The sequence below is a fragment of the Chelonia mydas genome, chromosome 23 (assembly GCF_015237465.2).
Source record: "Chelonia mydas isolate rCheMyd1 chromosome 23, rCheMyd1.pri.v2, whole genome shotgun sequence".
NCBI lineage: Eukaryota > Metazoa > Chordata > Testudines > Cheloniidae > Chelonia > Chelonia mydas.
The window spans coordinates 11,030,670-11,319,027 of record NC_051263.2 but is presented as its reverse complement, the minus strand read 5'-3'; the positions used below and the strand labels follow the sequence as shown (position 1 = coordinate 11,319,027).

At 43.8% G+C, this 288,358-nt stretch overlaps 1 protein-coding gene and 2 long non-coding RNA genes across 13 annotated transcripts; 1 reads left to right on the top strand and 2 right to left on the bottom strand.

Annotated features, from left to right (window-relative positions):
• Positions 1–69,276: 69,276 nt before the first annotated feature.
• Positions 69,277–87,024, bottom strand: LOC122463660. Its single transcript, XR_006287236.1, has 3 exons — positions 87,014–87,024; positions 84,771–84,773; positions 69,277–69,407 (listed from the first exon to the last, which is right to left on the bottom strand). It is a non-coding gene; the product is annotated as an uncharacterized LOC122463660 (long non-coding RNA).
• On the top strand, positions 71,460–259,333 carry LOC114018365 (butyrophilin subfamily 1 member A1). 11 transcript variants are annotated; one of them, XM_043534746.1, is made up of 19 exons: positions 71,460–71,558; positions 71,785–71,906; positions 91,424–91,485; positions 94,330–94,350; positions 94,928–94,948; positions 96,738–96,758; positions 99,175–99,195; positions 100,312–100,332; positions 101,688–101,708; positions 104,281–104,301; positions 119,825–119,845; positions 132,268–132,288; positions 139,009–139,035; positions 139,939–139,965; positions 140,841–140,861; positions 142,988–143,008; positions 143,851–143,871; positions 145,518–145,544; positions 257,546–259,333. In XM_043534746.1, the coding sequence occupies exons 4-19, from the start codon at positions 94,341–94,343 to the stop codon at positions 258,073–258,075; spliced, it is 852 nt and encodes a 283-aa protein (XP_043390681.1). In that variant the 5' UTR covers positions 71,460–71,558; positions 71,785–71,906; positions 91,424–91,485; positions 94,330–94,340; the 3' UTR covers positions 258,076–259,333. The 11 variants fall into 11 exon arrangements, with proteins under 11 accessions (XP_043390681.1, XP_043390680.1, XP_037744602.1 ...); XM_043534745.1 differs by lacking the exon at positions 71,460–71,558 and having other exon boundaries at positions 71,732–71,906; XM_043534739.1 differs by lacking the exons at positions 71,460–71,558; positions 71,785–71,906; positions 91,424–91,485; ... (13 more) ...; positions 143,851–143,871; positions 145,518–145,544 and adding exons at positions 207,562–208,021; positions 214,777–214,886; positions 217,161–217,508; ... (7 more) ...; positions 254,619–254,639; positions 257,095–257,121.
• LOC122463659 lies at positions 97,567–113,541 on the bottom strand. Its single transcript, XR_006287235.1, has 3 exons — positions 113,527–113,541; positions 110,699–110,701; positions 97,567–97,743 (listed from the first exon to the last, which is right to left on the bottom strand). It is a non-coding gene; the product is annotated as an uncharacterized LOC122463659 (long non-coding RNA).
• Positions 259,334–288,358: the final 29,025 nt, after the last annotated feature.

Below are 288,358 nucleotides of genomic sequence, written 5' to 3'. Positions count from 1 at the left end.
TGGTCAAGTAAATTCCCTTTTTTCTGACCCCATCGAAAGCCATTCCTTTTTTCATCAGTCTGCCTCTGTTTTGGCCCGACAGTTTCACATTCCTGCTGATCATGCACATTCTATTGTTCGTTCCTGCCCCCACTGTGTCGCTGCTGCCCCTACCTTTTCTTATGCCATTAACCCCACAGGTACCGCAGCGAATCAGCTGTGGCAAATGGATGTCACTCACATGCCACAATTCCGCCCCTATTTGTTTTTACATGTCTCCATTGATACCTATTCGGGATTCCTCTGGGCGACCCCACAGCGTGGGGAAGCCACTCCCAAAGTTATTCACCATTTGCTAGCCTGTTTTGCTGTTATGGGTCGCCCGAGCCAGATAAAAACGGATAATGCCCCAGCCTATTGCTCCACAGCCCTCTCCACCTTTTGTGCCCAATGGGACGTCCGTCTCAAACACGGGATCCCTTATAATTCCACAGGCCAAGCTATTGTTGAACGTGCAAATCGCACGTTAAAAACCTTGCTTGACAAACAATTAAAACAAAGGGAGCTGCGTCTCCGAACCTCAGGAGACATTCAGCAACAATTGCATGTCCTTTTGTTTACTTTAAATAATTTAACACTGAATACAGATCAGCAGACCCCCGCGGATCGGCATTTTCATAAGTCCGAGGTACTGGAAAAACCGCGTGTCTATTACCGTCAGCTGCCCGATCCGCAATGGTTGGGCCCAGTACCTTTAATTACTTGGGGTCGGGGATATGCTGCTGTGTCTCTCCCTGCAGGACCGTTGTGGGTTCCGGCCCGGTGTGTGCGACCAGCACTGAAACAGCATGGCGTGGCACCAGGGCTGTCGAACCCCATACCGGAGTTTCAGCTGACCTTGGAGGAGAACGCGGTGCCTCCTGGGTCGACAATGGCGGGACGGAGACGGAGGGGACGTAGCGTCCCAAGCCAGCCCGTGACATGGGGAGCAGTGAAAGCATTGGTCACCGTGGCTCAACGAAGACTGGCAGCAAACCAACAGCCAGAGACTCCTGAGACTCTGTTTGTGGCCATTTTCGCCCAAATCACTGCTAATTCTGTATTGATTGTGTGCCTTATGTGCCTGCTATTTCCTGTAGGGGTTGACTCGGGAGCGCCCCCTCCGTTATGGGCCCGAATGACATATAACCTATGGGAAAGATTGGCTTCAATAGCAAATGTTACCCACTTTTGTTTATCTGATTTTGTAGCAGCTGAAGAATTGTTAGGTACGTGCCTTATTCCGGTATGTCATCACCCTGAGGAAATAGGGAATGAGACGATGCTCACTGCTTACGCGAACCTCTCTTCCCAGTACTCTAGCATGGCTAATTGGGGCCCGGCCAACTACATTTTACCTTCTTGGGCTTATTTTTTGCTGTTGCTGTGTGCAATGTATTTCCTCTTTGTTAAGGCTTTGTCGAGACCCGCCCTGGCAGGCTCCACGAGTTATGTCCTTGTCTGTCCGGGAGTTAATGGCTTGCAAAAGCAAATTGATGGCTACCATGAGATGGCCGAGCACTAACAAACAAAAAAAGGAGGGGATGAAGGGTCATGCTCTTGGCAACATTCAGGGCACACCCTGAGTGTTGTATAGGAGCAGTGCACACACGGCTCCTCCCAAGGGCATGAACCTTGGAAACTCGCCCAGAGGACATGAACTGTGGGAAGCCTCCCAGGACTGGGCTCAAGGCCCGAGAGCAAGGAATGCGGTAGATAGAAATTGGTAAATAAGAATAGTAAACAAAGCCAGTGTATTCCTTTTATCTGTTGGAGTATGTAATGCGCAGGAGGAGGGGAAATAAAAGAGAGTGTGGAAAGCTGACAGGCAGACCAGCCCCTTCGGCAGACCAGCCTGCTTGCTTGCTTAAAGCCTTGTCCTGTCTTGTATTTGGACCGCAACACTCTTCCAATATGGAGACCAGCTTGCACTTGGTACAGACAAAATCGCTTCTGTCCTGTGGAAGAAAGACAAACATGGCACATCCAGTGCATTTCACAACAGCTGACCACTCCCCATCCATATTACCTTTCTTCTACGAGCTTCCTCAGGAGTTGTAGTGACTACTCAGAGAAGCCAGAAAGATGTAAGCCTCAGTGTGCTCTCCCCAGGCAAACTCCCTCTGTTAGCCTCTCTGCTATTCGCTGCTCAGCTGGTTCGCAGCTGACTGGCTTTTTATAGTAGTCAGGCCCACTCAAGGCTCACCTGGAACAAAGCACTCCCAATTCACACTTTTCAAACAACCAGTCATGCACAGGGTCAAACTGTCAAACTGTCCCCACAACAGACACTCAGATACTCACCAACACAGCCTCCCTAATGCAGCCCTTAATGCAGTCCCCAGACTCCCTTTTGTATCACTGGCTTCCATTTTGAATAAGCAAGAGTCACTCCACCATTAGATAAAAGCTGGAGATCACATAGCACTATAAATAGAATTGGTGGGGAAAAGGTGGTAGACAACAATGATTGACAGTTAATGGTTGCAGCTTCAAAATAGAGCTGACAGTTAGCAAATGGAATGTATGGAATGTAGGCAGGTGTCCGAGAAAGATCTGACAGAAAGATACTAGTACAAGCAAGCAGAGCAAGTGTCAATCAAGCCTGTCAGCAGAGTATATATGAATGATGGTTTCTGTGGTGCAGTGGTGACAGACTCTAGGCAGAGAAAAAAAAATCATCTGACCGCAGCTGGTACGCCTTGCTGGACTACCCAGCAGGGGTTGAGATTTTACTTACTTGCTGTAATTGTATCCTAGGCTAATATATTTAGGTCCTACAGTAGTTTTAATAAATTGTTGAAACCACTGAGTCTCTTTAGAACTTGATTTATTTGCTCTGGGGGAACACAATGTTTGTAACACAATGCAATAGAATCTAACGAATATCCTATCTCTGAAAAGACCTTTGATAAATTTTGATTAGGATAGTTTTGCATCATCACTCCGTTTCAGTTTCAGTTTTTGTTCTTTTACTTCCATTTACCCTAATCAATAAATTTTCAAATTTTGGGGTCATTCAAAATAATTTAATACAACAAAAATGTCCCTCCTTTTGAGAGATTTCATTCCTTTTAATCCTAATGTTTCCCTTAGCCCTCACATATATAGTGTTTGTTTCTCACCCACACTTTTATTATTGCAAATTATTTATGTTAGGAATTCATGTAACTGAGACTATAGCATTATTTACAGTAAGGGAATGGATCCCACAGACATTTTCTTTTCCTACATGACTAATTGTTTTCTGTCTTTATTTTGGGTCTCTGTCACACATTGTCCCACATCCAGGCATTGACAGAGGGAGAGAATGTCCCTTTGGTACATATTTTCCTGGTGATTCGCTCAGACCTGTTGTGTTGTTTCTGTAACGTTGGCTGAGAGTTATAACTTGGTTTTATTTCAAGTTTCAGGTGGCTGCCTTTGTGCCTTACTGTTCCCTGAAGTGGTTGCTGGAAGAGACCCAACCAGATAGCTCTGGCCCATGGAATGGGGTGAATGCAAATTCCTTAGCATAATCTACCCACTTCTCTGAGAAACACTTCCATGTACTAAAGAGAGAGGGCTCTGTGGATTGAGATGGGGCAGGATGGTTTGGGATTAGGGAGCTTCCACACTCTGTGGAGATATATATATAATATCAGAAAATACCCTTACTGAAGGAGGGGAGGAAGTTCAGGTACAGGGTCAAGCAAAGATCCATACATGCATGGCTCTATGATATGGTTGCTATGGCTGCCGTGGAGGTGGGAGTCAAGAGCAGGAAGATATGTGGGTGTACTTGTTCTTCCATAATCAGTGAGTTAATTGGGTGCAACCTCCTGCCTGTTTTGATGAAAGTGAGGGGAGCAAAAAAATCACCAGAAATGTGTGGCTTTTCTTTTCCCCACATGTGAAAAACTCATGGTGCAATATATGACCCCTAGCTATTAGAGCTTTATTTTTCCCCCATAGCCCATCCCTCACAAATGCCCTTGATTTGTCTACATTATTCCTTACCAAATTAATTATTTTAGGAAACTATTTCAATCAGAGTTGGGCCCAGGGCTGCCATCCTCACTTAGACCAAACTCCAAGTGACTATGTGAATGATGGTTTCTGTGGTGCAGTGGTGACAGACTCTAGGCAGAGAAAAAAAAAATTCATCTGACCGCAGCTGGTACACCTTGCTGGACTACCCAGCAGGGGTTGAGATTTTACTTACTTGCTGTAATTGTATCCTAGGCTAATATATTTAGGTCCTACAGTAGTTTTAATAAATTGTTAAAACCACCGAGTCTCTTTAGAACTTGATTTATTTGCTCTGGGGGAATTTAGTGATAATTTTGTCAGTATCTCTCTTTATGGACTTCATCCAGCTCCCTCTGAGGTCAATGGCACTTTTACCACTAATACAAATGGGAATTGATTCAGGCACTATTTGAGCAAGGCCTGAAGGATCAGGACTTTCATATGAATTCTACTTGGGTGCCATCAAATACTTAATTCAAACAATTCCTTAGTGTTTCAGTTCCCTCACTGTCAGAAACATGAAGGATGAGGCTACGTATATCTAATATGGCAATGAAAATTCTTGAATCAGGTCTTTTAAACTTTGTTTAATCTATTCATAATTTCAGTGTATTTAAAGAGGATAGAAAACTTGCTATTCAATTCTGACTATCCTTATTTATGCTGTTGGGCCAATAGAGTTCAATGGGCACATTCTCAAAATAAAGTAAAATAAAATAAAATAAAATAGTGTCAAATTTGTTTGGCAAGACCTATATTCCATTAAATAATGTTGGTTGGCATTAATTATGCTACTCTGCTTTCATTCTTTTTTGACAGAATCCAGCATCCTGCCCTCTGGAACATCACAAGTATTCCAAGAGTTATTAAAAGTCATCATCAATGGTTTGAGAGCATCTTAGATAAATCTTTTAAGTTTCTGGGGTACTAGTTATCCAGGACCAGATTATTAAAAATATTTAAGTGCCTAAAAATGCAGATAGGCACCTGATGGGAATTTCAAAAACGCCAGGGTGCCTTATTTCCATTGTGGGATTTAGAAATCTAAGTGCTTTTGAAATTCCCTCTAGGCACCTCTTGGAATGTTTAGGCACCTAAATACATCTGAAAATCTGGCCTCTTGTCCTTCAGATTTAATATTAGCCTACTAATTTATCTGATGAATTTCACAATTTTTTCCTAATAAAATATTAAATCAATATTTGTTTTACACTGTTCATCCAATTTATGATTCTATCCAGCTGTGATTAAATGCCAATGAAAGTTGGAAACAGCCTAAAACTACTAAATTTTCCAAATAAAATATTTTGGAACAATTTTTTTAAATTATTCACTGAGCTCTAGTTATAAAGGTAGGAGTGAGCAAATGTATGTATTGTAATTTATTTTACTAATTAAAATAACATTACCTGTAAATTTTTTCAAGTCTGAATGGGACTTTAAAACATGCTTAAGTTAAAGTTAAGCATCTAGTTAAATGTCTTGTTGTATTAGGGGTTCATTCACTAACTGAGGAATTCAATTTTCTCAATATTTCAATATTTTATTGTAAGAATATGAAAGAAAATCTATGCACTTCCAAGTCACCTGAATGGACCTAACTATCAGGAGACTAACATCTTCCTGATTAGAAACCAAGAGTTAGATCCACAAAGTGACTTAGGTGTAGCAAGGTGCAGCATTGCAAGGCCTAACTTTAGGTGTTCTGCCACCAGTGAAATCCACAGCCCTGAGTTAGGCACCCAGGCTCCCTATAAAATGCATGGGGAGAGTTAAGGCTTGTCCTCACAAGGGGCTCAGTCCACAGTTTTTTTATGTGCATCATGCAATGTGCAATAGGCAAACCGCACTAAGAGTGTGCATACAGAATGACAGTGACCTCTTTCAACTCACATCATGGTGTACACATAGTGGTGGCTTGCTGAGTATTAAGCATGTGACATTCTTGGAAGGTATACCATGGTCCTTTGCTTTTCTGATGAGCAGTATGCACTCTGGGATTTTTCTTGCTGTGCATTGTAGGATGTTTAGTGGAAGCCAGGCGGGCTCAAATTTGAAAAAATCTCATGATTCCACTGTCTCCGTCCCAAGTTTCCTGTCTGGGTGGGCTAGCACAATTTTTGAATTGCTGTTGGCCAGCCTGGATCCAACAAAGCTCCATGGTGCAATGCTGGAAACTGCAAATATGCAGAGGCTGCTTGGGTTGTATTTCAGCACTTGAAGCTGAGTCACTTCAGGTTTGATTTCATCCATTTCACCACAGAGCCAATGATGTGGCAGCTGCAGAAGCACTTCCAGCAGGTGGAAGAGGAAGTGGGATGAGAATGAAGAAGAAGAGGACAATACCAAACAACTTTTACAATAAGAGCTGTTCTTGGAGCAGCTTCACACCATGAATCACCTTTTCTGGCTCAGGAAACCAGGGTCGATTGGTGGGAAAACATTGATCTGCAGATTTGGGATATCCAGCAGTGGCGAGGGAATTTCAGGTTTGTGAAGGCAACTTTTCTTTTAAATCAATGCTGAACTAGCCCTGGAGCTGCAGTAGCAGCGTACCAACACGTGTTGTCTCATGCCCATGGAGTTATAGGTCACTGCTATCTGGAAGCTGGCCACCCCGGAATGCTGATGGTCAGTAGCCAACAAATTTGGCTCAGGGAGATCGACTGTTGGGGCCATTGTCCTGCAGGTGTGTAATGCCATGTGTAAGGTAATGTTCCACAGTATTATACAGCTTGGTAATGCCCAGGAGATTATTGATGCCTTTGCACACATGAGATTTCCAAACTGTAATGAGGCAGAAGGTCGGACTAGATGATCATAATGGTCCCTTCTGACCTTAAGTATCTATCTATGAATCTATGTGACCCATGTGCCTATTATTTTCCCTCCTGTCTCCCTGTTTTTCTCTACAGTGTCTTTTGTCATGGCAATGCTGTCCCTGGCCACAGCTGCACTGTCTCTGGCTACTCCAACAATCTCTCTGGAGAGCTCCATTTCTTTTTCCCCGCCAACCTCTGATACAACCTCCACCTAGCCATTGTTTTCAGGGTGGTTTGTTTATTTGTTTGTTTTTGAGTCTGCAATAAGGTCTGAAAACATTTCATCCTTAGATTCCTCTTTGTGCCTGTAACAGTATCGGCACCCACCTCTCATTGGTGCCCCCTTTCTGGTCAGGTGTGAGCCTGCTTTTCTTTCAGTTCTTACAATGGGGTGGCACACACCCATGGTTTGTCAGTGGGCCTTCAGTGAGTAAGTCCTGCCGATTAGTCACACACACTGTCCCCCCTTCCAGGACATACATTCTGTAGTTCTTTCTCATGGCCCTGGTATGGGGCCATAGTACCAAGGCTTCCTTCCCAGAGACACTCCAACATGGGCCCATCATGGTATCCTCTGTCAGTGTGTTCTTTTTGGTAGCCCTCCCTGGGCTTAGTCTTTAACCACACCAGCAGGGCCCATCACAGTATCCTCACCTACTCTGGCTAGGTTCTGGGCTTAGTCTCCTGGGCTCAGCCTGCCCTCACTGACCTGTTCCTAGTCCTGCTGCTCTTCCATCCAGGCACCAGGTTCTCCCTCTTCAAGCTCCAGGCAGAAACTGACTGCTCTTCCTCTGATGCTCCCTTATATATCGCCCTTCTGGCCCCTGATTGGTTGCTCCAGAAACCCTTCTGACTGGCTGCTTCTATGCAGCCACTTTAGGCCACATGAAGTACTTCTCCTCTGCTCTGCATGAGAGATGGCTTTGGGGAGACTCGGGACTGGAGGGGCTGTTGGTGTCACCCTGCAGGGAGTAAGCAGGCTCGCTGAAACCAGAGTGAGGTTATTGTGCTGGGAGCAGACTGCTGGTGTCAGGGCTGTGACCCAAAGCTGCACATCACAGGGCACCCAGATTTGCAGGATGGGAGGTTACAGAACCCCTTACTGGTCTGGGTTGAATTCAAAGCATTTCACCATGGTATCATTTTTATACACATTTCTGACTTTCCCTTTCTGAGATTCCTCAGTCTAGGGGGGAACGTCAGAGATGTGCATGAAGAGGGCTGTACAGGAATTTTGGACTGTTCAGTATATGCTGTTTGGGTTTGCCATTCTGCCTTAGTAAACTGGGAACACAGTTTCCAAGCCCCTCTGCCTCCAGTTTCCTTTGTAGTTTTGCTGTGCCTTGGAGTTGCTTATATGGTGTCAGAGGCACTAATGGGAGGCATCTTGGGGCAAGCTGGATATGAATTCCCTCTATGTCTGCTTTAGGCTGGCCTGACTCTGGAAGATATTACACTGACACAGTGAAAAAAACCAGTACTTGTGGCACCTTAGAGACTAACAAATTTATTTGGGCATAAGCTTCTGTGGGCTAAAACCCACTTCATCAGATGCATGCAGTGGAAAAAAACAGTAGGAAGATATATATAAACAGAGAACATGAAAAAATGGGTGTTGCCATACCAAATGTAAAGAAACTAATCAATTAAGGTGGGCTATTATCAGCAGGAGAAAAAAAAAACTTCTGTAGTGATAATCATAGAATATCCGGGTTGGAAGGGACCTCAGGAGGTCATCTAGTCCAACCCCCTGCTCAAAGCAGGACCAATCCCCAAATTTTGCCCCTGATCCCTAAACGGCCCCCTCAAGGATTGAACTCACAACCCTGGGTTTAGCAGGCCAACACTCAAACCACTGAGCTATCCCTCCCCTCCAGAATAAGAATGGCCCATTTCAAACAGTTGACAAGAAGGTGTGAGTAACAGTAGGGGGAAAATTAGCATGGGGAAATAGCTTTTATTTTGTGTAATGACCCATCCACTCCCAGTCTTTATTCAAGCCTAATTTAATGGTGTTCAGTTTGCAAATTAATTCCAATTCTACAGTTTGTCATTGGAGTCTGTTTTTGAAGTTTTTTTGTTGGAGAATTGCAACTTTTAGGTCTGAAACTGAGTGACCAGGGAGGTTGAAGTGTTCTCCGACTGGTTTTTGAATGTTATCATTCTTGACGTCTGATTTGTGTCCATTTATTCTTTTGCATAGAGATTGTCCGGTTTGGCCAATGTACATGACAGAGGGGCATTGCTGGCACATGATGGCATATATCACATTGGTAGATGTGCAGGTGAACGAGCCTCTGATAGTGTGGCTGATGTGATTAGGCCCTGTGATGGTGTCCCTTGAATAGATATGTGGACAGAGTTGGCAACGGGTTTTGTTGCAAGGATAGGTTCCTGGGTTAATGATTTTATTGTGTGGTGTGTGGTTGCTGGTGAGTATTTACTTTAGGTTGGAGGGCTGTCTGTAAGCGAGGACTGGCCTGCCTCTCAAGATCTGTGAGAGTGAGGGATCATCCTTCAGGATAGGTTTGTAGATCCTTGATGATGCGCTGGAGAGGTTTTAGTTGGGGGCAGAAGGTGACAGCTAGTGGTGTTCTGTTATTTTCTTTGTTGGGCCTGTCCTGGAGTAGATGACTTCTGGGTATTCTTCTGGCTCTGTCAATCTGTTTCTTCACTTCAGCAGGTGGGTATTGTAGTTGTAAGAACGCTTGATAGAGATCTTGCAGGTGTTTGTCTCTGTCTGAGGGGTTGGAGCAAATGCGGTTGTATCGTAGAGCTTGGCTGTAGACAATGGATCGTGTGGTGTGGTCTGGGTGAAAGCTGGAGGCATGTAGGTAGAAATAGCGGTCAGTAGGTTTCCGGTATAGGGTGGTGTTTATGTGACCATCGCTTATTAGCACCATAGTGTCCAGGAAGTGGATCTCTTGTGTGGACTGGTCCAGGCTGAGGTTGATGGTGGGATGGAAATTGTTGAAATCATCGTGGAATTCCTCAAGGGATTCTTTTCCATGAGTCCAGATGATGAAGATGTCATCAATGTAGTGTAAGTAGAGTAGGGGCGTTAGGGGACGAGAGCTGAGGAAGTGTTGTTCTAAGTCAGCCATAAAAATGTTGGCATACTGTGGGGCCATGTGCGTACCCATAGCAGTGCCGCTGACTTTGAAGGTATACATTGTCCCCAAATGTGAAATAGTTGTGGGTGAGGACAAAGTCACAAAGTTCAGCCACCAGGTTTGCCGTAACTTTATCAGGGATACTGTTCCTGACGGCTTGTAGTCCATCTTTGTGTGGAATGTTGGTGTAGAGGGCTTCTACATCCATAGTGGCCAGGGTGGTGTTTTCTGGAAGATCACTGGAAGATCACTGGGGGAGGGATAGCTCAGTGGTTTGAGCATTGGCCTGCTAAACCCAGGGTTGTGAGTTCAATCCCTGAGGGGGCCATTTGGGGATCTAGGGCAAAAACTGGGGATTCGTCCTGCTTTGAGCAGGGGGTTGGATTAGATGCCCTCCTGAGGTCCCTTCCAACCCTGATATTCTATGATTCTAAGTCAGTGGTGTCTCAAATATAGCTAGGAGCGCTGATAGTGTAGGGCCTGAGGAGAGAGTCTACGTAGCCAGGCAATCCTGCTGTCAGGGTGCCAATGCCTGAGATGATAGGCATCCAGGATTTCCAGGTTTATGGATCTTGGCCCACCTTAATTGATTAGGCTCATTACCGTTGGTAAGGCAACACCCATTTTTTCATGTTCTCTGTGTATATATATCTTCCTACTGTATTTTCTACTTCATGCATCCGATGAACTGGGTTTTAACCCACGAAAGCTTACGCCCAAATAAATTTGTTAGTCTCTAAGGTGCCACAAGTACTCCTCCTTTTTTTTTTCTGATACAGGCTAACACGGCTACCACTCTGATACACTGACACAGGTGACTAGGAGGCAGAAAAAGGCCTTATTCAAAAAGGCAAAGGACAGACAAGTGAGAGGATCCCCCCAAAAGTGCTGCAGGAGTGGAAGGGAGTTTGAGCTATCCTGGGGGGAATGACCATGAGTAGGGCTACAATTTTGTCATGGAGGTCATGGAACTCATGGAATCCATGACTTCTACAGATCTCCTTGACTTGAGCCCCCGGTGCCTGGGAGATGCAGGGTCCCCTGCCACTCCTGATGGCTGGAAACTGTGGGGGGTCGAGCTCCCAGCCACAGAGGGCAGCAGGGGTGCCCCGCAGCTCCCTGAGGGAGCAGAGGGCAGGGGTGCTCCAGAACTCCCAGTTGGTGGGGAGACCGTGAGCTCCTGGCTGCCACGGGCGGCGGGGCCCCTGGGAGCTCCCAGCCACCACGGACAGCGGCGGTGCTCTGCAGCTTCTGGCCACTGCAGGCAGCGGGGCCCCCTTGAGCTCCCAGCCGTCCCTGCAGCTCCTGGTCCCTGCAGGCAGCCAGAGGTCCCCTGCAGCTCCTAGCTTCCGTGGGTGCCCCGGAGCATGGACCCGCCATGGGCGGCTGGGTGCCCCACAGTGCCAAGCCACCGCAGGCGGTGGGGGTGTTCTGGAGCTCTGAGCCACTGCAGGTGGCAGGTTAGCTCTGAGCTTGGAGCCACTGGTGGTGGGGGGACCCTGAAGTTCTGAGCCAGGCTCCCCTGGGTGGTGTGGGAAGCCTGCAGATCCCCATTTTGTCATGCATATTTTTAGTAAAAGTCACGGAGAGGTCACGGATTTCTGTGAATTTTTCTTTATTGCCCGTGACCTCTCCGTGATTTTTACTAAAAATATGCATCAAAAAATCTTAGCCTTCACCATGAGGCTATCGCTCATCATGTGTGGATCAAAACTGAGCAATTTCTCAGCCTTAGATTCTGCTTTATCTCCTCTGCAAACATGGTGAATGTGCAGAGAAAAATAGACTGGGTTCTGAACTGATTGAAGCCTTAACTGTCTTTCTCTATGTAAGCCTGTGAAAAGACACTAAAAGCTTTGTTATCCCTAAAGTAAAGCTCTTTTCCTGTAAGAATGTGAATTTCAGTGCATTAATACCTCAGCAGGGATTTGTAGACTTTATACCTCTACAGGCATGTAATGCCCATGTCTACCTCACAGAATCTAAGAATACTAACCCAACTTCTTTTCCTGTAGCCGCAGTCTCCGTAAACTGTTTAATTTTCCATAGCTGAATGTTTTCATTATTCTGCTCTGCCACGGGAGGGGAGGTGGGGTACAGATTGCGGCTTCACGATCCCACTGGCCACCATTTTGAGCTGGCAAATGGGGTTTAGTGGGGGAGCATTCACCAGGCAAACAGTTGCAGGGAGAGGAAAGGTAAATGGGTAGATGGGCATGTGCCCTCCGCGGCGTGGACTTCAATGTGGTCAGTAGTTGGGCCTTTAGCAAGCTGATTGCCTGGCTGAAGCAGCTGCCATTTTGAAAACCTGTACAAAGGGCCAAATGGACAGTGTTTGTCAAAAGAGGGAGGAAAGTGAGGGACGGAGACTCAGAAAGGCTCCTAGCTCACATCCGCTAAAAATGGCTACAGCCATGGAGCACCCAGTACAGAAGCTAGAATTACAGTGTAACAATAATAATAATAATAATAATAATAATAATAATAATAATAAATAATAAATGTTAAATACAATTACATGATAAGATTTCCTCAGTAGGATCTTCCTACTCAGTCCCGGCTTGTGTTTCTGGCTGGGAATTGGGCTCAGTTCCTACATCTCAGGAGTCAGGCTCACTTCCTACCTGGCCAGCATCAGGGTGCTGAGTCCCAAACAGATCCTGGCTTTATCAGGACAGCTGTTCACTGGCCTCCCTCATGTTCCTTCTCCAAAGACTCTTGTGGCTTGTCCTGGAGGGTGGGGAACAGCAGAGGGGGCAACAAGGTCCCCAATGTCCTTTAGTTCAGTAATAGTGTAACTGATCAAAATCCTGTCTGGCTCTTCAAAAAATGAGCAGGATACATTTCCACTGCTGGACCTTTTCCTGGTATCCTTGGTTTTAATGTGAGGCCTCCTGAGCTGTTTGCTGTTTACCCGGTGCTGGTAGGAATCCCACTTGTGACCCTTCATTGACAGCTGCTTAGCAATGTCCACAAAAAGATCTTTGTTCCAGTGGTTGGCCAAAAGAGCTAGCTGCGCCAGCTCTTCCCCCCAGATGGCAATGATATTGAGGGTCTCGGCATGGCTCCAAGCAGCTACTCTAGGTATATTGTAAGGCTTCTGGAGTAACATCATAACAATGCTGATATACTCAAATCCAGGAGCAAATGGGCGATTTTGGCCCAGTGACAGTTTTTAAATGGAGGAGGGGACATCCAGTCAACTTGACAGCACAGCAGCGGCGGGCAAGTAGGTAAACAGACAGTTTACTAATAGTTATCCGCAAAGCAGTGTCGGGTAGCAGCTGGAGGACTGCCAAAGCATTGTGCAGCAGCATTGGGTGCACATGAACAATAGACCAAACTAACTCAATTTGCATCAAAATTAGCTCACTTTGAAAGAGGACTCCAGAGTTCGCAATATATGTGGAATGAATCTACGGATTGTTTAGGATGCTTGTTCATTCAGCTGGTTCTCCTTTTCCCACCCTGGTCTCTCTCCCTTCTCAGCCAGTCCCTTTCATGCCTCTCACATACCCCGAATTTTGCAGGATTTCCCTTCATTTTGTAAGCTGTAGAGAGCATGGGAGTGTCAGACCACAGGCTGGGCTTACAAGCAAACAGGTGAAGAAGCAGCCCAGAGCAGTTTCACAAGCTGGTTACCCAGAAATCCAGATGGACAGTGTTGGATTGAGGTTCACTAACTCAGCAGACAGGTCTGACAAATATTTATTAAGTCAAAATGCTCATCAACTACTCACAAGTGGGAAGCTCATCAGGATGATCTCATCACAGTCGCCCCCAGCACCGGACAATACAGCTTCAGCTGCCCTTGGTTACAAAAAATTACGTGTAACGTTGTTATCTTTTCTTATACATGTGTACTAGTCTCTCATTTCCATGTTAACTCTCCTTCCCTGTCAGTATAGGTGTAGCATTCGTTCAAACCAGTCTTTTCTAGCTTTTTAGTTATTTTATCTTTTCCTCACATACATGATTGCTTTGCAATTTCTTACACATACACAGTTCTACTTATGCTTATACTGTTAATTATGAGAACAGACTCTTAAAATGCATAGCAGTCTTCTCTCAGGCCTAAATATGCCTTCACTCCCAAAGGACAGAAACTGCAGAGGGGAAGAATCTTTCTGCCAACATCTAATCGTGAACAGGGGAAAATACTGCTAGATAGTGGTTCATTTACAAAAGCTTCCTACTCAGATAACCTCTATCACTGGCCCTGCTGTCTAGTTTATTTTGGCAGACCCCCTGAAACCTGGACCTCTAGCTGAGTACCACTGCTGTAGAGAGCTGTGCAGGGTATGTACTCAGGTATACACCAGCACCCTTCAGGTGTGTCTTTACTCCACGTACCTAAGCCATGCTTCACTATCAATGTTATTATTTATAGCCATCCTAGGGGGACTACGTGATATGTGTACACTACATGCTGTGGAAATAAGGGTGCAGTGTAGATGCATCCATAAGTGGAACGTCATCTATATCAGAAGGGGAACAGGATGGCTACCCACCTTCTCTGAACTGCATTTACCTGTGAAGGGTGAAATTGCTTTTAAAGGCTCCTTGCTGGTGCTGATGGTAGCTGAGCTTCTGTGATCCCTGATGGCAGGGGGAGAGGCATATGCAGAGAGACTTATTCAGTTGAATATAGACCCAGATTATAATTATTAGTCAGACATGAATCTGGTCCATTTATTGTACAGAAATATGCTGACATTAAATCAGCAATAATATTGGTGTTATTTTGTTTCCAAGGCCGATGCCAAGCAATGATGTTATGAAACAGTGCTGCATCTTCCTCAGTAAAATTCTCACATTTCTGTGTCAGAAACTTCATGTTCTTAAAAGGCTATGCAGATATCAGTAATTGCTAAGAGGGTGAACACTTATTTTATGGAAATCATACAGATAAGATTTCATCACAAAGGTAAACAGCTCTTCTTCCTTTTTGTTCCACAAAGATGCATCAGTATAAACTGTTATGGGTTTGATATAAATTAATATTATGAGATATCAAATAAGTAGGCTCAATCAACTGTTATTAATAAAATTATCAATCAAAGATTAACACAACATAATACAGAAAGGAAAAGTTAATTTGTTACCAACCCATCGTGAAGACAGCTGTGCAGCTGGTCAAAATTTGATTGTGTGCATAACCCACCTGTATTTATACCTGACTCAAAGATTGGTTATACAATTTAGCACAGATACATTAGTATAATGTGGGATATTATTTGCTTAGTCTTAGCTGCTAATATACCTTATCCAGATAAGCTAGTAGTTAGCAATGAAAATAAATTACATTTCTAGTTAATTGTTCTGTTTGTGAGAGCTCAGTTTTATGAATTCCAGTACAGTTCCATTCTTTATATGGGAAGCAATCCCTTCAGCATTAGCAATGTATGTAACTATGATTTCATAGGCAATGATTTTTCAGATCACCTTTCTTCTGGCTGCAAAGCATTCTGTTACTTTGGTTCAGATTGATCAACAGTGCCATGACACATCAGGGGGCTTTGGCTTTGTTTGATCAACAAAACAGAGACTCAAGGCTATTTAAAATTTATTCCTCTTCTTTAATTGAAGAAATTCTCATTGTTGTTTCTTTGTGGGAATTTTTAAAGAATGGATAAACAGCACCTGAGAATGAACAATCGTTAAATCTGAACAACAGAGACATGTCAGTTACACTGAAAAAGGTCACCTGCCCCTCTTGGTAACTAAAGTAAACTCCAATTTTCTGGAGCTTTTTCTGTGCCACTACCCTTGTCCATGGATCTGTTTTTGCCCAATAATCTTTCCCACTCAAACTCAGAACCCAGAATCCCTCTTTAGGGGACAGGGAAAGTTTTCCTTTTCTCTCTGTTGATTTTCTGGCAACTCCCAGGCCCCAGTCACTGCTGCTCCCGACATCAACCTCCCAGTAGTGCTTTCCAGAGGAGAATCCTTCAGAGCCCAACACACAGACAGTCGAATCAAACCTCTCTGGGTTTGGTGAAACTTTCTGAGGTTGGGCTTCATGTTTCAAGCTCTTCTTATCCCCAGAAATGGAGAGGTTTGGGTGGGCTGTTTCTGCAGCAAGAGTGATATCATCTGCAAAGAGATATAGGGTTTTCAAAAGCATGGGTCTAATGTTTTTCTGAGTGGTGTTAAGAGAAGTTTACAGAGTAAACACCATCCTGCACTCCTTTCTCAGGTGGCAATTTTGCCTGATTGAAGCCTACTTGACAATGTTTTTTGTTGTATTGAAATATTTCAGATACATGACAGTTGTTTGAGGTTCACACGAAACTGGAAGTGATTTTGAATTATTTTGGTGGCATTCACAAGGGGGATATAGCCATCTACATCCAGCTTTTAGGTGATATTGGCATTCACAAAACCCTTGCCCAGCTGCTTCCTAACTCTGCAGGCACATCAATTCCTTAAGCATCTAGATTTCCACCACTAAAGTTTCCAGCGTCCCTACACTATGGCAACTGGGCATGCACTCAGTCACCTGAGTCCTGACATTGCCTACCAGCTTGGCATGTAACTCATGCCCAAGCCCTATCACGATTGACAAAGTAGGTGGTTGCCTGCCTTTGGGGCCTGATCTAATAGATGTGAGAGAGACAAGGTGTATAAGGCAATAATTTTTATTGGACCAAATTCTGTTGGTGAGAGAGACAAGCTTTCGAGCCACACAGAGCTCTTCTTATCACCAACAGAAGTTCATCCAATAAAAGATTTGTCTCCCTAATATCCTGGGACTGAGGAGGTGCCCCTCTTATATGTGCTTAAAATGTAGTCCTTGCTTGTTGTCCTGGTGAACTGGGGCCTCAGGGGAAAAAAAATAATCTCCAAACAGCCAATCAGATTGTAGAAAAAATATTGCACCTATTATATTGGATCACTGTACTTCTCTATTGTCTATTATTTTACCATCAAAGTTATAATGGACTATCTTAGTAATTAAAATAATGTTTTGTCTAGAACCTAGAGGTGGGGATTGAGCATCAACACTCCTGAGTTCTATTCCTCTCTTTGACACTGACTCATTGAGTGAGCTGGTTCAAATATCTTAAGTAGTCTCTATAGATTGTGTATAATACCAGCTTCACTGGGGGATAGATCCAGCTGGACTAATATTTGCAAAGAGCTTTAAGATGATCAGAAGAAAACTGCAATAAAATGCAAATTACTGTAACCACTGACATATCCTTATCTGGTATAAATCACCATGATTACAGTTGTCTTTCATGATCCCCTTAATGATCATCACTCAGTATCATATTCATTTTTCCACCACCACCATAATCAGCATGAATTTCAAATCAGCATGTCCAAGCCCCAGCAGGGTTCAGAAACTAGGTACTCTCCTGTCTAGCTGCCTTTGGGGTCTGATCCAGTAGATGTGAGAGAGACATCGTGGGTGAGGTAATATCTTTGATTGGACCAACTTCTCTTGTTGAGAGAGACAAGCTTTCGAGCTACACAGAGCAATTCTGCTCACTAACAGACGTTGGTCCAATCAAAGATATTACTTCGCCCACCTTCTCTCACTAATATCCTGGGAACACCACAGCTAGAACGCTACTAGATGTGCTCAGATGAGGAGGTGCCATCATTATATGTGCTTAAAGTTTATCCCTTGCTTAAGTACCCTGCTGAACTGGGGCCAAGGAAAAAATGTTTATATTCAAACAGCCAATCAGGTGGTAGAGAAGAAAATTATTGCACCTATTATGTTGGATCACTGTATTTCCATATTGTGTTCATTATTGCACTACAGATGTCATAATGGATTATCTTAGTAATAAAAATAATGTTTTGTCTAGAAGCACGCATTGAGAATCAGCACTCCTGAGTTCTGTTGACTTCTTGACAATGACTTATTGAGTGAGCTTATTCAAATATTTTAAGCAGTCTCTGTGAACTGTGTATAATGCCTACTTCCCTGAGGGACAGATCCAGATGGACTAATATTTGCAAAGAGCAATAAGAAAATTGCAATAAAATGTGAATTACTGTCACCACTGTCATATCCATATCAGCCATAAATCACCATGATTACAGCTGTCTTTCATCATCCCCTTAATGAATATCATTCAGTCTGAAATTCAGTTTTTTCCACCATCAATCTCAAATCAACACCACCACCACTGCCAGAGCTAACTTTTCACCACTATCTTCATCAGGACCAAATGACATCACGATCTCACACATTTTATTCTTGGCCTCAGCTGCAGAGCATCATAACCCCTGCCATTATTACTATGTACCCTTATTACTATGATCAAAGGAATCACCATTACTGCCACCTGTGCTTTTACCAGGCTTTTACCAGATTCTGATCTCACATCAGTGTAAATAAGGAGTGACTCCACATCAATCCATGAAATTACACTGGTGTGAAATTGGTATGAGGTCAGAATCAGGTCCTGATATAAATGTGACGCCCCTCCCCCCCCCCTCAAGTAAACACTGTGTGAAAACTGAGCATGACTCTCAGGATTTGTTCTCAGGATAACAGCATTTTATGGTATGTTTCTAGTTTGGTTGCTGTATTAACACAATGATTTCTTCAAACTGGAAGAAATGTGTTTTCTGTTACCTGTTTTATTGCGAGCCCTTCTCCATTCTGAAATCAGAATGAGAAATAAAAGACATTGAATTAAAAGAGTCCCATATTAAAGATTTTCCTGTCTCAGGCAGTAGGATGCTCCAGACTGAGGAAGCATTAAATGTCTATTTAATGTTCAGCAGAAAGAAGTGTAGATATTTATATGCACAAAAATGTTCCTAGAATGCACATACATGCAGACATAGAACACCATACCTAAATGTGGGCTTTTCTGAACTCCTCTGATTAGAACCTGAGCAGGGCCTTGGTCTGCCTAACAACTGCTCGGTCTGTCTTGCACCTCAAGCCAATGACTCATTTCATCATGTAACCTGTTCATTTTTGGGTGGTATGATTTCAGCTTTTTCTTTCATTGACCAAACTCCCTCACACTTGCCCTTCATCAGACTACCGCAGACTCTATGAACAACAAATCAGATCCCACTACTATTATTTACTTTGGTAGTATGGCAGTATACCCCAAATGATATAGGGACTAGGAATCAAAGCTACAAAGGGACTTGAGTGATGCAATACTCAGCATGTTCACATCTAACGTTTAGGCACATAGCCACCCACTGGGATTCATAAGGCCTGAGTTAGGCATCAAGGCTCCCTATTCACTGCATGGTTTAGCTTGTAATTAATAAATTGATCTATTAGAAGAGCTGTATATAAGAGACGAATATCTGGTAGGTTATGGGTAAAAAATAGCTTACGGTTTAAAACTGAAATGCAAGAAATGTGTAAAATACTGAGCTTAGCCAAATTAGGATTTAGGATAAGTTGCCCATATTATAAAGCTAATTTACCTGTGCTATCTTAATAATAAATCTGCTGAGCTTGTGTCTGTTTCTATGCTGATGTTTTGAAAACTAACTGCTGAATTTGAATAATAATGGCTCTAAGAGGTAGAAACTATAAGATGACCATTGATAGCCAGGGTGAAATGTTAGAGACTTCCTTAAGATAATTGCATGTTACTATGGCGATAAGGTGATGTAAATGTTAATAAGTTATAGAAGAACTATCCAAGTGGCCTATCAGATGAAGAATCCCCCGTTATTATTGGGGTGCTCCCAAAGATGGTTATGCATATTAATGAGCTTTGGTGAGTACATGCATAACTTATTATAAATGGACCTAACAGATGGCTGGAGGTCATCGCTTCCTGGAGGTCATCATTTCTTGATCCTCAACAAGAGGCCGACACCTCCACTCTCCTTCACAATTCCATGTGGGTATGTGAGTATGAAAGAATTGGAAATGCTGGTGCCAGACACTTTGTTTTTTCTACCCATTGACATTTATGCAACAAGTCATATTTGTTAGGGGGCTTATTCCTTCACCCACTTATCTTCTCAGATAGAAAATTGGAGTTTTCTATCTGAGAAGACTTTTAATAAAAGCACAGCTGATTAAATGTGATAATTGTTTCTTGCATGTGCCTCAAGTCTCCAGCAACGAAGCTAGCCCACATAGTGGAGAGATAGGTGCTTAACAATGAACTCCACAATGGTCAGCACACTAGTCAGGGGGACACCTAATTTAGCCAATGGGAGATGCTAAGCCCTGCCCCTTCAGGTTGTTCATCACCTCAGTCTGGGCTGGAGGTACGTGCCTATCTCCACTGGGGAGTCTCAGCCATGTCAGGTGCCTAAGCCATATCTTACAAGAAAAGCAGCAGTGTGCGCCTAACTCCACACAAAATGGCTGGGGAGGAGGACAACCTCTCTCTTAACCATTATCCCAGTAGTTATGGCACTCACCCAGGATGTGGAGATCCAGCTCTCACCCTCTGCCTGAGGTGGAACAAGGATTTGAACTTGGGTTTCACATCTCTCACCTGAGTGCCCTAGTCACTGGGCTGGAGGTTATAGGGGAAGTCCAGAGCTGTGGCTAATGAACACTCAAAGAAGCTTGGTGTGGGGGTAGGGAAGAGGAGCGATGAAAGGTTCTGTTTTTGCATCCTACCCGCCAATTCTGAGCTGGCTCTGCAGTGGGATGTCCACACTGTGCAGAGTACAGCAGTTTAAAGGATGCTCTGAACTGTTCTGGTAACCAACAGATCCCTGGCTATTGCAGGAGGCAGGTAGTGTGGGTGATGAGCCATGCCCCCTTTTTCTTGCCACACCATTTGCACTGGACAAGATGGAGGGTGAAATAGTAGCTGGACATGATACAAAGATTCCCCAGTGCAAGAGGAATCCCCTAGTGCTCTGATCCATTGTTTTTTTGGAGAAGTCTGTGTAGTCAAAGCAGCATGAAGATGCTGCAATGTGGCTGAGAATATGAAAGAAAATATATATTTTTTTAAATTCAAAGAGCTACTATTTCCACAGTGCTACACAACAGTTAAAATAAATAGAATTTTCATTGTCTCAAAATGATTTTCCCAATTACTAACACACAAAATATCATGAAAAAAATTACATGATGAAAAAACAAACACCATAGAAAACTTATGCTAGCCTCCTGCATAATCTCAAAGATAAATTTAAGAAAAGTGTAGTCAAGGTATTACTGAATGTCTATACTATCAGTGATACTTAAAATCAGTCTTCAATTTTAGATGAAAGAAAAGAAGTACAAATATTCTAGGGTAACCAACTTTCTTTCCGTGGGAGAAAGTCATTACAGTTCTCTTATGGGGTTAAAAAGAAATTGGCTGGCTAATGAACACTCCTTGAATTGCGGAAAGGCAATAAAATGAAGAAATATCTCTTTTCACTTAAAAACAATCTTCTGAAGGTTAGTAGCAGCTGATAAATCAAAAAGAACTTACCAAGTTCATTCCGGAGTTGGTCTGCAAAAGTGTGATTTTAATTAGAATTGCATGAACAGGTATTACCCTACCTCATTGAAGGAGCTGCCCCTGCACACCTCCCCAGTCATCAACTGCCAGTCTTCTCATTCATTGTCTTTCTTACACACCGCACTTAACACATCACCCAGATTCAGTCACAGTTCCTAATCTTGCACTCCACAACTAAATAAAATCAAGGCGCTGTGTTCTCAAAAAACTGAAGACCCAGCCCAGCCCACTGACTTCTGTTTACAGATGTCCTTCTCCCACCATAGATTACAACAGCTACCTTACTGACAATTGTTTGAAACCTCAGTCTGTTCAAGGACCTCTAGTCATACCAAGAAAATATGAATAAATTGTGTGTGATCTGATTAACAATAATCTCAAAAATCAAAGCAAACCTACCATTTTCTTTCTGAAGCTTTTCTGAAAAACATAAAATTAAAATTCATTTGAAAAAAATTACAATCCTTTAAATATTCAAGATGTATTGTAATATCCAAATGTAAAGTGATGTACAGCTTCCATGCACTGCTATACTTCCTTTGTGACACTCAGTGTATATCTACATAGACATATGTGCCAAGGGGATCGGTCACGATTGTACTTGGGTGGCTGGCCTGAGTCTATGCCTCTGCCACTGTGTCCACAATGCTATCTGTAGTGCACTAGCAGAAGTACGAAAAATAACTAGATACATGAATCCTCATCCTAGGTTGTGTGAGGTTTCTTCCACAAATTTAGAGAGAGAGAGAAAGGCATCCAAATCAAGGACGATTTTTTTTTTAAGGACAGTGAGATTAATACATCAATGATTCCTAGTTTCACCACAGAACCAGCTTGTCTGTGAGTGAAATTGTTCACAAACCAACATCAATTTACTCATTTTCTCCTGGAGATTACCTACGGGACAAGAACAAATATTAGAATCACAGCAGCTATGTTTCAAAATTCAGCTGAAAGTGACTAGCCCCACTTTTCTGTGGAGTGTGAATATAGTTACTGAGCAGTTAAAAATGAGATGCGAGAAGCTCAAAGTCAAAATTTAACTTGATGTAACTTGATCTGCAGCACAATGAAATCCAACACTAAGACAAGTGTTTGAGGCATAACACAGTAAAAAAAAAATACATCAATGATCTGACGTGGTGGGAGGGAGCTAAATAGTGAAATGATAGCCTTGAAAACAGAGTCTGTTTAGATTTTTATACTTCATTTATTGTTATATTATCTCTTACATTGAGAAGTGATAGGACTAAAACAGAGACAGGGATAAAGAGGACATGGCATATAGATAGAAAGATTACTGGGACATGATGAAGAAAACATCAGAATGTGAGAAAACAGTAAAAAGTGGTTTTCTGGAAAACAACAGAAATATTAAAACTAAGTAAAATAAAAAGTTATATTCAAAATCTAAGTTGAGCTCCCTTTTTGTCGCATGTCTAGGATTTATATTTTCAATAGCAGCCACTGATTTTCAGTGTGTAATTTGAGACCTCTTGTGTCAAGACAACTTTTATCATTTATTGATTTAATTTGGAGTTATGGGAGCTCAACCACACTGAAAATCAGGTGCAAGCTGTCTGAAGTGGGATATGCCAGACCAATGCCAAGTATAACAAAACAAACAAACAAACAAAATGTGATCCCTAGGCGGTAAGGCACATTTCTGAACTGAGAAAAGAGGGAGGGAGAAGACAATAAATATATTTTATTTTTTTCATTGTAGAGGTTTTCTCTTATTTTTTCCTTATATTTATTTATACTTTATTTTCTTGTATTGTTTTTTTTCCTTTGAAACTCCCAGACAATTTCTTACATACTTATAATTTTTTTCTTCAGAATTTTGGAAAAGAAAATCAACATTTAAGCATTCACAAAATTGGCTGAACTCTCCCCTGGATAAGCAAAAAAAGCTTAGCGGGTTAAAAAGGAAAGGGCAGGCTAATGAATGTCCTTGCATTGAGGGAAGGCAATGAAATGAAGAAATATCTGTTTTCAGTTAAAAACCATTCTTCTTAAGGACAGTAGCATCTGAGAAATCAAAGAGAAGTGTTGGAGAGATGACACAGGACAAAGTACTTCAAGGACCTGACCTGGGTTGGGAGGGAGCTAGATATAATGTCTTGTCTTGGAAACAGACATTACCTAGATTTTTGTACTGCATTCAGCATTATGTAATCTCATAGGATGAGAAATGAAAGGACTAAAACAGAGACCAGGAGAGAGAGAGAGAGAGAGAGAGAGAGAGAGAGAGAGAGAGAGAGAGAGAGCATGGCACATAGATAAAAAGATTGAAGAGGAATGATGAGGAAAAAAGTAAAATATGTTCTGTCAGGAAAAAAAACAGAATTATGACCACTAAGTAAAATGAGAAGGTCTACTGAGAGAGTCTAAGCTGAGCTCCCTTCTGCAACTGCACATCTTGGACTTAAACTTTCAATAGCAGGCACTGATTTTCAGGGTGTAATTAGAGACCTCTTGAGTCCAGGGAAACTGTACATTCTGTTGATTTAATTTGGAGCTGTATGTGCTCAGCAGCTTTGAAAATCACACCCAAATCCTGTGACATTGGAGATGCAAAATCAATGGCAAATATAGCAAAAAAAAATATGATCCCTGGGAAGTAAAAGACATTTCTGAGCTGAGGGAGGAGGGAGGCAGAAGACAAAATTCAAGAAATAAAATATATTTTTCCATTATACAGGTTTTTCTTTTTCCCCCCTTCTCTCTTTCTTTCTTTTGGGTATCGCAGAAAGCAGGTAGTAGGGTTGCCATGCCCCCTTTTTCCTGGCCACACCCCTTGCACTGGGCCAGAAGGAGGAGGATATAGGAGCATGTATAGTAGCTGTACACATACACAGATTCCCAATCCAAGGTGAATCCCGTATTGCTCAGATCCATTGTTTTATTATTTATTGTTATTATTATTTGGTTTTCGTTGTTTGTGAAGTTTGTGTGCTCAGAGCAGCATGAACAAGCTGCTGTGTGGTTGAGCATCTCAAACAAGCATTTTTTTAATTAAAAGAGTTACTAAAACGGTAGTGTGCAACATTTAAAACAGATATAATTATCTTCTCAAAATGATTTTCCCAATTAATAATACACACCATATCCTGAAAATAAATTACATCATGAAAAAATAAATACTATAGAAAACTTATGCTAGGCTCCTGCACACTCTCAAAGATAAAATGAACAGAAGAGGAAGCAAGGCATTACTGATGAAAGAAAAGAAGTACAAATAGTCTAGGGTAACCAACCAACTTTCTGAGGGAGAAAGTCATTACAGTTCTCTTATGGAGCTAAAAAGAAATCTGCAAGCTAATGAACTCTCCTTGGATTGAGGAAAGGCAATGAAATGAAGAAATATCTCCTTTCATATAAGAAAGTTCTTCTGAAGGACAATAGCTGTTGAGAAATCAAAGCGAACTTACCAAGTTCATTCTGGAGTTTGTCTGCAAAAGAGCAGTGTAATTTCAATTAGAAATTGGGTATACAGGTTTTACCTTACCTCACTGAAGGAACTGTCCCTGCAGACCTCACCAATCATCAGCTGCCAATCTTCTCATTTATCTTCTTTTTTACACACCATACCTGACACATCACCCAGATTCAGTCACAGCTCAGAATCTTGCATTCCATAACTAAATAAAATCAAGGCCCTATGTTCTCACAAAACTGGAGATCCAGCCCTCAACCCACTGACTCCTGTTTACAAATGTCCCTTTCACAGCCACCATTCACCACAGATATCTTATGGGCAATGACTTGAACCCTCAGTCTGTTGAACAACCTATAGTGACAGCCACAATCTACAAGTAATTTGTGCTCAATGTGAGTAAATATAAACTCCAAAATCAGTGTAAACCTACCATTTTCCTTCTCAAGCTTGTCTGAAAAACATAAAAGTAAAATTTACTTCAAAATAATACAAGTATTTCAATATGTACTGTAGTATCCCAATTTAAAGTAATGGATAGATTCCCTACTTGGTTTCACTTCCTTTTTGACATGCAGGGTATTTCTACACAACAGCTGTGAGGTGTGATTCCCAGATTGGGTTCATGTCCATGTATCAGCTTTATTTGAGCTAGTACCTAAAAACAGCAAGGTGGCCATAGCAGCCCAGGCAGTGGCTTGGACTATATGCCCAGGTAAGTTACCAGAGGGTCAGGTGGTATCGTACTTCAGTGGCTAGCCCAAACTGATGCCTTTGCCACTGTGTCCACCCTGCTATTTTTAGTTTCAGCACAAAGCCTGCTTCTGTGTGAGTGAAGATGTTCACAAACTTTTTTTTTTCCCTGAAGATCACCTATGGGCATGGTGTCTTTTAAGACAAAATAGGAATGCAAGGCCACTTTGCATTTAAACATCATAGTAAGTTATCACCCACGGTACAGAATACAGAGTTCAAAGGCAGAGATGTCACAGGCCTGTTTCTCCAGGTCAGTTTGGGTAGAGACATAAGAGGATGCTGACAATCCCCTTATTCCAAGGGGCACTACACTACCTCCATCTGGTGACATGCAAGCACAGCACATGTGCAAACAGTCACTAGCTGGCTGACCATACGCCTGTCTCAGCTTTTCTTTTCTCCTCTTGCCCCATGACCACAAGTTCAGCTCACTGTTGTCTGTATCTCACCAACTGGTCTTCTTCAGCCCCAGAGAAAGGTTGTTTAGTCCAGCCCCCAGTGCTGAGGCAGGACGAGGTAAACCTAGACCATTCCTGACGGGTGTCTGGACTAGATGATCTCTTGAGATGCCTTCCAGCTCTACATTTCTATGAGTCTATCCTGTGCATCAGCCTCTTCACATATTCTTTGCACACATACCCCAAAGCCTCCTAAATCAAGTGTGTGCCAATAATTCATTTCTTCCCTCCACTTCCACAAATGAATTTGTCAGCCTCTGAACAATTCACTAACCTGATCAGTTTCTCCTCAGGCCCCTGAGTAACTTAACTGCCTCTGCAAACCAGTTGTACAATTCCACAATCTACCTTCTGCCGTCATTCCCATTGCATCCTCAGCCCACCCCCTTCACTGACATCAATCCATCCTAACACATGAATCCCATCAATCCATTCTCTGTCTCTAATCAATTAACATTCCACATCTTCACAGTGTATACATTTTCACCATCACCACCACAAACCTCAATCCTGGCACCTGGCCTCTAAATTTATTTTCACCCTTCCTAACCTCCCTAATGCAGCCCCCCCTGCAATGCCCCTAGGAACCCACAGAAGCACTCCATCCATCCTCTTTCCCAAAGGCATCTGAAATTTGAACTGAAGGAACCATTTTCAATTCAGCTTGTTTCTGTCTGAAAATACCGTTATTCCAAAACTGAAATATTTCACAAATACATATTTTGTCAGAAAGTTTTGTGAGATCTAGAGTGAAATTTCTGGTAAAAACCAGAGTAGGCCCAAACTCAGAATATCTAACAGTGCAGGGGTGTATGGGGTGTGCTCCACTGTGGTGCGGAAAACCCACATTTAAGTCCCTGTTCTGCCGAAGGACTTGAATGTGGGTCACCCATTTACCAGGGAGATCTCCTCACCCCCAGGCTATGAAGTCTATCTCCTCTCTTAGAGCTGCTCCACTTTGTAAAAATAATTAAATATTTCTGTTTGGGGAGGGAGAAAGGTAATAGATTTTGCTTTTCTCCTCTTCCAGGCACAAGAGCGGGAATCCTTGTCACTTCAATTCACCCTTGCTGACTCCTTTTATACCTGCAACATCTCCATCTCCTCCCTGAAAGTAAAAGTTCCCACTCCTCACCAAAAGGATTTTGGGTTTGGATCATATTCTTGTACAGCTGCATGGGCCAACTCCCGAGAGCCAAAATATTTGCAATAATTCCTCTGTGTTCACTGATTTCTGCTTTGTCATTATATGAAAAAAGGATATTTTGAAATTAAATCAATAGACAGACATGTACAGCCTGGAAACTTTTTAGTCAGAAGGGGAATGTCAGGAGACTTTCCATCTAAACATCATTCTAATTTATGAGACACTGTACAATGGAGGAACTCAGAATTAGAAATATATCAAAAATGTTTCTAGATAAGCTTGCTTAGACAGAAACATACTAGTCTAAATTGCCATAGATCAAGATGTACTATCATTCAATAAGCAGGTCCAGCACACGTGCAAGTGGCCACTAGCTGGCTACCCATACACCTCGTTCATTTTTTCTTCTTTTATCTGCTCCTGTGGCCACCTCACTCAGCTCACCAGTTGGTCTCCTCCATCTGCCAGCCCATAGAGGAAGGAAAGAGATCTCCCTTCTCCAGAGAATCCTAGAAATTTGGTTTGACTCCAGAGAACTTTTAAGTGTGCGTGCATTGGGGGAATGAAAGCCTAGAATAGATGGGGATGTGATGAGTGGTTACAGAAATAGGGGTGAATAAGAGTAATGTGGAAGGGGGCATGATGTGGAATTACATGGGGAGGGGGAGAACTATCAGGACTGCATTAAGCGCTAGGCTGCTTTATGTGGTTGAGCTGAACAGCCTCTTGTAATTGGAAAAGCTGCAGGTCTGGTACATGAGCCTAAAGACAGATGAAAGCTAACCCTAACCCTGGTAGAACTGAGCACAGAAGGTCATGTCCCCTTTCACAAGGCTTTGTCCCCAAATTCAGCCAGAATTACTTAGCTAGCTCTGATAGATATAGCACCCGTTAGTGTATGGAGTAAGGCAGAAACACAAACACCTGGAATAATTTTACAGTGTTAGCATAACATGACCCTGACTTGGGTGGGACATGTAGACACAAACACCATAGGTGTATACACAAATAGACTTACATTTCAGACTTCAGGCGGGAGTTAAACAAAATTAATGCTAAATAGTGGACTATGTTTGGAGTGAGTGGAAGGATATGGTGCCAGTTTTCATAATGGGACTTTCACCATTTGGATATCATAGCAAACTTACCATTCTCCAGCTGGAACTCGTCTAGAAAAGAAAAAGAAATAAAATAATAATTATTATTATTTTAAAAGTATTTATTTTGTTCTAAATTGTTATGGATTTTAAATCAGAAATTTTAGAGGATAGTCACTAATTTTCTTCTTCAGCCTTTCACAAAGTCCATGACTAGAACATCTTGTGATCAGCCCCTGTAAAGCGACAATCTATCTAGAATGCTGGATATTGGGGTTTGCTAAATTGACAGCTGACAGTCAGCATTGTCAGTTATAGATTTATTGTGTCTGCTGGATTTTTCCAGAATTATTTGCTGAGTTGGGGAAAAAAAAACAATATTCATAAAAGATCATTTAATGGAACCTGATTGGATGAAAGGTGTAACAGTTCCAGGGGGAGTGCCTTATTCAGATTCATGGAAGTACTCCAAAGGTGGAGTTCAGGAGAAGCATGAAGCATGACATGATAACAGTTTTCAAGTATGTAAAAGGTTGTTACAAGGAGGAGGAAGAAAAATAGTTTTTCTTAATCTCTGAGGATAGGACAAGAAGCAATGGGCTTAAATTGCAGCAAGGGAAGTTTAGTTTAGACATTAGGAAAAACTTCCTAACTCTCAGGGTGGTGAAGCACTGGAATAAATTGCCTAGGGAGGTTTAGGAGTCTTCATCATTGGAGATTTTTAAGAGCAGGTTAGACAAACACCTGTCAGGAATGGTCTAGATAATACTTAGTCCTGCCTTGACTGCAGGGGACTGGACTAGGTGACCTCTCGAGGTCCCTTCCAGTTCTATGACCATACATCTTTAGAAGTAGAGGCAGAAGTTGACTTAGTGTCTCTGCCCCCACTGTTGCAGCTCTAAAAGCCATGTGACTTTAAGTAAAGCTAATGCTTCCTGCTCTAGAGACTGGCCATTAACTGGGTGATGGACCCCAACAATGAAGACTTCACATAGGCAAATCTGTTAGTATTCAAGGACCAGATCCACAAATGGAATTAGGTGCCTATGTCCCAGTTTTGGTGCTACTGAAAGCCACAAAACTCCAGCTTATCTGCGCCTAAACTCAGTGCCTACATTTTCAGGGTAAAAGACCCCTATGGGCCAATATATCTACCCCTGAGCATGCATACTGTTGCCTCTCTCTAAAAATCTGATTCTTTTCCCATGCAGCCACTTGGCAGTCTGTCTTCCCCAGCCAACAGATGCGCTGTATCCTTGCTTCTCTTACCATCTGGTTGTCTGCTGCACATGACCATGATTTCCTGGCTTCCTGACCCAGCTCAACCGCAAGTCTGCCACTCATCTCCTGACTGTGACTTGGTAACTGACCCGTGCACACAGGCAGCCCATGGACCAGCCATGACAACTGGCCAGATAACAATTCCTCAGTCCCCTTTCTGCCGTCATTCCTAATGCATTCCCCACCCACCATTCACTGACATCCTCACCACTCCAGCTGTGCTTTCTGTTCAGCCACAGCAAACTGATCCTCTCACCATCCCAGTCAGCTGCCTGCCTGCCTTCCCACACCCAACAGATCCTTTGTCTCCTTACTTCTACATGCTGCCTGTCTGCTCCCACTTCCCATGCTAACAGAGATGTTGTTGTTGGAGTTGAGAGTGTACTTTGCTTTTCTCCTTCTCTATGCAGATGGCCAGAAACACTCAACATTGCAGTTTACCCTAATTGACCTTTTCCACACCTGCCACCTCCTTGGTCCTCTCATAAAAACTCCTAACCCTCACCCTGGTTAACTGGGAATCGTATGAACTTCTTGAACAGTTGAAAAGGCTGGCTCCTGAGTTCAGAAATCTTTGCAATAATCCCTGTGGATAGATTGTCTTCTGCCTTCGCAGTACCTGAAAAAGGGATATATGCATAGATGTATATTTAGACATGTATAGCCTGTTGTGGTTTAAGGAACAAAAGGAAAGTAAAGTCATTTTACATGTGTCATAAAAATAAAGGGAAGGGTAAAACCCCTTTAAAATCCCTCCTGGCCAGAGGAAAAATCCTCTCACCTGTAAAGGGTTAAGAAGCTAAAGGTAACCTCGCTGGCACCTGACCAAAATGACCAATCAGGAGACAAGATACTTTCAAAAGCTGGGAGGAGGGGGAAAAAACAAAGGGTCTGTTTTTGTCTGTATGCTGCTTTTGCCGGGGATGGAACAGGAATGGAGTCTTAGAACTTTTAGTAAGTAATCTAGCTAGGTATGTGTTAGTTTATGATTTCTTTAAATGGCTGAGAAAAGAACTGTGCTGAAGAGAATGACTATTCCTGTCTGTGTGTCTTTTTTGTAACTTAAGGTTTTGCCTAGAGGGATTCTCTATGTTTTGAATCTAATTACCCTGTAAGGTATCTACTATCCTGATTTTACAGAGGTGATTCCTTTACTTCTATTAAAAGTCTTGTAAGAAAATTGAATGCTTTTTCATTGTTCTAAGATCCAAGGGATTGGGTCTGTGGTCACCTATGCAAATTGGTGAGGATTTTTACCAAACCTCCCCAGGAAGTGGGGTGCAAGGGTTGGGAGGATTTTGGGGGGAAAGACGTGTCCAAACTACGTTTCCCAGTAAACCCAGTTAAAGTTTGGTGGTGGCAGTGGAAATTCCAAGGGCAAAGGGTAAAATTAATTTTTACCTTGGGGAAGTTTTAACCTAAGCTGGTAAAAGTAAGCTTAGGAGGTTTTCATGCAGGTCCCCACATCTGTACCCTAGAGTTCAGAGTGGGGAAGGAACCTTGACAACATGTAAACCTCAATAATTTCTCAGATGCTGGGCAAGATTCACAAAGGTACTTAGGCACCTAAACCCTAGACTTAGGTGACTATTATTTATCCATAGTAGGACAGCTTCAGTAGGAGACATTGAGGGGTTCCCTACTTCAGAATATCCCGTAGCCCAGTGGTTACAGCGCTCACCTGAGAAGCAAGAGAGATCTTTTCAAATCCTTTCTCTCCATCAGGCAGAGGAGGAAAATGAATGTGGGTCTCCCACATACCAGGTAAGTACTCTAGCCACTGGGCTAAAACTTAGCAAGTGGGGAACACCAGCACCCCCTCTGGCTGTTTTGTGTGGTTAGATGCCTGCCTACATCTCTCTCAGAAGAAAAACATTAGGCACCTAAGATGTCTGACTCCCAGATATGGTTCCTAGCAGTGGATCACCAGCAGAGATAGATACCTCCCTGCAGCCTGGATTTAGGGGCCAAACTCCGTGATAGTGGCAGGGATCAGCACACAACCCCCTTGTCAGCATTTCCCATTGGGTAGCTTAGGCAGCTCCTCACCTCATGTGGTGTTGTTTTTTTGTGAACGACACTCTAAATTGATTACAACATTAGGAGCCTGAGAAACAGACAAGATTACTTGGAGTTGTCCCCCAGCTTTGAAAGTATCTTGTCTCCTCATTGGTCATTTTGGTCAGGTGCCAGCAAGGTTATCTTAGCTTCTTAACCCTTTACAGGTGAAGGGGTTTTGCCTCTAGCCAGGAGGGATTTTATAGTTCTGTATACAGAAAGGTGGTTACCCGTCCCTTTATATTTATGACAGGGGCTTTCAGGGATAGGAGCAGTATGCTACAAGGAATTGCCCAGATTAGTTGGAGAGGACTGAAATTCTGCCATAGCCCCTAATGTCCTCAAAATACCCTTGGCCATGCTCCAACAATACCTTAACACCAATGGGTCTGAAGAGGATGGAATAAAATCATTCTACCAAAGCTAGGCCTCTGACAAGTACCCCTATAGCTGGGTTATCACTGGGTGGCCCGTTCCTGACTGCTGGAGGACTCTAAAGAGACCAGCAGACACTCAAAATCAGACCCTTTTTCTTCACTCAGCCTCCTTTGTTTCCCTGTCTGTCTCTCTTTTCCCTTACCTTGTTTTCCCAACAGATAACTTTCTTTCAACCCATGCCCCCTTCAAATCTCTCCCTCCATGCTTGTCCATCATAGTTTTCTCTCTCCTACCTACCTTCGCATCATGTTCAACTCTGCCCCCAACTTCCCCATAAGTTCTCAGTCCTCTTCCTCACTCTTTGTTCCTTTCATGTTGTTAGTTATTTTTCCTTGTTCTCTTTCCTGCTTAGTCACCCTTCTTCTAGTCACCCCATAGGCCTCTTTTCTGTCCCACTTCTTCTGTGTCCCCACCCTCACCAACATCTTATGTGTAGTTCTCCATCCCAAAGCTTCCCTAAGATTTATCTTTCTTTGGCTATCCTTATCACTCCCTCAGATCTCCTGTCCTCTCCCTCTATTTCTTTTGCAATGTCCCTCAACTACTTAAATTTATCCTCTGTCTTCAACCACCCTTTAATAAAAGTTTAATTGTCACCAGATACTTAATATAATTAATATTAACAATTAGGGAGAAGGAACACGAGCCGGAATAGGGAGAGAACAGGTTAAAGAATATTTAGATCAGTTAGATGTATTCAAGTCAGTAGGGCCTGGTGAAATTCATCTTAGGGTACATAAGGAACTAACTGAAGTAATCTCAGAGTTCATAGTGATTATCTTACAGATCTCCTGGTAGACAGATGAGGAACTAGAGGACTGGAGAAGGGCAAACAGAGAAACTCTCCTTGAAAGGGGGAACAAAGAGAGCCCACAAATTATACACCAATCATCCTAACTTTGAAACTGGAACAAATGATTAAGCAATCAATTAGCTAACACCTAGAGGATTATAAGGAGGTAAGTAACAGCCAACCTGGATTTATTAAGAACACATCATGATAAACCAATCAATTTCCTTCTTTGACAGGGTTTCTGGCCTACTGGATGACAGAAAGCTGTAGATGTGATGTTAATTTTAGTAAGACTTTTCACAGAGTCCTACATAACATTCTCATACCCAAACTAGGAAAATTCTGTCCAGATGAAGTTGCTATAATGTGGGTGCAAAACTGGTTGAAAGACCATACTCAGAAAAGTAGGTATCAATGGTTCACTGTCAGACTAGGAGTTTATATCTAGTGGGGTCCTGCAGGGGTCAGTCCTGGGTCCAATAATATTCAAAAGTTTCATAAATGACTTGGATAATGGAGTGAAGTGTATGTGTATTAAATGTGCAGATGACAACCTGGGAGGGTTTGCAAGCACTTTGCAGGAGAGAGTTAGATTTCAAAATAACCTTGATAAATTAGACAATTGCTATGAAATCAACAAGATGAAATGTAATAAAGAAAAGGTGCAAAGCACTTCACTTAGGAAGGAAAAATCAAATGCATAACTATAAAATGGGGAATAACTGGTAGGTGGTGGTAATACAGAAATGGATGTGAGGGTTAGAGTGGAGGACAAATTGAATATGAGTCAACAAGACGATGCGGTTGAGAAAAAAGGCTACTATCATCCGGAGTGTATTAACAGGACTGTTGTATGTTAGATGTGGGATGCAATTGTCTCACTCTGCTTGGCACTGGTGGTGCCCCAGCTGAATACGGTGTCAAATTCTGGGCACCACAATCTAAGACAAATCTGGACAAACTGGACTGTATCCCATGGGGAGCAGGGCAACACAAATGCGGGGGGGGGGGGAACTGAGTCTGAGAAAAGACTGTAGAAACTGCTGGGCAGGTTTAGTCTGGAGAAAAGAAGACTGAAGTGGGACCTGACAACAGTCTTGAAATGTTTACAGGGCTGGTATAAAGAGGAGTGTGATGAAGTGTTCTCCATGTCCACTGAAAGTAGGACAAGAAGCAATGGGCTTAATCTGCAGGAAGGGAGATTTAGGATAGACATTAGGAAAATCTTTCTAACAGGAAGGGTTGTTAAGCTCCAAAATAACCTTCCAAGGGAAACTGTGGAATCACCATCACTGGAGGTTTTTAAGAACAGGTTGGACAAACACCTGTTAGGGATTGTCTACATTTACTTGGTCCTGCCCCAGTGCAGGGGGCTGTACTAGACCTCAAGGATCCTTCCAGCCATAAATTTCCATAAGTCGATCCTGTGCCTTTGCCCCATAGGGTATTCTCTGCACACATACCCCAAGCCTCCTCAGTCAGGTGTCTGCCAATAATTCATTATTCCCCCCCACTTCCCCAGATGAATTCCTTATCCCCTGGAGAATTCACTAATCTGATCAGTTTCCATTCAAGCCTCTAAGTACTTTTCTGCCTCTGCAAACCAGCCATACAATTCCACAGTCTACCTTCTGCTTTCACTCCTATTGCACCCTCAGCCCACCATCTCTCCTGACATCAGTCCAGCCTAACACACATCCCACATCCATTGTCTGTCTCTACACAATTAATATTCCACTAGTTCACAGTGTATACATTTTCACCATCACAAACCTCAGTCCTGGCACCTGGCCTCTGAACTCATTCTTATCCTCCCTAACACCACTAATGCAACCCCTCCTGCAATGTCCCTAGGTACCCACAGAAGGACACCATCCATCCTCTGTCCCCAAGGCATCTGAAATTTGCGCTGAAGGAAACATTTTTAAATGACTTCTTTCTAGTTGAAAATACTGTTTTGTCAAAACTGAAATATTTCATAGAAACTTATTTTATCAGGAAGATTTCTGTGGTCTAGGGTGAAATTTTTGGTTAAAACCAGAGTAGGCCCAAACCCAGAATATCTAACAGTGCAGTGGTTAGGGTACTCCACCATGGTGTGGAAAACCCAAATTTAAATCCCTCTTTTGCTTAATGCAGAGCAAGGACTTGAATGTGGGCCACTCCACATTCACCAGGGAGATCTCCTCACCCCCAGGCTATGGGGTCAATCTCCTCTTTTGGAGCTGTTCCACTTTGTCAAAATAATTAAATATTTCTGTTGGGGGGTGGGGGAGGTAACAGATTCTGCTTTTCTCCTCTTCCAGGCACAAGAGAGGGAATCCTTGACACTTCAATTCATCCTTGCTGACTCCTTTCACACAAGAAACATGTCTACTCCCTACCCCCAAGTAAAAGTTACCACTCCTCACCAAAAGGATTTAAGGTTTGGATCATCTTCTTGATGGGCCGAATCGTGAGAGCCAAAACATTTGCAACGATTCCTTTGCGTTCACTAACTTCTGCTTTCTCGTTATCTGAGAAAGGGATATGTTGAGGTTAGATAGACAGACACGTATAGCCTGGAAACTTTTTAGTCAGAAGAGGAATGTCAGGTGACTTTCCATCTAAACATCATTCTAAGTTATGAGACCCTGTATAGTGTATGAAAAAATAATTCTGTTCCCTTCTCATTAGCTGCCCTTCCACACCCTGGTTCCACTCATATCTTTTCTGCCCAATCCATCAGCCTCAACAATATATGGTTTGGCCACCATCCATCTTCTGCTTTTCCTTCATACCCCATACCTGAACTCAGCCTGTTTATTTATACTCATCCTCCTGCCCTCAGCCCATCCACTACTGCAACGCTCCAGGCACCCACATATTTCATCCTTTTCCCTCCCTGTCTTACCCAATAACTTACCTGATCCTCTGCAGCCCCAGGCCCCGGCAATCCCTGCTCTGCCCCCATACCCTCTCCTATTCAATTGATCTTTTGTACCTATCACCACACTAATTTACTGCTCCTTGCCATCACCACTCAATGTTGTCATCTCTTTTCCTATAACCTGGTTCTCTGGCTTTCTTCCTCTAGTTACAGGCCCGTCCACAGTCGACTGTATGATGGACTTTGCTGATTATCTCCCAGGTATAAGAAAAGAATCGCTTGAGATTCCAATTAACCCTACCTGGCAACATGCACATTTTTTGCAGCAGAAAGCTCAAGAGTGCAAAAATCCTGAAGGGTAGACTTTTTTCTGCATTAATGCTCTCTGAAAACAAAAATAAAAATTTACAGAAATAAAAATTATATATATTTCGATTGGCACAGCCTTGTTTTATTACAAGTTAAACAGAAGAATGGAAAATCACTTTGCATATAAATAGCTTGATAAATTATCAAAACTGTACATCATAAGAAATCAAAGTCAGAAAAATCACACTTTGTCATTACCATAATTACTGTACACCACAGACCAAGCGTCACAACCTTAGTTCTACCTCCTAGGAATGCCAGGTTTTCAGCCTTTACCCATACTTCCATATAAATCCCTTTCCCAAGCAATGCCCTCCCAAGAGAACAAACTACTCAAAGAGAGGTTTCAGAGTAACAGCCGTGTTAGTCTGTATTCGCAAAAAGAAAAGGAGTACTTGTGGCACCTTAGAGACTAACCAATTTATTTGAGCATAAGCTTTCGTGAGCTACAGCTCACTTCATCGGATGCATACTGTGGAAACTGCAGAAGACATTATATACACAGAGACCATGAAACAATACCTCCTCCCACCCCACTCTCCTGCTGGTAATAGCTTATCTAAAGTGATCACTCTCCTTACAATGTGTATGATAATCAAGGTGGGCCATTCCCAACACAAATCCAGGTTTTCTCACACCCCCCCCCCCCCACACACAAACGCACTCTCCTGCTGGTAATAGCTTATCCAAAGTGACCACTCTCCTTACATTGTATATGATAATCAAGGTGGGCCATTTCCAGCACAAATCCAGGGTTTAACAAGAACGTCTGAGGGGGACAGGGTAGGAAAAAACAAGGGGAAATAGGCTACCTTGCATAATGATTAAGCCACTCCCAGTCTCTATTCAAGCCTAAGTTAATTGTATCCAATTTGCAAATGAATTCCAATTCAGCAGTCTCTCGCTGGAGTCTGGATTTGAAGTTTTTCTGTTGTAAAATAGCGACTTTCATGTCTGTAATCGCGTGACCAGAGAGATTGAAGTGTTCTCCGACTGGTTTATGAATGTTATAATTCTTGACATCTGATTTGTGTCCATTTACTCTTTTACGTAGAGACTGTCCAGTTTGACCAATGTACATGGCAGAGGGGCATTGCTGGCACATGATGGCATATATCACATTGCTGGATGTGCAGGTGAACGAGCCTCTGATAGTGTGGCTGATGTTATTAGGCCCTGTGATGGTGTCCCCTGAATAGATATGTGGGCACAGTTGGCAACAGGCTTTGTTGCAAGGATAGGTTCCTGGGTTAGTGGTTCTGTTGTGTGGTATGTGGTTGCTGGTGAGCATTTGCTTCAGGTTGGGGGGCTGTCTGTAGGCAAGGACTGGCCTGTCTCCCAGGATTTGTGAGAGTGTTGGGTCATCCTTCAGGATAGGTTGTAGATCCTTAATAATGTGTTGGAGGGGTTTTAGTTGGGGGCTGAAGGTGACGGCTAGTGGCGTTCTGTTATTTTCTTTGTTGGGCCTGTCCTGTAGTAGGTGACTTCTGGGAACACTTCTGGCTCTATCGATCTGTTTCTTCACTTCCGCAGGTGGGTATTGTAGTTGTAAGAATGCTTGATAGAGATCTTGTAGGTGTCTGTCTCTGTCTGAGGGGTTGGAGCAAATGCGGTTGTATCGCAGAGCTTGGCTGTAGACGATGGATCGTGTGGTGTGGTCAGGGTGAAAGCTGGAGGCATGTAGGTAGGAATAGCGGTCAGTAGGTTTCCAGTATAGGGTGGTGTTTATGTGACCATCGCTTATTAGCACCATAGTGTCCAGAAAGTGGATCTCTTGTGTGGACTGGACCAGGCTGAGGTTGATGGTGGGATGGAAATTGTTGAAATCATGGTGGAATTCCTCAAGGGCTTCTTTTCCATGGCAGATGATGAAGATGTCATCAATATAGCGCAAGTAGAGTACGGGCATTAGGGGACGAGAGCTGAGGAAGTGTTGTTGTAAGTCAGCCGTAAAAATGTTGGCATACTGTGGGGCCATGAGGGTACCCATAGCAGTGCCGCTGATCTGAAGGTATACATTGTCCCCAAATGTAAAACAGTTATGGGTAAGGACAAAGTCACAAAGTTCAGCCACCAGGTTAGCCGTGACATTATCGGGGATAGTGTTCTTGACGGCTTGTAGTCCATCTTTGTGTGGAATGTTGGTATAGAGGGCTTCTACATCCATAGTGGCCAGGATGGTGTTATCAGGAAGATCAGCGATGGATTGTAGTTTCCTCAGGAAGTCAGTGGTGTCTCGAAGGTAGCTGGGAGTGCTGGTAGCGTAGGGCCTGAGGAGGGAGTCTACATAGCCAGACAATCCTGCTGTCAGGGTGCCAATGCCTGAGATGATGGGGCGCCCAGGATTTCCAGGTTTATGGATCTTGGGTAGTAGATAGAATATCCCAGGTCGGGGTTCCAGGGGTGTGTCTGTGCGGATTTGATCTTGTGCTTTTTCAGGGAGTTTCTTGAGCAAATGCTGTAGTTGCTTTTGGTAACTCTCAGTGGGATCAGAGGGTAATGGCTTGTAGAAAGTGGTGTTGGAGAGCTGCTGAGCAGCCTCTTGTTCATATTTCGACCTATTCATGATGACAACAGCACCTCCTTTGTCAGCCTTTTTGATTATGATGTCAGAGTTGTTTCTGAGAGCAACAAAAATCTAGAAATTCATTAATAGCAATTCTTGGAGCCCAACAATTGTTCTCCTATGCTGCTGCATAGCCAATAACAAGTATTTATGTGTGAAGGGAAGATACACTTATTTGAAGAAATATGTTGTTCACCTCTCCTTTTGTGAGAACCTTTGTGTTTCAGTTAAAGTGTTGAAAATCAGTTCAGACTTACCCAATTCTTTCCTGCATTCTGTTGTTCTGGCTTCTCCTATAAAATAAAAAAAAATCTTCAAATTTATCTATGCTAATTATTCAGTCCCATATTCTGTACATGGGCAAAACTTCTATTGCCAGAGCCTAGGTCCAAGGCCATTATTCAGCTATTTCATTCTTCAGAACAGAGTTCATATATTGTATACATTTATTCAACTAAAGATTATTAAATTAGAAGATAAATTAATAAAAAAAATAAATACAAGATTTTTTGTCAGACTATATCACTTTAATAAATTTGGGCTCTCCCTGTCCTTTTAAAAAGCTTTGTCCTCAAATGCATCCTGAATTATTAGGTGTCTCAGGTGAAACTAATACCAATTAGTGTTTGAACTAAGGCACTGACCGCAACATCTTCCAGGTCTTTACTACCTAGCACAAGGTGCACCTGATGTGTCTGGGACCAGTAGAAACAAACACTGAAAACACTATATAAAAATAGACTTCCACTGCAAAGTTTAGTTGGGAGTTACATGAAATATCTGCTAAATATTGTACTATATTTGGAAAGAGGGACTGTGACTTCCAAAGAGTACGGTGCCAGTTTCCAGCACTGAGTTTTCATCACTTTGATTAGATATCTCTGAGCTAGCTTCCACTTGGGATACCCCAATGTTTTATAGATAGTTAGATAAAAGCCTTTGATTATAGCACTCCTTTGTGTGAGGTCGCATTTCAGAAAGCAGTGTAAACTCACCATTTCCTTCCTGGATTTGATCTGGAAAAAAATGATGTTTTTAATATATTGAATTATCTAGGTCTACTTATGTTACTGTTCTTCCTAAATATGTTCCAGGTCTAATTCTTGAGGCCCCTCCCAGCTCCACATTTTTACAAGTGTATCCTGTGCCTTTGCCCCATAGGGTATTCTCTGCACACATACCCCAAGCCTCCTCAGTCAGGTGTCTGCCAATAATTCATTATTCCCCCCCACTTCCCCAGATGAATTCCTTATCCCCTGGAGAATTCACTAATCTGATCAGTTTCCATTCAAGCCTCTAAGTACTTTTCTGCCTCCGCAAACCAGCCATACAATTCCACAGTCTACCTTCTGCTTTCACTCCTATTGCACCCTCAGCCCACCATCTCTCCTGACATCAGTCCAGCCTAACACACATCCCAACAATCCATTCTCCATCTCTACTCAGTTAATATTCCACTGGTTCACAGTGTATACATGTTCACTCATTGGGAGAACCATCAGGACTGCATTAAGCACTAAGCTGCTCTGTGTGGTAGAGCTGAACAGCCTCTTGTAATTGGAAAAACTGCAGGTCTTGTACTTGTGTGAAGGGAAGATACACTCATTTGAAGAAATATGTTGTTCACCTCTCCTTTTGTGAGAACTTTTGTGTTTCAGTTAAAGTGTTGAAAATCAGTTCAGACTTACCCATTTCTTTCCTGCGTTCTGTTATGCTGGCTTCTCCTATAAAAGAAAAAAAAAATCTTCAAATTTATCTATGTTAATTATTCAGTCCCATATTCTGTACATGGGCAAAACTTCCATTGCCAGAGCCTAGGTCCAAGACCATTATTCAGCTATTTCATTCTTCAGAACAGAATTCATATATTGTATACATTTCATCAACTAAAAATTGTTAAATTAGAAGATAAATTAACAAAAAAAATAGAATACAAGATTTTTGTCAGACTATTTCACTTTAATAAATTTAGCAATAAAATTCAGATATGAATTTCATCCCATAGAGCTTTATTCCTTACAAAAGGATAAATAAATCTTATTAGTTATTCCTTTTTCTTGTAACTAATTTACTTGTCTAAAGTTCCACATGGAGTTCTTAAAAAAAAAAACCCTTGTTAACTATAACAGACAATCTATCAAGGGTATATTCGCACCACGTAATGTAAAGTACAATAAAATTCAGTGCAGTGAAGTTTTTGGAAATCAGTGCATAATTATCTATTGTTTTCTTTTTTGTTGTTGTTTTTTTTCTGAAAGAGAAGTTTTTTTCAAAGTATACATGTTTTTTTAAATTGTAACCAGGAGGCTTATTTAAGCAACAAAAATTCCAAGATATGGTAGGGAGAGCCATTAGTCATGTTGATGTTATGATTTACTGTTTTAAATTATTATTTTTTATTACAGAGATTACTAATATGTCATTAGAATCACCATACCAGTGACCTAAAAGGGAAGGTTGTCTAACACTTTCATAATAAATCCCTGTTTACACTACTGACACACACCTAATAAATAATGCACAGCACCTAGTACAATAGGGTCCTGTCCATGACTGGGGCACCTAGGTGCTACCATAATATGCCTGATAAATAACGTACAGTGCCTAGCACAAAGATATTCTTGTCCATGACTGGGGCTTCCAGGCACTACCATAAGACACCTAATAAATAATGTGCAATGCCTAGCACAATGGGATCTGTGACAGAGTGCAGGAGGTGAAGAGGCAAGCCTGCACTCTGAGCACTCAGATGTTAATTAGTTCCCATTGAGAAAGCTGATGGAGGTAATTAGACAATCAGGTTGGTCAGCTGGGTGGGATAAGGAGCCAACTGCCTCATCAGTCCAAAGCTGATAAAGAGGCAGGATTTTCCTCCACAGGGGAAGAGAGAGGGGACCAGGGCTAGTTGAGCCCAGTGACATGGAGGCCTCAAGGGAGGGAGACCTCTACTCCCCCCAGGGCTTGGGGAGAGGGCCAAAATGCACTGTCAGTGTTGTAAATAGCATGGGGATTGTTGTGGAAATGGGAGGAAACTTCAATAAAAGGGTACGGTGAAGGCAAAACCACTGGAGTCTGCTCAGTTTCTGCTCAGAGAAAGGTTGGAGAGAAGCCACACCCTGTAACAGGGTCCTGTTCAATGACTGGGACACTTAGGCACTACTATAATACTGTTAATAAATAATGTACAGCACCTAGCACAGTGGGGTCCTGGTTCAGGGATGGGGTTCCTAGGCACTACAGTGATACAAATAATAACAAGCCTCACCCATCAAAGGTAGACAGGCACCTATATCTGCTCAGGATTCACAGCCATCAACCCTCTCATGCAGTTAGTCACCTGAGCTCAGTCAGCCCTTTCTTACAGAAAAAGCAAGGTTGTGTAGCCCAGGTCATCTAAATGTCTGCTGGTTGGTGCACTCACTCTGGAAGTTGAAGAATGGCTGAGATTCACTGCTGACTGCAAAATTGGGGTGTATGGCACTTTGGGGGAGTGCAAGGCTTCCCCAGGCGTTCCATGCAGGTGGACTTGCTGCAGGGATCTCATGGGGTGAATGGGATGTTCTGAATGCTTTGAGATTCAATCCAGGAATGCCAAAGCTGAGGAGGCTTCTTGCCCTGGACATCGTGCCCTGAAGGGAGTCATGCTGCACCAGAGTCCTGGCTAAGCTTCTCCCAGAGCAGGTTCAGAGCACTCAGTCTGTGACACCCGTGAGGGTCCAGAGTGAGTGGACTCCCTGAGGGGGCCCACGGCAGAGACAGGCGTGCTGAAGGCTCAGAGAGGTGCAGTTCCAGGAGGCGGTGGAGCCCAGGGCTTAACCCCCAGAGACAGAGTGGAACCCTGAGAAGGGCTGTCACACTGAAGGAGGGTTCCTCCCAGTGACCGTTCGGAGCTGAGAGAGCACGGGGCCTATGAATCCATGACAGGGAATAATGGCTTGATCCTGGGTACCCACACCCTCATCTGTGAACGCTATCTCTGTGTCACACGCATCTGTAATAGCCATCTCCTGCTTGTCCAGGCTATGCTGTCTCCCTTGGGCCCCTCCTGGGAATGTCAGTGGTGTCTACAGTTTCCAGTGCCAAGGAGAATTTCTCTCTTGCTCCTAATCACTGTACACTGTGGTGTTGGGGCTGCCTGTCTCTAGGGAAATAGATAGGTCTGTGACCCTGTGGATCAGAGCAGTTAGGAAACCCCCAAGCCTCAGAGATGCAGCTGAGTGTCCACTCTCTGTAGAGTCCCGATGGTCCTTTCCAAGTTATGGCATGGATGCAGTGCAGACCCTGAGCAGCAGGGACAGGGCAAGGCTCCTCCAGCTCCGTCTATTAGCTCCCCCTTTCAGTGCTTCAGAGGGATAACATTAGGGTGAGCCTGAATCTCTGTATAGCCGGTGCACTAGGAATTAGGATTTGGGCTCCTTCATGCCTAAATCCCGTTTGAAAATGAGATTTAGGCTCCTAAATCAGTTAGACTTGCAACACTGAGCTGCACAACTCCTAGATACTTTTACAAATCTGGTCCTTAGAGCTTCTGATCCTCAGGCTCCTTTCATGAAAGGGGGGTAATAGCCTTCCCTGACTCACAGGGGTGTTGTGAGGTGCTCAGATACTGCAGTGATGAGGGTCACATAAATCCTGTAGATAGATGAGACTATGAATAAAGTCCTCTGAGGTGCTAGACCACATTGAGGGTTGAAGGGATTTCGGCCTCCCAGTCCCTGACACTTATGTTGCCTCATACTGTATAGACCCAGTCAGGTGACACCCTGCAACATCAACCTGCTGCCTCCCATGCTCCTAGGTGCTGGTCTATGTGCCTCTAGCCTTTCCTTTCCTTTTCCTGGCCTCTGAAAAAATCCTGGCTCTCCTCCTTCTATGTACTGATCTTATTAACCCTCACTAAATGCTGTCTGTCTCTGACGCTTGCACTATCCATTTTTCACTCAGGCAAATGTGTGTGTGGTGGGGTCATTACCCCAGTGCTGTCTGTTTTCAGGGTGCACAGTAGCCAATAAAAGGCATCTTACCCTGTGCCTCCAGCTTTAGAAGGCCCTCTCACCCAACTCACTCATGGGTACCTGGGGTCGTCCTTGAACCCCCAAAGGGTCCTTCTAAAACATCCTGTTTGGGCCCTCATGCCCCAGACGTCACTCCCCTGTCCTGCACCATTGGAGAGCTCTAGACAAATGATGCTCAGACAACTTGGGTGTGGCCAGATAGTAGTTGGAGCAATACTGTATTTACAACTTCATAAGAAAATTTAGTCTGAATCCAGACGAGGATGGGTCTCAAGGTAACTTTAAGAAAAGGAGTATTTGTGGCACCTTAGAGACTAACAAATTTATTTGAGCATAAGCTTTCGTGAGCTACAGCTCACTTCATCGGATGCATTCAGTGGAAAATACAGTGGGGAGATTTATATGCATAGAGAACATGAAACAATGGGTGTTACCATACACACTGTAACCAAAAAGAAAAGGAGTACTTGTGGCACCTTAGAGACTAACCAGAGTGATCACTTAAGGTGAGCTATTACCAGCAGGAGAGCGGGGGAGGGGGCGGAAACCTTTTGTAGTGATAATCAAGGTGGGCCATTTCCAGCAGTTGACAAGAAAGTCTGAGGAACAGTGGGGGGTGGGGAGAAATAAACATGGGGAAATAATTTTACTTTGTATAATGACCCATCCACTCCCAGTCTCTATTCAAGGTTAAGTTAATTGTATCCAGTTTGCAAATTAATTCCAATTCAGCAGTCTCTCATTGGAGTCTGTTTTTGAAGTTTTTTTTGTTGAAGAATTGCCACTTTTAGGTCTGTAATCAAGTGACCAAAGAGATTGAAGTGTTCTCCGACTGGTTTTTGAATGTTATAATTCTTGACGTCTGATTTGTGTCCATTTATTCTTTTACGTAGGGACTGTCCAGTTTGACCAATGTACATGGCAGAGGGGCATTGCTGGCACATGATGGCATATATCACATTGGTAGATGTGCAGGTGAACGAGCCTCTGATAGTGTGGCTGATGTGATTAGACCCTATGATGGTGTCACCTGAATAGATATGTGGGCACAGTTGGCAACGGGCTTTGTTGCAAGGATAGGTTCCTGGGTTAGTGGTTCTGTTGTGTGGTGTGTGGTTGCTGGTGAATATTTGCTTCAGGTTTGGGGGCTGTCTGTAAGCAAGGACTGGCCTGTCTCCCAAGATCTGTGAGAGTGATGGGTCATCCTTCAGGATAGGTTGTAGATCCTTGATGATGCGTTGGAGAGGTTTTAGTTCGGGGCTGAAGGTGATGGCTAGTGGCGTTCTGTTATTTTCTTTGTTGGGCCTGTCCTGTAGTAGGTGACTTCAGGGTACTCTTCTGGCCTGTCAGTCTGTTTCTTCACTTCCGCAGGTGGGTATTGTAGTTGTAAGAACGCTTGATAGAGATCTTGCAGGTGTTTGTCTCTGTCTGAGGGGTTGGAGCAAATGCGGTTGTTGTCATAAATATAAAGGGAAGGGTAAACCCCTTTAAAATCCCTCCTGGCCAGAGGAAAAATCCTCTCACCTGTAAAGGGTTAAGAAGCTAAAGGTAACCTCGCTGGCACCTGACCAAAATGACCAATCAGGAGACAAGATACTTTCAAAAGCTGGGAGGAGGGAGAAAAAGAAAGGGTCTGTGTCTGTCTGTATGCTGCTTTTGCCAGGGACAGAACAGGAATAGAGTCTTAGAACTTTTAGTAAGTAATCTAGCTAGGTATGTGTTAGATTATGATTTCTTTAAATGGCTGAGAAAAGAGCTGTGCTGAATAGAATGACTATCCCTGTCTGTGTGTCTTTTTTGTAACTTAAGGTTTTGCCTAGAGGGATTCTCTATGTTTTGAATCTAATTACCATGTAAGGTATCTACCATCCTGATTTTACAGAGGTGATTCTCTTTTTACTTCTATTAAAAGTCTTCTTGTAAGAAAACTGAATGCTTTTTCATTGTTCTAAGTTCCAAGGGTTTGGGTCTGTGGTCACATATGCAAATTTACCAAACCTTCCCCAGGAAGTGGGGTGCAAGGGTTGGGAGGATTTTTGGGGGAAAGACGTGTCCAAACTACGTTTCCCAGTAAACCCAGATAAAGTTTGGTGGTGGCAGTAGAAATCCAAGGGCAAAGGATAAAATTAATTTGTACCTTGGGGAATTTTTAACCTAAGCTGGTAAAAGTAAGCTTAGGAGGTTTTCATGCAGGTCCCCACATCTGTACCCTAGAGTTCAGAGTGGGGAAGGAACCTTGACATTTGTATCGTAGAGCTTGGCTGTAGACGATGGATCGTGTGGTGTGGTCAGGGTGAAAGCTGGAGGCATGTAGGTAGGAATAGCGGTCAGTAGGTTTCCAGTATAGGGTGGTGTTTATGTGACCATCGCTTATTAGCACCATAGTGTCCAGAAAGTGGATCTCTTGTGTGGACTGGACCAGGCTGAGGTTGATGGTGGGATGGAAATTGTTGAAATCATGGTGGAATTCCTCAAGGGCTTCTTTTCCATGGCAGATGATGAAGATGTCATCAATATAGCGCAAGTAGAGTACGGGCATTAGGGGACGAGAGCTGAGGAAGTGTTGTTGTAAGTCAGCCGTAAAAATGTTGGCATACTGTGGGGCCATGTGGGTACCCATGGCAGTGCCACTGATTTGAAGGTATACATTGTCCCCAAATGTGAAATAGTTATGGGTGAGGACAAAGTCACAAAGTTCAGCCACCAGGTTTGCCGTGACATTATCGGGGATACTGTTCCTGACGGCTTGTAGTCCATCTTTGTGTGGAATGTTGGTGTAGAGGGCTTCTACATCCATAGTGGCCAGGATGGTGTTTTCAGGAAGATCACCGATGGATTGTAGTTTCCTCAGAAAGTCAGTGGTGTCTCGAAGATAGCTGGGAGTGCTGGTAGCATAGAGCCTGAGGAGGGAGTCTACATAGCCAGACAATCCTGTTGTCAGGTTGCCAATGCCTGAGATGATGGGGCGCCCAGGATTTCCAGGTTTATGGATCTTGGGTAGCAGATAGAATACCCCAGGTCGGGGATCCAGGGCTGTGTCTATTGGATTTGTTCTTGTGCTTTTTCAGGGAGTTTCTTGAGCAAATGCTGTTGTTTCTTTTGGTAACCCTCAGTGGGATCAGAGGGTAGAGGCTTGTAGAAAGTGGTGTTGGAAAGCTGCCGAGCAGCCTCTTGTTCATATTCCGACCTATTCATGATGACGACCGCACCTCCTTTGTCAGCCTTTTTGATTATGATGTCAGAGTTGTTTCTGAGGCTGTGGATGGCATTGTGTTCTGCACGGCTGAGGTTATGGGGCAAGTGATGCTGCTTTTCCACAATTTCAGCCCCTGAATGTCGGCAGAAGCATTTTATGTAGAAGTCCAGTCTGTTGTTTCGACCTTCAGGAGGAGTCCACCCAAAATCCTTCTTTTTGTAGTCTTGGTAGGAAGGTCTCTGTGGGTTAGTATGTTGTTGAGAGGTGTGCTGGAAATATTCCTGAGTTGGAGACATCGAAAATAGGTTTCTAGGTCTTTAAGCCTCCTTTCACATCCTACTCCACTTTGGGGGTTAGTGGTGAGAGGGGGCAGTGTCAGGCCTCCAGTAAACTGCACTGGCTGTTAATGTCCCCACAGGACTGCTCCATCAACCCCTGATCTTGAACGTATGGTAGGGTTTCAGCCAGGCACCCTTCCCTGGCCACACTCCTGACATGCACTCTACACTAGAGATGGGGAGAAGGTGGCATAGGGTCATAGTTGGAGAATCCCCGTCTCATCAGTTAATCCAGCTTTCTCCATGCTTTGTGCTGGTGAAATACAGCAGTTCATGTAAAATAGCGGGGAAGGATCTGACTCTTGATTTAAACTTTCAGTCATATCATATACAAGGCAAGCAAAGGATGCAAAGTTGATCACATATCAAACTTTTGTTTACTTTATAAAAAACACAGACACTTACATTTAGATATTCAAAGACTCCAAAAATAATTATACAACACACATTGTTAAACTACATACAAACATATTGCATCTGTGCAATCATAAGAAGTTGTGTAATAAAGTAAAACGTACAGAGTACAGGCTTACAAACTATTTAATGGGACACTACACAATTCCTATACACAGGGTTAGAATTTTGGATTTTTGGTTCTTTAACGTGAAGTAATGTTGAAATGAAATGGAGTATGTTATGGAGGTTGTTGGTATGTTGGTGTGATGACTATATTGAGCTACTACTTGGCGATTGGTTCTGATGGACATGACCATAGCCTCAGTTTCTGATTTCTCCGTTTGCCATTGCTTGTCATGTTCATCAATACACTTAAGCAGACTTAAATAAGAATGTTACTAAATAGTATTGCTACAAATCCTTTCTAAAGAAATAATTAGATTAATTATTTTTCAACCAATTTTCACCAAAAGTCTCACCAGAAATCCTTACTTGTTCCTTTAACTGAGGAGGTTAAAATGGGCAAATAAAAGTCATCAGTTTTTGAGTTACCTTTTCTAAAGGAAAGAACTAAAGGAAGCGTACAGTATTCCTCCACCTTTGTACCAACATGACATTGTAATGGGCTACTTACTTTCTAGTCACTCTGGATGAACAAAGATTAGGTACTGGAGAATCAGTAACAGTTTAGTTTAAATTCTCTTTGTAGAGTTATAACTCGGTCCTCCTAAGAACAGTCTTTTGACTTCTCTTATTTCTGTAAAGTATCATGAAAACTTGTAGCACTGGTATCACTAAAAAAACCCAAAAAACAGATTTTCTTTTTTAATGAGTTTTTTTGCTCTAATATTGAGATGTTTTGGAATATTAGATGATGCCAGTCTAATGTGACCAACAAACCCTTATGTAGAGGAAAGTGAAATTAAGCAAAGAGATGAAGACAAATGATTGAAAAATCATAATTTGACTAGAGTTTCAAACCTTTGCATTCACAATAAGATCAAACAGAAGATGTTTTTATTACCAATAGTGCTCATGTTCAGACTTACGTTTGCTCTTTGAAGGGAATCCGGTCTCTGTGTCTGCCTTCTAACTTCCAGCTGGGAAAGGGACAGAGTTCAAACTCTTTTTCTTTTTATCTGTCCCTTTCAGACAGAAGACAGTTTTCCTGTTGGACAATGAAAGTACATGTTACAGCAACAATAAGTCAACATGACAAGGTTCAAAGATCATTAGTGACAAAAGCAAACTACAGCAGATAAAGGTGAACTTTGATCTCACTCTTTGAATCCCTGGGGTGTGATTCACCACTCCATTATAGAATTTTATGCTGATGTGACTACAATCATAGAATCATAGAATATTAGGGTTGGAAGAGACCTCAGGAGGTCATCTAGTCCAATCCCCCGCTCAAAGCAGGACCAACACCAACTAAATCATCCCAGCCAGGACTTTGTCAAGCCAGGCCTTAAAAACCTCTAATGATGGAGATTCCACCACCTCCCTAGGTAACCCATTCCATCGCTTCACCACCCTCCTAGTGAAATAGTGTTTCCTAATATCCAACCTAGACCTCCCCCACTGCAACTTGAGACCATTGCTTCTTGTTCTGTCGTCTGCCACCACTGAGAACAGCTGAGCTCCATCCTCTTTGGAACCCCGCTTCAGGTAGTTGAAGATTTCTATCAAATCCCCCCTCACTCTTCTCTTCTGCAGACTAAATAACCGCAGTTCCCTCAGCCTCTCCTCATAAGCCATGAGTCCCAGCCCCCTAATAATTTTCGTTGCCCTCTGCTGGACTATTTCCAATTTTTCCACATCCTTTTTGTAGTGTGGGGCCCAAAACTGGACCCAGTACTCCAGATGAGGCCTCACCAGTGCCGAATAGAGGGGAACAATCACGTCCCTCGATCTGCTGGCAATACTCATACTAATACAGCTCAATATGCCCTTGGCCTTCTTGGCCACAAGGGCACACTGCTGACTCATATCCAGCTTCTCATCCACTGTAATTCCCACCCCCGCTTCTCTGCTACCAGGTTGCTGGCCGGCTGCTGGACCCCCCACCCTTCGGTGCTGCTACTGCTCCAACTGCAGCCCCTTTGCGGGGGGCCTGCTAGCCCACTCTCAAGAGGCAGAGAGTGAGGGACCCCAGCCTCAGCCGTTGCTGCTGTGGACACCACCACCATCACCTGAGAGGGGTCCTTTCTGCCTCCCCGGACCACCACCTGGCGTTCCTGGAGCTTCTGCTGCGGAGCTTGCTGCCTGGAGCTGCTGAAGCCCCGAGGAGGAGAAGAAGAGGAACATCTCCTAGTGGGGGAGCACCTAGAGACTCTGCAGACCACCGTGGAGGGGGCCTTCAGACTGAGTAACTTTTAAACTGTGCTCTTGTGGTGAGGGTTTTGACTGTGTTTGTGGGGACACAGAGGGTGTGGCGTGGAGCTGCCCCCGATCCATGTGTGTCCCCCCCAACTCCCAACCCCCACCACTACCACCACCGCTGCCCCCTCCACCACCCCCACTGGCTGTCCTCAGCTCCTGTCTCTGGACTCAGCTGCTTTCTTGGCTTGCCACGCCCTATTTCCACCATTTGGGCCAGAAGCAGCAGCCAGCCCAAATTGACTTTGTGCAAGTGCACGTGGGCGCACGTGCCGCCCGCCCGGACTGCCCACCTCACAGCTTTGCCCCTTGCTACCTGCCCTATTTGCCCCTTGCAGCCTTTTGCCCCAGCCCCCCTTACTAGCTTCAGTTTGTTTGCCTGCCCCGCCCGTTTCCCTCTGCAGCCTTTATGTGTTTGCCCTGCCCCAGCTGCTGAAGCTAGCCCCTTGGTTTCAATGTCCTACCTCCAGCCCACTTAGCCCCTTGCTCCGTGCGCCCGTGCCCCCTCCCATGCGCTTGTGCCACTCCCCATTTTAGTTTAAACCCTCTTCACTGCACCCCCAATGCTGTTGTATCCCCCCTCCCCTAGTGCAGCTAGAGGAGCCGGAATTCCACCAAGTGTTGGTTATTGCCCCTCACCCCTGATTGCCCCCCTGTCCAGACCACCCCCTTTGGTGCCCCCCTCCCCTGCCTGCAGCCTAGCGGGGAGGAGTGGTTGACCTGCTTCTCCTTTTTCCCCTTCTCCTTCTGATGTCTCCCCTTCCCTCCCTGCTCATGATGGCGGGGGCCGAGACAGGTGGGGCTCCTCCAGAAAACCCCACTGCCCCTCCCCAGTGCCACGTGGCCGGGATTCGAGCCACCGGGTCACCCCTCTTTGGTGTGGAGCAATCAACCTCCTTCCCGAGCGGGGGCCCTACAGAAGACAGTCCACCTCCTGATGCCGTAGCTGCCAAATCCACCATAGATCCTGTGCCCGGCATCGCTGAGAGTCCCCTCCCCACCCCACCAACCCTTGAGCCTGACCGGAAGGTACCACCACCCAGTTGCTTGGCCTCTGATGCCCAGAATCTCGCCTCTGCCCCTGCTCCTGCACCTGTCCCTGATCCTGGCCCTGCCCTTGATGCTGACCCTGTCCCTAGCCCCTCCACCTCCCGCGATGTTATTGCCGCCCCTGGGCTGTCTCCTTCCCTTTTCCAACAAATGACCCCCAGGGAGCGGCCTTTGTGTTTCCCTGTCCCGACCCCTAGGGGCTGCTATCTTTGCTCCGCTACCCCCTATTGCCCCAGGATTCGAGGTGGGCCACGTGGCACCAGCCTGTCGGGGGTCTGCACCCTGCCTGCCCGTCTCGGTGGGCCACGGGGCTGTGTCAGGGGCCCTTCCAGAGGATGGTCAGGAGTCAGTAATCCCACCCCACCCCATGCATTGTGAGAGGAGCTGAGGGAGTTTTTAGAAGACGTCCGTGGCTCCCTCAACAAGGTACAGCTTGCTCTCCAGTGATGGGGGGACTTTCATCAGATCCTCCGGGCCACAAGGGCCCTTATGGGGGAGGGTAAAAGGACTGGGAAGCAGGCCGCCACGGCCTACCATCTGGTCTGCGGCTTCCATGACTCATTGCTCACCTGAAGGGTAGGTCATGGTTTACTGCATGGCCCAATCTGGGCCATGAGCGTCCCTGCCGGCGAGGATCCACCCCAACCCTCCTCATGGCACCGCTCATCTTCACAACATTGAACACCAGGGGCTGTAGAATGGGTCTCTGCAGGTCCCAGGTGCTCTCCTTCCTTCGGGAGGGGAGTACTCTGTGGTCTTCCTGCAGGAGACCCATACGGATCCAGCTGCCGAAGACAGCTGGTGGCTGGATTGGGGGGACAGGGTCTACTTTAGCCATCTCACAGTGCATATGGCTGGAATGGCAACCCTGTTCTCCCCCGACCTACGGCCCGAGGTGCTGGGGGTCGCCGAGGCTGTGCCGGGCTGCCTGCTGCACCTCCTGGTCCATATGGAGGGGCTCATGGTCAACCTCGTTAACGTCTATGCCCCGACATCGGGCCCGGAGCAGCTGCGATTCTATCAGCAGGCATTTGCCTTCCTCGGCACTTTGGATCCTCAAAAGTGCCTGGTCCTGGGTGGGGACTTCAACACCACCCTCAAGGAGCGGGACCGCTTGGGGACCGAGCAGTGCCCAACCGCCACGGACGTCCTCCGGGAGATAGTGGAACATCAGTCCCTGGTGGACTTCTGGCACGACCACCACCCGGATGACATTTCCACATTCACCTTTGTCCGGGTGGAGGCCCATTGGTGGTGCCCCTCCCGGTTGTTCCGCATTTATTTATCATGCTTCCACCTTTCAGGTCCTGTGAATCCCCCTCTTAGGCTGGGGGGGATCCTTTAGCAGTGGAAGCAGCCCGCCCACTTCCCGGATCCCAATAGGATCACTCTCCTGTAGCCATCTGGCACGACCCTGTCACACTACATTGGGAACAAGTATTTAATAATGGGCTCTTCAATCTAGCAGAGAAAGGTAGAACATGATTCAATGGCTGGCAGTTGAAGCTGGACAAATTCAGACTGGAAAGAAAGTGTACATTTTTAACAGTGCAATTAATTAAATATTGGACCAATTTATCATGGTTTATGGTGGATTCTCCATCACTGACAATTGTTAAATCAAGATTGGATGTTTTTTTTCTAATATCTGCTCTGTGAATTATTTAAGGGAAGTTCTCATGTCTGTACTGTACGGGAGGTCAGACTAGATTGTTGCAATGGTCCCTTTTTGGTCTTGGAATATATGAAATAACCTCAGCCATGCCAATTGTATTTAAACTTCAGGCCTGATCCTGATCCTACCTGATTAACTCTGCATTTATGCTGAAATAACTAGAGAAAAATCCAGCCTTAAATCAGGGCCTGTTTGATTTGACTAATTTTTCTTATTCATCCAAGAGTTAGCCCAGAAATTATGTAACTACACTGTTTACCATATGCACTACAATGTCTTGTTAGCTGTGTGTGACTGATACAGGATGAGGGGAAATAGGGTTTAGATGGGTTCACCCCCATCCCCGACATGCGTCCATTTTGCAGCATGAGGGGGACTCTGGTGCATGCCTACCTGGAATGCACCAGGTTGCAGCCCCTTTTCTGGCTCCTCCAGAACTTCCTGTACAGGTTCTTGCTGCACGTTTGCCCCACACCTTTTCATATATGCACACCCTGTCCTTGGCCCCAGAAAGTCTCGAGACCTCCTCATCAGCCTCCTCCTGGTGCTGGCCAAGGTGGCCATCTACAATAACAGGAGGAGGATGCTGGATGGGATGTTCTCTGTGACTGTGGGGGCCTATTTCCGTTCCTCCCTTGTTTCACACATCCGGGCAGAGTTCCTCTAGGTGGCATCACTGGCTTCCTAGACAGCTTTGAGGAGCAGTGGGTGCTGTCCAGGGTTCTCTGCTCGGTGCCCCCCTCTGGATCCCTAATTTTGAACCTATGACCCCCATCCTGACCCTGTTATTCTTTAGTTTTCTCCCATACTTTTTAGCTGAACCCAAGGTCCAGTAGCTCCTCCCGTTAAGTCGGGGGAATGGCCTCCCGGAATTCAATAAGGCCTCACTACACTATGCTATAGAGTACAGTGCTTAATGAAATCAATGTTTTTAAGGCAGCACTTGTGATTTTTTGTGGCCTAGGATTCAATGTAAGCCACTTGGGGCCAGATATTTAAAGGTATTTAGGTACCTAGTGGGATGTTCAAAGGGACCGGAGTGCCTAAAACCCATTGAAATCTAGCCTTTGGTCTAAGGCTGGGCTCAGTCACTATGGTCCAAATCCTGCCCTGCTGGGCTCCACTGCAGCAGCACAAAGCTCTTCTAAAGCCAGCAGACTGGTTACTAGAGGATTCCATCTCTCCAGGGGAACTTGCATGATACAGAGCCACCTTAGTATCTCCTGTGTCACCCCATTCCTAATAGTTGGTGAAAGGGCTGTGACTAGGGAAGGGGAGAGGCTGGAGCTGCCTTATGCCCTGCCAAGCCTCAATTATTGAAATGGCCCCTTTCTCAGGGTGTGTGGAAGATATTTTATTGAGACCTTTACATTGTTGAGCTGTGTTTGGGGTGTTTTAATAAGTTAGAGATTTCTTTGTACCCTGCTTGTGAAAAAAACCCAGCTTCTTTCATCTCTTACACATTAACCCATTAAACCCAATGGGATTGTACAAGAATCACTAAGGGCTGGTCTACACTGGGAACTTAGATTGTCATAGCTATGGGGCTAATTTTTCCACCAATTTAGCTACCACACCTCAGGGAGATGGAGAGAGAACCCCTCCCATCAGCACAGGTACCGTAACGTCTACACTGAATTGCTACAGAGGCGCTGCTGCAGCTGCACCACTTCAAACTGTAGACAACCCCTAAATATGTGAATTAAAAGAGCATTAAACCCGTGTGGACATTTTCATTAAGAATTAAAGTGGCCTGAATTCAATTTAACATAATTCACTTTGAGTGAATTCCCAGAAGAATTTTATCTTGGTAGGAAATGTCAAGAAGATTAGATAACTTTATTGGGGAGGGGGGTGTAAAAATTGGTTGTATAGTGGAAATCTGCCTTCAATCTGAATTTTGGTCCAGCCACTGCTACTCCATAATTCAACAGAATACAGTCCCCGAAAGTGCTTATTAGTGAGATATCCAAGTTATCTATCTTTTATTATCGAGGAAAATGATGAAATTAAGTAACCAATGAACTTCTTGTTATTGTGCCTTAAGATGAAGATGCCAATAAGGAAGATGTGAGATAAGGTTGTGTTTGTTTATTATTAACATCTGCAAACTGCAAGTCAGAAACACCAGGTTTTAAAGCACTCATATTGGACAAATATCATATTGGAGAAAAGTAACAAACAGAAATAAAATAGGAAATTAAAACATGTTTATTGCAAAACATGTAACAAAGAAAGCATGGCAATGTACAATTTAAAATAGTTTTTTTACATCAAAATGCATTCATGTAAACCTTGATTTCAGTGTCATTTTATATTTATTCCTTTTTAATTGAACAAATTCTCATTGTTGTTTCTTTGTGTGAATTTTTAAAGAACGAATAAACCTCTCCTGAGAATGAACAATTCTTAAATGTGAACAACACAGACATGTCAGTTACATTGAAAAAAGTCACTTGCCTGTCTTGGTAACTAAGGTAAACTCCAATTTTCTTGGGCTTTTTCTGCACCATGACCCGGGTCCATGGGTCTGCTTTTGCCCAATAATCTCTCCCACTCAGACCCAGAGCCCAGAATCCCTCTTTAGGGGACAGGGAAAGTTTTCCTTTTCTCTGTATGGATTTTCTGGCCACTCCCAGGTCCCAGTCAGTGCTGCTCACAACCTCCACCTCCCAGTAGTGCTTTCCAGAGGAGAATCCTTCAGAGCCCAACACACAGACAGTCGAATTGAACCTCTCTGGGTTTTTTGGAACTTTTTGAGGTTGGGCTTCATGTTTCAAACTCTTCTGATCCCCAGTAATGGAGAGGTTGGGGTGGGCTGTTCCTGCATCAAGAGAGATGTCAGCTACAGGAAGAGAGATTTGGTTTTGAGAATGCCAGTATAAACTGGAACAAGAGAGAAATATACACTATGAGTCTTCTCCTGCAGCCCCTCCTTATGCAAACCTCCCACTGATGGATATAAACTGTTCAGGAAGGACAGGCAGGGCAGAAAAGGTGGGGAAGTTGCACTGTATGTAAGGGAGCAGTATGACTGCTCAGAGCTCAAGTATGAAACTGCAGAAAAACCTGAGAGTCTCTGGATTAAGTTTAGAAGTATGAGCAACAAGGGTGATGTCGTGGTGGGAGTCTGCTATAGACCACCGGACCAGGGGGATGAGGTGGATGAGGCTTTTTCTGGCAACTCACGGAAGTTACTAGATTGCAGGCCCTGGTTCTCATGGGAGACTTCAATCACCCTGATATCTGCTGGGAGAGCAATACAGCGGTGCACAGACAATCCAGGAAGTTTTTGGAAAGTGTAGGGGACAATTTCCTGGTGCAAGTGCTGGAGGAACCAACTAGGGGCAGAGCTCTTCTTGACCTGCTGCTCACAAACCGGGAAGAATTAGTAGGGGAAGCAAAAGTGGATGGGAATCTGGGAGGCAGTGACCATGAGATGGTCGAGTTCAGGATCCTGACACAGGGAAGAAAGGAGAGCAGCAGAATACGGACCCTGGACTTCAGAAAAGCAGACTTTGACTCCCTCTCGGAACTGATGGGCAGGATCCCCTGGGAGAATAACATAAGGGGGAAAGGAGTCCAGGAGAGCTGGCTGTATTTTAAAGAATCCTTACTGAGGTTACAGGGACAAACCATCCCGATGTGTAGAAAGAATAGTAAATATGGCAGGCAACCAGCTTGGCTTAACAGTGAAATTGTTGCTGATCTTAAACACAAAAAAGAAGCTTACAAGAAGTGGAAGATTGGACAAATGACCAGGGATGAGTATAAAAATATTGCTTGGGCATGTAGGAGTGAAATCAGGAAGGCCAAATCACACCTGGAGTTGCAGCTAGCAAGGGATGTTAAGAGTAACAAAAAGGGTTTCTTCAGGTATGTTAGCAACAAGAAGAAAGTCAAGGAAAGTGTGGGCCCCTTACTGAATGAGGGAGGCAACCTAGTGACAGAGGATGTGGAAAAAGCTAAAGTACTCAGTGCTTTTTTTGCCTCTGTCTTCACGAACAAGGTCAGCTTCCAGACTACTGCACTGGGCAGCACAGCATGGAGAGGAGGTGACCAGCCCTCTGTGGAGAAAGAAGTGGTTCGGGACTATTTAGAAAAGCTGGAGGAGCACAAGTCCATGGGGCCGGATGCGTTGCATCCGAGAGTGCTAAAGGAGTTGGCGGATGTGATTGCAGAGCCATTGGCCATTATCTTTGAAAACTCATGGTGATCGGGGGAGGTCCCGGGCGACTGGAAAAAGGCTAATGTAGTGCCCATCTTTAAAAAAGGGAAGAAGGAGGATCCTGGGAACTACAGGCCAGTCAGCCTCACCTCAGTCCCTGGAAAAATCATGGAGCAGGTCCTCAAGGAATCAATTCTGAAGCACTTAGAGGAGAGGAAAATGATCAGGAACAGTCAGCATGGATTCACCAAGGGCAAGTCATGCCTGACTAATCTAATTGCCTTCTATGATGAGATAACTGGCTCTGTGGATGAGGGGAAAGCAGTGGATGTGTTGTTCCTTGACTTTAGCAAAGCTTTTGACACTGTCTCCCACAGTATTCTTGCCAGCAAGTTAAAGAAGTATGGGCTGGATGAATGGACTATAAGGTGGATAGAAAGTTGGCTAGATTGTTGGGCTCAATGGGTAGTGATCAATGGCTCCATGTCTAGTTGGCAGCCGGTATCAAGTGGAGTGCCCCAAGGGTCGGTCCTCGGGCTGGTTTTGTTCAATATCTTCATAAATGATCTGGAGGATGGTGTGGACTGCACCCTCAGCGAGTTTGCAGATGACACTAAACTGGGAGGAGAGGTAGATACGCTGGAGGGTAGGGATAGGATACAGAGGGCCCAAGACAAATCAGAGGATTGGGCCAAAAGAAATCTGATGAGGTTCAACAAGGACAAGTGCAGAGTCCTGCAATTAGGACGGAAGAATCCCATGCACCGCTACAGACTAGGGACCGAATGGCTCGGCAGCAGTCTGCAGAAAAGGACCTAGGGGTGACAGTGGACGAGAAGCTGGATATGAGTCAACAGTGTGCCCTTGTTGCCAAGAAGGCCAATGGAATTTTGGGATGTATAAGTAGGGGCATTGCCAGCAGATCAAGGGACGTGATTGTTCCCCTCTATTTGACACTGGTGAGGCCTCATCTGGAGTACTGTGTCCAGTTTTGGGCCCCACACTACAAGAAGGATGTGGAAAAATTGGAAAGAGTCCAGCGGAGGGTAACAAAAATGATTAAGGGACTGGAACACATGAATTTAGAGGAGAGGCTGAGGGAACTGGGGATGTTCAGTCTGCGGAAGAGAAGAATGAGGGGGGATTTGATAGCTGCTTTCAACTACCTGAAAGGGGGTTCCAAAGAGGATGGCTCTAGACTGTTCTCAGTGGTAGCAGATGACAGAACAAGGAGTAATGGTCTCAAGTTGCAGTGGGGGAGGTTTAGGTTGGATATTAGGAAAAACTTTTTCACTAGGAGGGTGGTGAAACACTGGAATGCGTTACCTAGGGAGGTGGTGGAATCTCCTGCCTTAGAAGTTTTTAAGGTCAGGCTTGACAAAGCCCTGGCTGGGATGATTTAATTGGGGATAGGTCCTGCTTTGAGCAGGGGGTTGGACTAGATGACTTCCTGAGGTCCCTTCCAACCCTGATATTCTATGATTCTATGAATATCGACACCTTCCACCTTGATTCCTGGCCCTATCAGGAAATGTGTTACCATATATCCTATGCTTTTCCAGGGATACCTGGGCAGGAGGATCCCAAAAGAAAAGAAAAAAAAGGGGTGGAGTAGTTAGGATATAGATATTCAGGCCTGTCTGTAAAGGCCTATACTCTAAGAATTTAGGTGTGTTCTTATCACTTAGCTAGGTCTAGAGGTATAAAAGAAAGAATAAAAATCACTGTCTGCCAATGTAAGGTCCTTCTCTTACTGTGACAGTCTGAGGCCCTGTTCTTAGGCTAAGGCCTTTGGCTAAGCAGCAGAGGCAGCCATAAGCTGGGAAGGGAACGGTCACATCCTCACATTCCAAACTAGTCACATTGAAAGAAGGTGCTATTGGGCTGTTAGGAATACAATCCTGTCCTGATAGTGCCTATCACCTCCAGAGAAAGGGAAGTGCCTAGAAGATGTAAAAGGAAACTTAGTTTGATAGCATCCTGTCTGGCAAGAACTCACTTATCAATAGCTGGGATGTGAAATCCCCACTTCTGTATTGTTTTGTCATTATAGTTCCCACTTTGCTATTGTTTATCTGAATAATCTCTGTCTGGTTCTGTGATTGTTCCTGTCTGCTGTATAATTAATTTTGCTGGGTGTAAACTAATTAAGGTGGTGGGATATAATTGGTTACATAATCATGTTACAATATGTTAGGATTGGTTAGTTAAATTTCAGTAAAATGATTGGTTAAGGTATAGCTAAGCAGAACTCAAGTTTTACTATATAGTCTGCAGTCAATCAGGAAGTGAGGGGGGTGTGGGGGTGTGGGCGGGGGGAAATGGGGACAGGGAATGGGGGTAAGGAAATTGGAATAATGTTTTGCTAAGGGCAGGAATGGGAACAGGGACACAGGTGTAAGGCTCTGTGGTGTCAGAGCTGGGAAGGGGGACACTAAGGAAGGAAACTGGAATCCTGCTTGCTGGAAGTTCACCCCAATAAACATCAAATTGTTTGCACCTTTGGACTTCGGGTATTGTTGCTCTCTGTTCATGCAAGAAGGATGGGGGAAGTAAGTGGGTGAAGGAATAAGCCCCCTAACACCTATCATAACATGTGGTGTACCTCATCCAGTGCACTAAATGCCCCAATAACAACTAGGTGGGTGAAACCAGACAAGCACTACAGTCTCAAATGAACTCACACAGGAAAATTATAAAAGACAAAAACACCCTATCACCTGTGGGTGAACACTTTTCACAAAGTGATGGCTCTACAGTTGACCTATCAGTCCTCATCCTCAAAGGAAACCTCTACAACACTTTCAAAAGATGAGCCTGAATTCATAACTCTGCAAGACACTAAAAATCGTGGACTGAAGAGAGATGCTATATATGTGGTTTATGTTAACAGTTAAGTCTAAAGCAGAGTGTGAAGAGTCACAGAAAGATCTCACAAAACTGGGTGACTGGGCAATAAAATGGCAGATGTAATTTGATGTTGATAAATGCAAAGTAATGCATATTGGAAAACATAATCTCAGCTGTACATACAAAATGATGGGGTCTAAATTGGATGTTACCACTCAAGAAAGATCTTGGAGTCGTTGTGGATAGTTCTCTGAAAACACCCACTCAATATCTAGTGGCAGTCAAAAAAAGCTAACAGAATGTTAGGAACCATAAGGAAAGAGATAAATGCTAAGACAGAAAATATCATAATGCCACTATATTAATCCATGGTACACCCACACCTTGAATACGGCATGCGGTTCTGGTTCCCCATCTCCAAAAAGATATATTAGAATTGGAAAAGGTACAGAGAAGGGCAATAAAAATTATTAGGGATATTGAACAGCTTCCGTATGAGGCGAGATTAAAAAGACTGGACTTTCCAGCTTGGAAAAGAGATGACTAAGGATGAATATGATAGAGGTCTATACAATTGATTGGTGTGGAGAAAATCAATAAGGACGTGTTATTTGCTCCTTCACATAACACAAGAACCAGGGGTCACCCCATGAAATTAATAGTCATCAGATTTAAAACAAACAGAAGGAAGTACTTCTTCATACAATGCACCGTCAACCTGTGGAACTAATTGTCAGGGGATGTTGTGAAGGCCAAAGCTATAATGTGGTTCAAAAAAGAACTAGACCAGTTCATGGAGTCCATCAATCGTATGTTGCTTACATTGGTAGATGTTAAAAGGTATCTGGCTACTTCCTAGGGGGTAACTGGACGCAGTCAGCGTGCCTGGGATTGGTGGGTGGTTTCTGGGGTTGGCATGCTGGGTGCTGTTGGGGTTGGGTGGGTGCTGGATGTCTGGGAGTGCTAAGATCGGTAAGTGAGTGTTATCTGGGAGAGGCACTGAGGTCTGTCTGAGGGCCAGCTGCAAAGGAGCTCATGGCTGGGTTTTTGCCAGAGGACAGGGGACTGGAGGTTTTCTGGCTAAGGTCTGTTTGTGGAGCAGATTGTTCATAGAGATGTGAGGGCAGAGCCTCTAGGATTTCTCTCTAGATCCAGAGTCTGTCTGGGAGGCATGGAGACTTGCTGAAGTCTGGCAGGGGCAGCCTGGAGATAGTATGGAGCTCCCTCACTGTTACATGACATTCTGGACACATAGGATATATCTACACTGCAATTAAAAATCCACGGCTGATGTGTGCCAGCTGACTTGGGCTAAGGGGCTGTTTAATTATGGTGTAAACATTCGGGCTCAGACTGGAGCCTGGGCTCTAGGATCCTGTGAGGTGGGAGGGTCTCAGAGCTTGAGCTGCAGCCTGAGCCCGAAAGTCAACACCACAATTAAATAGCCTCTTAGCCCAAGCCTGAGTCAGTGAGCACAGACAAGCCATGTGTGTCTAATTGCAGTGCAGACATACCCATTGGGTCCCATAAGTTAGGCGGCTAAATACCTTTGTGAATAACACGCTTGGAAGCTCTGTCTGAGTATAACAAAGATTCTGCCTCACTTACAGACTTGCAGAATCCAAAATGAACCATTTAATGCTGCAGCACATTCAGTAACGTTTCCTTTGTGCTTTTATTTACAGAATGGTTGAAGATCTATTTCCACAAAGATGAGAATAAAAAAGAAAAAAAAATATTGAAAATAAATATCTGGGAAAATTGTAATTCCCAAGCAAATGCTAATTAGAAAGCAGTAAAAGGGAGCTAACTTTTAGTCGTTGCTGTTTAGGACAGGGTTCACAGAGTTAATAGGCCACATTCAGCCCTTATATAAAATGGGGAAGCTAGCGGAGTTGACGTCTGAGCAATCGGCGGTCGATGGATTGCCGCAGCGTTGATCCCAGCTGTAGTGTAGACAAGCCCTATGACTACGACAGTTCCTTTGCTTTCACTCGGCACTGCTGCTAATCCCTGTTGTAGCCCTTCTCCTCCATCCCCTGTGCAATCTGCTTATGCTTGTTGACATGGCCCATAGTTGTGCTTATACAGCCTCTTCTTCCCACAGGCTCAGGAGATCCAATATCTATTCCATGGCAGAGCAGCTCTGGAGCTTGTAGCTGGCATGGGCAGTTGGGCAGTTGCACCCAACAATGGAGAGCTACTAGATGTGCTTACCGGGCTGGGCAATCAGGAAAAGACATTTCAAAAATTTGCAGGGTTTTAAAGGGGAGTGGGTCCTTCAGTCTGAGTGACCCCTGTGCAGTGGCGTTAACAATTGTGACCAGAGTGTATGGTGTTGGGCATAGTGGGACACCTGCTGGAGGACTGTTAGGGATGATATTTTGGGGAGGTTTAGGTTGGATATTAGGAAAAACTTTTTCACTAGGAGGGTGGTGAAACACTGGAATGCGTTACCTAGGGAGGTGGTAGAATCTCCTTCCTTGGAAGTTTTTAAGGTCAGGCTTGACAAAGCCCTGGCTGGGATGATTTGATTGGGGATTGGTCCTGCTTTGAGCAGGGGGTTGGACTAGATAACCTCCTGAGGTCCCTTCCAACCCTGATATTCTATGATTCTATGATTCTACGATACAGGTAATGTATTATCTTCACTCATGCTGCACCAACCTCAGTATATCTACCATGGCTCATCACTGCTTGGGGAGCTGGTGTTACTATGTTGGCATAACAGGGTACTTATATCAGTGGCAGACAAATTAAAATGTTTACACACACATGAGTAATCCTGATGCAGGGGAAGGACCTTGGGTAAGTGTGTAAGTTTATTTCCCATTACAGGGATGGCGCCCCAACTTAGCAGGACACAGCTATTGACATTTCATTAATGTACTGGTACTAGAAGAGGTCCTGGTACAACAAAAAACGTAGTGTTGTTATCAGCTTTTCATTCCCCTGTAGATTTAGGCCAGGGGCGGGGGCATGTGAGGCAGTTTGTTATGTACACAGGGATGTCCCTTGAAACCTCCTGAGAGATCAGAATGAAACGTTCATGGATGTTCCCTGCAATCCTTTCCCGAAAGTTTCTAGGGGTGACAGACTTTTGTCTTCTCCACAGTAGGACACATTGCCACACGACTCAGAGATCGCAGCAGCAGGCACCACAGCAGCACACATCACAGCAGCATACGGGCCCGGGGGCATTGGGATGCCAGCAGCAGCTGTGCTTTCTCTGCCTTTGTTACCCTCAGGAGTGAGAAACCAGCTAAAATCACCACTGCCTGTGGAAAATGGTGCCAGTATTCAGTGTCAGTGCCACATAGTTTCATGCAACCAAGCAATTCCCTCATTTCCTTCACCCCTAGCAGGTCGTACTCACTGTCACCTGAGCAGTGAGTGGTGCCATGCACAAGCACTCTGAAGCTGAACTGTCACTAAGCATGATTTGTGTAAAACTGAAAGGGAGCAAGGGAAGCAATTTCTAAATCTTAAGTTTTGCTTGCCATTGTGAGTATTCTGACAATGGTAGTTCTGTGTGATTTATCTGCAGTTGCTGCCATTGAGGCCTTGGGGGATTCCCCCTCCACAGCTGTGGAACACCTGAGCCAGATGAGGCAAAAGAAGAGGACTGAGGGGACATATTATTGCTCTCTATAAATACATCAGAGGGACAAACACCAAGGAGGCATTAGTTAAGCGCCAATGTGGACACAAGAACAAATGGATAGACACTGGCCGTCAACAAGTTTAGGTTTGAAATTGGGCAAAGATTTCTAACCATCAGAGGAGTGAATTTCTGGAGCAGCCTCCCAAGGAGTGAAGTTCTGGAGCAGCCTCCCAAGGGGAGAAGTGGGGGCAAAAAACCTAACTGGCTTCAAGACTGAACTTGATAATTTTACGGGGCGGGGGGGGGGGGATGGTACGATGAGACTGCCTACAATGGTATGTAGCCAATCTGAGAATATCTCCAATAGCTGGTGATAGGACACTAGATGGGGAGGGCTCTGAGTTACTACAGAGAATTCTTTCCCAGGTGTCTGGCTGGTGGGTCTTGCTCACATCTCAGGGTCTAACTGATCACCATATTTGGGACTGGGAAGGAATTTCCCCCTGGGTCAGATTGGCAGAGACCCTGGGTGTTTTTCACCTTCCTCTGCAGCATGGGGCACGGCTCACTTTCAGGTTTATGGTAGTGTAATTTGAGAATTTTCTGTAACTTGAAGTCCTTAAACCATGATTTGAGGACTTCAGTTATTCAGTCAGAAGTTAGGGCTCTATTACAGAAGTGGGCAGGTGAGGTTTTGTGGCCTACAGTGTGCAGGAGGTCAGACTAGGTGATCATGATCGCCACTTCTGGCCTTAAAGTCTATGAGTCTATGAGGAGGACATGTACTGTGACGGGTTGGATCACAGAAACCCCTTTGGGGTTGCCAACTCAAGTGCCAAGACTACTTCTGCCCCTGCTTTCCCTGTCAGCTTGGGACTCCAGCACCCTGTCTTGCTGAGCCAGACACGCCAGTCTGCTCCAATACAGACCCAGGGTCTGAACCACGTGCCCCAAAGCTGAAGACTTAACTGAAAGGAACTTAAGAAGTGTTCCTGTCTTTAACACTCAGATGCCCAACTCACAATGGGGTCCAAACCCCAAATAAACTCATAAATTGTTTGCCCTCTATAACACTGATAGAGAGATATGCACAGCTGTTTGCCCGCCCCCTCCCCTCGGTATTAATACATACTCTGAGTTAATTAATAAGTAAAAAATGATTTTATTAAATACAGAAAGTAGGATTTAAGTGGTTCCAGGTAGTACCAGACAGAACAAAGTGAATTACCAAGCAAAATAAAATAAAACACGCAAGTCTAAGTCTAGTACAGAAATAAAACTGAATACAGATAAAATCTCACCGTCAGAGATGTTCCAATAAGTTTCTTTCACAGACTGGATGCCTTCCTAGTCTGGGCACAATCCTTTCCCCGGTACAGCCCTTGTTCCAGCTCAGGTGGTAGCTAGGGGATTTCTCATGATGGCCGCCCCCTTTGTTCTGTTCCACCCATTTATATATCTTTTGCATAAGGCGGAAATCCTTTATCCATCTGGGGTCCCACCCTCCTTCTCAATGGAAAAACACCAGGTTAAAGATGGATTTCAGTTCAGGTGACGTGATCACATGTCACTGTCAGACTTCATTACCCACTTGCCAACACACACGTATACAGGAAGACTCCCAAGTAAAATAGAGCCATCTACAGTCAATTGTCCTAGTTAATGGGAGCCATTAAGATTCCAAACCACCATTAATGGCCCACACTTTGCATAACTACAATAGGACCTCAGAGTTATATTTCATATTTCTAGTTTCAGGTACAAGAATGATATATTCACACAAATATAATGACCACACTCAGTAGAGTATAAGCTTTGTAATGATACCTTACAAGAGACCTTTTGCATGAAGTATATTCCAGTTACATTATATTCACACTCATTAGCATATTTTTATAAAATCATATAGAGTGCAACGTCACAATGTTCAATGAAATTCTGCAAGCCAGTGCTGCATCAGACAATAAGCACATGGCCTGGAGGGTAAACACTGCTGACAGAAAGAGCAGAAAGGAGAAAGAACCAGGAGTCCCAGCGAAAAAGGGAGAGGAAGATGCACCAGGGCTTCTCCAGCAGTGAAACACAGAGGCTGCAGACTCTTGTGGACCTACAGATTCAATGATACTGGGCTCGCCTCCCTTTGCAGTCCATGGAGAACTCCACTGTAGCACCTCCCCATACCCCCTCAATGTTCCATGGGGTATCAGGAGCTGCAGAGCTACCCCTATCACTCCACCCCATGGGACATTAATAGGGTGACCATATATTCCGTTTTGGCTGGGACAGTCCCTTTTTAAGCCCTGTCCTGGCCATCCTGACTTTTGGGGGAAAGTGGGCATTAGTCCCATTTGCTCTTGCCAGTTTGATCAGTTAGCAAGAGAAAATGGGACAAATACCCAATTTTATCAAAAAAGTGGGATGCGGAGGAATGTGCAGGGGGTGAGTGGCAATGCCAGCCCCAGGGCAGGGCAGGGAGGGGGGCTCAGTTCAGCCCGCTGTGTGAGGGAGTGGGAGGGCTTGGGCTAGCCCCACACGGTGTCCCATTTTCCCTTTGGGAAATATGATCACCCTAGACATTAAGGACAAGCATAGCTTCACATACACTGACCTGTGAATGCCACAGTTTTAGTATGTGTAGGTAAAATGGACACGGATGTTCTTTGCCCTTGAAAAGTTCCATTCTATTATTTTATTAAGTTTTTAATGTATTTGCTTTCATATTGCAGATTTTTTTCTTTTCACTAATTTTGTTACTGAATAAATGCTGTTATTTGGAACATAATTCATCTTTATTGGTTCACAGTATAGGCTGCAACTTGCCTAGCAGTTCTGAAAGCACCCACTTGCTTAATGTACAGTGTGACACAATTCATAGGATCAGTGACACAGTGTAATAATCATAAAGGTACAGCAAGTGCCTCAAAAATAATAGGTACAGTGACAGTGTTCTATTTATACACCAAGCACTACACAATTCCTAACACATCCCAAAACAGCAGAGATAGGTACAGCACAGCACAGTACAATACCATGAATCACTGTGGCTCACTATCAAAGTGCTTCTTCAAAGTGTCTCTGAGCTGTATTGCTCCACCCTGAGCTTTTTTAATAGCCCTTGTGTCTGGCTGCTCAAACTCAGTAGACAGCCTCCACCCCCCTCCCTGATGGCAACTTGCCCCCTTTGCTTCACAGCTATTATGCAGGACACAGCAGGCAGCTATAACCATTGGGATATTTTTCTCACTGAGAGACAATCTTGTGAGTAAACCACGACAGCATCTCTTCAATCTATCAAAAACTCATTTGGCTGTCATTCTGCACCTGCTGAACTGGTAGCTGAATCTTTCTTTGGGGATGTCAAGGTAGCCAGAGTACAGGTTTATGACCCAGGGGAGCCAGGGGTAGGCTGGGTCCCCCAGGATCACCACTGGCATTTCAACATTGCCAGTGGTAATCCACAAGTTGGGAAAGATAGTCTCTGCTTGTAGCTTTCTGAAAATTCCTGGGTTTTCAAAGATGTGAGTATCAATTACAATTACAGACCGGTAAGTCTAACATCAGTACTGGGCAAATTAGTAGAAACAATAGTAAAGAATAAAATTGTCAGACACATAGAAGAACATAAATTGTTGGGAAAAAATCAACATGGTTTCTGTAAAGGGAAATCATGTCTTACTAATCTATTAGAGTTCTTTGAAGGGGTCAGCAAACATGTGGACAAGGGGGATCCAGTGGACATAGTATATTTAGATTTCCAGAAAGCCTTTGACAAGGTGCTTCACCAAAGGCTCTTATGTAAATTAAATTGTCATGGGATAAGAGGGAAGATCCTCTCATGGATTGAGAACTGGTTAAAAGACAGGGAATAAATGGTAAATTTTCAGTATGGAGAGGGGTAACTAGTGGTGTTCCCCAAGGGTCAGTCCTAGGACCAATCCTATTCAACTTATTCATAAATGATCTGGAGAAAGGGGTAAACAGTGAGGTGGCAAAGTTTGCAGACGATACTAAACTGATCAAGATAGTTAAGAAAGCAGACTGTGAAGAACTTCAAAAAGATCTCACAAAACTAAGTGATTGGGCAACAAAATGGCAAATGAAATTTAATGTGGATAAATGTAAAGTAATGCACATTGGAAAAAATAACCCCGACTATACATACAATATGATGGGGGCTAATTTAGCTACAACTAATCAGGAAAGAGATCTTGGAGTCATCGTGGATAGTTCTCTGAAGACGTCCACGTGGTGCACAACGGCAGTGAAAAAAGCGAACAGGATGTTAGGAATCATTAAAAAAGGGAGAGAGAGTAAGATGGAGAATATCTTATTCCCCTTATATAAATCCATGGTACTCCCACATCTTGAATACTGCGTACAGATGTGGTCTCCTCAAAAAAATATACTGGCATTAGAAAAGGTTCAGAGAAGGGCAACTGAAATGGTTAGGGGTTTGGAACAGGTCCCATATGAGGAGAGATTAAAGAGGCTAGGGCTTTTCAGCTTGGAAAAAAGGAGACTAAGGGGGGATATGATAGAGGTATATAAAATCATGAGTGGGGTGGAGAAAGTGAATAAGGAAAAGTTATTGACTTGTTCCCATAATATAAGAACTAGGGGCCACCAAATGAAATTAATGGGCAGCAGGTTTAAAACGAATAAAAGGAAGTTGTTCTTCACTCAGCGCACACTCAACCTGTGGAACTCCTTGCCTGAGGAGGTTGTGAAGGTTAGGACTATAACAGGGTTTAAAAGAGAACCAGATAAATTCATGGAGGTTAAGTCCATTAATGGCTATTAGCCAGGATGGGTAAGGAATGGTGTCCCTAGCCTCTATTTGTCAGAGGGTGGAGATGGATAGCAGGAGAGAGATCACTTGATCATTACCTGTTAGGTTCACTCCCTCCGGGGCACCTGGCATTGGCCACTGTCTGCAGACAGGATGCTGGGCTGGATGGACCTTTGGTCTGACCTGGTATGGCCATTCTTGTGTTCTTATGTTCTTATGTTCATGCACCTTTCCTAACCAGCCCACGTTGATATCAGTGAAGTGTCCCCAGTGATCCACCAATGTTTGCATATCCATGGAAAAGTAGCCCTTTCTCTTGGTGTACTCTGGGGCCAGGTGGATTTATGCCAAAATAGGGGTATGTGTGCCCTATATCACCTCACCACATTTCAGAAACCCTGTTGCTACAAATCCATCCGCGATTTCCTGCACATTGCCTAGAATCACAGTCCTCCATAACAGGAGATGATTAATGGCCCTTGAATTGTTTTTTGCTATGTTCTTCAGCAACTTGTCCATGAAGAACTTGTCCATGAAGAAATAATTGTTGCAGTACTTCCTGGAGGTCTGCAAATGCAGGATAATTGTGTGTCCTGTATTTGCAATGTTCATGGGAATGGTGCAGACTTCTGTAGGATCCATACGTCTGTCAGAGATGGCAGACACAGAAAAGCGCCACACAAGTTTGTGGGATTTTTTAAAACAACGTGTGAAAATTATGGGATGTGGATGGATTTAGGGGATGAAGAAGTTGCATGCTGGGAATTTGACCCCAAGCTCCCAGAGGTCCCTGCCTGACTCATTTCTACCCCCACAACACATATGAAAAGTTCCCAAAAGGCATTACGTCAGACAGCGTGACGTGTGGCACACTGGGGTACCTACGCATGGTGCGCTGCACTCTGCATTGACACAAGCCCTCCTGGTGAGTATAAGCCGTGCACAGAAGATACATTAACGGTGGTGGTTATGTGCTGACATAACTTTCATTAACCGAAGTTTGTAATGTAGACATGGATATAGGGCAACAGAAAGGGGCTGTTCAGAAGGGGAGATATAAACAAAGTGTTTCCTGCATCAGTTTCATTATATGATAACTATATGATCTGTAAATTGTAAATAATTTTCACACAGAGAGCTCTGGGACATTGGCATGAGAACATAAGAACAGCCATAAAGGGTCAGACCAATGGTCCATCTAGCCCAGTATCCTGTCTCCCAAAGATAACCAATGCCAGGTGCTTCAGAGGGAATCAATAGAACAGGATAATTATTGAGTGATTCCTCCCCTGTTGTCAGGTCCCAGCTTCTTGCAGTCAGAGTCTAGGGGTTGCATCCCTGATTGTACTGGCTAATAGCCATTGGTGGACCTATCCAGGAACTTATCTAATTCTTTTTTTTGATCCCTGTTATAGTTTTTGCCTTCACAACATCCCCTGGAAATAAGATCCACAGGTTGACTGTGTGTTGTGTGAAGAACTACTTTCTTATATTTGTTTTAAACCTTCTGCCTATTAATTTCTCTAAGTGGCCCCTGCTTCTTGTGAAGGGGTAAATTATCACTGCACCATTTCCAATTCTAATGTATCTGTTTTGAGATGAGGTGACCAGAACGGTATCCAACGTGTGGGTGTACCGTGGATTGATATTTCAGCATTATGATACTTCCTGTCCTGGTCCGGTCCCAAGATAGGGATATGTGTTCCATCTATCGTCCCACCCAGTTAGGGAATCCCATTGCAGCAAAGCCATCCACTATGACCCGCACATTTCCCAGAGTCACTACCCTTGATAGCAGCAGCTCAGTGATTGCGTTGGCTACTTGGATCACAGCAGCCCCCACAGTAGATTTGCCCACTCCAAATTGATTCCGGGCTGACCAGTAGCTGTCTGGCATTGCAAGCTTCCAGAGGGCTATTGCCACTTGCTTGTGAACTGTGAGGGCTGCTCTCATCTTGGTATTCTTGCGCTTCAGGGCAGGGGAAAACAAGTCACAAAGTTCCATGAAAGTGCCCTTACACATGCGAAAGTTTCGCAGCCACTGGGAATCATCCCAGACCTGCAACACTACGCAGTCCCACCAGGTGGCGCTTGTTTTCTGGGCCCAGAATCAGCTTTCCACAGCATGAGCCTGCCCCATTGCCACCAGGATGTCCAAATTGCCTAGGTCCATACTTTGAGAGAAGTCTGTGTCCAAGTCCTCATCACTCTCGTCACCATGCTGCTGAAGCCTCCTCGCCTGCTTTTGCAGGTTCTGGTTCTGCACATACTGCAGGATAATGTGCGAGGTGTTTACAATGCTCATAACTGCCGCAGTGATCTGAGCGGGCTCCATGCTTGCCGTGGTATGGTGTCTGCAGGAGAGCAGGAGAGCAGAGTTGCAGTGGAAGCGGTGGCTGACGAAGGATGCCACGAGAATAGATATTTATAGACAACAACGAGAGGACCTGCGAGGTGGATTCATGAGAGTAGGAGAGCAGAGTTGCAGCGGAAGTGGTGGAGGATGACTGTTAGCACCGCGCACATTTTCTGAGGAAGAATGCACGTACCCGGGAGCCCATGACAAACAACATGGAGAAATTCGCTATTGAGACAATAGCAGCAGAGCAGAGTTGCAGCGCAAGCGGTGAATGAGGACGGTTAGCAGTCCTACTGCACCGTCTGCTGAAAGCGGTATGGGGTCTGCATGGAAAAAGGGCGCGAAACGATTGTCTGCCGTTGCTTTCACAGAGGGAAGCGCGACTGACGACATGTACCCAAAACCACCCGCGACAATGTTTTTGCCCCATCAGGCATTGGGAGCTTAACCCAGAATTCCAATGCGTGGCGGAGACTGCAGGAACTGTGAGATAGCTACCCACAGTGCATCGCTCCGTAAGTCGATGCTAGCCAGGGTAGTGAGGATGCACTCTGCCAACTTAATGCGCTTAATGTGGACATACACAATGGACTAAAAATCAACTTCTATAATATCAAGCTAATTTCATAGTGTAGACATACCCTTACTATCTATCCCTTTCCTGAGGGTGCCTAACATTCTGTTAACATTTTTTGACTGCTGCTGCACACTGAGCAGATGTTTTAAGAGAACTCTTCATGAAGACTCTTTCAATGTAAGTACAAAAATTTCAGCAAACTGAAATTTCCTCATGGAAAATGTTGATTTTGAGGAAACCCCATTTTTTCTGAATTGTTACCATTTTATTTGGTTTAGATCAAATGTACCTTCACACTTAAAGAGCGAGGTCACATAACAACCACACTGTTTAGGTGGGATGGTATTAAAATTAAAAATTGTCACTTTAAATTCTACTGCGTTTCCTGGTCCTGCTTGCAAGAGTGGGCTCTGAGTGGAAGTGTGCAATATGGATCTTCGGCAATCAGTCTACTATCGGGACAGTCTGGATCAAGATGGGTTGAGTTGTGCCTCTCTGCCTTAGGTAGCAGTCTGCTGGATCTATTTCTGTGTTTTCTTGTTGAGTGTTAAGTGTCTGGATTCAAAGATATAGAGTGGTGTTAAGTTGCAACCATCTAGCAAGAGTAGGGTTTCTTTCTAACTCTGTGTATGTGTGTTGTGAGCATAACAGGGAGAGTCTTGCTCTTTGAACCTTTGCACTTTTTTGCATACCAGCTGCAGTGAGTGAAACTTGCACTTTGATTTTCCAGAGGGGAGACAGGTTTCTGTTTCAGAGAAAGAGAGAAGAGAGTGACTTCCGATCAATGCTCTTACTCAACGGGATATTCCAGAAGGCACTCACAGGGTCTGTGATTATCTTCAAAGTGAAAATGTGAGTCAATTTGCATACTTTTTTTCTAAATAAGGCTTTGTTCCATTGCTACAAATTGTAAGTTTTGTTGTTGAATTTCCTATCTTATAGCGTTATTCTATCAGCACATCGATCAGCAAAAGGATGGTATTTATGAAAAAATGAGTATGATCAAAGAGGCAATTAAGTCTAATAAAACTTTAATAATGAGTAACTTCAACAACCCTCAAACTGGCCAAATTTCAGATGTGACAAGCTTTAGAGTACAAAAGAGGAGAGACAATTCTCGTACTGCCCAGAGTAACACACACATGCAACAAAGGTAGCAGGTAGATAAAGGGTAAAATAGCATGTTGAAACAGCCAGGTTCACAATGATAATTGACCTGAACTGATTCCTTCAGAAAATAGAAATCAAGCTCAAGCAAAGACAATGTCGTAAAGGAACATAAAATATGTCAGATAAAATATCCTCTATGTGCAGATTATTCAGTAATGGCTATTACAGGGCTCTTGCACCTTGTCAGATCCAACATGGCAATTGCTATTTTCCTGTGTCTCCTTGACAGTGTTTAGCTTTTTTCCTTGTCCTGATAATAAATAACAACATCAACTATTTTTTCAGGAGTATCTCAAGTATTCTTGCCATCACACCCACTGAGGGCTAGACGTGGTTAAAACACATCCTCCATCTTAGGTCGCAAACGTCACTTTCTACCTTTTTCTCCATATCTGATTATAAATAGGTGGATTCTTAAGATGTACGTTCATTTCGGATTTTCTGTCAATTTGCTTAATTTACTTGTTTATTTTCTGTTTGTCCAATTAAAGGTCTGTTGGGAACATCAGCCTGTCAACAAGAACTAGGTGATTTTATTTTTTCAGGTCAACTGAAACAGTTGGCGCACTTAGGTTGAACTTGGTGAATAGCTTTTGCTGAAAAAAATGGTATAAAAATTACTGAAAAAGTTGAAAGGTTTTGTTTTGACTTTTTGTAAATGAAACATTTTAACCTTTCATTTCAAAATGCTCTTTCATGTAAATATTTGCTAATTTAATTAAACCAAAACACAAAAAGGTAAAACACTCAAAAAACAAAAAATATTCACCCAGTTCTGCTATTAATTGCAGATATTAAAAATCACAGAAATATCTGTACAGTGCCATCTCATTTAGAGAATGATTTAAATTAAAATAACAATTTTTTACGATAGCAGTGCTATAGGTGTGTTTGACATTGTATAGAAACCAAAGAAAAATAAGACCTCTGTCCTGATCAGGGCAAACAATCCACAGTTGTTTTGAAAACCTAAAATAAATGTTCTCTGTTAGTAAGTAGCCCATATAGAGAAGAAGCAGGACCGGAGTGATGCTGTACATTTCTCTTCACTCAAAAAAGGCTACATAAGGCTCATGATCACAACTTTTATTTGACCACTTGAAGAAAGAGTGAATGATTGTTATTGATATAAATAATATGAAACATGCAAACCACAGTATTTTCATCCTTCAGATTTCTCCTTCAAAAAAACTCAGGGGTGGTTCAGCATCCAGGGAGCCGAAATCACAATTATATAATTGTTTCCTAATGTTCCACATGCCCCCGCCCACACCCAAGTGTTTGTTTTGTTCTCTTGCTTCATACGTAGAGTATAGACCTGTTTGGTATTTTATTTTATTAAATACATGTGTACGCTGCCTAGCCCTTTCAGGCTGTTGCTCGGTTGCACACAGTACAAATAAATAATAATAATGAAAACACTGAAAATTTAAAATATGTAGCAGATAAAAAGTGGGGATTGTGGTATCCCTAATTTATTAAATAATAATAAAATTAATAAATTATTAAGACACGTTAGATTCATAGATTCCAAGCCTGGAAGAGACCGCTGTGTTAATCCAGTCTGAGCACCTGTGTAAACAGGCCAGAGAATTCCACCAGCTGATTCCAGCACTGACTCTAACATGGTTGAGCTGGAGCAGACCTTTTAGAAAGAGACATTCGGATTTGATTTAAAGAAACCAAGGGAGGGAATCCGAGTGATTGGGTCAACTCCCAATACCCCAGAAGGTATGGGCAGCTGTTCCAATGATTAATTACCCTCATTATTCAAAAGCTGTATCTTAGTTCCAGCTTGAATATTTCTGGCTTGAATTTCTAGCAGCTGGTTGCTTTTTATGCCTCTGACTGACAGATTCAAGAGCCACCCAGTGTTAGATATCTTGAGTCTCTCTGTCTCTCTAGGTATTTGTAGACCAGAAACAAGTTCTTTCTTTCTTTCTTTATTTGTTTCTTTATCTATTTGTGTGTGTATATTATGGTAGGGCCTAGGAGCCCTAGTCATGACCAAGTACCGCATTGTGCTAGGTGCCCTGTATTACTTATTAGATGTACCATGGCAGTGCTAGACGCCCCAGTCATGGATTATGACCCCATTGTGCCAGGCCATGTACAAAAAGATGGTCCCTGCCCTCAAGAGGTTACTTTCTAAATAGAGACGACAGACGAGGGGGGAGGGGTAAAGCACACAAGCAGAGGGGAACAAAGAGAGAGTAGCAAATGGTAGTTATTGCTACATTGTTTTTTTGGAGGGGGAGGAGGGTTAGTTAGGCAGAGGATCAGCTAAAGGGCAGAGGGAGGGGACATTGAAGGGAAGAGTGGTGAGGGGGACAGGGCAGGGGAGAAGAGGGCAAGAGGAGCAGTAGCAGATTACCACACAGGCCAACAGCGCCCATGCCCAGGGGCCCCAGTCAATTTGGGGGACCTCGCAGGCCAGCATTCTGTCCCCGCCCCCTGCTCCTCCTCTCCCCCTCTCCCCAGATATTGCCCTGCCACCTTGCTCCTCCTCTTCCCCCTGAGGCCTGTCCCCCTGGCCAGACTGGACACTGGAGTTGTGGTAGGGTGAACATATTCCCCCGCCCTGCACGGAGCTGCCCTCCTGCCGCTTTCTCCCCCCTCCATCTCCCACACGGAGCTGCCCCCCCCAAGCCACTCTCTCCTCTCCCCTCCATCTCCTGTGCGAAGCCGCCCCCCGCCCCCGAACTCCTCTCTCCTCTCCCCTCACTCCCGCATAGCTCTGCCCCCCCCGCCTCTCTCTACCCGCCTCCACCTGCCTTGTGGATCTGGCCCCCTTAGCCCTTCTCCCCCCTCCCCATTTTACACATGGGTGTAGTGAAACACACAGAGGTTAAGTGAATTCCTACAATCAAGCACAGAGTAAATATAGTATCACTTCTAATTAGAGAACTCAAGCGTCCTGACTCCCAGTCCCCAACACTTACAAACAGACAATACTGTTTTAATGAAAACCCTCATGTTTCAGCTATTACAATATTTGGCACTTAGGCAGAGTTCTCTGGCATAATGCTGTATTATTTCTACAGACAACTGCAGCTGTCCAAACTCACTCACCTGAAACTGCAAGCTCCAGTACCACTGTCACAAGTATCAGCAGGGTTATTAATTCAAAACCAAACAATTTATTGACAAGGTGACAAGTTTAAGATAGCCACAATTTTAGTGCATTGAACCATTTATTTCCATTCATATTTATTTTTATGCTGCCTTTTTAATTAGTGTTTTAGATTCTTGGACATGTAAAGAGACAAGGTTTCCATCCTGAGCAGCTTACAATCTAGTATTTTTCCAATAAATATATAGCTTATATTCAGTGTTTTTAAACTTCAATCTGCTTTATAAAAGCTAAATAATTAATCCTCATGCCTTGCTGGGAGATAAGTAAGTAAAAATCATTTTATAATGTGGTAACTCAGAGAATGCAAAGTTATGAAACAAGCAAAGATCCCCTAGCAAGGAGGAGAACTCATTTTTCTGGCTCCATGGCCTGTGCTCAGATGCTCTGACTACATAAGCTTCTCAAACAACTTAAAAAGGAAAAATTACATATCGTATCTAAGTTAAATAGGAATAATTGAAGTATTTTAAATCATAACATGTTTTTCTTTATCAAACCATTTACAATCAGATAGGCAGTTCTAAGTCATTTAAAACAATAAAGGCAGTAAAATAAAGTGCAGCAACTGTGTATGGTTCCTTTGTTGTCTTCACTAAATAGGTGGTTTTCCCCCATAGCTGTTTTTTTAAAAAAGACTTTTCCAGCCAGCCCAGTTGTCATAAATGTAAAGGGAAGGGTAACCACCTTTCTGTATACAGGCTATAAAATCCCTCCTGGCCAGAGGCAAAATCCATTCACCTGTAAAGGGTTAAGAAGCTCAGGTAGCCTCGCTGACACCTGACCAACATCACCAATGAGGGGGCAAGATTCTTTCAAATCTGGAGGTAGGGAAAGAGGCTTTTGTCTGTCTGTGTGTTGCTTTTGCAGGGAACAGATCAGGAATGCAAGCCTTACAACTCCTGTAAAGTTAGTAAGTAATCTAGCTAGAAAATGCGTTAGATTTTCTTTTGTTTAATGGCTTGTGTCATAAATATAAAGGGAAGGGTAAACACCTTTAAATCCCTCCTGGCAAGAGGAAAAACCCTTTCACCTGTAAAGGGTTAAGAAGATAGGATAACCTCGCTGGCACCTGACCAAAGTGACCAATGAGGAGACAAGATACTTTCAAAGCTGGAGGGTGGGGGAGAAACAAATGTTCTTTTGCTAGGAACAGAAAAGAATGGAGTCTTAGAACGTAGTAAGTAATCTAGCTAGATATGCATTAGATTCTGTTTTGTTTAAATGGCTGATAAAATAAGCTGTGCTGAATGGAATGTATATTCCTGTTTTTGTGTCTTTTTGTAACTTAAGGTTTTGCCTAGAGGGATGCTCTATGTTTTGAATCTGATTACCCTGTAAAGTATTTACCATCCTGATTTTACAGAGGTGATTCTTTTACCTTTTCTTTAAATAAAATTCTTCTTTTAAGAACCTGATTGATTTTTCATTGTTCTTAAGATCCAAGGGTTTGGGTCTGTGGTCACCTGTACCAATTGGTGAGGATATTATTATCAAGCCTTCCCCAGGAAAGGGGTTGTAGGGCTTGGGGGGATATTTTGCGGGAAGACATCTCCAAGTGGGCTTTTTCCCTGTTCTTTGTTTAAAACGCTTGGTGGTGGCAGCATACTGTTCAAGGACAAGGCAAAGTTTGTACCTTGGGGAAGTTTTTAACTTAAGCTGGTAAGAATAGGCTTAGAGGGTCTTTCATGCAGGTCCCCACATCTGTACCCTAGAGTTCAGTGTAGGGAAGGAACCGTGACACCAGTACATTATATATAAGCTATCTAGGCTTTTATCTGCTCCCCTCTCACCCTCACTCAGATTCATTCCTTCCCTATTTGAATGGGCCTTTTAGACAGCCAAAATTTCCCCTCTCTTTTATTTGTAAACAGACCTTCCCTTCTAGGGACCCCCAAGCCCCTCTTTCCCCCCTCCCCACGTGGAGCTGCCCCCCAAGCCCCTTTTTCACAAAACTGGGCATTTGTCCCATTTGCTCTTGCCAACTATGATGGACAAATTACCAGTTTTGAAAAAAAAAAGTCAGGACGTCTGGAGCAGGGCTTAAAAAGGGGACTGTCCTCACCAAAATGGGGTGTATGGTCACCCTAGACTGTACTAAGAGCTGCCCAGGGACCCTGGGCAGCGGTGGGGAGCCTGTCCTGGGTGAGGAACTGGGGTGCCAGAGAGCAGCCCTTGGCCCAAGTCCCTGCCCCCCAGGTCGTGCCATCTAGGACAGGTGGAGGGTCCAGGGCTCCCCACAGGAGCCCAGACTCTCTGGGCAGCTCTTACCATGGCCTGGCTTGAGGCCAGGCCAGGAGGCAGGGCCATGGGGGGAAGGCAAGGAGCAGTGGGAGGGGCCCCATGGCGGGAGTGTGGGGGGCCCAAATGTTCTTTGTGCCCAGGGATCCAATAAATCTTAATCAGCCTCTGAAGAGGAGTAATGCTGAGGGGAAGAAACTAGGACACTTTGATAACCTACATAGACAGCACTGCTTTATTCTCTCACTGTAAAGTAAGTTTTCCAGACCCTGAATCATTCTTGTCACTCTCCTCTTGAATCGCTACCAATTTTTCAACATCCTTTACAAAGTGTGGACACCAGAACTGTGTCTAGTAGTAGTCTTACCAGTGCCACATATGAAGGTTATGTTAGTGTTTATTTTTTATATATCGATACCTAGATCTTGATATAGGTAGGTAGATATATGTATAATGATTCCATGGGTACTTAGCAAAATTTACTGCATGAGCAATTCCTATTACAGGAAAACAGGTATGTGTAGATTTAGATTGACATTTATTGCAGATATGGTATATGGCTTCCATGTCCTATTTTCTGTAACTGCCCTTCTAAAGTTCACACAAACCTTTGAGGTATATAGGCAATAAAACAGGCTGTTCTTAAGGTTAAATAATAAACCATATCAGGCAAAATACTTGTAGCTGATAAGAACTGGCACAGTTATAAAGCCCAGGTCTGACCACACAAAACAGAGCATAGCCCTTTATGGGCAAAGTCTGCTGTCTGTTCTGCAGTAACTGAGGAAACTCTCTGCACTGGAACTAGGTGCAATCCCTTTGGGTCTAGGACCGGGTGTGGGGAGAAGGAAGAGCACAAGCAATCGATCTTCTTATTGCCCTGTGTAGCAGTGGGGCAAAATGTCCCTTTGCAAACAACTGTTTATAAATGAATTGACACTTACTGTCTTTCTCCTGGACCTCTCCTTCCTTATCTACCAAGTTACCTATATGGCTTCCACCATTGTAATACCTGATCATGTCCCAAATATTTAAAAATAGAAACAGCTATTCTCTTCCTTCTTTCCCAGCCTGTAGTATGACTCGATTTTAGGGATATTTATTTTTTCTGCATGTGTATGTGTGAGGGTTTGTTCTGTGTCTCAATGTGCATGAAGAATTTCTGGTGGAAAATCTATGGAAAAGAAAGGAGCTTTATATTTAGTGAGGTCTGTGCTCATTCTTGTCTTCTGTCAGTATGAGTTCTATACCCTAGGTCTGGCTCCCACGGAAATGCTCTCTGCTGAGCTCATGAGGCTTCCTCTGTCTGTTGATACTTTCACAGTTCCATTACAGCAGAGCAGTATTGGTTGGTCATTGTGATAGAGAGAGAGAGGAACTTTCTATTGTGTTCTACTCAGTTTTCGATACTAAACCCAACACCCAAGTATCTGTGAACGATGGGTACGATAGAGGGTTGCATGGAGGCCTTGCGTATCATAGAATCATCGAAAATCAGGTTTGGAAGAGACCTCAGGAGGCCGTCTAGACCAACCCCTGCTCAAAGTAGAACCAACACCAACTAATTCATCCCAGCTAGGATGTTGTCAAGCCGGCCTTAAAAACCTCTAAGGATGAAGATTCCACTACCTCCCTAGGTAACCCATTCCAGTGTAGAAAGAATAGTAAATATGGCAGGTGACCAGCTTGGCTTAACAGTGAAATCCTTGCTGATATTAAACAGAAAAAAGAAGCTTACAAGAAGTGGAAGCTTAGACAAATGACCAGGGAAGAGTATAAAAATATTGCTTAGGCATGCAGGAGTGATATCAGGAAGGCCAAATTACACTTGGATTTGCAGCTAGCAAGGGATGTTAAGAGTAACAAGAAGGGTTTCTGTAGGTATGTTAGCAACAAGGAGAAGTTCAAGGAAAGTGTGGGCCCCTTACTGAATGGGGGAGGCAACCTAGTGACAGAGGATGTGGGAAAAGCTAACTCAATGCTTTTTTTGCCTCTATCTTCACGAACAAGGTCAGCTCGCAGACTACGGCACTGGGCAGCACAGTATGGGGAGGAGTGACCAGCCCTCTGTGGAGAAAATAGTGGTTCAGGACTATTTAGAAAAGCTGGACGAGCACAAGTCCATGGGGCCAGGTGCACTGCATCTGAGGGTGCTAAAGGAGTTGGCAGATGTGATTGCAGAGCTATTGGCCATTATCTCTGAAAACTCATGGGGATTGGGCGAGATCTCGCATGACTGGAAAAAGGCTAATGTAGTGCCCATCTTTAAAAAAGGGAAGAAGGAGGATCCAGGAAACTACAGGCCAGTCAGCCTCACCTTAGTCCCTGGAAAAATAATGGAGCCGGTCCTCAAGGAATCATTTTTGAAGCACTTTGAGGAGAGGAAAGTGATCAGGAACAGTCAGCATGGATTCACCAAGGGCAAGTCATGCCTGATTAACCTAATTGCCTTCTCTGATGAGATAACTGTCTCCGTGGACGAGGGGAAAGCTGTGGATGTGTTATTCCTTGACTTTAGCAAAGCTTTTGATATGGTCTCCCACAATATTCTTATCAGCAAGTTAAAGAAGTATGGGCTGGATGAATGGACTATAAGGTGGATAGAAAGCTGGCTAGATTGATGGGCTCACCGAGTCGTGATCAATGGCTCCATGTCTAGTTGGCAGCTGGTATCAAGCAGAGTGCCCCAAGGGTCGGTCCTGGGGCCGGTTTCGTTTAACATCTTCATTAATGATCTGGAGAATAGTGTGGATTGCACTCTCAACAAGTTTGCAGATGACACTAAACTGGGAGGAGTGGTAGATACGCTGGAGGGTAGGGATAGGATACAGAGGGACCTAGACAAATTAGAGGATTGGGCGAAAAGAAATCTGATGAGGTTCAACAAGGACAAGTGCAGAGTCCTGCACTTAGGACGGAAGAATCCCATGCACCGCTACAGACTAGGGACCGAATGGCTAGGCAGCAGTTCTGCAGAAAAGGACCTAGGGGTTACAGTGGACGAGAAGCTGGATATGAGTCAACAGTGTTATTAGGTTTCCTCCCCCATTCAGTAAGGGTCCTACACTTTCCCTTACCATCTTTTTGTTGCTAACATACCTGTAGAAACACTTTCTGTTACCTTTCTTGTCTGTTGCTAGCTGCAATTCCAATAGCAGTTTGGCCTTCCTGATTGTGACAGGTTGAATCACAGAAACCCCCTGGGGAGCTGCCACCTGATGTACCAAGACTACTTCTTCCCCTGCTCTCTTTTCTTCCTTTTGTCAGGATCCTGAACTCAACCATCTCATGCGCACTGCTGCCCAGGTTGCCACCCACTTCTACCTCCCTTACCAATTCTTCCCTGTTTGTGAGCAGCAGGTCAAGAGGAGTATGGCCCTTGGTTGGTTCCTCCAGCACTTGTACCAGGAAGTTGTACTCAACAGTCTCCAAAAACTTCCTGGATTGTCTGTGCACTTCTGTATTGTTCTCCCAGCAGATGTCAGGGTGACTGAAGTCCCCCATGAGAATCAGGGCCTGTGATCTGGAAACTTCTGTTAGTTGTTCAAAGAAAGCCTTGTCTACCTCATCCTCCTGGTCTGGTGGTCTATAGCAGTTGCCCACCATGACATCACCCTTGTTGCTCTTGCCTCTAAACTTAACCTAAAGACTGTCAACAGCTTTTTTTCCAGTTTCATACCGGAGCTCTGAGCAGTCATACTGCTCTCTTACATACAGTGCAACTCCTCCACCTTTTCTCCCTCGCCTGTCTTTCTTTAACAGTTTATACCCATCCATGACAATGATCCAGTTATGTGAGTTACCCCACCAAGTCTCTGTTATTCCAATCACATCATAGTTCCTTGACTGTGCCAGGACTTCCAGTTCTTCCTGCTTGTCTCCCAGGCTCCTTGTGTTTGTGTACATGCACCTAAGATAACTGGTCAGACCTGCTGGAAAATCACAGTGAGGTGCAGAGGGACTGGAAGGCTGAAACCCTGGTTGGGAGGGAGAGAGATGCACGTCTCTGCCTAAGCAAGGTGATGGCTGGGAGCCTGAAACCTAAGGTTGGTGCCCTCAAGAAGGAGCAGAAGTGTGGGCATGGTCAAAGCTGCAGTTAACCCTGAAACTATGACAACTGGAAGTTCAGGAGTGTTTTAAGGTGTGTGGCTACATTCCTAGCTTTGATGATGTGCAGTAATCAAACCTTGAGGTTACTAATGTATGGATTACAGTGGCCAGGTCTGTGGCTGTAGGATGAGTGTGAAGGGGCAGTCTGTTCCTTAAAGACAGTAGTGCCTAGTGGTCTGCCAATATAAGGTCCAATACAAGGTCTAATATAAGGACCTAAGGGGATATGTATAGAGGGGAAGTGATCCTGGGACTGAATGATGCTTGGTAGGAAATTCCATCACTATATTTTCAAGGTTCAAGGACCAGGAGCCATGCACAGAAGGTGGGGTAAAGTTCCCGATTCATCCAACCAATCAGGAATGAGCAGGAGAATGGGGGACTAGCATATATGCTCCCTCCTCTGTCATAACAAGGCAGACACACAGGAGAAGATGAGGCTGCTGAACCCTTGAGCACTAACTAGGGAAAAGGACCAGCTGAGGGAGCAGCTGGCTAAGGGCCTACAGTGGGCTAAATTACAGCCGTGCTCCTGGAGCAGAACTGGGGATACCTAGTTTAAGGAGAGAGGAAACAACTGCTTGAATTACCCAACCCCAGGAGGAGGGATGTGGGCATCTGCCATAAGTAGAGATACAGAGACTGAGACGTAACCTTCTGGGGACTATGAGCAGAGTTCAGAGGGTGGGCCTCAGAGATATCCCAAAAGCCAAAAGAAGCTTTTGTTTATTTGGGATTTTCATTATGGACTATTTTGCCCTAGGTTTTGTAATAAATTAGCTCCAGGGCAGGTAATATTGAGTCAAGAGGGCCTGACGTGGAGTTATTGGGGCAGGGAGTGCCTGGAATGCCACACTTAGACAGAAGGGGGCCCTGCAAGACAGTCATACCCCATGTCAATGAGATACAATCTTCTGGCCAGTCAGAGATAGGAGCAGGTTATATATTTTGCCACCCAGTAATATTGAGGATGCAGCAGAATGTGTTGCAAGAATTGGGCCCAAAAATGTATCCTACCCATGAACTCAGCTGTAAAATGTGAGTAGAATTTTATAAAGTGTCACAATCACCTATAACAATGAGTGTTGATGGAAAAGGTACAAAAGCAAGACAAAGGCTGAATTAGTGCGAGCGAAAGGCCTACTAATATAATGAAAGAATGGTATTAAGATTATGACTGGTAAACTAGAGTAAAATTCACCATCATGGCTGCAACCCCCACCATCTCCTGGGACCCTGGGTCATCTTCATCTAATCCTAAGAGATGTCCTGACCAAATTGGGCCAGAGAGAGGGACCTAGATTAACTCACCATCTCCACTAGCTCTAATTAAATCCTGAACACCACCTGGGATGTGTAACTCTTGGTCTTTCTCTCTGCCCCCCTCCATGTGTCCTTTTCTTCCTAACTCATTTCTTCTCTATCCCATCCCTCTCCTTTTCCTTTCTGTCTAATAAGAGTCTGGCTTAGCCAGCCCAGACTATATATTTTGCAACACTGCTGTAAAACTGTGACTAGGAAGAGACAGCTAAACACAATGCCCTAAACAGCCTGATGCTAGTACCAGCTTGCCAGGTCTCGGAGTGGCTAATCAGATTGATTGCTGCATCACTGTCTCTCTAGCAGTGAAGCTGCAAGTGAGAGTTTACACCAAAGGCAGACCCTCCATTTTCTATCTTTGCTCTTCTTTACTCTCTCCTTCTCTGTGTGTTTGTCTTGTTTTATCTTCTAGGAAATGGGATCAAACTTTAACTCAACAATGGCTTCAGTCAGTCCAAATAACTTCTTCTCTTTTCTGCAAACGGACAGTTATTACCATCTTTGGTACCATCTCAGAGACTATCAAACAAGGTGTTTTGTTTTTGTTTCTGTTTTTGTTTTCTTCTGAAACTCTCTCCAGCTCCAAGAAGAGAGCTGGTGAAAATGAAAGCTTTATTTAATACTTCACATTTCAAAGGTTTTAACTGTTTTCCTTATTTTTCTGTATCTTTTATAAAAAGCTAAAAAAAATTTAATGGTGTGTTTGTCCTGGTACTAAGCAGTCTGAGGTCTCTCTACAACAAATCCCGAACCTTGTTTTACATTGTTCAGTATTGGACAGTGACTGGGTGATGTTAACACCTTTGACTCTTTGGGCCATTTATTCCATCTAAATTAATACAACAAACTCCAAGGCTGTGAACCAACCTAACAATTGCTAACCAAGAAAGCCCAGGATGGTGGGTCTGTTTCAGACCACCAAATCACACTACAGAATCACAAGAGTTATTTCTTAAGCACCTGTCTGTAACGTATGGAAAGAAAAATTGGGTTGTTACAGGGGACCTCATTTTGGGAGACACATGCTGGAGGTCTTATGCAGAGAGTAGTAAAATATCGTTGGAGTTTCTAAAATATTATAACCCTGTTTTTGACCTCATTGTGTCAGATTAAGATGAAAAAAGCCAAACAATGGAATGGAAATTGGAGGTTGTCTAGGGACCAGTGATCATGATGGCATGACTATATTCATTATGACTAAACACAATGCCCTAAACAGCCCGATGCTAGTACCAGCTTGCCAGGTCTTGGAGTGGCTAATCATAGAATCATAGAATCATAGAATATCAGGGTTGGAAGGGACCCCAGAAGGTCATCTGGTCCAACCCCCTGCTCGAAGCAGGACCAAGTCCCAGTTAAATCATCCCAGCCAGGGCTTTGTCAAGCCTGACCTTAAAAACCTCTAAGGAAGGAGATTCTACCACCTCCCTAGGTAACGCATTCCAGTGTTTCACCACCCTCTTAGTGAAAAAGTTTTTCCTAATATCCAATCTAAACCTCCCCCATTGCAACTTGAGACCATTACTCCTCGTTCTGTCATCTGCTACCATTGAGAACAGTCTAGAGCCATCCTCTTTGGAACCCCCTTTCAGGTAGTTGAAAGCAGCTATCAAATCCCCCCTCATTCTTCTCTTCTGCAGACTAAACAATCCCAGCTCCCTCAGCCTCTCCTCATAAGTCATGTGCTCTAGACCCCTAATCATTTTTGTTGCCCTTCGCTGGACTCTCTCCAATTTATCCACATCCTTCTTGTAGTGTGGGGCCCAAAACTGGACACAGTACTCCAGATGAGGCCTCACCAATGTCGAATAGAGGGGAACGATCACGTCCCTCGATCTGCTCGCTATGCCCCTACTTATACATCCCAAAATGCCATTGGCCTTCTTGGCAACAAGGGCACACTGCTGACTCATATCCAGCTTCTCGTCCACTGTCACCCCTAGGTCCTTTTCCGCAGAACTGCTGCCTAGCCATTCGGTCCCTAGTCTGTAGCGGTGCATTGGATTCTTCCGTCCTAAGTGCAGGACCCTGCACTTATCCTTATTGAACCTCATCAGATTTCTTTTGGCCCAATCCTCCAATTTGTCTAGGTCCTTCTGTATCCTATCCCTCCCCTCCAGCGTATCTACCACTCCTCCCAGTTTAGTATCATCCGCAAATTTGCTGAGAGTGCAATCCACACCATCCTCCAGATCATTTATGAAGATATTGAACAAAACGGGCCCCAGGACCGACCCCTGGGGCACTCCACTTGACACCGGCTGCCAACTAGACATGGAGCCATTGATCACTACCCGTTGAGCCCGACAATCTAGCCAGCTTTCTACCCACCTTATAGTGCATTCATCCATCCTATACTTCCTTAACTTGCTGACAAGAATACTGTGGGAGACCATGTCAAAAGCTTTGCTAAAGTCAAGAAACAATACATCCACTGCTTTCCCTTCATCCACAGAACCAGTAATCTCATCATAAAAGGCGATTAGATTAGTCAGGCATGAGCTTCCCTTGGTGAATCCATGCTGACTGTTCCTGATCACTTTCCTCTCATGTAAGTGCTTCAGGATTGATTCTTTGAGGACCTGCTCTCAGATTGATTGCTGCACCACCGTCTCTCTAGCAGTGAGGCTGCAATCAGTTATACATGTATTTGTTTCTTCACAAGGTCTAATTTTCAAAAGCCGAGGAAAATGGTGAGCAAAAATGTGAATGAAAATTGGGAGTTCTTTAAGAAGAGTTTATAAGATGACCAAAAAGCCATGACTGCACAGTTAAGAGAGAGACCAACATTGCTAAAAGTCCATCCTCACTGTGTGGCAAAATCAAGGCAGCAATTAGAAGTAAAAAGAAACATTTTACAAATGGAAAAAGGGGAAATAGATAGCAATCATTATACATTAGAAGTTGTGAAATGTAGAAAATTGATAAAGACACTAGGGAAAAATTCCCGGTTGGCAGGGCTAAGGACAGCAAAAAGGCATTTTTTAAGTATTCTATAAAGAAAAGAAATCCTAGCAACAGTATAGGTCCATTACTGTATTGAGATGGTAAAAAATTGTTAATGATACAGTAAAAGTGGAAGCCTTCAATAAATACTTATTTCTGTTCTGTATTTAGAAAGAAGAAGGATGACATATTTGTGTCACATGAGGCTGATGAATTCCCTTCCAGATGATTTGTAACTAAGGGGGATATTAAACACCATCTAATAGAGAAAAATGTATTTAAATCAGCAGTCCCAGTAAAACTTGCACACGAGGACCCTAAAAGAGCTCACTGAGCAGATCTCTGGCCTGCTAATGTTAATTTTTAAACAGGAATACTGGGGAAATTCCAGAACATTTGAAAGTGCTAAAGACATGCCAATTTATGAAAAGAGCAAGGGAGATGACCCAATTGACAATAGTCTGCTAAGCCAGACATGAATCCTGGGGAAAATAATGGAAAAGTTGATATGGGATTAAATCAATAAAAAAGTTAAAGGATAAGTTAAAGTTAAGAATATAAATAATACCAGTTGTGACAAAGCTCTGTCCTTGTCTCCATGGGTCCCACATTTCCTGGCAGATTTTGCTAGCCTCAGAGGCTCACCATGACCCTCCACGTAACCCTTCTCTCTCTAGAGACAAGGGTCACAGTCTACTGAGCCATTTTCATCATAAGCCAGTGAGGGAGGTGAGGAGAAGCTATCCTCCCTTGCACAGTCTCTGTCTCCCAGTCTCAGTGATTAATTGGGGGGAGGGGGCAAAGGGGGGAGCCCAGGCCCACTCTCTACTCCAGGCTCCAGCCCAGGGACCCTAATAGTATCAGCTAGGGTAGCTGAACTTTTAGAAACATGACATGTACAATTCCCTGGGCTACTTCCCCACAGCAGCCCCCACTTCCTCAAGCTCCAGTTCACCCTTAGGGCCTCCTTCCTTGTGCCTGCTATGGTGTGTACTGCTCAGTCTCTCCAACAGCACAACTTCCTCCCACAGCTCCTGACATCCACCCCCACCTGACTAACTGGGAGGCTTTTAACTAGTTTCAGCCAGTCCCTGATTGGCTTCAGGTGTCTCAATCAACCTAGCATTCTCCCTGCCTTCTGGAAAGTTCTTAATTGGCCCCAGGTGTCTTAACTGACCTGGAGCAGCTGCTATTTAACTTATCCTGGTACCAGGGATTTGTTTAGCCTGGAGCTAATATATCTATCTCCCACTACTTTTCTATAGCCATCTGGCCTTGCCCCGTCACACAGTCAACATGAATTTATGGAAAATAGGTCTTGTCAAACAAAACTAATTTCATTCTTTGATTAGGCAGATAAGAAAATAAATCAGATTAAAAGTTCCTAGCCTCTGTTTGCCAGAAACTGGGAATGGATGACAGGGGTTGGATCCCTTGATGATTGCCTGTTCTGTTCATTCCTTCTGCGGCTCTGGCATTGGCCACTGTCGGAAGACAGGATACTGGGCTAGATGGACCTTTGGTCTGACCCAGTATGGCCGCTCTTATGTTCTTATGTTTGATGAAGGTAGCTTTGAATATGTAATATGCTTAGACTTTTTTTTTTTAATTAGTACCACATGACATTATGATTTAAAATTAGCACTATGCAACATCAATAAAGCACATAGAAAATGGATTAAAAGTGGTTGGCAGATCTAAAAAAATAGCCATCATGGGGAAACATGATCGAATACGGGTGTTTGTAGTGGGATTCTGCAGGGATCAGTTCTAGGCCAGAACTATTCAACATTTTGAACATTAGCATAAATTCATAGCATAAACTATTCTACATTAGCATAAATGCTATTCAACATTCTCCTCAATGACCTGGAAGTAAACATAAAATCACTGTTGATAAAAATTGCAGATGAAACAAAGATTGGCAGAATGGTAAATAATGATGAGGACAGGGCAGTCCTAGAGCAGCCTGGATCAATTGGTAGCCGAATCTGTTCAAGCAAAGCGTGTTTTAATGAAGCCATATGCATAGTTATACACCTAGGGAATAGGAATGCAGCCCATAGCTACAGAATGGAGAACAGTGTCCTGGAGAGCAGTGACTCTGAAAAGGATTTAGGGGTCAACAAGAGCTCCCAGTATGATACAATGTTTTTTGGATGTATAGACGGGGAGTCGTGTTGTACATATATAGGAATAGTATATATAGAGGAAGTAGTTTTTACACACACACGCACGCACGCACACACACGGTCAGACTAGATGATCTAAAGGTCTCTTCTGGCCTATGGATCTATGGATCCATGAACTGGACAGTAAATACCCTTTACAGTAGAGAATATTATTGAAGAAACCAATTCTTCAAATATTCTTTAATCCTAGCATCATCATAGAATCATAGAATCATAGAATATCAGGTTTGGAAGGGACCTCAGGAGGTCATCTAGTCCAACCCCCTGCTCAAAGCAGGACCAATCCCCAATCAAATCATCCCAGACAGGGCTTTGTCAAGCCTGACCTTAAAAACTTCCAAGGAAGGAGATTCTACCACCTCCCTAGGTAACGCATTCCAGTGTTTCACCACCCTCCTAGTGAAAAAGTTTTTCCTAATATCCAATCTAAACCTCCCCCACTGCAACTTGAGACCATTACTCCTTGTCCTGTCCTCTTCTACCACTGAGAATAGTCTAGAACCATCCTCTCTGGAACCACCTCTCAGGTAGTTGAAAGCAGCTATCAAATCCCCCCTCATTCTTCTCTTCTGCAGACTAAACAATCCCAGTTCCCTCAGCCTCTCCTCATAAGTCATGTGCTCTAGACCCCTAATCATTTTTGTTGCCCTTCGCTGGACTCTCTCCAAGTTATAGAATCATAGAATCATAGAATATCAGGGTTGGAAGGGACCCCAGAAGGTCATCTAGTCCAACCCCCTGCTCAAAGCAGGACCAAGTCCCAGTTAAATCATCCTAGCCAGGGCTTTGTCAAGCCTGACCTTAAAAACCTCTAAGGAAGGAGATTCTACCACCTCCCTAGGTAACGCATTCCAGTGTTTCACCACCCTCTTAGTGAAAAAGTTTTTCCTAATATCCAATCTAAACCTCCCCCATTGCAACTTGAGACCATTACTCCTCGTTCTGTCATCTGCTACCATTGAGAACAGTCTAGAGCCATCCTCTTTGGAACCCCCTTTCAGGTAGTTGAAAGCAGCTATCAAATCCCCCCTCATTCTTCTCTTCTGCAGACTAAACAATCCCAGCTCCCTCAGCCTCTCCTCATAAGTCATGTGCTCTAGACCCCTAATCATTTTTGTTGCCCTTCGCTGGACTCTTTCCAATTTATCCACATCCTTCTTGTAGTGTGGGGCCCAAAACTGGACACAGTACTCCAGATGAGGCCTCACCAGTGTTGAATAGAGGGGAACGATCACGTCCCTCGATCTGCTCGCTATGCCCCTACTTATACATCCCAAAATGCCATTGGCCTTCTTGGCAACAAGGGCACACTGCTGACTCATATCCAGCTTCTCGTCCACTGTCACCCCTAGGTCCTTTTCCGCAGAACTGCTGCCGAGCCATTCGGTCCCTAGTCTGTAGCGGTGCATTGGATTCTTCCATCCTAAGTGCAGGACCCTGCACTTATCCTTATTGAACCTCATTAGATTTCTTTTGGCCCAATCCTCCAATTTGTCTAGGTCCTTCTGTATCCTATCCCTCCCCTCCAGCGTATCTACCACTCCTCCCAGTTTAGTATCATCCGCAAATTTGCTGAGAGTGCAATCCACACCATCCTCCAGATCATTTATGAAGATATTGAACAAAACGGGCCCCAGGACCGACCCCTGGGGCACTCCACTTGACACCGGCTGCCAACTAGACATGGAGCCATTGATCACTACCCGTTGAGCCCGACAATCTAGCCAGCTTTCTACCCACCTTATAGTGCATTCATCCAGCCCATACTTCCTTAACTTGCTGACAAGAATACTGTGGGAGACCGTGTCAAAAGCTTTGCTAAAATCAAGAAACAATACATCCACTGCTTTCCCTTCATCCACAGAATCAGTAATCTCATCATAGAAGGCGATTAGATTAGTCAGGCATGACCTACCCTTGGTGAATCCATGCTGACTGTTCCTGATCACTTTCCTCTCGTGTAAGTGCTTCAGGATTGATTCCTTGAGGACCTGCTCCATGATTTTTCCGGGGACTGAGGTGAGGCTGACTGGCCTGTAGTTCCCAGGATCCTCCTTCTTCCCTTTTTTAAAGATTGGCACTACATTAGCCTTTTTCCAGTCATCTGGGACTTCCCCCGTTCGCCACGAGTTTTCAAAGATAATGGCCAATGGCTCTGCAATCACATCCGCCAATTCCTTTAGCACTCTCGGATACAACTCGTCCGGCCCTATGGACTTGTGCACGTCCAGCTTTTCTAAATAGTCCCTAACCACCTCTTTCTCCACAGAGGGCTGGCCATCTACTCCCCATGTTGTGATGCCCAGCGCAGCAGTCTGGGAGCTGTCCTTGTTAGTGAAGACAGAGGCAAAAAAAGCATTGAGCACATTAGCTTTTTCCACATCCTCTGTCACTAGGTTGCCTCCCTCATTCAGTAAGGGGCCCACACTTTCCTTGGCTTTCTTCTTGTTGCCAACATACCTGAAGAAACCCTTCTTGTTACTCTTGACATCTCTTGCTAGCTGCAGCTCCAGGTGCTATTTGGCCCTCCTGATTTCATTCCTACATGCCCGAGCAATATTTTTATACTCTTCCCTGGTCATATGTCCAACCTTCCACTTCTTGTAAGCTTCTTTTTTATGTTTAAGATCCGCTAGGATTTCATCGTTAAGCCAAGCTGGTCGCCTGCCATATTTACTATTCTTTCGACTCATCACCACAGTCCTGACTGGTTTCATTTTTAGCCAGCTGCCCTTCATCCAGGTGCTATCATCCATGTATTGGGAAAGCTGGGAGATAAAACAGAAATATAGAGCTGGGAGCATCTGCATACTGTTGGCTCATCAGGTCACATTGGCACAGATCCTCAAATGTATTTAGGCATCTATTTCCATTCACATCAATGGGAAGTACATGTGTAAGTAACTTTTGAACATCTGGGCTCCTGTCCCAGCAGCTTCATGTATATGTTGAATTGGGTTCTGGAGTTGGAGGAACAGTTGTCTATGAAACTGGGTAACGTTTGTATTTTACAGACTGTGTTTAATTTGACTTGTCTCTGTGTCTCCAGCATTTGCGTGTTGTTGCAATTTCCCCTGATTTTATGAATTTCCAGATTAACTAAAGTTTGGAATGGTTTCTGAGCACTTCAGAATATTGGGATTTTTGCTGCATTTATGCATCTGATAGTTTAACATTATTATTATTACTTTGCATGATTGCACACTGCTTTTTAACACAGTGCTCATATATTTAAACATTTCCTCTCCATCTTTTAGAAACACCTGAGGAGAGAATAGCAGTCTGCACTAATTTTTTCACCAATTTCAGCCAAATACAGGTTGGTTGTATTAAAATATATAAATGGCTCCTTGAACTCCTTTCCTTGTCCTTTCCACTGAAAATAACTGTTTTGACTTTGAACCAGCCTAGCTGATGTATATTCTATTCTATTCTAATTTTGCATTCTTATGTAGAATTGTTCATTAATTTCTGTGTGTTTACATTCAAACGAAATAATGATCGGGGAGTGGTTTCTTGGATGAAATTCTGCCCTATTTAAGTCAATAGCAAAGCTCCCATTTATTTCAATGGGGCAGGATTTCATCTATTACTGACAATGTTGTAACCTATCCATTAAAAATAAATCATTGTTTACTGGTTCCTTTTACAAAATCTAGTATAACTGCATCACAAGCCAATGGTTTGCTTCTCTATTGGCAGAAACAACTTGCCATTTGGAAATTGAATTTGGTCCTGGAACTATTGATGGAGCCGGCATCTGAGCCAGTGGTTTCTGTATCAATGTGTTTGCTTTTAATTACAGTGGCTTTTCTTGTGGCAGTCAGTTCTACCAGAAGACTCAATAAATGGAAAGCCTCATCAGTTAAAAAAATAAAGCAAACCTCTACTTTTTTTTCACCAATAAAGCAAACCTCTACTTTTTTTTCATAGAATATTAGGGTTGGAAGGGACCTCAGGAGGTCATCTAGTCCAATCCCCTGCTCAGAGCAGGACCAACATCAACTAAATCATCCCAGCCAAGACTTTGTCAAGCTGGGCCTTAAAAACCTCTGAGGATGGAGATTCCACCACCTCTCTAGGTAACCCATTCCAGTGCTTCACCACCCTCCTAGTGAAATAGTGTTTCCGAATATCCAACCTAGACCTCCCCCACTGAAACTTGAGACCATTGCTCCTTGTTCTGTCATTTGCCACCACTGAGAACAGCTGAGCTCCATCCTTTTGGGGACCCCCCTTCAGGTAATTCAAGGCTGCTATCAAACTCCCCCTCACTCTAGATGCCTCCTCCTCTTGAGATGCTGTATTTAGTTGCTTGGCCTTGCAGCCAGCTGTATCCCTTTGATTCTTTCTTGCTCTCTCCAACTCCTTATTCTTTGGGTTTAGACTGCTTGTTCATTCCCAGTACTCTTCTATACTCAAGGATTCACTGTATAAAAATAGGCAACTCTCTTCTTACTTGCCAATTTGTCTTAAGAGAACATGGAAGACCATGAGTCTAGATGTCAGCCATTCTTTGGACTTACCTTATTAATTCTTGGGTTTGAAAGTACTGGAAATTGTCTATGGGGCTTATGACAGTCACTGAGGTTATTTAGGGAGAACTATTCAGTGTCACAACTTAGTTCTCAGCAGCAAGCTGCCTCTCTGAGTGTAGTAGGGAATAGTCAACCCAATTATCAGTTACAGCTAAAGAATTCATAGTCGTAAGAGGATAGATTTACGGGCAAGAACATGTTGTTCAAAGTTCGCAGTATTTACCCAGCTCCAGTGAAGTGACAAGAAAACTATTCCTGACTCTGACACACACTTTTTTATAAGACCACAGTCAAGTCTCTTCTGCTGTCTGTGCCTCAGTTTACACCTCTGTAAAATGAGGATACAATTTCTTACTCACCTTTATAAAACACTATGACACCTACTTCTGGAAGAGCACTATTCTTTAAAGTGCAAATTACACCTAAACATCTGAAAACCAGGAAATACAATTAAGGTACACAGAAGCACCATTGACATCATATATGGATTTTAGAGCACTAGGCATTTTTAATGCACCTAGGCATTGCTTGGATGTTTATATTTAATAAGCAAAGTTATTTGGGACCCACCAGTGCCATGTGGTTTCTCCATACTGCAATTGTTATGCAAAGAGCAATAGACACAATAAATGGCAATGAGGCTGGGCTCCTAACCTAGGAACAGAGAGCAACAGAGAATGACTGGAAAGGCCTAGTGAAAGTAGAAGTAAAAGGAAACTGGACCCACTTGGCATGAAACTGCTCAGTCGGGGAAAAATGATTAAAAATGCCTGGCTGTTTTGGGAAAATGCAATTGTTTGCAGGCTCATTAAAGGATCAGTCCCCTTTATTGAAAGACTGGAAGTGTATATAATGGTTCGGATGATGAGATAAAGGTGCTGGTTGTACAGAGTTTCATGGGGGCTTACATTTATAACCTGCTGCCTACCCAAAGAGCTCATATTAAACCCACAGACAAAACACCTGCTGCATGGAGATGTGTGAATCATGGTCAACCCAATAGTCAGTTCCAGCTAAAGAATTAACTGCTGTAAAAGGATAGATTTACAGCCAAGAACATGTTGTTCACTGTTTGCAGTATTTACACAGCTTCAGTGAAATGACAAGAAAACTATTCCTGACTCTGACACACACTTTTTTATAAGACCACAGTCAAGTCTCTTCTGCTGTCTTTGCCTCAGTTTACACCTCCGTAAAATGAGGATACAATTTCTTACTCACCTTTATAAAACAGTATGACTCCTACTGCTGGAAGAGCACCATTCACTGATCAAAAACTTTATGAATGCAGACAGTGTCTCATAGCATTCCATTCCATACCATACAGTTTAGGTACAAAGAAGCAGCATCAACATCATAGATGGATTTTAGAGCACTTGAAAAAATCACCTTTTAAAAAAAGCGAGCTTCTCACAACCCTTAACTATTTTGGAACTAGTGTGCCTCCATAATAGGAGTGTATGGTGATAATGTTTTAATATTATATAGTAAAAATCCCCAAAGAATTGTTCTTCTGTTGCTTATCATTTAGGACAATTTCTAGTTGATAAAATCAGATTACATTTTATAATGACATTGTGTGGATAAAGCAATGTGCTGACACTTTGATGTGTTTCTTTTTACAGGATCTGTCAAGATGGGAAGGAGTAAGTCTGCGTGGATTTTTCAGCAGTTTAACTCAGGGAAGATCAAGAGGATATACAAATATTTTTTCATCTTTTTTTAATCTTTACATCATCCTGTCCACATAAATGTCTGTAGCAGCTTAGGTTTGATACAGCCTAGAATCTGATCCTATTAACAGAGTCACATATGCCTTAATCCAACACAGTCCCATTGAATGCAGCTCGACATTGGGTTTTAAAATCAATAACTGTGAATTTTGTTTATAGGACTAAGGGTCAGTTTTTTAAAGGCATTTAGATACCTAACTCCCATTGAAATCAATGGGAGATAGGCAGTTTAGTACCTTTAAATGTCTAGCCGTAAACTGCTGGTGAATCACAGAGACATATCAAGCGATGGATATTAGTGCAGAAAATCCTACAATTTAATGAAGAAATGCTGTAAGCTTAACAACTGACAGTGTGTTATAATGGTTGATTGGGCTGGAACTTATTTCTCAAGACATATGGATCGTAATAAAAATCAGTTACATTTGATCAGTATGCAGTTTAGATAAAACAATGTGCAGGTATTTAAAGAGCTGTTTTTCTTTTCCAGAATCTCTCAAGAAATTAATGGGTAAGTCTGCCTGGAAATTTCAACAGGTTCACTCTCTCCTTCTCTCTCACTCACACACACACACAGAAGGTGGGCAGTGCAAATGTTAACTGTATTTTCTGGAATCCTTACATCCTGCCCTCTGAAGTGTATGGAAGCAGCTAGACTCTGAAGCAGCCTAAGGACCAATCTTGCAAAATCATCCACACTCAGGCCCCAGTTCTCCGTTCTGGCTCACAGTGGGTCCTGGCCAGGGCTGGGCATGGGTGGGAAGGGAGGAAATGGTGACGTAAAGCCATCTTTCTACTTCCCTGTATTCTGGATCCAGTCCCTGACGCTGACAACAGCTCCCTCAGAACTGCTCTTACCTACAGTCAGTTGCCCATGTTCCCAGGAATAGCTGGAGTGCAGTCCTTCCCCCTCTTCCCCATGACATAGACCTTTACTTTGAACCAGGGCCAGCCTTAGAGGTGGGTGATGTGGGCCACTGCCCAGTGCACTGTGGTCAAGGGGGTGACATGGTCAAGAGGCAAGGAGAAGGGTGGGACTGCAAGGCCACAGAAGGAAGCTTGGGTCAATGCGGTGGGGGTTAGGCAGTGGGGCTCGAGGGTGATGGGGGAGTGGGGAGCCTGGGGAGAAAGCAGGGTGCAGGGATGATGGTGGGAGGATGGGGAGGTAGCGGAGGCCACGTGTGATGGAAAGTGGGTTGGGAGCCCAGAGAGGCAGCGAGCCCAGGGGGGAAGCAGACGGGCGAGGTAGTGGGAGCCAGCGGTGATGGGGAGCTGATGGAGGCAGCAGAGGCCAGGTGTCATGGGGGATAGATGGTGGGCCCAGGGAGGCAGCAGGTGTCAGGGGCAACAAACTGCAAGTTCTCCAACCTAGGGTGACATTTTCCCGAAGGCAAGCCTTTGGGGTGTGTGTGTGTGTGTGTGTGTGTGTGTGTGTGTGAAATGCCATGAAACGTCACACAGCACTTAAATTAGCCAAAAGATAAGATCTGGCATTTCATAGTTATTACACATTTCATTATTTAGTACATTTTGAAGCTGCTAAAAATGATTACCAAATTGAACTGTAAAATTAAATAATAAACTATTATTATTATTTGTGTTATGGTTGGCCTAGGAGCCCCAGTCATGAACCAAGACCCCACTGTGCCAGGCTCGGCACAAACACAGAACAGTCAATCCCTGCCCCTGAGAGCTGACACTCTAAGTAGAAGACAAAGGACAAGAGAAGGATCCAGACAGATGGGGAGCACAATGACACAACACTGGATAGCATGATGAGCAATGGTCACAGCTCACCCGGAGCCTGACTGTTGTCAAAATTTTGTAGGAAAGAAAAAATATGTTTCCTGAGGCTAATCAGGATGCAGCCAGATGAGCAAGAAAGTTTTTCTCCTCTCCTGTTCTCTACCTGTTGCCTTTTTGTTGCTCCCTGGTCCCAGTGGAGGGGTGTAAGTAGTGCAGTATCTCTCCCCATCCCTGTTAACTTTAATTATGGAGGTGACATAGCAACTACATAGATAAGACTACATCAGGATTTCCCCTTTATCAGGATCTTTATGATCCTTTCTTTTCAGGAAACAGTTCCATGCAGAAAAAGAAGACCTAGCTCAAGCTTATAATGAGATACCCAGTGTTTTACCTGTACTTGGTAGCTCATAGCAGGTTGCTTCCAATACTCCCTTCCTTTGATATTCCAAATAGCTTGTTCCATATCCAACTCCTACTCCCATAGAAAACCTTAGCTAAATCCTGTATGGACAAAAATATTCACACACTGAAATGTTTCCTTCATTTTGCAGAGGAAGTGAGCAAGAGAAAGGGTAAGTCTACACTGATATTTTTAAGCATTATACACTGTGTTATATAAGCCCTATACCTTTCATTTCACCACCCATCCCTTTTTTAACATGGTACCCTGATACACCAGGATTGTTTCTAAATTTGCAATGGAATAACTAATAAATTATTTGACAGCAAGAAGAGTTAGAAGGCTGTATTTTTCAATCTTTGCTTAGGGTCAGACAAGAGAGAGGCCACATTTCCTACCATAATCTGAAACTAAAGTTCATGAAAGTAGATGATTTTTTACTTGGGCTAATTTTGTTACTAAGACAAACACAACCATTGTTGGACTTTAATTTTTGTTATTATTACTTTCCATTTTCACCTGAGTGGTTTGCCAGTGTTTTGGGCTCTGGAGATGTTCCAGATGGGAAAAAAATTGACAATGGAGTCTGATATTTTCCTTGGTGGTATCTTGTTTATTTACATGGAGTGCACAATATCCTGCTTCTCCGAATGCAGGAAAAAAACAAAAAGAAGAGACAGTTCCTTTGTTCACTGTTGCCAGCCTGACTTTCCATCCAGCACTCTGTATGGAAAAAATCTTTCTTTCAGGGCCACTTTACTGTGCTTCCAGGCTATGTTTCCTTGGCTTTTTTTCTCTCTCTGCTTTTGTCTTGCTTGCTATGACTCTCTCTGCCTCTGCTTATCTTGTCTCTGACTTTGTCTACATTTGACTTTTGTTGGTCAGGGGTGTGTTTTTTCACACCCCTGACCCCTATGTCACCACCACCCCGACCAAAAAAAGTTCTACCAACAAAAAAGCACCAGTGTGGACAGGGCTATGTCAGCGGGAGACGCTCTCCCACTGACAAAGCTACCGCCACTCACTGGGGGTGGTTTTATTTTGCTGGCAGAAGAGCTCTCTCCTGCCGGCAACGAGTGGCTACACGGGAGACCTTACAGAGGAACGGCTGTAGCAGCAAAGCTGTGCTGCTATACGGTCCATAGTGTAGATAGAGCCTCTGTCTCACTGGGACTTGCTCTACATTACAGAGTTAGCTGAACATAAGGCAGCTTATGTCGACCTAACTATGTCAGTGTCTACGCTACAGCCTTCCTCCTGCCGATGTAAGTGCCCTCACTACACCAACTAATAACTCCACCTGCACGAGAGGCATACAGCTTATGTCGGTGTGGTTAGGGTGGTGCAGTGTCTGTGTACACACTGTGTTCCTCACCTCAGCTGTTGGCTGTCTTGTAAATTTCATGGCTCTGCTGGACAAGAAAACTGGCTCCCAACTCCTCAGCTGGACTTCTGCTGGTTCTCCACTCCAAGCTGGGCTGCCACCCTGGCTCCCCACTTCCTGCTGGGAGTCCTGTTGCTCCCTGGGGTCCCAGCTCCCAACTTCCTACAAGGAGCTCAGCAGCTGACCAGACTCTGGGTTCAGATCTACCCACTGAAAGCAAGAAGCCCCGGCCAAATTCCCCCCACACTCCCCACTCTCAGCTGTGAGTGTGGAGGTGAAAAGCACAGTGGGGCAGATGGGCTCCTGGTGGGGAGCTGTGGGCCCTGACTCTCAGCTCCCCACACTGCCCATCTTCAGTCAGCACAAGTGTTTCTGGTGAGGACATGAACCACTGACAGAAGGAGGGTAATGCGGACATCAGCCTCCACAGTAATTACTGCAGTGGCTGTAAGTCCAAGTCACATAGGTCGATTTAGGATTGTAGTGTAGACATGCCCAAAGACAGTGAATACCCCTTCAAGCTCTCCGCCCACAAAGTCCAAATTACTGGGTAGGCTCTCATACTCCCGTTGTTGTAGGTGCAGGTGTTTGGCTGCCTCGAATGGTCATTTTAAATGAGGGGTGGAAGCCACACAGCTTAGAGTAGGTTTAACACAACCCACTGAACATTATGAAGCTGATAGCTTAGTACAATTTCATATGTAATATAATTCTAGCCCACCTTTTGAAGATCATTGGCGCAATCAGACAGTCACTGGAGCAAAGGGACTGGAACCGGGGTCTTCCCCTCCTAGATCAGTACTCTAACTACTGGGCAGCAGAATCTTGTGTTCTTGTTAGCTAACCTTTTCCTGTGTGCATAGAACCCTGGTCTGCAGATGCAGCGCTTTCTAATCCACTCAATGTCCATTCTCCCCCCATGCTGTGTCTATGGCATTGTGGCCAGGCACAGTGGTAACTGTCAAGACTGGAAGCCTATGATTCAGGAGGGATCTATCACTTTTCACATGCCCTAGCCTCACCCTCAGGGACTGCAGAGGATGGAGAGTGCTCAGAGGACTTGGAGAAACCTGACACTCTGCTTTGGAAAATCCCCCTCAGCACCCAACCCACCCTTGCACCATACTATGAGTGCACAGCTGGACATTTTTGCCCATGCAAAGTGCCTTTGTGGAAAGTTTGACTCGATGTATTTATTTTCCAGATATTTCTGAGGAGGAAAAGGGTGAGTTCCTATTAATAACTGAAAGGTGGCTTTCAATCTGATGAACAGAGGATCAGAAGATTGGGGGATTCTAAATATGATTTCTGATGAGTAGGCATGAAATGTGAATACTAAATATTCAAATTCAGTAGCAATTGTTGGCAGAAACTGTTGCCATCTGATGGCATTGGCTGGTCCATAGAGAGTGGAGTTTATGGGAAAAGTCCAGTTCATAAAGAAAAGTATTCAGCTCTCACATCAGACCCCAGCCCATCACCACAACTGGCCATGTTTAGATATGTATCTATACATATACATTACTTACACATGGATTCACGAGAAAGTCCAAGGGCTGAATGAGCCATGGATTGTGTACTTCCCTCAGACTTGTTATGGGTATCTCCCAGGACAGGGCTAATGCTCATCCTTGGTGGGACTGTGAAAGGACAGCTTACATGTCTCATCATTTTTCCATTCCACTAGTTTCTCTGTAGGAAGTTAAACAGAAGCTACTAACGTTAAACATTTTTCAGTCAGCAGATCAAGGGAACTTGCATCGAAGAGTTTTAAAAGAGCTTGTTGAGAAGCTCATTGGACAGTTAATGCTGATTTTCAATAAGTTTTGGAGCACTGGGGAGGTTTCAGGAGACTGGAAGAAAGCGAATGTTCCAATTTTTAAAAATGGTAAACAGGATGACCCAGATAATTATAATTAGAAGCTAACTTTCCATGAATATTCTTCATGCTTCATTTACATATCTGTGCTCAAGAGAATGCAAACATATTTGCTGGAATAGTCACAGAAAATTCAATGCAAGGGGCAGAGTTACAGGCACAGTGAATGTGTTTTTGATCCAAAAGGAAGGTTGGAGAGTAGCTTTGTGAGGTATTAACCCAGCTACTATCAGAATAACTAGGTTGTATTCCTGGCTCTGCCAGGGACATGCTGTGCTCTACAAATTATCATTCTCTGCTAAGACAAAAATTAGAAAGTGTTTAGATTTTCATGGTTGTTTTATACCTTCTCATTTAGGAGATTTTTTAATTAATACAGTTAACTAGATTAAGAGAATATACCTTTTTGAGTAAACAAGATGTACACATTTACATCGTTCTCTCTCTCTCGCTCTCTTCTAGAATCATTGATGGCAAAAATAAGTAAGTTTACCTGGATATTTAAGCAATTTCAGTACAATGCAGAAGATTTACACCACATAGATATATTAATTCTATTTTTCAAAATTGCATATATCTTATTACCCTCAGAAAAAAATGGAAGCATTTTGGTTTTGAAACATCCTAACGATTGACCCTGCAAACAGATGTGTCGTCACATTCTTGCTGCTAACTGGAGCTCCGCTCAATGAGATTCCACGTACAAGGAAGGGTGTGTGGATTTGGAGCCTCTTGCAATAAGTGAGCCAGTAGACTTTAGTACAGAACTGCCCACCAGTTCAGCAAGGAGACACTGAAGGCTGACATCCATTTTATGGTATAGATAGTCCAGACTCTCATCTGTTTCTCAGGACATCCGTAGCATCATCGTTTTAGTGGTTCAGTACTGCTGTGTTGCTCCTTTCCTGTGTCCATCCTCTCTAGGAAATGTAGTTCTTCCATAACATACATTGCAGGAATCATACACCAACAACATCGTCATCTGCAATGTTAACGGAGAAAATGGAACACTTTCTGAATAATTACAAGTATATTAGTAATAATTACTGTAAATGAACTCACCCAGCACTCTGTGGCTTGTACAATATTTGGTGAAGCAAACAGCAGGGAAAAAACATCAAACATAATAAATCATGCCAACTGCCCCCCCTCCGAGTTCATCCCACCCTCAATACTACCTACTAATTCCTCTTCTCCAGACAAATGCCTGGGAGAAAAGGCGACGTTTCAGTATGGTCTTTAATATCAACAATTCTGGTCTTTGGTGGGTGAAAAGGGAAGCAACAGCTGAAGCTGAGGGTCCTTCACTGAACATGACCAGTCTCCAGCCCCTTCCTTATTAAATCCAGGCAATTGTTAGCTCAGCATTTCAACTAGTTGCAGCTGCTGGGACATCGTCCTGGGAAAGAGGAGATTTCTGAAGTCCCTCAAAATCTAAATTATTTAACGTTTCATAGTTCAAACCCAACACATTGATTTACACAGAGATGCTGTTTCCAAGATATGAGACTGAAACGAATGGCAGGTCACATTTCCTCTAAAACAGCAGAAACCTTCAGAATCTGATCTGAACACTGTGGCTCAGGCTCATTCCTACTAACTTCATCTATTTCCAGTTCAATTGCAATAGGAAATGCAGGAGCTTTCGTGTCTGAACAGGTGGCTGACTGAACTGCTCCAGGCTCAGGCCACCAGCCCTACCCTGTACTTGATGATGAAGAGAAGGTCACATGCAGATATTGAGTTCAACTGCTCACAAGAATCCACAATAGAAATGATAGATCTGTGTCCAGTCTGAAAGCTATGCACACAGTGAAATAACTGTTTTTATTTGGCAGGGAAAGTTGATGAGGAAAAGGGTAAGTTTTCATTTATGTTACTTAGTTACCCTCTGGGGGCCAAATGGTGCCCTCATTTTCGTCTGCACCATCCCAGAGACTTCAGCTCAGAGCTCACAACTGTACAGGATTGTGAACTACACTTCATATTGTATCCTGGTCAGCCTCTTTGTGCTACATTGCACAGTCAGGTGGTGTTCTACAGATCCAGGTGCTGCCCACTGCCAGGAGGGAGGAGGAGATGCTCATGCAGCAGCGCTAGGCTCCCTCCTCTTCTCTCCTCCTCGACCCTGAGGAGCAGAGAGAGGCCTTGGAGGGAAGAGGAGAAGAGCTCGTGAGTGGGCAGTATTTTTCCAAGATGGGAAGAGACAGGGAGCTGCTGGGCCACGCCAGCATGTTCCTGAAGGGGAAGGAGGGAGCAGGGCGAGCCTTGAGCTCTTTTTCCTTCTTCCTCCCTGTCATCCTCAGAGTGCTTAATGGCTTGTATATTCTGCAGGTTGACCCCAACACACTCCCAGACCCAGATTTTTCCCCAGAAATGTATGTTCTGTCCTGCACAGCCCTCTCCTGGACAGTACAAATATATAAAGTCCATTATTCCTGACAGCTTGTTACCTTAAAAGAGAGTTACCCAGACATTTCATCTTAAATACACTGGATTAAATAAAATGTAAATCAAGTGTATAAATTACAGAGGAATTCATTTGAAGTGAGTACAAGTAACGAGGAATAAAATTTGGGAACTGGTAATAAGCAAAATAAAGATGAAACACTTACTTGTTCCTAATTTCTCTCCACATGTTTTCATCAAAGTTACTCACCAAATTCTTCAGGTCAGGAGCTCCCTGAGTCCAGTGTTTCTTTTCCTTTGTCTTCTTATGTGCAATGCTAGAGACAGATGTTGCGGGGTGGGGTGGGGGTGTCTTGGGGTTTTTGCACGTTCTTATTTTAGTTTCATTCCCACTCTTGAAAAAAAAAAATTAACCGGGAACAAGCAGACAAAGATTTTATGGGGAAGGATGTTCCCTGATTTTCCCCCCAAACGTTTGAGCTTCCTTTTTTCCCCTTCCTGCTTGATGACTCTATTTACTGCTGAAATGACCCTTAAGGCAAGCCCACATTCTTTTGTTACAACAGAACTGTTTGCTGACTTCTGCTTGGTCAGGGCTGTGGGGTGTGGAACATGTGTTAATAACATCATACAAGGGAATCTCATACCCTTACATAAAATGTTACCACTCATATTTTATCAGGACAATATTGACCATCAAATCATTAGTTTTTTTCAACTAATATCATACAAGGCCTGCCTTTTATTATTATTACAATAGTGTGTAGGGTGTGAATCCAGGGGTGTAGTCCATCACTGTGCAGTGTAAGGGGCGCATGCAGCAGCCCTTTGTAGGCTGCTCTATAGTCTCTGCACCCTGAAAACAGTGAGCACAGCAATGAGGAACACCCCCCTCTCTCATGCATGCTCACACTAACACATTTGAAAGAGACAGGATCCTGTATCAGGGAAAGAGGAGGAGAGTCAGCACTGCTGTTGGGGGTCGAAGAAGCAGCGCTGTGGATGGGGAAAGGGTAGGGGCTCATATATCAGGGTTTCAGGGCAGGAGTTCACTAGGCGGTTGATAGGACACAGGGACAAAAGTGTCAAGAGGCTACAGGTACAACATAGGGAAAGAAAGTACCAGGAAAGGGAGGCCAAAGATCAAAGGAAGAGGCTCCCTCAGCCCATATCAAAATCTATGAACTCCAGAGTCTTTGAGACTGATGTCTTCCCTCAGTGAGACACAGGCCATACAAAGCTACAGACTTGCCCTGAAGCCATCCAGCACCACTGAAGAGTTAGACTGGCAACACCAGAGACCAACACAGATTTGCTATGCCTTGTCCCTGACATTCAAAGACACAGCATCTGTGTCACAGGGGCCTTTCAAAGGACTATCAGGGGCACTAAAGACTTGAGGCATTCCACTGTCTGCATGAGCCTAAGGGGCTTCTGAAACTGCTGTGATCTGCAGGGTCCTACTGGACCTCGACCTCTGTGCTGACTGCTCCATCATCTGCCCCAAATACTCCATATAAATATATGAATCTATGGAGAGAGAGAGAGAGAGAGAGAGAGAGAGAGAGAGAATCTCATTTAAGGCCTCAGAGTTCAGATCAAGAACTGACTAAGTGCTGGAGTCTGCACTCCCCTCCAACACGCAGCAGGTGTCTCCCCAGGGCAGGTGAAAGCACATTGGTGGGGCTGTGAGAGGGCAGCTCACCTGGTCCATGCCCAGGCTGCACATTGTCTGTGGATCAAAGAATGATTATTGCATCTCCATGGGTGTCAGCCTGGGATCCGCATGAGACGGAAATGTACAGAGTGAAATCTCAAATGTTGCTGCCTTTCTATGACTCTATTTCTGGACAAGGGCTGTGGGCAGGGAGAGGCAGTTAGTAATGGGGAGGGATTGGGGAACTTGACTGGCAGTGGGTCAGACAGAATGATTTCTCACTCTGGGAAACTAAGCCATTATCTGTATTTGGACACTAACATTAGTTCCTATTTTTTTTTTAAATCACTTTTTTTCTTTTTCAGATGAATTGGTGGCTGAAATAGGTAAGTCCACACTGATTTCTCACTCTGGGAAAGTATTCTCTTAACTTGAGCGATTGTCTGAACTTGTACATTAAAATAAGTTCCTCTGTTGAAAAGTTCACTTTTGTCTTTCTCAGATAAAGCACTGAGCCGAATGGGAAAATCCTCACTCTTTTTTGTCTCTTCCACTCACACAGAATAACACCCTGGAAGTGATACCATATTTAATTTCTAGTACTCCCTGTGCACTAAACTATGTCAAGTGCAAACTGTATAATGTATGCTGGTTGCATGTCATGCTGACAGCAGGCCTGGAACAGCGCAGCTTCTATACCCCCCTTCAGTCTGTGCTGTGTGACCAAGAACTCCCAGTGGGGTTGGTGCTTGGGGGTACGTAGAACACCCGCAACTGCAAGAGGAGCAGAGCTGGTCAGGGGAGTTGGGAAAAATGGAGCTGGGGAGTTCAGAAAAGATGTGTGGAGGATGGGCAGAGCTGATGGGGGGTGGGATAGCTGTGCAGCTGGGAAGCACAAAATGAACTGATGTGGGGCTGGGAGGGAGCGCAGAATTAATTATTTTGATTTTTGGGAGAAGCTGGAAGCTCTGCGCTGTCAGGCAGCACTTTACAGCAATGTATGAAATCTGATCGCAGCTGGGTATTCTGGCAAGCACTCCTGCAGCAGGGGACAAAAGCATCTTACTTACTATAAATATGTGAGACTTAGCCACACTGATTGTCACCCACATGGGTTATTGTTGTTTTTCAATCCTGTGTGGGTTTTTTTTTTGGGGGGGGGGGGTTGTTTATTTGTGATTTTTGAATCTTTTGGGTTGAAAATGCCATATTACTTTGATATGCTTATATTATTGTGTGTAGTAATAGGGTAGTGTCCCTTTAAATTCTCTGTGAGCCCTCTGCTGGTTCTCTCCATGTTCTATAATTTTGAAGCAATCACAAACCACTCAGGTCAGCAGTATGTATGCATCTAGAGATTGCTTGCATGTTTATATTTAATAAACAGAGTTATTTGGTACCCAGCTCTACCATGTGGTTTCTCCATACTGCAGTTGTTATGCAAAGAGCAATCGACACAATAAATGGCAATGAGGCTCAGCTTCTAATCCAGGAACACAGTGAAACCGAGAGTGACTGGAGAGGCCTAGTGAAAGTAGAAATAAAAGAAAACTAGAACCACTGGGCATGGAACTGCTCAGTGGGAGGGGGGGGGATGATTAAAAATGCCTGTCTGTTTTGGGAAAATGCAATTGTTTGCAGGCTCATTAAAGGACCGGTCCCCTTTATTGAAAGACTGGAAGTGTATATAACGGTTAATGGTTCAGATGATGAGAAAAAGGTGGTGTTTATACCGAGTTTCATTGGGGCTTAAATTTATAACCTGCTGCCTACCCTAAGAGCTCATACAAAACCCACAGACAAAACATCTGCTGCAGGGAGATGTGTGAATCATGGTCAACACAACTGTCAGTTGCAGTTAAAGAATTCATTGTTATAAGAGGATAGATTTACAGACAAGAACATGTTGTTCACAGTTTATAGTATTTACCCAGCTCCAGTGAAGAGACAAGAAAACTATTCCTGACTCTGACACACACTTTTTATATGACCACAGTCAAGTCTCTTCTGCTGTCTGTTCCTCAGTTTACACCTCTGTAAAATGAGGATACAATTTCATACCCACCTTTATAAAACATTAAGACACCTACTGCTGGAAGAGCACTATTCACTGACCAAAAACTTTGAGTCTAAGGGGCTTCTGAAACTGCTGTGATCTGCAGGGTCCCACTGGACCCCGACCTCTGTGCTGACTGCTCCGTCATCTGCCCCAAATACTCCATATAAATATTTGAATCTATGGAGAGAGAGAGAGAGAGAGAGAATCTCATTTAAGGCCTCAGAGTTCAGATCAAGAACTGACTAAGTCCTGGAGTGCGCTACCCTCCAACACGCAGCAGGTGTCTCCCCAGGGCAGGTGAAAGCACATTGGTGGGGCTGTGAGAGGGCAGCTCACCTGGTCCATGCCCAGGCTGCACATTGTCTGTGGATCAAAGAATGATTATTGCATCTCCATGGGTGTCAGCCTGGGATCCGCATGAGACGGAAATGTACAAAGTGAAATCTCAAATGTTGCTGCCTTTCTGTGACTATTTCTGGACAGGGGCTGCGGGCAGGGACAAGCAGTTAGTAATGGGGAGGGATTGGGGAACTTGACTGGCAGTGGGTCAGACAGAATGATTTCTCACTCTGGGAAACTAAGCCATTATCTGCATTTGGACACTAACATCAGTTCCTATTTTTTTTTAAATCACTTTTTTTTCTTTTTCAGATGAATTGCTGGCTGAAACAGGTAAATCCACACTGATTTCTCACTATGGGAAATTATTCTCTTAACTTGAGTGATTTGTCTTTCTCAGATAAAGCACTAGGCCAAATGGGAAAATCCTCACTGATTTTTGTCTCTTCCACTCACACAGCATAACACCCAGGAAGTGATACCGTATTTAATTTCTAGTACTCCCTGTGCACTAACTATGTCAAGTGCACACTGTATTACCTATGTGGGCTGTATGTCATGCTGACAGCAGGCCTGGCAAGAACATGTTGTTCACAGTTTGCAGTATTTACACAGCTTCAGTGAAGTGACAAGAAAACTATTCCTGACTCTGACACACACTTTTTATATGACCACAGTCAAGTCTCTTCTGCTGTCTTTGCCTCAGTTTACACCTCCGTCAAATGAGGATACAATTTCTTACCCCCCTTTATAAAACAATATGACTCCTACTGCTGGAAGAGCATCATTCACTGATCAAAAACTTTATGAATGCAGACAGTGTCTCATAGCATTCCATTCCATACCAAACAGTTAAGGTACACAGAAGCAGCATCAACATCATATATGGATTTTAGAGCACTTGGAAAAATCACCTTCCAAAAAAAGCGAGCTTCTCACAACCCTTAACTATTTTGGAACTAGTGTGCCTCCATAATAGGAGTGTATGGTGATAATGTTTTAATATTATATAGTAAAAATCCCCAAAGAATTGTTCTTCTGTTGCTTATCATTTAGGACAATTTCTAGTTGATAAAATCAGATTACATTTTATAATGACATTGTGTGGATAAAGCAATGTGCTGACACTTTGTTGTGTTTCTTTTTTTCAGGATCTGTCAAGATGGGAAGGAGTAAGTCTGCATGGATTTTTCAGCAGTTTAACTCAGGGAAGATCAAGAGGATATACAAATATTTTTTTCATCTTTTTTTAATCTTTACATCATCCTGTCCACATAAATGTCTGTAGCGGCTTAGGTTTGATATAGCCTAGAATCTGATCCCATTAACAGAGTCACGTATGCCTTAATCCAACACAGTCCCATTGAATGCAGCTCGACATTGGGTTTTAAAATCAATAACTGTGAATTTTGTTTATAGGACTAAGGGTCAGTTTTTTAAAGGCATTTAGATACCTAACTCCCATTGAAATCAATGGGAGATAGGCAGTTTAGTACCTTTAAATGTCTAGCCGTAAACTGCTGGTGAATCACAGAGACATATCAAGCGATGGATATTAGTGCAGAAAATCCTACAATTTAATGAAGAAATGCTGTAAGCTTAACAATTGACAGTGTGTTATAATGGTTGATCGGGCTGGAACTTATTTCTCAGGACATATGGATCGTAATAAAAATCAGTTACATTTGATCAGTATGCAGTTTAGATAAAACAATGTGCAGGTATTTAAAGAGCTGTTTTTCTTTTCCAGAATCTCTCAAGAAATTAATGGGTAAGTCTGCCTGGAAATTTCAACAGGTTCTCTCTCTCTCTCCTTCTCTCTCACTCACACACACCGAGAAGGTGGGCAGCGCAAATGTTAACTGTATTTTCTGGAATCCTTACATCCTGCCCTCTGAAGTGTATGGAAGCAGCTAGACTCTGAAGCAGCCTAAGGACCAATCTTGCAAAATCATCCACACTCAGGCCCCAGTTCTCCGTTCTGGCTCACAGTGGGTCCTGGCCAGGGCTGGGCATGGGTGGGAAGGGAGGAAATGGTGACGTAAAGCCATCTTTCTACTTCCCTGTATTCTGGATCCAGTCCCTGACGCTGACAACAGCTCCCTCAGAACTGCTCTTACCTACAGTCAGTTGCCCATGTTCCCAGGAATAGCTGGAGTGCAGTCCTTCCCCCTCTTCCCCATGACATAGACCTTTACTTTGAACCAGGGCCAGCCTTAGAGGTGGGTGATGTGGGCCACTGCCCAGTGCACTGTGGTCAAGGGGGTGACATGGTCAAGAGGCAAGGAGAAGGGTGGGACTGCAAGGCCACAGAAGGAAGCTTGGGTCAATGCAGTGGGGGTTAGGCAGTGGGGCTCGAGGGTGATGGGGGAGTGGGGAGCTTGGGGAGAAAGCAGGGTGCAGGGATGATGGTGGGAGGATGGGGAGGTAGAGGAGGCCACGTGTGATGGAAAGTGGGTTGGGAGCCCAGAGAGGCAGCGAGCCCAAGGGGGAAGCAGACGAGGGAGGTAGTGGGAGCCAGCGGTGATGGGGAGCTGATGGAGGCAGCGGAGGCCAGGTGTCATGGGGGATAGATGGTGGGCCCAGGGAGGCAGCAGGTGTCAGGGGCAACAAAATGCAAGTTCTTCAACCTAGGGTGACATTTTCCCGAAGGCAAGCCTTTGTGTGTGTGTGTGTGTGTGTGTGTGTGTGTGTGAGATCTGGCATTTCATAGTTATTACACATTTCATTATTTAGTATATTTTGAAGCTGATAAAAATGATTACCAAATTGAACTGTAAAATTAAATAATAAATTATTATTATTATTTGTGTTATGGTTGGCCTAGGAGCCCCAGTCATGAACCAGGACCCCACTGTGCCAGGCTCAGCACAAACACAGAACAGTCCATCCCTGGCCCTGAGAGCTGACACTCTAAGTAGAAGACAAAGGACAAGAGAGGGATCCAGACAGATGGGGAGCACAATGACACAACACTGGATAGCATGATGAGCAATGGTCACAGCTCACCCGGAGCCTGACTGTTGTCAAAATTTTGTAGGAAAGAAAAAATATGTTTCCTGAGCCTAATCAGGATGCAGCCAGATGAGCAAGAAAGTTTTTCTCCTCTCCTGTTCTCTACCTGTTGCCTTTTTGTTGCTCCCTGGTCCCAGTGGAGGGGTGTAAGTAGTGCAGTATCTCTCCCCATCCCTGTTAACTTTAATTATGGAGGTGACATAGCAACTACATAGATAAGACTACATCAGGATTTCCCCTTTATCAGGATCTTTATGATCCTTTCTTTTCAGGAAACAGTTCCATGCAGAAAAAGAAGACCTAGCTCAAGCTTATAATGAGATATCCCAGTGTTTTACCTGTACTTGGTAGCTCATAGCAGGTTGCTTCCAATACTCCCTTCCTTTGACATTCCAAATAGCTTGTTCCATATCCAACTCCTACTCCCATAGAAAACCTTAGCTAAATCCTGTATGGACAAAAATATTCACACACTGAAATGTTTCCGTCATTTTGCAGAGAAAGTGAGCAAGAGAAAGGGTAAGTCTACACTGATATTTTAAGCATTATACACTGTGTTATATAAGCCCTATACCTTTCATTTCACCACCCATCCCTTTTTTAACATGGTACCCTGATACACCAGGATTGTTTCTAAATTTGCAATGGAATAACTAATAAATTATTTGACTGCAAGAAGAGTTAGAAGGCTGTATTTTTCAATCTTTGCTTAGGGTCAGACAAGAGAGAGGCCACATTTCCTACCATAATCTGAAACTAAAGTTCATGAAAGTAGAGGATTTTTTACTTGGGCTAATTTTGTTACTAAGACAAACACAACCATTGTTGGACTTTAATTTTTGTTATTATTACTTTCCATTTTCACCTGAGTGGTCTGCCAATGTTTTGGGCTCTGGAGATGTTCCAGATGGGAAGAGAAATTGACAATGGAGTCTGATATTTTCCTTGGTGGTATCTTGTTTATTTACAAGGACTGCACAATATCCTGCTTCTCCGAGTGCAGGAAAAAAACAAAAAGAAGAGACAGTTCCTTTGTTCACTGCTGCCAGCCTGACTTTCCATCCGGCACTCTGTATGGAAAAAATCTTTTTTTCAGGGCCACTTTACTGTGCTTCCAGGCTGTGTTTCCTTGGCTGTTTTCTCTCTCTCTGCTTTTGTCTTGCTTGCTATGACTCTCTCTGCCTCTGCTTATCTTGTCTGTGACTTTGTCTACATTTGACTTTTGTTGGTCAAGGGGTGTGTTTTTTCACACCCCTGACCCCTATGTCACCACCACCCCGACCAAAAAAAGTTTTACCAACAAAAAAGCACCAGTGTGGACAGGGCTATGTCAGCGGGAGACGCTCTCCCACTGACAAAGCTACCGCCACTCACTGGGGGTGGTTTTATTTTGCTGGCAGAAGAGCTCTCTCCTGCCGGCAACGAGTGGCTACACGGGAGACCTTACAGAGGAATGGCTGTAGCAGCAAAGCTGTGCTGCTATAAGGTCCGTAGTGTAGATAGAGCCTCTGTCTCACTGGGACTTGCTCTACATTACAGAGTTAGCTGAACATAAGGCAGCTTATGTCGACCTAACTATGTCAGTGTCTACGCTACAGCCTTCCTCCTGCCGATGTAAGTGCCCTCACTACACCAACTAATAACTCCACCTGCACGAGAGGCATACAGCTTATGTCGGTGTGGTTAGGGCGGTGCAGTGTCTGTGTACACACTGTGTTCCTCACCTCAGCTGTTGGCTGTCTTGTAAATTTCATGGCTCTGCTGGACAAGAAAACTGGCTCCCAACTCCTCAGCTGGGCTTCTGCTGGGTCTCCACTCCAAGCTGGGCTGCCACCCTGGCTCCCCACTTCCTGCTGGGAGTCCTGCTGCTCCCTGGGGTCCCAGCTCCCAACTTCCTACAAGAAGCTCAGCAGCTGACCAGACTCTGGGTGCAAATCTACCCACTGAAGGCAAGAAGCCCCGGCCAAATTCCCCCCACACTCCCCACTCTCAGCTGTGAGTGTGGAGGTGAAAAGCACAGTGGGGCAGATGGGCTCCTGGTGGGGAGCTGTGGGCCCTGACTCTCAGCTCCCCACACTGCCCATCTTCAGTCAGCACAAGTGTTTCTGGTGAGGACATGAACCACTGACAGAAGGAGGGTAATGCGGACATCAGCCTCCGCAGTAATTACTGCAGTGGCTGTAAGTCCAAGTCACATAGGTCGATTTAGGATTGTAGTGTAGACATGCCCAAAGACAGTGAATACCCCTTCAAGCTCTCCGCCCACAAAGTCCAAATTACTGGGTAGGCTCTCATACTCCCTTTGTTGTAGGTGGGGGTGTTTGGCTGCCTCGAATGGCCATTTTAAATGAGGGGTGGAAGCCACACAGCTTAGAGTAGGTTTAACACAACCCACTGAGCATTATGAAGCTGATAGCTTAGTACAATTTCATATGTAATATAATTCTAGCCCACCTTTTGAAGATCATTGGGCAATCAGACAGTCACTGGAGCAAAGGGACTGGAACCGGGGTCTTCCCCTCTTAGATCAGTACTCTAACTACTGGGCAGCAGAATCTTGTGTTCTTGTTAGCTAACCTTTTCCTGTGTGCATAGAACCCTGGTCTGCAGATGCAGCGCTTTCTAATCCACTCAATGTCCATTCTCCCCCCATGCTGTGTCTATGGCATTGTGGCCAGGCACAGTGGTAACTGTCAAGACTGGAAGCCTATGATTCAGGAGGGATCTATCACTTTTCACATGCCCTAGCCTCACCCTCAGGGACTGCACAGATGGAGAGTGCTCAAAGGACTTGGAGAAACCTGACACTCTGCTTTGGAAAATGCCCCTCAGCATCCAACCCACCCTTGCACCATACTGTGAGTGCACAGCTGGACATTTTTGCCCATGCAAAGTGCCTTTGTGGAAAGTTTGACTCGATGTATTTATTTTCCAGATATTCCTGAGGAGAAAAAGGGTGAGTTCCTATTAATAACTGAAAGGTGGCTTTCAATCTGATGAACAGAGGATCAGAAGATTGGGGGATTCTAAATATGATTTCTGATGAGTAGGCATGAAATGTGAATACTAAATATTCAAATTCAGTAGCAATTGTTGGCAGAAACTGTTGCCATCTGATGGCAATTGGCTGGTCCATAGAGAGTGGAGTTTATGGGAAAAGTCCAGTTCATAAAGAAAAGTATTCAGCTCTCACATCAGACCCCAGGGAGCCCACCACCACAACTGGCCATGTTCAGATATGTATCTATACATATACATTACATGAAAAGATAGTCACTTACACATAGATTCATGAGAAAGTCCAAGGGCTGAATGAGCCATGGATTGTGTACTTCCCTCAGACTTGTTACGGGTATCTCCCAGGACAGGGCTAATGCTCATCCTTGGTGGGACTGTGAAAGGACAGCTTACATGTCTCATCATTTTTCCATTCCACTAGTTTCTCTGTAGGAAGTTAAACAGAAGCTACTATCGTTAAACATTTTTCGATCAGCAGATCAAGGGAACTTGCATCGAAGAGTTTTAAAAGAGCTTGTTGAGAAGCTCATTGGACAGTTAATGCTGATTTTCAATAAGTTTTGGAGCACTGGGGAGGTTCCAGGAGACTGGAAGAAAGCGAATGTTCAAAGTTTTAAAAATGGTAAACAGGATGACCCAGATAATTATAATTATAAGCTCACTTCCCATGAATATTCTTCATGCTTCATTTACATATCTGTGCTCAAGAGAATGCGAACATATTTGCTGGAATAGTCACAGAAAATTCAACGCAAGGGGCAGAGTTACAGGCACAATGAATGTGGTTTTGATCCAAAAGGAAGGTTGGAGAGTAGCTTTGTGCGGTATTAACCCAGCTACTATCAGAATAACTAGGTTGTATTCCTGGCTCTGCCAGGGACATGCTGTGCTCTATAAGTTATCATTCTCTGCTAAGACAAAAATTAGAAAGTGTTTAGATTTTCATGGTTGGTTTATACCTTCTCATTTAGGAGATTTTTTAATTAATACAGTTAACTAGATTTAGAGAATATACCTTTTTGAGTAAACAAGATGTACACATTTACATCATTCTCTCTCTCTCTCTCTCTCTCTCTCTCTCTCTCTCTCTCTCTCTCTTTTAGAATCATTGACAGCAAAAATAAGTAAGTTTACCTGGACATTTAAGCAATTTCAGTAAAATACAGAAGATTTACACCACATAAATATATTAATTCTATTTTTCAAAATTGCATATATCTTATTACCCTCAGAAAAAAATGGAAGCATTTTGGTTTTGAAACATCCTAATTATTGACCCTGCAAACAGATGTGTCGTCACATTTTTGCTGCTAACTGGAGCTCCGCTCAATGAGATTCCACGTACAAGGAAGGGTGTGTGGATTTGGAGCCTCTTGCAATAAGTGAGCCAGTAGACTTTAGTACAGAACTGCCCACCAGTTCAGCAAGGAGACACTGAAGGCTGACATCCATTTTATGGTATAGATAGTCCAGACTCTCATCTGTTTCTCAGGACATCCGTAGCATCATCGTTTTAGTGGTTCAGTACTGCTGTGTTGCTCCTTTCCTGTGTCCATCCTCTCTAGGAAATATAGTTCTTCCATAACATACATTGCAGGAATCATACACCAACAACATCGTCATCTGCAATGTTAACGGAGAAAATGGAACACTTTCTGAATAATTACAAGTATATTAGTAATAATTACTGTAAATGAACTCACCCAGAACTCTGTGGCTTGTACAATATTTGGTGAAGCAAACAGCAGGGAAAAAACATCAAACATAACAAATCATGCCAACTGCCCCCCCTCCGAGTTCATCCCACCCTCAATACTACCTACTAATTCCTCTTCTCCAGACAAATGCCTGGGAGAAAAGGCGACGTTTCAGTATGGTCTTTAATATCAACAATTCTGGTCTTTGGTGGGTGAAAAGGGAAGCAACAGCTGAGGCTGAGGGTCCTTCACTGAACATGACCAGTCTCCAGCCCCTTCCTTATTAAATCCAGGCAATTGTTAGCTCAGCATTTCAACTAGTTGCAGCTGCTGGGACATCGTCCTGGGAAAGAGGAGATTTCTGAAGTCCCTCAAAATCTAAATTATTTAACGTTTCATAGTTCAAACCCAACACATTGATTTACACAGAGATGCTGTTTCCAAGATATGGGACTGAAACGAATGGCAGGTCACATTTCCTCTAAAACAGCAGAAACCTTCAGAATCTGATCTGAACACTGTGGCTCAGGCTCATTCCTACTAACTTCATCTATTTCCAGTTCAATTGCAATAGGAAATGCAGGAGCTTTCGTGTCTGAACAGGTGGCTGACCAAACTGCTCCAGGCTCAGGCCACCAGCCCTACCCTGTACTTGATGATGAAGAGAAGGTCACATGCAGATATTGAGTTCAACTGCTCACAAGAATCCACAATAGAAATGATAGATCTGTGTCCAGTCTGAAAGCTATGCACACAGTGAAATAACTGTTTTTATTTGGCAGGGAAAGTTGATGAGGAAAAGGGTAAGTTTTCATTTATGTTACTTAGTTACCCTCTGGGGGCCAAATGGTGCCCTCATTTTCGTCTGCACCATCCCAGAGACTTCAGCTCAGAGCTCACAACTGTACAGGATTGTGAACTACACTTCATATTGTATCCTGGTCAGCCTCTTTGTGCTACATTGCACAGTCAGGTGGTGTTCTACAGATCCAGGTGCTGCCCACTGCCAGGAGGGAGGAGGAGATGCTCATGCAGCAGCGCTAGGCTCCCTCCTCTTCTCTCCTCCTCGACCCTGAGGAGCAGAGAGAGGCCTTGGAGGGAAGAGGAGAAGAGCTCGTGAGTGGGCAGTATTTTTCCAAGATGGGAAGAGACAGGGAGCTGCTGGGCCACGCCAGCATGTTTCTGAAGGGGGAGGAGGGAGCAGGGCGAGCCTTGAGCTCTTTTTCCTTCTTCCTCCCTGTCATCCTCAGAGTGCTTAATGGCCTGTATATTCTGCAGGTTGACCCCAACACACTCCCAGACCCAGATTTTTCCCCAGAAATGTATGTTCTGTCCTGCACAGCCCTCTCCTGGACAGTACAAATATATAAAGTCCATTATTCCTGACAGCTTGTTACCTTAAAAGAGAGTTACCCAGACATTTCATCTTAAATACACTGGATTAAATAAAGTGTAAATCAAGTGTATAAATTACAGAGGAATACATTTGAAGTGAGTACAAGTAATGAGGAATAAAATTTGGGAACTGGTAATAAGCAAAATAAAGATGAAACACTTACTTGTGCCTAATTTCTCTCCACATGTTTTCATCAAAGTTACTCACCAAATTCTTCAGGTCAGGAGCTCCCTGAGTCCAGTGTTTCTTTTCCTTTGTCTTCTTATGTGCAATGCTAGAGACAGATGTTGCGGGGTGGGGTGGGGGTGTCTTGGGGTTTTTGCATGTTCTTATTTTAGTTTCATTCCCACTCTTGAAAAAAAAATTATCCGGGAACAAGCAGACAAAGATTTTATGGGGAAGGATGTTCCCTGATTTTCCCCCCAAACGTTTGAGCTTCCTTTTTTCCCCTTCCTGCTTGATGACTCTATTTACTGCTGAAATGACCCTTAAGGCAAGCCCACATTCTTTTGTTACAACAGAACTGTTTGCTGACTTCTGCTTGGTCAGGGCTGTGGGGTGTGGAACATGTGTTAATAACATCATACAAGGGAATCTCATACCCTTACATAAAATGTTACCACTCATATTTTATCAGGACAATATTGACCATCAAATCATTAGTTTTTTTCAACTAATATCATACAAGGCCTGCCTTTTATTATTATTACAATAGTGTGTAGGGTGTGAATCCAGGGGTGTAGTCCATCACTGTGCAGTGTAAGGGGCGCATGCAGCAGCCCTTTGTAGGCTGCTCTATAGTCTCTGTACCCTGAAAACAGTGAGCACAGCAATGAGGAACACCCCCCTCTCTCATGCATGCTCACACTAACACATTTGAAAGAGACAGGATCCTGTATCAGGGAAAGAGGAGGAGAGTCAGCACTGCTGTTGGGGGTCGAAGAAGCAGCGCTGTGGATGGGGAAAGGGTAGGGGCTCATATATCAGGGTTTCAGGGCAGGAGTTCACTAGGCGGTTGATAGGACACAGGGACAAAAGTGTCAAGAGGCTACAGGTACAACATAGGGAAAGAAAGTACCAGGAAAGGGAGGCCAAAGATCAAAGGAAGAGGCTCCCTCAGCCCATATCAAAATCTATGAACTCCAGAGTCTCTGAGACTGATGTCTTCCCTCAGTGAGACACAGGCCATACAAAGCTACAGACTTGCCCTGAAGCCATCCAGCACCACTGAAGAGTTAGACTGGCAACACCAGAGACCAACACAGATTTGCTATGCCTTGTCCCTGACATTCAAAGACACAGCATCTTTATCACAGGGGCCTTTCAAAGGACTATCAGGGGCACTAAAGACTTGAGGCATTCCACTGTCTGCATGAGCCTAAGGGGCTTCTGAAACTGCTGTGATCTGCAGGGTCCTACTGGACCTCGACCTCTGTGCTGACTGCTTCGTCATCTGCCCCAAATACTCCATATAAATATATGAATCTATGGAGAGAGAGAGAGAGAGAGAGAGAGAGAGAGAGAGAGAGAGAGAATCTCATTTAAAGAAAAGGAGTACTTGTGACACCTTAGAGACCAATTGGTTAGTCTCTAAGATGCCACAAGTACTCCTTTTCTTTTTGCGAATACAGACTAACACAGCTGTTACTCTGAAATCTCAATTAAGGCCTCAGAGTTCAGATCAAGAACTGACTAAATCCTAGAGTGCGCTCCCCTCCAACACGCAGCAGGTGTCTCCCCAGGGCAGGTGAAAGCACATTGGTGGGGCTGTGAGAGGGCAGCTCACCTGGTCCATGCCCAGGCTGCACATTGTCTGTGGATCAAAGAATGATTATTGCATCTCCATGGGTGTCAGCCTGGGATCCGCATGAGACGGAAATGTACAGAGTGAAATCTCAAATGTTGCTGCCTTTCTATGACTCTATTTCTGGACAAGGGCTGTGGGCAGGGAGAGGCAGTTAGTAATGGGGAGGGATTGGGGAACTTGACTGGCAGTGGGTCAGACAGAATGATTTCTCACTCTGGGAAACTAAGCCATTATCTGTATTTGGACACTAACATTAGTTCCTATTTTTTTAAAAATCACTTTTTTTCTTTTTCAGATAAATTGCTGGCTGAAGTAGGTAAGTCCACACTGATTTCTCACTCTGGGAAAGTATTCTCTTAACTTGAGCGATTGTCTGAACTTGTACATTAAAATAAGTTCCTCTGTTGAAAAGTTCACTTTTGTCTTTCTCAGATAAAGCACTGAGCCGAATGGGAAAATCCTCACTCTTTTTTGTCTCTTCCACTCACACAGAATAACACCCTGGAAGTGATACCATATTTAATTTCTAGTACTCCCTGTGCACTAAACTATGTCAAGTGCACACTGTATAATGTATGCTGGTTGCATGTCATGCTGACAGCAGGCCTGGAACAGCCCAGCTTCTATACCCCCCTTCAGTCTGCGCTGTGTGACCAAGAACTCCCAGTGGGGTTGGTGCTTGGGGGTACGTAGAACACCCGCAACTGCAAGAGGAGCAGAGCTGGTCAGGGGAGTTGGAAAAAGTGGAGCTGGGGAGTGCAGAAAAGATGTGTGGAGGATGGGCAAAGCTGATGGGGGGTGGGATAGCTGTGCAGCTGGGAAGCACAAAATGAACTGATGTGGGGCTGGGAGGGAGCGCAGAATTAATTATTTTGATTTTTGGGAGAAGCTGGAAGCTCTGCGCTGTCAGGCAGCACTTTACAGCAATGTATGAAATCTGATCTCAGCTGGGTATTCTGGCAAGCACTCCTGCAGCAGGGGACAAAAGCTTCTTACTTACTATAAATATGTGAGACTTAGCAACACTGTCACCCACATGGGTTATTGTTGTTTTTTAATCCTGTGTGGGTTTTTTGGGGGTGTGTGTGTGTGTTTATTTGTGATTTTTGAATCTTTTGGGTTGAAAATACCATATTACTTTGATATGCTTATATTATTGTGTGTAGTAATAGGGTAGTGTCCCTTTAAATTCTCTGTGAGCCCTCTGCTGGTTCTCTCCATGTTCTATAATTTTGAAGCAATCACAAACCACTCAGGTCAGCAGTATGTATGCATCTAGAGATTGCTTGCATGTTTATATTTAATAAACAGAGTTATTTGGTACCCAGCTCTACCATGTGGTTTCTCCATACTGCAGTTGTTATGCAAAGAGCAATCGACACAATAAATGGCAATGAGGCTCAGCTTCTAATCCAGGAACACAGTGAAACCGAGAGTGACTGGAGAGGCCTAGTGAAAGTAGAAATAAAAGGAAACTAGAACCACTGGGCATGGAACTGCTCAGTGGGGGGAAAATGACTATAAATGCCTGACCGTTTTGGGAAAATGCAATTGTTTGCAGGCTCATTAAAGGACCGGTCCCCTTTATTGAAAGACTGGAAGTGTATATAATGGTTAATGGTTCCAATAATGAGAAAAAGGTGGTGGTTCTTCTGAGTTTCAATTTATAACCTGCTGCCTACTCTACGAGCTCATATTAAACCCACAGACAGACCACCTGCTGCATGGAGATGTGTGAAAACCAGGCTTTTTGGTACACTGGCAATTCCAAAATTCCTCACCCCCCAAAAAATGGTTTTGAGTCAAAAGAAATGTTTTGCTTTCTTTGACAAAATCATAATGTTCCTTTTTAGATTTTGACCATTTTTAAATTTAGGGGTTTTATAATAACATTAAAGGATTTTTTAAAATGAAATGTTGTTTTGAACTGAAAATTTGAAACATTTTATTTAGAAAGTGTCAAAATGAAACATTTTGAATTTTTTTCAGAAATTTTTTCCATTTTTTTTTCTGACTGAAAAACTTCAGTAAAACCGACACAAATTAATGAAATGCTTCAGTGTTGCTGAATCTACATTTCTGGCTGAAACATTTTGCCCTATTGCTGAGATTGAAACACTTTTGTGTATGGATGCAAGTTAAAAATAGATTTACAAGGAGACAAATGAGTACTTGTGGCACCTTAGAGACTAACCAATTTATTTGAGCATAAGCTTTTGTGAGCTACAGCTCACTTCAGCTGTAGCTCACGAAAGCTTATGCTCAAATAAATTGGTTAGTCTCTAAGGTGCCACAAGTACTCCTTTTCTTTTTGCAAATACAGACTAACACGGCTGTTACTCTGAAAGGAGACAAATGACATTCTGTCATCAATCCAAGGCCTACGATGTTACAATACCTTAGTTCATGCAGTTGGGCCAGGCAAGAAGATATTTGGAACTTGATATTAATTATTATGTACTTGGGAATGTCTGGGATCTCTACTAGATGCAGTATGTTATAGTATTGGTTTGCCCATGTTTTATTAGAAGTGGTGTGTGAATGTACTTAAATATGACTCTTTTTTTTTCTTTTCTAGAAGGACAGGAGAAAAAGAAGAGTAAGTTTGAATCGATATTGGGACAGTTACATTCGTAGGACAACTATATGCCTTCACTATAACAATAACATTTTGGTCACTTTAACAACTTGGGTGGTTTGTGACCTTTAATGGTGCCCTGTATGTAAAATGGAATCAGGAACACACTAGGGACCTGCCACAGGCATATCTACAGGCATAGCTACAGAAAAGGCTTAATGGGACTGATGGTTATTCTAGTTACAACCACTGCCATTGGCTCCACAGGATAATGGTCTTTAACTCCACAAAGACCTTCCCTGTTACAAGATGGCTGCCATCTCCCCTTGTTGTCAGTATTAGTGAAGCCCTGGTACCTTCAGTTACATAGCATTTTTGCATAGGGCATCTCTCACTCATTGCTCTCACAAGGACTGACGGTCCAATAAAGATGGATGCCACCTCCATTTGCCTGTACTTCCCAGGGCTCCGCTTTGCATCCTGTCACCAGAGAGGCCATTGTGACATTTGTTATGGCACTTAGGACATACTTCGTTGCATTTGCCACAGCAGATTTGGTTGGGCCAGTATGGTACTGTATCTCTTGAACTGGCTTATTACTGATGATTCAGAAAAATGCCTTAGTTCTCTACCTGTTTCCTTTTTGTTGCTCCCTGGTCCCAGTGGAGGGGTGTAAGTAGTGCAGTATCTCTCCCCATTCCTGTTAACTTTAATTATGGAGGTGACATAGCAACTACATAGATAAGACTACATCAGGATTTCCCCTTTATCAGGATCTTTATGATCCTTTCTTTTCAGGAAACAGTTCCATGCAGAAAAAGAAGACCTAGCTCAAGCTTATAATGAGATATCCCAGTGTTTTACCTGTACTTGGTAGCTCATAGCAGGTTGCTTCCAATACTCCCTTCCTTTGACATTCCAAATAGCTTGTTCCATATCCAACTCCTACTCCCATAGAAAACCTTAGCTAAATCCTGTATGGACAAAAATATTCACACACTGAAATGTTTCCGTCATTTTGCAGAGAAAGTGAGCAAGAGAAAGGGTAAGTCTACACTGATATTTTAAGCATTATACACTGTGTTATATAAGCCCTATACCTTTCATTTCACCACCCATCCCTTTTTTAACATGGTACCCTGATACACCAGGATTGTTTCTAAATTTGCAATGGAATAACTAATAAATTATTTGACTGCAAGAAGAGTTAGAAGGCTGTATTTTTCAATCTTTGCTTAGGGTCAGACAAGAGAGAGGCCACATTTCCTACCATAATCTGAAACTAAAGTTCATGAAAGTAGAGGATTTTTTACTTGGGCTAATTTTGTTACTAAGACAAACACAACCATTGTTGGACTTTAATTTTTGTTATTATTACTTTCCATTTTCACCTGAGTGGTCTGCCAATGTTTTGGGCTCTGGAGATGTTCCAGATGGGAAGAGAAATTGACAATGGAGTCTGATATTTTCCTTGGTGGTATCTTGTTTATTTACAAGGACTGCACAATATCCTGCTTCTCCGAGTGCAGGAAAAAAACAAAAAGAAGAGACAGTTCCTTTGTTCACTGCTGCCAGCCTGACTTTCCATCCGGCACTCTGTATGGAAAAAATCTTTTTTCAGGGCCACTTTACTGTGCTTCCAGGCTGTGTTTCCTTGGCTGTTTTCTCTCTCTCTGCTTTTGTCTTGCTTGCTATGACTCTCTCTGCCTCTGCTTATCTTGTCTGTGACTTTGTCTACATTTGACTTTTGTTGGTCAAGGGGTGTGTTTTTTCACACCCCTGACCCCTATGTCACCACCACCCCGACCAAAAAAAGTTTTACCAACAAAAAAGCACCAGTGTGGACAGGGCTATGTCAGCGGGAGACGCTCTCCCACTGACAAAGCTACCGCCACTCACTGGGGGTGGTTTTATTTTGCTGGCAGAAGAGCTCTCTCCTGCCGGCAACGAGTGGCTACACGGGAGACCTTACAGAGGAATGGCTGTAGCAGCAAAGCTGTGCTGCTATAAGGTCCGTAGTGTAGATAGAGCCTCTGTCTCACTGGGACTTGCTCTACATTACAGAGTTAGCTGAACATAAGGCAGCTTATGTCGACCTAACTATGTCAGTGTCTACGCTACAGCCTTCCTCCTGCCGATGTAAGTGCCCTCACTACACCAACTAATAACTCCACCTGCACGAGAGGCATACAGCTTATGTCGGTGTGGTTAGGGCGGTGCAGTGTCTGTGTACACACTGTGTTCCTCACCTCAGCTGTTGGCTGTCTTGTAAATTTCATGGCTCTGCTGGACAAGAAAACTGGCTCCCAACTCCTCAGCTGGGCTTCTGCTGGGTCTCCACTCCAAGCTGGGCTGCCACCCTGGCTCCCCACTTCCTGCTGGGAGTCCTGCTGCTCCCTGGGGTCCCAGCTCCCAACTTCCTACAAGAAGCTCAGCAGCTGACCAGACTCTGGGTGCAAATCTACCCACTGAAGGCAAGAAGCCCCGGCCAAATTCCCCCCACACTCCCCACTCTCAGCTGTGAGTGTGGAGGTGAAAAGCACAGTGGGGCAGATGGGCTCCTGGTGGGGAGCTGTGGGCCCTGACTCTCAGCTCCCCACACTGCCCATCTTCAGTCAGCACAAGTGTTTCTGGTGAGGACATGAACCACTGACAGAAGGAGGGTAATGCGGACATCAGCCTCCGCAGTAATTACTGCAGTGGCTGTAAGTCCAAGTCACATAGGTCGATTTAGGATTGTAGTGTAGACATGCCCAAAGACAGTGAATACCCCTTCAAGCTCTCCGCCCACAAAGTCCAAATTACTGGGTAGGCTCTCATACTCCCTTTGTTGTAGGTGGGGGTGTTTGGCTGCCTCGAATGGCCATTTTAAATGAGGGGTGGAAGCCACACAGCTTAGAGTAGGTTTAACACAACCCACTGAGCATTATGAAGCTGATAGCTTAGTACAATTTCATATGTAATATAATTCTAGCCCACCTTTTGAAGATCATTGGGCAATCAGACAGTCACTGGAGCAAAGGGACTGGAACCGGGGTCTTCCCCTCTTAGATCAGTACTCTAACTACTGGGCAGCAGAATCTTGTGTTCTTGTTAGCTAACCTTTTCCTGTGTGCATAGAACCCTGGTCTGCAGATGCAGCGCTTTCTAATCCACTCAATGTCCATTCTCCCCCCATGCTGTGTCTATGGCATTGTGGCCAGGCACAGTGGTAACTGTCAAGACTGGAAGCCTATGATTCAGGAGGGATCTATCACTTTTCACATGCCCTAGCCTCACCCTCAGGGACTGCACAGATGGAGAGTGCTCAAAGGACTTGGAGAAACCTGACACTCTGCTTTGGAAAATGCCCCTCAGCATCCAACCCACCCTTGCACCATACTGTGAGTGCACAGCTGGACATTTTTGCCCATGCAAAGTGCCTTTGTGGAAAGTTTGACTCGATGTATTTATTTTCCAGATATTCCTGAGGAGAAAAAGGGTGAGTTCCTATTAATAACTGAAAGGTGGCTTTCAATCTGATGAACAGAGGATCAGAAGATTGGGGGATTCTAAATATGATTTCTGATGAGTAGGCATGAAATGTGAATACTAAATATTCAAATTCAGTAGCAATTGTTGGCAGAAACTGTTGCCATCTGATGGCAATTGGCTGGTCCATAGAGAGTGGAGTTTATGGGAAAAGTCCAGTTCATAAAGAAAAGTATTCAGCTCTCACATCAGACCCCAGGGAGCCCACCACCACAACTGGCCATGTTCAGATATGTATCTATACATATACATTACATGAAAAGATAGTCACTTACACATAGATTCATGAGAAAGTCCAAGGGCTGAATGAGCCATGGATTGTGTACTTCCCTCAGACTTGTTACGGGTATCTCCCAGGACAGGGCTAATGCTCATCCTTGGTGGGACTGTGAAAGGACAGCTTACATGTCTCATCATTTTTCCATTCCACTAGTTTCTCTGTAGGAAGTTAAACAGAAGCTACTATCGTTAAACATTTTTCGATCAGCAGATCAAGGGAACTTGCATCGAAGAGTTTTAAAAGAGCTTGTTGAGAAGCTCATTGGACAGTTAATGCTGATTTTCAATAAGTTTTGGAGCACTGGGGAGGTTCCAGGAGACTGGAAGAAAGCGAATGTTCAAAGTTTTAAAAATGGTAAACAGGATGACCCAGATAATTATAATTATAAGCTCACTTCCCATGAATATTCTTCATGCTTCATTTACATATCTGTGCTCAAGAGAATGCGAACATATTTGCTGGAATAGTCACAGAAAATTCAACGCAAGGGGCAGAGTTACAGGCACAATGAATGTGGTTTTGATCCAAAAGGAAGGTTGGAGAGTAGCTTTGTGCGGTATTAACCCAGCTACTATCAGAATAACTAGGTTGTATTCCTGGCTCTGCCAGGGACATGCTGTGCTCTATAAGTTATCATTCTCTGCTAAGACAAAAATTAGAAAGTGTTTAGATTTTCATGGTTGGTTTATACCTTCTCATTTAGGAGATTTTTTAATTAATACAGTTAACTAGATTTAGAGAATATACCTTTTTGAGTAAACAAGATGTACACATTTACATCATTCTCTCTCTCTCTCTCTCTCTCTCTCTCTCTCTCTCTCTCTCTTTTAGAATCATTGACAGCAAAAATAAGTAAGTTTACCTGGACATTTAAGCAATTTCAGTAAAATACAGAAGATTTACACCACATAAATATATTAATTCTATTTTTCAAAATTGCATATATCTTATTACCCTCAGAAAAAAATGGAAGCATTTTGGTTTTGAAACATCCTAATTATTGACCCTGCAAACAGATGTGTCGTCACATTTTTGCTGCTAACTGGAGCTCCGCTCAATGAGATTCCACGTACAAGGAAGGGTGTGTGGATTTGGAGCCTCTTGCAATAAGTGAGCCAGTAGACTTTAGTACAGAACTGCCCACCAGTTCAGCAAGGAGACACTGAAGGCTGACATCCATTTTATGGTATAGATAGTCCAGACTCTCATCTGTTTCTCAGGACATCCGTAGCATCATCGTTTTAGTGGTTCAGTACTGCTGTGTTGCTCCTTTCCTGTGTCCATCCTCTCTAGGAAATATAGTTCTTCCATAACATACATTGCAGGAATCATACACCAACAACATCGTCATCTGCAATGTTAACGGAGAAAATGGAACACTTTCTGAATAATTACAAGTATATTAGTAATAATTACTGTAAATGAACTCACCCAGAACTCTGTGGCTTGTACAATATTTGGTGAAGCAAACAGCAGGGAAAAAACATCAAACATAACAAATCATGCCAACTGCCCCCCCTCCGAGTTCATCCCACCCTCAATACTACCTACTAATTCCTCTTCTCCAGACAAATGCCTGGGAGAAAAGGCGACGTTTCAGTATGGTCTTTAATATCAACAATTCTGGTCTTTGGTGGGTGAAAAGGGAAGCAACAGCTGAGGCTGAGGGTCCTTCACTGAACATGACCAGTCTCCAGCCCCTTCCTTATTAAATCCAGGCAATTGTTAGCTCAGCATTTCAACTAGTTGCAGCTGCTGGGACATCGTCCTGGGAAAGAGGAGATTTCTGAAGTCCCTCAAAATCTAAATTATTTAACGTTTCATAGTTCAAACCCAACACATTGATTTACACAGAGATGCTGTTTCCAAGATATGGGACTGAAACGAATGGCAGGTCACATTTCCTCTAAAACAGCAGAAACCTTCAGAATCTGATCTGAACACTGTGGCTCAGGCTCATTCCTACTAACTTCATCTATTTCCAGTTCAATTGCAATAGGAAATGCAGGAGCTTTCGTGTCTGAACAGGTGGCTGACCAAACTGCTCCAGGCTCAGGCCACCAGCCCTACCCTGTACTTGATGATGAAGAGAAGGTCACATGCAGATATTGAGTTCAACTGCTCACAAGAATCCACAATAGAAATGATAGATCTGTGTCCAGTCTGAAAGCTATGCACACAGTGAAATAACTGTTTTTATTTGGCAGGGAAAGTTGATGAGGAAAAGGGTAAGTTTTCATTTATGTTACTTAGTTACCCTCTGGGGGCCAAATGGTGCCCTCATTTTCGTCTGCACCATCCCAGAGACTTCAGCTCAGAGCTCACAACTGTACAGGATTGTGAACTACACTTCATATTGTATCCTGGTCAGCCTCTTTGTGCTACATTGCACAGTCAGGTGGTGTTCTACAGATCCAGGTGCTGCCCACTGCCAGGAGGGAGGAGGAGATGCTCATGCAGCAGCGCTAGGCTCCCTCCTCTTCTCTCCTCCTCGACCCTGAGGAGCAGAGAGAGGCCTTGGAGGGAAGAGGAGAAGAGCTCGTGAGTGGGCAGTATTTTTCCAAGATGGGAAGAGACAGGGAGCTGCTGGGCCACGCCAGCATGTTTCTGAAGGGGGAGGAGGGAGCAGGGTGAGCCTTGAGCTCTTTTTCCTTCTTCCTCCCTGTCATCCTCAGAGTGCTTAATGGCCTGTATATTCTGCAGGTTGACCCCAACACACTCCCAGACCCAGATTTTTCCCCAGAAATGTATGTTCTGTCCTGCACAGCCCTCTCCTGGACAGTACAAATATATAAAGTCCATTATTCCTGACAGCTTGTTACCTTAAAAGAGAGTTACCCAGACATTTCATCTTAAATACACTGGATTAAATAAAATGTAAATCAAGTGTATAAATTACAGAGGAATACATTTGAAGTGAGTACAAGTAATGAGGAATAAAATTTGGGAACTGGTAATAAGCAAAATAAAGATGAAACACTTACTTGTGCCTAATTTCTCTCCACATGTTTTCATCAAAGTTACTCACCAAATTCTTCAGGTCAGGAGCTCCCTGAGTCCAGTGTTTCTTTTCCTTTGTCTTCTTATGTGCAATGCTAGAGACAGATGTTGCGGGGTGGGGTGGGGGTGTCTTGGGGTTTTTGCATGTTCTTATTTTAGTTTCATTCCCACTCTTGAAAAAAAAAATTATCCGGGAACAAGCAGACAAAGATTTTATGGGGAAGGATGTTCCCTGATTTTCCCCCCAAACGTTTGAGCTTCCTTTTTTCCCCTTCCTGCTTGATGACTCTATTTACTGCTGAAATGACCCTTAAGGCAAGCCCACATTCTTTTGTTACAACAGAACTGTTTGCTGACTTCTGCTTGGTCAGGGCTGTGGGGTGTGGAACATGTGTTAATAACATCATACAAGGGAATCTCATACCCTTACATAAAATGTTACCACTCATATTTTATCAGGACAATATTGACCATCAAATCATTAGTTTTTTTCAACTAATATCATACAAGGCCTGCCTTTTATTATTATTACAATAGTGTGTAGGGTGTGAATCCAGGGGTGTAGTCCATCACTGTGCAGTGTAAGGGGCGCATGCAGCAGCCCTTTGTAGGCTGCTCTATAGTCTCTGCACCCTGAAAACAGTGAGCACAGCAATGAGGAACACCCCCCTCTCTCATGCATGCTCACACTAACACATTTGAAAGAGACAGGATCCTGTATCAGGGAAAGAGGAGGAGAGTCAGCACTGCTGTTGGGGGTCGAAGAAGCAGCGCTGTGGATGGGGAAAGGGTAGGGGCTCATATATCAGGGTTTCAGGGCAGGAGTTCACTAGGCGGTTGGTAGGACACAGGGACAAAAGTGTCAAGAGGCTACAGGTACAACATAGGGAAAGGAAGTACCAGGAAAGGGAGGCCAAAGATCAAAGGAAGAGGCTCCCTCAGCCCATATCAAAATCTATGAACTCCAGAGTCTCTGAGACTGATGTCTTCCCTCAGTGAGACACAGGCCATACAAAGCTACAGACTTGCCCTGAAGCCATCCAGCACCACTGAAGAGTTAGACTGGCAACACCAGAGACCAACACAGATTTGCTATGCCTTGTCCCTGACATTCAAAGACACAGCATCTTTATCACAGGGGCCTTTCAAAGGGCTATCAGGGGCACTAAAGACTTGAGGCATTCCACTGTCTGCATGAGCCTAAGGGGCTTCTGAAACTGCTGTGATCTGCAGGGTCCTACTGGACCTCGACTTCTGTGCTGACTGCTTCGTCATCTGCCCCAAATACTCCATATAAATATATGAATCTATGGAGAGAGAGAGAGAGAGAGAGAGAGAGAGAGAGAGAATCTCATTTAAAGAAAAGGAGTACTTGTGACACCTTAGAGACCAATTGGTTAGTCTCTAAGATGCCACAAGTACTCCTTTTCTTTTTGCGAATACAGACTAACACAGCTGTTACTCTGAAATCTCAATTAAGGCCTCAGAGTTCAGATCAAGAACTGACTAAATCCTAGAGTGCGCTCCCCTCCAACACGCAGCAGGTGTCTCCCCAGGGCAGGTGAAAGCACATTGGTGGGGCTGTGAGAGGGCAGCTCACCTGGTCCATGCCCAGGCTGCACATTGTCTGTGGATCAAAGAATGATTATTGCATCTCCATGGGTGTCAGCCTGGGATCCGCATGAGACGGAAATGTACAGAGTGAAATCTCAAATGTTGCTGCCTTTCTATGACTCTATTTCTGGACAAGGGCTGTGGGCAGGGAGAGGCAGTTAGTAATGGGGAGGGATTGGGGAACTTGACTGGCAGTGGGTCAGACAGAATGATTTCTCACTCTGGGAAACTAAGCCATTATCTGTATTTGGACACTAACATTAGTTCCTATTTTTTTAAAAATCACTTTTTTTCTTTTTCAGATGAATTGCTGGCTGAAGTAGGTAAGTCCACACTGATTTCTCACTCTGGGAAAGTATTCTCTTAACTTGAGCGATTGTCTGAACTTGTACATTAAAATAAGTTCCTCTGTTGAAAAGTTCACTTTTGTCTTTCTCAGATAAAGCACTGAGCCAAATGGGAAAATCCTCACTCTTTTTTGTCTCTTCCACTCACACAGAATAACACCCTGGAAGTGATACCATATTTAATTTCTAGTACTCCCTGTGCACTAAACTATGTCAAGTGCACACTGTATAATGTATGCTGGTTGCATGTCATGCTGACAGCAGGCCTGGAACAGCCCAGCTTCTATACCCCCCTTCAGTCTGCGCTGTGTGACCAAGAACTCCCAGTGGGGTTGGTGCTTGGGGGTACGTAGAACACCCGCAACTGCAAGAGGAGCAGAGCTGGTCAGGGGAGTTGGAAAAAGTGGAGCTGGGGAGTGCAGAAAAGATGTGTGGAGGATGGGCAAAGCTGATGGGGGGTGGGATAGCTGTGCAGCTGGGAAGCACAAAATGAACTGATGTGGGGCTGGGAGGGAGCGCAGAATTAATTATTTTGATTTTTGGGAGAAGCTGGAAGCTCTGCGCTGTCAGGCAGCACTTTACAGCAATGTATGAAATCTGATCTCAGCTGGGTATTCTGGCAAGCACTCCTGCAGCAGGGGACAAAAGCTTCTTACTTACTATAAATATGTGAGACTTAGCAACACTGTCACCCACATGGGTTATTGTTGTTTTTTAATCCTGTGTGGGTTTTTTGGGGGTGTGTGTGTGTGTTTATTTGTGATTTTTGAATCTTTTGGGTTGAAAATACCATATTACTTTGATATGCTTATATTATTGTGTGTAGTAATAGGGTAGTGTCCCTTTAAATTCTCTGTGAGCCCTCTGCTGGTTCTCTCCATGTTCTATAATTTTGAAGCAATCACAAACCACTCAGGTCAGCAGTATGTATGCATCTAGAGATTGCTTGCATGTTTATATTTAATAAACAGAGTTATTTGGTACCCAGCTCTACCATGTGGTTTCTCCATACTGCAGTTGTTATGCAAAGAGCAATCGACACAATAAATGGCAATGAGGCTCAGCTTCTAATCCAGGAACACAGTGAAACCGAGAGTGACTGGAGAGGCCTAGTGAAAGTAGAAATAAAAGGAAACTAGAACCACTGGGCATGGAACTGCTCAGTGGGGGGAAAATGACTATAAATGCCTGACCGTTTTGGGAAAATGCAATTGTTTGCAGGCTCATTAAAGGACCGGTCCCCTTTATTGAAAGACTGGAAGTGTATATAATGGTTAATGGTTCCAATAATGAGAAAAAGGTGGTGGTTCTTCTGAGTTTCAATTTATAACCTGCTGCCTACTCTACGAGTTCATATTAAACCCACAGACAGACCACCTGCTGCATGGAGATGTGTGAAAACCAGGCTTTTTGGTACACTGGCAATTCCAAAATTCCTCACCCCCCAAAAAATGGTTTTGAGTCAAAAGAAATGTTTTGCTTTCTTTGACAAAATCATAATGTTCCTTTTTAGATTTTGACCATTTTTAAATTTAGGGGTTTTATAATAACATTAAAGGATTTTTTAAAATGAAATGTTGTTTTGAACTGAAAATTTGAAACATTTTATTTAGAAAGTGTCAAAATGAAACATTTTGAATTTTTTTCAGAATTTTTTTCCATTTTTTTTTCTGACTGAAAAACTTCAGTAAAACCGACACAAATTAATGAAATGCTTCAGTGTTGCTGAATCTACATTTCTGGCTGAAACATTTTGCCCTATTGCTGAGATTGAAACACTTTTGTGTATGGATGCAAGTTAAAAATAGATTTACAAGGAGACAAATGAGTACTTGTGGCACCCTAGAGACTAACCAATTTATTTGAGCATAAGCTTTCGTGAGCTACAGCTGAAGTGAGCTGTAGCTCACAAAAGCTTATGCTCAAATAAATTGGTTAGTCTCTAAGGTGCCACAAGTACTCCTTTTCTTTTTGCAAATACAGACTAACACGGCTGTTACTCTGAAAGGAGACAAATGACATTCTGTCATCAATCCAAGGCCTACGATGTTACAATACCTTAGTTCATGCAGTTGGGCCAGGCAAGAAGATATTTGGAACTTGATATTAATTATTATGTACTTGGGAATGTCTGGGATCTCTACTAGATGCAGTATGTTATAGTATTGGTTTGCCCATGTTTTATTAGAAGTGGTGTGTGAATGTACTTAAATATGACTCTTTTTTTTTTCTTTTCTAGAAGGACAGGAGAAAAAGAAGAGTAAGTTTGAATCGATATTGGGACAGTTACATTCGTAGGACAACTATATGCCTTCACTATAACAATAACATTTTGGTCACTTTAACAACTTGGGTGGTTTGTGACCTTTAATGGTGCCCTGTATGTAAAATGGAATCAGGAACACACTAGGGACCTGCCACAGGCATATCTACAGGCATAGCTACAGAAAAGGCTTAATGGGACTGATGGTTATTCTAGTTACAACCACTGCCATTGGCTCCACAGGATAATGGTCTTTAACTCCACAAAGACCTTCCCTGTTACAAGATGGCTGCCATCTCCCCTTGTTGTCAGTATTAGTGAAGCCCTGGTACCTTCAGTTACATAGCATTTTTGCATAGGGCATCTCTCACTCATTGCTCTCACAAGGACTGACGGTCCAATAAAGATGGATGCCACCTCCATTTGCCTGTACTTCCCAGGGCTCCGCTTTGCATCCTGTCACCAGAGAGGCCATTGTGACATTTGTTATGGCACTTAGGACATACTTCGTTGCATTTGCCACAGCAGATTTGGTTGGGCCAGTATGGTACTGTATCTCTTGAACTGGCTTATTACTGATGATTCAGAAAAATGCCTTAGTTAAAGGAAAGTAGGATCTGCACCCAGAAATATTTTGGGCCCATTCAAATCCTTCAGTATGTGATTTATCTCATAGCATGTGTTTGAAACTAAATATGTGTTAAGCCATCATTTATGCGCATTAAGGGAAAGGCAGAGCTCACCTCTGCTCCAGCAATTTGCAAGTGTCATAGGGACCCTAACCAGCTGGTGTAAATTAGAACAGTAATGGCTCTGTGCTAATACTGTGTAAGGTTTGCCACATCATGTTTGATAAACCTTGTCTGGTTTTTGAGTCTCAGGTAGAGGTGGTTCCAAATGGCATTTTTTCCATAAAAAAGTTCACATCTGTACACTGTATTTCCTCTGATGAACCTCTTGGTGAGGGGAGTCTGTTCATTATGGTCTCACTGGCCCATATAAGAGAATGGGAACATGAGGTAACCAAACACAAACTCCCTCAAATTTTCCACCAAAATATGTCAATTTTCACGTAAAACTAAATTTTGGTTTGAGATGTTTTGTTTTTTATGATAAATCAACATTTTCTGTGTTAAGCAGAATTTTTTTAAAAAAATAACATTTTGTTGTAAACCCAATCATCCATTGAAAAACAGTTTCAAGAGAATTTTCAACCAAGCCTAATTTCAGTCTCTGGTTTCTAACTGATGCTTCAGAAATATGTGGATTACAGGAAACTGGGATGTGCATCCACCATCTATTTTGCCCCTTCTGTAAACCTCCCAAGGACAGTCACTTTATTCTGTAGCATAAATGTGAACATAAACATATGTACAAATCTAAACATTTGGATTTTTTTCTTTTTCAGAAATACCTGAGATTGTGGACAGTAAGTCTGCTTTGATGTCACACCGTTTTCACTCATAGATGATTTTATCATTATGGCTTTGTTTTCTGGGATAGACTTCTTGGACCAGTGGAGAGAGACAGTCTGAGCCCTGAGGTGCTTTCGGCCTGAGAGAAAAGACTGGGATATACTGTATTGAAGACAATGTGTTGCACTTCCCCATCGGAGCTGTGCCCACCAATGGGTTGGCAACCTAGGAGTTGTCTAGATGAATAGTTATTGCATGGGAAGCTGGGTTATGAATCAATAGTGCATTAGCTGTCCTTGTGGACCCTGATGGAACACACTAACGATTCCCTAATGTGCTTTGATCTACTTTGCTTTGAAGCAGGAGTAGCTGAACGTGCACAAGAGTCTACACTTAATACAAGGTCGGCTATTGCACTGTAGATTTACATCCAAGTTTGCTGTGCACTAACTATTCATCTAGATGGAACAACCAGTACAAGACTGAGCAGGAGTCCATCCTTCCTTCCCCCTGTTTTGCATCTCCAGAGAGGGACAAGTACATGAGTTAGCCCTTTCTCCTCCCATGGTCCCTTTGTTCTCCACGACCTGCAGGTGCCACGAATGGGAGAGCAATTCAGGGGGCACATTATTTACGGATTTTTATATTCCCCACTCTTTCCTGTGACACTGCATGTTTGGGGAAGGGACATTAGTGGAATACGGGACTGTTTGTGGGGGTGGGAATGGCTTAGGAGATGGCCAGGGAGGGTGAGAGGGGACTCTACACCAGTGAACTGTTGGAGGTTCACCAGCTGAAGCAGCTTTGAAACTGAGTTACTAATGCCACTCAGTGGCAGTGTGGAAGGCTACTTGAAATGTGCGTGTAGCTCCATACACATCATAGAATATCAGGGTTGGAAGGAACGTCAGGAGGTCATCTAGTCCAACCCCCTGCTCAAAGCAGGACCAATCCCCAACTAAATCATCCCATCCAGGGCTTTGTCAAGCCTGACCTTAAAAACCTCTAAGGAAGGAGATTCCATCACCTCCCTAGGTAACCCATTCCAGTGCTTCACCACCCTCCTAGTGAAAAGGTTTTTCCTAATATCCAACCTAAACCTCCCCCACTGCAACTTGAGACCATTACTCCTTGTTCTGTCATCAGCTACCACTGAGAACAGTCTAGATCCATCCTCTTTGGAACCCCCTTTCAGGTAGTTGAAACAATGCAGCACTGAAACAATGGAGTCACAGTAAGTACTTAGCCATGAAGATTGAAGGACAATTTGAGATGTTACCTAGTGCTCCCCACAGTGGATTGAAGCACTTTTCTGTGTGGATGTAAGCTCATTTCAGTAGATTTACAAAGAGACAGATGACAGAAATTCTGTAGTCAAGCCAAGGCCTCAGGTGTTACAGTACCTCAGTTCATGCAGCTGGGCAAGTCAAGAAGATTTTTGGAACTTGATATTAATTATTATGTACTTGGGAATGTCTGAAATCTCTACTAGATGCAGTACATTATGGTATTTGTCCAGGTTTTATTAAAAGTGGCGTGTGAATGTACTTAAACATGAGGCTTTCTTTTCTTTTTCAGAAGGACAGGACATAAGAAGAGTAGCAGCCATGTTAGTCTGTATCCAAAAAAAGAAAAGGAGTACTTTTGGCACCTTAGAGACTAACAAATTTATTTGAGCATAAGCTTTCGTAAGCTACAGCTCACTTCATCGGATGCATGCAGTGGAAAATACAGTGGGGAGATTTATATACACAGAGAACATGAAACAATGGGTGTTACCATACACACTGTAAGAAAAGTGATCAGGTAAGGTGAGCTATTACCAGCAGGAGAGCGGGGGCGCGGGGGGGGACGGACCTTTTGTAGCGATAATCAAGGTGGGCCATTTCCAGCAGTTGACAAGAATGTGTGAGGAACAGTAGTGGGTGTGGGTGTGTGTGTGGGGGGGATATACATGGGGAAATAGTTTTACTTTGTGTAATGACACATCCACTCCCAGTCTTTATTCAAGCCTAAATTAATTGTATCCAGTTTGCAAATTAATTCCAATTCAGCAGTCTCTCATTGGAGTCTGTTTTTGAAGTTTTTTGTTGAAGAATTGCCACTTTTAGGTCGGTAATCGAGTGACCAAAGAGATTGAAGTGTTCTCCGACTGGTTTTTGAATGTTATAGTTCTTGATGTCTGATTTGTGTCCATTTATTCTTTTACGTAGAGACTGTCCAGTTTGGCCAATGTACATGGCAGAGGGGCATTGCTTGCACATGATGGCATATATCACATTGGTAGATGTGCAGGTGAACGAGCCTCTGATAGTGTGGCTGTTGTGATTAGGCCCTATGATGGTGTCCCCTGAATAGATATGTGGACCCAGCTGGCAACGGGCTTTGTTGCAAGGATAGGTTCCTGGATTAGTGTTTTTGTTGTGTGGTGTGTGGTTGCTAGTGAGTATTTGCTTCAGGTTGGGTTCCCCCCCCCCCCCCCCCACTCTCCTGCTGGTAATAGCTCACCTTACCTGATCACTCTTGTTACAGTGTATATGGTAACACCCATTGTTTCGTGTTCTTTGTGTATATAAATCTCCCCACTGTATTTTCCACTGCATGCATCCGATGAAGTGAGCTGTAGCTCACAAAAGCTTATGCTCAAATAAATTTGTTAGTCTCTAAGGTGCCACAAGTACTCCTTTCCTTTTGACAATAAGAAGAGTAAGTTTGAATTGGTATCAGGACAGTTACATTCAGAGGAGAACTATTTGCCTTCTTTATAACAGTAACATTTACTCAGTTTAATAGTGTGGGAGGTTTATAATCTTTAATGGTGCCCAGAATATAAAATGGGGATTGGAACATAGTGGGGACCTATTAAGCACCCTCCACAGGAATATCTACAGAAAAGGCTTAATGTGGCTGATTGTAACATAGGGAGTCTGTGAAACTTATGTGCTGGGTGTACTGGAGTCAGACAGGTTTCCACTCAGGTATAGGAAACAGAGTATTGCTCAGTGTGCAGAGTTTTCAGTCTACTGCCAAGGAAACCAATTACTTTTTGGGCTTGTCTACATGGGGAGATTGACTGGCGTAATTATTCTGGAACAGCTCCCCCTTTTGGACACTCCTCATCTGGAGAAAAAACATCTTTTCCAGTTTAACTTACTCTCTTTTGGAAGTGGATTAAGCTAAACTGGAAAAGATTGTCCACAGCGGGAGTTACTCCAGAATAGCTATAGAGCTTTAAATTCATACCCTACACTTTTTCAGATAATTTCCTCATGTAGGCCAGCCCTTATTTGGAAAGGTTTGGCCACAAGGTTTGGTTGCAAGCCATTCTGCAGGCGGGATATATACAAGTTCTTTGCTTGAGTTCCTGCTGGTTTTATTCACTTCTTTACTGGAGGAGCTTGTGGAACATAAGGCTACTATGTTTTGGTGAGACCCATGCTCCTCATGGTTGGTGAAATCTTGTGAGGTGTCCACGTCCGTTTCTGGTGGAGATGGTTAATATGCTCCTTAGGGAGGACAAGTGGCCTGCATCTCTTACACAGGCCTCTCTTTCTAGGCCTCTGCTTAACAACCCATCTCTTTACACGTACACGTTTATTAATTTGTTCCTATGCCTGGATCCACAGAGGGATTTAGGGGTTGTGACACTGAGCATCACAACACCTAACTTTTAGGCACCTAGAAACTCACTGGGATAACAATGGGATCCCCATAACCCTCAGTTAGGCACCTAAGCTCCCTGCACAATGCTTGGGGAGAGATAGGCACCTTAAAATAGGATCCACGATAGGCAGCTTGATAGGCAGGGAGTTGCCTAAGTCAACAATGGGAGATGACAATGAGAGAGGTGTGTGCTAAACCCCACTCCTCTCACAAAGACAGGCATCTAAGTCCAGACTTTAGGGAGGTGTCTATGTCTGTTTCCAATCTGCAGCCAGCTCTAGCTCTGGTCTACACTACAGACTGACATCAGTATTACTATGTTGCTCAGTGGTGTGAATAATCCAGACCCCTGAGTGACATAGTTAAACTGACCTAAGCGCCCCCTGTGCGCAGCGCTATGTGGAGAGAAGGGCTTCTGCTGCTAACACAGCTACTGCCTCTCAGGCTATGTCTACACTGTCACTTACGTCGGTATAACTTATGTCGCTCGGGGTGTTGGTGTCCCACCAACATAGCTACCACCACTCATTGGGGGAGGATTAATTATGTTGATGGGGGAGCTCTCTCCTGTTGGCGAAGAGCAGCTACACTGGAGATCTTACAGCAGCTCAGCTGCATTGGTAAGCACTTAGATGAGAGGAAAGTGATCAGGAACAGTCAGCATGGATTCACCAAGGGCAAGTCATGCCTGACTAATCTAATTGCCTTCTATGATGAGAAAACTGGTTCTGTGGATGAAGGGAAAGCAGTGGACGTGTTATTCCTTGACTTTAGCAAAGCTTTTGACATGATCTCCCACAGTATTCTTGTCAGCAAGTTAGGGAAGTATGGGCTGGATGGATGCACTACAAGGTGGGTAGAAAGTTGGCTAGATTGTCGGGCTCAACGGGTAGTGATCAATGGCTCCAGGCCTAGCTGGCAGCCGGTATCTAGCGGAGTGCCCCAAGGGTCGGTCCTGGGGCCGGTTTTGTTCAATATCTTCATAAATGATCTGGAGGATGGTGTGGATAGCACCCTCAGCAAGTTTGCAGATGACACTAAACTGGGAGGAGAGGTAGATATGCTGGAGGGTAGGGATAGGATACAGAGAGCCCTAGACAAATTGGAGGATTGGGCCAAAAAAAATCTGATGAGGTTCAACAAGGACAAGTGCAGAGTCCTGCACTTAGGACGGAAGAATTCAATGCACCGCTACAGACTAGGGACCGAATGGCTTGGCAGCAGTTCTGCAGAAAAGGACCTAGGGGTGACAGTGGACGAGAAGCTGGATATGAGTCAACAGTGTGCCCTTGTTGCCAAGAAGGCCAATGGCATTTTGGGATGTATAAGTAGGGGCACTGCCAGCAGATCGAGGGACGTGATCGTACCCCTCTATTCGATATTGGTGAGGCCTCATCTGGAGTACTGTGTCCAGTTTTGGGCCCCACACTGCAAGAAGGTTGTGGAAAAATTGGAGTCCAGCGAAGGGCAACAAAAATGATTAGGGGTCTGGAACACATAACTTATGAGGAGAGGCGGAGGGAACTGGGATTGTTTAGTCTACAGAAGAGAAGAATTAGGGGGATTTGATAGCTGCTTTCAACTACCTGAAAGGTGGATCCAAAGAGGATGGACCTAGACTATTCTCAGTGATAGCAGATGACAGGACAAGGAGTAATGATCTCAAGTTGCAGTGGGGAAGATTTAGGTTGGATATTAGGAAAAAACTTTTTCACTTGGAGGGTGGTGAAACACTGGAATGCGTTACCTAGAGAGGTGGTGGAATCCCCTTCCTTAGAAGTTTTAAAGGTCAGGCTTGACAAAGCCCTGTCTGGGATGATTTAATTGGGGATCGGTCCTGCTTTGAGCAGGGGGTTGGACTAGATGACTTCCTGAGGTCCCTTCCAACTCTGATATTCTATGATTCTATGATTCTATGGTATAGCAGAGTCGTTGTAAGATCTCTAGTGTAGACATAGCCTTAGAGAGGTGGATTAACTATACCCCTGCGAGAGCTTTCTGCCATCAGCCTGGAGTGTCTTTGTTACAGTGCTAGAGCTGCAGCCTTTTAAGCATAGACCTGCCTCTAGCCACAGAAGCTATTTGTTGCACAAAACATCACAGGAGGAGATAGTAATAGCTCCCTTATGGCTTTTAGCCCAGTGGCTAGTGCACCTGGGATGTGGGAGACCCAAGTTCAATTCCTGCTTCTGCCTAATGGGGAGAAAGGATTTGAACTGGGGACTCCTCCTACTTTTCAGATGAGTGTTGTAACCACTGTGCTATGGGATGCTCTGACATAGTGCTCTCTCAGTCTTACCTGGTGCAGCTTTTCCACTGTGGATAACTAATTAAACAGTCACTGGGCCGGAGACAGAGAGAAAATAAGACTTATTCTGTAACCTGGTGGTTAGGAAAATCGGAGACCCAGGGGCCAGTCCCCTTGTGCCACACAAAGAGGCTACAATAAGAAATGAACATTGTGGCAGAAAAAAAAGGAACTCTGAATGGATTTCTCCTCAATATATTTTGCCATTGTTGTTTCTTTTTTACTATTTTCTGTCTGTCCAAAACATTCAGCAAATGAACAGAGATCTATTTTCTTTTCGGGTCTGCAAGAAATTCCCTCGGAAATCTGTGTCCCAAAACAGGCCTCAGCCACCTTTCATATTCCTCTTGGTGGAAATCCACCCATCCCCCGCATACCCCGAGAGAGAGAGAGAGAGCTATGAAGGACTTACTCTTAGAAATATGAGAGCAATATTTTTTTCTCTAATAAACTTTTTTTATTTATCTCATGGGATGTGTTTGAACTCCAGAAACAGGTAACATGTAGGATCTCTAAAGCCGTGTTAATGCTCAGCATTTCCTCTATTGCAGTAACAGGGGGAGTTTTATAGTTGAGAGTTGAGTCTGGTTGGGAATTTTTTAGAATGGACTTCACGTGGGTGTCAGATTGGAATTTGCCGTTAATCTCATGAATAGGTTCAAGATCAGGCACGTTGGGAGAGTGTATCTGGGTGGGCATGGAGCTGAGAAGCACTTTTGTTTAACCAATGAGAAATGTTCTCTCTTTCTTTCTCTTCATATAGGTGGGAAAGAAAAGCATAATGAAGAAGGTAAGGTTTCCCAGAATCCTATTTGCCCTGCAGCCAGGTCAAATCTTACTCAGTCATATGGAGAGAAGAGAACGGAGAAGGCAAATGATATTTTGTATGCAAGTTGAAGACATCTGCCACTGCAGCGGAAGGAGGTGCTTTATGGGAGTGCTGAGCTTTTAACTTGGTCCTGACTTAGCTCAGGGAGCTAGACTAGATGACCTGTTGAGGTTCATTTCAGCTCTGCATTTCTATGATTCAAAGATAAAATGTGACAGTAACATGGCCTGCTACGTGACAGAATCCAACTTTCAGGAACATTAAAGCATCTAGGGATCTGGGGAAACTCCAGTTTTTGCACCTGTTTTTTGGCTACAGTGAAGGAGTATGAGACTCAACACCAAATATGATGTACAAATGAGGAGATGTGAGGCTTAGCTTTGCATTTCCCCAGTTCTTAGTTTCCCACATGCTGAGCCAGTCCAGTGCCCCCTCCCTGAGGGTTACTTTAGTTACAACAGCTAGTGAAGCACTCAAGGTTAGGGGTGGTGTAGCAGACACTATGCTGGCTTTGTGTTATCAGAGGGTCCTCCTACAATGGGCCAGTCCTCCTGTGGCTGTCAGCGTTGTGCTGAGGGCACAGCATAGAGCAGCCACACCACAAGAAAGAATCTGGGTCTGTGTTGGGAATCTCCAGAATGGCCCCGTTTGGCAAAAGTCATTGACTTTAAGGCTCAGTGATGTAAGAATGAGGGTAACAGGTCTTATTGTTTCCTGATCTTTCTGTTTCCTTTCACTCAAGTGGGAACAGGAGCTGGCATTACAGAGATCCAAGGGGTGGGGGAAGAGTGGGTTATTATGGAAATTGGAAAATTCTTAACTACATTAGACTTTTTTGATCCTGTTACTGTCTTTTTTCCCCAGAATTACAGACTTTGAGGTCTCGAGTAGGTAAGAAAAAATTAAACTTCTGGTATTCTTGAGGAAAGAAATAATAAATTCTTTAGTAACCCTATTTAAAATCACAGCTGGCCCAGGAGTGGCACATAGAAAGAAGGCTGAAAATTGTTTCTTTTATAAATCCCTATTATAAGATGCTCAGAGCTTTGTGTAACAGCATTGTTCTGGTCTAGAGAGGTCTCTGTTATGTCCCTGCCCAAAGACTTTATTTCCCTTTTAGGAAAATTTTAAACAAAAGCTGTTCAGCTCTTTCTGAAAAGAGAGTGAATATTTTTTCCACATTATTAGAAAAAGAAGAAGGAAATTGTAAACATTTTTTGTGTGGAGTCATAAGGCCCAAATGGCTGAGAGCTGAAATCTACAATTTGAAACTGCCGCATGTCCATATTCCTCACTGAGGAGCATTGTACAGCCTTGCTCTAGAGATTCTTGTAATAAGCCATAAATCCATTGTCTTTATTAAGACCAGGACTTTTAGTGACTAGCAAAGTTATGAATTTAATCTTTCAGTCTCATCTTTTGAAGGTGTCGTGCATGTTTCCTTTGAGGACGAGGACTGAGAGGTCAGATATGGAGGGATAGTTTAGTAAAAAATGTTCACCCACAGGTGGTAAGGTGTCTTTGTCTTTATCATTTTCCTGTTTGAGTTCATTTGAGAATGTAGTGATTGTCTGGTTTCACCCAAACAGTTGTTGAGGCATTTAGTGGATGAGGTACCCCACATGTTGTGATAGGCATGTGTCGGACCTGTTAATCTTGCTCACTCCATATCTGACCTCTCAGTCCTCAAAGGAGAGGCATAATATTCACTAACCCAAAATAGATTAAAATGATGTCAATATTAAAAAGTTATTTTTGCTTTGCAGATGAACTCCAGATAGAAGTGGGTAAGTTTTGCATTGACTTTTCAAATGTAACTGTCAATTCAGTTCCATGCTCAAAAAAAGAGATGAAAATAGAAATTAAGTCCTCACAGTTACAAACACAGGAATTGAATGATTTTACTTGTTAGAATATTATTTTTCTAAAATTTGGTAGAATATACAGATCAGTGCTACAGCCCTATTCCTGCTCTCATTGGGTGAAAAATCTCCCCTGTGGAATGGGTTATTCATCATTTAAATCCCAGCTAGCACTTCAAAATAGAGCATGGGTGTGTACCTTGTGCTGCACAGGTCTCGTCCTTCTCTCTGTCCAGGGATGAATTTCACCCTAAATCAGTCAAAACATGTCTGTGAATATAGGAGGAGTGAGGTTCTGACAATCTATCATCAATTATATGATTTGCAGTTTGCCATTGACTTTAATATTGAAAGTAACAGCACACCCTTTGAGTTAATGAATGTGCTGACAAAATATAGACCATCTAGTAATCTTTCGGGTGGGTTTTTTGTTTGTTTGTTTTTGTTTTACTATATCTCTCAGTTATCTCCTCTCCACCCTGCTTTGTGGGCTGGGGATGGCAAGACATACACTCCTGTCAGGCTTCCGGGGTGTGGGAGCCCCTCCAAGCCCTGTCACCCTGGCCAAGGTGTTCCCCTGAAGGGTGCAGCCAGGAATCTCTTCCTCCCACCCCCATGTGTTTGGAGGCTGGTAGTGAGAAGTATTTCCATTACAATTCCTGGGCTATGGGGCTTGGTGGAGCAAGAGAGGGGAGTCGAGTAGCAGAGCCAACATGGATTGGCTCCTTCCTGCATAGCACTGAGATGAAAGGGCTGAAGGCATCAGCACATTCCTTATGTGTCTCATCAGTATGTTTAAAACCAGACACTCCTGCTCCTAGCAAAAATGAAAAGGTGATGATGGGCTGTGTGAGAAGGTGGGGACACATTCTTTACCTTTTCACCTCATGCCCTCCATCCTCACCTTACAAGAACTGGGACAAATGTTTTCAAACATTATCATATGCCAAACAGCTCTTTATCAATGTATCCTCTTCTATTTTATTCTGTTAGTAGTAGCGCTGGGTGGAAAATGGTTTTCCTGTCCCGTTAGAATTTTCAACATTTCAAAACATTTTCCCATCCTGAATCAGGATGAACACTTGAAATCTTGAAATGTTTCACAAACCAAAAGACCCCTACCCCTACCCAGTTCACTTTAGGTCAATTGAAACATGTTGTTTTGATAAATTTGAAATGCTTTTTTTGAGATTTTGAAGTGTTTTCCTTTTTCAAAACCATTTCAGTGTATATTTACTAAAATCTCTAAACAAAATAAATCTCTTGACTTTAAAATTCAAATTCAAAACTTCTCAGTACAAAAATGTTGAAATGGGATGTTTTTAAAATCTCAAACCTTCTTTTATGAAAAGTTTGTTGATTCACAGTTTCAGTGAACAGAACATTATTCAGTTTTGATGAATCAGCATTTTTCAACTAAAAAACATTTCATTGAAAAAATTCCCAGTCAGCTCTAATTTCCTGTTTGAATTTGTCCAATTTCAACTTTCACGGGATCGTCTTATACATTTCTCTTCTAATCGGCTCTTCAATCTAGTAGAGAAAGATATGACATGGTCACGTGGCTATAACCTGAAACTAGACAAATTCAGACTTGAAATAAGAAGTACATTTTAATGGTGAGAGTAATTAACCATTGGAAAAAAATACCAAGGGTTTCTAAGAATTATCTCAGGGAAGTTTTGTGGCCTGTCTTATCCCAGGGTTCAGACTGTATAATTCCAGTGCTCTCTTCTGGCATTGGAATCCAGGAATCCACCGTGGTATCCAAGTATCATTGGCTTTGATCCTTGCACTGTCCTATTTCTGTACTTATTGTACTTCATAAATTACCAAACTTTTCATAGATTCATAGATACTAAGGTCAGAAGAGACCATTACGATCATCTAGTCTGACCTCCTGCATAACGCAGGCCACAGAAACTCACCCACCCACTCCTGCGAAAAACTTTGTCTTGGTTCTGGATATTACTTTATTTCTATATACTATGGGGACAAAACTGGAAGTACAGGGTTATGCACATGGTTTTCTATTTCTTTTTCTTTTTCTGGAAGAATCCAGAAAGAAAACAGTTAAGTCCCATTGACTTTTCTTGCTTTGAGGATGTCTGGATGGATAATATTTGTGGGAGATGTGGAACTATCAAAACAGAAGAGATTGATGATTGTCGGTGTGTCGATGAAAAGGGTCTAGCAGATGGGAGTGATGGGTTGTGAGAGCAATTTCCAAGGGAAGAGAAGGAGTCTGTAGAGTTTCCCACCTCTTCATGGGGTGAGGTTTATTTAGAGGTCTGTAATGGCTAGGAGATGAGTCTGGTTGGGTACTGGACATAGGGACAACAGTTGGGAGTGTGTTTGACAGTGGAATATATGGGGTGTTTCATATTGAAGGCTTTGGGAGTTATGTTTGTGAGTAATGTTTGTGAGTATTTGTTATCCCATTACACACACAAACTCACAAATGACTGCAAAAAGAGAAGACTATCAAAACAGGAAAAAAAAGTAACTTTGAATTGGTTCTCCTTCAGTTCAATTCTGTTAAACTGACTATACTGATAAAACATATATAAAGAGCTGTGCAGGTTCCCTCTTAGAGGTAAAGGCGCAAAAATATTTTTCCTAATAATGCAATTAATTTTAATTAGTCTCATGCATTGTGTTTAGACTCCAGAAAGAGGCAGAGTGTAGCATCTCTAAAGCAGTGACAATGCTCAGGATTTCTTTTATTGCAGTGACAAGTTCAATTGGTACTTTTTACAGTATGGGGACGAGTCTGGTTTGGACTCTTGCAGTGGAGTTGCTGAGGGATGTCAGATTAGAAGCTCTTCAGGAGAGTCATAATATGTGCTAACTAATATGTGCAACTGAAATTCACAAGGTGTATCAATAAAGAAATTCTTTTTTTTCTTTGCAGATGAACTCAAAGTAGAACTGAGTAAGTGTGTGTTGATTCTTTGAATGTAAAAGTCAATTCAGTTCCATGGTGGAAAAGAGATGCAAATAGAAATGAAGTTCTCACAGTTAGAAATATGGGAACTGAAGGATCTTTGTTGTTGTTAGAATATTATTTTGAAAAAAAATTGCTAGGATGGACAGATGAATGCTACAGACCAATTCCTGCTTCCATTGGGTGAAAATCTCACCTATGCAATGGCTATGTGTCACTCAAACCCCACCTACCCCTTCAAAATAGGGCATATGTGAGTATCTTGTGCTGCGTAATCCTAGCACTTGCTCACTGTCCAGAGATGAATTTCACCCCAAATCAGTCCTTACATGTCTTTGAAAGGAGTTAGGCCCTGACAACGTGTCTCCAATGATGTGATTTGGAATTTGTCAATGACATCAACAATGGCAGTAGAATCAGGCCCTTTGAGATAGTGATTGTGTGTGGGTGTCCCACATTCAAAATATGAACTGTCTATTACCCTTGGTATACTGTCAATTGTGTTTTCTCCACCACCACCCTCCTGCCCTCCTTGAGGTCTGGGGCGGGCAAGACAGACACTCCTTCCAATCTGAAGAGTTTAGGAGCCCCTTCAAAGCCTGTACCACTGGCCAGGCCTGAGGGGTGCACCTCCATGTCTTTGAGGGCTGGTAGAGAGGGAATCTCTTCATTTCCATCCTGACCTAAGGGGCATGGTGGAACTAGAGGGGAGAGGAGTAGCAGAGCCAGCATGGATTGTCACCTTCCTAGCAGGCACGGTGATGAAAAGGCTGAGGACTTCAGGAGTGCTCCTGCCTTTTTGGTACAGTGAGATGGGAAGGGAGAAGCCTTCTTCATTTGCTGAGGAAAGAGGCTGTCTCTCAGCATGTGCAGCAGCTCTGACTGGCTGCAAGCAAAGGAGTTGGGCTGGTAGCCAATCAGAGTGGGGTTACTCTACAGAAACATCTGAAAACTTATCGCTTATGGGGAAATCCCATAGACCTGACTAATTAGGGGCCATCTGAAATCCCACAGAGCTGGCAGGTCTAAGTCAATTAGACTTTGAAGGGTGTCGCCCAGTTGAAATATCAGTAAGTACAGGTACAACATTATCACACAAATATCTGTTTACTTTGGTTATCTTTGTGCAATGATATTTTTATGTCTCATCCACTCTTCCTCTCACCACCCTTAAACTCACTCCCCTCTTGGTTATTTGGAGGGAGCAGGCCTTTGTCTTGTATTCCTCTCCTCCTATCTCCGTTGTTGCTGCAGCCCATTTTCATCTCCCTCGCAGCAGGGAAGCCAGCAGCTCCAGGGAGAGGCAATGCAGCTCCCCACACTGCCAACCTCACTGCACCTATTTCCTAGTGATCTGCTGTCCCTGTCTGAAGCTGAGGAGTGAGTGAAGCATGGAACAGACCTGGTGGCTCCACAAGAAACACAAATGGTCCCCAAAACAGTACGATAACCACAGTGTGTGTGTACCATTAGTGTGCTTTACTTTCTCTTTTCTGCACAAGTAAATCATTCTGTATTGTGTCTGACATCCTCAGTTATCCTCAACCTGGGACATTTCTGCTGCCCAAAGGTGGAAAATCAGCAGCATGTGCCTCTTTGAATTCAATGTCTGTTGTTTCTCACTTTCATTTCAGATTGGAGAAGGACTCACAAGTACGCAGGTAATAGAATACACATTTCTCCTGGTAATGAGAAATCATCTTCAAAGTTAAAAAAAACCCTAGAAACAGAACATACTGCTATCATGGAGATGAAATTTGAGACCCTATGCCATTTCATCTCAAGCTTTTCTCATTCAGTTTCTTCAACCAGTGTAACTTATATCAGAATCTGGCAAAATATATTTGAGTATCAATAGGATAAACATTCCAAGATCCCTTCCATTGTTGAGTCATGTGCAATCAAATATGATATCTCTGAAATATTTCAGTGTAACCAAATTTTCAGAATAGAACAAAACCCATTATCAGTAGGCATTTTGCCTGAATAAGGACAGCAGGAATTGGCCCACAAGCCATATCTCCGACGTTTCAGTTTATAATGCAATTAGGCAAGGGTTTCTTAAATTCTCTCTTTGCAGATGACATCACTCTTAATCCAGACACAGCCCACCCCAATCTCTCCATTTCTAAGGATAAGAAATTTACTCATGAAGCCCAACCTCAAAAAGTTCTACCAACTCCAGAGAGATTTGATTCGACTGTCTGCGTGTTGGGCTGTGAAGGATTCTCCTCTGGAAAGCACTACTGGGAGGTGGATGTTAGGAACAGCACTGACTGGGACCTGGGAGTGGCCAGAAAATCAATAGAGAGAAAAGGGAAACTTTCCCTGTGCCCTACAAAGGGGTTCTGGGTTCTGGTTTGCAGTGGGAGAGATTACTGGGCAAAAACTGATCCATGGACCCGAGTCATCGTGCAAAAAAAGCCCAAGAAAATTGGAGTTTACCTTAGTTACCAAGAGGGGCTGGTGACCTTTTTCAATGTAACTGACATGTCTGTGTTGTTCACATTTAATGATTGTTCATTCTCAGGAGAGGTTTATCCATTCTTTAAAAATTCCCACAAAGAAACATCAATGAGAATTTGTTCTATAAGAAAAGATGAATGAGTTTAAAGTGGCACTGCCACTCACTTATCCCAACATATCTTTGAAATAAAATTTCCCATCAATGAATTTGAATTACATTTTGCCTCTACATTAATTCTGTGATGCCATCTCTAGAACAGCACTGTTATTCGTTTTATGGCTGTGAACCTATGACACCAAGTTTCTCTCCAATACAATTTGAACTATAGTTTTTATACTGTACTTTGTGTGCTGCCATCTTAATTATTTGCTTTCAACCACAAATAATTTTTTTGTTACTTCTGACAAATACTGTTATTTGACTAGACTGTTAAGGAAAGGATTTTGTGTTGTGTTTGTGTTGTGTTGTGGTGTAGATTTTAAATAGAAATCAGTGCCCACAATTAGGTTTTCAAGATTTTCAAGAGTTCAGCTGCCATTTACCCAGCATGAAAATCCTTAGAAAATCTGACAAAAACTGCCATGTGGGATTTGCTGGGTGGATACTAATGGGAGAAAAATCCATCCTGTCTCACACATTCATTTTTCTCTTAGAGACGCACCCCCACCAAACTTATAACTAATGTAGGGCTTGTGACTAGAACTATATAGCTACACAGCAGGGTAAGGGAAAAATAAAATACCCTCCATCCTTCTACACAGCCACGCAGGACTTACTGTCATAGTTACAAGGCAGTTACATGTCTGACCCCTTTCTAGTCCCTCTGAGAGCTCCCACCCTGAGACCTCTTTCTCTCACCTGTCTCAGGGTGGAACCTCATGAGCCTTCAACACTTAGATGGGGATCTGACTATAGTAACTTGGTCATACCATCCCCTTGCCACCCTTCAGTCCATTCTTAGACTGGGCACCTTCTTGAACCATCCAGGAAACTGTGACCAATGAAACTGACCAAAAGTATTTTAAAAACTAAGTGTTTTTATTTAGCAGTTGTGTAGTTTGTAGAAATAGAACAATATCCCTTTAAATAGTCGATGAGCCTTCTGTTTGTGGTCACCATGAACTAGAAGCTGCCAGAAACTGGTCAGAGCAGCAATATGTACACACCTAGGCTTGTGTAGGCTTGTGTATATTTAGTAAACTCATTTATTTGGAATTGGCTGTGCCTGTGTGGTTTCTTTATATTGTTTTGTCTTTGTAAGGAGCAGACGACACAATGATCGGTAACAAGGAGGAAAGCCCAATCCCAGAGTACAGTGGAACAGGGAATAACTGCAGAGTCCTAGACTAAAAGGAAACTGCAGCAACTGGGACTGCAAGAAAACCGATCATACAGGGTGGGGTGGGGAAAGGTTTGTAAAAGTCTGGCTGTTTGAGGAAAATTAACTTGTTTGATAAAGTGAGTCACTCCTCCACTGAGCTGTGGTGGGAGAATGGAACAGAGTATGACAGCTAAGGTTAAAATTCTGTCACAGGTTGTCATAAATATAAAGGGAAGGGTAACCACCTTTCTGTATTCAGTGCTATAAAATCATTTCACCTGTAAAAAGTTAAGAAGCTAAGGTAACCTCGCTGGCACCTGACCCAAAATGACCAATGAGGGGACAAGACACTTTCAAATCTGGAGGGAGGGGAAAGGTTTTTGTCTGTCTGTGTGATACCTTTGCCGGGAACAGATCAAGGGTGCAAGCTCTCCAACTCCTGTAGAGTTAGTAAGTAAGCTAGCAAGAAAATGCGTTTGGTTTTCTTTGTTTTTTGGCTTGTAAATTCGCTGTGCTGGAGGAAATGTGTATTCCTGTTTTTGTGTCTTTTTGTAACTTAAGGTTTTGCCTAGAGGGATTCTCTATGTTTTGAATCTGACTGCCTGTAAGATTATCTTCCATTCTGATCTTACAGAGTTGTTCTTTTTTTGTTCTTCCAATAAAGTTCTAATTTTTAAGAATATGATTGGGTTTTTTGGATCTTAAAAATCCAAGGGGTTTGTGCTCATCTAGTTTATTCTCAAGCCTCCCCAGGAAAGGGGGTGTAAGGGCTTGGGGGGATATTTTGGGGAAATAGGAACTCCAAGTGGTCCTTTCCCTGTTCTTTGTCTAAAACACTTGGTGGTGGCAGCATTTTACCTCATCCAAGGGCAAAGACTTTGTGCCTTGGGGAAGTTTTTAACCTAAGCTGGTAGAAATAAGCTTAGGGGGTCTTTCATGCGGGTCCCCACATCTGTACCCTAGAGTTCAGAGTGGGGAAGGAACCTTGACACAGGTATTTTTAATAAAAGTCAGGTACAGGTTTGGGCAATAAACAAAAATTCACAGAAGCACACGGCCTGTCCCTGACTTTTACTAAAAATACCCCAGGGGTGGGGGACTAAGAGAGCACTGCCAGGGGCTAACCTCCAGCAGCTGCTCCAGCCCCACCACTGCTCCTGCAGTAGGGGCTGACCACCACTGTTCCAGCCCCAAGAGGCTCACTGATTCAGCCTTGGGCCCTCTGGTCCAGGGGCCGGGGACTGCTGCTCCATCTGTCAGCCCACTGGCGAGCTGCTTCAGTGGCCTCAGGGTTGACTCTTGGCTGCTGTTCCAGCAGCCCAGGGACCACTGTTCCGGTGGCATGGGGGCTGACTGCAGGACATTGACAGCTGCTCCAGCTCTTCCGTGGAATAAGTCAGGGAGGTCCCAGAAAGTCACGGAATATGTGACCTCTGTTACAGCATTGTATCCTTTAGTGATAGCTAATGATATCAATGTTCAGCAAAATATATCAGTTTTACTTAGGATAATGGGGACTAAAGCCTATAACCTGTTGTGTAGCCTGACAGCTCCTGCTGAACCAGCAGACAGAACATTTGCGGAGATGATGGAAATTCTCCAAAATCACCTCTCGCCAAACCAATGGCGAGTGCAGAGTGTTTCTGATTTTATAAACAAAATTAAAAAGAAAATGAAACAATTCCTGAATATGTGGCTGATTTAAGGATATTAACAGAGTATGGCCAGTTTGGAGAGTTGTTGTGCACTAAGCAAAATGAAGGAATCCAAAACCAGTTATTGACTGAGGCTGATTGAACCCTACAATACGTGCTAGAACTTGCTGTATCAATAGAATCCGCTGCTGAAGACGCCATGGAGCTGCAATCACATCATGTGATTTGAGCAATAAACAAACCGGCAGTCAAGTGGAAAGCACAACATGGACAGTGCTAACAGAAAGACTGGTGCTTTCATTTGGAAAACAGTCTCACAGTGCAACTGATTTTTGGTTTAAGGACAAAATCTGTAGGAACTAAAACAATCTGGGGCTCACACAGTAATATGGAGGTTGTCAAGGTTCGTTCCCCACTCTGAACTCTAGGGTACAGATCTGGGGACCTGCATGAAAAACCCCCTAAGCTTATTTTTACCAGCTTAGGTTAAAACTTCCCCAAGGTACAAACTATTTTACCTTTTGTCCCTGGACCTTATTGCTGCCACCACCAAGCGTCTAACAAAAATAACAGGGAAAGAGCCCACTTGGAAACGTCCTTCCCCCGCAAATCCCCCCAAGCCTACACCCCCTTTCCTGGGGAAGGCTTTGTAAAAATCCTCACCAATGTGCATAGGTGAACACAGACGCAAACCCTTGAATCTTAAGAACAATGAAAAGCAATCAGGTTCTTAAAAGAAGAATTTTAATAGAAGAAAAAGTAAAAGAATCACCTCTGTAAAATCAGGATGGTAAATACCTTACAGGGTAATCAGATTCAAAACATAGAGAATCTCTCTAGTCAAAACCTTAAGTTAGAAAAAGACACAAAAACAGGAATATACATTCCATTCAGCACAACTTATTTTATCAGACATTTAAACAAAACAGAATCTAACGCATATCTAACTAGATTGCTTATTAACTCTTTACAGGAGTTCTGACCTGCATTCCTGCTCTGGTCCCGGCAAAAGCAACACACAGACAGAGCGAACCCTTTGTTTTTCTCCCCCTCCAGCTTTGAAATTATCTTGTCTCCTCATTGGTCATTTTGGTCAAGTGCCAGCAAGGTTATCTTAGCTTCTTAACCCTTTACAGGTGAAAGGGTTTTTCCTCTGGCCAGGAGGGATTTAAAAGTGTTTACCCTTCCCTTTATATTTATGACAGAGGTCCATGAACAATGCACAATAACTACATCACGGGGGCAATACCAGAGGATTTCAGATGTATTAGCTTGCAGGTGACTACATGGTGTCCACTGAGAATGTTATAACATCTCTACAACTATTTAGTTTAGAAGACAATAAATGACTAGATATTAAAGGGTATTCCTGGCACTCGGTGTTGGATGATATACTGGTCCTGGAAGCTGGTGATTAAGAACACCACAGACACCTCCCAAGGTACCGGTGAGGCTGTCTCGATGTGGGCTTAGAGCAAACAAGGAGAAATACAATATTTCTAGATTCAGTTGTGTACAGCAGGCACACCACTGATAGAGATGGTTTGTGTTATCACAGCACACAGTGGAAGCTGTCCTTATGGCATCTCATCCACAAAATGTGTCACAATTGTGTCCCTTTGTGGGGATGGTCAGTTATGACTGTCACAGTTCAGGACAACTGCACCTGTATTTCCCCTCGGCAGCCCAGCAAGGGCACCCAATCTCAGGCTTCCGTCTCCCCACTCATCACCACTCTTGGACAGAAACCCATGTATCTCTGTCCCTTCTCACCAGGTTATTTCCGGGCTGCACAGTTCCCTGCCTTACTGTGTATTTCCCAGCACAGACAGATTGCCCAGGTGCACCTGCTTGCTTTCTCTTCTCAGGTAGTTAACAGGTGTAATTGCTACAGTTATAAGGTATCACACAGCATGATGTATGTACTTTATCCTTAAGGTAAAAAGCATTACAGAGAGAACATATTAAACTAGTAAAATAACTTACACACATGCTACGAAGCTTATCAGAGATCACCCCCAACTCCAACATGGGTTCTGGCAGGAGCTGTCCTTCAAACCCTCACCCAAGGGGATTCCTTTGTGATCATAAGTTCATCACAGTTTCAGCCCAGAGTAAGCACTCGGTCTTATGTGGCCGCATTAGGCCAAGTCCTTTCAATCCTTCCGTAAGGACTGGTGCCCTCAGTGGGCTAGAGGTCCTGTCCATGTACAGGATCAGGGAGAAAGTCCTCAGTCAGTCTAAACAGACAAAAACCCTTTCTTTGTCTGTTGGTCCCTGGACATCCAGTTTGAACGAGTATATGCGCACCTCGCCAGTGAGGTGGCTTCAATGGCTGGCCTCAGAGGGGAAAATTTGTATTTCCAGAACCCCAAAGGATTTCCTAGGAAATCCACTTCACATGCATTTTTCCAAAAAGTCCTTTGAAGTTACACACAATCCCAGGATACTGTATAAATATTTGCATTGTTACTGCAATGAACTGCAGAGATATAAATCTTAACTCAATAATTACATTAATTTGATACAAATAATTCTGGATATTACAGGAATTTATCAGCCTGTCACAATTACCATAGGTTCTTGCCTAACACAGAGTTACATCTTCCATGTGAACTTTTGGACAGGAATGATGTTGGTTCACACACTGGGTGGGATGGGACCAAGAAGCTTGTATGATCTGAAAGGGTCCTTACACCCAACAGTGCATCTTTGTCCATAAAGTCAGGTTATGATTCTTCCCCATATGAAGAGGAGCAGTGATTTCACATGTGCTGGAAGACCAGAATGGAAGACCTATTGCCTTTGCTTCTAGATATCTCACCTCTGTAGAATATATATATGTATTCTCAAACTGATAGAAAAGCTGTGAATTTAGTCAGGGTAGGGCTTTGTGAGCCATGACAGTAGGGGATAGGCTGGGTTACCCAAAATAACTGTGACCCAACCACTCCTTTGACATCCATATCATTGGGTGGGAATAAAATCCCATTTTGTCCAATCTGGAAAACACTGGGTCTCCAGAGTACCCTGGCACTATGTACTCTGCCAGTGCATCCCACATTGGTGCTCATGAACCTTGCTCTCAATGGTCAGCCAAGCCCTGCAGACTGAGCTAATAGTGACCTTCTGGTTTACATATTCATGCGCACCTTGGACACGTGTGGGGTGGGGGTGGGGAGGGAGGATGGGCAGGGGAGACAATGTTTGATTAGCCTAGGAAGTCCATTTGCTCAAAGCCAACCATTATTTCGGGGATATTAACAATCTTCACCTCCAGTGGGTGAACCACACTAATAATCGCTTTCCATCACCACAGCACCAACAGCTGACTTGCCAACACCAAACTGATTAGCCATGGACCTGTATCAGTTTGGGGTAGCCAGCTTCCAGATGACAACAGCAACCTGCCTCTGCACTGATATGGCCTCCCTCACCTGCGTGTCCTATGCTGGGGGGTCAGGGGAGCTCCTCACACAGCTGAATGGAAGTGTCCTTCCTCATGGAGAAGTCTTGGACTTACTGCTGAGAATCTCAGGTCTGCATGACAGTGTGGTCCCAATACTCTGAGCTTGTGGCCCTGCTCCAGAGCTGCAGGATAGCAGAGAGGGAATCCACAGCTATTAAACCCTGCATCAGCTATCACCACTGTTCCATGCCTGTATTCAGTCTCCACCATCTCCTTAGCGGTGCATGCAACCACCTTCTTTGGGCAACAAGCCCTTTGTAGTATCTCATGCCCATAACTGCCTGCTGCTGTCAAAATGTGATTTGCATTGATGCTAACATCTGGAACAGATCGTCCAGAGGCAGGCCCCTGCCTTTCTACCAGTTGCAATGGAGGCCTCACCCAGGAATAATTTTTCTTTACTCATTTGGTGGGCTCAGACCACATCCCCACAGGGGTCTGAGAAGAACAGACAAGTTCTCCCACAATACGCTGTGAACGAATTCATAGAGCAGTGCAGCTTGCGGCAGCACTAATAGCCCTGGGACATGCTCCCACAAGTCCTAGTGACTCACACGGGTGAGTGCAGCACCAGTGTGAATGCAGCAGTAGATCAAGTACACTAGAGATATTTTTGTGCCTTTAGTGGGGTCCACAGGCCAATTAACTCACAGCATACTGTTGACTTACACACCAGATTGTTGTGCACTAACTCCATACAGTCAAACCCTAAGAGACCAGAGCTGGAATCAATTAAAGCCAGGCAGAGGGGCCTGATGGCAAAGATTCATCACCTTGGAAGCATGGCAGAGCACACAGTGAGACAAAGAGAAAATTAGCTGCAATCTGAAGGACAATAATGTTATAACTATCACCCCCCTTTACACAAAAAACAAGCAGCTACCCAAAGCTAAACAGGCAGAAAAAATATTTACAAAAGAGGCACACTCCTCAGCCTCTTAATGGGCTTGTCTGGAGTGGAGGGGAAAGCATTGTGTCAGAAAACATAACACATTTTAGCTAGGATGCTATTGAACAAGATAGTGTGGCTAAGGACACTCAAGTTTATTAGTGGGTCAAGGGAGACATCCACAACAAACTAGCATTATTGTAAATATGGCTCTCATTGTCCATCCTATAGGCAAAAATCCTGTTTAACATGATGTCAGTTAAAACATGTGAGTTAACGTATTTTGTAACATGTACACAATACCAATATGTGAAAGAGTCCTGAAATAAGGAAGAAAAAATAATAATTCTCTCAGGGCCCTGAAAATGCGATGGGGTTCATCCCTTTAACGAAAATACATCTCTATAACCTCAGTTTCACAATTCTTTTCCCAATTTTATGGGAGCTGGTAGGCAGTCCTATGTTTGAGTTACCTAATTTTTTAAAATATGCTTGCAACATTTTTTTTTTGAAGCACTCGCACCTCCACTGTTTACAGCAGACCTTAGAAATTCAACAGCACTTTGAGTCTTTGAGCTAGAGAAATGACTTCTATGTGTCCCATGAAATTCTGTTCAGGTTTCGCTGACTTTTGAAAATCACCATTTCACTCCTGTATTCAGGAAAATTTTGGCAGCCTGCCAATATCATAACTGAATGCAAATATTCTAAAAAAGCTGGGACCACACCACAGCCAAACAGCAGTAGTAACGCTGCCCTGGCAATGCTTGGGTGCTGCTGTGAGGGAGGAACAAAGAGCTAGCCTGGGCTTCCCCAGTCACCCTTCTCCACATGGCCCCAGCAGCTCAGCCCATCTCCTGTATAACAGCCCTCTTCAGCCACTTCTTAATGTTTGCAGTGTTGTTGTAACTGTGTTGGCCCCAGCATATTAGCAAGACAAAGTGGGTGAGGTAATATCTGTTATTGGACCAGCTTCTGTTGGTCAGAGAGACAAGCTTTCACAGAGCTCCGTGTAACAGTCTGAGCTCAAGAAGAGCTCTGTGTAACTCAGAACTTTGTCTCTGTCACCAAGGAGAGGTTGGTCCACTACAAGATATTACTTCACCCACATTGTCTCACTTACTAATGTAGTTAGTCAGATAGCTACGTTGGTACCAGAGGTAAAAGGCTCAAATCCTATTCAGCATAGGTGGTTGTTACAGTTGTACTCAGTAGTATTTGTTTCGATATTTTCCTTTTATTAAAACATAGGAAATTATATACAAAAATTATGTACATTATATACAAAACATTCTATGCATTAAAAGAACATTGTTTAGGATATAATGTCAAGCACTCAAAAGTTAGAAAATGAAGACACATGGTTACCTGGGCAACATCAATTCACCCCCGCCCCCCATGTGTGTCTGTATTATGATACAATTGTCAATGATGTGATCACTTACTCTTTTTTCCATAAGAATATAAGAACAGCCATACTGGGTCAGACCAATGGTCCATCTGGGTGAGTATCTTCTCTTCCAACAGTGGCCAGTGCCAGATGCTTCAAAGTGAATGAACAGAACAGGGCAATTATCAAGTGATCCATCCCGCAACATCCAGGCCCAGCGTCTGGCAGTCAGACGGTTAGGAACACCCAGATCATAGGGTTGCACCCCTGCCCAACTTGGCTAATAGCTATTGATGAATCTATGCTCCATGAACTTATCTAGTTGTTTTTGGAACCTAGTTATGGTTTTGGCTTCACAACATACCCTGGAAATGAGTTCCACAGGCTTACTATGCTTTGTGTGAAGAAATACTTCCGTTTGTTTGTTTTAAACTTGCTACTTATTGATTTCATTGAGTGACCCCATGTTCCAGTGTTATGTGAAGGAGTAAATAACACTTTCTTATTCACTTTATCCACACCATTAATAATTTTAATGACCTCTATCTCACCTCCCCCTTAGTCCTCTCTTTTCCAAAATGAACAGTCCCAGTCATTTCAATCTCTCCTCATATGGAAGCCATTTCATACCCTTAATCATTCTTGTTGCCCTCCTCTGTACCTTTTCCATTTCTAAGATATCTTTTTGAGATGGGGCAACCAGAATTCCATGCAGTATTCAAGCTGTTGGAAGACCATGGATTTATATAGTGACCATGGATTTATATATTCTGTCTTATCATCTATCCCTTTCCTAATGTTTCCTAACATTCTATTAGTTTTTTTGACTGCCGCTGCATATTGAGCAGATGTTTTCAGGGAACTATCCACAATGACTCCAAGATCTCTTTCTTGAGTGGTAACAGTTAATTTAGATTCCATCATTTTTATGTATAGTTGGGATTATGTTTTCCATATGCATTACTTTGTATTTATCAACACTGAATTTCATCTGCCATTTAGTTGCCAAGTCATCCAGTTTTGTGAGATCCCTTTGTAACCCTTTGCAGTCTACTTTGGACTTAACTATCTTGAGTTATTTTGTATTTATTATCCACAGGAGCCTTGTTTGATTCAGTGCACAGGATGGATGCAGAAGGAGAAGAACCTAAATAACATTTTTCATTATAGTTTCTGTATGTAATTTAAATAGTTTTCAGCTCTAAAAAGTGTGGATACTAAATCTGCCTGGAACCTGGGGAACTTTGGTTTATGGCCTTTAAAATTAGGGGTACGTGAAAGGTATGAAAAGTGAACAAATGAGGTGGGAGACTGACAGAGGAAGGAAGTAACAGGGCTTTCTAAATCATAGAGCAAACTAAAGGCTTGGGAGCTGCTGTGGGCTGTGCTTGGTGCGAGATCCTGGGACAGCCGGCAGGGCCAGGATGGGAAGGTTCTGCGGGGACTGGAGACAGCAGTAGTTGGGGAGCAGCATGTGGGATGGGCTCAGCCCAACTGCCAGTGCCTCAGGGAGATGGGGACCCTGAACTGGGAGAGCCCAGTGTGGCCCACACTGGGGAGATGAAACCTAGCGGCAGTCAGCTCTCTTGCTATAGGAACGCTGTAGGGACATCACCTCCCTAGGCTGCCTGGCCCTTCTCCCTGAACCAAGCAGGGGCCACTCTGACATCCCAGCCAGTAGGGCTCATTGTGGGACTGCTCCCACCCTGACTCTGAATATATCACTGCAGGGCAGGGCAGAGCAGAGAGGCAGCCAGCACTACCTGGCACTGCCTCTCACCCTGCCGCAGAAAAATTAAAGTGAGGAAAATCCTCATTCCTCCAGTGAAAGGGATGAGGGGGCAGGAGACCCTTCCCTAAAGCAAAGGAGAACAGGGAGGACAAGGAAACACCCAATCTTAATGTAAAAATTGTCAGTGATGGGGAATCCACTGAGGCCCTTGGTAATTTGTGCCAATGGTTAATTACTCTCACTGTTAAGAATTTACACTTTATTTCCTAGTTTCAACTTCCAGCCATTGGCTTGACTTCTACCTTTCTCTGCTAGACCAAAGAGCCCAGTATTAAGCACTTCCTCAAGTAGGTACTTTTAGACAGTAATTAAGCCACCCATAACCTTCTCTTTGTTAAGCCAAATAAATTGAGCTCCTTCAGTCTGTCACTAGAAGGCATGTTTCCAATCCTTTAATCTTTCTTGTGGCTCTTCTCTGAAACCTCTCCAATTTATCAGTACCCTCAAAGAGAGTTAGAAGCCTAAATATGCCCTGGAAGGACGCACCTCCCTCCACTCAGAATTATCTGCCATGTACTGTCTCTTGGAGTTAGGTCCCTGTGATGACAGTTCTCAGGGTACCCAGGATTCTGAGTTGTTGTAACTGCTCCACTCCAGTGTGAGGGAATGCTCCCTGTGCCTGGCTGGATATCAGCTCCCTGATAGCACCAGCCTTTCAGTCACCCCAGCACTCTCCTCCAGGCTATGCCAGCCCTGTCTTCACCTTGCAGGTTAACAATAGGTGCACCTCAATCCCCTTTGAAGTGTTTCCCTGAGGTACCCAGCTCCTGAAACTGACTATTCACAGAAATCTGAGATCCTCTGCTCCCGAAGGGTCAGTGTACCTGAGTTTTACCCTAATCCCCCACTCCTGTATAACCCACAGCACTCGTAATAAAACAGAAGTAGGTTTACTTGAGAAAGGCTAGAGGTTCTACTAGAAACAGGGGTGATGGGAACAAATGGTTACAGTACAAAACAAAATATTAAAATACCAATGGGGGACTACACATATTAACAGTTATCTTTCTTATGTAATATAATAGGTTCCCCCCACACAACCCACAAAGTTCAGTCTGTTGTAGATCTGATTAGAGGACTTCAGAGGAGCCATGAACACCTTGTTCATGAGAACACCTCCTTACTCAAGGTGTTTCCTCACTGAGTGGATACAGAGAGCCTCTCCCCACTCTGCTATCCTGAAACATGGTTTTATCTCCATTCACAGAAAAGGCAAACCTCTGTTTGTTGTAATGTTCTTTTTTCATTTTCAAGTGATTTTGATTGCGTGCAGTTGTCATTGATGGTTTTCCATTGGAAGTCTTGGGATGGAGCAAGGCTACACAACTGAGCCTTGCATTGCATCAGCGCCTAACCTGGGAAGGGTGACAACTCCTTGCTGCCCTAATAAGCCATCACTGAGACATATTTTCCCCTGGTGACTAGTTTTACTTGAGTTCATAAAGCAAACTTTCAATATAAATACTTTGTTAGTTAAATATTACACGTACACATATCTCATAATGATTAGGAGTCTTGACAAGTTACAAGCTTTCTGTAGATACCTCACATGTAACTGTTTATGGGCAAATATCCTGCAAGATATGTTTGATGTAGTGAGTTTGTCAGGTCGGAGGTAACAGTTGTTTGCAAACAATGAGGGACCCTTTGCCAAGGAGCCTCTGTGTCATAGCACCTAAGACAGACTAGCTCTTCCTCACGAAAAGAAAAAAAAAGGAAGAAGGCACCACCCCCTTACACCCAGTAGTTACAACACTCATCCACGATGTAGGAGAACCAGGTTCAGTTCTCCACTCAGCCCTTAAGTGGAGCAGGAACTTAAAGCCAGGGCTCCCACAACTCATGTGAACACTCTAACCACTGGGCTATGCAATATTCTGGAACAGGGTTTACTCAGTCTCTCCTGTTGAAACTTTTCCATTTTGTATAACTAATTGAATGGTCATTGGCACTAGGACTGGAATCTATATCACCCCCTTCTCTGGTGAGTGCCCCGACCACTGGGCTCAATGAGCATTGTGGTGTTTTCCCTAACATATCAGTTTGGGGCTAATATCTCTATCAGGTTTGCTGATCCTTGGGAGATTGGGACATTAAAAAAAAGATCCATTTCCAAAGATTTCACAGCAGACAATAGGCCTGCTAAGGTACAACTCTGTGGGGATGGATGCAAGGGGTATGTGCATTCCCTTGGATGATTTTTTGTTAAATCTGGGAGTGAGTTTCCTATGGTTGAATTTCAAGTCATGAGATTTAGTAATATTTCCATCCCTGCTTTGGCCTTTTGTTTGGTTGTGGATGGTCCTGCCCTGATTTCTTCTCTTCTCCCATCTTCTCAGCTCAGGATGACAGGGAATATGGGTCATTGTCTCTATCCCGACAAACAGTCTGCATTGATAATTTCGTAGGGAAATCCCAGTCTCTGAGGGAGCATATGCTGAGGGGTTTCCCATTGTCTCTCCCCATATCATGACCAGGCTTGAGGAATGGATATACTTTCTCTGAATTGTGAAGAGGCATCACAAAAATATCAGCCAAGACGTTAACGTTATAAAATGAAACTGTCCCTGCTTCTCTATCCAGATAAACCCCAATCACTGTCGGCCATAAATCCCACTCCCGGATTTTAGTGTTTGCCTCATTGGGGTGATATAGCCCCTCATATCTCCGCAGGGACCAGCACCCCTCCACAGGGAGGTTCTCTAATTGTGCTGCTATCACTCTGTCCCTCACAGTCTCGCTCAGCACCCCCAGCTCCCAGTCTGGTTCATCCCTGACCTCCACCTCCCAGTACTGCCTCCCATCCACAAACCCTTCCCTCCCCACTGCAATGAGGGGTCCAGAGAGGATGGTCTGCTCTGGAGATTCAGGTTCATGCCAGACTCTTCTCCCATCCACAGACACTTTCAGTGCAGGGTGTTTACAATCTGGATCCAGAGTGATGGGAACTGGGGAGAGAAACCAGAGCAAAGGTTAAAAAACATGGGCATGTCTAGTCTTGAGAAAAGAAGACCTGAAAAAGGTCTGTAAATATGTTAAGGGCTGTTATAAAGAGGCTGGTGATCAATTGTTCTCCATGTTGAGGGTTAATGAGACAGCTTGCTGATGACAGGCCATTAAGGACCTGAGAAAGGATAGCCTGCAATTTCCCACAGTTTAGAAGTTTGTGCTCAGAACAGCACTTATACTTAAAGCTGAGTGAAAAAATGATTCTGCTGTATGGGGGTTAACCGGGAAATTGTTTTGCTACATTTTGAACGAAAGCAGAATATTCTCAGTATTTCTCAATGAAACCAAAACCAAGAACAACAAGAACAAATCATTTCAGATTGAAAATTGCCAAGAATGAAAAAAAATGAAAACCCTGAAACATTTTTTTTTTGTTTGCATTTTGTTTTGTTTAATTTTCAGGGGTGTTTTCGGTTTTTTTTTAATCTGAAAAAAATTGGCTTTTCATTTTTTCTTTGTTTCTCCCCCACCCCCAAAACAAAGCTAAATTGTGAAACAGCACTTCAAAATGAAAACTCAGAATGTTTCATTTTGAAATGGTAGACCCATTTCAACTTTTCTCAAAAAAATCAATTTTTATTCCACCAAAAACTATTTGCCAAATTTGACCCAAATTCATGATTAGTTTTGGTGTTCTGAAAGATGTTGTTATTTGGCACATTTACTATTTGCCAAAATTTATCACCCAGCGTTAGCTGTACCACTAAAGTCATAGAGTTTAAGGCCAAAAGGAACCACCAGATCATCCAGTCTGTCCTCCTGCACACCACAGACCTCCTATGCCACACAGCATTTAAGGTGATGTAAATGAATTTGGATTATCATGATACCTGTGGCAAAGTCAATACATAGCAATGCAGAATTCAGTCCTCTTTCACCAGGGCAAAAGTAATTTGTAATCGTACTTAGTGGAGGACAGATCATTCATAAGACGTCTGTCTTATGTCTTGCAATGCACACACTCACCAGCCTAACCCTCCAGTGGTGCCCATACAGCTTGTCTCTCCACACCTAATTTTGGAATATATGTTGTATTTTAAAATCTGGACTATTGGGTACCTACTATTTGGGGAGTGGGTGGTTCTGGCCATCAATTCACCCCCATCACAAACTCTAATGACACGCTACAACTTTTGTACATTACACAGCATTGACTAATATATGCTGGTTAGTACATATATATATTGTGGTGATAATACTATTCACAGTATATATTCCTTGCATTTAAAAATACGTATTATTAAGCATTAATATAGAAGTTGTGTAGCCCAAATTGGCCTGAATCTTTATTAAAATCCTGTTAATGTATGCTAAGTATCTCATAAACCTTGCATTAGCTGAAGTAAGCTTTGGCTTAAATAGGAAAACTGTCACTATTAGGACACATAATTGTTTCCGTACAGCAACAGAAAGGGAGTAACCCTCGCAAACCTATTTATCCTGGTACAAACCTACAAGGTGGCTTCATGACCCTTAGAACCTGGAATGCATGTACCCAGAACAAAGATTAGGGTGCATCATGGGACCAGAAAAACAAGATAAACAAGGGATCAGAAAAACAAGATAAAAGCTAATTGGTTGATTATAGTTTCAAATGAGGCATATGGTACCTTTTACTGATAAACAAATAGTGTATAAAAGGATGACTTTTGAGATGTAACTTTGGGAATCACCCCTTCTGCATCAGGTGAATGTAACATTGCTTTACAGGATCACTCTTGGGACATTGGTATCTTATAGAATCTTTTTCCTGTACCATATTAATAAACCTAATTGATACTGGTTATTTGGTCTCTTGAGTGTATTTCATAATGAAATAAGGAACCAAAGTGTGGTCAACCAATTGACTATACAATTTATCAACAGACACATCTGGCCCCAGGCTAGAGTCAATGGTACTTCCCGGTGCCGTCCCACTCACCCATGTAGCTTCGAGCCTTCCTACAAAGGAAGGGAAATGAATATGTTTATAGAGGCTGGATTGCCTGGACATTTGTAGAGAGAAATGATGTTATTCTGGAGCAGATTAGAATTTGCATGTCCATGATATTCAACACAGAAACATATCAGCTTACCTAATTCCACTGTCAGTCTCTCTGAAATGGAAAGAGATTGTGTTATTCCCTATAAATTATGCAGAGCTGTGCTGATCCAAAGTCATGTGATCTCTTTAAGCATGTTTCCTCTATTCTCTCACAGCAACAGGAGATAAGACCCAGTCAGACACTGAGAGAGAGAAAACTCTTTCACAGCTGTGAGATTAGAGGTCTCTGCTAATAACAATCATTTCCCAGTGATGGATTTGGTATTTTCTGTGTGACGCTGGGGCTTTACTCAGCTGGTCACCGTTAAAATCAAGGAGCTTAAAGGAACCTCAAAAGGTTAAAATATGTTTAAAGAAAATTCCTTTCTTCCACTACTGATAATTGGAGCTGGGCAAAATTCTTCAGACAAATAGTTTATTCAGTGAAAAAGGCAGTTTCAGGCCAAGCAAAACTATTTGATAATTTGGATGGAATTTGGTGAATAGTTTTAGCTAAAAACGTGTGTTTTTTTTTCAAAAAAGTAAAAATGTTCTATTTTGACATTTTTGAAATGAAATGTTTTAGTGGAAATGATGTTTAATATTTTTAAATTTATCTCAAGTCATATAAAAAGAACAAAATAAAAAGGGTAATTAACATCAAAAAAATTGAACACCCCAAACAAAAACAAACGCCAAAAAATGGGAAAACAGTGTTTCAGGCTGAACAAAATGTTTCATTGATCTTTTTTTATTTTTCATTTTCCTGAGAAAAACTGAAAAAATTGCATTTGGGTTTGACAAAAACAATGTTTTTTGTCAGATTTTTTGGTTCAGCCACTAAAATGAAAAATCAAGTATTCACTCAGTTCTAATAGTAATCCATGAGGTCATTAAATTGATGTGTTTCAGCTATAGCTGAATAGGATTTAGATTAACCTGGAAAGGAACAGTGCTCTCATTCTGGATCTGGTATTGACAAGAAAGTAAGGAGATTAAATATGTTCCCTTGGTCATACTCACACATGGGGAAACGGTCCCCATAGCTACAGGGACTCAACCAGCCCTTCTCTAGGGCAGCACAAAAATGTGACTGATTATCTCATGCTGAAGTCAATGTGACATCTATTTATCTAGGTGTGAGAGCTTGTAACCTTATGTCTGCTGGAGAAAACATGCATGCTGGGGTAGGGTTAGCTTTGGCTGTCTCAGATTTGGTTTATACTGTTCTCTCAGTCCCATGATCAGTGCACAAAGCTTATAGAATAGACATTTCTGTAGCTACTCGGCACCATGTGCAGCAGGTAACTTCTGCTCAGTGACTCTCTAATGGGGCAACAGATGGACTTACCAATCCTCTTGCTTTGATCATGCTGTTCTGGGAAGAGAAGAGAAGAAAGAAACACAGCACAAACTCAATGTGTGGAATTTGGATTAGAGCAATTTGAACAATGGAGCCATGTATCTCAGAACCAAAGATACGTTGGGTGAGGTCCACAGAGGTATATAGGTACCTAGCTCCCATTGAAATCAATAAGAGTTAGACACCTAAATAATTTTGTGAATCCTATTTGTTGTTGTTAATGAACAAGAGCAGGGGCACCATATGTAACATGAAGAAAGAGTGTTGTGTGTCTGCAATGCGCTCTATGTCCTTTACGGGACTGATCTGTAACTTTGTGAGAGAGACAAGGTGAGTAAGGAAATATCATTCTTGGACCGACTTCTCCTGGTGACAGAGAAAGTCTTTCAAGCTCCACAGAGCTCTAAAAGATATTACCTCACTCACCTTGTCTTTCTCATATCCTAGGATCAACATGGCTACAACAACACTGTCACATTGTGAAACTACAAGGGCTTGTTTGAAGGGGCTTGGCTATTGAGTGCTTCTGAGGGTTCCTGAACTTACCACTCACCTTTAGGTTTCACATTGAATGTCTTGATTCACTTGTGAAAAGTGACTTTAGTGCATCTGTGCATAGAGCATTTCACAAAAGTCAATGCACAGTTAGGTATGATTCGTAGTCTCTGTTTAGTGCTCTGGGCCTGGAGACATCAGAAGTCGGGGTTAAGGTTCCTTGGCAGAGCTGGGAGGGAGGGAGAGGAGCCCAGGAATGAACTAACAGGGAATGTTGTTTGTGGCGCATTGAAAATCACGTTAAAACTGTGATTTATCACTTAAAATTCTATGGGGGTTTTCATGGTCCTGCCTGCAGACAGGAGAAAACTGGTGATGAGAATGGGATCCGTTTCTCTGCTACGTTTCACTGCATACAAACAGAGAAGATAGAGAAAAACATAAAATACTCCTGCTGCCAGTTAATACTAACCTTATTTCTTACAATTCAGAATAACACACAAAACCAAATACAAAGCAGGCTGCTCCTTATGGCAGAGAGACCCAACTCACTCCACTTTGCTCTAGCTGTCTGCACACTGAGTGCTGAAAGACCCAGATCACACACTTCCCAATCCCTACAGAGCCCAGTGCCTCTAAGCAGGTGGAGGAAACTCTCTGAGAATTTAAAGTGATAGATCCCAGTTTTAACACAGTTTTAGGTACACCACCTTGCTGAACAGGAGTGAGGTACATTTGTAGAGATGGGAGGGATATCCAGAAAAGGAATAACACTTTTTCAAGACCAAGGTGTATTCATAGACCTTCTTGGAAGAAGCTTGCCCAGCCCTAGCCTGCCCTGTGTGTGGCTTTAGCTAATGCTGTACATCCCTCCTTCCCATAAACACTACACGCACTCCTCATTGCTGAGAATGTCACAGAAGACTTAGATGCTGCATGTTCTGCTGTATATTCCTATGTCTGAGGGAGCGGGAAATGCACACAGAGGTGATTAAAGATCATACGCACAGAGGAGGGAAATTGTCTATCTAATTATAATGTGAAAACGCAGACACAATTTTGCCAGGGGATTTATCAAAATACCTGATTCCAACTCCTTCTTCTGAGCCTCTGGAATAGGAGAGAGAAAAGAGTTAGCCACATTCTCTGTCATGCTTTCTACTACACACCTGTAGCGGTTAGATAACAATACTCCCCTCTGCCAGCCACGGTGCAGGAACCAGGAATTGGGGTAGGAGCAGTGCTGTATCAGTGTTATGCATGGCCATGCTGGCCACCTAGACTGGACTCTTGGGACCAGTCAGTGGCTCCTCAGACTGGCAAAGTGGAGACTGAGAGCTCAGTGAAAGCCACACGCCCAATCCTGCACCACACAAAATGTCTCACACTGCTTCTTAGCCAGTTACAGAAGGGCAGTGATGGGATAACTAAAGGAGACCCATCCAGTTTTCAGGAGGAAGAGGTAGGATCTGTTATTGTGTTAAGACAACAGGGCAAAAAGCCAGGTCTCCAGAACTCTATTCCCAGCTCTGCCACAGAATTACTATGTTACCTCAGGTAGGTTCATTCTTCCTCTGTAATTCCTTTTATTCATGTAACGTGGTAGCCTGCCCCTTAAGGGCCAAGATGCCTGGGGTTAGCCAGGCATGTTCAATCAGCCCCACTTTTGCCATAATTAACCGCATCTTAGAGAGAGCAGGGATCATTGAGGTCAGGTGACAGCCTGGAATGCCTGGGCCTTGCAAAAGGGCTGAGAAAACCCATTTTGCAAGAGGACTCCAGGGAACAAGGTTGGGGTCTTGATGTAGGGGCTGGATGAGGAGCTGAGACTGTGGGAAGGAGCCTGGGAGTCAGGCCTCTATCCCAGAGCCAGAGAGATTTAAAAGGTAGTCCAGAGGGGCTGAGAAATGTTCATCAATATATGACAGGATAATATATTGATATATCACATTATCAGTATGTATTATACACACCAAATATATTAATATGTATTGAGCACATAATATCAATATAACATCACTATATTGTGTATGTATATCTATCTATCTATCTACCTATCTATCTTTATATATTTAATGCAGCCATTAGAAAACAGAAAATTTGTCAAAGACAAAGTACATTAATGTGCCCTGGTACAAGCTGGGGAGGTACCTTCATGGACCAGTACCTGGAATGCTGGTATCCAAAAAAAAGATATGGGAAGGTACAGAACAAGAAGTTAAGGAACTCAGGTGAACTGCTGGGTTTGATTTTAGTGATGTGTACAGATTTTTGTAACTTATAAAATCATCCAATAAATACTACCAGCTGAAATGTGTAACTTTGTAATTACATCTTCTGTGTAAGGGGAGTGTACAACACTGCAAGAGACAGCTTCCCGGAAACTGGTGTTGTATTGAGGTTTTCTTCCTGTACTATGCTATTATTTACTTTTAGCAATACACTTGACTGACATTGGTTGTTTGGTCTCTTGAGTACATTTCATACCAAACAAAAGTGTGGTCAAGCTATTGAGTATACAATTTATCAACTGAACTGTTTTGAACTTTTCTCACCCAGAAGGGGTCCAGAGTAGATGTGACTTAGCCAGAGGGCTAAGCTGTGCACAGAAGTGGGGCTTACAAAGCAAGCAACAGGGGTCCTGGAGGTGAAGACGCTTGCAATGGCATGCTCTGATGCCCGGAGGTGATATGGGGGTGGGTGGAACTGCTTACAATTCTCTTAATTGTAATTCTCCCAATTCAATTCTTGATAATTAAACTTGTACAATTTCAATAAATCCCCAGCCTGAGCATTAGCTAATGAACAGGATATCAAGGGCAACAAGAAATCTAGTATAGGTAACTGGTTAATTTAAGTTACTTAACCAGTTTATGTTTTATGCCCCAGCCTTCTCACACACCACAGCCTTTTTGATTTTCTACTAACGATATCTCACTGGCTAACGTGCAACAAACCATAAATAAAATCAGACAGAATAAATGTTATTTTGCTGTCATAAAATCTGCTGAAACTCAAAATACATTTCTGCAACTGAAAATCTGAGGAGCAGGGATTTATCAGCTCACACAGAGCCCACACTGGATTCCTGAGATCATGTGATGAATTCCCCAATGCCTGGTTCTGTTTTTAGTCCACCAGGGGACTTGCCAGAAGAGGCTTTATTGGGTCAGCACTGAATCTTAATCATTGATAAAACTACTCAGAATGGAAGGCCAGATCCTGCAGCCTTTACCCATTTTGAATGCTGTGTTGCTCCATGAACAGTCCCATAGAAATCCAGGAGACAGTGAGGTACAATGCAGTGTGAGTAAAGCCTGCAGAATTAGAAGCAGAATCACCACCACAAAGATGAGCTCCTAGCTCAACCCCACCCCCACCACGGAAACAGAAGCATTGACTGTCAGGTTTCCCCTGCAAAGTACATGTTTGTAAAGCTATCATAATCAGTGTGGGTAATAACAATGGGGAGTGAGGCAGCAACTCATTAGACAGCCCTGTTCCATTCAATACCTTAATCCATACCAGCACTCACACAGTTCTACAGAAAGAACAATATAATAATAATAATAATAATAATTAATAATAATAATAATACAAGGGACATACCTAGAGATAATAGAGCGTCTGCTTCACAGCCTTTCTTTTGAGAAACCTTTTGCTTCTCTATAAGATTAAGAATTAAACATATCATTGGTAATACAAAAGCTGTCTGAAGTCATAGGGAGTATGGTCAATAAAATAACATGAGATTTTCAACTACCAAAGTCCAAGATTCAGTAATCCATACGTGGCCAAGCACCTGTGATCCTAAGCACAGCAGGTAAGAAGTAATGGCCTCTGGCAGAGACAGGTTACTGGGCCAGATCGACCATTGCTTGAGGATCACTATATTTCACCTGGAAATGGAACTGCTGAGTTTCTAAAAATAAATGTGGCAAAGGAGCCAGACCTCCCCAGAGCTGGTATTGAAACCCCAGTCAGTTAAACCTGAAGGAATCATAGAATCATAGAAGATTAGGGTTGGAATGGACCTCAGAAGGTCACCTAGTCCAACCCCCTGCTCAAAGCAGGACCAATCCACAACTAAATCATCCCAGGCAGGGCTTTGTCAAGCTGGGCCTTAAAAACCTCTAAGGATGGAGATTCCACCACCTCTCTGGGTAACCCATTCCAGTGCTTCACCATCCTCCTAGTCCCACTCCTCCAAAGGCCATAAGTCTGAGACAATCCCCACACACATCAATATCAGACTAGGGCAGCGCAAAATTACCTAAATAGAAGGGAGCTCCCCTGGGGTAGATTTAATAACAGACGTTCTGAAAGGCAAAGGACTGGGTCTGCAGTATGTTCTGTCCCATATGAACATATATCAAAATCAAGTCCTTGTTGCATAGAGCTTACAGGTTACAACAAAAGACAAGAGGGATAAGAAAGATGGTGTTGGGGAGAACAATTGTGTAATATATATATATATATGTTCTCCCCATTGTATATACATACACAATGCTAATAATTCTTTGCCATTTTTTCCTGATAATTATTCTCTCTAAATCTGGTATCTTTAGTTTTCACAAATGAATCTTTTGAGCGATTGTTTTCTGAAACAGAATCATTGTAAACTATGTGACTTGTAAGACAGCCAGTCCTATGTCCTTAGTCTAACACCCGGGCCTGGGATTTAAAAAAAAATGAATAACAGATTCCCATCACCTTTATATCTACGAAATGCCCAGGCTCCATTAGTAAGAAGAAGTAGCATAAAAGATACCCAGAATGCAGCCAGCCAGGGAGAAGTACGGGGGAAAATGTCATCTGTGAAGCAAAGATATAACAGTGTATAAGGAACATGGTCCCATCCCAGAGCTGGAGGAATGAGATTTTCCACCTCATTTGACTGTACAATCATGGCTCAGTGATCTCCAGCAATTCCTAAGGATCGTGCTGTATGTAGGGAAGAAGCTCTGATTGTATTTTCTTTATGCTAGATTTTTAAAGGCATTAAGGTGACTAAAGATGCAGATAGAAATCTAGTGATATTTTCAAAAGTGCCTGGACAGACAGATGCTTTTTGAAAATCCTAGTGAACATCTATCTGCTTCTTTAGGCACCTCAAAAACTTAACAAAATTATCTTTCTCTGTTCCACCTTTACGTGGAAAGAGGCAGTGCTATTAGTGAGTATAAATAGCCTGTGGGTAGGGGGAAGCAGTAGGTGTGATATATCTTGATTTAATAAGGATTTTGACACAGGACCACATGATATTCTCATAAAGCAAACTAGCGAAATGTGGCCTATGTGAAATTATTATAAGGTGGGAGCACAACTGGTTGAAAGACCGTATTCGAAGAGTAGTTATCAATGATTCACTGACAAACTGGGAAGTCGTATCTAGTGGGGTACCAGAGGTGTTAGTCCTGGGTCTGGTACTATTCAATATTTTCATTAATGACTTGGATAACAGAGTGAAGAATATGCTTATAGTATTTGCAGATGACACCAAGCTCAGAGTAGTTGCAAGCACTTGGGAGGACAAGATTAGAGTTCAAAACAACCTTGACAAACTGGAGAATTTCTCTGAATTCAACAAGATGAAATTCAATAAAGATAAATGCAAGGTGCTTCCCTTAGGAAGAAAAAAAATAAATGCACAACTACAAAATGGGGAATAATTGGCTTGGTGGCAGTACTGCTGAAAAGGATCTGGGAATTACAGTGGATCACAAATTGAATTTCAGTTTACAAACAAGTTGGATAAACACCTGTCAGGGATGGTCTAGATTTACTTGGTCCTGCATCAGTGTAGGGGCTTGTACTTGACTTCTCAAGGTACCTTCCAGCCCTATATTTCTATGATTCTATGATGCTATGTCTATCGCAGAGTGAGTGACACACTCTGCAATCTGTAAGGGAGACTTAAATTTCTCCTTCATTTGTCAGGTGCTTTCTGCTATCTGAAATTTAAAAAGTCACATTTTGCTGTTTGTGTGTAGAAAGCCAAACACAGACAAAAGGAATCCTCTCTCCGAAGGACAACTCCAGACCTAGATACAGGTGCAAATGGGCTTTGAGAATATTTAAGCCTGAGGATCCAACACATCATGAGTTAAAACAAACAAGGTTTTGTTCTGGTCAGATCTTTCTCATGACTGCAGGTCAACAACAGACTTCTGTGCCCACTGGCCAACACCCGCAGGCTCACTGGGTGTTGTAATGATCAGTTCCACAAGGAACTTGAGAATGAAAAATGTCTTGACTGAGAATTTTTCCCCACTCAATCTTAATGAATGGGCTGGGCCTCTTGCCCATGGAATTCAGAGGCCAGCCAGTGTTGCTGCTTGGAACAAAAGGACTGTATGATTCCCAGCTCATGTAGATGTGTCTGTGCCAGCTCTGCTTGAGCTAGTGTGCTAAAAATACCAGCATGCATGTACCAGCTGCTCTGAGTATGTACACAGGGGATCTGGATGGGTTGGTACTTGGGTGGCCAGCCTCAGGTGCTCTAATTGCTACCCTGGCTACATTGCTGTTCTTAGCACTGCTTGTGCAGAGCTAGTACAGATATGTCTATGTGAACAGGAATCACACCTCCAACCTCAAATGTAGACATAAACCCTATGCCACAGCCCTCGCTGCAGGCCCCAGAAATGTCTTTCCAAAGCTGCAGAAACATGGCAACAACTGATTATTACAGTGGAATTGGTCACAACCCCACCAATAATCTGTTACAGATTCCCTGTAGGCAGTGGAAAGACTGAGGAATATCTACTGATTTTGTGTTAATAAAAGAAAAAACTAAACATGTAAAATGGAGTTTGGCTAAAGAGTCTCCCCCTGGCTTCTAGTGACACTCATGTCAGGTAGAGAGTAACACAATCTTATTTATTGTCCAGAACTATTACACGCACAGTGAGTGTGTGAGACAATGAGTACATTCTGAGCTCTACCTGATTTTGGGGAAGAGATCCAGTCTCAATTCCAATTGGGCATTGTGCATGCTTTAACAAAGTTTAGAGACATGACTGTGCTGGCATAGGGAGGGGAAACTGGAAGAGTCTCCCAAGAAAAGTGATAGTACAGCCCCTATGACTGGAGAAATAATAAAATTCACTGGACAATCCCTGGAGAAAACACTATTGGAGACCATCCTGCACTGGCCCCAGTGGAAGGATGAGATGGGGTCTAATTCTGTTTTCCATCCCGTACTTCTCAGATCCAGCCCCACAAAGAGTGCCCAGTAGGGATCCCAGTGAGACCATTTCTGGTCCCCCCAAAACTCTCCCATTCTCAGCTGCTGTCGTTGGTCTTGACACTGTTCAGCAATAGCAAAAGAAGTAGAATTTTACGAACAATCTGGGAAATAAGTGCCATGGGTGATGCCAAAGACTGTAGAGAGGAGTCTTATATATCTAGAGCACTTCTTCCAGGGGTGTCAGGGAATAGGATATGGAGCCTTTCAACTCTCAGTAGCCATCTTCAATCAAGCCAAGTGCTGTAGTGAACTAAGGTTACTACCACTGGATGGCTCTCTAGTGGCCTCTTTGTGCATTTAGTTGGTGGATCTCAGTCCAGTTCTTACAGGTTAGGTGTCCACATTACAGAAACCTGCACCACCAGGGACAGCACCAACAAACGGGAGAAAATTTTCCATAGTTTTTCTCCCTAAGGTACCTGAAATAGACAGTAGCTGAGGTGCAAGTTCCAAATGAGGTAGGCCCCTCCTCTCTTTCATACCCCTCTATCTTATGGGATGGGAGTGACTCACCTGCGAGATGAATGGCAGATTGTTGCTCTGTCTTCAGTAGGCCATTCTGTACTATGCAGATAATCTCTGCTGGAGCCTCTCCTCCTGGGACAATGACGTGGCCCAGAACATTATATAGACTTTCATTGTCCTGAGTCATTCCAATCTTGGATTCCAGCACCAGATTCTGCCCCTTGTTTCCAACCCACTGGAGTTCAGGTTTGGGGAACCACCCTGTGGACCTGCAGGCCAGCCCAATCCCCTGACCCTGGGGACCCAGCACATCAGTGAACACGGGGGCAACAGCTGCAGACAGAGAGAGAGAAAAACATTAGATTTTTGATAACCAACACTCTACTGCTGATTAATAAATAACTCTGTAACCCACTGGGAAAGTGTGTGTCCAGCCCTCTCCAGTGGTTGGTCTAGATGACTTCTTTATATCATGATGCTGGAATTTTCATCCTGACAAGTGGTAAGATGATGGAGTAGACGAATCAATCAATCGATCAACATTTTTACATATCTGTAACATGTTAGCCTCAAGAATCAAAAAGGCCTTTACCAATGTGAAGCATTGCATATTTAAAGATCACCCACTGCTCAAGTGCAACCGTTTCTGGAGTGGAAATCCAATGCATGCTGCAACACTACACTTCAATTTAAGTCAGAAGGTGTAGCATGCTGATCCTGCCTGTATCTCTGCACTTATTTCACAGGGCACACTTCTAAATTCCTGAAGTGGTGAGGACAAGTTTCATGAAAAGGCAACACCTTCTGCAGCACATTGCCCCAAAGACTGCACCGGGGTCAGTGCTCAGAGGGAACAGCAAACCTTACTGAGTCATTCACTCCATTCCCTGCAGCACAGAGTCCCTTAGCACAATGTTTGGACACTGGGGTTAGTAAGTACTGGGACCAGTCTTACCCCTGGAGGAGCTGTTGCTGTTGTAGAGAAGGATCTTAAACTCTATGACAGAATACGCTCCTGTATTCACACCCTACACACTATGGTAATAATCTTTGTACAAGGTCTGCTTTGTAAGGTATCATTTAAAAACACAGAATTTGCTGGTCAGTATTACCCTGATAAAATGTGTGTGGCAACATTGCATGTGAAGTTCTAAGATTTCCCAGTAGAATGTGAAGAATGTGTGTTCAAAACTCAAGTAGCACCAAACTGGTCAAACAGACCTGTCTTGAAGAAAGGAGTGTAATTCTGCCTTATTTTTCATTTAAGCAGTAAACAAAGTTATCAGTCAGGAAGTGGGGGACTGAAACTATAAAAAGAAGGGGCAAACATCCTCAAGACACCTCTCTTTCTCTCCTTTTCTGTCTCTGGCATTGCACCTAAGAAGGCAAAGGAAAACAGCCATTGGATGTCTGGGAGAGGGCTGGACAGTGCAGGACATATATAGCTGGAGGCAAGTTGGTGACTGGGAGTCTGTTGGGGTCACCCTTCAGTACACCCCAGGCTGGTGAGCCCCAGGGTGTGACTGGCAGGTTTCAGTTACACAAACACATGGGGGAGTAACCTGGATGCAGCTGGCTGGTTGTGAGAAGTCCATGTTGTAGGTTACAACAGCAAGACATTGCAAGGCACCCCAGGTTACAGGGCAGGGCAGGGCACAGTCCCCCACTGGTCTGGATTGTACTGTGGTATGGCACAGCCTCCCTGATTTCCAAATAAGCTGACCCTGAAATATCTCACCTGCAATCTGTAGCTCAGTGTTGGCTTCATGACTCCATGTAGGAGACTTCACAAAACAGATATATGTCCCGGCATCTGCAACGTGGAGCCTCTTGAGCTTCAGTGATACATTCCCATTCCTAAATTCCTGCTGGAACATCTCTGTCCGTCTCTGGTAGTTGTCTCCCGAGAAGTCCAGGTTAGGTTGATTTTTGTACTGATGGACATTTACATATCCAGCTTCATTGTGTGTCCCTTCAATTTTTGACCACAGCACTTACATGTCTACAGGCCAAGTCCTGGGCGACAGCTGGCAGGGTAACACCACATCCTGGCCAACAATCCCTACAACAGGGTAGGGTGATCCAGACAGGGAGAATTTCTCTGTAAGAAACATTCCCAAGACTGGAGTGAAAGGGACATTCTATTCATGGGAGGAGAGGTATTCACCAAAAATTAAATGGTCATAGATTCCAAGGCCATAAGGGACCTTTGTGATCAAAATGAAGATATCCAGTTACAACAAGGGTGGGAATTAGACATACATGCAGAGCACAATTGATTAGCAGTACGTCACCATAACCACTCAGCCACTTCATCTGATAACCTCAGAAATGTAAGTGCTCAGAGATGTTCAGCTGACCCCAATCTGTACAAATGTGTGTGAATATTCCATCAGGTATAAGCAATAGAGCTGAATGAACTGAGTTTTGTGGTTGGGTGGTTAAATCAAAAAATCTGTTTGTTTGGGGGTTTTGTCTTGTTTTTTCATTTTGTTTTGTTTTTTGGTGGTTTTTACACTTTTTGGGAGGTTTTCTTTTTTTTAAAAAGACATGTAGCTAAATTTCTAAACAAAAGATCTTTGAAATAAAAAGTTGAAACCTTTCATTTGAAAATATTGAAACAAAACATTTCAAATTTTTAAAAAAAATGTTTTTTTTTCTTTTTGGCCCAAACAGAATTCTGGAATAATTTGGGTCGACCGAAAACTTCCTTCTTGGTGACTAAACTATTTGCTAAAAGATGTTGGCCTGCTCTAATTCATAACCCCTTTTTGCTCCCTTGGTCACACACTCTTCTGGAGGGGTGAATCTTTAGTGATTATTTTTGGCTAGTTCCAGACACACATAACCATGTGCATTCACTTGCTGCTGTCTATAAAAATCTCCACTGTTGATCTGATCTGATCCAGGACATCTCTCTGTAAAATCTATGATTAATTTTCCTCTGTCTATCACACTGGTGTCTGTGACCTGTCCCTACCCAGCTTATTAGATCTGAAAGAACCAATTAACAAGACTGGTGGGTGAAGACTGACCCTGCAGCCTCTTTTCACCCAGACGCCATCACTTCCCTCTATAACCTTTGCACTTGTCAGTGGAAGAATTTGTGCTGTGAAAGCCAACCCATACCAAGGCTTGTGCATTCTCACTGGATCCAAGGGGCAGAGCCTCTATGCCAAAGGAGAGAGCTCTCCCATCAGCATAGTTACTCCACCTCCCTGAGTGGCGGTAGCTATGTCAGCAGGAGAGCTTCTCCTGCCTACATAGCAATGTCCACAGCAGTGCTTAGGTTGGTGTAACTCATTTTGCTTATGGAGGTGGCTTAACCACTGAGCAAGTTAAGTTATACTGACGGAAATGCTAGTGTGTGCAAGCTGTAAGTGCAAACCCCACTCACTCCCCCTCTAGTGGTGCCAGGGACCCATGAAGAAGTGGGTGAGAATACTACAGCCTCTGCTATCAGAGGAGCGTCACTTAGCTCAGGCAATAGTGGCTCGTGGTTTCAGAACCCAAAGCCCTAGCTCAATCCCTACTGCCAGTGATTGACCCCAGGGTGTGGTATTACCTAAGGAATCAAATTCCCTTTGCAAATGGCAGCACAGTGGGGTCACCTCTCTGAAAGGCAGCTCAGAGTGTAAAAGCTACAGGATCTAACCTCACATTGACAACTCTATGTCTGCTGCTCAGACATGAGTCTCTTGTCCCCAGATGTTTTCAGGACTGCTTCTGCCTTGCAAGATGAAGAGGAAAAAAATTTATAATGGCCTCTTCAATCAGTGGCCTGTGCTATACTGGAGGTCAAACTAGATGATCATAATGGTCCCTTCTGGCCTTGGAATCTATGAATCTATGTGACTGAAAAGCCCTTTAATAAATAGTTGTTCCCCTGCAGGTACTTACAGACTAATCAAATTATCCCGTAACCTTCTCTTTGTTAAGAGCAAAAGATTGAGTTAATTGAGTCTATCACTATAAGGCAGTTCTCTAATCCTTTAATCATCTTATGGCTCTTCTCTGAACCCTCTCCAATTTATCAGCGTCCTTCTTGAACTGCACACCAGAACTGGACACAGGATTTGAGAGAGACAAGGTGGGCGAGGTAATATCTTTTACTGGACCAACTTCTGTGGGTGAGAGAGACAAGCTTCCGAGCTTATACAGAGCTCTTCTTCAGCTTGTTTCTCTCACCAACAAAAGTTGGTCTAGAATCATAGAATATTAGGGTTGGAAGAGACCTAAGGAGGTCATCTAGTCCAATCCCCTGCTCAAAGCAGGACCAACACCAACTAAATCATCCCAGCCAGGGCTTTATCAAGCCGGGCCTTACAAACCTCTAAGGATGGAGAGTCCACCACCACCCTAGGTATCCCATCCCAGTGCTTCACCACCCTCCTAGTGAAATAGTGTTTCCTAATATCCAACCTAGACCTTCCCCACTGCAACTTGAGACCATTGCTTCTTGTTCTGTCATCTGCCACCACTGAGAACAGCCTAGCTCCATCCTCTTTGGAACCCCCCTTCAGGTAGTTGAAGCCTGCTATCAAATCTCTCCTCACTCTTCTCTTCTGCAGACTAAATAACCCCAGTTCCCTCAGCCTCTCCTTGTAAGTCTAGTAAAAGACATAACCTTACCACCTTGTCTCTCTCGTATCCTGGGACTGACCCAGCTACAACAATACAGCATTCTAGAATGATTACACCAGTGGCAATAACAGAGGTAATGTAACCTCATCACTCGTACTCGAGAGACCTCTGTTTATGAATCCAAGGATCACATTAGACCTTTTTGGCCACAGCGTAACACTTGAGACTCATGTTTCAGCTGTTTGTCGACTGAGAACCCTGACTCTTTTTCAGAGTCTTTGCTCCCACAATAGAGTCCCCCATCCTCTAAGTACAGCCTGCAGTCTTCGTTCCTAGATGTATACATTTCCATTTACCCATCTTGTCATTTAATTCCATCGCTGCCCCTCCCCTCCCCAGAGTTACCTCTTTCTCAAGCATCCCACTCTGTCAGGAAGTTCATGGGGCCTAAGACCACAGGGTCTCCAAATCCCACCCCATGGGGGCAGGATACTGGTGCTGTGGGACACTGGTGGGGATTGTATGTGGAGGTTGGACAGTTCTTGCTCAAGTTATGTTGTTTCTGGGTTATTTCACTTGATGCTGACAGCTCTTGGTGCTGACATTAATTTACTTAGAGTATTTTTAAATCCATTTCCAAGAGTGCCCAGCACAATGGAGGGGCGCTTTTTATGATTCTAGTTTGTGAAAGCCCAAATAAATAATTTAAAGGGAGGAAAGTGGATTTAAGGTGGTTTTACCAGAAATAGAATGGGTCATCAGGAGGAGAATTCCCAGGAAGACTGCACAGAGCTGTCGTGGAGCCATCAGGGTAGGTTGGATTCCTCGGGCAGGGTCCTGAAAGGGAAAGAGCAGTGAAAATAAGACCCCACTATGGGGATACCATATGAGAGGAGCAGCAGGTCTCGTGCCCTGTATATCTGTCTGACTCAACATGCTCTACTCAGACTCTACAATCAGACACCAGCATTTCCCCAGGGACTGGAGAGGGGATTGTCCCAATTATGCTGTTCTGGGTCTTTCTCAATTTTACCCAGAAGGGACTGTAACTGACACAAGGGACTTCACGGAAATAACAGCTTCTGCTCCATTGAAAGCAATGAGTCCCAACAAAAAGAATAGAAAACACATTCTAGCCAGAGCACAGAGGGGGTCACATGAGCTCTTCGCATGTGAGTGTATAAATTCCCACAGTGAAGTGGACCCAGGGACCCATCTACTCCAATATGCCACCTCTGATGCTGGCCAGCACCAGCTGCTGGAAGCTGCATGAAACCCTGCAGTAAGTCATTATGGATAAGGTGACTATTAAAGAGCTTTATTTGCGGCCCCCATCAGTTACAGCCAGGCTCATACACTGAAGCTGGAGGACTTATAACCCTTCCAGAACCCTTGGGCTTTTTATTTTTGTCTTTAATCCTTATTGTTGTAATTCTTGACCCTTCTAGAGACCCAGGGACCTCCATTGGTACTTTATTCCTCTCTCTAGCAAGCCCCCGCATTGTAGGGGACCCTCCCTCCAAAGAAATCTCCCTTATGCCTCATCAGTGCCGCTTCCAATGTCACCAGAAGGTCACCTGTGAGTGACATGAGGTATTCCCCTCCTCCCCCCTCCCCAGAGCTGGGCATGTGCTCTGCACATTGCTCCCAGCCCCACTGGCACAGAGACTGGATTTTGCCTGCCCAACGGAAAGCACTTTCTGTTCTCACTCAGCAGCCCAACCCCAGAGCAAAGGGTAAGTGTCTGCCTACATCTACCAACCGCTTGAAACAAGAGTTATGGTATGGGGGAGGGAACTATCCTTGGCTTCTCCATGGGGTGTTAATGCCAAGCCCCTGCTGCTGTGGGTGATCCGGCCAATGATCTGTGTGTGTGGCAGAAAGGGCTCAGCCCATCAATCTTAGTACCTTCACCCAGCTGCTGGAGTAAGTACTGGGGACTCTACTGCTGTCCCTACAGAAGGAAGAGGGGGTGCCTCTTCCTCCCAAGTGGCCCCATTCTGCTTGGTCCCTGTTCGGGTAGGAGAGCCCCCCTGTCACTGCCACTCCAAGTGGAGGCAGGTCCACAGTGTCATGATCTTTTAGTTCATTAAACAACAAACCAGTGAATGGGAAAGGAACAAAACTTTTATTAAATAAACTAGGGAGTGTCTGTGGTGAACTCCTGTGCACAGATAGACTGTGTTCTCCACCCCTGATTCCAGGGTATGCTGCAAAATCACTATATAACCTGTCTAAATTAAAATCTTGCACAAACGTATCTCTACATCTTCCCGCTTAAAAAACAAAAAGCAAACAAACAAAACCAATTAGCTCACACATACAAACAGCAAACAGCTATCTAATAACAAGCATATTAAATTCTCAACCCAACCAGTACATTTCCATAAACCCAATGTGTCAACTACCTAGAGAGGAGAAGTTATCAGCACATAAAGCTGGAGTGAGTTTTACTACTCACTTTCCTCAAATACCCATTCTCCAGGCAATCTACCAAGTCTTTATGTGTCTTTCAGTACTTTAATTTCCCTCTCTGATCTTCTTAGTATCAGCTTTTCATTACAGTCTGAGTCTCTTGTTGCTTGCCAGTTTCTCCTCTGTCTTTTGATGATACATGATGAATTGGTTGGTAAATGCCAAAGTCCACATCTACTGTCAATGTTTTGGAACTTACTCTTAGATCCCTTCAGTTACACTGAAATGTGCCCCCCTGGTCTGTCTGGACTACATAAGACCTTGCCTGCAGCTGTTCTTTAATGGTACCCCTTTGGCCCCATGTATTAGAGGTGTGATTCCTCAGGCACACTCTATCACCTGGGTTAAGAGATGGGAGATCACAGGCCCTTTTGTCAAAATAATGTTTTTTCTTCCACTTCTGATTTTTTTCATCTTCCATATGGTTTCATTGTCATAGATTTCAGCAAGTTATCAGTGAATGATAAATTAGATCTGATCATTCTTCTCACTAACAGCTGAGCTGGAGAAAAGGCATTCTCCAGAGGAGTACTTCAGCAAATCAATAAAGCTTTATGAAAATCACCCCCAATCTCAGAAGTCTTTTTCATAAGGTTCTTTACCCTCTTTATAGACTTTTCCACAAGTCCATTTGATTGGAGGTAATTTGAGCTTGATTTTTTGTGATGAAAATACCAATCGAAGGCAAATTGCCTAAAGTCTGCACTGGAAAAAGTGTGGCCCATTATCTCTAAAGACTTCATCTGGAATTCCATATCTGGAGAACATTCCCTTCATGACAGCTATCACTGATTTATTAACAGTGCTGTGCAGTGAGCAAATTTCTGGGCACAGAGAATAATAATCTGTGACTATTTAATAATCCTCTGATTGCCAGGGAAATCAGTCATAGAATCATAAAACATAGGGACCGCAAAGATCATCTAGTCTAACCCCCTGCCAAGATGCAAGATTTACCTACCTTCTCCTAAGGCATTTGTGGAATTGGGTGAGGTCTCAGTGGCTCTGCCTGTTGGCATGGCTTGTATTTCAAGCATGAAAAGCAGTTTTCTACCACATTAGTAACATCATGATTGATCCGTGGCCAATACAGCACCTTTCGTGCCCAGTGTTTGCACTTCTCAATTCCTAAATGAACCTCGTGGATCTTCTGTAGCATTTCTTTCCAAAGACTCATTGGTATTACAGCTTTGCTGACTTTGAAAATCACCCCATCTACCACAGTAAGTCCTGCAGTTCCGATAGTCTCTTATACTTGGACAGCAACTGCTTATTTCTCCAGGCCACACATTACATATCACTTCTTTAAATATCCCCAATGTTTCATCTTTCTCCATTTCCCCTCTTATCTGTTGCAGTTTATTGTTAGCTATGAGAATTGACTTTCCAATCAGATCTACATGGGCTTGCATATCTATTTCTAAAGTCTTCTCTGGTTTCATAGTTGGAATCACCATTCTGGAAAGTGCATTTGCAGTGACCATGAATTTTCCGGGCATGTAGGTCACAGCCAAGTCATATTTTGTAGCTTTATCATCATTCTTTGAATCCTTAGATATAGTCATTTAGTGATTTTCCAAATAATACTATTGGGGCTTGTGGTCTGTTTCAACGTTCACTGTCTGGACATATGAATTTTGATTGTCTCTCTCACAGGAAAACAATATTTCTAAAAGCTCCTAAATCTGTGCATATCTGGTTTCTGCCTCAGTCAGTGATTTGGATGTGTATGTCACTGGTGGTCAACAATCATTGTGTTTCTGTAAAATCACTGCACCTAACCGACACTATGAAACATCTGCTGAAATTTTAATAGGCCTGCATGGGATGTAGAACTCAACACTGGCTCTTGTATCAGTTGTTGTTTGAAACCTTCCCACGATTACTCCTGTCATGCAGCCCAATACCATTCATTTTTATTTTCTAGGAGTTTCCTCAAAGATGGTGCTTTTGTAGATAGATGAGGTATGAGTTTTCCAAGACATTTAGCCATTCCCAGGAACTGTTGGCCATCTTTCTTTGACTGGGGATACAGCATCATTTCAATGGCTGAAATCTTCCTCTTATCAGGTTTTACGCCTTTGTGGGAAATAATATCTCCAACAAAATCAGCTCTGTTACCCCTAAAAACATTTCTCCCTGTTTAGTTTCAAGTTTGCAGCTCTAGTTACATCCAAGATTTGTCTAAGTCTACAATCATGCTCCTCTTTAGTTGAGCCCCAGATGACGATATCATCCACTGTGGTAGTGACACCATTAATATGTTCATAGATCATATTTATGGTTTTATGATAAACTTCTGGTTCTAAAGCTATGCCAAAGGTTAAACTTAAGAACTTTCCAAAAGGGGTATTAAATGTACATAGTTCTGAGCTTTCTTCAGCTAATTTAACCCCCGAAATCTTGAGGTGGCATCCAATTACTGAAATGTTGTACATTTGCAAATTGAGTCATAATCTCTTCTCTGGCTGGCAGTTTGAAATATTCTCTTTTAATATCCTTATTGAAGTATCCTGGATCTAAGCATATGTGTAGCTGTCAATTATTTTTCTCCACAGTGCCTAGGGAGCTCACCCATTCCATTGGCTCCTCAATTTTTTTGTACTACTTGCATTGCTTCCATCCTTTCAAGCTTAGCTTTGAGTCTATCACAGAGTGCAGATGGCACCTTTCTACATGGAGGGATATCTGGAGGGGCCTGCTTGTTTATCTGGATTATGTACATGTAACAAAATGTGCATCTCTGAAAGGTCTCATTCCTTTTTGGCATGTAATGTTCCTCACAGTTAGTCAGTACTTCAACTTAACTTCATGCTTTCACCCTCTTCAAACTTAAAGTTGTTATAAATATCCAATGCTTCCTCCCAACAACATGCAAAAAGATTGATGATTGCACTTTATCATTTTTCGATCTGTCCCTACAGCTGATAATTACAATTCAAATCTCTGTCGGAATTTTTTTCCAGTTCTCTGCAACATTGCCTGTCAGTTGTAGACTGGAGGCAGGTTCTTAAACTAGTCAAGTAACTATTGGGCTCATAAAATACATAAAAATGCTTCTGTTTCTTCTCTGTTTTTCTTCTTCTCTACTCCACCTGCTCCCCTTTCCTCTGCTTTCAGTTTCAAACGCAGGAGTTAACCTCAAGGTGACTGCTGCGGTCTCCTTCTCATTCAGCACTTCTGACACCATGGAATGATCTTGGAGTTCATTAAACAACAAACCAGTGAATGAGAAAGGATTAACGGTTTTATTAAAAAGCAAACTAGACAGTGCCTGTGGTGAACACTGTGTTCTGCATCCCGGCTTCCAGGGCATGGCTCAAAATTCCTGTATGCATAATACTGTCCCTTAAAATGAAAGCTCTCAAAATTATAATCTTGCACAGATATATCTCTACACATGGCGCAGGGATGGGGACATAGGAGTGAAGCCGACAAGCTCCCCGCCCTCCCCACTCCCTCCTCCCCCTGCTGTGTCATGGTTGGCATGTAGCTCTGGATTGCCTTATTCCAGCCCAAACAGAACACACAGGGCAGCTCTCGCATCTCCAGAACCTCCCATTTTCTATCCAGGTCTCCCTGTCAGGACAGAGCCCAGCGGTTGGCTCACAGAAGCCTCTCCCAGCTGGGACCTAGAAACTCTTGCTAGTCTTTCGCCTCACAGCACCATCTGGCTGAGTGGCATCTCTTAAGGGCTTTGTGGAGTACTGAGTACAATGCTGGAATTATAAACTAACACTCTGAGAATGGTGGGTTTCCTTGTGCTGCTTGCAGGTTAGAGAGATTTGTAGGGAAGCATGCAAGTAGCATCAGTCTCGAAAGACCCAGCCTAGAGCAAAGTGGCATGAAAGGGGTCTCTGTGTCATGGGGAGCAGCCTGATTTGCCACTTTCGGGTTTTGGTTACTGGGTGTTATTGTCCTGGATTCTAAGAATGAGCAGTGTTACAGCACAACCTTCCAGCAACAGTATTTATGTTTTTATCTAACTTCCTCCTGTGTGTGCCAAACATCACTGAGGCAAGGCAGTGATTCTTTACTAGAAATTATGTGACAAATCTATATGCCTTGTTATACCCCCTATCAAAAGGTCTTGACTTCCACTCACAAACACCACAAGGCAACATGATGCAATAAGTAAATTAAGGACAGAGGAAGGAATCACACATCATTGGGGTTTGACCCTCACTGATGATGGGAGATGGGAATGCACTGTCACACAGGTGAAAATGTTCCCAGGGACAGTTACAGGCTGCTTGGAAAAGTGTGCAGGCCCAGAGAATGTTTGGGAGGAACCTACTTCAATGCTTCAAAATGTCCGATGAGCTGGAAGAGTCTCAATTCAGCCATCCATGAAACTAGCTCCCATGTCACACTAAAAACCCAAGGAACTGAAATGGGAACTGTGCGTTAGAGAGGAACGAAGAGTGACTGTATCTTCCATCTCCTCAACAAAGGAATTGTACCTGAACTGTGATCAGGGAAAGTGAAAGCACAAGAAAGCTGGTTACATATTAACCTTTCAGAGGGGTAGCCATGTTAGTGTGTATAGAAAAAACAACAAGGAGTCCTTGTGGCACCTTAGAAGCCACATCCACCCTGATTGAATTGGCCTCGTTAGCAGTGCAAAAAGTAATTTTCCCTCTGTTGATATTCATCCTTTTCTTCTCAACTGTTGGGAATGGGCCACATCCACCCTGATTGAATTGGCCTCCTTAGCACTGACCCCCCCCCCCCCTTGATAAGGCAACTCCCATCTTTTCATGTGCTGTGTATTTTATACCTGCTACTGTAATTTTCACTCCATGCATCCGTTGAAGTGGGTTTTAGCCCATGAAAGCTTAGGCCCAAATAAATTTGTTAGTCTCTAAGGAGCCACAAGGACTCCTCGTACTTTTTATCTTAACCTTTAATACTGGTAACTTCTCTGATAATGGATTTTTCAGTTCAAGGGAGGAACCAAAAATTTTGGAGAAAAAAATTCTGTTCATGTTAAACTGAAATGGATTTTTTTTCTTACCAGAACTAACTCATCCCAGGTTTCAGAGTAGCAGCCGTGTTAGTCTGTATCCGCAAAAAGAGTATAGTAACACCCATTGTTTCATGTTCTCTGTGTATATAAATCTCCCCACTGTATTTTCCACTGTATGCATCCAATGAAGTGAGCTGTAGCTCACAAAAGCATATGCTCTAATACATTTGTTAGTCTCTAAGGTGTCACAAGTACTCCTTTTCTTTTAACTCATCCCAGCAACCCCACTCCCATTTTTTTTAATGTAAAACACCAGAAATGAAAACTGAACAGAATGGAAAACCAAAACAAAATAAGGGGTTTTCATTTATTTATTTATTAAAAAACAAAACAAAAAAACCCCAAATTCAACTAACTTTCTGAACAAAATGTTTCAAAATCAAAAGTCAAAAACATTGTTTTGAAATTATCTAAACAAATCATTTTGTCTTTATAAAAACAAAAACATTTTTCAGACAAAATTACTTGCCTATCTGTGAATAATTGCAGTGTCCCCTAAAATACATTTTAAAACTAATTTACTATCCCCCCGACACAAAAAAAATCCTCAGCTATACCAGTAAAAAAAAAAGAAAAAAAAAAGTGTGATGAGGGTTAAAATTTCATCAGAATGCTTCCCATCCACCTAAAACATAAGTGCTATGGAAATAAGAAGTTAAGGAAAGATTGTCTGCTTTCCATGCCATCTCCATATTGTCGACAACACTGTACCAGCACCACTTACAGGTTTCACTACCATCTCCAGCTTATAACAAAAATCTGTACTCACCCCAAGTTCATCACACTCATGAAATACCTTAATACCAAACTCATAGGTTTCTCTGTCAACATATTGGCTCATCAGGGTGAGCTGCTTTAACACATAGGATGATGGAGTTACTATTAGGAGCTGGCCTAATTATTTTGGTGAATTCTTTTTTGGATGGTGAATGAAGTTTCAGTTGACCTGAAATTATACATTAATTTGTGTAGAGTTCATCAAATAGTTTCAAACAGAACCAAATCAGTTGAGATGTTTCAGTAATGTTTAAAATGAAACACTTTGTTTTGACCCGACTCCATGTTTTTTTTATTTTTATTTTGCGTATTTTGACAAAAACAAATTCACAGAGCAGCCCATGAAAACACCTTCCCTTTCCAGAGGTTAGGCACAAAAGAGGTCTAGGTTCACTTCCCCCATCTGCCTGATGTGGAGAAAGGATTTAAAGCTCTCACATGCTAGATGAGTTAACCAACTACCGGCTGTTACAGTCTCTCTGTGTAGAGCACTCATTATTCATAGCCATGGGACCAGCAAAAGAAAATAAAAATTTCTGTTTTGGCTCAATCCAAAATTATTTCTTAAAATATTTTTTTGGAATTGCCACTGGGGAGGGAAACCATTATTTGCACAGCTGTAGTTATGATAGTGTATTAGAGCATGTCAAGGTTCCTTCCCCACTCTGAACTCCAGGGTACAGATGTGGGGACCTGCATGAAAAACCCCCGAAGCTTATTTTTAACAGCTTAGGTTAAAACCTCCCCAAGGTACAAACTATTTTACCTTTTGCCCTTGGACTTTATTGCTGCCACCACCAAGCGTCTAATAAATATATAACAGGGAAAGAGCCCGCTTGGAAATGTCTTCCCCCTGCCCTGCAAAAAAAAAAATCCTCCCAAATCCTACACTTCCTTTCCTGGGGAAGGCTTGATAAAAATCCTCACCAATTTGCATAGGTGAACACAGACCCATACCCTTGGATCTTAAGAACAATGAAAAAGCAATCAGGTTCTTAAAAGAAGAATTTTAATTGAAGAAAAAGTAAAAGAATCACCTCTGTAAAATCAGGATGGTAAATACCTTATAGGGTAATCAGATTCAAAACACAGAGAATCCCTCTAGGCAAAACCTTAAGTTAGAAAAAGACACAAAAACAGAATATACATTCCATTCAGCACAACTTATTTTATCAGCCACTTAAACAAAACAGAATCTAATGCATATCTAGCTAGATTACTTACTAAGTTCGAAGACTCCATTCCTTTTCTGTTCCTGGCAAAAACAACACACAGACAGAGTGAACCTTTGTTTCTCCCCCCTCCAGCTTTGAAAGTATCTTATCTCCTCATTGGTCATTTTGGTCAGGTGCCAGTGAGGTTATCCTAGCTTCTTAACCCTTTACAGGTGAAAGGGTTTCTCCTCTGGCCAGGAGGGATTTTAAAGGTGTTTACCCTTCCCTTTATATTTATGACAGAGCACAAGTTAGGTTGGAAAACCAGTGCTCTTTTTTCTGTTTAAGAACATAAGAATGTAAGAATTGTCCATCTAGAATGGTCCATCTCGCCCAGTACCCTGTCTTCTGAGAGTGGATGGTAACAGACACTTCAGAGGCAATGAACAGAACAGAGCAATTATTTAGTGATCCATTCCCTGTCACCCAGTGTCAGCTTCAGAGGTTTAGGGATGCCCAGAATATGGGGTTGCATCCCTGGACATGTTGGCTAATAGCCATTGATGGGCCTGTCCTCCATAAATTTATCTAATTATATTTGAACCCAGTTATTCTTTTGGCCTTCACAACATCCTCTGGCAATGAGTTCTACAGATTGTGCATTGTGAGAAGTAGTACTTCCTTATATTTGTTTTAAACCTGCTGACTATTAATTTCACTGGGTGACTCCTAGTTGTTGTTGTGATGGGTTCAGTCACAGAGACCCCTTGGGACTGTCACCTGATCTGCTGAAACTACCTCTGAGACCATTTTATTTGCCAGCTTGGGACTCCATAACCCTGCCTTGTTGAGCCAGACATGCTAGCCTGCTGCAACACAGACCCAAGGTTTTAACCACGCCCCCAAAGCTACAGACTAAACTGAAAACAGCTCAGCAAGTGCTCCTGTCTCCAGCACCCAGACACCCAGCTCCACCCAATGGGATCCAAACCCCAAATAAATCTGATTTACTCTGTATAAAGCTTATATAGGGTAAACTCATAAATTTTCCACCCTCTATAACACTGATAGAGAGATATGCACAGCTGTTTGCTCCCCCATGTATTAATCACTTACTATGGGTTAATTAATAATCAAGAGTGATTTTATTAAGTATAAAAAGAAGGATTTAAGTTGTTTCAATTAATAACAGACAGAACAAAGTAAGTTACCAAGCAAAATAAAACAAAACATGCAAGGCTAAGCCTAATACATTAAGAAACTGAACACAGGTAAATCTTACCCTCAGAGATGTTCCAATAAGCTTCTTTCACAGACTAGACTCCTTCCTAGTCTGGGCCCAATCCTTTCCCCTGGTACAGACCTTGTTAGATCCAGCTGAGGTGGTAACTCGGGGATTTCTCATGACTGGTCGCCTCCTTTGTTCTGTCCTACACCCTTTTATAGCTTTGGCACGAGGCAGAAATCTTTTGTCTCTCTGGATCCCCACCCCTCCTTCTAAATGGAAAAGCACCAGGTTTAAGATGGATTCCAGTTCAGGTGACATGATCACATGTTACTATAAGACCTTCTTCTTCATTTCCTAGGATCTGGCAGACACTTACATAGGAAGGCTTGCAGGTAAACAAACTCATTCACAGTTCATTGATTCTGAAGCACCCTTAATGGCTTCCACTTAACATGTTTACATCAGTAATAAAAGTTTATATCTTATTCTCCTAACTCCAGACACAGAAATAATACATGCAAACAAATAAGATGAACACACTCAGTAGATCATAAACTTTGTAATGATACCTTACAAGAGAACTTTTTCATGAAGCATATTCATGTTACATTATATTCACACTCATTAGCATATTTCTATAAAACATATGGAGTGCAACGTCACAGTTGTGTTATGTGAAGGGATAAATAACACTTTCCTACTCACTTTGTCCGTATCAGTCATAATTTTATAGATGTGTATCACATCCCTCTTAGTCATCTCTTTTTCTAAGCTGAAAGTCTGTCTTTTTCATTTCTTTGTTTTAAATAAATCTCCTTTTTTTAAAAAAAATCTCTTTTTTGTCTTGAGGCTGATTTAGTTCAGAATTTCAATGTCCATTTTTTTCATTATTTGCTTACTTTCTGCAGCTCTCGCATAGCATTCCGCTTTTAAATAAGTACATCCATTTAGCATCCTTGCTCCACAGATACCTTGTGAATGTGTACACAGACCACCACAATATCAGCAGATACAATTGTCATTTACAGTGCTAGAAGCCATAATTTGTGCATGATATGTAAACAATAACAGTGTCTCTGGCTTTTCAAGACCATCCGATGTTGATGTCTGTAAATTCCTCCAAATGATCCAGTAAGGTGTGCAGAACAGTTGAGAAACAGCCTTTCCTGTTGAAATATTCTGAAGCTAGGAGAGATAAGCACACATTTGGCATATCACTGCCAAGCCCCCTGCCACAGTTAGGGAATCACACCAGCTTCAATCCACCTCTTATATCCTGCACATTTCGCAGCTTGATAATCCTGTATGATAGGATACACTGCATTGGCTTGCAGTGGAGCTGGGTGAAGAATTGATTTTTTGGTTATGTGGCCATTCTGAAAAATAATAATAATACAAACTTCAGTTTGGGCTGAACTGAATCTGAATATTTGGTAAACTGAAAAAGTTTTTTGTGGGGGTCTGTTCTACTGCAGGGATTTGAACCTGCATCACTTACATCACAAGACTACCCACTGGGCTATAGGTTAAGAGTGGTGGGAGAAGGAAAGTGAAGGTGGGGGAAGTAGCACTTCTTCCTTCTCCTCCTCCTCTGACTGTTTAGTGAATCTCAAATTTGCAAAGTTTCAGACCCACCAAAACTGCATTTCTCATCAAATAAACTATTCATCTAACAAATGTGTCCAAAGTTCTGTCTTGCAGACCTCCATCACCAAGGACTTCCCCACACCAGCCTGGTTCCCCAATAGCAATCTAGGGTGGGAAGCTTCTATATTGTGATAATCATTAGCTTTTCCATGCCCTCGCTCTTGTTGTTGGTGATCCTTAGCTGCAGAGGCTAGCTCAGAGCACAGCTCCAGAAATGTGGCCTTCCAGATCTTGAAGTTCTGGAGCCAGTGCTGGACATCATATGTCTGCATAACAATAACATCCCACCCTTGAGTGCTTGTTGGATGGCCTCAGAGCATTGCTGCAGTAAGTGCAGCTGATCTGAGAACAGACCCAACAGGAACAGCATCACAGCATGGGTTTTCTTCTGAGAACTCCCTCCCCTTGCAGATTCACCTAGCTGTGTCACCCAGACACGGTGCCATGGTCTCACCAGAATGACAATATCTGCTTAACTCTAGTAATAATGGACAGGATCATATCAGTTTCCTGGGACCCTCCATGCTGGCATGGAGCAGTTTGGAAATGGCATAAACACTAGGTGAGTTATGAGCAACAGCAGAAGAGACAGCAGGTGTTTGACCCTGCTCCCATAATACCCTAGGACACCAGTATGTACACCACAATGCTGCACAAAGTAGCCCATAAATTTGCAGTGAATCTGAAGGCAGTTGCAACCTACCCATGCTGCACTGTGCTTAAACAGATTCAGGTGCCCCTGTGTAGATACAAGTGTTGTCGTTTGTATAGGTGCATGCAGTGGGGCAACTGCCCCACTCCATGAGAAAAAGGGCTGGAACAGGCCAGAGAAGCTGCACAGACTAGCAGCCAATCAGCAAGGGCCTGTGGGGAGCCAATCAGGGCCAAGAAAGAGGCAGCCAGTCAGGGCCAGACTGAGCCCTATATAAAGGCTGCAGCAGAGAGGAGAGGGGAGTCCCTCCCTGACTAGCAAGGGAGGAAGACTGGCTCCTGAGGTAAGGCGGTAGCACCTTGGGCAGAGCAGAGCAGAGCAGAGCAGAGCAGAGCAGGCTCTGGGGAGCAGAGGAGAGCTTTGGCCCCTTACCTGCCAGGCTGTGGCCCCTGCTTAAAAAGGGTCAAGAAGGTGCAAGAGCCAAAGGGGAAGTGGCCCAGGGATAAAAGGCAGACAAGGGGAAAGAAGGAGGGCAGAGAGAGGCTGCTGTTAGACAGTCCCTGGGTTGGGACCCAGAGTAGTGGGCAGGCCTGGGTCCCACCCTTCCCCCTTACACTGTACCTGGCCATGGAGGAGCATGGCTAATACAGACTGCAAGTTGCCCCCTGAGGTGAGGGGATAGACTTTGGGTTGTGGTTGGCCACTGAGTTAGGGCAAGCTGAAGGACTGCTGTTACACCCCCTGGCCCCCAGAAGGGGGTGAGAATGGAGTAGTGGGCACTGCTGATGGGCAGTGTCCTGAAAAGGACAGCTGCCTGAAGAGGACACTGTGGTCTGGAGAGTGATGTGTGTCCCGGTGGTGGAGACAAAACAGCAGGGCAGACAACGTGTGAGACACCACCCGAAGAGTGTGCTCCAGAGCTGGACAGAGCTAATTCCTGGAGCAACCAGCAGGAGGCCCAACGGTGGTGAGCATGACCCATTACAGTGCAATATCAGCTGTGGGAACACACAACTGAAATAGTTATATCAATTTAATGAAACTTATCATTTATACAAGTGCAGCTTCTATGTTTAGACAAGGCCTTTCACACAGTGTACTATGAGCACACTTTTCCCAAATTCAATCACAAATTATATCTGAGTCAATTGTAGCAAAATTGTAAGACTTAGCTAGCTCTCTTCATGTGTTTACATATGACCTGATGGATTCATTGATGGTTTGCATTCTCTTGCTGAATTTGCATTGTTCAGATCTTACATTTGTGTGGGGTGTAAATTTAACATCTAAGGCTGCTTTTGATCATTCATTGCTTCCTTTTCTGGTAAATAGAAAAAATCCTTTGCACAAGAGGTCCTTTACAGCATAGGAAAGCTCATTTCATATTATCTGTTTTGTGTATCCACAGGCAGCTTCATAGAAGGGGAAAGAATCTGTCTCATCTTAAACTTTGCACAGAGGTCAGGTGCATTTAAGTTGAAAGGCAGGGGAGGTGGTAAATAGGGACTTGTCATCTTACTCAAACTTCCTCACCAAACCATCACTCCTACCAAACTGTAGTAGTCTTGAGAATTCATAGATTCTAAGGCCAGAAGGACCATTATGATCATCTGTCTGGCCTCCTGTATAAAACAGGCCAGAAAACTGCCCCCAACAAATTTCTGTGTGAACTAGAACAGATCTTGTAGAAAAACATCCAATCTTGATTTTAAAATTGCCAGTGATGGAGAATTCATCATAATATTTTGGATTTTTTTTTCCAGTGGTTAATTATCTTCATTTTTCAACAACTTACACCTTATTTCCCATCTGAATTTGTCTAGCTTCAACTTCCAGCCACTGGATATTCAAGAGCCCTCTAATATAAAATTTGTTCCCCAAAAATGTTCCCCAGCCACTTATAGACTGTAATCAAGTCACCCCTTAATCTTAATCTTTGGGAATGAGGGGCGATCAACAGGTTATCTCAAGTGCTTATATACAAATGCACAAAGCCTTGGAAACAAGCAGGGAGAACTGGAGGTCCTGGTGATGTCAAGGAACTATGACGTGATTGGAATAACAGAGACTTGGTGGGATAACTCACATGACTGGAGTACAGTCATGGATGGTTATAAACTGTTCAGGAAGGACAGGCAGGGCAGAAAAGGTGGGGGAGTAGCACTGTATGTAAGGGAGCAGTATGACTGCTCAGAGCTCCAGTACAAAACTGTGGAAAAACCTGAGTGTCTCTGGATTAAGTTTAGAAGTGTGTGCAACAAGAGTGATGTAGTGGTGGGAGTCTGCTATAGACCACCGGACCAGGGGGATGAGGTGGATGAGGCTTTCTTCCGGCAACTCACGGAAGCTACTAGATCGCATGCCCTGATTCTCATGGGTGACTTTAATTTTCCTGATATCTGCTGGGAGAGCAATACAGCGGTGCATAGACAATCCAGGAAGTTTTTGGAAAGCGTAGGGGACAATTTCCTGGTGCAAGTGCTAGGGGAGCCAACTAGGGGGGGCGCTTTTCTTGACCTGCTGCTCACAAACCGGGTAGAATTAGTGGGGGAAGCAAAAGTGGATGGGAATCTGGGAGGCAGTGACCATGAGTTGGTTGAGTTCAGGATCCTGACGCAGGGAAGAAAGGTAAGCAGCAGGATACGGACCCTGGACTTCAGGAAAGCAGACTTTGACTCCCTCAGGGAACAGATGGCCAGGATCCCCTGGGGGACTAACATGAAGGGGAAGGGAGTCCAGGAGAGCTGGCTGTATTTCAAGGAATCCCTGTTGAGGTTACAGGGACAAACCATCCCGATGAGTCGAAAGAATAGTAAATATGGCAGGCGACCAGCTTGGCTTAATGGTGAAATCCTAGCGGATCTTAAACATAAAAAAGAAGCTTACAAGAAGTGGAAGGTTGGACATATGACCAGGGAAGAGTATAAAAATATTGCTCGGGCATGTAGGAAAGATATCAGGAGGGCCAAATCGCACCTGGAGCTGCAGCTAGCAAGAGATGTCAAGAGTAACAAGAAGGGTTTCTTCAGGTATGTTGGCAACAAGAAGAAAGCCAAGGAAAGTGTGGGGCCCCTTACTGAATGAGGGAGGCAACCTAGTGACAGAGGATGTGGAAAAAGCTAATGTACTCAATGCTTTTTTTGCCTCTGTTTTCACTAACAAGGTCAGCTCCCAGACTGCTGTGCTGGGCATCACAAAATGGGGAAGAGATGGCCAGCCCTCTGTAGAGATAGAGGTGGTTAGGGACTATTTAGAAAAGCTGGACGTGCACAAGTCCATGGGGCCGGACGAATTGCATCCGAGAGTGCTGAAGGAATTGGCGGCTGTGATTGCAGAGCCCTTGGCCATTATCTTTGAAAACTCGTGGCGAACGGGGGAAGTCCCGGATGATTGGAAAAAGGCTAATGTAGTGCCCATCTTTAAAAAAGGGAAGAAGGAGGATCCTGGGAACTACAGGCCAGTCAGCCTCACCTCAGTCCCTGGAAAAATCATGGAGCAGGTCCTCAAAGAATCAATCCTGAAGCACTTAGAGGAGAGGAAAGTGATCAGGAACAGTCAGCATGGATTCACCAAGGGAAGGTCATGCCTGACTAATCTAATCGCCTTTTATGATGAGATTACTGGTTCTGTGGATGAAGGGAAAGCAGTGGATGTATTGTTTCTTGACTTTAGCAAAGCTTTTGACACGGTCTCCCACAGCATTCTTGTCAGCAAGTTAAGGAAGTATGGGCTGGATGAATGCACTATAAGGTGGGTAGAAAGCTGGCTAGATTGTCGGGCTCAATGGGTAGTGATCAATGGCTCCATGTCTAGTTGGCAGCCGGTGTCAAGTGGAGTGCCCCAGGGGTTGGTCCTGGGGCCAGTTTTGTTCAATATCTTCATAAATGATCTGGAGGATGGTGTGGATTGCACTCTCAGCAAATTTGCGGATGATACTAAACTGGGAGGAGTGGTAGATACGCTGGAGGGGAGGGATAGGATACAGAAGGACCTAGACAAATTGGAGGATTGGGCCAAAAGAAATCTGATGAGGTTCAATAAGGATAAGTGCAGGGTCCTGCACTTAGGATGGAAGAATCCAATGCACCACTACAGACTAGGGACCGAATGGCTAGGCAGCAGTTCTGCGGAAAAGGACCTAGGGGTGACAGTAGACGAGAAGCTGGATATGAGTCAGCAGTGTGCCCTTGTTGCCAAGAAGGCCAATGGCATTTTGGGATGTATAAGTAGGGGCATAGCGAGCAGATCGAGGGACGTGATCGTTCCCCTCTATTCGACACTGGTGAGGCCTCATGTGGAGTACTGTGTCCAGTTTTGGGCCCCACACTACAAGAAGGATGTGGATAAATTGGAGAGAGTCCAGCGAAGGGCAACAAAAATGATTAGGGGTCTAGAGCACATGACTTATGAGGAGAGGCTGAGGGAGCTGGGATTGTTTAGTCTGCAGAAGAGAAGAATGAGGGGGGATTTGATAGCTGCTTTCAACTACCTGAAAGGGGGTTCCAAAGAGGATGGCTCTAGACTGTTCTCAATGGTAGCAGATGACAGAACGAGGAGTAATGGTCTCAAGTTGCAATGGGGGAGGTTTAGATTGGATATTAGGAAAAACTTTTTCACTAAGAGGGTGGTGAAACACTGGAATGCGTTACCTAGGGAGGTGGTAGAATCTCCTTCCTTAGAGGTTTTTAAGGCCAGGCTTGACAAAGCCCTGGCTGGGATGATTTAACTGGGACTTGGTCCTGCTTTGAGCAGGGGGTTGGACTAGATGACCTTCTGGGGTCCCTTCCAACCCTGATATTCTATGATTCTATGATTCACTTTGTTACACTAACCAGATTGAGCTCCTTGCGTCTATCATTACTAGGCATGTTTTCTAATCCTTTGATCATTCTTGAGGCTCTTCTCTGAACCTGTTTCAATTTATCAATTTATTTCTTAAATTATGGACACCAGAATCAGACATGGTATTCCAGCTGAGGTTGCAACAATGCCAAATATGGAAGTAATATAACCTCCCTACTCCTACTCAAGTTTCCCCTGTTTGTACACCCAAAGGATTTCCCTTTTGGCCACAGAATCGCACTGGGAGCTCATGTTCCATTCATTATCCACAATGACTCCCAATTGTTTTCAGAGCTATTTCCTCCTAGGACAGGGTCCTAAATCCTGGACTCATGATTTCAGGTTTAACTGTTATGGCTTTTATTTAAACTATTTATTTAACACAGAAGAAAGGAGAGCAGCAGAGTACAGACCCTGGACTTCAGAAAAGCAGACTTTGACTCCCTCAGGGAACTGATGGCCAGGATCCCCTGGGAGAATAACATGAGGGGGAAAGGAGTCCAGGAGAGCTGGCTGTATTTTAAAGAATCCTTATTGAGGTTACAGGGACAAACCATCCCGATGTGTAGAAAGAATAGTAAATATGGCAGGTGACCAGCTTGGCTTAACAGTGAAATCCTTGCTGACTGAACTGCAGTGTAAATGTTCAGGTTTGTGATGGAGCCCGGTCTCTGAGATCCTCCCCTGTCTTGGGGTTTCAGAGCTTGGGCTCCAGCCCAAGCCCAAATGTCTACACTGCAATTTTTAGCCCTGCAGCCCAAGCCCTGCAAGCTTGAGTCAGCTGATCCAGGCCAGTCATGGTGGTGCAATGGATCTTTCAATGCAGGGTTCTGGGTCTGCCAGAGGGAACTTGAGACGAGAAGTAGGAAGTGACCCAGGGAAAACCCCAGCACAGGTAAAGGAGCAGACCTAGCTGTTCAGTACAGGGGCCAGAACCTAGCCTTGACAGTGGGATTGGATTCCCCTCTTGGCCCCAAGGAAGGGGGCGTACAAGCACATAGAGAGCATCACCAAGCCCAGCAAGGGGATAGCAGACTGAGTTGAAGACAGACTGAGGAGTCACCCCAGAGAAGGTGGAAGGAATTGTTTCTGTTAAAGACATTTTTGGACAGTTCTCCCCCTGGAAGGGGAGGACTAAACATGGTGACCCTGCAGAGGTCCAAGTTAGTTAGCACAGAAACCACCACAGGGCTGGAGCGATGGTCAGCAGGGGGCGCTAGCCAGGGAGAGTGCTGGGGTGCCAGGCCTGGCCACTAGGGGGCGCATAGCTGTGAGTGGACTCATTTACAGGCCTCTAAATCTCGTTTTCAAAAGTGGGTTAGGCACAATCCTTTTGAAGTGTGGACACCAGAACCGCACACCATGTTCCAGCAGTGGGCTCACCAGGCCTGAGAGAGCTTGGACAAGTTCCACTGACAATAATTTGGTCTGGAAAACCTGTCTTGGAAGATGTAAAATCAATCTCTTTGACTTTCAGGGTGATTTAGATTATTAGGCATCAGATTTTTAAAAAGTATTTAGGTGACTCTTTGTATCTTTAAGCCCCTAAATACTGCCCCCGCCCCCAGTTTTCTCGTCTCAAGACTAAACATGCCCAGCTTTTTTTATCCTTTCATCATAGGGCAGGTTTTCTAAACCTTTGATAATTTTTGTTACTCTCCTCTGCACTCTCTCCAGTTTGTCCACATCATTGCTAATGAGTGGCTCCCAGAGCTGGACACACAACTCCAGCTGAGGCCTCAGGGGAGCTGGATACAGTACAACAATCATCTCCCGTGTCTTACTTACACAACTCCATTAATACAGGTGCATTGTTGCACTTTGGGCATTGGTGCACGTTGGTCCCTCCTGTACTCTGTCTACAGCATACAATAGTGTAGTCTCCAGAGGCATGTGATACTTTAGTCTAATTCTGGTTGTTGGGCTTGGTAGCTGGGTGGTGTTGGTGGCCTGTGAGAGATAGGAGGTCAGACTAGATGATCTAGTGATCCTTTCTGGCCTTAAACTTTATCTTGCCACCCCCTCCATGGTCTGAATTCCACCTTGGGGAGAAGCAGCATCTTTCTTACCAGTGATAAGAGAGCAGGATGGAGGCAAAACTGTTATGCTTTGGGAGAGCCTCCCAGGCCATCTCTATCACATGGTGACTTTTAACCTGATCCCATCCCAGCTGTACATTCACTTGTATGAATCCTTTCTCAGTAATGAACAAGAGGGGATTTTTAGTGATATGATTAGGCTTGAACAAAACCCAGCCACGTTCAATTCTCAAACTTCCAGCCCTAAATAGAGGCTGTGGCTGGAGGTGAGGCCGGCAGGACAGGAAATACGGAACAGTACTGATCTCAGATGCCAGATGTGGACAATGCATCTCAGAGAGAGACCAATGCCACATGTGGACAATGCATCTCAGAGAGAGACCAGCTCCCTAAACTTGATGAGCTGAAGGAGGCTCTGAGCAATGACAAAGTCTGGCTTCGGTACTTGAGCCCTCAGCAGCAAAGGAGAGCTGATCAGAGTGGGGCATGACTGTATGTGTCCCTGTGAGCCATCCTCCCTCTCCCTCTATTGCGGGGACTACCTCCTCCTCCCATTCCACAGGCTCTGTGTGCCCCCCATGTCCCCCTATCATTGTCCCCCATTCTCCCATCCCCCAACAGGAACGTTGTGTGGTCTCATTCTCCCATGGCAAATGGTCCCCTTTTGTTTGAAAACAACTCTCATCTCGGACCTGACACACTCACTACACCAGACACATCTCTTGCAGGGTATTTATCACTAAGGGATAACATGTAAGGTATCTCCAGAAAGCTCGTAACTTGTCAAGATTCACAATCATTGCCAGATATATGTACAGGTAATATTTAAGGAATTATGTAACTATGTTGAAAGTATGCTGTATGGACTCAGGTATGAAAGTTAGTTACCAGAGTTAATGTGTCTCAGTGATGGTCCATTCCAGCAGGAGGGAATTTTCACCCTCCCTGGTTAGGTGAAGATGCAATACAAGGCTCAGTTGTGTAAAGCCTTGATCCATCCCAAGACTTTCAATGAAAAACCATCAGAGACAACCGCAAACAATCAAAACCATTTGGAGGTAAAAAAAGGAGCGTTGCAACGGAAAGAATGTTCCTGTTTATGAATGAAGGCCAAAGACTGTTTCAGTATAACACAGGGTGGGAAGAGGCACTCTGGGTCCATTCAGTGAGGAAATCCCTTACAGAGCAGGGGTGTTTTCATGAATACTTGGATCCCAGTTTCTGCGAAGCCAGCCAGCTCTGCCATAGGCAACAGCTTCCAATGGGCCCAGATGATGCTCAACCTCCCACTCCACCCCAGGCCCAACCCCCAACCAACCCCTTCCTCCTAGTCCCAATTCCCACCCCAAATCTTCCCGTCCCCGCTCCTCCTGTTTCCTCCCAGAGCTTCCTACACTCCACAAAACAGCTGTTTGCAGTGGGTGGGAGGCGCTCGGAGGGAGGAAGAGGAGGAATTGATTGATGGGGCTGCTGGTGGGTGGGAGGCATTGGGGGGAGGAGGGGAGCTGGCTGCTGGTGTGTGCTAAGCTCCCGCTATTTTTTTCTGTGGGTGCTCCAACCCCAGAGCATCCACGGAGTCGGCACCTATGAGTTCTGCAACAGACTGAACTTTTGGGGGAAAACCTGCTTTATTTGATAAGAAAGATAATTACGAATAAGTATAGTCCCAGATTAACATTTTATGATTGTTTTGTATTGGAACCACTTCTTTCTACTGCTCTCTCTTGCTTCTAGTTACATAATCATAGAATATCAGGGTTGGAAGGGACCTCAGGAGGTCATCTAGTCCAACCCCTGCTCAGAGAAGGACCAATCCCCAACTAAATCATCCCAGCCAAGGCTTTGTCAAGCCTGACCTTAAAAACCTTTAAGGAAGGAGATTCCACCACCTCCCTAGGTAACGCATTCCAGTGTTTCACCACCCTCCTAGTGAAAAAGTTTTTCCTAATATCCAACCTAAACCTCCCCCACTGCAACTTGAGACCATTACTCCTTGTTCTGTCATCAGCTACCACTGAGAAGGGTCTAGATCCATCCTCTTTGGAACCCCCTTTCAGGTAGTTGAAAGCAGCTATCAAATCCCCCCTCAGTCTTCTCTTCTGCAGACTAAACAATTCCAGTTCCCGCAGCCTCTCCTCATAAGTCATGTGTTCCAGTCCCCTAATCATTTTTGTTGCCCTCCGCTGGACTCTTTCCAATTTTTCCACATCCTTCTTGTAGTGTGGGGCCCAAAACTGGACACAGTACTCCAGATGAGGCCTCACCAATGTCGAATAGAGGGGAACGATCACGTACCTCGATCTGCTGGCAATGCCCCTATTTATACGTCCCAAAATGCCATTGGCCTTCTTGGCAACAAGGGCACACTGCTGACTCATATCCAGCTTCTCGTCCACTGTAACCCCTAGGTCCTTCTCTGCAGAACTGCTGCCTAGCCATTCGGTCCGTAGTCTGTAGCGGTGCATGGGATTCTTCTGTCCTAAGTGCAGGACTCTGCACTTGTCCTTGTTGAACCTCATCAGATTTCTTTTGGCCCAACCCTCTAATTTGTGTAGGGCCCTCTGTATCCTATCCCTACCCTCCAGTGTATTTACCTCTCCTACCAGTTTAGTGTCGTCTGCAAACTTGCTGAGGGTGCAGTCCACACCATCCTCCAGATCATTTATGAAGATATTGAACAAAACCGGCCCCAGGACCGACCCCTGGGGCACTCCACTTGATACTGGCTGCCAACTAGACATGGAGCCATTGATCACTACCCATTGAGCCCGACAATCTAGCCAGCTTTCTATCCACCTTATAGTCCATTCATCCAGCCCATACTTCTTTAACTTGCTGGCAAGAATACTGTGGGAGACCGTGTCAAAAGCTTTGCTAAAGTCAAGGAACAACATGTCCACCGCTTTCCCCTCATCCACAGAACCAGTTATCGCATCATAGAAGGCAATTAGGTTAGTCAGGCATGACTTCCCTTGGTAAATCCATGCTGACTGTTCCTGATCACTTTCATCTCCTCTAAGTGCTTCAGAATTGATTCCTTGAGGACCTGCTCCATGATTTTTCCAGGGACTGAGGTGAGGCTGAACTGGCCTGTAGCTCCCCGGATCCTCCTCCTTCCCTTTTTTAAAGATGGGCACTACATTAGCCTTTTTCCAGTCGTCCGGGACTTCCCCCGATCGCCATGAGTTTTCAAAGATAATGGCCAATGGCTCTGCAATCACATCCCCCAACTCCTTTAGCACTCTCGGATGCAGCACATCCGGCCCCATGGACTTGTGCTTGTCCAGCTTTTCTAAATAGTCCTGAACCACTTCTTTCTCCACAGAGGGCTGGTCACCTCCTCCCCATGCTGTGCTGCCCAGTGCAGTAGTCTGGGAGCTGACCTGGTTCGTGAAGACAGAGGCAAAAAAAGCATTGAGTACATTAGCTTTTTCCACATCCTCTACATTGCCTCCATCATTCAGTGAGGGGCCCACACTTTCCTTGACTTTCTTCTTGTTGCTAACATACCTGAAGAAACCATTCTTGTTACTCTTAACATCTCTTGCTAGCTGCAACTCCAAGTGTGATTTGGCCTTCCTGATTTCCCTCCTGCATGCCCAAGCAATATTTTTATACTCTTCCCTGGTCATTTCTCCAATCTTCCACTTCTTGTAAGCTTCTTTTTTGTGCTTAAGATCAGCAAGGATTTCACTGTGAAGCCAAGCTGGTCGCCTGCCATATTTACTATTCCTTCTACACATCAGGATGGTTTGTCCCTATCACCTCAATAAGGATTCTTTAAAATAAAGCCAGCTTTCCTGGACTCCTTTCCCCCTCATGTTAGTCTCCCAGGGGATCCTGCCTATCAGTTCCGAGAGGGAGTCAAAGTTTGCTTTTCTGAAGTCCAGGGTCCATATTCTGCTGCTCTCCTTTCTTCCTTGTGTCAGGATCCTGAACTCTACCATCTCATGGTCACTGCCTCCCAGGTTCCCATCCCCTTTTGCTTCCCCTACTAATTCTTCCTGGTTTGTGAGCAGCAGGTCAAGAAGAGCTCTGCCCCTAGTTGGTTCCTCCAGCACTTGCACCAGGAAATTGTCCCCTAGAGTTTCCAAAAACTTCCTGGATTGTCTGTGCACTGCTGTATTGCTCTCCCAGCAGATATCAGGGTGATTGAAGTCTCCCATGAGAACCAGGGCCTGCGATCTAGTAACTTCCGTGAGTTGCCGGAAGAAAGCCTCATCCCCCTAGTCCGGTGGTCTATAGGAGACTCCCACCACGACATCACCCTTGTTGCTCACGCTTCTAAACTTAATCCAGAGACTCTCAGGTTTTTCTGCAGTTTCATACTTGAGCTCTGAGCAGTCATACTGCTCCCTTACATACAGTGCAACTCCCCCACCTTTTCTGCCCTGCCTGTCCTTCCTGAACAGTTTATGTCCATCCATGACAGTACTCCCGTCATGTGTTATCCCACCAAGTCTCTGTTATTCCAATCACATCATAATTCCTTGACTGTGCCAGGACTTCCAGTTTTCCCTGCTTGTTTCCCAGGCTTCTTGCATTTGTGTATAGGGACTTAAGATAACTTGCTGATCATCCCTCTTTCTCAGTATGAGGCAGGAGCTCTGCCCTCTCGCACGCTCCTGCTCGTGCTTCCTCCCGGTACCCCAGTTCCCCACTTACCTCACATCTCTATTCTTTCTTAAATACACTTATTTGTATGTTGTTCTAAGTGCTCATAAGCACTGTATTTTTACCGAAGCAGTGATTTAACGTAAAAGTAGAGTACAGTGCCCCTTTGGGGGCCGAGGATCTGGGATTTCTGTGAATAGCCAGTGCTAGGGGAATGATTTGAAGGGAGTCGGGGACTGGGGTGCACCTATCATTAACCTGCAAGGCAAAGACAGGGCTGGCCCAGCCCAAAGGAGGGTACTTGAGGGGTTGAAAAGCTGGTAGTGTGAAGGCTGGGCTGCCACCCAGCCACCACAGGCAAGGCTACTGCTTGCTAGATGTCAAAGATAAGATGGCTCACAGTCCTGGGTCCCTAAGAACCATCACATCCTCCCCCCACACCAGGGTCTCTGTGGTACTCCCCAGGGCTCCTCTCCTTCTGCCTTCTAGACTCCATTCTCACTATTGTATCATGTGTTGCAAAGTATTTGGTGGGGGTGTCAAACTTCAAGGCAACTGCTCCTGTACTCCCCCACCCCATGGGCCACCAAGGGTGACCAGTCTCAGGCTCCTGGCTCCCGAGCTGTCACCTCTCATGGTCGCAGACCCGTATCTCTCTCCCTCCTGACTGGAGTTTTTCCAGACTGTACAGTTCCCTGCCTACACTGTGATACCCCCCAACAAGTCAGATGGTCTAACCAGGCCAGCTTCTGACCTTTGCTTTCTCTCCAAATGTGATGAAAGGCATAATGGCCTCTGGTTATAGGGTACCACACAGCTCTTTGTAAGAAAGCTCATTTATTCTTAAAATGAAAACAAAACATATTAAAACAATAAAAGTACCTACACACATGCTAAAATCTCACCAGAGATCACCCCAACTCCAACCTCATGCTGTGGCGGGTGTCAATCGTAGAAACTCACAGATAGGTGTTCCCAGTTCATAATTGTCTCAGATTCAGAACCAGAACCACCATGAATAGTTCTTCCTTTCCTTTATACAGCTTTAGCCTATGATCTTGGACTCATTTAAAAAGCAAAGAGCTGCCAATGGCCCACTCCTCAGTGTGTAGCTTCAAAAGGCTGAGTTTTTGCATAACCGGAGGTGGCAAATTTCTGTTCACCTCCCCCCTAGATAATCTCTAGGAAAACCACTTCATGCTTTTTGTTCTGAAAATCCATTCTTGTCTGGCACATTGTTCAGTATGGTCCTTTGAACACCCAGATCTCTCCTGAGTCCCATCTATCCCCCATTGAGAGGTTACATACAATCCCGGCCCACAATAACACATAAACCATTCATTTAATACAATGGACCCCAAAGATATTTAAGCTGAATTAAATAAGGTCTCCCAAGGACACTGCAAGAAACTGCCATATCTGTCACTGGAGAAGGGAAGGGATGTTTTGCATGATCTCATGACTGATTATATGAAACTTGTGAATTTTACTCATCCAAAAATGGCTGCTTTTCACCATTAGTTTTAATGGGACAGAAGCCACACATTGTCCTTCCATCAAGGTGACTACCATAATGCCCAGTCACACCAAATAAACATGAGCATACAGCAGCGTAAACAACTATCATTGCTCTCAAAACCGGTTTGGAAAACCTGCTGCTTCCTACAGGCTCTGAAGAGGCAAAAAAAGGTTGTGCAATAACTAGCAGAAAATACGCTGTGTGAGAAAGACACGTGAGAAAGGAGGAGAGAGCGTCAGGGAAGTAAGGGACTCAGCTGGCCCTCTGCTGGGATCTGGGGAATGGCGGGGTAGCTGGATGGGGTTTCTGAATCCAATCAAAGACCTTGACCACATCGGTGGCGGCACATAGAATAAGTGTAGCTACACGGTGCAGTGAAATGCAGGCTTTGCCCACAATGCCCTGTGAAGCTACATGTGGCAGTGAAAGGGTCTGGCAGGGGGGAGGCCGTGGGGAGATACCAGAGACTTTCCCCGCTGCCTCTCCACTGCCAGAGCCTTTTCCCACCACCAGAGTATTTTAGTGCTGCAGGGAAAGGCCCTGGCAGCAGAGAGGCCATGGAAACTAAACTTCTAAAAATAGCAATGTAGATGTAAGAGTCACTGCTTGGCGTGAAGAGAGCCGAGTAGGGAATATATCCTTGGTGTGTCTTTACCCTACTCACCTGAGCAGTGCCCCACTGTCTACACTGGTTTTTATACCCATACTGGGGGCATGTAGTGTATGTACTCTACACGCTGCAGTAAGCATCGACCTAGCCAAAGAGACAAAACCATCACTGACAGATATTGAACAGAATATACACCCATCATCACAATGCACAAATGCAACTTCACTTCCCACCTCCAGGAAAACATTAGATAGTTTACCCAAGGGGCTCCATGTCCAACAACGTATCCTGCCTTGCCCCTCTTACTGAGTGTGTATTAGAATAATATTGCAAAGTGTATGGTAAGGGAGAGGATGGCAAGTGACCTAGGCAGTCTTGGAGGAGACCCACAGCCACTGGAGTCATACACCAATTTGCACCAGCTCATGATGTGTCTCCAGGCTTTGGTGGCTTTGGAATATTTCATGCTGGGTTTTGCTATTTTCATGCCTTTATAAAAATACTAAAACATTGTAATAAAACAATTTTTGTTTGTTTCTAATAAAACCTTCAGTTCCAGACTCCATTCCCATTAACCATTTGGCTTCACTACACATACACTCGATCTACCTGCTTCAGATCTACTGTCTCTATGATGTGTTTCACCTGATAGTGATCATTCAGATGTCAGCCAGTTGTTCTGGTTATAAGCAAAAGGCTTTGATGAGTTAAATTTCCAGTAGACTTATGAATTTTATTTCTAAGTTGAGTAAACATTGGGCTTAACTCTGTTCTGATATGTACAAATGCCAACTCTCCTGGGATACACCAGTGTAAACAAGAAGAGAATTTCCTCCTTTTTATATTGAATTCCACCCACCGGATATTGCACTCATTTTATAGGATCTCTTTCTCCCTGGTTTTCTTATTTTATTGATTATCTGGACAGTTGCTGGAAGTTTTAGAAGGAACTAGAGGATTAGATTACCTTCAAACCGAATCTGTAAGTACAGACCATTTACTGCTTTTTATCAAGCATTTTGCTATAGATCATTTGTTAATTGCTCATACTTGGGGATGTAGTTCCAATATGGTTATCTTGCTATTGTCCCCATGTCTTTGATCTAAATGGTACAGGTCATTTTTGGGGTGAACTAAAGGCAAGTAACAACCTCCATATCCAATATTTCAGGATTCAGCTTTGTCATAGTAACACAGGAATTGCCAGACTGTATCAGACTCAAGGTCCTGTTCCACTATCCTGTCTGTGACAGTGGCCACAAACGGAGGAAGGTGTGAGAACCCCATAGTAGGCAGCTGATGGATAATTCGATTTAAGTACCGAAACATTGAATTCAATATCGCCTCCAACATTGTTGTTAATTCTGGAAGTTATGATAATTCTGGATATTCGTTATCTGTTGAAGTGCCCAATAACTTTTCAAATCTTGCAGAGATCTTGGTCTCAATGGCTTCCTTTAACAGTGAGATCCAGATTCTAATAATTTGTTTTATGACAAACTATTATTTATCACTTTTGAATTTGTCACCTTTTTAATTTTATTGACTGTCTCATTGTTCTTGTGTTATGAGACACAGAGGACAGAAGTTCTCAATCTAGCTTCTCTAGATCATTCATACCCTCTTGTCTCCTTCCTAAAGTAAACATTTGTTTCACTCTTCATAGGAGAGCTTTTCCACATTCTTGATCTTTCTCATCACCCAACTTTGAACCTCTCTAATTCTGCAATAGCTTTTTTGAGATGGTTTGACTAGTACTACATACAGCTGAGGCCACACTATTGATTTATATAATGCCATTATAGTATTTTCCATATTATTTTCCACCCTGTTCCATGAAACTTAATGTCTCTTGTTTGCTTTTGTGACCACAGCTGCACATTAAGCAGAGCCATCTGCAACAATGCACAGGTCCCTTTCCTGAATTTATACAGTTAATTTACACCCCTGTAAAGTTTATGAGTATGTCACAACTAGCCTCTTCTCGGGCACACCCTTTGATCCACACTGGTGTCTCTGGGTATGTCTACACTTACATTTTATAGCGCTCTCACTTGCTGGCTCAGGGGTGTGAAAAATCACCCCTCTGAGCGCAGCAAATCTGAGCGCTTTAAAGCGCTAGTGTAGACAGGCTCTGAGCGCTGGCTGGGAGCTAATCCCCTCGTGGAGGTGGATTACCAGGAGCGCTGGGAGAGCTCTCTCCCAGTGCTCGTGCACAACCACACTTACACTTCAAAGCGCTGCAGCGGGAGCGTTCCCATGGCAGCGCTTTGAAGTTTCCAGTGTAGACATACCCTGAGTTGCTATTATAGCCTTTCTACCTCTCGAAACTTCCTCTGAACTTGATCCTATTTATCTTTCAGATACAGCATGACGGTGGCCTAGTCTGTCTTTCTTGTATAGTTTGTAACCAGGCATTTCACTATCCCACTGGCTTTTTCTCTTTATAAAGCACATTGTCTCAGAGTCCTCTTCCATTGCACAGCTTCCTAGTTTTAAGAACTGCCAGTTCAGCACTAAAAACAGGAGGACTTGTGGCACCTTCGAGACTAACACATTTATTAGAGCATAAGCTGTCGTGAGCTACGGCTCACTTCATTGGATGCATAGAATGGAACATATAGTAAGAAGATATATAGAGATATAGATACAGATATAGATATACATACAGAGAAGGTGAAAGTTGCCATACAAACTGTAAGAGGCTAATTAATTAAGATGAGCTATTATCATCAGGAGAAAAAACTTTTGTAGTGATAATCAAGATGGCCCATTTAGACAGTTGACAAGAAGGTGTGAGGATACTTAACTTAGGGAAATAGATTCAATATGTGTAATGACCCAGACACTCCCAGTCTCTATTCAAACCCAAGTTAAAGGTATCTAGTTTGCATATTAATTCAAGCTCAGCAGTTTCTCCTTGGAGTCTGTTTTGGAAGCTTTTCTGTTGCAAAATTGCCACCCTTAGATCTTTTACTGAGTGTCCAGAGAGATTGAAGTGTTCTCCTACCGGTTTTTGAATGTTATGATTCCTGATGTCAGATTTGTGTCCATTTATTCTTTTGCGTAGAGCCTGTCTGGTTTGGCCAATGTACATGGCAGAAGGGCATTGCTGGCACATGATGGCATATATCACATTGGTAGATGTACAGGTGAACGAACCCCGGATGGCATGGCTAATGTGATTAGGTCCTATGATGGTGTCACTTGAATAAATATGTGGACAGAGTTGGCATCAGGCTTTGTTACAAGGATAGGTCCTGGGTTAGTGTTCAGCACTGACAGATATGACAATTTCCTGGAATATTGTTGGGAGATCTTACTATTTTGAGTTTATGAATCACTGTAGGCCAGGGATTGTATATTCCCATGGGAGAGGGGAAGCACATGTGCCCCAGGAACTCAGAGAAGTGTGGCTGAGTAGGCAAATTCACTCAGGCTGTAACACCTCTCAAGAGCTACCAGCACCTGGACAGGCTCCCATATTTTGGTTTTAACTGAATTCTCCAGAGACAAACAGACAAAAAATAACTTTTGGATAAATAGCTTGAGTTTCAACTAACACAGGGACTTCTTTCTGGTCCAGCAAATGGACTGGACCTTCTGTACGAGGGAGGGCCCCAGTCCTTCCTGGGAAGGGTTGGAAGGACTTTGGCCTATGGAGACCCCATGGGGGGTGGCCTCTAGTAAGCATTCAGCATGCATATCGGAACATTCCCTGCATGAGGAAATTACATTGAATAATTACTACTTTTATATTAATATAAAAGAATGTGAATGTGACAGAACTTTATTTGTCCAGTTACTAAGAATTCATTAATAAATCTTCTGTAATAGCACAACTCTATTAGTGAAAATGAAAGCATAATATCCAGTCTTTAGGTAATTTTCAGAGCTGTTTGCACAAACCATTGTACACTAAATCAACAGGGGTGTGTAGGCTGCCAGATACATTAAGAGATAATCTGATGCTTTAAAATTTCCTTTCAATATTTACGAGTCTAAAGTTCTCAGATTCATGCAACAAAACTGAAAGAATAAATAACACAGCAACATAACACAGCTGGCATAATTTACTTTTGGGCAGACACGTTGCATATTTTGTGGCTTGAATTCATTTAAAATATTGAACTGAATATTCATATAATTGTTTAAAGTATTTACCCAGCTTCACCTTTGCTGAAATTTTAGTTTTATTTCATGCAAAATGTACATTAAATGAATGCTAAGTATATTAATGCCCCCTGAGGGAACTGAACCTAGGACTTCTAGATTTGAAAGCACAGACTACAACTGTCCAAAGTGCAAGTTAGCAGGTTCAGAAGTACTAGCAGACTTATATACCTGTGTACACACCATAGTCACTAGAAGGGGAGAGGAAGCCATGTCATTTCAGCATGGATTACATACATACTCTCACTGACTGGAGTAGGCCACTCTGTGCTTTAGCAACCACAGAAGTTCAGCTCCCCACATAACACCCAATAATGATGCCATCACTAAGGCTGTCTGTGCTGACTGAATCTAGGCTTCCTGGATCTAAAGGCATGATCCTCTACTGTCTCAGATAAAGAAACACAATGATCAACTTGAAATCAATAGGAGACTCGTAAAGCTCTCTATATGGTCTGGGTACTAGCTGGAGAAAGAGACAAACTGTTATTGTGGGTTATATGATATGGGATGGTTATGTGCTCAGATCAGGGAAGTGCTAAAGCTAAGGCTGTCTGTGTGCATTGGTTCCGTGATGGGGTGTCCGCTCCACAGGTCTGGAAGGGGTTAAGGTGGCCAGGTAGGCCTATTACTTCACAGACTGCACTTGGAGGGAGAGCCAGAGAGCAGGGAATTGATGACAAGGAGGCTCAGCTGGGCAGGAACAGGTGGGGCCTATAAAGCCAGGAAGCTGGCAACATAGAAGGGCTGCTGCTGGAAAGGACAGTCACTCCCTGGAAAAAGGGAGGAGGGTTTGGAACTGCTACACCCAGAACAAGGAGGGGAACCAGGAGTTGCAAGAAGCAGTCGAGGGAAGGAACAGTGAGGGTAGGGAGGGGAAAACCCGGAACTGCTGTTTGTAGGGTCCCTGAACTGGAACCCAGAGTAAAGAGTGGGCCCAGGTTTCCCTACCAACCACTGTGGACAAGGCAGAGGACAGCAGACTGCCTGGGAGTTCTGGAAAGACTGTTACATCTACTCCAGAAGGGTGGAGCAAATATGGTGACCTGGCTGGAGGGCCAAATCATGAAGAGGAGGCTGCAATTCCTGGAGTGAGAGGGGTCTACAGTGTGAGAGGATGACAGGAGAGACACTGCTGGGGTGTGCGTGTGCAATGCCTGGCCAGAGCTAATCCCCAGGACAGCCAGCAGGAGGTGCCACTAGCAGTGAGTGACAGGTTAATTGAGAATGAAATCCCCAAATTTGTAGACTCATAGAATTTAAGGCCAGAAGTGATCACTGTGATCATCTAGTCTGACGTCCTGCACATCACAGGCCCTGGCGCCTCATCCCCCGCCCCCCACCCCGCTCCTGTAATAGACCCATAACCTCTGGCTGAGTTACTGAAGTCTTCAAGTCATTATTTAAAGGCTTCAAGTAATAGAGAATCCATCATTTACTCTAATTTAAACCTGCAAGTGACCTGTGCCCCATGCAGCAGAGGAGGGCAAAACACCCCGAGAATCTCTGCCAATCTAACCCACGGGAAAATTCCTTTCTGATCCCAAACATGTTGATTATTTGAGCTAACATATCAGCACGACCTATCAGCCAGATACCTGGGAAATAATTCTCTGTACTAATTCAGAAACCTCCCCATGTAGTGTCCCCTCTGTGGCTGTTAGGGATATTTGCTACTAGCAGTCACAGATGGGCCATATGCCATTGTAGGCAATTTCATCATACCATAAATTTATCAAGCTCAATCTTGAAACCAGGTAGGTTTTTTGCCTCCACGGCTCCCCTTGGGAGGCTGTTCCAGAATTTCACTTCTCTGATGGTTAGAAACAGTTATCTGATTTCAAGTCTAAACTTGTTGATGGCCAGTTTGTATCCATTTGTTCTTTTGTCAACACTGATGCTTAACTTCATCTCTCTGATGTATTTGTAGAGAACAGTCATATCTCCCCTCAGCCTTCTTTTAGTTAGGCTAAACAAGCCAAGATCCTTGAATCTCTTCTTGGAAGGTAGGTTTTCCATTCCTCTGATCATCCTAGTAGACCTTCTCTGCATCTGTTCCAGTTTGAATTCATCTTTTTCAGGCATGGGACACCAGAATTGCATATAGTATTCCAGATGAGGGCTCACCAGTGCTTTGTACAATGGTAATAACACTTCCCTGTCTCTACTGGAAATACCTCATCTGATGGATCCTAGGACAGTATTAGCATTTTTCATGGCCACGTCACATTGGTGGTTCATAGTCATCCTGTAACCAACCAATACACACAGGTCTTTCTCCTCCTCTGTTGCTTCCAACTGGTACATCCCCTGCTAACAGCAAAAATTCATCTTCTTAGTCCCTAATTGCATGACATTGCATTTTCTAATATTAAACTTAATCCCATTTCTATTACTCCATTTTTCAAGGTTGTCTAAATCTTCTATGATATTCTGGTCTTCTCCATATTGGCAATACCTCCCAATTTTGTGTCATCTGCAAATTTTGTTAGCACACTCCCGCTTTTTGTGGCAAGGTCGTTAATGAAAAAGTTAAATAAGATTGGTCCTAAGACCGATCTCTGAGGAACCCCACCAGTAACCTCCCTCCAGCATGACAATTCACCTTTCAGTATGACCTGATGTATTCTTTCCTTTACCCAGTTCCTTATCCACCTTACAGTTCTCACATTAATCCCCATCTTTTCCAATTTAATAATTCCCCATGTGGAATTTGTGGTGTTTAGATGCTACTTGTAATTATTAGAACTGGGAGCACTGGCTGTTGGGAGTCTGAAAGGACAGGAAACAGGAAGGGGGCAGGGAGTTGAGGAGGCTGAGTGAGAGCTACCGAGGGTGCAGCAGCAGCTTGGTAAAGAGGTTTCCACTTTTAAAATAAAGTCCCATTGAAGTTTGTTAGTACCTTGCCTAGTTGTTATAACAGAATTGCATCAAATGCCTTACTGAAATCCAGGTAGATTAGATCTACTGCATTTCCTTTGTCTGAAAAATCAGTTATCTTCTCAAAGAAAGAGATCAGGTGGGTCTGGCATGATCTACCTTTTGTAAAACCATGTTGAATTTATCCCAATTACCATTTTTCTCTATGTCCTTAACTACTTTCTCTTTCAAAATTTGTTCCAAGACCTTGCTAAAAATTGAGGTCAAACTAACAGGCCTGTGGTTTATTGGTTAACTTTCCCCCCTGTTCTTAAAAATAGGAAATATATTAGCAATTCTTTAGTCATAGGATATGACGCCTGAGTTTCCAGATTAATTAAATATCCTTGCACCTGGCTTTGCAATTTCACATGCCAGTTCCTTTAATATTCTTGGGTGGAGATTAGCTGGGCCTCCCAATTTGGTCCCACTAAGATTTCTGAGTTTGACTTTCTCCTCAGATGTCCTATTTTTTACTTCCATATCATAATTTCCATTAGCCACTCTGCCACTACACCTAAGCTCTTCATTACCCTTATTCAAAACAGAGGCAAAATATTTGTTTAGGTGATGGGACATGCCTAGATTATCTTTAATCTCTCCCCCTTGCCCACCCCATCATCAGTGCTTGGTGGTCCCAGTTCTTTCTTTGATTTTTTAAAATTATTTATATGGCTATAGAACCTTTTATTATTGGTTTTAATTTCCTTTGCAAGGTTCAGCTGTGCTTGGCTTTTGGTAGCTCTCAATTTTTCCCAACACTATCTGACCTCTAAGAGGTAGCTTTCCTTGCTGATCCTTCCAATCTTCCATTCCTTGTAGGCTTTCTGCTTTCTCTTAACAATGTGTTTGCGATGCTTGCTCATCCACTTTGATCTGCAAATCTTCCCTACAATTTGTTTTCCCCTGCTTGAGATGCAGACTTCAGATAGTTTCTGCAACTTTGACTTAAAGTAACTCCAAGCCTCCTCCACACTCAGATCCTCAAGTTCTTCAGTCCAGTCTACTTCCATAACTAATTTCCTTAATTTTTTAAAGTTTGCCCTTTTGAAATCAAAGACCCTATTGGCAGACTTTTTTTTGGTTATCCTTCTATTTAGTTTAAACTGAGTTAGCCCATGATCACTCGTACCAAGGTTGTCCTCTACAACGAGTTCTTCAATGAGATCCCCAATACTTACCAATGCTAAATCTAGAATGACATCACCTTTAGTTGGTTCAGAGAGTATTTGGTGAAGAAATCTGTCAGTTGTCGCAACCAGAAATGTCTGGGCTCTACCATTATTAATAGCACTTGTCCTCCAATCAATATCTGGGAAATTAAAGTTTCCCATTATGACACAATTCCCAGCAGTATTTATTTCATTACAATATTAGAGGTCTCTATCCATATCCATATTGGATTCTGGGTGTCTGTAGCATACCTCAAGTACTATCTCAGGGGTACCTCTAGTAGCTTTTCTCCCTCAGGTGAGTTTGACTGAAACAGGGTCTGCTTTATCCATTCCATCACTTCTAATTTCTTTTCAGTCTACCTCATCATTAATATACAAAGCTAGTCCACCACCCTTCCCTTTATTTCTGTCTTCCCTGAACAGCACATACCCTTCAATACCTGTACTCCAATCATTAATACTATTCTACTATGTTTCTATTATCCCTATAATATCTGGTTTCACTTCCTACACCAGTAGTTCTAGTTCCTTCATTTTGTTATCTAGACTTCTTGAATTGGTGTACAGACATCTGTGTTATTTCTGCTTGGCTTCACCCAGATTCCTCACCTAACTAGGTACAGTCATTCTACTGCCAGTCTTGCCTACCTGACCGCTAGTGTCATAAATATAAAGGGGAGGGTAACCACCTTTCTGTATACAGTGCTATAAAATCCCTCCTGGCCTGAGGCAGAGTCCTTTTACCTGTAAAGGGTTAAGAAGCTCAGGTAACCTGGCCGGCACCTGACCCAAAATGACCAATGAGGGGACAAGAAACTTTCAGTCTGGAGGGGGGGAAAGGCTTTTGTCTGTCTGTGTGATACCTTTGCTGGGAACAGGTCAAGGATGCAAGCCCTCCAACTCCTGTCAAGTTAGTAAGTAATCGAGCTAGAAAATGCATTAGGTTTTCTTTGTTTTGGCTTGTGAAATTCACTGTGCTGGAGGAAGTGTGTATTCCTGTATTGTGTAAGATTATCTTCCATTCTGATCTTACAGAGTTGTTCTCTTATCTTTTTTTTTGTTCTTCTAATAAAGTTCTGACTTTTAAGAATCTGGGTTTTTTTGGGTCTTAAAAATCCAAGGGGTTTGTGCTCATCTTGTTTATTCTCAAGCCTCCCCAGGAAAGGGGGTGTAAGGACTTGGGGGGATATTTTGGGGAAATGGGAACTCCAGGTGGTCCTTTCCCTGATTGTTTGTTAAATCACTTGGTGGTGGCAGCGTTTACCTAATCCAAGGGCAAAAACCTTGTGCCTTGGGGAAGTTTTAACCTAAGCTGGTAGAAATAAGCTTAGGGGATCTTTCATGCGGGTCCCCACATCTGAACCCTAGAGTTCAGAGTGGGGAAGGAACCCTGACAGCTAGTGTCATGGGTATCGGCACTATCTTTCCTCTTGATTTCCATTTTCCTGCTCTCTGTTCTTCCTTTCTCCATTGCTCTGTCCTCTCTTACTTGATTTCCTCCCCCTCAATGTTAGAATCAAGAATGGAGATTCCATGAGCATCTTCCAACTGTCTCCCACGAATTCCTACTTTAAAGCTCTTTTAATCAGTTGTGCCAACCTCCATCCCAGAAGTCTATTTCCCTCCCTACTCAGGTGGAGTCAATCCCATGAGAATTGTCCTCTGTCTGTGAATGCCTCCTAGTGTTTGAACATTCCAAAGCCTTCCTTATAGCACCACTGCCTGAGCCATCTGTTGATCATCATCATTTTGTCTCACCTTCACTCACCTCTAGTGACAGGTAGAATCCCACTGAAGATCACCTGATCCTCCATTTTCTTGTGTCTCCCTCAGCCTGGCATCACTTCCCTTGATGTATTCCAGTGAGAATGTAGCAGTATCATTTGTTCCCACATGAAGGGCAGTCAGTGGATTCTTTCCTCATTCCATTAGGATCCTTAGGTCCACATCCCATATCTTAGCTTGCAGCAGTCAGCACACCCTTCCATTCTCCGGTCAGTTCTGTTCTTCTCAGGAGGCCATTTCCAGTCATGTAGACCTGCCTCTTCCTGTTGGTGCAATTCTCTGACCTTCCTCCTCCTGTTCGTTCTCGGGCAAGTCTTTCCTCCTGTTTTCACTTAAACTTAAAGTTGCGCCACAACTGTTTATAAGGGTTCAATCCTGCACCCACTGTATTCAGTGGAGTTCAAATTCAAAGACCTTCCAGCGGTTGAACTCTCAGGCACTTAATGAATGTATGTTGCCACAGCGATAAGTGCTTTAAAATGCTGATTCATAGCTAGGCAGGTAGATTGGATTTTAATATTGGCTTGAAGAATACGTAATGTTTTAAGTACAGAAATAGTCAGTGGGTAAGCAGTGCCTTAAGGGTAACATTTTCAAAAGTGACTTGAAGCAAAAATGATATAGTTAACTATCACGTTGTTTGCCCAAGCAATTAAAAGAAATGAAATTACAATATAACAGATACCATAAATCTCACCCTGCCTACGTGGCAAACAGTAGCATATAAGTCTTGTCAGGTAGAAGGAAATACTCATTTGTCACTGTGTAAACTAGCCTTATTAACTCTGCTGTCACGGTGTCATTCCCTGAGTATAGACGTCAGCATTTTTTATGTCAAGGGACACTTAGCAAAAAAAAAACCAAAAAACACCTGCCATCAGAAAACAGTCTAGTAATAAAAAGTCTCAGAAAATCCATTGGTTTTCAAGTGTTTCCAATTGGGCACTCAAAATTGCTAGTCACTGTGGAAAATTTTGACCAGGGACCTCACTGGGACTATACCTGGAGTGGGGTACCATTAAAGGAAAACAAAATTTGGCCCAATAGGTTTATGTTAAAGCTGATCTTCCCCCATTTCTCTGAACTCAGCTGTATGAGCATTGGCTTGTGAGGCCTTACACAAAACATGATGGCATTTCTCTGTTTGGATGGGAAATAAATGGGTTTCTGTTAGATAACTGAGTACTGAAACATCAGGTGATCAGGACCAATTTGGTTTATTCAAGTTGGGTTGCCCTGACTGAAGACATGTTATAGACAGGAACTTACCTACCTACATTTACGTCACCAAGCTATCCACTTATACTCGGGTTGAGGTGCTTAACAATCTACAGGTCTTTTAAAGCCCCTCAACCCATTGTTTATTTCATATTACAATTTTCAGCTAATTGTATAACTTATTATTGTCCAATTACTATCAAATGTCGACCTTGCAGTTAATTGCTTAGACAGTTACATTTAATAAACTCCAAATCTGCAGCATACAAAAGGTCACAACAGTTTTGGCCAATGAAGACAATAACATTTTAAAATTAGGGCTGTTGATTAATCGCAGTTAACTCACGCAGTTAATTATCCAGGGTTCTGGGCTGCTTGGTTTGTACAGCCTGGACTGAATCTTGTGCTGCTGCAGCTTCACTGTTCCAGGACTCAGGCTAGGGAGATTAAAGAGCTCACAGGCAATGCCTGCAGCCTAGACACGCCCTGCATCTCTGACCCATTGTGCCTCAGGGAGAGTCAGTGCCTCCAGCAGTCTTGGAGAAGGGCAAACACTGTGCCATGCTTGGACAGCAGTAGTGCTGGAATCACATGGCCTTTCCCTCCCCAAGCACTAGGACTATGACAGTGAGTGTCCCTTCCACCACAGCAAAGGTTCTCATGTGATCTACCCCCCCCCCTCACTCCCACACTGGCTGTACGTAGTGACACCTTCCCATATTGTTCAGCTTTCCCTCCAACGTTCAGTGACACAAAAGGAAGGGGAGGAACACCCTGGTATATTTCAAGGGGGAATAATGAGAAATCCGGTGTCTTGTATTTCTGAGCATCTGTGTCTATTTTGATTGCTGCTCTCATTTCAGATCAGCCCCTGCGACTCTTCCCACATGAGCTACCAGAGGCATGGAGCTACAGGGACAGCTCTCCAGCCGCTTGTTCTGTGCCATACTCCTAGCAGTGATTCCCTTTTCAGGTAAAAGCATTATTGGTAAAACACTTCTCTGCAGCACAAAATCCCTGGAGAGAGAGAGACCTAGACCTGCACGAAACCCCTGCTGGTATCTGTGTTTCAGCAGAGAAAATGTTTTTATTTGTGTTACTGAGACACAAACAGGCAATTCAGGAGGCATTTGGGGATCTGGTCCTGGACGCATCTGGGTGCTCTCAGCTCTTACTGAGCTCGGCATCTCACAGCAGGTTCTCAGGACCTTGCAGTTTCAGAGCCTTTGTTAGCCCTGGTTTCTCCAGTGAGGTGCTCAATTCATCATAAACCTGCTGTCAGTAGGAGGTGGAGCTGTGCTATTTGTCTTCTCTGTGGATCTGCCCCAATTCTAACCATCAGGGAAAGATGACCAATGCAAAGCCCTTAGTGTAGAAAAGAAAAAAAACACAATTTGGCTTGGTTGAGCTTATCCCAGTTTTAAACTGGATAAGCTGCACTAGTGGAAATTGCTTCTTGCTCTGTTTATATCTAGCAGGTTGCACTGGTACACCTGGTGGCTGATGGCTGGGATCAGGGCAAACAGAGCTTTGACATTTTCATTTGAAACTTTTTTTTTCAATAGGAAAATGTCCTTTTCCCAACAATGTCCATTTTCTGAAGAATTTTTTTTAATTTTATGATCTTTCAACAGACCTCCTTTTCCCATTTCTCCATCCCCCCCCCATTTCCTATTTTATAACTGAAAAAGGAGAAAAGTGAGAAAAAACACATAAGCTGCTTCCTCCCAAAAAATAACCAAAAAATCTCTTTAATCAAAACATTGGAAAAATTTGAATTGTTTCACACACCAAAAAAAAAAAGATTTTTTCTACGTTTCTTGAAACATATCTTATTGTTTTTCAACAAGTTCTCATAGGCCAGCCCTACAATCTCCCAGGCACGCTCTTGTTAAATATTTGGCATGTTTGATCTATTATACAATGTCTTGTACATCAAAGGTGCAATAACAAAACTGAATTTCATTCTTCTTTGACTCCCATCTATCAGCCCAGCAATTACGATGGGGGATGAGTGACATCTTTCCACCACTTTCGGTCTTGAACCAGCTTCACGGCTTCGTTTGTACTTAAACCTTTTTGTTTTATGTCATGGTTTCTACCCAATGCATTCTTAGTCTTCCTCTATTTCTAGTTCCTTGAACTCTGGTATGTTTCGCCATATATGGTATCCTTTTCAGGACCATTCCTGACATGTCAAACCAGCGTGGTTATCCTTCTTGAATCTTCTGCAAAAGAGTTGTTTCTTGCCCTACCCATATTCTTATCACTTCATTTTTTTTATTTTCTGAAGTCTGGAAACTCTCAGTATTCCCCCCAGCCAGTTCATTTCTGCAGTCAATATCTTCCATTAGCTGGCTTTTCTCATACTCCAGGATTCCAACCTCCACAGCAGTATCAGCAAGGCACTTGTCTCCTACATGCTGAGCTTCTTTGTTACAAAAATGTCTTTAGCCTTCTAGATGTGGCAGTTTTCCAAATTGCAATATCAGCTCATCTTCTTCTTATGTCATTTTCACAATTCCCATTCTTTGATACTTGTCCTAAAGATGCACAATATTTCCACTTCTTCTAGTTCTTTGTCTTTGACTTTAATCTTTACCTCTTCTTCTTGTCTTCCAATTGTCATAATTTTTGTCTTACCTGTGCTGATGCTTAAGCCACATTTTCTACTTTCCTGGTCTACCTTGTCAGTAATTCTCTGTAAATCCTCCTTGGTCAATGCTATCAGATCAATATCAACTGAGAAGCTAAGGTTTTTAATAATAAGAATAGTCTTAGATCCTTATTACGAATTAACAATATCAATAGCAATCAAGTACATATTTGCAGAGTATTTCCACTCTTTAATTTATGAAAATAGATTCCTGTCCCAGCACTTGGAATTCATGGCTATTACAGACACCATCAGTTTTATTCTGGATAAACCCTGAGGGTACAATTACACTATAGCTGGAGAACTGATTGCAGCTCTGGTAGGAACACCTGTGCTATCTTGAATCAAGCTAGCTTGGTTAAAAATACCATGGAAGACACAGCAGCATGAACCCCTGCGTGAGCTAGGAATGTGAGTATGTACCCAGAGTTCCAGGCGGGCTTATACAGCTAAAGCCGAGGCCACCATGTGTTCATTGCTCCTTTTTGCCAGGCTAGCTAGATTCAAGCTGGCACTGAAATGCCTACTGAGCTGCAATCACTCCCCCAGTTGCAGTGTGGACTCTCCCTCATTTGGGTTTGCTTCTTTCAGAGAGTTTTGAAGTCATCTCATCCCCAACTGTCACGGGGATCGTGGGCCAAGATGTGGTCTTACCCTGCCAGGTCTCCACTGGAATGCAGCCAGCCAAGATGGAAGTGCAGTGGAAGAAAATCATCCCGGCAGCTAGAGAGACTGTCCATGAATACAGAGCCCAGCCAGGCCAGGATGTGCCAGGGCCGAACTACCAGGGACGGACCATGCTGTTGAAGGATGGATTCACCTTGGGGAATGTGTCTTTAAAGCTGAAGAACGTCCGACCAGCTGATAGGGGAATGTACAGCTGCATTGTGAAGTCTAACGAGTGGAGCGCTGATGCTGCAACCGAGCTTCAAATTGCAGGTTGGTGATTTCATTGGGCAGGATCAGATTTTGCCTGTCCATGATGCAGATGTGCAGTGAGGAGAGGGCATGAGGAGCCTTGTCCCTCTCTGTGACTTGTATAAAGGCCAGGCAGACTCCAGACCCTGTCCCTCCCAGTGCCCTGAGGGTGCTGAGCAGGAGGCAGACCGAGCTCAGCCCCATTTGAACCAGCCAGTGGAGCTGCCCAGCTCTGCAAGGGGCTGCAAGTCACGCGTAGCAGCCTGTGTACACCTAGAAGCTCTGGGGTAGGACAACTCCCCACTGGCCCCTTCCTCTAGACTGTGCCTATAGGGGGAAACTGAGCCCTAAATGCACAGACTATGAAACACTGGGCTTGGTTTTCAGTCACACCAAGGACTCCTACACTGCTGCACTGGCAGTGTAACAGGGTCTTAAAGTGGGCAGAAATGGCCCCTTGAGAATAGGCCTGTCAAGGTTCCTCCCCCACTCTGAACTCTAGGGTACAGATGTGGGGACCTGCATGAAAACCTCCTAAGCTTACTTTTACCGGCTTAGGTTAAAACTTCCCCAAGGTACAAATTAATTTTATCCTTTGCCCTTGGAATATCCACTGCCACCACCAAACTCTAACTGCGTTTACTGGGAAATGTAGTTTGGACACATCTTTCCCCCAAAATCCTCCCAACCCTTGCACCCCACTTCCTGGGAAAAGTTTGGTAAAAATCCTCACCAATTTGCATAGGTGACCACAGACCCAAACCCTTGGATCTGAGAACAATGAAAAAGCATTCAGTTTTCTTACAAGAAGACTTTTAATAGAAGTAGAAGTAAATAGAAGTAAAGGAATCACCTCTGTAAAATCAGGATGGTAGATACCTTACAGGGTAATTAGATTCAAAACATAGAGAATCCCTCCAGGCAAAACCTTAAGTTACAAAAAAGACACACAGACAGGAATAGTCATTCTATTCAGCACAGCTATTTTCTCAGCCATTTAAAGAAATCGTAATCTAGCTAGGTATGTGTTAGATTATTTACTAAAAGTTCTAAGACTCCATTCCTGTTCTATCCCCGGCAAAAGCAGCGTACCGACAGACACAGACCCTTTGTTTCTCTCCCTCCTCCCAGCTTTTGAAAGTATCTTGTCTCCTCATTGGTCATTTTGGTCAGGTGCCAGCGAGGTTACCTTTAGCTTCTTAACCCTTTACAGGTGAGAGGATTTTTCCTCTGGCCAGGAGGGATTTTAAAGGGGTTTACCCTTCCCTTTATATTTATGAGAAGGCCTTAGGCAGGCCTCTGGCTGGCTTAATGACTTTACACCCACTCAGCACCCAGCCTCCAACAGAAGGGCAGATTGGGCTGTGTTAGGCACCTGGACAGAGCACAATGTGCCCTGGATCTCCACTGCTTACCAGGCCCCATGGGGACCAGCTGCTCAAACTTACACCAGGGGGCTGGGCAGCCCTTACCTGGCCCCAGAATACAGAGAGAGTGAAGGTGGCTTAAAGGTATTTCTCTCTTCTATGTTTCCCCAAAGTGCAGGGACTAGGGGACAGACAAACAGGCCCAGACCTCTGAGATCCCAATCTAAGGGCTTGTCTGAACTTCAGTGTAGACAAACACTACAGCGACAGGAGGGGTTCTCCCATCACTGGAGTGAATCCATCTCCCTGAGAGGCAAATGCTAGGTTGACAGAAGAATTCTTGCATCAACCTAGTGCTGTTGACACTGGGTTTAGGTCGCCTTAACTGCAAAAGTCAAGGGTGTGGATTTTTCACCTCCCTGAGCAATGTAGCTGGGTCGACCTAACTTTTGAGTGTAGACCTGGCCTGAGTATTGGCATTGGCATGTGGCATTTTGGGGGCCAGGCAGCCATAGAACATGCCGTTCACTGTGGAGACTGGCCATGATCTGGAATCCCCTGGAGAAGCAGGTGAAGAATTTCTTTGAAGTCCAGTAGGAAAAACACAGAAAGAGGGAGAGTGCCCTGAGTTAAAAATAAAGCCATAACAAAGGGACAATGCCGTTTCCCTAAAGCTACTCCCTTCCAAATCTCTCTTGTTGTTTTAACTGTGGCTTCTGTGTCCATTGATGTGCTGGGTCCCCAGGGCCAGGGGATTGACCTAACCTGCATGTCAACAGGGTGGTTCCCCAAACCCGAACTCCACTGGGTTACCAAGAATGGGCGGGATCTGCAGCCTGTGACCAAAACAGAGCAGGGTCATCAACTTCTGTTCAGTGTTCTGAGCCACATCACAATCCTGGGAGAGGAAACTGGAGAAATCAGCTGCGTTATCTAGAACAGCCTGTAATAGGTGACTAGGAGATAGCTAATGTAGCAACACTGGTGTTTTAAAAAAGGCTTCAGAGGTGATCCTGGTAATTCTGTTTGCTAACATTTTTATTATCTCTCTTAGCCTAACTTTACAAAGCTACATGGCAGTCTTGGTTAACTATTCTTTAGCATAACTTAGAGTTTCAGGCCTCTGTGTTAGTGGATGTAATACAACAATTTTTGAACGCTGCAGCCTATCAATTCCAGAATTTCAGGGAATGTTCTAGATATCAATTGGCAGAACTCTGGCCATTTTGGTGGAAATCTACAAACTGGAAAAGGGAAGTGGAGTTCACATGGATCGCCTAGCACCTGCATAGCAGAGATAGCGTAGCACTTTCAACCACTTCTGTAATTGTCTGCCTATCAAAGAATCAGTTGATGGCATAAGTAACCCCTTTCAGCATAACAGCTCCCCCTTCTCATCTTTGCTCTTTGTCCCAATAGAATTTAAAAATGGTGAAACACTGAAAGAGAAAGAAATAAAGAGAGAAAGGAGAAGAATAAGTTTCCCCCCAGAAACCTCTGAGAAGAAGACTGGTCAGTCTGCGTTCTTTGTTCTCTACTTTCAATAACACCAAAATGTTCATTATGATAGATGAGTGATAACATAATAATAAAAGATAATAATCGTTGGTGAACTTCAGTGTAGACACACACTACAGCGACAGGAGGGGTTCTCCCATCACTGGAGTGAATCCATCTCCCCGAGAGGCAAACGCTAGGTTGACAGAAGAATTCTTGCATCAACCTAGTGCTGTCTACACTGGGTGTAGGTCGGCTTAACTGCAAAAGTCAAGGGTGTGGATTTTTCATCTCCCTGAGCAATGTAGCTGGGTCGACTTAACTTTTGAGTGTAGACCTGGCCTGAGTATTGGTATTGGCATGTGGCATTGTGGAGGCCAGGCAGCCATAGAACATGCCGTTCACTGTGGAGACTGGCCATGATCTGGAATCCCCTGGAATCCCCTGGAGAAGCAGTTGAAGAATTTCTTTGAAGTCCATTAGGAAAAACACAGAAATTGGGAGATTTTTTCCCCCAGAAACAAAGACACGGAAGTCTTTTTTAACTAATCTATAGAGTAACTTATAGTTTCAGGCCTCTGTGTTAATAGATGTAATATGACTATTTTAGAATGTTGCATCCAATCAATTCCAGAATTTCAGGGAATGTTCGAGATATCGATGGGCAGAACCCTGTCAATTTTGGTGGAAATCTGCAAACTGGAAAGGGGAAATGGAGGACACATGGATCGCCTAGCACCTGCATAGCAGAGATAGCATAGCACTTTCAACCACTTCTGTAATTGTCTGTAGATCAAAGAACCAGTTGATGGCATAAATAACTCCTTTCAGCATAACAGCTCTCCCATCTCATCTTTGCTCTGTTTGTCCCAATAGAATTTAAAAAGGCGGAAACACTGAAAAAGAAAGAAAAGAAGAGTGCAAGAAGAATAAGATTTGGTGGTGGGAGGGTGGGGCAGGGTAGGCATGTGTAGAGAAGCGTAAGTGACCTGCATACAGGACCCCTGGCATGGAGGAGCCATGGGGCACTCTTTCTTGGGGACAGAGTGGAAGTATGGACACACAGATTCCCTGGCATGGGAAAGGTTGCGTGACTCTAGGGAGACCGTGAAACAGAGGGGAATGGGTTGGGGTCCCACAGGGAGTTGTGTGGGGATGGAGAAATGCAAGAAGCCCCTGGTGCATACAATGAGCTCAGCCTACATAAGCTATGAACTGTGTGCCCCCTCCCACAACCCGAGTTCACAGGGTCCTGAGGCATGTGAGGTGCTAAGAACCCAGAACTCCCAATGACTTCAGGTAAGCTCCAGGAAGCTGGTTAGCATGTGTGTAGGGTCTTTTATTTTTTTCTTAAAACAATGTTTTCTTAAACACAACGCATTTACCTATCACACCATTTGCCCAAACACACAGAAGAAAAGAAGGTTTCAGAGTAGCAGCTGTGTTAGTCTGTATTCGCAAAAAGAAAAGGAGTACTTGTGGCACCTTAGAGACTAACCAATTTATTTGAGCATAAGCTTTCGTGAGCTACAGCTCACTTCATCGGATGCATTCAGTGGAAAATACAGTGGGGAGATTTATATACATAGAGAACATGAAAAGAACATGAAAAGAAAGAACATGAAAAGAGAGAAGAAAAGAAGTGATTAGCTAAAGAACACCAAAAATCTCACCCTTTCTGCATAGGAAACAGACACAAATGATTCTTACAAGGTAGCGGAAATATTCATTTTGTCACAATGGAAATTATTTGATTAGTAAATTGTGGGCACACTCTCTCCTTCAGTGGGACATCTGATCTATTTCCCACCCCTGTGCACAAGTATGAATACACAGTTTTGAGGAAACAATGGGTAAAACATTTTTTCTTTTTTTCCCCCGAGAAACCTCTGAGGAAAAGACTGGTAAGTCTGCATTCTTTGTTTTCTACTTTCAATAACACCAAAACGTTTATTAAGATAGATTATGAGTAATATCATAATAATAAAAGGTGAGAACCATTGGTGAACTGCAAACAACAGCCCTTTTAGGCACTGTGACTATTTTAAGGAAAGTCAACGGAGAACAAGTGCATGGTGAGAACCTAAAATGAGGGAATTCTGCAGAGAATTTAACAAAATTCCTGACCACCCAAGTCTAGTGAGTCAGTTTGTGGTCAGGATTTATTGGCGACTCATTGGGATAAATTTTAGACTGTAGCTTTCCCCTTTTTATGCTTAAAGATTTAATATGTTGTGAAAACTATTTGTTTAATAAATAACCTTTCTTATGTAATATTGAGGAATAAAAATAATGAGAAATTATGATGCAGTGCTGATGCTTTGTTTGTTTGTTTGTTTGTTTTGAAATCTTACCAGGTCTGTATCCATTTCGTCCATTTTATTTGTCAAATAATTTTAATTGTGCTTCCAGCAAACACACACAACAAAAGACCCCAAACAACCTAGAATCGTTCTCTATCTTTAAAACGAAAAGGCACTTCTGGATCAGGACACATCTATGTGTTGGATATTTTCAGTAACTAATGATCTTTGTTTTTTTGGGGGGGGTTTGTCTTGTTCTACAGAAAAAATGGCTGAGGCTCTCGTGGTCCTGGTTGTTGTCCTCATTGTTATTATCATCATCGGGATCATCTTCATTTATTATTATTTAAGTAGGAAAATCTTCTTTCTACATTTCTAGACTTTCTTCATATTTATAATATAAGACCAAATTCTGTGTAAATAATGTATGTGACAGGCTACTTCTGACCTAAACAAAATAATGTATTCCTCTTTCTTTTTTTAATTTTAGTTTTGTATATTGTTTTCAGCATGGTAATTTTGAAGTGTAACTGATTTTAGGGAAGTGCTAGTCCTGTGTTTTTAAAATTTGCATCTGTTTTATTGACTATTGTTTTAAATTATTTTTTCTATTTATTGTAGTGTGTGCAATGGCCTATGGCTATGATACTATACTAAATCACTTACTCAGTGTTTACTGAAATCAGCATCAAGGGGAATATTTGGTGAGGAGGGCTGCAGTCTTTGTCCCACCACTTGCAAATGGTATAAATTATTACTAGAAACAGGCTCCAAAATTGGAACCAGTTTTTGACTCAACCCCTCACATATTTGTGAGTGTTTGGCTCCATTATTTTGATTCAGTGAATTATAGACAGACAAACCATGAACTTTGTCTCAGGATCCAGATTTAAATTCTATCCCACCCCAAACCTGAGAAAAGGAGGAGGGAGATTTGGCATTAGAAACCAAGCCCAGGAAAAGAACATCTCCCCTGCCCAATCAATAGGGTGCTCCAAGACCAGGAGGAATTTCAGCATATATTTGGTGGCGTTTCCCCTGGTAAACCCTGTGCTTTGGGGAAGGGCTAGGGCAAGGTTTCTTCAGACACTGACAATAATGTCGGGTACAAAGCCAGCTCCCTCTTAGCCCTGGTCTGCACTAAATAGTTAGGTTGACGTAAGCTGCCTTATGTCAACCTATGTCGGTGTACACACTACAGCCTTGCTCGGCTGATGTAAGTGCCCTACTACACTGACATAATAACTCCACCTCCACGAGAGGCGTAGGGCTTATGTCGGTTTAGTTAGGGTAATGCAGTGTCCATGTAGACAGTTGCGTGAAATTGACAAGAAAGTACTCCTGTTCCCAGTCAGGCTGCTGCCCTGGCTCCCTGCTCCAAGCCCGGCTGCCCCCCCCCCGCCCAGTCCCAGCTGGGCTACTGCCCGCTGCCTGGGCTCCCTGCTCCAAGCCAGGCTGCACCCCTCGCTCCCCATTCCCCACTCCCAGCTGGGCTATTGCCCAGGCTCTTCGCTTCCCACCCAGAGCCAGACTGCTCCAGGGGTCCCAGCTCCCCGCTTCATACTGGGAGCCTGGCTGCACCGAGGCTCCCGGCTCCCCACTGGGAATCTGGGCGGTTGTCCCATTCACAGCGGGGAGTGGGGAGGTGAGAGCCCAGGCAACTGCCCCAGTCTTGTTGGGGAGCATGGAGGCAAGAGCACGGGGGCTGCCATGCTCCCAGCGGGGAGCTCAGAGCCGAGAGCAGAGATGGTGGGGAGTGCGCAGCCGAGTGCCCGGGCGGCTGCTGTGCTTCCAGCAGGATATGCAAAGCCAAGAGTGCATGGCGGGGGGACCCTCCGGGCTCACAGCAGGCTGGAGAGCTGAGAGGGGGCACCTGGCAGGGACCCTGGGGTAGCTGGGCTCCTGGTGGAGAACTGTGAGCTGAGCTAAGAGCTCTGGCTCTCAGCTCCCCACACTGTCCCGTTTAGGTCAGTGGAAGAGCTCATGGCAAGGACATGCACCACCAATCGAAGGAGGGTAGTGTGGACATGAAACACTGCAGTAATTGCTGTGGTGGGTGGAAGTTGTCCTAATGTAGGTTAACTTAAGTTTTTAGTGTAGACATGCCCACAGTGTCTGAGACCTAACGCTGCCTCAGGGGGGGCAATATCCTCTTGCTCAAATCCTTTGAGTGGTGGTGGTGTGGGGCAGTGACAGCCCTTCTGGACATTCTCCAGGAGGAAGATGGAAGGGAAGAGTTGGTGCTAGAGGATGGGTGTTCCAGGAATCCCAAACTGGTGCAACCATAGGCCTTGATCCTGGCAATCGTTCCACACACCATCAGGGTCTGCCTGGAAGGATATGGGATTGGAGCCATAATGTGGGGATATCCTTAAGTGTTTTCATCAGGACTGACATACTGAACTCTTGTCAGGGCAAGCAAGGCACCCAGCCAGTGCAGTAACCCTAAACCTAACCCATGTCCCTATAGAGCTTTCCTCACCTAGCGTAGACACATTTCTTTTTCTGCATGATGCAGTTTGCTAAACTGGGAAGAGGAGGTTATAGCTACAGACGTGGGGCTAGATCCAAAAAGGAGTTGAGGTACTTTAGATGCCTACATCCAAAATTCAGGTCCTCAAAACCCCCTCTCTGCTGCCACCTGACCCTGTAATTGTCTGAAGTCCCTCAACGCCTGAATTTCCATTGGAAAAATCCCCATGAGGCCTACGTTTCTGCTGCTGGCATATGCAAAGCCACCTAAATCCGGAGACCAGGTGCCTAAGCTCACACCTAAGCCTCAGCAGGATAGTCAAACTAGGCATTGCCCACCAGACCAGGCCTTGCACAAAATGATGCCAGAAGAGGATGTGTCACTAATGCCCATATAGCCATTAACTCGCTGGTTGGACCACTCACCCAAAATGTTCGAGACCCAGATTCAACTCCCTCTTCTGCCTGACAGGAGCAGAGAGTTGACACTGGGTTGTAGCCTTCCCTCCAGTCCTTTTCAGGGGAGCACCCTACCCACTGGGGTAATCTGGGACAAAGATCACACCCCTGCTCCTCTCAGCCAGAGAAGGGACTTGAAGCTAGATCTGTTAGTAAAAGGTGGGGTTTAGACCCCTAGCTGCCAGAGAGGGCTCATGGCTGTCGGTCCTCAGTGGACTTCAGCCACTCCCTTCTCCTCAGCATTTCCTATTGGCTAGTTTAGGCATTTCCCTTCACAGCATGCTGGCTTTTGTGTAGCCCATTCATAGGCACCTAACTCTCCCCACACATTGTTTAGGGACCGTGAGTGCCTAACTCCAGATTGTATACTGCACTGGGAGGCGGGGCACCTAGAGATTAGGCATTACAATGTTGAGTCACAGTCCTTTGTACAGCTAGCTTTAAAATATATAGTAGACTTACTACTCTGCTAGGTGATTTCTATTGAATAACACTGAGATCCTGTTAATAAACACACACCACTCCCTGTCTAGGAGCTTTAGAATTTAAAGGCTGTAGGGTTTTAGGTAATGAGTAATTGCTATTTTCATCTCTGTGGGTGTTTTCATACATTACCTCTGACTTTTATTTTAGGAAACAGAAGGAGAGATCCTGAAAAAGGTAACAAATGGGGCAGATCAATGTAAAGTTTTGCCAAGTGTTTGTTGTGATATCGGGGGAATGCCCAAGGGTGGACTTGTAGTACATAGTCTACAGGGGATTCTGGGTTGCAATACATCCCATTGCACAGCCAATACAGCTTACTGAGGTGTACCTGAGCTACTTAATGCATACCTAGGGTCCCGGGTGGGATTGTACTCAGGTGGCTAGCCCATGCAGCCTCCCATGCCGCCATGGCTACATTAATATTTTTAGCAAGCGAGCTAAAATCTTTAGGAAAATCTTTCTAATTCTAAAATTAGTTAAGCTCTGGAATAGGCTTCCAAAGGAGGTTGTGAAGTCCCCATCACTGGAGGTTTTTAAGAACAGGTTGGACAAACAGCTGTCAGTGATGGTCTAGGTTTACTTGGCCCTGCCTTAGCACAGGGAATTGGACTTGCTGACCTCTCAGGGTCCATTCCAGTCCCACATTTCTATGTCATTGGGCCAATCTATACCAGCTGAAGATCTGGCCCATATGTCCATAACATATAATAGCAGAGGGATATTTCTGGGGACAATATGAAAATGCTGCAATAAATATCTGATGTAGATTGTCAGTGCTCATATGTGATATTACCGTTAAACATTCTAACCTTCTCTGTGTTACTTTGTTCTCTTTTGAAGGGACACTCATCAGTGCAGAACAAGGTAGATATATTTCATCACTACATTATTTAAAATCAATATGTAAAAAGATGAGAAACCTATTTCTTTCTCATAATAATATGTAGAGTCCATTACACTTTCTATAGATTTCTTGAAAGCAAATGCAAAATGTTTTGCTTTTCATCAGTATAAATTGGGGTTTTCAATGCAACTCGTTGTATGGGACACATATTCATAGTTACATTGTGTGATAGACACCCTCTAATGGACAGTCTTCCATTCATGATGACCCACACTCCACCTTCCCTCCCATTCACAACTGCATAACACCCCTGGGGCAGCTACTACAATTGCTTACATGGAAAAATATTCTTGGGAAAGCATGTGTATTTTAGCTGCCTTTAGTGCTCTATGTTAGTGGTTCCCAAACTTTTTCCTCCAAGGACTCCTGTGGCATCTGACTAAATTTCCTGAACCACTTTCATTTTTATACATAAATTTCATGTTGTTGTTGTTATTATTATTATTCTGTTAGTTAGATAAATTTATTATTTTAAAATATATGTTTTGTAATTAAAATAAGAATTACAAAGGAACCAAAAATAAAGCATCTGCAATCATTACAAGTTATCACATCAGACTGATTTTTACTTTAATTTAAATTATTTTGTGGTGTAATTCTGAATGGGCAAGTACTGGTGGTACCCAAATGCCCGCACCAGTGTGGGAATACCCCCAGCAGCATGACCTTTCACGCATGGTGTGTGAAAGATCACATTGTATGAAGGACATCATTTTGAGAACAAAATGGCATCCTGCCATGCAGCGAAAGTGCCAGAATACTTTTCTGGCACATTCTGGTCCCACTGTAGTACTCCTTAAGGGACAGACCCCCACATAAATGAGGGCAGACCCCACTCTCCCCGGAGGTCCGAGGAACCCACTTCTGAACCACTGCTCTATTTGATTGGTCTTTTCTGAAGAAGAAAAATCCGAAAAATCCATTATTCACCGAGCTCTACTCATAAAGCTTTTTATGCAGCCCAGTCACCACTAGAGGGTTATTGAGTGCCCCACTGACTGGGTGCATAGTACATTGTCTCTCTGTATATCTACCACCATGCTCTTGTAGCCACATATAGGGGTGTGGGGGGGACTTTGTCCCACTTTACTGTCTGGTCCACTACTTTAGCATCCTGAATGATTTACTGCTATAGCTCATGCTGAAAGTCCGGGCCTCAAATCTCATTCTTGGCCCGTGTGATAGTGTTGTTATGGACTACTTTTTATTTATGTTTTATTTTCAGTCTAATTATGAGCACACACTTCCAATAATAGAGACCTGGTCTTTTTAATTACCTGAGAAGTGCCATACACACATCCCTGTGGTAATATACAATGTTATTTTTAAATACTCATTTTTTTCAAAATAAACCTTATAGAAAATAGTTTTATTTAACACATTTATTTAACACATTAATAAAATATCCATGTCATTGTAATTGTTAATTAGTATTTATTATTATTTTATTTAGTGTCAGGACACAGAGTTGGTTGGAGTCAGAATCAGGGTAAGTGCAAATGTCTTTTATAAACAGGTTATAGTATATCTTCATTTACAAACACACAGGGCAGGACTCTGGTCTCCACAGTGTATGCACCTCATTAACAGCAAATTCTGGGGTAGATCCTATTCAGCTAATCAGCAGACTAAAGGGGTCATAGGAGATTCCCTTTTCTTCCCCCCTTGTATACAGCATGCACCGGGGCAGGCCAGAGCTCAGCTGCTCACAGCAAATAAATGTTGAATTAATAAACAAGAGTATTCACATTGCAAACTACAGCTGGCCAAAAATACCTGCATCCAAACTTTTTTCAACTAAAAATGGCTTTGCAACAGAAGTGAAAAATTGTGAGAAAAGTTTTCACTTTGCCAAATATTTTTGGATTTCTTGATGAAACATGCAAAGCCAAATTCAGTTTTCAAATGTTTTTAGGTTTATTTAGTTTTCTTCTACTTTTCTCCGCCCCCCCCCCCCTTCTGAGGGAGACAAAGTGGGGGGAAACCAAAATTTTTCCTCTTTTCAATCTTTTGTTTGAAAAGTCCACTAAAAATTCAAACAAAACAATGATTTTTTGTGTGTTTTTCAGAAAATTTCAAAAAAAAAGAATTACCATTTTTGAATAGCTCTACTAGAAACCCGATTATAAGGAGAACAATCAAACAAATAAACAAAGTGCTGGAATTCTTGTTCTTTTAGGATGAAGTGCACCCTGTGAATAGTGTCAGGATAAAACCTTCCACAAGGGGTCAGCGCTGACAAAAAGTAGATGGTGCTAGCCAGAAGGGCATCCTCAGTGCAGCCTCCATCAGCCTGGCTTCTGTATAGCTCCATCCACAAACTAAAACTGCCCCCCTAAAGGTAATGCCCTGGAGAGGTTATCCATGAAAATGCCTTAGGGAGAATTTTCCAGTAGCAAAAAGGGTCCAGATCTTTGAATGGTTCTGCCTAGGAATATCAAGTAGCAATTGGCAGGTGATAATACTGCTGTATACAGCATTGTTTAGACCATTACTGTGTACCGTGTCCAGTTCTAGTTTCCAAAGTATGTTGAAAAGGAGAACAACTTCAAAACATTTCATGTCGCGTCAGGTTAAAGTATGAAATCTGGCCAAGCTAAATTTCATGGGAGACTGCCCTGCCACGTGTGAGAATGGGACTCGGTCTCTCTTGACCTTAGGCCACATGGTGCAAGAGGCGTGAAAGGGGCAGTGTCTCTTCAGAAAGGAGAGCCCCATGTTCCTTTAATCTCTAAAGCCCAGATGTGAAATACACTTAAGCAGATGCTTTACTTTACTCACAGGCATAGTCCCATTAAAGAAGTCAAACAGATTATCCATATGCTCTAAACTAAAGGGGTGTTTTAAATTCTTTGCTGACCTGGAGCTGTAGCTGGCGAGAAGGCCAATGGCATTTTGGGGTGTATAAGTAGGGGCATTGCCAGCAGATCGAGGGACGTGATCGTTCCCCTCTATTTGACATTGGTGAGGCCTCATCTGGAGTACTGTGTCCACTTTTGGGCCCCACACTACAAGAAGGATGTGGAAAAATTGGAGAGAGTCCAGCGAAGGGCAACAAAAATGATTAGGGGTCCGGAACACATGACTTATGAGGAGAGGCTGAGGGAACTGGGGATGTTTAGTCTTCAGAAGAGAAGAATGAGGGGGGATTTGATAGCTGCTTTCAACTACCTGAAAGGTGGATCCAAAGAGGATGGATCTAGACTATTCTCAGTGATAGCAGAGGACAGGACAAGAAGTAATGGTCTCAAGTTGCAGTGGGGGAGATTTAGGTTGGATATTAGGAAAAACTTTTTCACTAGGAGGGTGGTGAAACACTGGAATGCCATACCTAGGGAGGTGGTGGAATCCCCTTCCTTAGAAGTTTTTAAGGTCAGGCTTGACAAAGCCCTGGCTGGGATGATTTAGTTGGGGATTGGTCCTGCTTTGAGCAGGGGGTTGGACTAGATGACCTCCAGAGGTCCCTTCCAACTCCGATATTCTATGATTCTATGAAATAGAGCTGATTGTTTTGGACTCAGTTTAGTTATGAAAAGAAAAGGAGTACTTGTGGCACCTTAGAGACTAACCAGTTTATTTGAGCATGAGCTTTCGTGAGCTACAGCTCACTTCATCGGATGCATAGCATATCGTGGAAACTGCAGTTTCCACGATATGCTATGCATCCGATGAAGTGAGCTGTAGCTCACGAAAGCTCATGCTCAAATAAACTGGTTAGTCTCTAAGGTGCCACAAGTACTCCTTTTCTTTTCACGAATACAGACTAACACGGCTGTTACTCTGAAACCTGTCATTAGTTTAGTTATGGGTAGTGTCTGAGCTAATCTCTACCATATTCTGGGTTTGCTTTCTGAAGAGAAAAATAGATTTTATATTTTCCCTCATTGATTTTTAGCATCAGAGAGAGTAGAAAAGAAAAAGTTGAAAAGATACAGCCCTATTCCTGCTTTCACTGGGTGAAAAATCTCCCCTGTGGAATGGATTATTCATCACTTAAATCCCAGTTAGCCCTTCAAAACAGGGCATAAGTGTGTATGTTGTGCTGCACAGGCCTACTCCTTCTCTCTCCAAAGGGATGAATTTCACCCTAAATCAGTCATAACATGTCTGAATATAGGAGGAGTGAGGCCCTGACATTGTGTCATCAATTATATGTTTTGGGGGACAAGAACTGTGAATACAAGAGATATTGATGATTATCAGTGTGTTGATGAAAAGAAACTAGCAGATGGGAGTGATGGATTGTGAGGGAAGTTTCCATGAGAAGACAAGGAGTCGGTAGAGTTTCCATGCTGAGAGAAGGTTTGGGATTTCCTCCTCATGGGGTGAGGCTTATTCAGAGGCCTGTCATGGCTGGCAGATGAGTCTGGTTGGATACTGAGCATGGGGATAGCAGTTGGGAGTATGTGACAGTGGAATATGTTGGGTGTTTCATAGTGAAGGCTTCGGAAGTGGTTACAGTGTAATATCTGAGTATTTGTGAACCAATTACACACACAGACACACACACACCAATGAGTGCAAGAAGAGATGACTACCAAAGCAGAAAAAACTAACTTTGAATTGGTTCTTCTTCAATACAGTTCTATTAAACTAACTACACTAGTAAAACATCTATAAAGAGCTGTGCAGGGCTCCCTGTTAGAAGTATGGGAGCAAAAATATTTTTTTCTTAATCTTTTAATTAGTCTCATGTGTTCTGTTTGGACTCCAGAAAGAGGCAGCGTGTAGCATCTCTTAAGCGTGACAATATTCAGAATTTCCTTTATTGCAGTGACAGGATTTATTGAGGAGTTTCACAGTAGGGGGATGAGTCTGGTTGGTGTGAGGTATCAGATTAGAAGCTTTTTAGGAGAGGCGTAATATCTGCTAGCTAACCCAACTGAAATTCACCAGGTGTGTGAATTAAAAAAATATTTTTTTTCTTTTGAGATGAACTCCAAGTAGAGCTGAGTAAGGGTATGTCTACACTACGGAATAAGGTTGAATTTATAGAAGTCGGTTTTTTAGAAATCGGTTTTATATATTCGAGTGTGTGTGTCCCCACAGAAGTGCATTAAGTGCATTAACTCGGCGGAGTGCTTCCACAGTACCGAGGCTAGAGTCGACTTCCGGAGCGTTGCACTGTGGGTAGCTATCCCACAGTTCCCGCAGTCTCCGCTGCCCATTGGAATTCTGGGTTGAGATCCCAATGCCTGATGGGGCTGAAACATTGTCGTGGGTGGTTCTGGGTACATATCGTCAGTCCCCCCCTTCCTTCCCTCCCTCCGTGAAAGCAAGGGCAGACAATCGTTTCGCGCCTTTTTTCCTGAGTTACCTGTGCGGACGCCATACCACCGCAAGCATGGAGCCCGCTCAGGTAACCGTCACCGTATGTCTCCTGGGTGCTGGCAGACGCGGTTCTGCATTGCTACACAGTAGCAGCAACCCATTGCCTTCTGGCAGCAGACGGTACAGTACGACTGGTAGCCGTTCTCGTCATGTCCGAGGTGCTCCTGGTCGCCTGTGTGAGGTCGATCAGGAGCGCCTGGGCAGACATGGGTGCAGGGACTAAATTTTTAGTGACTTGACCAGGTCATTCTCTTAAGTCCGGCAGTCAGTCCTATTGAACCGTCTTATGGTGAACAGGCAGGCAATATGGATTGCTTAGCAGTCCTATTGTACCGTCTTCTGCCGAGCAGCCATGAGATGTCGATGGCATGCAGTCCTTCTGCACCGTCTGCTGCCAGCCAAAGATGTAAAAGATAGATGGAGTGGATCAAAACAAGAAATAAACCGGATTTGTTTTGTACTCATTTGCCTCTTCCCCTGTCTAGGGGACTCATTCCTCTAGGTCACACTGCAGTCACTCACAGAGAAGGTGCAGCGAGCTAAATCTAGCCATGTATCAATCAGAGGCCAGGCTAACCTCCTTGTTCCAATAAGAACAATAACTTAGGTGCACCATTTCTTATTGGAACCCTCCGTGAAGTCAACCCTGTAAGCCATGTCCTCAGTCGCCCCTCCCTGCGTCAGAGCAACGGCAAATAATCGTGCATCTGAGTTGAGAGTGCTGTCCAGAGCAGTCACAATGGAGCACTCTGATTGGGCTAAAACATTGTCGCGGGTGGTTCTGGGTACATATTGTCCAGCCCCCGTTCCCTCCCTCCCTCCGTGAAGGCAAGGGCAGACAATCGTTTCGCACCTTTTTTCCTGAGTTACCTGTGCGGACGCCATACCACCGCAAGCATGGAGCCCGCTCAGGTAACCGTCACCGTATGTCTCCTGGGTGCTGGAAGACGCGGTACGGCATTGCTACACAGTAGCAGCAACCCATTGCCTTCTGGCAGCAGACGGTGCAGTATGACTGTTACCCGTCCTCGTCGTGTCCGAGGTGCTCCTGGCCACGTCGGCTGGGAGCGCTTGGGCAGACATGGGCGCAGGGACTAAATTTTTGGTGACTTGACCAGGTCATTCTCTTTAGTCCTGCAGTCAGTCCTATTGAACCGTCTTATGGTGATCAGGCAGGCAATACGGATTGCTAGCAGTCGTATTGTACCGTCTTCTGCCGGGCAGGCAAGAGATGACGATGGCTAGCAATCGTACTGTACCATCTTCTGCCGGGCAGGCAAGAGATGAGGATGGCTAGCAGTCGTACTGTACCATCTTCTGCCGAGCAGCCATGAGATGTGGATGGCATGCAGTCCTTCTGCACCGTCTGCTGCCAGCCAAAGATGTAAAAGATAGATGGAGTGGATCGAAACAAGAAATAGACCAGATTTGTGTTGTACTCATTTGCCTCTTCCCCTGTCTAGGGGACTCATTCCTCTAGGTCACACTGCAGTCACTCACAGAGAAGGTGCAGCGAGCTAAATCTAGCCATGTATCAATCAGAGGCCACGCTAACCTCCTTGTTCCAATAAGAACAGTAACTTAGGTGCACCATTTCTTATTGGAACCCTCCATGAACTCCTGCCTGAACTACTCCTTGATTTAAAGCCACCCCCTTTGTGGATTTTAGCTCCCTGAAGCCAACCCTGTAAGCCGTGTCGTCAGTCGCCCCTCCCTCCGTCAGAGCAACGGCAGACAATCATTCCGCGCCTTTTTTCTGTGCGGACGCCATACCAAGGCAAGCATGGAGTCCGCTCAGCTCACTTTGGCAATTAGGAGCACATTAAACACCACACGCATTATCCAGCAGTATATGCAGCACCAGAACCTGGCAAAGCGCTACTGGGCGAGGAGGCGACGTCAGCGCGGTCACGTGAGTGATCAGGACATGGACACAGATTTCTCTGAAAGCATGGGCCCTGACAATGCATGCATCATGGTGATAATGGGGCAGGTTCATGCTGTGGAACGCCGATTCTGGGCTCGGGAAACAAGCACAGACTGGTGGGACCGTATAGTGTTGCAGGTCTGGGACGATTCCCAGTGGCTGCGAAACTTTCGCATGCGTAAGGGCACTTTCATGGAACTCTGTGACTTGCTTTCCCCTGCCCTGAAGCGCATGAATACCAAGATGAGAGCAGCCCTCACAGTTGAGAAGCGAGTGGCGATAGCCCTGTGGAAGCTTGCAACGCCAGACAGCTACCGGTCAGTTGGGAATCAATTTGGAGTGGGCAAATCTACTGTTGGGGCTGCTGTGATGCAAGTAGCCCACGCAATCAAAGATCTGCTGATATCAAGGGTAGTGACCCTGGGAAATGTGCAGGTCATAGTGGATGGCTTTGCTGCAATGGGATTCCCTAACTGTGGTGGGGCCATAGACGGAACCCATATCCCTATCTTGGCACCGGAGCACCAAGCTGGCGAGTACATAAACCGCAAGGGGTACTTTTCAATAGCGCTGCAAGCTCTGGTGGATCACAAGGGACGTTTCACCAACATCAACGTGGGATGGCCGGGAAAGGTACATGACGCTCGCATCTTCAGGAACTCTGGTCTGTTTCAAAAGCTGCAAGAAGGGACTTTATTCCCAGACCAGAAAATAACTGTTGAAATGCCTATATGTATCCTTGGGGACCCAGCCTACCCCTTAATGCCATGGCTCATGAAGCCGTACACAGGCAGCCTGGACAGTAGTCAGGAGCTGTTCAACTACAGGCTGAGCAAGTGCAGAATGGTGGTAGAATGTGCATTTGGATGTTTAAAGGCGTGCTGGCGCAGTTTACTGACTCGCTTAGACCTCAGCGAAACCAATATTCCCACTGTTATTACTGCTTGCTGTGTGCTCCACAATATCTGTGAGAGTAAGGGGGAGACGTTTATGGCGGGGTGGGAGGTTGAGGCAAATCGCCTGGCTGCTGGTTACGCACAGCCAGACACCAGGGCAGTTAGAAGAGCACAGGAGGGCGCGGTACGCATCAGAGAGGCTTTGAAAACCAGTTTCGTGACTGGCCAGGCTACGGTGTGAAAGTTCTGTTTGTTTCTCCTTGATGAAACCCCCCGCCCCTTAGTTCACTCTACTTCCCTGTAAGCTAACCACCCTCTCCTCCTCCCTTCGATCACCGCTTGCAGAGGCAATAAAGTCATTGTTGCTTCACATTCATGCATTCTTCATTCATTCATCACACAAACAGGGGGATGACTACCAAGGTAGCCCAGGAGTGGAGGAGGGAAGGAAAATGCCACACAGCACTTTAAAAGTTTACAACTTTAAAATTTATTGAATGACAGCCTTCTTTTTTTTTGGGCAATCCTCTGTGGTGGAGTGGCTGGTTGGCCGGAGGCCCCCCCACCGCGTTCTTGGGTGTCTGGGTGTGGAGGCTATGGAACTTGGGGAGGAGGGCGGTTGGTTACACAGGGGCTGTAGTGGCAGTCTGTTCTCCAGCTGCCTTTGCTGCAGCTCAACCATACACTGAAGCATACTGGTTTGGTCCTCCAGCAGCCTCAGCATTGAATCCTGCCTCCTCTCATCACGCTGCCGCCACATTTGAGCTTCAGCCCTCTCTTCAGCCCGCCACCTCTCCTCCCGGTCATTTTGTGCTTTCCTGCACTCTGACATTATTTGCCTCCACGCATTCGTCTGTGCTCTGTCAGTGTGGGAGGACAGCATCAGCTCGGAGAACATTTCATCTCGAGTGCGTTTTTTTTTCTTTCTAATCTTCACTAGCCTCTGGGAAGGAGAAGATCCTGTGATCGTTGAAACACATGCAGCTGGTGGAGAAAAAAAAAGGGACAGCGGTATTTAAAAAGACACATTTTATAAAACACTGGCTACACTCTTTCAGGGTAAACCTTGCTGTTAACATTACATACATAGCACATGTGCTTTCGTTACAAGGTCGCATTTTGCCTCCCCCCACCGCGTGGCTACCCCCTCCCCCCTCCCCCCTCCCTGTGGCTAACAGCGGGGAACATTTCTGTTCAGCCGCAGGCAAACAGCCCAGCAGGAATGGGCTCCTCTGAGTGTCCCCTGAAGAAAAGCACCCTATTTCAACCAGGTGACCACGGATTATATCTCACTCTCCTGAGGATAACACAGAGAGATAAAGAACGGATGTTGCTTGAACGCCAGCAAACATACACTGCAATGCTTTGTTGTACAATGATTCCCGAGTACATGTTACTGGCCTGGAGTGGTAAAGTGTCCTACCATGAAGGACGCAATAAGTCTGCCCTCCCCAGAAACCTTTTGCAAAGGCTTTGGGAGTATATCCAGGAGAGCCGCGAATGCCAGGGCAAAGTAATCCTTTCACATGCTTGCTTTTACACTATGTATAGTATTTTAAAAGGTACACTCACCGGAGGTCCCTTCTCCGCCTGCTGGGTCCAGGAGGCAGCCTTGGGTGGGTTCGGGGGGTACTGGCTCCAGGTCCAGGGTGAGAAACAGTTCCTGGCTGTCGGGAAAACCGGTTTCTCCGCTTGCTTGCTGTGAGCTATCTACAACCTCCTCCTCATCATCATCTTCTTCGTCCCCAAAACCTGCTTCCGTATTGCCTCCATCTCCATTGAAGGAGTCAAACAACACGGCTGGGGTAGTGGTGGCTGAACCCCCTAAAATGGCATGCAGCTCATCATAGAAGCGGCATGTTTGGGGCTCTGACCCGGAGCGGCCGTTCGCCCCTCTGGTTTTCTGGTAGGCTTGCCTCAGCTCCTTCAGTTTCATGCGGCACTGCTTCGGGTCCCTGTTATGGCCTCTGTCCTTCATGCCCTGGGAGATTTTGACAAAGGTTTTGGCATTTCAAAAACTGGAACGGAGTTCTGATAGCACGGATTCCTCTCCCCATACAGCGATCAGATCCCGTACCTCCCGTTCGGTCCATGCTGGAGCTCTTTTGCGATTCTGAGACTCCATCATGGTCACCTCTGCTGATGAGCTCTGCATGGTCACCTGCAGCTTGCCACGCTGGCCAAACAGGAAATGAGATTCAAAAGTTCGCGGTTCTTTTCCTGTCTACCTGGCCAGTGCATCTGAGTTGAGTGCTGTCCAGAGCGGTCAAAATGGAGCACTCTGGGATAGCTCCCGGAGGCCAATACCGTCGAATTGTGTCCACAGTACCCCAAATTCGACCCGGCAAGGCCGATTTAAGCGCTAATCCACTTGTCAGGGGTGGAGTAAGGAAATCGATTTTAAGAGCCCTTTAAGTCGAAATAAATGGCTTCATCGTGTGGACAGGTACGGGTTTACATCGATTTAACGCTGCTAAATTCGACCTAAAGTCCTAGTGTAGACCAGGGCCTAGTGTGTGTTGATTCCTTGAATGTAAAAGTTAATTCAATTCGATGGTGGAAAAGTGATGCAAATAGAAATGAAATTCTCACAGTTAGAAATAAGGGAACTGAAGGATCTTTGTTGTTGTTAGAATATTATTTTGATAAAATGTGCTAGGATGGACAGACGAGTGCTACAGATTAATTCCTGCTCCCATTGGATGAAAGTCTTTCCTATGCAATGGCCTATGTCACTTATATCCCACACATTCCTTCAAAATAGGGCATAGGTGTGTACCTTGTGCAGCACAGGTCTAGTCCTTCTCTCTCTCCAGGGATGAATTTCACTCTAAATCAGTCATAACATGCCTGTGAATATAGGAGGAATGAGGCCCTGACACTGTGTCATCAATTATATGATTTGCAATTTGCCATTGATTTTAATAATAAAGGTAACAACACACTCTCTGTGTGGGTGTCCTGCTGTCAGATGAAGACCTTTACTCTTTCTGGTCCCCCCCCCCCCGTATTTTTTTAGTAATCTCCCCTCCACCCCCATTTGAGGTCTGGGGAGTTAAAGACACACACTTCTGTCATGATACAGGGGTGTTAGACCCCTCCAAGCCCTGTCACCCTGGCCAGGGTGTTCCCCTGAGAGGTGCAGGCAGGAATTTCTTCCTCTCTCCTCCATGTTTTGGGGCACTGGTAGTGAGAAGTCTTTCCACTACAATTCTTGGTCTATGGGCCTTGGTGCAGTACGGGAGGGGAGTCGAGTAGCAGAGCCAACATGGATTGGCTCCTTCCTAGCATAGCACTGAGGTGAAAGGGCTGACGGCATCAGTGCATTCCTTATGTGCATCATCAGAACATGTAAAACCAAACACTCCTGCTCCTAGAAAGATGAAAAGGTGATGGGCTGTGTTAGAAGGTGGGGACACATTCTTTACCTTTCCACCTGATGCCCTCCAACCTCACCTTACAAGAGCTAGGACAAATGTCCTCAAACTTTATCAAACAGCTCTTTATCAAAGTATCCTCTTTTTAAAAATTATATTAGTAATAGTAGGACTAAGTTGGTTTTCCTGTCCCGTTAGAATTTTCAACATTTCAAAACATTTTCTCATCCTGAAGCAGGATGAATTGTTGAAATCTTGAAATGTTTAACAAACCAAAAGCCTCCCATTCCAACGGAGTTCAGTTTAAGTCAATTAAAACATGTTATTTTGAAATGTTTTGTTTAGTTTTTAAAGTTTTCTCGCTTATTAAAATTTGTTTTATATGTACATTTACCTAAATTTCTAAACAAAACATCTTTTGACGTGAAAATTCAAATTCAAAACTTCTCATTACAAAAATGTTGAAATGGGATGTTTTTAAAAAACTCAAATCTTCTTTTATGAAAAGCTTTTTGATTCAATGTTTCAGTGAACAGAACACTATTTTGCAAAAAAATTCAGTTTTGAAGTATCAGCATTTTTAAACTAAAGACCGTTTCTTTGAAACATTCCCAATCAGCTCTAATTTCCAGTCTGACATTGTCTAATTTCAGCTTCCATTGGGTCATGTTATGCCTTTCTCTGCTAATGGGCTCTTCATTCTAGCAGAGGAAGGTATAACACGATCTAGGGTGACAAGCTGAAGCTAGACATTTTCAGACTGGAAATCAGAAGTCAATTTTTAATGGTGAGGGTAATTAACCATTGGAAAAATTTATCAAGGGTCTCTAGGATTTACTTTGTGGAAATTCTGTGGCCTGTCTTATCCCAGGATTCAGGATATATAATCACAATGGTATCTTCCGGCACTGGAATGTAGGAATCTGCCGTGGTATACAAGTAGGATTGGCTTTAATTCTTGCATTTTACTATATTTGTACTTACAATAAATTACCAAACTTTGTCTTGGTTTTGGTTATTACATTATTTCTGTATGCTATGGAGACAAAATTGGAAGTACAGGGTTAAACACATGGTTTCATTTTTCTTTTTCTTTTTCAGGAAGAATCCAGGAAGAGAGAGGTTATTTTCCATTGACTTCTTTTGCTTGGAGGATGTCTAGTTGTGTAATATTTGGGGGACAAGAACTGTGATACAAGAGAGGTTGATGATTGTCAGTGTGTTGATGAAAAGAAACTAGCAGATGGGAGTGATGGGTTGTGAGAGAAGTTTCCATGAGAAGACAAGGGGACAGTAGAGTTTCCATGCTGAGAGAAGGTTTGGGATTTCCTTTTCATGGGGTTAGGTATATTGAGAGGCCTGTCATGGCTGGCACATGAGTCTCGTTGAACTCTGAGCATGGGGATAGCAGTTGGGAGTATGTGACAGTGGACTATGTGGGGTGTTTCATAGTCAAGTCTTCGGAAGTGGTTACAATGTAATATTTGTATTTCTTAACTCATTAAACACACACAAACACAAACACACACACAAATGAGTGCAAGAAGAGATGACTACCAAAGCAGAAAAAAGTAACTTTGAATTGGTTCTTCTTCAATACAGTTCTATTAAACTAACTATACGAGTAAAACATCTATAAAGAGCTGTGCAGGGCTCCCTGTTGTTTTTTTCCTAATAATCTTTTAATTAATCTCATGTATTAGAATCACAGAATATCAGGGTTGGAAGGGACTTCAGGAGGTCATCTCGTCCAACCCCGTGCTCAACGCAGGACCAATCCCCAACTAAATCATCCCAGACAGGGCTTTGTCAAGCCTGACTTTAAAAACCTTTAAGGAAGGAGATTCCACCACCTCCCTAGGTAACCCATTCCAAGTGTTTCACCCCCTTCTAGTGAAAATGTTTTTCCTAATATCCAACCTAAACCTCCCCCACTGCAACTTGAGACCATTACTCCTCGTTCTGTCATCTGTTACCACTGAGAACAGTCTAGATCCATCCTCTTTGGAATCCCCTTTCAGGTAGTTGAAAGCAGCTATCAAATCCCCCCTCATTCTTCTCTTCCGCAGACTAAACAAGACCAGTTCCCTCAGCCTCTCCTCATAAGTCATGTGTTCCAGTCCCCTAATCATTTTTGTTGCTCTCCGCTGGACTCTTTCCAATTTTTCCACATCCTTCTTGTAGTACTCCTGAGGAAGCCTCACCAATGTCGAATAGAGGGGAATGATCACGTCCCTCGATCTGCTGGCAATGCCCCTATTTGTACATCCCAAAATGCCATTGGCCTTCTTGGCAACAAAGGCACACTGTTGACTCATATCCAGCTTCTCGTCCACTGTAACCCCTAGGTTCTTTTCTCCAGAACTGCTGCCTAGCCATTCGGTCCCTAGTCTGTAGCGGTGCATGGGATTCTTCCGTCCTAAGTGCAGGACTCTGCACTTGTCCTTGTTGAACCTCATCAGATTTATTTTGGCCCAATCCTCTAATTTGTCTAGGGCCCTCTGTATCCTATCCCTGCCCTCCAGCGTATCTACCTCCCCTTCCAGTTTAGTGTCATCTGCAAACTTGCTGAGGGTGCAATCCACACCATCCTCCAGATCATTAATGAAGATATTGAACAAAACCGGCCCGAGGACCAACCCTTGGGGCACTCTTGATACCGGCTGCCAAGTAGACATGGAGCCATTGATCACTACCCACTGAGCCTGACAATCTAGCCAGATTTCTATCCACCTTATAGTCCATTCATCCAGCCCATACTTCTTTAACTTGCTGGCAACAATACTGTGGGAGACCATGTCAAAAGCTTTGCTAAAGTCAAGGAACAACACATACACTGATTTCCCCTCATCCACAGAGCCAGTTATCTCATCATAGAAGGCAATTAGACTAGTCCGGCATGACTTGCCCTAGGTGAATCCATGCTGACTTTTCCTGATCACTTTCATCTGCTCTAAGTTCTTCAGAATTGATTCCTTGAGGACCTGCTCCATGATTTTTGCAGGGACTGAGGTGAAGCTGGCTGGCCTGTAGTTTCCAGGATCCTCCTTCTTCCCTTTTTTAAAGTTGGGCACTACATTAGCCTTTTTCCAGTCGTCCGGGACCTCCCCCATCACCATGAGTTTTCAAAGATAATGGCCAATGGCTCTGAAATCACATCCGCCAACTCTTTTAGCACTTTCGGATGCAGTGCATCCGGCCCCATGGACTTGTGCTTGTCCAGCTTTTCTAAATAGTCCCGAACCACTTCTTTCTCCACAGAGGGCTGGTCACCTCCTCCCCATGCTGTGCTGCCCAGTGCAGGAGTCTGGGAGCTGACCTTGTTCGTGAAAACAGAGGCAAAAAAAGCATTGAGTACATTAGCTTTTTCCACATCCTCTGTCACTACGTTGCCTCCATCATTCAGTAAGGGGCCCACACTTTCCTTGACTTTCTTCTTGTTGCTAACATACTTGAAGAAACCCTTCTTCTTACTCTTAACATCTCTTGCTAACTACAACTCCAGGTGTGATTTGGCCATCCTGATTTCCCTCCTGCATGCCCAAGCAATATTTTTATACTCTTCTGTGGTCATTTGTCCAATCTTCCACTTCTTGTAAGCTTCTTTTTTGTGTTTAAGATCAGCAAGGATTTCACTGTGAAGCCAAGCTGGTCGCCTGCCATATTTACTATTCCTTCTACACATCAGGATGGTTTGTCCCTATCACCTCAATAAGGATTCTTTAAAATACAGCCAGCTCTCCTGGACTCCTTTTCCCCTCATATTATTCTCCCAGGGGATCCTGCCGATCAGTTCCCTGAGGTTGCCAGTCTGCTTTTCTGAAGTCCAGGGTCCATATTCTGTTGCTCTCCTTTCTTCCTTGTGTCAGGATCCTGAACTCCACCATCTCATGGTCACTGCCTCCCTGGTTCCCATCCGCTTTTGCTTCCCATACTAATTCTTCCCAGTTTGTGAGCAGCAGGTCAAGAAGAGTTCTGCCCCTATTTGGTTCTTCAAGCACTTGCACCAGGAAATTGTCCCCTACACTTTCCAAAAACTTCCTGGATTGTCTGTGCACCTCTGTATTGCTCTCCCAGCAGATATCAGGCTGATTGAAGTCTCCCATGAGAACCAGGGCCTGCGATCTAGTAACTTCCATTAGTTGCTGGAACAAAGCCTCGTCCACCTTTTCCCCTGGTCCGGTAGTCTACAGCAGACTCCCACCACGACATCACCCTTGTTGCTCACACTTCTAAACTTAATCCAGAGACTCTCAGGTTTCTCTGCAGTTTCATACCGGAGCTCTGAGCAGTCATACTGCTCTCTTACATACAATGCAACTCCCCCACCTTTTCTGTCCTGCCTGTCCTTCCTGAACAGTTTATATCCACCCATGACAGTACTCCAGTCATGTGAATTATCCCACCAAGTCTCTGTTATTCCAATCACATCATAGTTCCTTGACTGTGCCAGGACTTCCAGTTCTCCCTGCTTGTTTCCCAGGCTTCTTGCATTTGTGTATAGGCACTTGAGATAACTTGCTGTTTGTCCTGCTTTCTTAGTATGAGGCTGGAGCCCTCCCCTCTCACGCTCTCCTGCTCGTGCTTTCTCTCGGTATCCCACATCCCCACTTACCTCAGGGCTTTGGTCTCCTTCCCCCGGTGAACCTAGTTTAAAGCCCTCCACACTAGGTTAGCCAGCCTGCTTGCGAAGACTCTCTTCCCTCTCTTCGTTAGGTGGAGCCCGTCTCTGTCTAGCACTCCTCCTTCTTGGAACACCATCCCATGGTCGAAGAATCCAAAGCCTTCTCTCCGACACCACCTGCGTAGCCATTCGTTGACTTCCACGATTCGACTGTCTCTACGTGGGCCTTTTCCTTCCACGGGGAGGATGGACGAGAACACCACTTGGGCCGCAAACTCCTTTATCCTTCTTCCCAAAGCCACGTAGTCTGCAGTGATCCGCTCAAGGTCATTCTTGGCAGTATCATTGGTGCCCACGTGGAGAAGCAGGAAGGGGTAGCGATCCGAGGGCTTGATGGGTCTCGGCAGTCTCTCTGTCACATTGTGAATCCTAGCTCCTGGCAAGCAGCAGACTTATCGGTTTTCCCGGTCAGGGCGGCAGATAGATGATTCAGTCCCCCTAAAGAGAGAGTCCCCACCACCAACCCCTGCCTCCTTCTCTTGGGAGTGGTGGTCGTGGAACCCCCATCCTTAGGACAGTGCATCTCATGCCTTCCAATCAGCAGAGTCTCCTTCTGTTCCCTTCCCTCAGATGTATCATCTAGTCCACTCTCCGCATTTGTACCGGTGGAGAGAATATGAAAACGGTTGCTCACCTGCATCTGCGTTGCTGGTACATGGACGCTCCCCTTTCTTCTTCTGGACGTCACATGCTGCCAGATTTCTTCACCGTCGTCCTGTCCCCACTGCGCAGCCTGCTCTGAATCTTCAGGACCTTGCGCCCGTAGAAGCATATCCTGATATCTGTCCAGGAAATCTTCAGTTTCTCTTATGCAACGCAATGTGGATACTTGTTTCTTCAGACCTTGAACCTTCTCTTCCAATATGGAGACCAGCTTGCACTTTGTACAGACAAAGTCGCTTCTGTCCTGTGGCAGAAAGACAAACATAGCATATCCAGTGCAGGTCACAACAGCTGAACACTCCCCATCCATATTACCTTCCTTCTACAAGCTTCCTCAGGAGCTGTAGTAACTGCTTAGAGAAGCCGGCAAGATGTAAGCCTCAGTGGGCTCTCCCCAGGTGAATTCCCAGGCAAACTCCCTCTGTTAGCCTCTCTGCTGTTCGCTGGTTCGCAGCTGACTGGCTTTTTATAACAGTCAGGCCCACTCAAGGCTCACCTGGAACAAAGCACTCCCAATTCACACTTTTCAAATAACCAATCAAGCACATGGTCAAACTGTCCAACTGTCCCCACAACAGACACTCAGATACTCACCAACACAGCCTGCCTAATGCAGCCCTCAGCATACCTCCTCTCAGGCAGATCCCAGGCAAACTCCCTCTGTGAGCATCTCTGCTGTTCGTTTTCTTGTGTTTGGACTCCAGAAAGAGGCAGTGTGTAGCATCTCTAAAGCAGTGACAATATTCAGAATTTCCTTTATTGCAGTGATAGGATTGATTGAGGTGTTTTACAGTAGGGGGATGAGTCTGGTTTGGACAAATGCAACATAATTGCTGTGAGGTATCAGATTAGAAGCTTTTTGGGAGAGGCGTAATATCTGCTAGTTAACCCAGCTGAAATTCACCAAGTGTGTGCATTAATTTTTTTTTTATTTTTTTTTTTGCAGATGAACTCCAAGGAGAACTGAGTAAGTGTGTGTTGATTCTTTGAATGTAAAAGTCAATTCAGTTCCACGATGGAAAATTGATGCAAATAGAAATGAAGTTCTCACAGAAATAAGGCAACTGAAGGATCTTTGTTGTTGTTAGAATATTATTTTGATCAAATGTGCTAGGATGGACAGATGAATGCTACAGATCAATTCCTGCTCCCATTGGGTGAAAGTCTCTCCTATGGAAATAGGCTTATATCCCACATATATCACTTATATCCCACACATTCCTCCAAAATAGGGGATAGGTGTGTACCTTGTCCTGCAGAGTCCTAGCGCTTGCTCGCTGTCCAGGGATGAATTTCACTCCAAATATATTCACAGACATGTAAGGATTTAGCGGGAGTTAGGCCCTAACACTGTGTCTCTAATTATGTGATTTGGAATTTCCCATTGATGTCAATAATAGCAGTAGGATGACGCCCTGTGAGCTAGTGACTGTGTGTGGGTGTCCCACACTCAAAATATGAAATATTCTATTACCCTTGCTGATTTTTTGATATATCAATTGTGTCTTCTTCACTACCACCCTCCTGCCTCCTGAGGTCTGGGAAGGGGACACACTCCTGCAAAGCTTGAACAGTGTGGGAGCTCCTCCAATGCCTCTCACATTGGCCAGGCCTGAGGGGTGCGCCTCCATGTCTTTGAGAGCTGGTAGAGAGGGAATCTCTTCACTTCCACTCCTGACCTCAGGGTCTTGGTGGATCTAGAGAATCATGGAATCATAGAATATCAGGGTTGGAAGGGACCTCAGGAAGTCATCTATTCCAACCCCCTGCTCAAAGCAGGACCAATCCCCTGCTAAATCATCCCAGCCAGGGCTTTGTCAAGCGTGACCTTAAAAACCTCTAAGGAAGGAGATTCCACCACCTCCCCAGGTACGCATTCCAGTGCTTCACCACCCTCCTCGTGAAAGAGTGAGAGGGGAGAGGAGTAGCAGAGCCAACATGGATTGGTGCTTTGACATTTAATTTTAAATGTTTATATTTAAAAAGAAAAAGTTTTTTAATTTTTTTTTTAAATCTGATATAAATTAAAGAAGTCTGATTTTTGTAATCATTGATTTTTATCCACCCTTGGGCATTTGTTGTTGATTTAATTTCTGCTCCCATCTGTTTCTTTCTTATGGGAAGATTTTTTTTTAAGTGTCAAAGAAATTGTTCGAAATATTTTTGTTTTAGAGTGGATGAAACATTTAACATATATCTGACATTAGAAAAGAGAAAAAAAACAACCAACCAAAACCATGCATTTGTAAATAAAAAAAAATAGCTTGTTTTTTTGGATATCAAACTCCTCATACGGATTTTGAAATGTATTAAAAGCCCATTGCCTTGGGTGGCAGGTGAATCCCCCCTTCGGGATGTTTTTAAAAACTGAAACCTTCTTTTATGAAAAGCTTTTTGATTCATTGTTTCAGTGAACAGAACACTATTTCGCAAAAAAAAAAAAAAAATCAGTTTTGAAGTATCAGCATTTTGCAGCTAAAGACCGTTTCTTTGAAAACATTCCCAATCAGCTCTAATTTCCAGTCTGACGTTGTCTAATTTTGGCTTCCATTGGATCATGCTATGCCTTTCTCTGCTAATGGGCTCTTCATGCTAGCAGAGGAAGGTATAACACGATCTAGGGTTACAAGCTGAAGCTAGACACATTCACACTGGAAATGAGAAGTACAGTTTTAATGGTGAGGGTAATTAACCATTGGAAAAATTTAGCAAGGGTCTCTAGGAATTACTTTGTGGAAATTCTGTGGCCTGTCTTATCCCAGGATTCAGGCTATATAATCACAGTGGTCTCTTCTGGCATTGGAATCTAGCAATCTGCAGTGGTATACAAGTACCATTGGCTTTGATTCTTGCATTTTACTATTTCTGTACTTACAATAAATTACCAAACTTTGTCTTCGTTTTGGTTATTACATTATTTCTGTATGCTATGGAGACAAAATTGGAAGTATAGGCTTAAACACATGGTTTTATTTTTGCTTTCCTTTTTTAGGAAGAATCCAGAAAGAAAATGGTTAAGTCCCATTGACTTCTGTGGCTTGGAGGATGTCTGGTTGTGTAATATTGGGGGGACATTTTGGGAGACAAAAAATGTGATGCAAGAGAGACTGATGATTGTCTGTGTGTTGATGAAAGGAGACTAGCAGATGGGAGTGATGGGTTGTGAGGGAAGTTTCCATGAGAAGACAAGGAGTCGGTAGAGTTTCCATGCTGAGAGAAGGTTTGGGATTTCCTCTTCATGGGGTGAGGTTTATTCAGAGGCCTGTCATGGCTGGCAGATGAGTTCGGTTGGATACTGAGCATGGGGATAGCAGTTGGGAGTATGTGACAGTGGAATATGTGGGGTGTTTCATAGTGAAGGCTTCGGAAGTGGTTACAATCTAATATCTGTGAGTATTTGTTAACTCATTACACACCCAGACACATACATACACATACATACATACACACACACACACACACAAATGAGTGCAAGAAGAGATGACTACCAAAGCAGAAAAAAGTAACTTTGAATTGGTTCTTCTTCAATACAGTTCTATTAAACTAACTACACTAGTAAAACATCTATAAAGAGCTGTGCAGGGCTCCCTGTTAGAAGTACGGGAGCAAAAATATTTTTTTCCTAATACTCTTTTAATTAATCTCATGTCTTGAGTTTGGACTCCAGAAAGAGGCAGTATGTAGCATCTCTAAAGCAGTGATAATATTCAGAATTTCCTTTATTGCAGTGACAGGATATATTGAGGTGTTTTACAGTTGGGAGATGAGTCTGGTTTGGACACTTGCAACATAATTGCTGTGAGGTGTCAGATTAGAAGATTTTTAGGGGAGGCGTAATATCTGCTAGTTAACCCAACTGAAATTCACCAGGTGTGTGCATTAAAAACATATTTTTTCTTTGCAGATGAACTCCAAGGAGAACTGAGTAAGTGTGTGTTGATTCTTTGAATGTAAAAATTAATTCAATTCGATGGTGGAAAAGAGATGCAAATAGAAATAAGGCAACTGAAGGATCTTTGTTGTTGTTAGAATATTATTTTGATAAAATGTGCTAGGATGGACAGATGAATGCCACAGATCAATTCCTGCTCCCATTGGGTGAAAGTCTCTCCTATGAAAATAGGCTTATATCCGACACATATCCCACATATATCACTTATATCCCACACATTCCTTCAAAATAGGGCATAGGTGTGTACCTTGTGCAGCACAGGTCTAGTCCTTCTCTCTCTCCAGGGATGAATTTCACTCTAAATCAGTCATAACATGCCTGTGAATATAGGAGGAATGAGGCCCTGACACTGTGTCATCAATTATATGATTTGCAATTTGCCATTGACTTTAATAATAAAGGTAACAACACACTCTCTGTGTGGGTGTCCTGCTGTCAGATGAAGACCTTTACTCTTTCTGTTCCCCCCCGCCCCCGTATTTTTTTAGTAATCTCCCCTCCACCCCCCTTTGAGGTCTGGGGAGTTAAAGACACACACTTCTGTCATGCTACAGGGGTGTTGGAGCCCCTCCAAGCCCTGTCACCCTGGCCAGGGTGTTCCCCTGAGAGGTGCAGGCAGGAATTTCTTCTTTTCTCTCCCCCATGTTTTGGGGCACTGGTAGTGAGAAGTCTTTCCATTACAATTCTTGGTTTATGGGGCTTGGTGCAGTACGGGAGGGGAGTCGAGTAGCAGAGCCAACATGGATTGGCTCCTTCCTAGCATAGCACTGAGGTGAAAGGGCTGACGGCATCAGTGCATTCCTTATGTGCATCATCAGAACATGTAAAACCAGACACTCCTGCTCCTAGAAAGATGAAAAGGTGATAGGCTGTGTTAGAAGGTGGGGACACATTCTTTACCTTTCCACCTGATGCCCTCCAACCTCACCTTACAAGAGCTAGGACAAATGTCCTCAAACTTTATCATATGCCAAACAGCTCTTTATCAAAGTATCCTCTTTTTAAAAATTATATTAGTAATAGTAGGCCTGGGTTGGTTTTCCTGTCCCGTTGGAATTTTCAACATTTCAAAACATTTTCCCATCCTGAAGCAGGATGAACAGTTGAAATCTTGAAATGTTTAACAAACCAAAAGCCTCCCATCCCAACGGAGTTCAGTTTAAGTCAATTAAAACATGTTATTTTGAAATGTTTTGTTTAGTTTTTAAAGTTTTCTCGCTTTTTAAAATTTGTTTTATATGTACATTTACCTAAATTTCTAAACAAAACATCTTTTGACGTGAAAATTCAAATTCAAAACTTCTTATTACAAAAATGTTGAAATAGGATTTTTTTTAAAACTCAAATCTTCTTTTATAAAAAGCTTTTTCATTCATTGTTTCAGTGAACAGAACACTATTTCACAAAAAAAAAAATCAGTTTTGAAATATCAGCATTTTGCAACTAAAGACCGTTTCTTTGAAAACATTCTCAATCAGCTCTAATTTCCAGTCTGACATTGTCTAATTTCAGCTTCCATTGGATCATGTTACGCCTTTCTCTGCTAATGGGCTCTTCATTCTAGCAGAGGAAGGTATAACACGATCTAGGGTTACAAGCTGAAGCTAGACACATTCAGACTGGAAATAAGAAGTCAATTTTTAATGGTGAGGGTAATTAACCATTGGAAAAAATTATCAAGGATCTCTAATTTACTTTGGCGAAATTCTGTGGCCTGTCTAATCCCAGGATTCAGGCTATATAATCACAGTGGTCTCTTCTGGCATTGGAATCTAGGAATCTGCAGTGGTATACAAGTACCATTGGCTTTGACTCTTGCATTTTACTATTTTTGTACTTACAATAAATTACCAAACTTTGTCTTGGTTTTGGTTATTACGTTATTTCTGTATGCTATGGAGACAAAATTGGAAGTATAGGCTTAAACACATGGTTTCATTTTTGTTTTTCTTTTTCAGGAAGAATCCAGGAAGAGAGAGGTTATTTTCCATTGACTTCTGTTGCTTGGAGGATGCCTGCTTGTGTAATATTTGGGGGACAAGAACTTTGATACAAGAGAGATTGATGATTGTCAGTGTGTTGATGAAAAGGAACTAGCAGATGGGAGTGATGGGTTGTGAGAGAAGTTTCCATGAAAAGACAAGGAGTCAGTAGAGTTTCCATGCTGAGAGAAGATTTGGGATTTCCTCTTCATGGGGTTAGGTATATTAAGAGGCCTGTCATGGCTGGCACATGAGTCTGGTTGAACTCTGAGCATGGGGATAGCAGTTGGGAGTATGTGACAGTGGACTATGTGGGGTGTTTCATAGTGAAGTCTTCGGAAGTGGTTACAATGTAATATTTGTGAGTATTTCTTAACTCATTACACACACAAACACACACACAAATGAGTGCAAGAAGAGATGACTACCAAAGCAGAAAAAAGTAACTTTGAATTGGTTCTTCTTCAATACAGTTCTATTAAACTAACTATACGAGTAAAACATCTATAAAGAGCTATGCAGGGCTCCCTGTTGTTTTTTTCCTAATAATCTTTTAATTAATCTCATGTATTAGAATCACAGAATATCAGGGTTGGAAGGGACCTCAGGAGGTCATTTCGTCCAACCCCATGCTCAACGCAGGACCAATCCCCAACTAAATCATCCCAGACAGGGCTTTGTCAAGCCTGACCTTAAAAACTTCTAAGGAAGGAGATTCCACCACCTCCCTATGTAACCCATTCCAAGTGTTTCACCACCCTCCTAGTGAAAACGTTTTTCCTAATATCGAACCCAAACCTCCCCCACTGCAACTTGAGACCATTACTCCTCGTTCTGTCATCTGCTACCACTGAGAACAGTCTAGATCCATCCTCTTTGAAACCCCCTTTCAGGTAGTTGAAAGCAGCTATCAAATCCCCCCTCATTCTTGTGCCTAGCCATTCGGTCTCTAGTCTGTAGCAGTGCATTGGATTCTTCCGTCCTAAGTGCAGGACTCTGCACTTGTCCTTGTTGAACCTCATCAGATTTCTTTTGGCCCAATCCTCCAATTTGTCTAGGGCCCTCTGTATCCTATCCCTATCCGCCAGCGTATCTACCTCTCCTCCCAGTTTAGTGTCATCTGCAAACTTGCTGAGGGTGCAGTCCACACCATCCTCCAGATCATTAATGAAGATATTGAACAAAACCGGCCCGAGGACCAACCCTTGGGCCACTCCACTTGATACCGGCTGGCAACTAGACATGGAGCCATTGATCACTACCCGTTGAGCCTGAAAATCTAGCCAGATTTCTATCCACCTTATAGTCCATTCATCCAGCCCATACTTCTTTAACTTGCTGGCAAGAAAACTGTGGGAGACCATGTCAAAAGCTTTGCTAAAGTCAAGGAACAACACGTCCACTGCTTTCCCCTCATCCACAGAGCCAGCTATCTTGTCATAGAAGGCTATTAGATTAGTCTGACATGACTTGCCCTTGATGAATCCATGCTGACTGTTCCTGATCTCTTTCCTCTCCTCGAAGTTCTTCAGAATTGATTCCTTGAGGACCTGCTCCATGATTTTTGCAGGGACTGAGGTGAGGCTGACTGGCCTGTAGTTTCCAGGATCCTCCTTCTTCCCTTTTTTAAAGTTGGGCACTACATTAGCCTTTTTCCAGTCATCTGGGACCTCCCCCGATCACCATGAGTTTTCAAAGATAGTGGCCAATGGCTCTGAAATCACATCCGCCAAGTCCTTTAGCACTCTCGGATGTAGCGCATCCGGCCCCATGGGCTTGTGCTTGTCCAGCTTTTCTAAATAGTCCCGAACCACTTCTTTCTCCACAGAGGGCTGGTCACCTCCTCCCCATGCTGTGCTGCCCAGTGCAGTAGTCTGGAAGCTGACCTGGTTCGTGAAGACAGAGGCAAAAAAAGCATTGAATACTTTAGCTTTTTTCACATAAAGGTTGCCTCCCTCATTCAGTAAGGGGCCCACACTTTCCTTGACTTTCTTCTTGTTGCCAACATACCTGAAGAAACCCTTTTTGTTACTCTTAACATCTCTCGCTAGCTGCAACTCCCGGTGTGATTATGCCTTCCTGATTTCCCTCCTGCATGCCCAAGCAATATTTTTATACTCTTCCCTGGTCATTTGTCCAATCTTCCACTTCTTGTAAGCTTCTTTTTTGTGTTTAAGATCAGCAAGGATTTCACTGTGAAGCCAAGCTGGTTGCCTGCCATATTTATTATTCTTTCTACACATCGGGATGGTTTGTCCCTATCACCTCAATAAGGATTCTTTAAAATACAGCCAACTCTCCTGGACTCCTTTCCCCCTCATGTTGTTCTCCCAGGGGATCCTGCCCATCAGTTCCCTGAGGTTGTTAAAGTCTGCTTTTCTGAAGTCCAGGGTCCGTATTCTGCTGCTCTCCTTTCTTCCTTGTGTCAGGATCCTGAACTCGACCATCTCATGGTCACTGCCTCCCAGGTTCCCATCCACTTTTGCTTCCCCTACTAATTCTTCCCGGTTTGTGAGCAGCAGGTCAAGAAGAGCTCTGCCCCTATTTGGTTCTTCAAGCACTTGCACCAGGAAATTGTCCCCTACACTTTCCAAAAACTTCCTGGATTGTCTGTGCACCTCTGTATTGCTCTCCCAGCAGATATCAGGCTGATTGAAGTCTCCCATGAGAACCAGGGCCTGCGATCTAGTAACTTCTGTTAGTTGTCAGAAGAAAGCCTCGTCCACCTCATCCTCCTGGTCTGGTGTTCTGTAGCAGACTCCCACCATGACATCACCCTTGTTGCTCACACTTCTAAATGTAATCCGGAGACTCAGGTTTTTCTTCAGCTTCATACCAGAGCTCTGAGCAGTCATACTGCTCTCCTACATACAATGCAACTCCCCCACCTTTTCTGCTTTGCCTGTCCTGTCATGGATGGATATAAACTGTTTAGAAAGTACTCCAGTCATGTGAGTTATCCCACCAAGTCTCTGTTATTCCAATCACATCATAATTCCTTGACTGTGCCAGGACTTCCAGTTCTCCCTGCTTGTTTCCCAGGCTTCTTGCATTTGTGTATAGGCACTTGAGATAACTTGCTGTTTGTCCTGCTTTCTTAGTATGAGGCTGGAGCCCTCCCCTCTCACGCTCTCCTGCTCGTGCTTTCTCTTGGTATCCCACATCCCCACTTACCTCAGGGCTTTGGTCTCCTTCCCCCGGTGAACCTAGTTTAAAGCCCTCCTCATTAGGTTAGCCAGCCTGCTTGCGAAGACGGTCTTCCCTCTCTTCATTAGGTGGAGCCTGTCTCTGCCTAGCACTCCTCCTTCTTGGAACACCATCCCATGGTCGAAGAATCCAAAGCCTTCTCTCCGACACCACCTGCGTAGTCATTCGTTGACTTCCATGATTCAACGGTCTCTACCTGGGCTTTTTCCTTCCACGGGGAGGATGGACAAGAACACCACTTGCGCCTCAAACTCCTTTATCCTTCTTCCCAAAGCCACGTAGTCTGCAGTGATCTGCTCAAGGTCATTCTTGGCAGTATCATTGGTGCCCATGTGGAGAAGCAGGAAGGGGTAGTGATCGGAGGGCTTGATGAGTCTCGGCAGTCTCTCTGTCACATCGTGAATCCTAGCTCCTGGCAAGCAGCAGACTTATCAGTTTTCCCGGTCAGGGCGGCAGATAGATGACTCAGTCCCCGACCACCACCCCCCGCCGCCGCCTCTTGGGAGTGGTGGTCGTGGAACCCCCATCCCTAGGATAGTGCATCTCAAGCCTTCCAATCGGCGGAGTCTCCTTCTGTTCCCTTCCCTCAGATGTATCATCTAGTCCACTCTCCACATTCGTACCAGTGGAGAGAACATGAAAACGGTTTTTACCTGCATCTGTATTGCTGGTACATGGACGCTCCCCTTTCTTCTTCTAGACGTCACATCCTGCCAAATTTCTTCACCGTCCTCCTGTCCCCACTGCGCAGCCTGCTCTGAATCTTCAGGACCTTGCGCCCGTAGAAGCATATCCTGACTTCTGTCCAGGAAATCTTCAGTTTCTCTTATGCAACACAAGGTGGATACTTGTTTCTCCAGACCTTGAACCTTCTCTTCCAATATGGAGACCAGCTTGCACTTTGTACAGACAAAGTCGCTTCTGTCCTGTGGCAGAAAGACAAACATAGCATATCCAGTGCAGGTCACAACAGCTGAACACTCCTCATCCATATTACCTTCCTTCTACAAGCTTCCTCAGGAGCTGTAGTAACTACTCAGAGAAGCCGGCAAGATGTAAGCCTCAATGGGCTCTCCCCAGTCAAACTCCCAGGCAAACTCCCTCTGTTAGCCTCTCTGCTGTTCGCTGGTTCACAGCTGTCTGGCTTTTTATAACAGTCAGGCCCACTCAAGGCTCACCTGGAACAAAGCACTCCCAATTCACACTTTTCAAATAACCAATCAAGCACATGGTTAAACTGTCCAACTGTCCCCACAACAGACACTCAGATACTCACCAACACAGCCTCCCTAATGCAGCCTTCAGCGTACCTCCTCTCAGACAGATCCCAGGCAAACTCCCTCTGTTAGCCTCTCTGCTGTCCGTTGTCTTGTGTTTGGACTCCAGAAAGAGGCAGGGTGTAGCATCTCTAAAGCAGTGACAATATTCAGAATTTCCTTTATTGCAGTGACAGGATTGATTGAGGTGTTTTACAGTAGGGGGATGAGTCTGGTTTGGACAAATGCAACATAATTGCTGTGAGGTATCAGATTAGAAGCTTTTTGGGAGAGGCGTAATATCTGCTAGTTAACCCAGCTGAAATTCACCAGGTGTGTGCATTAAAAACATATTTTTTTCTTTGCAGATGAACTCCAAGGAGAACTGAGTAAGTGTGTGTTGATTCTTTGAATGTAAAAGTCAATTCAGTTCCACGATGGAAAATTGATGCAAATAGAAATGAAGTTCTCACAGTTAGAAATAAGGCAACTGAAGGAACTTTGTTGTTGTTGTTAGAATATTATTTTGATCAAATGTGCTAGGATGGACAGATGAATGCTACAGATCAATTCCTGCTCCCATTGGTTGAAAGTCTCTCCTATGGAAATAGACTTATATCCCACATATATCACTTTTATCCCACACATTCCTTCAAAATAGGGCATATGTGTGTACCTTGTGCTGCAGAGTCCTAGCGCTTGCTCGCTGTCCAGGGATGAATTTCACCCCAAATAAATCCTTACATGTCTGTGAATATAGCGGGAGTTAGGCCCTGACACTAGGTCTCTAATTATGTGATTTGGAATTTGCCATTGATGTCAATAATGGCAGTGGGATCACGCCCTGTGAGATAGTGACTGTGCGTGAGTTTCCCACACTCAAAATACAAAATATTCTATTACCTTTGCTGATTTTTTGATATATCAATTGTGTCTTCTCCACCACCATCCTCCTGCCCCCCTGAGGTCTGGGGAGGGCAAGACACATACTCCTGCAAAGCTTGAAGAGTGTGGGATCCTCTCCAGTGCCTCTCACACTGCCAGGCCTGAGACATGCACCTACATGTCTTTGGGGGCTGGTAGAGAAGGAATCTGTTCACTTCCACTCCTGACCTAAGGGCCTTGATGGAGCTAGAGATGGCAGAGGAATAGCAGAGACCACATGGATTGGTGTCTTCCTTGCAGGCACAGTGATGAAAGGGCTGAGGAGTTCAGAAGCACTGCCACCTTTTTGGTACAGGGAGATGGGAACAGAGAAGCCTTCTTTATTTGCTGAGGAAAGAGGCTGTCTTCTCCGTATGTGCAGCAGCTCTGATTGGCTGTAAGCCAAAGGAGTTGGGCAGGTAGCTAATCAGTGTGGGGTTACCCTATAGAAACATCTGAAAACCTGTGGATTATGGGGGAATCCCATAGACCTGGCAAATTAGAGGTCATCTGAAATCCCACAGAGTTGGCAGGTCTGAGTTATTTTGACTTTAAAAGGTGTTGTCCAGTTGAAATATCAGTAAGTAGACGTACAACATTATCACACAAACATCTGATTACCTTGGTTATCTTCGTGCAATGATATTTTTCTATCTCATCCACTCTCCACCCTCACCACCCTTAAACACCCTCCCTTCTAGCTTATTTGGAGGGAGCAGGGCTTTCTCTTGTATTCCTCTCCTCCTATCTCCCTTGCTGCTGTAGCCCATTTTCATCTCTCTCATAGCAGGGAAGACAGCAGCTCCAGGCAAAAATAATGCAGCTCCCCACATTCCCAGCATCACCACCATATTTTCTTGTGGTGCTGTCTCTGCTTGAGACTGAGGTCTGAGTGAAGGATGGAACAGACCTGGTGACTCCATGAGAGCCACATTATTGGGTCCAAAAGTATACAATAACCACAGTGTGTGTGTACCATTAATGTGCTTTACTTTCTCTCTTCTGCACAAGTACATCACTCTGTATTCGCAAAAAGAAAAGGAGTACTTGTGGCACCTTAGAGACTAACCAATTTATTTGAGCATGAGCTTTCGTGAGCTACAGCTCACTTCATCGGATGCATACTGTGGAAGCTGCAGAAGACATTATATACACTCAGAGACCATGAAACAATACCTCCTCCCACCCCACTCTCCTGCTGGTAATAGCTTATCTAAGGTGATCATCAAGTTGGGCCATTTCCAGCACAAATCCAGGTTTTCTCACCCTCCGCCCCCCCCCCACACACACACAAACTCACTCTCCTGCTGGTAATAGCCCATCCAAAGTGACCACTCTCTTCACAATGTGAAGACATTGTGAAGAGAGTGGTCACTTTGGATGGGCTATTACCAGCAGGAGAGTGAGTTTGGGGGGGGGGGGGGCGGAGGGTGAGAGAACCTGGATTTGTGCTGGAAATGGCCCAACTTGATGATCACCTTAGATAAGCTATTACCAGCAGGAGAGTGGGGTGGGAGGAGGTATTGTTTCATGGTCTCTGAGTGTATATAATGTCTTCTGCAGCTTCCACAGTATGCATCCGATGAAGTGAGCTGTAGCTCACGAAAGCTCATGCTCAAATAAATTGGTTAGTCTCTAAGGTGCCACAAGTACTCCTTTTCTTTTTGTGAATACAGACTAACATGGCTGTTACTCTGAAACCTATCACTCTGTATTGTGTCTGACGATCTCAGTTATCTGCAGTGTAGTTGTAGCCATGTCGGTCCCAGGATATAGAGAGATAAGGTGGGTGAAGTTAGTCCAATAAAAGATATTACCTTTGATAGTTATCAACCTGGGATATTTCTGCTGCCAAAAGGAGGAAAATAGGTAATAGACGCCACTTTTGACTTCAGTGTCTGTTTCTCACTTTCATTTCAGATTGGAGAAGGACTTACAAGTATGCAGGTAACAGAATTCACATCTCTCCTGGTAATCAGAAATCATCCTCATAATTAAAAAAAACCTAGAAACAGAACATATTGTTATCATGGAGATAACAACTGAAGCTTTACTCCATTTCCTCTCAGGCCTTACTCATTCTGTTCTTTCTACCAGTGTAACTTATATCAGAATCTGGCACAATACATTTGAGTAACAATACGATAAACATTTCAGGATCCCTCCCATTTCTCAGTACAGTTTAATCAAATATCACAGCTCTGAAATATTTCAGTGTAACCACATTGTCAGAATAGAACAAAACCTGATATCAATGGGAGTTTTGCCTGAGTAAGGACAGCAGGAATTGGCCCACAAGCCATTTTCTCCCAAGTTTCAGTTTATGCTTGCATGAGACAAAGTTTTCCTAAATCCAAATCTCTCTTTGTAGATGACATCACTCTTGATGCAGGCACAGCCCACCCCAACTTCTCCATTGCTGGGGATCAGAAGAGTTTGAAACATGAAGCCCAACCAGAGAAAGTTCTACCAAATCCAGAGAGGTTTGATTCGACTGTCTGTGTGTTGGGCTCTGAAGGATTCTCCTCTGGAAAGCACTACTGGGAGGTGGATGTCATGAGCAGCACTGACTGGGACCTGGGAGTGGCCAGAAAATCCATACAGAGAAAAGGAAAACTTTCCCTGTCCCCTAAAGAGGGATTCTGGGCTCTGGGTCTGAGTGGGAGAGATTATTGGGCAAGAACAGATCCATGGACCCGGGTCATGGTGCAGAAAAAGCCCAAGAAAATTGGAGTTTACCTTAGTTACCAAGACAAGCAGGTGACCTTTTTCAGTGTAACTGACAGGTCTGTGTTGTTCACATTTAACAATTGTTCATTCTCGGGTGCTGTTTATCCATTCTTGAAAAATTCACACAAAGAAACAGCAATGAGAATTTGTTCTATAAGAGAAGATGAATGAGCTTAATGTGGCACTGTCACTCACTCATCCCACTGTATCTATGAAATCAAATTTCCCATCAATGAATTCAAATTACACTTAGTCTCTATTATCCATAATGCCGTCTCTAAAACAGCACCATTATTCAAATTATGGCCATTAACCTATAACATCAAATTTTGCTCCAATAAAATTTGAACTGTAGTTTTTACTCTGTACTTTGTGAGCTGCCATCTTAATTACTCGCTTTCAACCACAAATGATCTCATTTGTCACTTCTGAAAAATATTATTATTTGACTAGGCTGATAAGAAAAAGATATTAATGTTGCAGATCTTCAAGAGAAATCAGCACCAAAATTAGGTTTTCAAGATTTCAATATTTTCAAGAGCTCAGCTGCCCTTTATCCAGCATGAAGAGCTTCTTAGAAAACCTGACAATAACTGTCACAGTGAGAGCAGCTGGGTGGATATTAATGGAAAAAAACCATCCTGTCTCACACAGTCATCTTTATCTCAGAGACATACCATCACCAAACTTATAACATAACAAATTAATGGCTTGTCACTGGCCTGTGTACCACACAGTGAGGTAAGGGAATATAAAATAACTCCCATCTCTCTACCCAGTCACACAAGATTTACTGTCATAGTTACAAGGCAGATGAACCACTGACCCCTTTCTAGTCCCTCTGAGAGCACCCCACCCTGAGGTCTCTTGACCTTACCTATCTCAGCGTGGAATCTCATGAGTCTTCAACTCTTACACGGGGGGTCTGACTATAGTAACCTGGTCATACCGGCTGCGTATTAATGCCTAGGCCGACAAGGCCCAGGGCGACAAATTTGCAGGGGCAGCAATTTTCTAATGGCAGCCAAAGGCTGCTTCCCATGGTGCCAGTTCACGCCCTCTGCCCCGGCCCCGCCCCAACTCCACCCTTTCCCCTCCTCCATTCCCCGCCCCCTCCCTGCCCCTTTTGATCCCCTTCCCGAAATCCCCATCCCAGCCTCCTCTCCTGAGCGTGCCGTGTTTCCCCCTCTTCCCCCCTCCTTTGCGAAGCCGTTTTGCATACAAGCACTGGCAGGGAGCGGGGAGAAGCAGGACCCAGTGGCGCACTCAGGGGAGGAGGCGGAGCAGAGGTGAGCTGCGGTGGGGGCGGCAATTATTTCAAGGCCTAGGAACGGCAAAATCTTTAATCCGCCACTGGGTCATACCATCTACTTACCACCTGTCAGCCCCATCTCAGATTGACCATCTGCTTGATCCTTCTTTCAGGAAACTGTGACCAATGATAACCAAAAGCCTTTTAAAATTCTAAGTATTTTTATTTTGGAGTTCTGTAGTATATAGAGTAATATCCCTTTAAATCATCTATGAGCTCTCTGTTTGTGTTCACCTTAGTTTCTGAACTGGAAGCTGACGGAAACCAGTCAGCGCAGCAATATGTATGGACCTAGGCCATGCAAGCTTGTGTATATTTAGAAAACTCATTTCTCTGGAATAAATTTGTTTATTTGGATTATTTGGAGCCTGTGTTGTTCCTTCATATTGTTTTGGCTTTGTAAAGAGCAGATGACATAATGATTGGTAACCAGGAGGAAAGCCCAATCCCAGAGTACAGTGGAACAGAGAATAACTGCAAAGTCCTAAACTAAAAGGAAACCGCAGCCACTTGGACCGTGAGAAAACTGATCATTCCAGAAAAAAAAAGTTTATAAATGTCTCGCTGTTTGGGGAAAACTGACTTGTTTGATTGGTGGGTTGGCCCTCCATTGAGCTGTGATGAGAGACTGGAACACATTATGATAGCTAATGGTATCAGTGTTGAGCAAAAGGTGTCAATTTTACTGAATGTAATGAGGACTAAAGCCTACAACATGCCGTGTAGCCTGACAGCTCCCGTTGAACCAGCAGACAGAGCATTTGCTGAGATTGTGGAAATTCTCCAAAATCGCCTCTCGCCAAAGCCACTGGCGATTGCAGAGCGTTTCTGATTTTATAAATGAAATAAAAGAGAAAATGAAACAATACCTGAATCTGTGGCTGATTGAAGGATCTTAACAGAATATGGCCAGTTTCAGGAGAATTTAAATGATGTAATTGTGTAATAAGCAAAATGAAGGAATCCAAACAAATTATTGACTGAGGCTGATTGGACCCTACAACACGTGCTAGAACTTGCTGTATCAATGGAAACTGCTCCTGAAGACATCATGGAGCTGCAACCACGTCATGTGATCTGTGCAATAAACAAACTGGCAGTCAAGTGGAAGCACAACATGGACAGTGCTAAGACAGACTGGTGCTTTCATTTGGAAAACAGTCTCACAGTGCAACTGACTGCTGGTTTAAGGACAAAACCTGTAGAAACTGGAACAAACTGAGGCTCACACAGTAATATGGAGGTGAACAATGCATAATAATTACAACACAAGGGCACTATACCAGAGGATTTTGGATGCATTAGCATGCAGGTTCCCGGCCAATGGGAGCTGCGGGGGGTGGTGCCTGGAGGCAGGGGTAATGCACGGAGCCCTCTACCCCCCCCCCTCCAGGGACGTGGTGCCGGCCGCTTCTGAGAGTGGCGTGGAGCCTGCAGCACCACGGGAGGGCAATCCCGCGGGCCGAATCCAAAGCCCTGAGGGGCCGGATCCGGCCCGTGGGCCGTAGTTTGCCCACCCCTGTTCTAAATGGTACATGGTAATTTGGGGTGAACTATCAGAGAAGCATCATCCTCCCAACCTGATAGTCCTGCATTCTACTCTGTCAGTTCAATACAGTGACTCAACTATGCAAACTGTTCAGCACAATACTCCTAAGGTGGTAGTGATCCTCATGTTCTCCCTTTGTCCACTGAAAACCCTTAATTGCTGCTGAACTAACTCCTAAGGCATGGCTTGGCTAGCAGGTTCACAGAGCTGCCTTACAAACAGTCACAGGATCTCTCTTTCCTATGCTTTTTTGTTCTTTAAATTGTCAGCTCTGCTGTAGAAACCTTTGGGAAAATGCACAGAAAGAACCTTTTCTCACACTGTTTGCTCAGTCATTATGTGCCTGATCCAAGTCAGTGCCCACTGAACTCAATGTGAATCTTTTTGTTGACTTGGGTGGAGAATGATTCGGCTCCCAGGTGAGGAAATCAGAGAAAATAAATCTTTCTTTTACTTTAGTGTAAAAGAATGTAAATGTAGTAATACTGTGTCTGTCCAGTTACTAGGAATTAATAAATAAAGCTGCCACAGATCCACAGGTTGGGTGCTTTTAAACAGTCCCTTGGAGGAGCCCTTCAGTGTGCCAGACCCCTAAAAGATCATAGAATCATAGAATATCAGGGTTGGAAGGGACCCCAGAAGGTCATCTAGTCCAACCCCCTGCTCGAAGCAGGACCAATTCCCAGTTAAATCATCCCAGCCAGGGCTTTGTCAAGCCTGACCTTAAAAACCTCTAAGGAAGGAGATTCTACCACCTCCCTAGGTAACGCATTCCAGTGTTTCACCACCCTCTTAGTGAAAAAGTTTTTCCTAATATCCAATCTATACCTCCCCCATTGCAACTTGAGACCATTACTCCTCGTTCTGTCATCTGCTACCATTGAGAACAGTCTAGAGCCATCCTCTTTGGAACCCCCTTTCAGGTAGTTGAAAGCAGCTATCAAATCCCCCCTCATTCTTCTCTTCTGCAGACTAAACAATCCCAGCTCCCTCAGCCTCTCCTCATAAGTCATGTGCTCTAGACCCCTAATCATTTTTGTTGCCCTTCGCTGGACTCTCTCCAATTTCTCCACATCCTTCTTGTAGTGTGGGGCCCAAAACTGGACACAGTACTCCAGATGAGGCCTCACCAGTGTCGAATAGAGGGGAACGATCACGTCCCTCGATCTGCTCACTATGCCCCTACTTATACATCCCAAAATGCCATTGGCCTTCTTGGCAACAAGGGCACACTGCTGACTCATATCCAGCTTCTCGTCCACTGTCACCCCTAGGTCCTTTTCCGCAGAACTGCTGCCTAGCCATTCGGTCCCTAGTCTGTAGCGGTGCATTGGATTCTTCCATCCTAAGTGTAGGACCCTGCACTTATCCTTATTGAACCTCATCAGGTTTCTTTTGGCCCAATCCTCCAATTTGTCTAGGTCCCTCTATATCCTATCCCTCCCCTCCAGCGTATCTACCACTCCTCCCAGTTTAGTATCATCCGCAAATTTGCTGAGAGTGCAATCCACACCATCCTCCAGATCATTTATGAAGATATTGAACAAAACCGGCCCCAGGACCGACCCCTGGGGCACTCCACTTGACACCGGCTGCCAACTAGACATGGAGCCATTGATCACTACCCGTTGAGCCCGACAATCTAGCCAGCTTTCTACCCACCTTATAGTGCATTCATCCAGCCCATACTTCCTTAACTTGCTGACAAGAATACTGTGGGAGACAGTGTCAAAAGCTTTGCTAAAGTCAAGAAACAATACATCCACTGCTTTCCCTTCATCCACAGAACCAGTAATCTCACCATAAAAGGCGATTAGATTAGTCAGGCATGACCTTCCCCTGGTGAATCCATGCTGACTGTTCCTGATCACTTTCCTCTCATGTAAGTGCTTCAGGATTGATTCTTTGAGGACCTGCTCCATGATTTTTCCAGGGACTGAGGTGAGGCTGACTGGCCTGTAGTTCCCAGGATCCTCCTTCTTCCCTTTTTTAAAGATTGGCACTACATTAGCCTTTTTCCAGTCATCCAGGACTTCCCCCGTTCGCCACGAGTTTTCAAAGATAATGGCCAAGGGCTCTGCAATCACAGCCGCCAATTCCTTCAGCACTCTCGGATGCAACTCGTCTGGCCCCATGGACTTGTGCACGTCCAGCTTTTCTAAATAGTCCCTAACCACCTCTATCTCCACAGAGGGCTGGCCATCTCTTCCCCATTTTGTGATGCCCAGCGCAGCAGTCTGGGAGCTGACCTTGTTAGTGAAAACAGACGCAAAAAAAGCATTGAGTACATTAGCTTTTTCCACATCCTCTGTCACTACGTTGCCTCCATCATTCAGTAAGGGGCCCACACTTTCCTTGGCTTTCTTCTTGTTGCCAACATACCTGAAGAAACCCTTCTTGTTACTCTTGACATCTCTTGCTAGCTGCAGCTCCAGGTGCGATTTGGCCCTCCTGATATCTTTCCTACATGCCCGAGCAATATTTTTATACTCTTCCCTGGTCATATGTCCAACCTTCCACTTCTTGTAAGCTTCTTTTTTATGTTTAAGATCCCACTCTTCTACGCAGCCTCAACACCCCCAAGACTGAGTAGCTGGGCTCTTGTACTCCTGTTTCACACCAAGAGCTCTGCAAAGCAGGTCCAACTGAGATTGTCGCTTGGTCAGAGACTTTTACACTCTTCAGGGACCAAAGTAGATATTTGCAGTGGCACCAAGTAGCATTTTCAAAATGGAGCAGCGTTTATTATTCAACTGGAACCTAGTCAGGGGAAGTCCTTCGGTGAGCACAGAGAAATAAGTGTACACTCTTGCCAAGCCAGTGTTCTACCCAGCTCTGCCTCTATGTCAGTCTCAGGTGAGAGCTGCTGAATCTCTTCCAAAAGTCATCCCTTATTCCTGACACCTGTCGGTCCATTGTCCAATTGTAGTTCACATATTCCACTTGTTGAAAAGCCTCATAAATAGATGTCAATTACTTAATTCTTGGGGTTTCCTTTGTGTTTGCAGATTCTCCAATGATCTGGACTGATTTCAGCCAGTCTTCAGTGACCCATTCATTCCACCCCAGACAGCTACCCCAACACCTCATGTCTCTTGCTCTGCCCAAAACAACAGATTTAACACTTTTGTATCCACCGGGTAGCAATACAAAGAACATAAGGAAACTGAGGCATGTTACAGAAAAGCCTCACTTTGTCACAGAAGTGACTATGACAGCCGAGCTATATTGAAAAATTACATGAAAATATCAGTTCCTCAGGTACTGCTCAAAGCTGTTTGCACAAATCAATTTACAGTAGGTAAATACAGCTGTGTTGACTGACACATGTGTGAATGGATAATCCATTTTCCTGGATTTCTTTCCCCATATATAATAGTCTAAAGATCTCAGAAATTAATGCAAAACAATTGTGTGTTAATTATACAGCAATAAAACATAATAGGTGTCATACATTCTATGTGTATTTTCTGTTTAAAATCCATTTAAAGATTGAACTGCATATTCACAGAATTTGTTTGGAACTATTTACTCAATTTTACCGTTCCTGTAACTAAAGCTGGGCAAATAATGGATTTTTTCATTCACTGGCAATTCCAAAAAGATTGAAAAAGAGTTACATTTCAAGTCGAACCAAAAACTAATTTTTCTACATATTCAGACAATCAAAAAACTGAAACCGTTTGGAGCCTGATCAAATGAAATGTTTTGTTGCGCCCAACTTGAAATTTTTTGTTTCCATTTTGTGAACTTCAACAGAAGGAATGGTGGGCTAGATTCACAAAGTGCTTGTAGGAGAAGGTGGTGGCACTCTCCTTTAACTTCTGGCACAGCGGGTGCTCTGGTGGGACACAGGTTGTACTCCCTCATATTCCAAATGCAGAGAAGGGAGCTGAACTTGGGGCTCCTATATTAGAGAAAAGTATCCTAGCCACTGAGATATGAGATATTTCTGAGGGGTGTGTGTGGGGGGCGGGGTTCAGTTCTCAATCTCTCCAAATGAAGCTGTTCCATTCTGTATAACTAATTACATTAGTCCTTGGCACGGGAACTTGAACTGGGGGTTCCAACACCCTGTTTGTGCACCCTAACCACCAGGTTATGGAGTCGACTCCATGCCTTTACCCTGGCCCAATGACCATCATCATTCATAGCAGCAATTCATGGTCATTCCTCAGTACTATGTCCACACATATACACTTTTTTTTTTTACCCATTTATGTAGAGAAATGAAAATACAAGTTTTTTTTTTTTTAGTGGCATTTACCTTCACTTTGTATTGCTTGGTTTTCAGCAGTGTAAGATGCAGCACCTCCACTCCATCAGGCACTTAGTATTCCGGCTCACACATGGAATGGCCAGAGGCTCAGACTGTAGAGTCAGGGTCCCACAGAGGCTGGCTCCCATGGGGACAACACAGATTGGAACTCAGACATCCCAGAGTGGCAGGACCCAACCAGATGGTGGGAAACACATTGAGGGGCAAAGAGTGGTACTCACCCCCTAGAAGGGAGGGGCACCCAAAACCTGACAGACATGAAGGAGCATAGAGTGGGGCTCAGACCCTTCAGAGCAGTAGCCCCCCAAAATCTTGGTTCACTGACAGGGTCCCTACCCACCGCAGGGCTGGGAGTCACTGCTGACCCATTCTCCTGCCCTCCCTGTTTGTGAAACACATTTTCACTTGGCTGTTGCCCTGAAACACAGAGCTGTGAGAGGTATGCCAGGTCAGGTAATGGAGAGGTGCAGGGGGAGGGGGAGGAACGGAGGGGGTAGCAGCTTCATACAGCTGGGACATATACTGAGCCCACAGATCTGCACTTTTCCACTGGCTTGTGCGGATGCATCGACTAGGTCTGAGATCTGTGCTATGCCTGGTAGAGATCATTCATATCTCAGCTGGTTGTTCTGCTTATAAGCAGGAGGCTTTACTGATTTAATATACTTCATCTAAACATCGGGTTGAATTTCTGTTCTCATGTAGACAAATGTAAACTTCCCCGGTGCTGCACCAGTGTAAACAAGACCAGGCTTGCCTCCTTTTTATATCGAACATCTATTCTTGCTTTCACACCATGCCCAGGATATAGTCTGCATGTGATAGGCACTCTTTCTCCCTAGTTTTCTAAAGTTGTCTATTAACGAGACAGTCGTTGGAGGCTGTAGACAGAGCTAGAGGTTAAGCTTCCCTTCAAGCTGAATGTGTAAGTACAGACCTATTTACTGCTTTTCCTAAGTCATTTTGCTAGAAGTAATTTGTTAAGGGCATCATACTTGGGGGAGCAGTTCCAATATATTTTTTCTTGCAAGTGCCCCTCATGTCTTTGCTTAACTCTGTTCTAAATGGTACATGGGATTTTCTGGCGAGCTATCAGAAAAGTATCATCCTCCATACCTGATCTTCCAGCATTCTACTGTCAGTTCAATACAATCTGAATAGTAAATGATTCTGCTATGCAACTGTTCAGCACAATACTCCTTTTTGATTAAAACCAGTTATACTGATTCTCATGTTCCCCTCTTTGTCCACCCCAAAGCCTTAATTACAGCTAACCTAGTCCTATGACATTGCTGTGATAGCAGGTTCACAGGGCTGCCTTACAAACAGTCAGGGACTTTCTCTTCCCTATGCTCTTTGTTGTTAAAATTCTGTCAGCTCTGTTGTAGAAACCGTTGGAAAAATGCACAGGAAAAAAAATATTTTCCCACACTTTATCTGATCAGTCATTATGTGCCTGATCCAGTCAGTGTCCACTGAAGTGAATGTGAGTCTTTTCACTAACTTAAGTTAGTTTTCACTTAACTTAAGCTGGCTGTATTTTAAAGAAACTTTAGTGAGAGTGCAGGAACAAACCATCCCAATGTGTAGAAAGAATAGCAAATATGGCAGGTGGCCAGCTTTGCTTAACAGTGAAAACTTCTGTGAGCTTAAACACATAAAGGAAGCTTACAAGAAATGAAAACTTGGACAGTTGACAAGGGAGGAGTATAAAAATATTGCTCGACTATGCAAGGGTGTAATCAGGAAGGCCAAGGCACAATTGGACTTGCAGCTAGCAAGGAATGTGAAGGGTAACAAGAAGGGTTTCGACAGGTATGTTAGCAACAAGAAGGTGGTCAGGGAAAGTCTGGCACCCTTACAGAATCGGGGAGGCAACCTTGTGACACATGATGTGGAAAAAGCTGAAGTACTCAATGCTTTTTTTGCCTCGGTCTTTACAGACAAGGTCAGCTGCCAGACTGCTGCACTGGGCAACACAGCAAGGGGAGGAGGTGAGCAGCGCTCAGTGGTTAAAGAACAGGTTAAGGACTATTTAGAAAAGCTGGACGTGCACAAGTCCATGGGTCCAGATCTAATACATCCAAGGGTGCTGAGGGAGTTGGCTGATGTGATTGCAGAGCCATTGGCCATTATATTTGAAAATTTGTGGTGATCGGGGGAGGTCCCGGACGATTGGAAAAAGGCAAATATAGTGCCCATCTTTAAAAAAGGAAAGAAAGAGAACCCAGGGAACTACAGCCTCACTTCAGTGTCCGGCAAAATCATGGAGCAGGTCCTCAAGGAATCCATTTTGAAGCACTTGGAGGACAGGGAGGTGATCAGGAACAGTCGGGAATTGGTCCTGCTCTGGGCAGGGGGTTGGACTAGAGGTTGGACTCCTGAGGTCCCTTCCAACTCTGATATTCTATGATTCTATGAACAGTCAACATGGATTCACCAAGGGCAAGTCGTGCCTGACTAATCTAACTGCCTTCTATGATGAGATAACTGGCTCTGTGGATATGGGGAAAGTGTTGGATGTGATATATCTTGACTTTAGCAAAGCTTTTGATACGGTCTCCCACAGTATTTTTGCCAGCAAGTTAAAGAAGTATGGGCTGGATGAATGGACTATAAGGTGGATAGAAAGCTGGCTAGATTTTCGGGCTCAACGGGTAGTGATCAATGGCTTGATGTCTAGTTGGCAGCTGGTATCAAGTGGAATGCCCCAGGAATTGGTCCTGGGCCGGTTTTGTTCAACATCTTTATTAATGATCTGGATGATGGGATGAATTGCGCCCTCAGCAAGTTCACAGATGACACTAAGCTGGGGGGAGAGGTAGATATGCTGGAGAGTCGGGGTAGGGTCCAGAGTGACCTAGACAAATTGGAGGATTAGGTCAAAAGGAATCTGATGAGTTTCAACAAGGACAAGTGCAGAGTCCCGCACTTAGTACAGAAGAATCCCATGCACCGCTACAGGGGAATGACTGGCTAAGAAGCAGTTCTTCAGAAAAGGACCTGGGGATTACAGTGGATGAGAAGCTGGATATGAGTCAACAGTGTGCCCTTGTTGCCAAGAAGGCCAAATGCATATTGGGCTGTATTAGTAGGAGCACTGCCAGCAGATCACGGGAAGTGATTATTCCCCTCTATTCGGCACTAGTGAGGCCACACCTGGAGTATTGCATCCAGTTTTGGTCTCCCCACTACAGAAAGGATGTGGACAAATTGGAGAGAGTCCAGTGGAGGGCAACAAAAATGATTAGGGGACTGGGGCACATGACTTATGAGGAGAGGCTGAGGGAACTGGGCTTATTTTGTCTGCAGAAGAGAAGAGTGAGGGGGGATTTGATAGCAGCCTTCAACTACCTGAAAGGGGGTTCCAAAGGGGATGGAGCGCAGCTGTTCTCAGTGGTGGCAGATGACAGAACAAGGAGCAATGGTCTCAAGTTGCAGTGGGGGAGGTCTAGATTGGATATTAGGAAATGCTATTTCATTAGGAGGGTGGTGAAGCACTGGAATGGGTTACCCAAGGAGGTGGTGGAATCTCCATCCTTAGAGGTTTTTAAGCCCCGGCTTAACAAAGCCCTGGCTGGGATGATTTTATTGGTGTTGGTCCTGCTTTGAGCAGCGGATTGGACTAGATGACCTCCTGAGGTCTCTTCCAACCCTAATATTCTATGATTCTATGATTAAGTGGAGAAAGAATCAGGCCCTATGTGAGGAAATCATAGAGAATAATTCTTTACTTTCTTTAGCGTAAAAAGAACTTGAATATAGCAAAACTGTATCTGTCCAAAAAGAAAAGGAGTACTTGTGGCTACAGCTCACAAAAGCTTATGCTCAAATAAATTGGTTAGTCTCTAAGGTGCCACAAGTTCTCCTTTTCTTTTCACGAATACAGATTAACACGGCTGCTACTCTGAAACCTGTATCTGTCCAGTTACTAAGAATTTATTTTTTAAAAAAGGACCTGTGTCAGAACAAGAAGCAATGGTCTCAAGTTGCAGTGGGGGTGGTCTCAGTTGGATATTAGGAAAAACTATTTCACTAGGACGGTGGTGAAACAGTGGAATGGGTTAGCTAGAGTGGTGGTGGAATCTCCATCATTAGAGGGCTTTAAGACCCAGTTTGACATAGCTCTGGCTGGGATGATTTATCCGGGGTTGGTCCTGCTTTGAGCAGGGGATTGGACTAGATGACCTCCTGAGGCCTCTTCCTGCCATAATATTCTGATTCTATGTGTCTGCCCAACTACAGTTAATGAAAATATCAGTTCAAAGCTTTTATAATATATACAAACCAATTTACAGTAAGTAAATACAGGTGTGTAGACTGATAATGCATTAATGAATAGTCAGATTCTCTGGAATTCTTTTCTCCGTGTTTACTAGTCTAAAAACCTCAGAAATGAATGCAATAAAATCTCCTGTGTTTATAATGCAGCAATAAAACCTACCAGGTGTGATGTATTGCTGGATATTGCATATTTTGTGTTTAAAATCTATTTAAAAATTGAACAGAACATGAACAGAAGTTGTTTTGAAATATTTATGTGTCTTTACCTTTACTGTAACTGGAGCTAGGTAAACAGTGGATTTTTTTTCTTCACTGGTAATTACAAAAATTGGAAATATATTTTGTTTTGGGTTGAACCAAAACAAATGTTTGGGGAATCAAAAGTCATAATATATTTCCTCTGACCCAACTTGAAATTTTGCATTTTGCTAAAAGCAAAAGATGACTAGATTCCCAGAATGGCAGTGCCCTCTTTCCAACCCAATGATTAGGGCACTTACATGGGAGACCCAGATTCAATTTCCCACTCAGCTATGAGATGTGCTGGTGTGAGGTTTCGTCAAGCTCTCCTGTGCCATTGTGGTTAAATAATTAAATGGTCTTCGGAGCGGTTATTTGAATTTGGGTCTCACGTATCCTAGGTAAATGCTCCAAGCTCTAGAGCAATTCTCATGTTTTTCTTCCTAGCCTTGGTTCTCAATGGCTATTCATTATCATTCACAATGGCACTTCATAGTCATCATCTATCTATCTATCACACTTTTCCCCCTCTTTGTGTAGAAAAGTGAAGATTTTATTTTAGTGGAATTTACCTTCATTTTGTATTTTCCAAGTTTCAGAGGCGTGAGTTTATGCCACCTTAACGTCTTCAGTTATTTAGTATTCTGGCTCATGCATATACAGGATGGACAGAGGTTCAACCCTCCCAGCTCATGCCGGGGAGAAGGGAGAACAACTGAAACCCGCATAGTGGGGCTAGGCATTCAGGAGGTAACAATACTGACCTTTGAGATCTACTCATGCAAAGTGCTAGGTAGGTGTTATTATTACTATTCTTTAGAAAAATAAGTCCTTCAAAAATACAATTGACAAAGGAGAGAGCCTACATTTCTACATTATTCTAGGCTGGATTTAAATCAGAAAATGCACCAATATTTGCATTTCTATTTATAGTTTCCAGTTGATTTCAAGTCACGTTGAGACATGCTGATGGACAACAGCTCTGATCATTGGTGAGATAACCCTAGTATCGTGCCTCGGTCACTTGGCTTACTGCTTGAGAGCAGGTTAGCTACAGCTGGAGTCGCTTCAGCTTTAATGTCCGTGCATGTTTCCTTCACATGCACATTCTCCATTACAAATTTATTTGTTAAACCAGACCTCATCCAGCAATTGGTTTCACATAGAAAGATCTCTGCACCCACATTGGCTCCAGTTGACTTCAATGGGTCTCCATAAGCAGAGGGGTCCAACTGCAGAATCAGGGTCCCCATTTGAAGGCAATAGGTTCCAACTGAAATATCTGTTATTCCTTTGCAGAGTCAACGCCAGCTGAAAAGGGTAAATTTCGTTGGGTTTGTGAGCTCTTCCCTTCTGGCACAAGAGGTCTCTATGCTGGATGATTTAGTTGGTGTTGGTCCTGCTTTGAGCAGGCGGTTGGACTAGATGACCTCATGAGGTCCCTTCTAACCCTGATATTCTATGATTTTATTCACTGTCCATGAGGTGCTGCTTCCATCTATTTCCCTACCCCTCCCTCTAGGAAGTATCACTCCGCAGACTTTTTATTAAACTCCTGGTGGCTCTCGTGGCTCATGTACAAGAAGAGGGATAATTAGCACACTGTGTTTTGTCCTAATCCTTGAATAAGGCCTAATAATAGGAGATGGAGTCCAAATCTAAAGTACTTTCCATAATGAAGAAGTGCCACTGTCAAGGTTCCTCCCACACTCTGAACTCTAGGGTACAGATGTGGGGACCTGCATGAAAACCTACTAAGCTTACTTTCACCAGCTTAGGTTAAAACTTCCCCAAGGTACAAATTAATTTTATCCTTTGTCCCTGGATCTCCACTGCCACCACCAAACTCTAACTGGGTTTACTGGGAAACGTAGTTTGGACACATATTTCCCCCCCAAATCCTCCCAACCCTTGCACCCCACTTCCTGGGAAAGGTTTGGTAAAAATCCTCACCAATTTGCATAGGTGAACACAGACCCAAACCCTTGGATCTGAGCACAATGAAAAAGCATTCAGTTTTCTTACAAGAAGACTTTAATAGAAGTAAAGAAATCCCCTCTGTAAAATCAGGCTGGTAGATACCTTACAGCGTAATTAGATTCAAAACATAGAGAATCCCTCTAGGCAAAACCTTAAGTTACAAAAAAGACACACAGACAGGAACAGTCATTCTATTCAGCACAGTTCCTTTCTCAGCCATTTAAAGAAATCATAATCTAACACATACCTAGCTAGATTACTTACTAAAAGTTCTAAGACTCCATTCCTGTTCTATCCCCGGCAAAAGCAGCATACAGACAGACACAGACCCTTTGTTTCTCTCCCTCCTCCCAGCTTTTGAAAGTATCTTGTCTCCTCATTGGTCATTTTGGTCAGGTGCAAGCGAGGTTACTTTTAGCTTCTTAACCCTTTACAGGTGAGAGGATTTTTCCTCTGGCCAGGAGGGATTTTAAAGGGGTTTACCCTTCCCTTTATATTTATGACAGCCACATAGCACTGAACATAGAATCATAGAAATGTGGACCAGGAAGGGACCTCAAGAGGTCCTACCGTTCATTCCTCCATGTTGAGTCAGAACCAAGTAAACCTAGACCATCTCTGACAGGTGTCTAACCTGTTCCTAAAAACCTCCAGTAATGGGGATTCCACAACCTCCCTTTGATGCTTATTCCACAGCTTGACTATCCTGATAGTTAGAAAGTTTTTCCTAATATCTAACCTAGATCTCCCTTGCTGAATATTAAGCCCATTACTTCTTGTCCTACCTTCAGTGGAAATGGAGAACAATTGATCTCTGTCTTCTTAAGAGCAGCCTCTAACATATCTGAAGACTATTAGGGCCTCCCCCCACCCCTGTCTTTTCTCAGAACTAAACATGCCCCGTTTTATTAACCTTTCCTCATTGGTCAGGTTTTCTAAATTTCTAATCAATTTTACTGCTTTCGTCTAGACTCTCTCAAATTTGTTCACATCTTTTTTAAAGTGTAACACACAAAACTGTTTTAAAGTGTAACACACAGTCCTCCAGCTGAGGCCTCCACAGTGCCAAGTAGAGTGGAACAGGTACCTCTTGTATATGGTACTCCTGTTAATATAGCCCAGAATTATATCTGCCTTTTTTACCACAGCGTATTGTTGGGTCATTTTGAACTTGTGATCCACTATAATCCCCAGATTCTTTTCAGGAGTACAGCCACATAGTCAGTAATTCTACTTTAAGCATTTGTGCATTTGACTTTTCCTTCCTAAGTGCAGTACTTTGCAATTGTCTATTGAATTTTATCTTGTTGATTTCAGACCGATTCTTCAATTTATCCAGGTCATTCTGAATTCTAATCCTGCCCTCCAAAGTGCTGACAACCACTCCCAGATTGGCGTCATCTGAAAATTTTGTAAGTGTACACTCCGTGCCATTATCCAAGTCATTAATGAAAATATTGAATAGTATCAGACCCAGGACTGACCGTGCAGGACTCCGCCAGATATGCCCTCCGATTCTGACATCAAACCATTGATAACTACTCCTTGAGTAGAGTTTTTGAACCAGTTGTGCACCCTCTATAATAAGGATGAATGCAGAACCTCTGAAATGCACTATTAAATATTTAATATTTTGTAATTACAGTAGAATCTTGCATTAACGTCTCTTCTCCAGTTAAAGAAGGTTGCACAGCCTCCTAGGCCCCTCCTACCCATATAACCTGGTACAGGGGCAGTGAATAGGTGGAGAGCAGGCCAAATCTGGACTGACAGATGCTTTTGAACTGACTTCAAAATATTTTTATTTTATTTATTATTATTGGTTTTTTTAATTAATTTTTCTGGAGTCTGAACCTTGACTAGACCTTGACCAAGAAATCTGGACCTTTAAAAAAATAATTGACTGCCCCTGATTCCTGGTATCCTTAGCACAGTCAGTGACTCCTCTAAAGTCTCTCACCCTTCTCCTTCCAATAGCCTCACACTTTCTTCCCTTAGCTTCTTCTTTCTGTCTCTTCCTATCCCTCTCTCTGAACAGCACCCACAGAATTATAACACAGCCACTATTCCTGATTCTGCCCCAAAGTAGCTGTCTCTAGTCACACTTTGTCTTCCCTGGGAAAAGGAGATGTGTTAGAAAGTGTGTGAATTAACATATTTAATGAACACTTTGTTAAACTCAATAAAGCAGCTAGTGTTGATGAAGACAAACAGGTTTGCAAACATATTAGCTGGTCATGATTAACTCTAGTTGTTACCTACAGACCTTCCACCACTTCTTAGGCCCTCAGCAGTTCCCTTAGGTGAGTGCCCACTTCCTTCTTTTTGCAGCTTTCCCTTCACTAGAAAAAGGACCCTTTTCTCATATACATTCAACTCAAAACAGAGAAGGGGTGCTGCAGGCTCTAGAGTTCTTCCCTCATTTGGGGTCACCTGCAAATTTCCTCTTCAGAGATGGCACTGCGTGGGAATTCCAAACTTACAGACAAATTCGTGGTAAACCAAGTCTGATCTGCAGTCAGATAGAAAAAGATTTTAAACAAATTAAATTATTTTATCAAGTCTCAATTTTACTTCTCAGAAGCTGAGCAGATAGTTACAGAACAGAGGGTCAAAAACCAACTTACATCCTCAGTGAGCAAATGCTAGAGACTGAACTTTGTCTGTCCATCTGCCTCCACTGTCCTCTATGATTGTCCCCGTCCGATTGCTATCTCACCCCCTTTACAGGTTTCATTGTCCCTGTGTCCAGATTTATCAGTGTATCTCCCAGGGAGACAAAGTGGGTGAGGTAATATTTTTCACACACCTTGTCTCTCTAATATATCTTATCTCTAATATCCTGGGACCAACACAGCTACAATAACACTGAAAAGCTCTGTGTGGCTTGAAAGCTTGTCTTACTCCCCATAAGAAGTTGGTCCAATAAAACATATTACCTCACACACCCTTGACTCTTTATCTCCTAGGGAGTCCATTTCACTTATCCCAACTGCTTCTCCAGGTGGTAAAGGTGACTGCCAGAGCCCTCAAAGTTAATGGCCTGGGTGATTGTCACTGTTTGCATGGATGTGCCATTGTGTTTTAATCGGCCATGCTCCTGGATTACTGTAGGTCTGTCCTGTTGCCTGGGAACCTCTGCTTCTCTGAGAACAAAGTTGGTTTTCAGAGAGCCTACCTACCTGCTCCCCATTTGTTTTGTAGACAATACGAATAAACTTTCTAGCATGAAGGTTGGACATGTGTATCGGCCACTTATCTAGAATATGATTAATAAATTGTTGTACATCATTACAGCATCACACTAGGGTCTTTGTCCACATGAGGTACTTGGGGTGATGTTAATGAAAGCCTGACAGGTAACACATTTTCTACCATACTCATATTCCCAACACAAGCAAAGCCTAAGGGCCAAGTTCTGCCAGTGGAGCTACTTGCAGCATAAGGGTGTCATGGTCTATCCCTAAACAAACATTGTTTTTTCTGTCAAAACAAAGTTCACCATCATGATGTTCCATGGAAAGTACTGTGCTTCCACCAGAATCTGTGAACAGAAAAGGACAAACGCTTATAAATCCAGCCTTGGGTTATAATTCAGGGAATTGTCTGACAACGGGTGCTGACTGGATTCATCTGGCTTTAGTAGTTTGTGATCTGTTCTTCAAGGGAAAATAAAGTCATCTATGTTCTAAAATGGCAGCATGTCCCACCCTTCTTCCCCCTTTATGCCACTGTGCTCCTTGTTTTCTTGAAAGCCTGAGCCTTTGTTTCATCTGCCTAATAATTGTGATTGTGGTTTCAGCAAACAAACAAACAAATACCACACACACATACAACCTAGAATCATTTTCTATATTGTAAATGGAAAAAACATTCCGGAGCAGAAAAAAAATCTCTGTAATGGATATTTTCAGAAAGTGCAGGCCATATTTTTGTGTTCTACAGAAAACATGGACTTTCCTAAACTGGTGCTAGATGACAAGATTCTCATGGACATTCTTGTTCTTGCCCTCATGCTCATAGCCATTGGGATTGCTTTCCTCATTTATCATCGCAAAGGTATGGAAACCTTCCTTCTGCATTGCCTCACTTTCTCTGTACTTATCACGCTAATCTTGCAGCTCTTACTCAGTCCTTGACATCAAGGGGAATTTTGTGGTTTAGAGGCTGCAGCTTTTGATCCACAGCTTGCCAGTTTTACAAAGGATTACCAGAGACGTGATCCAGAATTTGAATCCAGACTTTCAATTGCTCCCACAAAAACACTAGTGGGTTTGGATCCAGTGTTTTGGCTTTTGGGCTATGAAATTTGGCTCTGATCTAGATACCCATCTGTCATAAATATAAAGGGAAGGGTAAACACCTTTAAAATCCCTCCTGGCCAGAGGAAAAACCCTTTCACCTGTAAAGGGTTAAGAAGCTAGGATAACCTCGCTGGCACCTGACCACAATGACCAATGAGGAGACAAGATACTTTCAAAGCTGGAGGGGGGAAGAAACAAAGATTCTCTCTGTCTGTGTGATGCTTTTGCTGGGAACAGAAAAGGAATGGAGTCTTAGAACTTAGTAAGTAATCTAACTAGATATGCGTTAAATTCTATTTTCTTTAAATGGCTGAGAAAATAAACTGTGCTGAATGGAATGTATATTCCTGGTTTTTGTGTCTTTTTGTAACTTAAGGTTTTGCCTAGAGGGATTCTCTATGTTTTGAATCTAATTACCTTGTAAGGTATTTACCATCCTGATTTTACAGAGGTGATTCTTTTACTTTTTCTTCAATTAAAATTCTTCTTTTAAGAACCTGATTGCTTTTTCGTTGTTCTTAAGATCCAAGGGTTGGGGTCTGTGTTCACCTATGCAAATTGGTGAGGATTTTTATCAAGCCTTCCCCAGAAAAGGGGGTGTAGGGTTTGGGGAGGATTTTGGGGGGAAAGACGTTTCCAAGCGGGCTCTTTCCCTGTTATATATTTGTTAGACACTTGGTGGTGGCAGCAATAAAGTCCAAGGGCAAAAGGTAAAATAGTTTGTACCTTGGGGAAGTTTTAACCTAAGCTGGTAAAAATAAGCTTAGGGGGGTTTCATGCAGGTCCCCACATCCGTACCCTAGAGTTCAGAGTGGGGAAGGAACCTTGACACCATCACTGAGTTCTTGTGTTTGTTTATTTGTTTATAACTCCCTAACAATAGGCTATGTTGATTTGTAATGGTCCAGGGGTCAAAGTAGTGACTAACTGCTAAGCTATTTTTATCAAAATGTCAAATTATGTGTCTTTCATATTACGGAAACAGAAGTACAGAATCCGAAAAAGGTGCTTACTCATACTGCTGCTTGGTGTAAGTTCTGGCAAGTGGAATGTATTTGTTTACACAGAGAAGAGAGTGGGAGTGATAGCTCAGTGGCTTGAGCATTAGCCTGTTAAACCCAGTGTTGTGAGTTCAATCCTTGAGGGGGATGTTTGGGATCTGGGGCAAATATTGGGGATTGGTCCAGCTTTGAGCAGAGGGTTGGACTAGATGAGGTCCTGTCCAACCCTGATATTCTATTATTCTAATAAGACAAAATATTTAGGATGACCAGTAATTTCACAGATTAATAAGGAAATCATTTCTTTAAAAAAATTGTGTTAGAAAATGTAACTAGCCCATTTAATTAACACTTTTTTAAACTGCACATAACAACTAGTGTAGACTGAGTCAGACATATTTAAGAACATGTTAACAGGTCATGATTAACCCTAGAGTAAACATGGCTTTTTTTGTCTACAGTAGGTGCTGTAACATGTTAATTAAACTCTTTTCCCCAGTGTGCCAAAGCTAAGTGTGAGACTCTGCCAATGGTGCTTCTTGTGGAGTAAGGCACAACCCCATATGAGTGATGTGTAAAGGATTAGGCCTATTTGATAGCACTCTCCTCCTATTGGAATAAGCTTTGTTCTTCTGGGTCAGCACACTCTCTGAGGTTAATTTGACAGTGCTTTCTCAAGGAACCCAGGGAAGCTACTTCTCAGTTGGGGTAGTTTGTTTAATTGAGCCTTCTTAACAAAACATAACCAAATCCTTGCATGTTCTTACTTCAAAGTCTGCGCAAGCATAGCAGTTGTTCACCCCAAATTCATCTCTCACACCAGTAATTCCAGTCACAGATTTCCTGTCTCTTACCTCAGACCATCAGCAATACAGAGCTCCCAGGTAGTCTCTCCTCTTGTCTGTTTGTTTTTCAGGTGCAGTTCCCCCCCAGCAGTACCTAGTATCAGTCCCTCAGGACACTGCCTCTGACCCCTCAAGTTCCTGGAGAGTGCTGGAGTTCCTTTTCGTCCCTCCCTTCCTGCTGCTCTCTTTATTTAAGGGTCAGCTAATAAAGTTCTCCTCTCAGGTGCAATGGGCAGAGCTACTCAGACAGGCAGACCAGGTCAGCTCCAGGCCTCTGACCCCAAAGGAACGGTACCCTTATTCCTCCACAGGTGGCAAAATCTAACTCTAAACAAATGTGGACTTGTGTGAAAGCAAAGTTAACCGTATGGAAGTTCACGTGTAAAAGACAGCACTTCTGCTAATGCTCATGAACAGCAAAGAGTCAGGACTTGGCTGAATCTAGCCTTGGATTCTGTTTCAGAGAAGTGTTTGAGAATAGATTCTAGTCATCCAGTTCACAAGTTGTTCAGCAGGAGACATGGAGCTGCAGAGGTCCTGGTGCAGCAACATTACCGGTCCTTCCTTCCCTCTGAGGCCACAGTGCTGTTTTATGCAGATGTTGGAGTCTGTAGTTGATATCTGATTGCCACTAATAATTGTCATGTTCTGTTTTTAAATGTTGGGGACAACATTCAAGGGCACATGACACACTCTGAGGTTTGTTTAGACTGGGATCTCTGGGCAGGGATTGTCTCTTACTATGTGTCTGTGCAGCAGCCAGCACAGTGCAGCCACTGGTCTGGTTTGGTCTGCCGTCTAGGAATTTTCCTAAGGAAGCTCTCTGGCTCGCGTTATACCGGAGGTCAGACATAGTGATCACAATGGTCCCTTCTGGACTTAGACATGCATAGATTCATAGAATCCAAGTGCTACTATAACACTATATTGTTTGTGGGGCTGTGAAAATCCACCCTAATTTGGTCACATTTTAAGCCTCTGAAAAATTTCATTTTGTATATGCTTGGTGGAGATTTTTTGGAATGTAGCCACTAAAATCTGCAGAGATTCCATCCTTACTGAGCATGCTCCATCCTCTCACAGCACCTAGTGCAGACCAGGCTGTGCATGCACCATCCCCACAGAGATACTGAGCACGCTCTGAGCCCAGTGATGAGGAGTTTCCATGTAGTTGTTGATCCTAGTTGCTGGAAGCTAGAGATAGAGCCTCTGGTTCCAGGACAGCAAGCCTGGTGCACTGCCCAAGAACTGGGGGGGTGGGTAAGCTGGCATGAAACGTTGTCCAAACTGAGATGTTCCTGCAGCATATTTTTATTTTAACAAGTTGGCAATTTCTGATTGAAAAAATAGCCCCTTGGAAAATTTCAGACCCATTCTACCTGGTTTGCATTTATACACTGAGCCCACAGAAACCACCGCAGAATTGTTAAATGTTATACCCCCTATTGCTCTGAGAATTCCTTCTTCACTTAGCCCTCACTAAGCCCTGGTGATCACTGCCAAATTGTCACCAGACTACTGGCAGTCCCCAAGACAAGAAGACCCCTGTGCCCAGCCTACACAATGCAGCACTGAAATGAGGCACGATGGGTCTCTCAAGGTACACACACCTCTCTCCTCAGACCACAGTGACAGCTGCTCCAACTACCCCCTCCCCCAAACAGCTGCACCCCACACAGCAAACACAGATGGCGAGCATGCAGACCAGTGCTACAGTTCAAATCTATGGAGCACAATACAAACAATGGCACATTCTTGTAGAACTTCCTCACATATACTTATTATTCCACCCACAACCCCTTACTTTAACGTTCCCAATGGCTATTACCTGCTCCAAGTTGTCTTGCAGAGATGGGGCACCTTAACTTTTGAGTTTGTGTGGGGGGGGGTGAGAAAACCTGGATTTGTGCTGGAAATGGCCCACCTTGATTGTCATGCACATTGTGGGGGGAGTGGTCACTTCGGATGAGCTATTACCAGCAGGAGAGTGAGTTTGTGTGAGTATGGGGGTGGGGGAGTGAGAAAACCTGGATTTGTGCTGGAAATGGCCCACTTTGATTTTCATGCAGGTTGTAAGGAGAGTGGTCACTTTGGATGGGCTATTACCAGCAGGAGAGTGAGTTTGTGTGTGTGGTTTTTAGAGGGGGGTGAGAGGGTGAGAGAACCTGGATTTCTGCAGGAAATGGCCCACCTTGATTATCATACACATTGTGAAGACAGTGGTCACTTTGGATGGGCTATTACCAGCAAGAGAGTGAGTTTGTCTGTGGGAGGGCGGAGGGTGAGAAAACCTGGATTTGTGCTGGAAATGGCCCAACTTGATGATCACTTTAGATAAGCTATTACCAGCAGGAGAGTGGGGTGGGAGGAGGTATTGTTTCATGGTCTCTGTGTATATAATGTCTTCTGCGATTTCCACAGTATGCATCCGATGAAGTGAGCTGTAGCTCACGAAAGCTCATGCTCAAATAAATTGGTTAGTCTCTAAGGTGCCACAAGTCCTCCTTTTCTTTTTGCGAATACAGACTAACACGGCTGTTACTCTGAAACCTTTGTATTTCCTGGTTTTCAGAGGTTACATTTAGGCACTCTCTGCTTTGAGCAGGGGGTTGGACTAGATGACCTCCTGAGGTCTCTCTTCCAACCCTAATCTTCTATGATTATGAAAGGGTCTGAGGCACCACAGGGCAACCTTAACTCTTCAGTAACAATGTATTTGCATATTTAATAATAATTACAATAAGACCAAATGAGAGGAAAAAAGAAAATGGTGTGGTGTTGTGATCCTTGCTTTCTACAAAGTCCAAGAGTTCCTTATTTGTTGCATTTGTCAAATACTTATAATCATAGGTTAGCCTAAAACAAACAAAAATACCTGGAACAATGTAAAATTATTCTCTATGTTTAACATAGAAAGATATTTCTAGAGCTATGCAAATATATGTTACAGATTTTGAATAACTACAGGGGATTCTCTTGCCTTGTTCACCAGAAAATATAGAGAGGTCTAAACTGCTGTTAGCTCAGATCATTCTCCTGACCACTGCTGTAATTTCCCTCTTTGCTCTCATCATCATCGGAACCATCTTCCTCACTTACCGTTGCTCAGGTACGGAGCCAGATTTTCTTACATACACACATACACTTGTGGGTGGTGGAGCCAGCGATTTTGTTCAGCTCATTTCTGACAGAGACTTTGGTCTCACTGGGCGTACCATCTGCTTTGACGAGTTTATACTTTAAGAAACTTTTGCATTCAAATGAATACAGTGTATTTCTAGAAGTGCTCTCACCGTTAAAATATTTCTTAGTGTCCGAGCTGTTAAATAGCTAAATTGAGTCAGTAGTGGTCTCTCTGGGCCACTTTTAAGTAGTCTATTGATTTGCTTCCACATTCTCTAGAGAGATAAATCCTCCCAAAAAGTGTCAAAAAGAGTTTCCTTTGTAACCATATTCTGAACCAGAATTTAAAATCTGAAAGTGTATAAATATTTCAATCTCTACGTGTAATTTTCAGTTGATCCCACGTCAGGGCAGATGTATGGAGATAGGAAATATGAGATTTATGATAGCATGTCCTTCACACTTCTCTTGATGCTTGAGGGCATGTTAGTGGCAGCCATTTGTCCTTGGGCTTTGATCTCTTTCCAGCTCTGTGTTTGCATGTTCCATCCATTCACCCAGTATTCTTAAAGTGCCTTTGTTAACCTAAGGACCCAATCCGGCTGGTGGTTGTGGGGATGGACTCCTGTGCCTATGCAGAATTCAGTGGGGTTCCCCAGGTTCAAGATCTGTTTGAGCAGATTCTATCTCAGGTTCATGGCCATGTTTGGAAAGCAATGTGCACCCAATGAAATGCCCGTTATTCCTTTGCAGATTCACCACAAACTTCTCTGGGTAAGTTGGGTTGGGATTCTAAACTCTTCCCATCTAACACAGGGTGTCTCTATGCTGGAAATATGCACCCATTGTGGGTTACTGCTTCCATCTACCTCCTTGCCCTGGTTTAAACTGAAATAAGCCGCTTAGATCTTATCTATGCTGGAAATGCCACAGCTGTACAACTTTAGTGTAGACTGAATTCTTCCATTGGCCTAGCGCTGTCTACATGGAGACTAGGGTTGGCTTAACCATGCTGCTCAGTGTTGTGGTTTTTTCACACCCCTGAGTGACATAGTTAAGCCAACTTAATTTTCTAGTGTAGACGAGGCCATAGTCTTTTACACTGGTTTAAAATCACACCTTATGTTAAATTGGAGTAAGTCTGCATGTAGACAATTGGTAACCTGTCCTTCACAGGATATGGAGCTAACTGGGTCTTAGCATGGCCCACCCCTCCTTTCTCATTATGCCCTAGTATTGCTTTATGTAGGGCATGAGATACTTTATATCTGATCACCGCAAATAATTCACCAATTGATTTTAAAATGGGAAGAAAATGCAACATTATGTGACATATATTGTGGTTTATTTATATTATGGACTACTTGGGAGAGGACTGTATCATGCTATATGACTGTACAGCTACAGACTGTACAGACCAATGGAGACCTTATCACAGCTGGAGACCTATATGCAACACAATAATAATAATTAATATTTATTAATTAATAATTAATAAATAAAAACAGTTGATATATGCTATTCTCCTTGTTTTCTTAACAACCCATGACTGCCTTCTTTGTTTCCATTGTCAGATAATTGTAATTGTAGTCAAAACCAACACAGATAACCCAGAGCCACCTAGAATTATTATATGTTTAAAATGAAAAGACATTTCTAAAGCAAGGAAAATGTGATGGAGATTTTCACTAACTGCAGCACGTATTTTCTGTCTTGTTCCAAAGGACACCTGGACATGCCCAAACTGGTCCTGTTCTTCAGCATTCTCCTTGCTGTTGCGACTGTTTCCCTCTTCATCCTCATCCCGTTCCTCATTTATTATCATTGCTGCTTAGGTATGAAAATCTTACTTCTACTTTTCCAAACTGAGCCATATTAATATAGCAGATTTACTAATACAAAAACTGTAGTCCTTACTGAGACTGACATCAAGGGGAATTTCCCCTGAGTCAAGACTGAAAGGTTTGCCCTGTAAACTTGTGCCAAGGCAAGCTGGGTAACTACCCATTTCACACATTTTATGTCGTTGCAAAGGGGCTCGCAGCCAGCCTAGACACACGCTTATTTTCTTTGTCTAGACGTTGCCTTTTGTTATATTGGTACAGAAGAGATAACAGAGAACAACTGCAAACCTGGCCCCTTAGAATCTGTCCTGTACTAAATTCCCTGCCCTCCCAGGTGAATTCCTTTGAATAATATTGACTTCCTGTATAATGAAAAACTCAACCTCCTTCTTGCTACCAAAGGTGGGCAAGTTTTAGGCTCTAGGGTTTTCAGTAGTGGATAACTGCCAAACTATATGTAGTATTCATATATTCTCTCTAACTTTGCTTTTAGAAAACAGAAAAAGGGATGCTGCAGGAGGTAATACATGGGACAGATTGATATAAATTTTTGGCAAGTGTTTATATTGCTTGTAACAAATATGACATATTTGAGTGTATGTCAATAGTAAATATTTTCATATATAATCAATATTATTTTCTTCATGCCTTTTATATATAGGGGACTGTAATGGGGAGATTAATAAGGGGAAAGTATTGAGAGCCAGAGGTGGGAGAGACTGATTCGATGATGACCTGGGGAGGGCAAAACTGGGAACATCTGGGCAAGGAGACAGGGACTGGGAACCAGTGGGGGCAAGGGAGACAGATCTGGTGAGGAGGTGGATTGTGGTGGAGAAGTGTGATTGTAGATGGATCTAGCAGTTCCAACTCTGCTGATGACTCACGTGGATGTGTATATGATGCCATATGGTGGAATTTCTGCTTTTTATTTTGTTTGCTTTTTCAAAAAAACTAGGAAATTACACACACAAGACCTGCATTAAAAGACCAATAATTCTGCAAAATCAACCACACAAAAGTTAGGAAATTAGATAATTAAATTTGCCTGGGTAGCCTTAATTTGGCCTTCCTTCTGCAAAAGCATTATGATAGTCTTTAAAAGATCCTATTTTTTCCCCCAACAGACCCTTGCCTGGTTTGTTGCTGAGAGCTCAGTGATTCAGGGTGGTGTAGTGAGTAATGCTGTTGACTGTAGGTCCCAGCCCTCATTTGCTGCAAAAGTTGAAGGGGGTTGCATGAACGAGACAGGGGATGACAGAAAGAGAAGGATGGTCTCCTCACTAAGGCAGTTGAATGCTGTCCAGGACAATTGTATTCTATCCCTGCCTCTGCCTGCGCGAAGTCGGAAATACCGGCTTTGCATCCGCCCACAGGCTACACATCAGACCCAAGATACCTAGCTCTGTGCTTCCCTCTTAGGCCTTAGGGTAGCTCCTAGATAGGAGTAACGTGGGTGCACATTCTGAGAAAGGCTCAGCACGTGTTGGGTGCATGCTGGATGCTGAGCTTCAGGGAATCACATAGCAGCTTCTTCATTAATTCAGGGTTAGGTTCTTCTGAGTGTCTATCCTACTCCTCACCCAATACTGCTCCTGGGCTAGACCTGACCTTGGGAATTCTCTGGGGTAAAGGCAAACTTTTGAGATAAAACAAGTGTTTCTTATTGTAAATATCTCAGTTCAAGACACCTGCACATTTATTCTCCCTCACGGTCCAAGCAAGGGACCCACTCTAGGCTCCCAGCTCCCCAGCCATCACCTCTCTTGGGCAGAGACCTGCATCTCTCCCTCTACACTCGGGGTATTTCCAGGCTGCACAGCTCCCTGCCTACACTTTGAATTCCACAGCAAATCAGGCTGTCTCAACAGGCCTGCTTTGCCTTCTGCTCAGAGGCTATAAATAGTGTAATTGCCACACTTAAATTACCACTCAGCTTTCTAAGGAAGCACATTCATTCACAAAGAAAACATTTACACAATACAAGAACCTTCACACATGCTAATAAGCTTACCAGACATCAGTCCAATTCCAACAAGGCCTCTGGTAGGGGAACAGTCCTTCAGCTCACGACAAGCCCCCATGAATCCGAGACTCTCCTTTATCCATTTTTGTGTCTTTGATCTGCAGAGCCCATGAATAGGTCAACCAGACAATGGGTTTCTCCCCAAGGCATAGCTTCAAAAGGATGGGTCTGGAGGTGGGTAATTTGCATTCAATTATTTCCTAGGAAACCCACTAAACTAAAAGTTCAGTCTTGTCTGTCCCACTCTTTCAAGAGTCCTTTGAAGCTCACAGCACTCGCCAGGGTTTCCATTAATTCTGTTTCCTCTTCAAAGAAGTTCCAGACAATCCCCAATGATACATACACATTTGCATTTTTAATACAATGAACTCCTAAAATACTGGTTTCAGAGTAACAGCCGTGTTAATCTGTATTCGCAAAAAGAAAAGGAGTACTTGTGGCACCTTAGAGACTAACCAATTTATTTGAGCATGAGCTTTCGTGAGCTAGAGCTCACTTCATCGGATGCATACTGTGGAAACTGCAGAAGACATTATATACACAGAGACCATGAAACAATACCTCCTCCCACCCCACTCTCCTGCTGGTAATAGCTTATCTAAAGTGATCATCAAGTTGGGCCATTTCCAGCACAAATCCAGGTTTTCACACCCGCCGCCCCCCCCCCCCCCCAAAACTCACTCTCCTGCTGGTAATAGCCCATCCAAAGTGACCACTCTCTTCACAATGTGTATGATAATCAAGGTGGGCCATTTCCTGCACAAATCCAGGTTCTCTCACCCCCTCACCCCCCTCCAAAAACCACACACACAAACTCACTCTCCTGCTGGTAATAGCCTATCCAAAGTGACCACTCTCCTTACAACGTGCATGAAAATCAAGGTGGGCCATTTCCAGCACAAATCCAGGTTTTCTCACCCCCCCACCCCCATACACACACAAACTCACTCTCCTGCTGGTAATAGCTTATCCAAAGTGACCACTCTCCCTACAATGTGCATGATAATCAAGGTGGGCCATTTCCAGCACAAATCCAGGTTTTCTCAGCCCCCCACCCCCATACACACACAAACTCACTCTCCTACTGGTAATAGCCTATCCAAAGTGACCACTCTCCTTACAACGTGCATGATAATCAAGGTGGGCCATTTCCAGCACAAATCCAGGTTTTCTCACCCACCCACCCCCATACACACACAAACTCACTCTCCTGCTGGTAATAGCTCATCCAAACTGACCACTCTCCCCACAATGTGCATGACAATCAAGGTGGGCCATTTCCACTTAATTCAATGAGGTTGAGCGAACTCAGGGCAGATCTACAACTGGAAATTAGGTTGGCATATCTATGTCACTCACCAGTGTGAAAAATCCATACCTGAGTGACTCAGTTAAACAGACCTAACCCATGGTGTAGACAGTGCTATGTCAATGGAAGGTCTTCTCCTGTTGATGTAGCTACCTCATCTCAAAAAAGAGGAGTACCTATGCAGACAGGAGAAGCCCTCCTGTCAGTGTAGATAGCTGAAGTGCTACAGATTTTAAGTGTAGACCTGTCCTCTGTGTTGTTTCTGCAGGAAATTACCATACCTGCCACAGTCCTCAGGAGGTATAAAACAAGATGGGGCATGTAGGAAAGATATCAGGAGGGCCAAATCGCACCTGGAGCTGCAGCTAGCAAGAGATGTCAAGAGTAACAAGAAGGGTTTCTTCAGGTATGTTGGCAACAAGAAGAAAGCCAAGGAAAGTGTGGGCCCCTTACTGAATGAGGGAGGCAACCTAGTGACAGAGGATGTGGAAAAAGCTAATGTACTCAATGCTTTTTTTGCCTCTGTTTTCACTAACAAGGTCAGCTCCCAGACTGCTGCGCTGGGCATCACAAAATGGGGAAGAGATGGCCAGCCCTCTGTAGAGATAGAGGTGGTTAGGGACTATTTAGAAAAGCTGGACGTGCACAAGTCCATGGGGCCGGACGAATTGCATCCGAGAGTGCTGAAGGAATTGGCGGCTGTGATTGCAGAGCCCTTGGCCATTATCTTTGAAAACTCGTGGCGAACGGGGGAAGTCCCGGATGACTGGAAAAAGGCTAATGTAGTGCCCATCTTTAAAAAAGGGAAGAAGGAGGATCCTGGGAACTACAGGCCAGTCAGCCTCACCTCAGTCCCTGGAAAAATCATGGAGCAGGTCCTCAAAGAATCAATCCTGAAGCACTTAGAGGAGAAGAAAGTGATCAGGAACAGTCAGCATGGATTCACCAAGGGAAGGTCATGCCTGACTAATCTAATCGCCTTTTATGATGAGATTACTGGTTCTGTGGATGAAGGGAAAGCAGTGGATGTATTGTTTCTTGACTTTAGCAAAGCTTTTGACACGGTCTCCCACAGCATTCTTGTCAGTAAGTTAAGGAAGTATGGGCTGGATGAATGCACTATAAGGTGGGTAGAAAGCTGGCTAGATTGTCGGGCTCAACGGGTAGTGATCAATGGCTCCATGTCTAGTTGGCAGCCGGTGTCAAGTGGAGTACCCCAGGGGTCGGTCCTGGGGCCGGTTTTGTTCAATATCTTCATAAATGATCTGGAGGATGGTGTGGATTGCACTCTCAGCAAATTTGCGGATGATACTAAACTGGGAGGAGTGGTAGATACGCTGGAGGGGAGGGATAGGATACAGAAGGACCTAGACAAATTGGAGGATTGGGCCAAAAGAAATCTGATGAGGTTCAATAAGGATAAGTGCAGGGTCCTGCACTTAGGATGGAAGAATCCAATGCACAGCTACAGACTAGGGACCGAATGGCTAGGCAGCAGTTCTGCGGAAAAGGACCTAGGGGTGACAGTGGACGAGAAGCTGGATATGAGTCAGCAGTGTGCCCTTGTTGCCAAGAAGGCCAATGGCATTTTGGGATGTATAAGTAGGGGCATAGCGAGCAGATCGAGGGACGTGATCGTTCCCCTCTATTCGACACTGGTGAGGCCTCATCTGGAGTACTGTGTCCAGTTTTGGGCCCCACACTACAAGAAGGATGTGGATAAATTGGAAAGAGTCCAGCGAAGGGCAACAAAAATGATTAGGGGTCTAGAGCACATGACTTATGAGGAGAGGCTGAGGGAGCTGGGATTGTTTAGTCTGCAGAAGAGAAGAATGAGGGGGGATTTGATAGCTGCTTTCAACTACCTGAAAGGGGGTTCCAAAGAGGATGGCTCTAGACTGTTCTCAATGGTAGCAGATGACAGAACGAGGAGTAATGGTCTCAAGTTGCAATGGGGGAGGTTTAGATTGGATATTAGGAAAAACTTTTTCACTAGGAGGGTGGTGAAACACTGGAATGCGTTACCTAGGGAGGTGGTAGAATCTCCTTCCTTAGAGGTTTTTAAGGTCAGGCTTGACAAAGCCCTGGCTGGGATGATTTAACTGGGACTTGGTCCTGCTTTGAGCAGGGGGTTGGACTAGATGACCTTCTGGGGTCCCTTCCAACCCTGATATTCTATGATTCTATGATTCTAAGATGGTACTACTCATGTAAGAAGAGCAACACCAGTTCACACCAGCTGAGATGCTGGTCCATATATAATTGCAAAAGGATATTTCTGGGGACAATATGAAAGAGCCGCAATGAATACTTGATATGGATTTTCAGTGCTCATTAAACATTCTCACCTTCTCTATG

Coding starts and splice junctions, on each gene's coding strand:
- LOC114018365 (XM_043534739.1), top strand. CDS start 214,817: ATGGAGCTACAGGGACAGCTCTCCAGCCGCTTGTTCTGTGCCATACTC. Junction 217,509..220,273: donor AACCGAGCTTCAAATTGCAG/GTTGGTGATTTC, acceptor TTGTCCCAATAG/AATTTAAAAATGGTGAAACA. Junction 249,785..254,618: donor AAGAATCCAGGAAGAGAGAG/GTTATTTTCCAT, acceptor TTTTCTTTGCAG/ATGAACTCCAAGGAGAACTG.